Source organism: Miniopterus natalensis, chromosome 6 (genome assembly GCF_054644295.1).
Source record: "Miniopterus natalensis isolate mMinNat1 chromosome 6, mMinNat1.hap1, whole genome shotgun sequence".
NCBI classification, from domain to species: domain Eukaryota; kingdom Metazoa; phylum Chordata; class Mammalia; order Chiroptera; family Miniopteridae; genus Miniopterus; species Miniopterus natalensis.
The window spans coordinates 73,906,939-74,195,296 of record NC_142086.1 but is presented as its reverse complement, the minus strand read 5'-3'; the positions used below and the strand labels follow the sequence as shown (position 1 = coordinate 74,195,296).

The window sequence follows — 288,358 nt, the reverse complement described above, 5'->3', positions numbered from 1 at the left end:
AGCCTGGTTCTAATTACTGAATGTAGTTAGAAGTAATAAAAACCCATGTATTCAAAAATATTGTGTAATTAAGACTGCTCAGCCAGTTAGGTTTGGCTTTTCCCCTATTCCAACTTGTCTGAATTAGTAAAGTTCTTACCAAGAGCAATAAATCAAAACCATTATAATTACACTGTGTTTAGCGTCATCCATCATAGGTCTGTAATAATTTGACCTGTAATTGCTTTTGTCATTTCTTACAGTTTTATTAACAATAGTAATTGCTACTATTTTATGAAGAGTTGATTATATACCAAGTAATTTATGAAAATTTCATTTAATCTTCACAACTTATCTGTGAACCAAGTGTCATTATTCCCATTTTAGAGATGAGGAAGCTGTTCTGAACATTTCTGTGACTCACATTCACGAAGCCTTTAGGGGATACTTTATGATTTACATGTTTAACTCACAGTCTTTTATGCTATTACAGAGATCAAATGGAATTATGTTAAAAAATAATCCAAAAGAACACATATTAATAAAAACTCTCCAAATGGAGCATATGGAACATTTTTATTACGGTTGTTATAGCATCTGTGTCTGCTACTTCCATCATCTCAGCAGTTTCTACTGATTTTTCCCCCCTTTTTTATAGGTCTATTTTCCTGCTTCTTTGATGCCTGGTGTTATGAGTTAAATTTTGTCCCCCCAAAAAGATATGTTGAAGTCCTAATCCATGGTACCTCAGAAGGTGACTTATTTAGAAATAAGATATCTCAGATATAATTAGTTAAGGTAAGGCCATGCTGCAGGAGGGTGGACCTTTCATCCAATATGACCAATGTCCATGTAAGAAGGGGAGAGAAGACGGACACAAGGAGAACACCATGCGATGACGGGCAGAGACTAGAATAATACAGCTACAAGCCAAGGAACACGAAGGATTGTCGGCCACCACCAGAAGCTAGGAAGAGATAAGGAGGAGTTCCACCCAGAGTCTCAGAGGGAGTGTGGCCCTGTTGACACTGTGATTTTATACTAGGGCCTCCCGAGCAGTGAGAGAACCCATTTCTAATGTTTTAAGCCACCTCATTTGTGTTCCATTGTTGCAGCAGCCCTGGGAAACTAATAAACCTGGACATTTGGATTGGATGCCGGATATTGTGAATTTTACATTTTGGGGTCCTAGATTTTGTTGTATCACTTAAAAGAGCATTGGACTTATTCCAGCATGCAGTTGACTTACTTAGGAACAGTTTTATCTTTTCAAAAGTTGTTTTCAAAGTTCATCAGGGTAGGTCAGGAGAAACTATTAGTCTGGTGCTAATACCCTTCTTGCAAGCTCTACTCAATATCCAGGTCTTACAAGAGCTCCCCACCTTGGCTGATGGAAATATGAACTATTCCCAGCCCACCATGAGCTTGGAAAATGTTTGACTTATTGCTGTCAAACATTTGCCTGACCTGGGGAAATTTCTTCTCACGCATATGCAGATCGGGACTCGCCAACGACTGGAGAAGACGCATTTACATGTCTCTGGAACTCTCCGCGTAGCTCTCCCTTCTCTGGGATTCTGTCCCCACCATTCTAGGCACCTATTCTCCCAGAATTCCAAGTTCTGTCTCTTCAATCAGCCACACTCTGGGCTCTGCAACCTGGAAACTACCTTCGGGCAGTAAGGTGGTCAATTGTAAGCTCACCTCATTTTAATTATCATTTTCTCAAGGACCACAGTCCGGTACTGCCTCTTAGCCAGTGTGTGGAAACCTTTGCTTCATATATTTTATCTGATTTTCCTTTTTTTATGGTGGAGATTGAATCCAGTCCCTATTACACGGCTGGAAAGAATGTTATTTATTTTTTAAGTAAACAAGAATAAGGTGTAATAAGGTGTTTTGAAGCGTTTCATTTTCTCCCCCTCTTAGTAGCTGCAGGGCCCATCCCACCTCACTGCACTACTGTGCACCATATCATGTATCCTCTTGACACCCAGAGGTTTTGCTGTGACGCCTCCAAGAAAGAGAAATGTAAAAATTGAACCGGAGCCTGGCAGATCAGACCCAAGGCACCCCAATCTCAACAAACATCTTGTGCTACTGATGACAGTTAGAGGCAAACTGGTGACAGAAAGCACATTTTGCTTCTTAAGTGATTTCATAAACCAAGCAGATGGCAAGTTTTCTCACTAGTCAACAAATGCAAACTTTGTGATTCCCGCCTTTGAAACAACCTTTACCTGGGCTCCATGCTGAGCCAGGGCAGGGCAGGGGGTTGGGGGAGATCGGGTGTGGTGCGATCATTGGAAACCAAGAAATTCACGTAAGAGTAAGTTGGACAAAAAGCAGCACTATGCGCTAAACACATGCTAAATTACAGACTTTATAAACATGCCAAACTCTATTGGCTGACATTTTCACAGCAATTTATAAATTACAAGACATTAACACATTTATTTATTTCCTTCAAAACTGCCTCATCCACAGTCTTCTGTTTCTCAGCTAATGGCAACTCCATTCTCCGGATGCTCAGGCCAAAAGCCTGGGGTCATTACGGCTCATCTCCCCTCAAGCACCTCCTTTCCAATCCATCCACAAACCTAATAAACTCTAAGTAGAAAATAGACCTAGATGCCACCACACCTCCACACCCCCACCGTCTGTGTGACATCATCTCTCTCCTGGATTCCTGCAAGAGCCAAGTAATCAACCTGCCTCCAACCCATCCCCCCAAGACTATTTTCAATTCAATAATAAGAATAATCCTAATATAAATCAGCTTGTCACTCCCCTGCATAAAACTTAACCAAGACAGACCAAGTTTCTTTTCTTTTTTTCTTTTCACAGCCACAACTGTTGATCAGTTCCTGGCACGATGTAACAAGCCTCTGTGGCAGAAACTGAAAATCCAATCATAAAGAATTGGAAGGGCAGAAAAGTCTCATCAAAATCTCTTAAGTATAAGTGACTGCCCCCTACCTACCAAAAATCTCTTGTGTCTGTGGGAAGAAAAATGACCTTTCTACGAACTCAGAAAATTCCTAAGCATAGTGTAAGGGCAATCAGAATCTTATATGTCAATCATTTTTCATTCTTTTAAAATAATTTTTTGATGCTTTATGATTTGAATGATTCTGTTGTGAATGTAAAATAATTGGCTTTTCTGTTTAAAAAAGCAATAATGTGTTTCCAGTGAAAATGCTAGATGAAAAATATTCTTTTCATTGTATGCCAACATGTTTCATTTTAATGTATGCTAAAGTGAGCAAATAGAAACATCGAATCAGTTAGACATAAATTTCAATGTAAAAATTATTCATTGTGCATGAGTCAACAACATTCCCTACAGGAAGCTCTGCCAAGTGCTATCAATCTAAAAAATATTGCTCTCTCCCGCCATGCATCATCCAGGGAGAGTGAAAAGAAAATCTTTGGTGATTTTTTATTGAGTTTTGCCAAGCAATATTTCCAATGTTTATGTCCTTCATATCCTAAGGTCTCTAAAATGAGCTCTTTCAAAAGAGATCTTTTAAAAAAAAAGTGTTATAGAAAGCCACCTGGTTTTTCCAAATTTTCAGTTATCGATGACCCAAAAAACCCAAAACACATGTTGATTCTGGCAGGGTCAAAGTAGGGTTAGAAAGATAAAATGTTTCTGTGCTCGGAGGAGGCATGGTTTGGGCTGAGGCTTTGCTGGCATTTGGAGCAAAGCAGGGCCCAGCGACCCCGAAGGCGCCAGCGTGTCCTCTGCAGACGAGAGGGGTTTTATTGGGAATTATGTGCAACGAGCAGCGAGGGGCGTGGGGCCGCATCACCTTCGTCCGGGCCTGGAAAGGCCTGATCCGGGCTCCCAGCGGGGCTGCAGGTCAGAAAGCTCGGGAAGGTGACGGGAAGAAACACGCGGCTGGGGACCGGGGAGAAGGCAGCGTGTGGCGGAGTCCTGGGCGGCGGTGGCCGCGGGGCGGAGGGCACAGTGTCAGCTGTCACATGCCTCCTGGAGGCGATGGGGCGGCGGCCGGGGGACTCGCCCTGGGGTATTATTTCGAGGAGTTTTTCATTAATCATTGCAAAAAGCAATGTTAAAAGTAGTATTTCATTCTATTTTTTATATGGCAAATGTATCCATTGATGTAGGTTAAATGTAACTGAATTTGTTAATATTGTTGGTCAAATATCAAATCTTAAAAGACATTATAGAGAGGTAGGTGACAGATGATAGACAGATATAACAGGTAGGTAGATAGATGATAGACATAGACAGATGTGGTTAAACTACTGAAATTACTAATATAAATCTCTTTTCCAAAAGCATTGAGATAATAGTTCACATAACATAGAATTCACTCAAAGTGCAGAACTGAACGGCTTTTAGTATGTTTACAGAAATGTGCACTCCTCCCCACAGTGCATATCAGCACACCTTTATCGCCTCTGAAATAAGCCTCACCCCCTCCAGCCACCACCCCAACCCACCTCCTCGGCCCACTCCCAGCCCCAGGCGGTCACTAATCTACTTTCTGTCCCACAGATTTCCTATTCTGGGTATTTCCTGTGAATAGAATCATACACTATGTGGTCACTTGTGACTGTCTTCATTCGCGAACAATGTTCTCAATGTTCGTACAAGTTGTAGCGAGTATTAGTACTTCATTCTTTTTCATGGCTAAGTAATACTTCATTGTGTGCATTACCATGTTTTGTTCATCCATTCATCAGTTGATGGACATTTGGGCTGGTTCCACCTTTTGGTTATTAAGAATGATGCTGGAATAAACATTCATGCACAAGTTTTTCTGTAGACATATGTTTTCACTTTTGGGGGGTTTATACCTTAAAGTGGAATTTCTGGGTCCTGTGATAACTCTACATTAAATCATTTGAGAAACTGCTAGACTGTTTTTCAAAGTGTCTTCACCACTTTACATCCCCATCAACTGTGTCTGGAGGTTATGATTTCTCCACTTTCTCAACAACACTTGTTATAACCTGACTTTTGAGTCTAGCTGTCGTAGTGGGTGTGAAGTAGTATCTCATTGTGGTTTTGCATTTCCCTGATGATTAATGATGTTGAGAATCTTTTCATGTGCTTATTGGCCGATTGTATCTCTTCCTTAGGAAAATGTCTATTTAGATCTTTTGACCAATTTAAAATTAGATTATTTGGTTTTTTATTATTGAATTTTAAGAGTTCTTTATATATTCTGGATACTACTAGATCCTTATCAAATATATGATTTGCAAGTATTTTCTCCCACTCTGTTCTCTTTCTTGATGGTGTCCTTTAAAGCATAACAATTTTAACTTTGGTAGAGTCCTATTTTTCCTTTTTTGCTTGTGTTTTTGGTGTCATATCTAAGAATCTTTGGCCAAACCCAAGGTCATGAAGGTTTACCCTTACGTTTCTTCTAAGAGTTTTGTAGTTACAGCTCTTACAGGTAGCTCCCTGATTTATTTTGAGTGAATTTTTGTACATAGCACGAGGGAAGGGTTCAGCTTCATTATTTTGCATCTGGCTCTCCAGTTGTTTCAGCACCAAAGACTTTTCTTTCCACATTGGATGTTCTTGGCACCTGCCTTAAAACTCAGTTGACCGTAGATGTGGGTTTATTTCTAGACTCAGTTCTACTCCAGTGATCTATGTATCTAATCTTGTGCCAGTACTACCCTGCCTTGATAACTATTGTTTCACAGTAAATTTGAAATCAGGGAGTGCAAACCTTCCAACTTTGTTCTTCTTTTTCAAGATTGTTTAGGCTAATCTGGGTCCCTTACAATTTCATTTGAATTTTAGAATCATCTAACTATTTCTACAAAGAAGGCAACTTCTTGCTTGAAAAAAAAAAAGTAAAATAACAAATGCATTCCATTTAACACCTTAAAGATACTTTACAGTCAGGCATGCCAATGCAGAACAGGTACCTTATATTTTTATCAAGAGCACATAAGAAAATAAAAACTGGGTGGTGTGTTTTTTTAATTTTTTCAGCCAGACAGTTTCAGCACTATCAGATATTTAATCATATATTCCTGGAGAGGGATATAGCTTTAAATAATCAAAGTCACATGGTCATGTCCTGGGATTAACGTAATAGGAACCATTTCTACTACTTAAATGAGTAGATACCCATCGCCTCCTCTAATGTCCTAATTTCAATCTTTCTGTACAAGTCTAATACAGGTAGAGCAGAGGCACAATTTTAAATGCTCATTTTCTTTGCTGGTTGGCAGAGAATGGTCTCAGAGAAACTCTGAAGCTGATTGCTTATTGAAATTGGAAGAAATTTGAATTCCAAGGAGAAAACACTGGTTTTAGAGGAGGCTGATAGTGATAGAAAATTACTGTTTTTAGGCTTCTGACTGGGTTGATTCATATCAATTTTGTATGAATATGTATCATTGTTGGATGAAATGCTACTTGTCCTAAAAGGAGTTCAAAATAGTAAAAGAATTTTTCCTCAACTCATTTTACTCAAAAATTTCTGGAAATACTAAATTCTAAAATATCTCAGTGATACATGCTGGAGTTTTTTGAATTAAGGGAAACATTCAAATATAGTCTCTCACTCCCTTTTCATAAGGTATAGCCAAACAATAATTACCTAAAAGATATAACTAATCAATGCATTCATAAATCAGTAAGAATAGAAGTTTGCCACTTAATCAAAATCATAAAAGTAGTCTTCTTCATTATTTCTATTTTTTTCTCTAAACTTTTATTCTAAGCGTTTATTTAGGCATTTACGAGGAGCCTTAGAATTACATTCAGTTGTGTGTGTGTTCCAGGAAAATAAAACTATGTGATCTTTGCTTTTCAGAAAAGTATTTTTTTACCAACAAGTGTAAAACACGTTTGCTTTTTCCCATATGAACATGTTTTAGCACCAGTCTATGCTCCACATGAGGGACTGGGCATTCGTGACCACACAGTGTGACAATGACTCACTCTGTAGCCATTTAAATTAGCAACATTATGTGACAAGGCCAGGAAACCAAAAAAGTGAGACAGCCTTGGGTTGAGTTTTGGTGATGCCAATTTTTTTTGTTTAAAGGCTTGTCTTTATTTAATTTAATTTTTTAAATGTTTTATTGATTTCAGAGAGAGGAAGGGAGAGGGAGACAGAAACATCAATGATGAGAGAGTCATTGATCGCCTGCCTCCTGCACGCCCCCTACTGGGGATCTAGCCTGAAACCCGGGCATGTGCCCTGACCAGGGTCTCCTGGATCATAGGTCAATGCTCAACCACTGAGCCATGCTGGCCGGGCACCAATTCTTTAACTGTGTAATTTGGGGCAAATTTATCTGGCTCACCTTCTTTAGCGAAAATATCAATCTTACAGAATTGCTCTGATTATTTTTTTAAAAGAAAAGAAAAAATAAAACTGGTTAGTCTTTAACCCAGAATAAAACTATAAAATATTCCCACAAGATTCATGTATTTTAATACAAGCTGCCCATATACTCTGAATCATACAGATACCAAACACACCAAAAAAAAAAAAACAACGCTCAATTCTGCCTTGAGTCTGACTTAAAATTAATATTGTAATTTTGCTTGGCTTTAAAAACCTTCATATAATTTTGAGAACTAATTTGAATGATCTCATGTCACTAAAACAAATCTTTACGGCAGACTCTCCTGCGGGATTTTCTGTCCATTACCCTTCAGGGGCAGATCGAGGCTGCGACTCCAACACCTTTGGCCGGTTCCAAAAATAATACGCATTTCTCACTTTACACCACTAGATGGCACACCTACACATAAATAAACCAGGGCAGCTGCTCGGGAAGAAATGAAATCCAGCCCCGCACAGGATACCACGCTGGGTAGCCAGGTTTGGGGCCTGGTTCCACCGCCGCCCAGCTGTGAGAAAATGGATTTCTGCTGTCTTGGTCACCCGGTCGGTGGTATTTCGCTATGGCAGCCTGAGGAGACTAGGACAGGTCTCTTCTGAAGGACCAGGCCCTGCCCCGTGGTCAGCAGCACTCTTGTCTTCCTGTAGAAGGCACAGTGTGGTGGCCGCAGAGGACAGCCCCTGACAGACACACAGACACTACCTAACAGACTGAATCTACAACCATGGAAACTACGACCATCAACCAAGCGAAGCAAAGGAAGGTGTCCCGAAATACCCCTATGCCAGCCAGCCATAGGCCAGACCTCCCTCCGAGGGAGAGTTATTTAGGGACCGCACAAAGCAGGGCGTTCAAGCAGTCGCTCCTGTGGCTTAGGAGCTCAGAAACAACAAGATGGCCGGTCACACTGTCCCCAAATAACTGCTTTCTAGTGTCTGTCTAGGTTCATTCTTGTCCTTCACCTGCAATGAAAGCAGACATCTCTGGGTCTCGGGAATGTCTGATAAATGCATTAAACTCCCTCCAGGAGCCAGCGGTCTCAGTGGGATCCTGGACTGCGCTTCTCCCCTTGAACCACCAGGGGTCACGACTTGAGCGCTTCGGCAGCCGACAGAGCAGGCTGGCTGTGTTACGGGGTGTCAGGTGGGGTTTTTCTGGGCGTCCTAGAATAGTGGCAAAGGCCCAAAGCCAAGAACAAAGCCACTGAAGACCCTTTCTTAGTTCAGAGGGCTGACAACCTCTGCCTGCCGCTGGAGCGAGTGGTGGGGCCCACGGGCTCACAGACAATCCTCAGAACCAACCTGGCCTCCAAGGGCATGCCACCCCCACTCAGATTGTACGAAAAGAGGGGGGGAGTCTGGGGGAGAGCGGCGTCCATGGGGAGAGGCCAGGCCTTCCCTGTGGGGAAACAGTCAGTGCTTCTCCCCAAAGTCAGGTGTGGGGCCCCAAGAGACTCTCTCTCGTTACGATGGGGTGTCTGCAAAAATGATAGGGCAGCTCATTCCCTGGCTCGTGTCTCCTTAGGCCCTGACTTGCCCATCAGGCCCTAGAAGAGAACAAGAGATGTGAGGCTGGAGTGAAGAGGGCAGAGCAGTAGGGGGCCCACACTCCTCGAATGGCTGTGGCGAGGTGCCAGGTGGCGGCGGAGCTCCCACTGTCTTGCCAATTCCTCACCTGATGTCCTCTGTCCAGGAGGGAACCCAGCTGTCCCTCTCCAACTGTCCCCAACTCCTCCCAAACTTAACCACAACGTTCTCTGTAGCATTTTCCAGTGGACAAAATACTTCTGCCTGAGAGCATGCTATCTAAGTTCCACCACAGTTCGATCTTGTGATTAGAGACTGAGCCCATTTTACAAATGAGGGTACTAAGAGTAAAAAGGAACCGTCCCAAGGTGGCCAGCCTAGTGTTAAAGACAAGCCAACAGGCCCAAAGTGGAGTCGCTCCAGCAGAGGCCTAACCCCAGTCTGTCGGCTCCCCCAGCTGGGAGCGTAAAGCAGCCAATCGGGAACTGCTGGGGTAACACCGGTTGGTCAGGCGGGCGGCCTCGCAGACCCCCCGCCCCTAAAGGAACCACCCCCTGCTTTCTGGCCTGTATGAGGCCCTGTGCCTGCTGCCCGCTGCCCAGCGAAGTCCTCCCTTGCGTACAGCTCCTCGGCGGAGCGCCTCGTTATCTGCTGCGTCGGATGCTGCCTGATTCTAACGGGCTTGCTCAAACTCGGAACAGCGCTACTCTGCCTCGGTTTACCCTTTAACGCTGGTAAATGGTAGAGGGGACGATGTGTTCTCTGCCTTTGCTCGCCCACCTTTGTTCTTCCCCATGGTTTAAGATTGTGATTTTTTTTTTTAAAGAAGAAATTGTGCTTTGTTACAGAAAGTAGTGTTTGTGCACTTAAAATGCAGATCACGTTAGTCATGGGCGGTGGATCTTACCGCCTGCCTGCTGATAATTTGCCCCCTGCCGACACCCTCGCGGCCCCATCCCCATCACTCTCATCCCCAGGAAGGCGGGTGCGTCTGCCTTTTGCTGGCCCAGCGCCTGGCTGTTCCCAAGAGGAGGCTCGAGAAACAGTAGCTGGGTGAGTGAACGAGCCAACCGGCTCAGGGTCAGAGACACGGCCAGAGGCACCCCGCCCTGGGGAAGTCATTTTTAAGTAAAATAGAATGATTCTAAAAGACTAACTTTTTTTTAAAATGTATTTTATTGATTTCAGAGAGAGGAAGGGAGAGGGGGAGAGAGAGAGAGAAACCTCAATGATGAGAGAGAGTCATTGATCGGATGCCTCCTGCAGGCCCCCCACTGGGGATCGAGCCTGCAACCCGGGCATGTGCTCTGACCGGGAACCGAACCTCGATCTCCTGGATCCAAGGTCAATACTCAACTGCTGAACCACACTGGCCAGGCTAAAAGGTTAACTTTAAACCTGATGAGAATTGTAATTTGGGTTGAGAAGCTATTTATCTTTTCTTTATTATTCCCTGTTCCCCAAATCATTGTTCGCTTGCCCAAGAGGACCCCTCCCAGCACTGGTCTGGAGGTGAAATGAGAATCTAGGAATTTGTGAATGCTTGAGTGTGTGTGTGTGTGTGTGTGTGCGCGCGTGCATGTGTACGTGTTATAAAGGGGAAAGAGAGGAGCAAGTGACAGACACACAAGAATGGGAAGGGAAAACTCCTGGAAGCAGTCTCCTACCTCTTTGCCACTTAAAGAAGCTTCCTATAAAAGCACATACATTCAAGAAAAAGAGGGGTTTTGCCATGACCAGTGGGTCAGATCCCTGGATGACAAGGAAGGGCCGCGGAAAATACAAGTGCTGGAAGCCATGAGGTTCATGGTCTGGATGCTCGCATTTTCTAAGGCGCTCTCATCTGGAACCAGTGTCTCAGGTGTCTTTCTCTGCGTATCACCTAAGCAATCATGCTAATGTCACCTAAATTCATTCAGATGGCAAAACTCAGAGCATCGCTGATTCTTCATGAAGCCTAACACAGCCTCTTGGCCTGAGAGATGTTTACAAAATCATTTCATAGCGTGGGGCTCGTTGGACTGAAACAGACTGGATTTTAAAAGCATTTGATAAAATTAAATGGATTTGAATACAACCATGATGTTCCACCCTATTCATTCATTTTTTTCAGTAAGATCCTATTTGGTACCGGGTCACTCATTTCCCATTCTCTCCCCCATGAGTCCCACATCCTGGGTTGAAGAACAGTGATCTGCAGAGAACCACCTAGCTCCTGCCACCCGCTGAGGACGGGCTCACTGGGCTTGGCTTGGAGCACAGTGACTGCTGCCCTAGGAGTTAAATGCCGCCACCTAATCCCTCCAGTCAGCACAGGCCACCTTGGAGAGGTGAGCAGAGCCATTTTTTAGATTACTGAAATGTACAGTTATTTTAGAGCATTGTTTAGAAAACGGTGAAATGGCATTCATCACCTGCACCAACGTCGCATCTAATATTAGCATAGCACTTTCTCAGAAGCAGTAAACTATTGGTCCAAGCACCAAATATGGCCAGTTGTCAGGCTTTTTTTGAGCCCACCCAGTATGCATTTTGATTGAATTCGTTTCCATAGTTGAAAATTTGGGATACTTTACATTTAAAAAATTGGATTTCCAGATTCTTTTAAAAAATAATAAGATTTTCCAATTTTAGGCCCATGTTTCCTCATGAAACAAAATCTCTGGACTTCAGTGGCAGCTGACCTTTTTCGACAGGACGTGTTATCTCCAGTTCGCCGCAGTTCCCACTCTCTATTGTCTTGCACACAAACCATTACAACATAGTTTCTGCCTGAACCATTTGAATTCGTGACTTCCACTTTTCACGCAACAAAGTTCTTTTGAAAATATTCTTTGAACACTTCAGAATGACTTCTGAAAAGTCCTTGTGGCTGCAATGTGAAATTTGAAATGGAAGAAGGCAAGACTAGAACAGGTATCTTTCCTATAACTAAAGCTTTTGCTATATTTGAAAGTAAAATCTTGGCCTTTAATATGGGCTTTATTTAAAAACTTGAAGCAGTTAAGAAATGAAGGCAAATATTTTCCTGACATTGTCAAACATCTCTAAATACCATCGATGTGCCTTCAATCTATTAAAACCATTATTCTGAAAACTGTACTGTCCACAGGAATACGATTTCCCTTCTGAAGAGTGCTGGAAATAGGCATGTGTCACAACCAGAGCTACAGAAGTCTGACTTGTTTTCAAAAGAAAGAAATATCTCAGCTCCTATTTGCACCTAAGTGCATGCACATTCATACATTGTCTCTCACACGCACGCATGTTCGTGCACTCACACGTACTTACACTCACACACACACACGCACACGCAGACCCCTGCTATGCCAAGGGATTCCTCTCTCAGGGAGGCTTGTGCCCTCACTGAGGACAGCGGGTGGAAGTGAGAAGAGGCGGCCAGTCAGCTCACTAAGGCATTGGCCAGCTGCTTTCCATGGGCGGAGGTGAGAAAGCGCCGGAGCAGCATCTCTCCTCACAGGCTGGCCGCATCCCGCGGCCTCAGGGAATAAAAGTCTTTGTGTAAACACAGAAGACACTTCTTACCTATGCCAGAATTTGTCATCCTTGATTCCCACCGCACCCTGGCTTGAGTAAACTCTAGCAGCTTAGACATACTGATGTCAGATGACCGCATGGCTCTGTCACAGTTTTCATTCCAACCTTAGAAAAACCTGAGAAGTAGGTAATGGGTGTTGTGAGCTTAGGGCTGCTCCACGTTTACTCTTTGGACTTGCAACCCCAACACTGAATGCCCCCCACTGAGCCTCAGATTCCCAGGGTCTCCACAACAGCACTCCATAGTGGCAAAAAACATCTGAAGACTTTGCCTTTTTGTCTCCTTTAAAACCTAGAAGTCCTACATCCTATCCATTAGTACACGGCTCTTTGCCAAAAAAGCCACAATAGCGTGGATGGATGCATATTTAACTTGTGCCAATTAAATTATACACAGGTAGAAAAACAAAACAGGAAATTTATACTTACATAAGCACAAGCCCAGTACCTCTCCTAGTGTTCAAGACAAGCAGCAGTAATATATTCCAGGAGGGGAAAGCTGCTGTGGGGGCTCATCAGGGGGCAACAGAATCCGCAAAGAACCAGGTCCACCCAGCACCATGCAACTCCACTGTAACACAAGGCAAAGAATTGGCACGTGATAAAAGCTTAATATTTTACCCCTTATGAGTCATTTTTCTATTTTAACAGGGCTCTTCAGTGTCCAATGCAAAACTGGAGTTGCTCTAATTTCTTATTACCTCCAAGATACGTAAGTGACCACAGTAGTCAGGGCTCACCTGCCTCATCTCCCTCCCCCAGGCCCTGGCTCCAACCATTCCAGTCTTTATTCTGGAAACTGCCATATACTTCCTTTAATTTTTTCTGACTTTGTATTTTTCTATTGAAACAACATAAACCTATAAAAAGCCAAGTTCAAAAACTAAAAAGTAGCAAAAGCCATGACATATATATTTTTCTTCTAGATATTTATGTCCTAAAAGATGAGCTCACTCCCATGTAGATAATTATATGCCCTTATTTTTCCCTTAATCGCATGACTATTTAGTTGTGTCCTTAGGTGCCGCCTGCGGTGTCACGCGTTTAGGTTGCTCCTGTTTTCCCTGGGACAAGGTGTCCTAAGCCTACTGTTCTCTGCCTGGTAAACTCCCACCTACCCTTCGAGCCGCAGCTCAAGCCTCACCTGTTCTGTGCACTAACCTGTCTGTAACTGACTCCTCAGGGTGCGTTGCTTTCTATTCTGGGTTTCTACACTACCTTGTGTATATCTCTGTTATAATACCCTTGACATTGTATAATATTAAGATATCTGAGCATCTCTTCCACCAAAATGTGAGCTTTCTGAGTATAGAGTCCTGCATTTTTTCATCTTTCTAACCATATCTCCTAGCACAATGCCTAGCACACAGTGGATGCTCAGCAAATATTTGCTGAATACAAGAATTTCAGAGGAATAGAGAAGGGGGGGCAGAGGTGACTCTTTTTGTTAGCACAGGCAGCTAGTGAGATATTAATAAAAGTGAAGGAAGCCAGACATCTAATTAAACTGGATTAACTAGGGAGTTAGCTGTTCCAGATGCTCCAGGGAACAGCACATCCTCCACCAAAGAGTCAATAATCCCCAGTACAGAGGAAGAACCAGTTTTCCAATCTTCCCAGGGGACAACCTGCCCGTCCCCCAGATTATGGGGGGAGGAGCACCAGTAGAGGGGAAATTCCTCTGCTGAGGCACAAACAGTAGAAGCCAAGATGGTGCAGGGGGAGGGCCCAGCACAAGCCCTCAAAGAGCCAGGAAAGAGATTGGTTGGTTTGAAAGAAAGCCTGCTCTTTCCCAAGCCCGAGAGATATATTCAAAGCTTAGCAAAGGCCTGTAGATCATTTTGTTTGTTGGCTCACTCTCTCTCTCTGTAGCAGCCACGTGGGCCTGGCAGCCCGCAGGCCCAAGCGCAGGCCCAAGTACAGCGCTAGTCATGGCCCAAGTGCAACCTCGGTGGTGCACGTGCAGGTGGGGAGATGAGGCAAGGAGAATTCTGCAGCTCCTGGTCCTGGCCTCCTGGGCCTGATAGGCACAGGTGCGGGCTTGGGGTCCCAGAGGCTGGGCTTCTTTCACAGCGGGAGGAAACTGAGACACCCAGTTGTGGATGAGACACCCAGGCACCTGGGGACAGTCCCTTGTTTTCACTCCAATAAATCTTACCACTGTGCCTCAAGTCTTCCTATGTGTGGGTCCCCAAAATGCTTTTCTTATAACTTCATGAAAGAATTCTATTTCCACCACTTGTGTGCTGAGTGCCTGCCAAATGAAGCTGTCTTTTGCTTGGGCATTCTGGTGATCAACCTCCCTCCAGGTGAGACAAAAGAGGGTGACTGACTCCAGGCCATTTTGTCACCAGCATTAGATGTGGCTCTGTCACAGAGGTGTCTAGCTTCCTGGGCGATGACTTCACAGCTTTGCAAATACCTCTTCCTCTGGGGGTTCCTGGAAGTCACGGCTCAGTGCTACTGTTCTCGGCTAAGGAGCCCCTGCTGTTACCATGACCTTCCATGACCCAGAGCCCCACTTGGCACCACTTGAGGTGAGCTCGTCCTGTGGCCATCCAGGGAGTCAACAAGGAGATCTCTCTGCCCAGTCTTTGCCCAGTTAATTTAACGTGCTATTCGAACAAATGACATCACACTGTACTATTGCTAGAGGAAAAGCAGACATTTTTTCTCCCAACATTTCTTTAAAACAGTACAGGCAGAAAGGTAGTCCAGCCAATCCATAGAGACTACAGTAAATATTACACATAAAGACTCAAAGGTTTTAAACTAAGTCACAAGGTGCCTTATTTTTTAGTCACATGGTATTTCCCATGCTCACCTGTTTTCACAGAGCCTCAATGAAAAACTCCACAAAGAATACTCACCACAGGGGCAGTCACCTCTCCACCTTGGCACACATGTCCATAATCATGGTAAACAGCGCCCCCTACCCCACAAAGTGAAAATATTTCAAGAGATCCGTTATAATGGCCTGTCCCTGTTCAGTAAGCTATACACACGTCCAAGTTACCCTATCGTGGTGAGAGTAAAAAATAAACTTAAATTCTAATAAATGGTGAAGGAAGGCACGTGGTGACAGCGTATGACAGCCGTGCCACAGGTGCTCCAAACGACCTGTCGGACCAGCGAGGATCTATCCCTGCACACCTGTACATGGAAAAGAGCTGGAAAGAAATATGACAAATAAAGACAGTTGGTCTGTTCATGTAATAAGGTTATGGAGTCATTTTTTCCTTTAGAAGTAGTGGCATGCGTTGGTTGATGGGACACACCATACATCGGGTTTATGATATGCATCACAAAGGGACTCCAAGCAGTAGGGCCATTGCAGATGTTCAATGGCCAGGAAAGAATCCTGTTTTCATTTATCAGCATTTTTATGATCTGCTCCCCCTTCCCTTTCTGAGGCCCAATGGCAGGGGAAATGACTGTCCCACAGACTTCTTGTCCTCTTTGCCACCTTGTGTCACCCCACCGTGCCACACTTCAGATTTTAATGTGGTCCTTTGTGAAATCCAAATAGCTGCCTCTGCCCCAGTGCTGAGGCTGAACTGTGTGGTGGCAAGCTCTCTTCACACCTTTCTTTCCGTGAAGTTCCTCTGGCGAGGTCTAAGGCACAGCTAGTGGTGAGGAAGGTCAAGTGTTGGTTCTCACTTACTTAAGTAGCCCCCTCCCCTTTAAAAACATCTTGACTTGGAAATGAGGGAGAATAATTCAGTTCCTCCTGGGGTTTATGCTAATAGCCTACCCTCCGGGACCAAAGGCCATACTGCCAGACCATCATTGCCTTAGAGCATTTGTTAATATTAATATTAATAAAATGCATGCAAATCGTTCATTTAGTAAATATTCACAGAGACCAGCCATGGGTACTGAATAGTGAGAGCAGGGGCCAGGATCCGGCCCTACCCCAAGGCGCCGGCGTGAGCGCGGACTCTGGGCCACGCACTCTTCTAGGAACAGGACAGCACCGTTTGCACTCTGTAGACTTACAGTCAGCTTGGTTGCCTAAAATTCCATTTTTGTTGTTGTTGCTTTGTTTTGTTTTGTTTTTTCAAACAGCAGCCTCACCCTCCCTGGGAGTTGTGCTTACCACAACCATCACCGGGCAGGCCCCCCTCCCCCGGTGCTCGCACCCAGGCTTCTATTAGCTCTTTATTCCCACACCTTTAGAGCTCACTAAGAAGCTCTTCTTTTGAGGGAATGCTTTCAGCAACTGGGCCACCTGCTCTGAACCTGTTTCTCTGACGCCATCGGTCCCTCTCTTTCCCGCTGTGAAGCTGACTAAGGACAGCTTGAAGCGAACAGGTTTTTGTATAGAGACTGGACATAGCATTTAAAAAGTCCGAGGCTCTTTTTCTCCTCTTTTAACACAAAGCGTCTTCTGATACATCTTTTATTATTATCATTATTCACCAAAAGCTTTCGTTATCCAAAAATATAACTCCGAACTAGGAACTTTATTCACCCAATTGTTCTCAAGTAGAGCTTTCCTGGGGAATAGTTTATACCCTAAATACAACATTAAAACCCTTTGTTGAATAGAGGAAGTAAAAAAAAAACTAAAAAAACACACTGGATCCTTCTGATTTTCTTTGCTCATTTGAGTTTGTTCAACCCATAGTGCTGTTTTGTTTTGTTTTGTTTTCTGGGAAGAAGCAGCAAGATATTTACCCTGTTTTGCTCAGAGAGAAAGAAAATTAAAGGAGGGGACACAGAGATTTAGAAACATCAATGGCAGAAGGAGACACACACATGGGGGAGTTGTGTCTCACTCAGCCTCATATCCACCAGCCCAGCGCAAGGCCTGGCACATAGCAGATGCCTCATACATGTTTGCCAAGTAAATGAGGGAGTGACACTGTGCTCAGACACCGGCTCTTTCCTGGAAGAATGGCTGGGGAGAGGCACTCAGTCAATAGCCTTGCCACATTCATGGCCCTGGCCAGTTGCAGATAGCAGAAGGTGTCATTAAAAAGCTATTTCACCCTACAACTTGCATCCACTTCAGAGCCATCCTCAAGAAGACCCTGTCTGAACATGAGGGTCCTCTAAAAGCTGTGTCCAAAGAAGGTTCTCAGGCTCCTTCTAGAGGTTTAGAGGCCTGGGGTTCCCAGGGCTACCTCTGGGTCCAGGGCCTAAGCCTGCCCTGATGTCTCCCAGCTGCTCCCACAGGCTGCTGCACAGATGCCCGACGGCTTCCTGGATAACCATGTGCTTTGGTTCCCAAAATTACGACTCAAGTGAGACGGCTCTCCTGGATTTCAAACACCTGTCACATTTTCTCTTGAATATCCTCTGGGGCATCTTATAGAAACCCCAAACTCAAGCCACCAACTTTCCCCTGAGATCTGAGCTACCCTACTCTTATGTGCCTCAATATCAGACTCACTGCTTGTTCGTCCCAGGGGTACCCCATCCCCCTCAGGCTGAGCTCCCCACCATTCCCTGAACACCTCCAAGCTTTTGTGAGTGCTGTTTGTGGGAGCTAGAATCTCGTTGCACCAACATCTTACTTGGAAAACTGCCTACCCTTCAAGAACCTTCTCCACGTCTCCTCCTCGGGTTACTTTTCCCCTCCTACAGAGTGAACTAAGCTTCCAAAGAACTTTGTTCAGGGATCCCAACAGCCCTTGCAATTTACCGATTAGCTTAGCTGTCACCTCCTGACTGTGACCACCTCCCCGCAGGTGGTTTTCAAAGCCAAGTGAAGTCAAAATCACCCGGGAAGCTTTCAAAGCAGAGATTTTAAAACCTGCCTCATACCTGAAGATTCAAACTCCGTAGGCCTGGGGCAGAACCTGGGACATGCGTGGAATTTCTAAAAGCTCCTGAGAGGATCCTGGAGATCAGCCACACGTGGGAGGTTCATCCTAGGTAACAGCCCAGGGATTTATTCAGCTTTTCATCAGCACGTGGCACAGCAACGGCATGTAGAAGACCCGTTTTTGTTGGGTGGGTGGGCATGTGGGCGAGTAGACAGACAGATGTCCAGCAGATGCTAAGGGGAACTGAGACATTCTGACCTGCCACAAGATCAGAAGCGCCCGAGAGAGAGGCTCACTTTAGTCTGGATTCTCTGGGAATGGACGGCAGAGCTGGGACCCATCCCTAGCTCCAAAGAGCTTTTGCTACTCTGAGGGCAAACTGTCTGCATTTAGTTTCCAGCAGGCTCTCTCTCCTCCCTCTGTGCTTTTCCTCCCATCTCCCCACCTCCTCAAAGGCTTTCATAGCCCAGTAGCTGCTCCAGTGTTCCCAGGCCCCAGATCACGTGCCTCCGTAGCCCAAGGTGTCACGGGACACAAGCTACAAACCTGAGTGACCTGGCTGAATCCCAGGGTCCTGCTCTGTGTCCCATAACTGGAGTCCAGGTTTCCAAAAGGCCAGCTGAGATCATTGAGTCAACCCTGGGCAGGGATCCAACCAAACATGAAAACCAGTTTCAGGAAGGTGAGGAAGACCTGGGGTTGGAGATGTGTGGGGCTGGTTCCCCGCCATACAGAAAAGAGAAAGGACCCTCCGGAGGTGCTCTCTCTCAGAGGCAGCCTCTGCTTCCCTGGCTCCCCTGCCATCTGGAGGCACTTGGAGCCCCTCAGGTGTTTTCTTTAAGAGCCATTTGAATCCGTAATTTAAACTCAAGAGCATTTTCAATATAAAAAGGAGTCATGCTTGACTTAATTTTATTGCCTTGGTCTTCACCAGGAAATGGTAAGTGGGAGGGCAGGAGAGACTTGACTTCTCTGCAAGCAGAGACACCTGCTGCTGGTGGGGAGAGTGCCCAGGGCATCGCCTTTCCGTGCAATTAGTCCTGCACAGGAAAATAAAAACAACCCACTCTTCCTCCCCCATCTGCCAGCTCTTCACATCCCTGGAAACAAACTCTGCCACTGGGCAATGTGACAAGCTGCCCTGCAACAAACATCAGCTGTCACAGGTATAGTACAAAGAGAGGGAAGGCTCCAGGGCTAAACAGAAGAGCTCAGGACACCACAAAGGGACCTCCAGATAAGCATGAGAGCATCAGGGTAGATGGGGGTCCAGCAGATGGCTCTCCAGGGTCTGCCTGTGTTTCCGGGTCTGTTTTCACATTGAGAATTCATGGGTGATTTCTATACACACATCTCACTTCCTTAGAAAAATTATGATAAGATTAGAGCAGAAATAGGCTCAACTAAACCAGTATCATTGAAATTCCTAATCAAAGTAAAGTTGCAGAAATTCCAGCACCTTCCACATGTTCCCAGTTGGTGGGTTCCCCACACTCAAGTTGAGCAAGAGGAGAAGGCAGGTCTCCTGTAGGTGGAGAGCCAGGTGGCTTCTCTGCTCCCTCCCACCTGTAGACCTTCGAATTGTCTGGTCAGGGCCATATGGCTCACTGGAGCCCTGGTCTATGAAGACCAGTGTCCCCTGGAAGGGTTGGCAACATGAGTTAGTTTGGACTTTGCTGGTGTTATCACATTTCGAAGTGAAGGAATTAATCGTGGTGTCGCATGTGGCAGTAAGCAAGTCCTCCATTGGTTTGCGGAGATATATTTGTGAACAGCAACGCAATCTGCCTGCCAGGCCCATTGCCCCCTCTGGGATGGCAGCCATCCAGTTAGCTGCCTGGTACCACATAACCCGGCAACCCTGTTTACAGCTGGTTGGACCAAGGAGGCCTGCCTGACTGAAGAGCTGCTTGGCTCAGGGACCCTGCCAAACAGGCACAATTGTGATCTAATTCAGCTATTCAGATCTCATTGCTTAGGCCATTTGAGAGCCCAGCATTTAAAAAAAGAAATAGCAGTTGGTAGAGGGAATAAAATTATTCTGCTTGCCAAATAAGCAAAGTTCATATTTAATCACCAGGGTGCCAAAAAATTTTTTTCAGAAAGAACTGACATTTTTTAAACTGTATAAAGCATTAAAGTAATCATCATGGTGCAGGGAGATCAGAACTTCATCTAGGCTTATTTATATTTACCTTAGAATGTCCAACGGTATTTACTTTGAAATCTGGGGTAGGGAAGGGAGGGAGTAGCCTGGACATTTTCTAGTCTAAATGTGAACCTGAAAAAAATGCACAGAGAAGGAGCAGAAAGAAGCAATAGGAGCCAGGAGTAGGAGAGAAGAGAAAATCAAGCAGCCAGAAGGCTGGATGCAAAGTCAAGGACTTGCTGAGCCCGGGTGGTGAACAGGCACCTGCTTCTGAGGGGACATCTACTGAAACCCCTGTGGCGCCCCGGAGCTGCTGCTGTGGCCTAGTGTGGCCTGTGATGACTCTCTTATTTCCCCATTAGCCTTGCTGCACATCCTATGTCCTGAGCCTGAGTCTGATTTTGCTTCTTGAAGCTTAAAAGAGCCAAACTATGGCATCATATTAGCAAGTAAAAGGAATACATTCAGATATTATTACCAAAGCCAAAGGTAAGGAACTGTAAAGGGAAAGGACAGAATATCATGTTTGTTGTGGCTCCATTAAGACGCTTAATTCGAGAAGAGTTTTGAGTTGAAAGACCAACCTTGCAGAGCGTGGAAACCCCGAGGAGACGGAGGTCAGGATGGATACAGGTGAAACCATGTCTTGAAGGGCAACAGTCGGGAAGCTGGGAGGTGCGGCCCGGAGAAGAGGCAACTCGGGAGGCTCGCAATAGGCGGTGTCAAAGGAATTGTTCCTTGAAACAGGAATTGTTTCAAGCACTAAAGTGAAGAAATAAGAACATGGAGAGTAAAGGCTTTCATTCAATATTAGGAACAGCTTTTCAAAAATCTGGACTTTGTCAGAAGGTAGGTGGTCTACTTTACGAGGTAGCGAGCCGTCGGTCATTGAAAGTGTTCAAGGAGACACGTGACAGTGCTTTGGCAGCAATGTTTAAAGAGGATGCTGAAGAACCAGCTCAGTTCCAAGAATGTCTGAGAGACGGACGCCTTCCATCCATGGCCCCCCTATGCAGCGAGCACTGGCTCTGCAGCCTAGCAGCCCAGCCTTGTCTCCCGGGCGACCCTAAGCAGACAGCGCGGCCTCTCTATGCCAATGTGCCAATCTAGAAACTGAGAAAACAGCAGTGCCTGTAGCACAGAGACCTTGTGACGACTAAGTGAGATCATCCAAATGAAGAGTTTCGATCAGTTTCTGGCACTTAAGAAAGACTAGATATATATATATGGGTTGTTAAGAATTTGTTCTCCGGGGCTCACTTCAAAGTGCTCACGGTCAAACTAATTCTGTAAATGGAATATCTGCTCATTGTTGGATAAAACAAATATGAGAACTATTTTGTTTATATATCATTAAATCAGTAAATAAATGGTGACAAATACCTCTAGGTTTGGGGATATTTCTTTCTCCTTTATAAAGCCTGTATGACTTTAAAAAGAACAAAGAGCCCGGCTGGCGTGGCTCAGCGGTTGCGCGTCGACCTGTGACCAGGGAGCCAACCAGGGAGCCGGGGGTTCAATTCCCGGTCGGGGCATGTGCCGGTTGTGGGTCTGATCCCCAGTCGGGGGCGTGCAGGAAGCAACCGGTCATCATTGAGGTTTCTCTCTCTCTCCCTTCCTCTCTCTGAAATCAATAAAAACATATTTTAAAAAAATAAATAAATTTAAAAAAAAAAAAAAAAGGAACAAAGAAAGTCTGGCCCAAGGGCTATAATTGGATTCCACCATTGGTTCAGTAAATATGTTGGGGTGCAGGCCATGTGCCTGGCACTGTACTAGACACAATGGACACAACAGAAGAAATGAATCGATCTCAAGGAGCTTGCTTCAGCTAGAGACACAGATAAACAATCCAGATTATGACAGATGGATGCAAGGAAGAAACAAATGCCGTGGTGGATGTTAGAGGGCAAAGTGAGGGTGGGACGTCGGCATGGGCCCGAATCCTCGGGAAGAGACAGACAAGGTCCTCATTCCACCGGGAGAAGATCCAAACGACTAGAGCAAATCCCTGTTACAACCGACAGGAGTAGAATTGAGGACAGGTGAGGATCCCTGTGTAATATCCCAGGTTTTCACGAAAAATAAAAACCAGTTGGCCATTTTTGCAGGCAAGAGAAGCCTCTGCAGAGTCTCAGTCACGTAGCTTCACTTTAATTATCTATTCCATTTCTCTGTGACTTCCTCAAAAATTAAATTTCCACTTTTCTGATAGTCAATTCTGCATCAAGGTAATAAGATCACATTGATAAGTGAAACTAATACATAAACCAATAATTTCATTTTGGTAAAAACTATCCAATTCCCTCATCAAACCTTTGAGAGCCAGAATATCTAATGAGCTGGACTCAAAGAAAAGCAGAGATTAAAGGAGACACAAAGTTCCAAATCATTCCCCTCTTGGGCCTTCAGGTCCTGCGTAATAGTCTCCTTGTGGGCGGTTTATTAGTTTGGTTAAGCTGGACTAGTCTAACAAATCATAACCCCCAAATCTCAGTGGCTTAACATGACAGCAATTTATTTCTTTGCTGACTTAGATTCCAATGAGACAACCAATGCCCTGATGCAACTTCTCCTTCCCATGGTGACTTAGAGATACAGGATTCCTCCAGCACAGTTTGGCCCTCTTTTCATTGGCCAAAACCAGATGCATGGCTTCAGTTTCCCTGTGAGGAGGCTATGAAAGGTAGGGAAGGACAGACTGCCTGGAATGATTACTGCCTCTTTTGAAGATGATAGAATTTCCAACTCTCACCAAAATCAAACTTGGCCTGACGCCTTGGAAATTTAACTTCAGGCAGATGCAGGTACCCTAGCCTTGACATTGCACAGTTTAAATAATATCTACTTGTCTATATTTAAAACACATGCAAGGCTTCCTTATAGGAGAGAGCACCCTGGCACTTTACCAAGCCCTGGCTTTTTGCAGAAGAGGAAATTTTAAGGATAGCAGCAAAGCAAACGCCATCCTTGCAGACTTGGTCCAAGGTTGCTGAATACCACGCACCATGGATTGGACACTATGCAACCAAGTCCCTATTCAGGCTTAGATCATGTAACTGACAAACTCTATTTTCAAAATTATATCCACCACAAAACACGGGGACTTTCCATTGTTCCACGATCTCCACCCGCCCCACCCAGCCCAGACGATGTAGTCTTTAAAGATCTTCACTGCCTCGTGAAACTGAGATAAGTCTATCTCTCTGAAAGAAAGGGTTTTGTTTTGTTTTTTGTTCATTTGTTTTTGGTTTTATTTTCCTGGGGCTGAGTGCATAGACCTTCTGAGTGGATCAGTTTTTGCTATTCAACTGTTTTGCTGCCAAGTCTGTGTGAGAAAGGTGCTCATGACTTTTTTTCTAGTATTGTTACACCTGGTTTTTCTTGGGAAAACCTTCGGTTCTTGGAATAAATGTAGGAGAAGGACATTCAGAAGAGAAAGTCACAAAAATAATCCTGATTTAGGAAAGATATGTGACTCAGAAACATGAAATCACTCTAAAAGCACCTAGATTGGCAAACCCCCCCTTTTTTAATAGCAGTTACTGACTTTCCAGTTTTTTTTAATATGCATTGACTCCTTGACATCTTTCTTCCCCATCTACCTCTGCCATCATCTGGAAAACCTGAATCCACACAGGAGACTTATCCAACAGGGAAGATCCCATCTCCAAGAGTTTCTGAACTTCAGTCACCTAATAGGCTCCCCTACATGTGTGGCCCAAGTCCTGTGACTATCCAGAATAATTTTAAACTTGGAAATCCCAGTCTTTAAGCACATTTTCCTGCTCTTATCATACACTCACTCCATCAATCCCACACTCTCTTTCCCACATTTTTGCGGCCCCCAGTCCCTCGATGCCTTGGAAGCAGTGAGCTCTTACCTCTGTAGATGCTCAGGAGGAGAAAGGATGATTGTCAGGGATACAACACAGGACTACTCTGGCCTTCTGAGAGTTGTGTTGCCCTAGAAGGTGGAGAGATACAGGATTCAAGGACATATTACAAATGTGACTCACATGCTTGGGTCTAGTAGCTGCAGGGCCTGACCTTCCAATAAGCATTCCCTGATTAAATGACCAAGGTTCTAAATTAGGCTCGAAACAACCACAAAATAGTCAAAGTGATAAATACTGAAAAACAGTAGCATTGAATTAAGAAACCATTGTGCACATTTAAATAAGCTGAGTAATGATATATCCAGTGCCTTACAAAATCCTAGACATACAATGACATACAAGAGACTATAATTAATGTAATACCTAATTTATGAGAGGAAAATGGTGCTGCTCAAGAATCATGTGCACTGTTTAGATTAAGACTTTTTAGGGCCATGACATCAGCCTCAAACCAAAAATGCTGAGATCAATTGGAACTTGCCTCAGTTTTTAGATTCTAATTTAATATATCTTTACTGATTTCAGAGAGAGGAAAGAAGAGGGAGAAAGAGAGATAGAAACATCAATGATGAGAGAGTCATTGATCAAGCCCACAACCTGGGCATGTGCCCTGACCGGGAATCGAACCCTGATCACCTGGATCCTAGGTCGACGCTCAACCGCTGAGCCACGCCCGGCCGGGCTAGATTCTAATTTAGATTGGACTCAATTGAAGAATTGTATTAGTTATAATAAGAAAAGATAATACAAGATAAACCATCCTAAAGTTGAAGATTGAATGGAAGCAACAACAAGCCAAATATATTGAACAAACTGGTCACCAATCTGAAGTCTGTACACGGCCATCTCTAGACCGCTGGGATGAAAATACTCTTGCATAGAAATTCTGCATTTATTAGACTTGGGAGCACTGTCTTATTATCTTTACATTATCATCAAGGCAGACAATCATTAACTATCCATCTTTATTTGGCCTTCAAAAATCAAATGAGAGGATGTTTTATGCATCAATGAATGTCTCAGACGTTGGTTACTGATTTATGAAATCAAGGAGTAGAATGTTAGTAGAGACAGGGGAAGTCACTGGGATATAAAGTACAGCATAGGAAATATAATCAATAACATTGTAATAACTATGTACAGTGCCAGGTCAGCACTAGACTTATGGGGTAATCACTTTATAAGTTATGTAAATTTCTAATTACTATGTTGTACACTCAAAACTAATATAATATTGAATATCAACTATAATTGAAAAGAAAATTTTTAAAATCTCCTCCCCAACCTCCCCCCTCCCCAAAAAGCTCTATCATTGTTTATCTGGGGGAGGAATATTAAGTTGATGTTTAAGGGCCGCCACTGTGGTTGTTGTTGGTTTTAATCCCCCTTTTAAAATATGTGTAGAACTTTGTTAAGTAATTCAAACCTGGAAACAATTTGGAAAATACCTCAGTTGTTTGTATGCTATAGGGTATTAAACAGTTCAAATGAAATAAATAGGGGGAAAGGCATCTAGCTCATTAGCTTTATTCAGTCATCCCCTTTATGACTAAAAATTCTTCAGGAAAATAATACCATACAAAAAGCAAGTTTGAAACTAATGTTGCAGGGGAAATGGCCCTAAACCTTAAATAAGTAGACCTTTCCAAGAAAAATAACGAAACAACTAGCTTAAAAGCAAAATACATTTTAAAAGATAGAAATGCAGTGGGGACTATTTTGCATTTTAAATGATGAAACTATTTCATTTAATGCATGCCAGGTATGATGTTTACACAAACAATTAGAAGTTGCTGGAATATATGAAATCCTAGGCAACTTTATAGCATATGTTGTGTAATGAATCACATAATACTAAATATAAACTAGCAGAGACAACACAAATTGAGATTCGAAATTTTAAAACAATGAGATCTGACATTTTTATGGAAGTGCTTATATTAATAATGGTACTTTGAAGCTTGTATTTAAAAGACAATAAACAAATCCACATTCTTTCAGAAAGCATCTGACCATCCTTATAAGACAACTAACAAGTTGACTGCATCAAATGGAACATAAACTGTCTGCCTCACAGGCAGCCCAGGAAGGGCCCAGAGCCGATGACTCCCTGTCTCTTTCCCCATGGAGACGCCTTGGAGACTTTCTCTCTCGTCCTGGTGTGCTGTCCAAAAATACAACAAGCCAGATGCCTATGGGTTCAGGTTTGCCTGACTGAGCCACACGGAGCACCAAATGACCTGGAAATGTTTAATCCAGCTTCTGTCAGAACTAATTACTGGGATGTTCTCATGCCCCCTGAGGGACTAATTTACGACTGGATACCAAGCCGGGTGCAAAGCTCTGGGCCAGGGCTGATGTCGCTTCCCCCTGCACGCAGCGTCTGGATATGCTGCTCTAACATGCTTGGTATGTTCTCTACAAACTGCCTCGTGCTATAGTGCCACTGGGTCTATATACCCTGTGTTAGGGATTGACTATTTGTGTCCCCCCAAAATTTGTGTGTTGAAACCCTAGCCCCGACATGATGGCGTTAGGAGGCAGGGAGTGAGAGGACATCGGTGGGTGCAGACCCCTCACCCTGAGCCGATCCAGCCCCTGTGGAATTTGTTGCTTTCTCGAGATGGTTTTGGTTCCAGGGCCCGCTTTCATTCTTAGTTTCCTGCTTGCTACCCTCATGATCTCAGCGAAGCCCACTCCATTGCCATGTTCCATCTTAGTGCCTGGAAAATCAGCCGCGTTCCATGCCCCAGCTCTGTGCCCTACCCAGCAGGGAGGCCAGGCACTTCGAGTCTGCAACTGGGCAATGGGAGGTGTAGCCATCGTGTTCTCATGAGCCCTTCTTGGTAGCTACCTGGGTATCAAATTGCTTACCCCTTGGGGAAAGACTGGAGAGGAAATCTGTCTTGCGAAGAATATACCATGGCTAAAGTCTGTAATACTATGGTCATTTAGTTAAATGAGCAGTGGGAAGGAACCATCTGTTCACCGTGCTAAGTAAGCAAAAACAGACATCAGGGGAGACAAGTGACGGAGCGGAAATAGAGTTGAACTGAAATTCATGAAACTTGTGTGACAGCCCCAGCTTTGCAGCAGTGTGACCTTGGGGAAGGTCCATTAAGCTCTGAGGACCTCAGCAGCACATCAGCAGTATGGGACTAGATGACACCAACAGATTTTTTCTTGACCCCAATTGACTTCTCCTGCTAATGCAGACATATATCAAACACAGCCTTTTGCTCATAATAGGGATTCAATATGTTAAAGTGAATGTCCATGGGCAACCTAATTAGGTAGGCTGTTTCGGATGTGACTCCAACGCCCTTGAAAAGTGTTCTTTGGTCTGCCCAGGCCTGACCCCAGCTGTCAGAGTGTTAGCATTCTTTGCTGACTTATAGGGAATGGTAGGTAGCTATATCCATGTTAAAAAATCTTTGTCACCCATACAGAATATACTTTTACTGAGTAGCTAATATACTTTATTCTATGTGCAGAAAGTTTTGGATTTCAGTTGGTTCATTTGTAAGCTAAAATGGAGTCACTTTGCACACAATTATTTTCTATAAATTTTGGTAATAAATGAGACAGTGGCTGAGGGGCAAAGAGGAAAGGTCATATCTTGAAACTCAGTGGTGACAAGCATTTCTATTCTCACCTCAGACGGCAAGATCGAGAGGTTACTCCTAACATTGCATCGTGTCCTTTCATTAGCTTGAACATTTACATAAATAAGAATTATTTTCTACCACATAGGGAGGCATTTAAGTACCATAAATTCATGTGTCTTTTTCAGAAGTTATTTACTAAGGATTAACTCATAGTATAGGAAAACTGTTGTTAATCTATAGGGCAAAGAACATTAACTATGACCCAAGGCGTGGGTTCAGAAACTTTATACACATTGCAAAGAATAAAATATTGAATTACAACAGCAGGCTCATCTCATTTTTCATTGACCCAAATGGTTGGTGACACGAAAACGGTATGACTTCTGTATTATATCAATAATTCAATAGTCTAAAGTGGCATTCAAATGAAAACTTTTATGCTGTTAAATTGTTCTACTCCAAAAAGCACTGAACAAAATTGAAGTAAAAGGAGAACATACTATGAGGATTAGTTTACTGGATTGAGACTATTATTTATTAGTATAAATAATCCACTAAAATATAAATCCCTGTTCAAAACAGTAGCATGCATCACTTTCTCTCTTCTCATTCTCTCTATATTTGACTCAAACTGATATTAAGGGCTAACTTAGTTCTATATTAGAATGATCTAAAGATATATAATATTTTTGGAATCATTATAAAATATTTTTTCTAGCTATTCATGGTTACTCTTAATTCAAGTAAGATTTTTCTGTCAAATGTATTTTTAAAATCTCTTGTATCTATTCTTTACTGTCTGTTTTTTTCTTTTTTAATCATCACCCAAGGATATTTTTTCCATTGCTTTTCATAGAGAGTGGAAGGGGGAGAGAGAGAAACATCCATGTGAGAGACACACATCGATTGGCTGCCTCCCGCTCACACACAGACCAGGGCTGGGGTTGAGCCTTCAATAGAGGTAAGTGCCCTTGGCCGGAATCGAACCTGGAACCCTTCAGTCTGCAGGCTGATGCTCTAACCACTGAGCCAAACCAAAAGAGGCCAGGGCCAGTGTCTGTTTTTTCAAAATCCTTATTATCAGAACTCTTTCACTTAATCAATAGGTACTTAATTGAAACCACTGTGCTAGAATGATTAAGTTTTCTTTAAAGTGTTAATTAAGGTTCAGTGAAGTAATGAGGGTGAGTTTCTAATCCAATGGGACTGATGTCCATGCGGGAAAAGGGAGAGGCACCAGGGATGCATGCACACAGAGGCAAGACCATGTGAGGACACAGTGAGGGGGTAGCCATCTGCAAGCCAGGGAGAGGCCTCATGAAAAGCCAACCCTGTGGCACCTTGATCTTGGACTTCTAGCCTCCAGAACTGAGAAATAAATTCCTACTGTTTAAACCATCCAGTCTGTGATAGTTTGCTATGGCTGTCCTAGCAGACTAATACATAGTGGGAACTAATCTCAATGCAAAAAAATGTAGGTATTCAGGAAATATTAAAAATCCTTTGTTTTTCTATAGCTCAACTTACAGTAATTTAAGAATCTGAACCCCACCTCCACCTCAGGTGGTATCAAACTTCACTTCAGTCCACCCCGTTTCTCCCAGGGCCAAGGCATGGGGAAGGGGAGGCAAGGGTCCCATCTGGCTTTTGAGCTTTATGACATCCTTTGTCAACACGAATCCTTAAGGCTGGGATCTCTGTGAAGCTGCAATGGTCCCACTGGCCTGGAAGCAGCATTACATGGGTTTTCTTTTCTGAGGTCACACCACCTCCCCTTCACACAGCCAAGAATCAAGGCCCAGGACTCTACTGTTATAAGGGGACAGGGGATAGTCTCTCTGGCACAGCAGAAAGCTCAGCTTCCTCCTCAACTTCTGGTCACAATACTCCATCTATATCACAGATTTCACTGGCTGGGGTCAAATCAGAAGAAGGGCTTGAGACACTAAAAAGTGGGCTCTCTCTTCCACTTTTCCTAATCAGAGCTACAGCCTTGCTGCTTAAAATAAGGACAGCAAACCAGCAGCACTGGCATCACCTGGGGGCTGTTAGGACTGCAGAGCCTCCGTGCCCAACCTGGAACCAGATTCTTCGTGTTAACCAAACCACAATTTTTTTACGCACGTTAAAATTTGAGAAGCAGTGGCCTAGAGCAATGATTCTCAAACTTCAGCAAACATCAGAATCATCTGGGGGGCTTAGTGAAGCACACATGATTCAGCAGCACCCCCGGACTCTGAATCAGTATGTCTGGGGTGGCACCAGGAAATTTTACATTTCTAACAATCTCCCACGCGATGGTGACGCTGCCAGTCTAGGGACCACAACTGAGCACAATCGGTATGGAGCAGAAGACACATTGGTGTTTCACAAGTTATGAGACCTCGGGTAACCTTTCCTGATTATTTTATTATTAGTTCAGGCAGTCCTGTCATAACATTAGTGAAGCCCAGGACAGGAGTACAGAATACATGTGCCATCTGTGTAAATATTTACAGTAATAAATCATGCTGAAAGGGGTTTTAAAATGTCCTGTTCTCTATCTTGACAAATTACTTTCATGATAATGTGAAAGATCAGGTTCAAAAGTAGAATTCTCAGGATCCTCAGAATTCCTTGCCCACCCTTATCTAGACCTGCCCCTTTCTCTGCCTATCACCCCCATCCTGGAAAAGACTCAAGAAACGGGCCCAGGGCCTTTAGAACAGGGAATTCCAACATCCCAGGAACCCAGAAGAATGGGTCTGGAAGGGAGACGTAGGCTCCAGGGTCACTTAGCCTCATGGGCTCACTGCCCATGGGGAGAGGTGAGGCCAGAGAAGGAGCAGAATGGGGCCCTTTAAAGCAAAGGACACAGAACAGGGCTCAACACGATCAAATCTAATAGTAATACAGGTTGAAAGGCTTGGGGCAGCCTGTAGTTCTTAAATAATATTCCTAGAGTCATAAGACTATTTTAGTTATACACTAGGAATTCTGTAAGATGATATGCAACAGATGACCTACTAAGTAAGTTCTATGACTCTCAATGTGGTCTCCAGACCAGTAACATTGTTAGGGACTGAATGTTTGGGTCCCTCCAAAATTCATATATTGAATTGCTGTGAACAGAATTGTGGACAAAAAAGGGCCTCTATTAAAAAATCTGACCTAAAGTAACCTTACAGGGTGATCCGACTATACATTCCTAACTGGGCAGGTCATGGTGGGTAGTCATGTCCCAAGCCTATAAAAAGGTTCATCTTTACCTTAAGCCATGTCCATTGTTCTTGAGCCTCTAGGCTAATCCACCTTTGGATAGCCAAAGTAATCCTCTATTTCAGACCCAAAGCGTAAACTCCCTCAAGGGAGCACATAATCTTGTTAACCACAAAATAATCTAATCATAGAGATGTTCCCTCCCTTGGCTTTCTCCCACCCAAATGTATAAAAAGAACTGCAAAACTGTCATTCACAGGAGCATCTGAGATCTTGTTTCCAGACATGTCATCAGCTTGGCTCAAATAAACTTGTAAAAATTCTCTACAGGGTTGGTTCTTCTGTTGACGGAATGTTGATAGAAATATGGAAAGTAAAGGTCATTCTGGTGAGATCTCAGACAGAAATGAGGACCAGATGATTGAAAAATGGAGAAAAAGCAATCCTTGTTACAAAGTAGGGAAGAACTTGGCTTGGCTGAGCTGTGTTCTAGTTTTTTGTGGATAATGAAACTGGATATTAAGCTGAGGAGATTTTTGAGCAAAGTGTTGCAAGAGTGGCTTGGTTCCTCCTGACTATTTACAGTAAAATGTAAAGGAAGAGATAAATTAAGGAAGGAATTATTTAGCAAAAATGAACCAGAACTTGAAAATTTTGAGAAAATTCTCAGCCTGCTCATATTGCAAAAAATAAGAAAGCTTGTTCTGAAAAGAACACTATGGGGGGGGGGAGTAGCTCTTCATAGTTTGATAAAGGAAATCATCATCTGACTCATGGACCTATTCAGTCATTTCCCCAGAAGTCAGGAATAGAAATGGGATTATATCAGCAGAAATACTACCAGCTGGAGACAGAAAAAAAGAAAAAAGATGAGACAGAATAAAAGAAGACTGTCAGAATTCTGGGATTCTACAACACTAAACAGTAGGAGCAGAGCTAGCCAGCTGCAAATGTGCTTTATTCTTCAAGCAAAGTAAAGAATAACCCTGACGGAGATTCAGAAAGCATGCAGCCTACCATTCTCACCACAGGCTTGAGGCTCAGGGCTGTTTCCTTAGTCTCAAAGGGGTGGTGTCCTGTGGAGCCAGAGGGGTGTCCACCATGCTGAGCTATGAGGTAATACTACCACCCCAGTGGGCCTAGAGGGCAGAGCATCGAACCAAAGGGGATTATCTCACGCTTTAAGAAAAAGCTAAGAACCATATGATTTCACTCATATGTGGGATCTAAAACTGAAATTCATGGACACAAACAGCAGTGTGGTGGCTGCCAGAGGGAAGGGGTGGAGAGTGAAGGGAGTCCTAATATAGGGTAATGGGAGAAGATATGATTTTGGGTGGTGGGCACACAGTGCAAGATATAGATCTAGTGACATAGAAACCCATACCTGAAACCTGTATGTTCATATTTACCATTGTCACCTCAATAAATTTAACAAAAAAACAAATAAATAAAGTTTGCTACATTTTTGCAACAAAGCATAATATCTAGTAAATTTATGAATTCCATTTGCAAAATTGTCAAGACTAGAATATTTATGTTATATGTTTTTCAAAATAAAGTTATTAGAGGCAATAAATAAGTATGTTTCAATATATATAAAAAAAGATCTCATGGAATTTGTCTTGCCAAGGTTTAGACTTGCTTTGGGACCCATCAACCCATTTTTCCTTCTAATTTCTCCCTTTTGGAATGAGAATGTTTATCCCAGGATAGTATTTGGGAAGTATAAAAGTTGTTTGGTTTCACAGATTCACAGTTGGAGAGGAATTTTGCCTCAGGTTAAATCATACCCCAAGTCTCACCTGATTTAGGTGATATTTAAATAAGACTTTGGATCTCAGACTTTAGAGTTGATTCCAAAATGAGTTAAAAGTGTCTGTGTGTAAAGAGGGGCTATTGGGATGGAATGAATGTATTTCACATGTAAGAAGGGCATGAATTTGGGGGAGCCATGGACAAAAGATGCGTCCCTCCAAAAATTCATATGTAAAATCCATACCCTTAATGTGATGATATTTGAAGATAGGGCCTTCAGGAGGTAATGGAAGTTAGATGAGGTGATACAGGTGGACCTCCGTGATGGGATCAGTACCTGTATAAGAAGGCATACCAGAGCAATCGCTGGTGTATTCTCTCCCTCTCCTCCTCATGAGGACACAGCAAGAAGGCAGCCGCCTGCAAGCCAAAAAGAGAGTCCTCACTAAATCAGTAGCACCTTGATCTTGGACTTCCCAGCCTCAAGAACTGTGAGAAAATGAATTCTGATGTTTAAGCCACTCAGTCTATGGTATTTTGTTATGACAGCCCAAGCTGACTAATGTGGGCATCCCTGGGGACTTGTTAGAAATGCAAATACCTAGGCTCCAACCCAGACCTACTGAATCAGAAATTCTAGGTCCAGGTCCCAGCAGTCTGTGTTTTAACAAGCACTCCAGGGGATTTTAATGCTTGTTTTTACTGCTCAAAGTACAGTTTTTATTCTTTTATGTTCTTCCACCAGGAACAACTCAGAATATTTTTTATGAGAATTTAGCTTTAGACACCTTAGAACTAAAAGTGCTCCTTATTCCATTGTCAGCAGGAGCTTAGATTCCCCATCAAGTTTTTGAATACAAAATGCAAGTGCTAATATAATGTGTATTAAACGGATGTACCTGGTTAAAAATATCCAAAAAAGTCAACCTATATGCTCTAGCTCCAAGAATTTCCAGATGCATCCTCTGTTTCAAAGAAGAGTTGTTGTTTTTTTCATATTTTTTATCTTCTTTAAAATTTTGGTGAAAAGGCCTTAGCACATTTGGGAAAGACGTCCCTCCTTATACTTATGTAGGCATTTAAAATCACAAGGGGATATGACAAATGCTTATTGCTTCAACCTCTTTCCTGAGCTTCTTGGGAGAGTAATGTCTCCATAGTAACATTTAAATGGGAAAGGAATTTGGTATAAAAATAATAATTAATACTTGGACTTAGGTAAACACAGCACGGCAAGTTTTCCCGTGTGCCCCATGAGAACAGGAAGAGGAAGTTGTATGTCTTAATCTACTTGTGAGACACTCTTTACATACCTCATCTTTTACTCAACCATTACAGCATCTAGAGGTTAGTAGCATTGTCTCCATTTATAAATGAGCAAAATATAGCCTCGGACAGCCCGCATATGTATCTTACTGAAGGAAACTTGGTCAGTCAATAGAGGTCTTGGGATTTCAACCCAAGGCTGTCTATCTTCAAGAAAGCCTCCATATTCCCAGAATATCACAATACCCCTTACACTTATGGAAACTGAATTATATCCTTACAGTCTGACTGTCTCTGAAAGAACACCTGCAATATTGCAACTACTTAGTTCAGGCTCTCATAATTTTTGCTTTACTTGCTAGAAGAACCTCCTAATGAGTCTTTGAATCTCTAGCCAGTTTGTCCACATACCATGGCTAGAAGTAGTTCTCTGAAAAATAAATTTAATCACACCACTATGCCAACTAAAAAATCTCAACCTCAGCCTTCAAGATTAAGCCCAAACTCCTTGACATGCCACCCAAGGCACTTTGCAACTTGTCATTTGACTACACGGTCAACACCCTCCCTGTCACCTCCCAGCACTCTACTCTCCTACAGGCAGTCTATATGCTCTGCTCACATCACACCTCTTGCCTTCCTGCCCTGACACAGGTTATTCCTTCTTCCCAGAATGTTCTTCCTGGCCCTTTTCACTTAACTTGTCCTTACTTGTTTTCCAGGCCAACTTGCAAATTCACCTGTTCTCAGAAGCTTCTCTCAACCTCCACGGTCTGATTTGAGTGTATCTTTTCTGTCTTGCTGTTCCTTCTATTACAGCACTTACCGTGGCATATTAGAATTGTGTACCTAGGCAATGCTTTGTCCCAGGGCCGGACAGCGCAGGACCACTAACCAAGTGAGCTCCTGGTTTTCCACACTCTCTGGACCTCCTGTACCCTTGAAATTGCCCTTCCTAGCTTGTTGGAGTCCTGGTGAGAAGTCTCACTTTTGCTCATGATTAATTCCCTGTGTCTGCACAGCTACTGAGGTCCTGCTTGGAGACCATTTCTGGACTCTGACTCCAGACAGTTGCCCCTCCTGGGCTACTCTTCCTTTACTACCTACTGCTGCTGCTGCGTGTGCTGGCTCCCATTTAACCCTCCATGTCCTTCCTTAAGTGTCACAGAATCCATGTAGTGCCCAGATAGGCCAAATATATAGCTTCTGTCAGAGATTTTTGTGTGAAAACAGTTACTTCTGTTTTATTTTGTGTTTCATTTATAGTTCTCACTCTCTGCCAAAGCCTTGGACAAATGAACTATGGGCACCGTTCCACTCTCAAAGCCAGTTGGATGACAAAGACTGTAAATCTGAGAATAGCTTGTCCTGACTCTTCATCCCCCAGGAGAAATTCTTCTCTTGGAGGCTTCTTATTTCCATGTGCAAATAGACTCTTAGTGGTCCTGTCCCCCCACGTAATACTGTATAGACTTTCTCAGAAAGCTCTACTTCCAGAAATAAAGCCAATTTAAGGCTTAAATTGATTACCCCCACTACTCCCTAACCCATAATGCTAGGTACTGGGTATTAAAAATCAAATAGGACATGGCCGTTATTTCCCTAAATGGAAGATGCTATTATAACTGAATACTTCACAGACGGAAAATACCCTCCAGAGCCCCCTTTTCAGTAAGAGAGAAAACTTGAGGAACTCCAGTTGTTCTTCGTAGGTGTGGGCCGGCCTGGCTAGTCCATCAGCCCTGGTCGCTTGCCCCATTAGGGAAGGGACAATAGATGAGGATGACTGGAGTCAGAGCTGAACACAATGAGCCACTGTGGTGGTCAGACAGTGATTAACCGTCCCCAGGAAAGAAAGTGGCATGCATACTTTGTAGTTTCCAAGCACCCTCACCCAGCTAAAAGTCCCCCTGAATCCAGCATTTCACTGAGAGTGCTTGTTTCCTGGCAGAGTTGATTTGGTCTCCTACAAAAGACAGATGAGAATTTGGCCAATGGCCTCCAAAGAAGCCCCCTTTTAATTTTTTGCTTTTGTTTTATTTGTTGTTTGTTTGTTTGTTAATCCTTGCCCGAGGATATTTTTTCCATTGTTTTCATAAAGAGTGGAAGGGAGAGAGAGACAGAGACAGAGAGACAGAGGGAGAGAGAGACAGAGAGAGAGAGAGAGAGAGGGAGAGAAAAGCATCAGTGTGAGAGGGACATATTGATTGGTTGCCTCCCACACACACCCAGACCAGGGTCAGGGATCAAGCCTGCAACCGAGGTACGTGCCCTTGGCCACAATCGAACCTGGGACCCTTCAGTCCACGGGCCAATGCTCTAACCACTGAGCCAAATCAGCTAGAGCAGAAGCCCCCTTTTTAAAGAAGAGGGTGCTTATCATTAAATTTCTTTCCCTTCAGAAGTAGCACTTTGCTAGATTCAATGCATTTTACCCTGATGAGTGTCTACCTAGGGAAGTCTGAACCCAGAAAGTTCTAGTTTAAAACCAGAGTTTGTGTGGCCAGCTAATTTGAGGAAGTCTAGTTGTCGGAAAACCCACTGGCTAAAAATGAGACTAGAGAGCTCTGTGGCAGGATTCAGAAAAGAGAAAGCTGATTTTCCCCAAAATTGGAAGGTCAATGCCTGGCTCTTAGAAAAACAAGCACATCCCTGGTGCCAGGAGTGTAGCCGTTGCCATGGCACCCATCCAGCCAAAGCTTCAAATGCTACAGAGGCTCCACAGAGACTAGATTCTCAGAGCTAACATTGACCCTAAGATGCAGCTGCTAAGTACATTTTAAAGCAAGAAGAAAACCCCTCTGACATGCTGCAGAGGATCTCATCTTGTAAGGTAAGCTCTTGGCAAGAACAGAGCTGCCATGGATAAATTCCTCATCTGCTCTTTTAAAATACACAATGCTGGGTCATGTCTAGGGTAATGAAACCCAATCTATAGAACACTGAGAGTATTACCTCCTTTGGTTTTCCCTATAGTATACATCGTAATTCTGTCCCTTTTTGTTTTTTACCTTTAGCACATTAGGGAACAATTTTTAATTTTCATGCTATGATTTTAGCATCCATTTGTCCAATTTCCTCATTTAACACATGAGGTTACTCATGTTCAAAGATGTTTATTACCTTGCTCAATCAAGTTCACATCCCTAGTAAATCATGGAGCCATGTCTGTCTAATTCCAAACAAAACCTATACTTTTTCTCATTGGTCCACATTGCTTCCTTAAAACTAGTGGCAACTATGTTATGTCCTGTATCAATTAAGAATGAGTTTGGCTTCAAGTAACAACAACAACAATAACAAAAAAATGAGTATCTTAAACGATAAAGAAATGAAATCTGGACATGGGTAGTTATAAAACTGCTTCAAAAGTAACACAGGGTCAGGACCCTGAGTTAGATTCTCTGCAGTTTTCATTACTTTCTTCACATGATCACAAAATGGTCATTGCAAATGGAGGCATAAGGTCTACATGATCATGTCCAAGGCCAGGACAAGTGGACAGCTGCATAATAGGAGGAAGAAAATGAAAAAGAATCATCATGATGGCCTTCTTTCCTTTTATCAGGGAGTAAAATCCTACCTTGGTTTCCCCCAGTTGACTGTCTCCTGTCTCACTGGACAGAACCAGTTTCCATGAACAACTGTAGCTGCAAGAGAAGCTGAAAAAGTGAGCATTTGGCTTTTCTCCACTGCCACAACAGGAGGTAGTTAATAGAAGTGCATTGGAATGGCCACTAAGTATCCAACCAAAAGTGTCTGTGGCATCCTCACAGCCTCCAGGGAACCATGGCTGTATGACACCTCCTTGGTTCAGTGCTCATAATCTTTCTAGAATTATTCTAAGAGCCTCTTAACTGATAGTCCCTGTCCATGATCTATCCCTTTAGTGGTAGAATTTGACTGAATCTCGAGTTGTCTTATTCATACCTCTGAGCCCTTTCCACCACAGGACCTAATGAACCAGCCTATATTTAATACATAAGCATTTTGAGAACAGTTGTTTAGATTTTCTATTCTGTGCATGTGTGGAAAATATTTACAACAAAAACACAGCAGAGGAACCCACTGGTTTCCCCTTTCCCCATAACCATCCTCACCCTGCTTAGTCCCTGTGTCAGTCACACAAACTCTCTATATGATATAAAACCCAGATGAACCTGAAATGTTGTACCTTGACTGGAGGAAGAAAGAAATACACACACTCAGATGCTAAAATCAAAAGTGAAACTTTAAATCCTTACAAACTTACAAACTGACTACATGAAAATTTACAGGTTTTTTTTCTTTTTAATATAACCATTTCAGTCTGGGTGCTGGTTTTCAGATTTATTGACTTGGAAAATTAAGTCTTTCTTATGGAATAGTTTATGCTTGTCACTTGGTAAAGTCACTGCCTATTTACTTAAAGGCCCAGACTCAATTTTATCTGAAAGCCATGGAGCAACATTTGAATTTACTTTTGTTTCCATAAACAAAGGCTGAAACGGCGCAACAATAAGAATGCACAGCAGCAACCCCTAAGCTTGCAGACTCCAGGAGGAGGCATTAACGTTGTATACTATGTAAATGGGCCCTCCCTGGAGCTTTGCAGCACCAGCCTAACAGCAGCTGCTACAAAACACAGCAAACAGCACACCTATTAGCCTGAGAGATAGTCCCCACAAGATCTGTGCTCACAGTGATGAGACACTTTTTTCTGCTGCTGACTTCGCCTGTAAGGTCATGCATAAAAACACTGTCCCGCTCAGAGCCCAGGCTGACTGAACCCTGAGCTGAGCAGCTGTCTTTCAGTCTTTATAATATCATGCATAGCTCTGATTTTTAAAAGGCAAAAGAGAGGAGACCCGGTGTTCCAAATCCTCCACCCTTCTAGAGAATGAAGACAAAGGACAGGATAAGGGAATGAAAGTTTGGTGAGGGTCAGAGGCAAGTGCCAGAAGAGGCTAAGCAGAACTGGGGGTACACAGCTATTAGGTCTCTGGAAAAAAAAAGACGAAGGCTACTATTTTTCAGGCAGAAACTATGCCAGTTTGGGAGAGCCTGCGTAGGGTGTGCTGGAACAGAGAAGAGAAACATTAGCAGTTAGATTAGTTGATGGGAATCAGATTTAGTAGAAGAAAGCAGTCACAGGATTTTCACTGTGCTTTTCATTCATTCAACAGCAATGCATTGTGCACCTATTGTGCAGGCACCCTGCTATGCCAGGCGCTGGGGTGGGGTTCAGCGGTGGAGACAGACACAGTCCTTGCCCCCAGGAAGTTTACAGTCGGTGGGCAAGGCAGACTTTAACAAATAATCACACAAATAGGTATGCAATTATAATTGTGATAAGTGACAGGGTTCAGGACACAGTACCCCAAAACACCTTGGCATACTAAATATTTCAAGCTGAAGAAATCTGAAACAATGGCGTAAGCAGGAAGAACTTTTTGACTTTCCTCTGAAGCCGGTCACAAAACCCTCATGGGAGAGGTGCCCTCCTATACCTGAAGAAAGGTGTGCTCTATTTCATTCTGTCTGCTGGGGTGGAGAGAAATGTGAAATAAGGCCTTGCTAAGTTTCCCCCAGTTTGCTACACTGAGCTCACTGTTGTCCTAGCTCCTCTTTCCATGACTTTCCACACTTCATCAAATCCAGCATAAAAACACTCAGGTCTAACCATTTCTTTGGGTCTTCAACTCTTTATGAAGGCTCCTGTGTCACATAAAACATAAATAAACTTGTATGTTTCTCTCTGTCATTTTAGTTTCCTTTTCAGACCCAGCCAGGAATCCTAAAAGGGTCTAATAAAACTATTTTGTCCCCTACACAAGGGTTTCAAAGGAAAAATACAGCACACCAGAAGAGTGAAAAACAGGGACGTACCCAGAATGAGGCAGAGCGCGCACAGGGAAGTGATACCTAAGCCCATTACCATGAGTAGGGTCTAGCCAAGCGAAGAAGCCACTAAGTGCTGGAAGCAGAGGGACAGCTGGGAGGCCCTGGGTAGGGAAGAACTCGGCGCATTTGAGGACAGAAAGGAGAAGGGCACTGGGAAGCCCAGAGCTCATATTGGCTGTAAGGTACAGGGGCTTTTTGAGAAAACACCTTTCAAGTCCTGAGCTTCACTTCTGGATCACATCAACGCAAAAGAGTCCCACTGATCAGCTCGTCAGCCACCGTGCAGGAGGCCACCTGGCTTTGAGGACACTGTTCCCTGCTGTGAACCTTCAGCAGAGCATAAATTTGTGCCCTAAAGTAATTCAGAGGTATTAGTAAAAGAAGTACCAGGTCAGAAGAGGCCAATGGCTGTTCAAATCGCTGACATTTTGGGTCATGTGTCAGGTCACTGGGCCCCCCCTTAAATCATACATTAGCCACTGCCAACACCACAAGGCAGGGGAGCTGGCTTCAGACCAGAGCACCAGCTCCTCTGCAAAAAGCTCCGTCCCACTGCGCGCCAGTAACAGCCCCAGGCAGCCAGGCCAGCGACTTCAAGGCCTCTTATTTCCTAGCATTTGGAAAGGGATGACTCTCCTTAATAGGAGGTTTCAGGATATTAATTGTTCCAGTTACCTGCTACCTGTTCCATCAGCAATCCCTCCCTGGTGACAGGAGGGAAGAGAAGAGCTAGGCGAGTGTAAGGAGGCTGCCTGCCACCCGGCTGGTTGGAGGGGCGGCTTGTCACCCCGCAGCTTTCTGCAGTCCCTCATTTGCACGGCAAACTCAGGCCCCGGGGCTCAGGCGGCCAATTAGGAGACACGTTTCTCCCTGAATCCAGGTCGCCTTCCTCCATCACGCAAATAGGTGCGAAAGTGTTCGTTCCTTGCATTCTAATCTAGGCACAGGCTTGGCATTCAAGGTGCCAAAAAAAAACCACCTTCCCACAAAGACTTCCACTAAAATGTTAATGTGGAACTAGCTGGGGCTCTCAAGATCCGTACACCCCGGAGAGCCTGCCCCAGAACTCTCCAGAGCAGACTTGGGCAAGATAGCAAAGTGGAGGCATAATTCTGTTTTGTTTTGTTTTAACTAAAATAAAAAAGACTCAGTAATGAGAGACTAAATTTGCAAACAGACAACAGCCAGACAATGTATAAACTAGGACTCTGACCCACAACCCGCGGCAACCGACCCAGGAGTTTCCCCCACTGCCAGTGACCCTGAGCCCCTGCCCAGCCTTCCTTAACTCTCTCCCACCCTCCACGAGAGTTTCTTTTCCCTTTTGTCCCGTCAGCTTCTCTTTTTCTCTCTCCTTCCTTTCCCTGTTGTTATTGGTGGTTTCTGTTTTCTGATGCTAGATTTGAGGAGTTTAAAAATTATAAAATCTGGCAAGTTTTCCCCATTCAAGAACAAATGTTGGTCTGGGCCTGAGAGCATTTTAACAGAAGTACAGTTTCATTACTTCCAAGGACAAATAGATAACACCGGTTGAAAAGGGGATAACAAAGCCTTGAAGGGAACAGAGTTGTAATTAGCCTGTTCATTGTTTGAAAGCAAATTCCGGCTCACAGACAGAGGAGCATTTTCTTTGTTTGTGCTCTCAGTTCCATTAGCAAATCTCATTCTCTTACTGCATAAAATCCCACTACAGAGTAATATTCATCACAAAAGTTAATCCCAGGGTCTCCCGTAATTGCAAAGATGAATCGTTGATACCAGCCCAGTGCTTTGTTCACAAGATTACAGCAATTTCTCCACACATCATAACTGTGTACAGGATAGGCTCTGTCACAGTAACTGGGCCTGCCTTGCTTGCGTGGGCCTAGAGTGGTGACTCCCGAGGCCGTGGTTCTCAGACCTGAGGAGGAGTCTGCATGTGCTGTCAGGGGCAGGAAGACTCTTCCCTCACCCCTTTACTTCTGGCTGGTCAAAGAATTTTAATGGCATACAGCAGATTAATAGGAGAAAATCACATTTTAATACATGCACGGGAATTCACATAAGCATGAAAATTCCAAAGACAGTGATGCAAAATTGGAGACACATATAATATATAATTATTATATATTATATAATACATATATTATTTTGGAGAAAGGGGGGCAATGGGGTCTTAGATTTCAAAAGTGAAAATGGGCAATTTGCAGGTATCTGAGAGAGTGGCAAACACATTCCTGGTAGGCAGCTTAGAAACAATGGGACACAGAACAAATCTAGCTAACAGGCCTCTTCTTGGATACTTCATGTCTAATACTAAGGTAAATATACTTAAAGTGATTATGCTAAGGTTCCCTTCCCGAAGCCATTTTTAAAAATCTGAATCTCTTTAAGAAGAAAAGGGGGAGGTATACACACACACACACACACACACACACACACACACACACACACACACAACAAAACAAACAAAAAAACCTCTTCCTGAATTTGTTGGGCTTTAATTGATTTTAGTTAGAAATAATCTGCATTCCAGGTGGCACATTTCAGGGATACTCACTCCTGACCCCCACAATGCCTCTCCCCTTTACCTTCCCAAATTTCTGAGTCAGTAGATCTGGTATGAGCAAGATGTGAGCATTTTCAAGAAGTTTCCAGACTATGAGTCAATGGCCAATCCAGGGACCACACAATGAGAATTTCTTCTTGAGGTGCTTTAAGGGTTGGGACAAAATTGACCCCAGTCAAGCCACCCACACCTCCACTGACACACACTACCAAGTTATGAGATTTTCAACTGAGATCGTGTCTCTTGTCTTAGAAAACAAATTAACCAAGGACTCTAGTTCATGCTAAAGTACACTTGACTGACATCAGCTCCCACCAGATCCTTCCTGAGAGGAGGTGGGAGGAAGAGGAAGTGAGTCAGCTGAAATCGCAGGGCCAGAGGAGCAGAGGAGGCCTGAGAGCACCAAACAAGCTGGGCCCACACCATTTTGTCAGGCCCCAGCTGGCTTTCTAAACAAGAGCCTCTCTTCATAAGGAAACAACTGTTTCTGTCTTTGGGTTGTAAGTAAAACAAGAAAAGGGAGAGCTGAGAGAGTCAGGGTGGGCTGAGTAAGTCAGGTCCTTGGTGCCCCCACGTGCTAGTCACCTGCAGTCACCTCCAGCACTGGAGCATTCTTACAGTTCTGCCTGTAGTTATCTCACTCTGTGATATCAGACTCCAAAAGAGTGAAAATCATATTTGATAACTGTTATGTTTGGTTTAGATGTAAAATTAACTGGATATATTTGTATTGGTCTTCTTGGTCTGGAGCTCTAAGAAGTCTTTGATTTCTAGGTATCACCACACTGTGTGCACTGAGCCAGTAGTAATTAGGTTCCCCACTTCTCTGAGCGGGCTGAGGGACAAGTAAGACAAAGATATAAGCTCTTGCTGCTAGTGAAATAACTTGGGATAGAAGAACCCACGGGGAGGCTTGGAGAAAAGTGAGGAGTTCAAGAAGCGAGCTAAGTATACGCGTCCCATGTGTTTCTTGCCTGTTCACATGATGTGCTGAGCCCCCCTTGACCTCACTGGCTTCTTCAGCAATCAAAACATGTGTGGGCAGAGACAAGGCTGGGCCCAGAATAGAACTGTAGGGGCATGGGGGCAGCCAGGACAGTTCCTAGGGCAGGGCACTTTCTCCATGGCAGAGACAGCTTTTAACGTGGTATATTGACATGGTAGTTGTTAAGACAATGATGGAAGAACTTAAAAATGAAAGTAAGACTTTCTAGATATGCTCATTCTACTCCTTCAAGCAGATATTTTATTCATTTGGGGTTGGCTAGTAGTGGAAGAAGAATACCTGCTATAATAAGCATGGGTCGTAGATCAATTATGTGGGAAGCCAAAGGGCGTGGTCAAAAGAGCATGATTTCTAAGTCAAATAGTAAGCATGTAATCGCCTCTATGAAGAATTTTATTGAAAATGGTAGGCAAGCAGGTCCTCATGGTCAAGTCTAGATTGGTAGGAGCTTGATTTTCTGTGAGTATGTTCAATTGTGGTCATGAGATCGTGATCATTACTAATACATAACTGAATAGTATATTAACTGCTAAAGATCATATCAAACTATTCTTTTCTTGGATTTATGTCAAAAGTAGCTGATTTGAAGTCAGTTACACTATTCCTGCTAATACATAAGAGACTAGTCACACGCCATCCACAAAGAATCACATCAGGCGGCAGCTTTAAACCCAAAGTACTGATGAGATACGAAGTGAGGTTTTAGTGCCCTATCCACCATTCTATGAAATCCATGCATCATCTTTCTTTAAAAAGTGTTCAGCCATAAACGCTGTCAGAAACACTGATTCTTTTTCATAATATTCTGAAGCTTATAATAACGTAAACTCCTCAAGCAATGGCAATAAACATCGGTGTTAACAGTTGTGATTTCCTTCTGTTAGACAGTGGTGGGCTCAAATAATAAGAATATCAGAAGTTGGAAGAATTAAAGTGTTAAATAGGGCACTTCTAGTAGATGTAGTAGGTAAAAACCTGTTGTTGGTCACCATCTGTCGAGTTCTGGCCTAGGAGTTAAGGTTGAGAAAACTCAAAACAATCCTGCATAAAAAAATGTTTCTAACAGGAGGAAAAGGAGTTTTTCATATCAAAGTCATTTTATACAACCAATGAGCAACAATCTGGGAAAATGCTCTCCTGTACAAAGCCTCATCATTGTTAGCATATTACCGTTAATGCAATGGTTAGCAGTCCTAGTTTTAATAGAATTGATGAGTTGAAATGGAATCATATCAACAACCCTGGGATTCCTAATAGGTAATAGGACCAATACTGCTCTTGTTACTGGCCAGGGGCTTGAGTTTCTTATGTGGTAAGTATATATTTGGTGGGTCTTGATATATTTCCTAAGAGAGAAGATATATTGGAATTAAGGCAACTGCTAATTCTAAAACTCTAAGAAGTACTAAAATAATAAATTCTTTTGAGAGTACCAAAGGGCTAGTTGACAACAGGGCTAACATTCCATCTCTAATTAGGTGAATTAATAGGTGTCCAGATGTCACATTTGCTGTAAGCCGCATGGCAAGGACTATTGGTTGATTGTTATTACGGTTCAGGGATAAGTGAAACAGATGTTCCCTGGGGTATAAAATGTACAAATGAGCTTTTGGTCTTATAATGGAAATCAATAATAACTGTCCCTGCTTATAGTAGGACTGCTACTTGTAGAGTTTTTTAGATTTGAGTGATTGGGGTAAATGTGTGGTATAGCACCCCTAACAGGTCTATAGAATAAATAAATAAATAAGTCACATAAAGATTAGAGATCAAGTTTGTTTTCAGTGGCTAAGAATTAATTTTAGTTGTTTTTAAAGTAATTAGACTAATCACTACTGAATGTAATAAATTATGCAGCTCCTAAAACGGTTTGGTGAGAAACAGAATTGTTGGAAATGTAATCAAGATTACAATAGGTAACCCTAATAAAATGGGATAATGAAAGAGACAAATACATTTTGCTTCATTTTGTTTCTCAAGGGGCTGTGTGTTTTGGTATTTCAAGTATTTTGAGCAAGAATGATAGTGTGAAAAATAGAACTAGAGTTTTTAAATTGAAAATTACTAGGTGATGTTAGAATTACTGATAAGACAGCAATGGTTCCTGGTGATGTATTTATCGGGGCATGTCACTGAGGAACAATTTATACTCTGTGTTTAACTGAAAGTTTAATTATACAAGCTCCTCGATTAATTTATAATACGAATGCAGATCAGCTTTCGAAATATTCTATAAGTGTCATTTCAAGCACTATGGTTGAGTCACAATTTCAAAGCACTGCTCTTAATAAATACTAGGTCTTGTGAATGTTGCCATTTCTTGATTTAAAACTCCTGGAATAGCATCTGGGTGTTTTGTTTTAATCTGAAGATGGCATAGCTCATGAGTAGAGCACATCTTTTCATAAGATTAATATATACATCAGAAGTTCTATGGGAAGTGCTATTTATCAAGTTCCAAGAGACAAAATGTCCCAGGTTTGGAATTTTTTGTTGAAATTATGTATGAATCAAAGTTAATCATAGTCTGTATAACTTCAACATCATTGGAGTCCTGTTGTTTTTGTCATTATGAATAGGCTATTCATTTACCCATTAAGTATAGAGTTCAGCAGAGAATTCATAAAGATAAAAAATGAGAATTAAAATAATTGCAGGTAACACAGTTCATATTGTTTCCACTTCATGAGCATCTATTGTGCTTATGTAAGATAATTTTGCACATAATGAAATGCAATTATAAGGGCATAGTCACAGAAAGGTAGTTATTTTTCAATAATAAAAGTTGCATTTTGAAACTATAGTTGGAATGGGTGCACCATTATGGTATAAGAAATTTTAACCAACAAATAACTTTGACAAATTTGTATAACATTTTTTTACTAATAATTTATCTGTTAGAAAAATCTTAGTCATAATGAGATTGAAACTAATTTTGAGGAATTTGATTTTCCAAGGAGTGGGTGTTTTAGTATTTCCAATGTTTTCAGTGCTTAAGCTTTTATATAGGTTGATTTTTCAAATGTTTGACATGATGGAGGGCATAATTTCTGTTTTCAGGCAAATGCTTCTCTAATTATAAATATTATTAGCATTACTGTTTTTAGTGAAATAAATGACCCTAAATATGAGACAGTGTTTCATGCTTTGTAAGCATGTAGAATCTAGACAGTCTGGGTATTGTCATAGCATATCTGAATGACTACAAATATGTTGGGGGTGGCTAAATTAACACTTAGAAATATTATATAAGGTGGACTTTTGACTCATTTAACATATAATTAATATCTTGAAAATAATAGGAATCAGTCTGCAAAGCCACCTGCTGCTATAGACAGGACATGGTGGAAAGGGGTAAAATCATAATATACATTGTTGTAATGGTTAATTTTATGTGTCAACTTGACTAGACAATGGTAACCAGATATTTGATGAAATAGGACAGGATGATGCTGTGAAAGCACATTTCAGATGAGATGAATATTTAAATCAGTAGCATTTGAGTAAAGTAGATTACGGTCCATAATGTGGGTGGGCCTCATCCACTCAGTTGAAGGCCTTAAGAAAAAAAGATTGACTTCCCTCAAGGAAGAGTGAATTCTGAGAGAATTCTACCAGGCTTTGAACTCAAGCTGCAACATCAACTCCTCCCTGGGTCTCTTATCAGCCTATCCTATAGATTTTGGACTTGCCAGCCTTCCTAATTGTGTAAGCCAATTCCTTAAAATAAATCTCTCCCCCTCTCCCTCTCTCTCTCTCCTCATGCTTATTTCAAATTTAGGTCTTAGAGAAAAAACATCTCAGCCCACTCAAAATAAAACTAAAGGGCAATTCATTCAAAGAATACTAATAAATGACAGATACTGTCAGAGAAAAGTTACATACTCATGATTTTTCCTTGCTTTTGGTAAAAATTCATCTTTTCCTAAAGAAAAAAGATAAGGCATGTGCTTGGCAAAGTTGAAGTGATTCATCTGATTCCGCCAAGGTGAAGCAACCCAAACCATTTCATCATTTCAGGCCAGCAGGTTTCAGAATGAAGTGTGATTGCTCAAAGGCAAAAAACTAAGCACACCACAGTGAAAAGTCCTAACATTCAACCTTTCCATTCCTCTGGGTTGTGGTTTCCCTCCTTCCAGCTTACATCTCTTCCCAGCTTGCCAAATTGAGACTTGGTTATAAAACAAAGTGTTTAGATGAGAAACTCCCTGCCTCAGCTTCACTGTGTGTGGAAGACGTCCAGTGGCAAAAATCTCAAATATTTTCTTTGCTCTCCCTATATATCTCAGGACCTTGATCCTGTTTTTTAGGGATGCCCACAGTCTAAATCTTATTTTCTTAAGGACCATAACCCCAACACTAGGAAGGAGAATGATAAATTTGCTTAACCCCAAAGTGGCATGGAGGCCCCCAAAACATTCCCCCTAATTTATTGGGGTTTCCAGCTTTCTTGCACAGACAACATATATGTGTTTTGTTTCCCCAGTTCTGTTACTGGGTAACTCCTTGGGATTTAGTTTAGATGGAACCCCTAAGCTTCTCTCCGTCTTCCTGCCCCCACAGAAAGCTATGCATGCTGGCTAACCAGCTGAAGGCCAAGATTAGAACCCTCATTTTTCATTTATTAACATTTTTCTCGCCTTTATTATGTTGGTTTCGGTGTTCTTTATGCAATTTAGTCCCTTTGTGGACCTGCTTCTAAAACCAAGAGTAGATACTCACCACCCTCCTGAGGGCTTCTGCTGTAACCAATAGAGAACCCGCGTGGAGCTGGGCAGAGGGCTGGAGACGTCTCTGGTGTACTCTAGAGCGATCGTAGGGACGCTTAGACGACAGCAAAGCAAACGAACAGAATAAAACTCCCGTTCTTCTTCCTGGGACTGATGAGAAGGAGCCAAAATAGCCCACAGGAAGAAAGAATGGAACATTACATGAGAAGTGACAGATATCTTCAGTTTGGAATACTCCGAAGTGTTTATTAAAAGAAACTAAATACCGAGCATCCTCTTTGCTTTTAAAAATGTAACATAGGTGCATCCAAATACCATTTAAACTCTTCTGGAAGAGAAAACTTTACAAGTTGGAGCATTTATAAACCTGAGACATGAGAGACTATAAACCCAGCATTTTGGGGTTATGCATATTCTGAATAGAAATAGATTTATTCCAGGCAAATAAACGTGAGGAGGCAGCTACAGAGTGTAACGCATTTTTTAAGTAATTATTTCCCCTTAAGGAAAATATTTTACAGAGATAATGGGTAATCAAGCAAGTTAAAATGCCTTCAAGTGTGACCCATGGCCTGGGGACTCCAGAGGAGGAAGCCATGTGTTAAGAGCCTACTCAGCTTGGCAACCCTTAGGAAACAATTCCAGGATCAGGAACTTCTGGCCCCTTCTGCTCTAACAAAGGCTTCTGCTGTTGCCAACCCAGCACCTAACCTATAAAAATGCAGCAGATTCTAAGCAGAAACTAGATTTTATCCTCAAACTAGACGTAGAGTTGGCAGGGAGGTTGGGAAATGATCAGTAATGCCTACATGGAGAAAAATAGGAGTAAATATAGTATAATTCTCTTCTCATTGACTCATCAAGAACCAAAAATAATTTTCCCTTTGGTAGTTTTTTGTTAGTGGGCTGCATAGCACCCTGCATATTAATATTAACCATCTCCTCAGATTATATATCAAAAGAAAATAACTAATTTGTCTCCGAATTCCTGGTAAAATGTTCTGGGTTTCATAGCTCTCAGATACCATCTACTGCATTCTTTGCTTTCTGCCACTAAATAAAGCATGTGAGGCATTAACTGAGAAATGAGAAAAGCTCCCTGAAGCATTCTCAACAGTGCTAGGACTAACCACAGCTCTGCAAGATCAGTAGACTCGGGGACCCTTACAAATCCAAAAGAATGTCACTGTCTTCACTTACATAAGTGGTCAGCGTTTACATCAAGAAAGAAGAAAAATTACTGAGAGTCACCTTGATAAATATGTTCACAAGCACAGCATAAAATGGACAAGCAAATGAAATTCTGATCTCCTCATCAAACAGAGGCAAAAATGTCTAGACTCAGATTTTCTCCAGTGACGGTAAGACCTCTGAGAAAGAACATTTTCAAAGGTTTTTTTTTCTTACCACTGTTCACTACAAGATATTTTGAAAAGTGCAGTCATTGAAAAAAAGCTAAATGGCACAATATCAACTTCATCATCTGTGTGTTTTGGATTTCAAATTGCACTACAGGTTATTTCACTCTCCCCAGGCCCCACCCCCACCATAACAGACCTGAAACTATCACCTCCAGCTCTTTCTTTGCTCTTTGATGCGATGAAATTAGTTGTTTCAAGAATATTTTGCATGACTAATAAGAAAGGGATTGAATAAAATATTATAATTTACAAATCTTACTTGGCAAAAAATGTGCATATAAATCAACATTTCTGGTGAAGGGCCCCAAATCCTTTTAGTCTCCCACTGAATTCACTCAGTGTTCCACATGTGAATACTTCCAGAGGAATAATGAATTTTGAAAGTGCCTCATTTGATAAAGGTAGCTAAAAAAGTAATTCAACAAGACAATCCCAGCTTTAAACCTCATTCAAGCCTTTAAGACAGAGGTAGGAATCAGTCATATTGTTTGTCCTAAAACTGCCAAGCTGAAGGCCTGAGGGAGAAAAGCATCTAGCCTCTAGCCATGTAAGTAGTAGCATACTACTAAAAAAAAAAGAAAAAGAAAAAAAAAGAACTTTCTACACACACACATGCATTCAGACAATTCTTAGGAGAGAGTTTGGTAAAATAAGCAAACTGGACAGGGATTTTGGAATAGGGCAGAACTAAATCTGAATCCAAGCTCTTCACCATGGTCAAACCACTCTTGCTCTTGGTCAAACCATTTAGCCTTGTTGAGTTTCTAGTCCTTCATTTGGAAAATGGAGGAAGTAATATCTACTCTCTGGATTTTGTGAAGATTAATAAGGTATCATGTGAACATGGACCTGGCACATAGTAGGCTCACCTCCAGCGGTGGCTATCACTCCTTTCATCCACCCCACTCCCCAGCTGTAACAGGATGATGGCAAGGAGAAAGAAAAGAACCACACATAGCTCAAGTGACAGATCTTAAATTATATCAGATCTGTCAAGCCATACATTCTCTGCCTTGGGGTGGGGGGAGAGGACTCACCTATGTTTCTGAAACCCTCGTGTTACTGGCTTCTCACGGAAAAGGTGAGGTAGTAAAGTCTATATCTAGGTTGTCTTACTATTAGCTCATCAGACACATAGAGTCCAAAGGGATATATAAAACAGCACATTTCCTTAGATTTGACTTCTTACTGGGGTTAAGTAACCCTAGTTCTTAACTCTTAACACACTCACGTAGCCACTACCTTACAGACAGCAGAGAAACCTCCTCTCCTAACTCCAGCTTTATCTTCCCCCAGGATCCCTGGACTTTAAATAAGTTTCTGGCCCAGCCGGGCGTGGCTCAGCGGTTGAGCATCGACCTAGGATCCAGGCGATCGGGGTTCAATTCCTGGTCAGGACACATGCCCGGGTTGCAGGCTCCATCCCCAGTGGGGGGCGTGCAGGAGGCAGCCCATCAATGACTCTCTCATCATTGATGTTTCTCTCTCTCTCTCTCTCCCTCTCCTTACCTCTCTCTCAAATCAATAAAGATATATTTTAAAAAATAAAATAAAATAAAAAATCTTTAAAAAAATAAAAAATAAAAAAATAAAGAAGTTTCTGTTTGACTTTTTGCCTTTAGAATATCCTCTTTCTGTGTGCAGGTAATCATCCCTTCACTCCGCCAAATAAATGTCATCTACGCGGTTCTTCGGCAGATCATTCTGAGAGGTGAAGAGAGGAGCGACAGAGGGAAAGAGTCATCCGTAGGCGTGCTCCTTTAAGGTGCGGCAGTTCCCAGCGATGAGCACTTTCCCACTGCCCAGAAACCCTGTGGCATCTCCAGAGTGTTCTTATGTGTTTTTCCACCAGTGGAACAGGAGGAGAAAGCAGACCCACCCTGCTATGCCCCGCTCCATGGACACTTCTCAGTTCTCGCAAAGACTAGTATCTACCCCTCAACCCCCCGTGTAGGTGAAACGGTACTGAGATTTCTCCATTCACACTTTGCCAACACTGTTCACTCTCTAGACTTATTGCAGCTGGTCTCCCAGGAGCAGCAGCTTACACACACTGATGATTGCTCCCCACCACCCGCGCTCCCTGTCATACCCATGCACACCATATGTCACTCTGCTGCCAGTATACCATTCGCAGTCCCATTTGGACACTGACGGCTCCAGATGAAGTTCTTTACAGGGGGTGCATGTCCTTCCTGTGGGGTGGGGGTGGTAGAAATCTCCCACACGCACCTGTGGGGAGAAATCATGGAGCTCCTAAGCCCTCGCCTTCAATGTCGCCCTCCTATCGTACACCTCTCCCCACCCTAGAGGAAGTAGGGGGGGATCTTGACTCTGGAATCAAGCCTACTAACCTCCTCATGGGTGATAAGGTCAGCCTCCTGAAAAGAGCCGGTCCTCTTCTCCCCTCCGACTACCAGGTGGAGGAGAGCATTCTGAGCCCCGGTTTGATCCAACCTTCAAACAAACTTTATAAACCTGAAGGTATCCTAGCTAGCCTCTTATTAGACTGAAGGGTGGGTTCAAATACTGTTTAGTATCCATCTGTGAACCATCCTGGATTGCTGATGCCTCTGCAGGTGATGAGCTAGTCCTAGAATTTTTAATCCCAAATAATTGAAACACTTTTGGTGGTAACAACTCTCAAAATTTCTTCCTTGATCAGAATGGACCCAAGAGAAAAATCTTTGAATTGTTAGGATTTTTTCCCCCCTGAACGTGTATGGTATGTGCCTGGGGGTGGGGGGAGTGTATGAACAGTTCATTGCCACCAATGTATCACTAAGGATTCGGGTTATCTGGCCCGGGAACAAAAAGAAAAGCCAATGTGAGCTACAGTTCTAGGGGGTTGTTGATTGAATGATGCGTGGATGGGCAGCCTTTGGGGAAAATGCTCTCCTTGGATGCAGCAGACCCAGCAGCCTTGTTTTGTCCCTACATTTCCACCCTCAGAGGCAGAACTGCCCGAAGTTTCCCCAGGAGTTCTTGTCTCCCCAAGTGGCTCAAGTCATCGCCTGGCTCCCAGAAAGGCCTGTTTCCAAATGCTCCCATGTCCATCTGTGGGACCCTCAGGGTTAGACAGCACTCCATCTCTCCCGGTCCTGAAAAAGCCATGCACCGTCCCTGCTACAGGGCTCACCTTCCTCTTCCTCCACTGCCCACGGCTCTGAGGCCTCCCCCCGAGGATTCCGCCCACCCCACCCCACAGGGCCAGCGGAGGGCGTCCTGCCTGACAAAAATCTCAGAGGAACACGGGGATCTCTCCAGGGCTTATTTTCTCTTCCTCAGTCAGGAGTTGCCAATAATACCCACTTCTGCAATACGAAACTGAAAACAGTGACCCCTTTCCCAACAGCCTGAGCCATTCAGAATCTGTATGTTAGCCCGTTGTTATCCATCTGGGTTGCATTCATGGTGAAATGAATGACTCCTATTTTTGCTCGCTCAGCCTCCAGTCTCCATCATCTAGTAACAACATCCCATTTGGCTTAAGGTGACCACTGACGCAGACATGCCCATTCCCTGCCTGTGTCCTCTCAGCACTCACTTCTACGCACAGGGGGCTCCTCACCGCAAAATCCTCCCGAGGAGTTTTTAAGCTGCAATAGCATGATCAAGCCATACATGGGACAAGCCAGAAGTCTTCAAGAATTAACGTCCCAGGAGCCCTCAACAAGTCATGCAAAGGGATACAGTTAGAAAATAGCTTCCCTTCCTCACCTCTCAGTTGAGATAACTCCGGTGTGTGTTTTAAACTGTCTCCCTGCGAGAGTAAATTCCAGTTGCCCAAAGTGGGAACGGCTTTGATAACACATCCTTTACTGGCCTCTTCTCCTTTGCTGCCTCTCTTCCCCAGTCCCAAATAAACCTCCCTGGGGTCAGCGCCCAAATGAAACACTTGCTCTTGAGCCCTTGTCTCAGAGTCAGGTTCTGAGGGAACCTGAACCAAGGCACTGCCCCTGCCCAAGCCGACCCAATCTTTTTAGGACTGGCACGCATGGTACATAGCGTGCTGTCTTTGACAGCGGGAACTTGAATGGAATCACACAAAGATTGTCTTCAGGGAGCCGAGGCTGTCCAAAGGGCATACTCGTTAGTCCTTGACGGATTCCTGCAGCCCCTCTGACATCTGTCGTTTTTGAACCAGACTCCTTGGTTGTTCTGCCCAATTCTACGGGTTACCATATATAATTTCAATAAATTCATTTTGGTGTGAAATAGCTACAGTTGTTTTCTGTGACTTATAGTCAAAGAAACCAATTAATATAGATGAGATGCTACGGTAAGCCTTTCTCAGCTATAAAGATTTGTGATAAAAAAGAATGAGTTATAAACAGTTTTAGAGCACTAAATGCTATATATTTATTATTCATCAAATCAAATCAGTAGAAGTCACAATAAAATGTCAGTCAGTGTTTTCAGGTTTCTTCACATTTTACTTGAAATAGCATCTTTAACTGGTGAGAATATCTTTCTAACATTGCCACACAATTTCCCATGAACAGTGATTGATCCAGAAGCGTAAAGTAATTTGGTGGTGGTGGGGAGAGGTTATCGTGGTTGCTGTTGTTGTTTTGTTTTGTTTATATCTGGGGTGGCTATTAAGTTCCCATTTTCTAGTGTAGGATCTTTAATTAAATGGTCCTAAGAGTAAAACGTTCTTAAGAGATTTCTATGCAAATGGTCCATAATCCTATAACAGTGAAATTTTGTTTATTTATGCTAATGTTACATAATTGAACATGAGAATTCATAGAGAAAAGCTATTTACAAATGATTTAAAGAGAGACTTCTAATACAACTTGACTGGGCCACAGGGTGCCAAGATATGTAGTTAAACATTATTCTGGGTGTGTCTGTGAGGGTGTTTCTGGATGAGACTAACATCTGAATTGGTAGAAACTGAGGAAAGCAGATGGCCCTCCTCAATGAGGGTGGGCATCATCCAACCTGTTGAAGGCCTGAGAACAAACAGGCTGGGAAGAAAGAATTCTTTCCCTCTGCCTTATGTCTTTGAGCTGGGGCATCACTCTTCTCCTGAACTTCGAATGAAACTTGAACTTCGACTGAAACTATACCATTGGCTCTCCTGGGTCTGGACTCCTCAGGCTCCATAATTGTGTAAGCCAAATAATACACACACACACACACATGCAAGCAATTCTGTTTCTCTGGAGAACCCTGGCTAATACAGATATTTTGGTACTGAGAGTAGTTCTAGAGGTTCTGAGTTGATTCTGGTGATTCTGGGCATTTTTGATTTGTCTCTCTAATCTGATTAGATTTAAAGATGCTAATTATTCTATTTCCAGTAGTAGATCTGGCAATAGAGATATGCAAAATGTCTTCATTGGAAACTCCTAATTCACCATTTATAAGAAGTAAGGAGCTGGGTGACTGTGTGACACTTTTAAACATATTTGGGAATCTAACAAGTATCACGAGGTTGGCTGGTTGCTCCAAATGTTGTAGGACAAAGTAGTGAAAGAAAGTGATGAGCCCGTGGATACAAATTCCCAGCTCAGGTACCACATTAAGGACCTGAAAAGTTCTATATGTGCCCTGAAGGTCCCTAATCTCGTGTAGCTGCAGGACTGAGATTGCTCAAAGGCAAAAGCAGAATCTCACGTTATTGGTCAAATAATGGGATTTGACTACAAGGCCCAGAGGTAAAGCTTTTAATCACAAGGCTACCTACACTACTTTGAACTTACAAGAAAAGATCTGACTAAATTTAGTCATGACAAAATATCAGACAGACCAAAACAGAGGGACGTTTTACAAAATAACTGGCCAGTGCTCTTCAAAAGTGTCAAAGCCATGAAAGACAAAGGTTGAGGAACATTCAGATTAAAGAAGACCAAGAAGACATATCAACTAGATACAATGTGGAATTCTAGGTCGAAATCTGGTTCAGATAAAAAGGTCATTGATGGGAAAATTGATAAAATCTGAATGAAGACTGTAGCTTAGTTAACAGTATTGTGTCAGTATTAGCTTCCTGTTTCTGATCACCTACTGCGGTCACTGTAAGATGTTAACATCTGGGGAAGCTGGGTGAAGGCTATGCAGGAATTCTTTGTGCTATTTTACAACTGTTTTTTCAGTTTTAAATTATCTCAAAAAGTTCAGAAATGAAAAATTAGTTCAAAACATTATTTAAAGTAAATTACACAAACAAGCACTGAAATAGCCACTGGAAGTGGAGGGTGCTCTGAGGGAGTCAATGTGAAAAGCACCCAGCACGCTGATTATGCCTCTGAAACTGTTCTGTGTGCAGAGCAAGCTGCCGTCTCACTGTGAAAAGCAAAATGGAAATAAGGAACGAGCTGCAAAAATAAATCACAAAACAGCCTGGAGAAAAATGCAAAATGATGACTTATTCAATGCCTAAATGCCAAAGGAATTCAGAGTAAAAACAAATTGAAGAAGAGGTCGGAAGTCTTAAATCAATGTGCCTGGAAATAAGTGACGGATTTTTACATATGAGTGCTTTCCTTCCTCTCTTAATTTCTGATAATAATATATAAATATGTATTTCTCTATAGGTGAACATAAATATTCTGTTCTAATAAGCACGTATGTGCCCATGTATTATAAATAGAACTTTCTATCTCTATAAATAGGAAATGGTAGATACAGGGAATTGTGCATAATTCAGAAAATTCTACCAAAAATTAGAATTGAACTCCAGAAAAAAGAAACTGATGAGCCCAGTGGTTACACAGTAACTTAATAGAAAGAAGATGAAATAGTATGCCATACAATAGTAACAATTATATGGAATAACAACAAAAATTGGAGCATTTACCATGTGGCAACCACTATTAATTAAGGATTTTACATGTTTGTTTTTGTGGGGGTTTTTTTCAGGTAAAAATGATGGTGAGCACAAAACAATTTTGATTTATCGAGTGTGAGAGGAGCAACAGCAGTTGCCTTAGGCATATTAATAAGGATTATTTCAACAACTTCAGAAAGCCAGTATTATTATTTCTACTTAAAGAGTGAGCAGACCAAGGCTCATAGACGTTGTTTGCTTTGCTTCAAGTCACACAGCCGGTATGTGACTGTGACAATATTTTAGGTCAGGTCTGATTGTCCCTATTTTCCATGAGCTCCTCCTCAGCAGTCCAAGTGTCCCCTCCACTAGAATTCCATGTTCTTTAGTGAGACAATCCGCAGGCACCATCGCAAGCTGGACAAAATGCTCCAGAAAGTTCTCCAACTCAGATCTGGACATCAGCAGCTGTTTTTTACATAACTTCTCTCTCCCAGTGCCTCAGCTTTGAGGGATGGGTGTTTCTGAAGTGAGTATTAGCACTACTGGAAAGAAATCACCTCTTTTCTCTATTAATTTATCAGTATTCTGGTTTTTAGGTTGTTTTCCATGAAGTGTGTTAGTTTGAATCTTTGAGTGGCACTGACCACTCTTAGATGAACTACAAATCCAAGGTTCATAGTCTGTGTTTCCTGGCTCCCAACAATTTGATGGCCAAAAGCAGGGTGTTTGAAAGCGGTAAAAGGTGCCATCGCCCTGGAGCGTGAGGACGCGATCTGAGGCTGGAAAGGAGTAGCCATGGGCTGCCATCAGCGTCCCCAGATGGAGCGCCTCTGAACAACGTCGGACCAGGGAGGCGCTGGGAGTCTTGGAAGGAAAGCTTGCGACCGCTGGAGCAGGGGGTCCCTTTTTTTCGTCTTGCAGGCTGCTCTGGGGCCTTCCACCTTCCTGCGCAGCGGGTGCGGGGTCACTCACCCGCCACCCCATGCTGGACTGCCCGTAATTATGCCCTTGGGCCATGTCACCCACGCTCGTTCGCTCTGGGATGGGAGAGAGGCCTTCGCCCAGTTCCCTGCCAAGCATCCTGTGGGGCTGCCAGCCCCGGTGGGGACAACTGACACCTTGCCCTACCCTGAGACACTGCAGGGCACAAGCCTAACCTCCACACTCGTTCCTGCTGTCTGGTCTCTGCTTGGGATGTAAAATTATTTTGTGAAACTCATAAGGTCAAGAAATTAGGCTAAATCTTTTTTTAATTTCTTGATCTTAATATTGAAACTGCTTCCCAATAGGCCTTTGAGAAGGCATTAAAATGACCCGAGAAATACACCAGCTGGCTGAGCTGAACCCAGTGTATGCATTGTTGCTGCTTGGCCCTGCCACCACCACAACAGCTGCTCCCTCACTTCCCAGAGCAGCCCCAGCAACGGGTCACACCTGACCCTCAGTATTACACCCCAGTGTAACCACCACTGGCATCACCACTGTTCAGGCAGCCAGCTGCCAAGAAGAGATCACCGCACCTGACGCCTGCCAGGCTGCACCCACGGAGGCTCTGACCTCCTCAAGGTATCTGGGAAGGCCGGGTAACAACTGGGAGGATGGAGAAGTTAACATCCTAAGAAAGCAGATTTCAACAACGAAGGGCAGGAGAGAGAGGAGTCAGTGGGTATTTGTCTTTACTTACCCTAACGGACTGTTCTGAAATGCAGTGGTCTCCTCTGGCCTCTCTGGAAATGTCTCATCAGACTGGGCAGCCAGCTGTGTTAATTCTGAAGCCATGGCCAGCTTGGTAATTCTTGTCATCTCACACTCACACACACACACACACACACACACACACACACACACCATTCCTTGCCTCTCCTTTCCCCCTTATTCTGGCTTCCCTGGGACTGTAGGTCAATAAGGCATTAGCATGAAAGCTATCCCTCAGAACGTCTTCTCTAAAAAAGCCAGCCTGAGGCAACTGGAGCAGAGGTGGGGTGATGATGGCGGCTGGCATGCTGTGGCATCAGAATTACTAATGCTCTTCCTTGTGGCTGACTGGAACAAGGTGGAGGATTAGGGTAATCCCTGGGATATCAAGTTGCCACTGTAATCGATCAATATGAGGGTCGTGATAATTACAGGACTACTGCTGTGTTTGGCTCCTTATGATGGTATTGAAATCCTTGACAGGCTCAGGGCAGCTAATTGTCATTTCAAGGTATTCTGTGAAAGCCACAGATAGCTCTGAGGCAGGTGGTAAGACAAGATGATAAATACATCAAGAAGGAGCCAAAGAAATATCAGTAGGGGCAGATCTTGAGGGTGTTAGATCAGGGTATTAGAATTTAAGACTGAACAGGAGAATTCATTCAAATGGACATTTAATGGAATTTAATGTCTAGCAGGTCTTAGTAATGTCCCAATACAATTTAATGTCTACCAGTCCTAATAGTTAGCTGGTATCACTCCTTAAAGCCTGCAAACACAATGGCTCAGTAAGTTGAGGTGGATTTGTTGGAATTTACTTGGCAAAGAAATGAGGAAGAGGTCAGAAGGCTTGGGAAAAGAGAGAATTAGAATAAAAACATGCACACCCACCACCTGAGTACATTATCCAGGAGGCATCCGGGAGAATCCCTTGACTAAGAAATACACTGAGGGGGCCACCAACATTGTTGAGAAACTCACCGTTGGGTGTCCTTTTCAGGACAGGGTTGACAGTGGAAGATCCTGGCATAGCACTGGGTTTCTTAGTATCAGTGGGGATACTGAGATTCTAGAAAGAGCAGAGGCCAGGTGGATATAATTACCATACTGAGTGGAATGGCTTAGAATGGCCATCAAGGTGTTTTGGCCCCAAATGCAAAGTGATCTATTATTACAGCTAATTGATGCTGGTTTTCCCAAAGGTAACACAGACAAACGACCATCTAGAGCGGTTGTTGTCAGAGTGTGACCCTAAGAGCAGCAGCTTTAGCATCACCTTGGAACTGTTTAAAATAAAAATTCTCAAGCCCCATTTCAGAGCTACTGATGCAGGGATTCTGGGGATATGGCCCAGCAGTCTGTTTTAACTGGCCCTCTGGGTGATTGGGTACATGCTAAAGCTTGAGAACCATTAAACTAAGGTTTTGCTTGATTTGTAAAACCAAAAAGAATTGAAAACTAGTGAGCATAAGGCTTATGTTGACACTATGATGGAAAATTGCAATTTCTTGTTACTAGATCTAAGTCACCTCACAGATCCAGAGCCCATTGATTGAAATCTGTGTCCTCACCATGACATCAGAAGCATGGCAAATATTTCTCTAGCCCTTCCCCAAATTTTCCAGAGTAATTGTGCACTGAAGAACATGTAATACCCAGAGGACAGTGGGAATGAAGTAACAGCTGACACTGACATCCAGACACCACCATGGTCCTCCAGTTAAAACGGAGCCTTACATACCAGACTGTAAATGGTGTTTGCACTCAAGTCCATCTCACAATGGATCCAATAGATCCAAGGCCTCACTGTTGCTATTTCTCTAGTCTCTGAATGCCTAATGGGACAGACATACTTAGAAGCTGGCCTTTGGTTTCCTGACCTGTGAAGAAACATTACGATCAAAAGGTGCAATGCATCTTCCCTCCAGGCCGAGACAGTAAATCAGAAGCAAGATCACCTCCCGGGGAGAACTACAGAAACTTATTCCAACAAAGACTTAAAAGATTCAGGGATGGTGGTTCCCATAATATACCTAGTCATTTCACCTATCTGTCCTCTGTAAAAAAAGTCATATGGCTCACAGTGGGTTCCAGTGGACCGTTATAGTTAACAGAGCAGTGTTCCTGCCTAATTACAGTTTCTGTGCTTAGATATGAATTTTATTGGAGTAAATCAAGTCAACCTCTGGCACATCATTTGAGGTTATTACTTTGCTGAGTGCTTTATTCCTGGTTTTCATCAGCAGACAGTACCAAGAGCAGTTCGCCTTTATATTGCAAGGAGGGCAGTAAATCTTCACTCTCTTGCCCGAGGCCTGTGCTAATTTTCCTGCTGTCTGTCATGCTCTATTCTGGAGTGATATCAATCATCTTGATATTCCACAGTGCATCATGCTAGCCTCCTATACTGACTGACATTTTACTAATGGGACCTAATAAGGGGAATGGGCCAAGTAATTCGAGAGCTCTAATAAATACATAGAATGTCAGAGGGTAGATGGTGAGTCCTGGACGATTAAGGAGCCTGAAACATGAGTGAAATTTTTAGGGGTCCAGTGTTCTGGAACATTAAGGGCACACCTCTGAAGTAAAGCCTGAGAACCTGACTGTGGCACATTAAGAAACCGTGCAACTGGAGCTGCCTTCATGAGCTGGGTGTTAACAGAAACTCCCAGGAAAAGACTGAGGCATAGAAACGAACTATTGTATTAAGGAAATGGTACATTTAAGAAAAGGCTCAAGTAGTCCAGAAGATGTAAAAAATATAACTTTTGGCTTATACCTGTGTCACCTGCCCTTTTGCACAGGTGCCACTCCCTCAGGTCACATCTATGGCCTCATGGGAAATTCCCTATAATCAACTGGTGGAGAAGGGAAAATCTTGAACCTAATTAAGACAGTTGCAATGATGTATTGGGGCTCTATAGAAATTAATCACTGTCACAATACAGCCCCTCTCAGGAGTGACTGAAAACATAGGCATAGCCACAGGAGGTTCTCGACAACCAGGTAGATAGGATGACCTATTTCTGGGTGTCAACCAGCTCCTCTTTGGTCATGCCACTGCTTGCACAGTGGGCCAATGAACAAAGTGGCCATGGTGGAGGCTCAGATCCTGTACATGGATCCAAAAACAGGGGCTCCAGAAACCAAGGGGAAGGACTAGGCTCAGCCTCCTCCTCATCACTCTCAATGACCCAGTTGCAGAATTTGTATTTTCTGTCCCTACAACCTTTTATCTGCCAAGTTGGAGATTCTGATTCCCAGGAGAGCCTGTTTCCTAGAAAGCATGTTAAGTATTTTACTGAAATGGAATTGAACTATTTTGAACTTAGCATGCCAGTGGATAAGCAAGAAAACATTACTATACTGACCAGTTTAATTGACCCTGATTAACATGAGAAGCTAGGGTGGCTGCTACACAATAGGGACAAATACGAGTACCTCTGGATGGCAGGACACACCGAGGCTCCTCCTGGTGACTCTGTGCCCAGTGAGAGTTGTATATGGACACTCACAGCAATTATTGCCTGACAAAGGAAAAGAAACAAGGGCCCATGCATCCCAGGGATGAGGGACTGTGTCAACATGTTAGGCAAGCAACCTAGAGAGGCTGAAGTGCTAATAAAGGTGAGAGAAACTAGAAAGCGTGACGGACCAGGGAGTTGATCAGTATCAGCTATGACCCTGGGTCCAGCTGCAGCAGCGAGAACTATCCATTGGTTTCTAATCCTCTAGATCTTAGGGGGCTGAAACTGACTACTACTTGGAAGGTTTGGCCTTCCACCTCCTTCCTTAAGAAGCAGAGAAAGCACCTTATTCTCATACAAGATCTAAGATATTATAACAGGATGCAAGTGAATCTGATTGGTGCAGGGACACAGTATAGGAAATGCAGTTCACACATCACCCTAGATTCACCACTCCCTGTTTACCCCCCATTCCACCCAGGCAGCAACCATCTGCAATGCTTCTAGTGATTTGAAATATCCCCATAGTGTTTAAGTCCCAGCTACGGCCACTGTACACTGAAGGTCCCCACATTTAGCCCCAAATGACATGGAAAGACTGCTGTACTGCAGGACAGAGGCTCTGGCTGCCCCAGGGGCCACATACCATAACCTGGACATACAGGAATTTAATGCCTTCTAGGGGGGACTTCACCACTGAAAATAAAGTAGGTGGGAAGGACACCAGGAAATACATTTCTCACCCTTCCTCTCTACAATGGACTGCTCTCAGATGTGGTGTTTCCATATGGCTTCTCTGGAGTCATCCTGCAAATCTCAGCATCTGGCTGACTGTGTTGTGAAGATGTGGCCATCTCATTAGCTCATCCTCTTGAATTTTCTTTCCTTTTTCGGCCTCAATTCCCTTTTACTCTCATTCTTTCTTCCCTAGGAATGTACCCACTCCACCCTCCAATACAATGTTAGCATGTTAGATTTTCCTGTAATACTGATCAAAAAGTCAGCTATTTTGTTTGTTTTTTAAAAAAGTGGATGATTCAGAATTATTTCCAGTCTGACATGTATGGAGCTTAGAAGTCACCATTCCATCCCAACAACAATTATAAAGCTGAACAAAATGGGAAATCAACAGCTCTTTTTAGATCTGTCACAGAAGTAAGGTCATAGGGCAAACTGCTGCTCCCAAAATTGGAGAGAATTTTTAGATTTGAATACAGAAAATCACAACTTACCAGAGCAGAAACCCAGGAAAAGACACCTCCACAGGGCCAGAGTAAGAAAACCTGAACTGTAGTGGATGAATTACTGGAGGCTCAGTGTGGACAATCAGAGTTAAGAACCCAGTCATAGGGGCCCCTACACATTTGTGAGTTTTACCTCCAGGAGCTCCGCCAGGTCCTCACAGTAAATATGGAGGAAAAATGGAAGGAAAAAAGGAACCATGTTGAAATACCCCAGAGCATTCGATTCTTAACAAGCCCCGGTACCTATTTGTACCCAGTAACTATTTGATAAATCGATAAATAAGAGAACTTAGGCAAAATGTGAGAGACAAATGAGAATTTGTCATCTCAGTTTGTTGTGTGTGTGCAAAGAGGAAAAGGCACAGAATCCTGTCCCAGGCCTTGAGCTAGGGAAAGAGCACAGGGCATAATTGCTGCCCTCAGAGAAGCCAAAGTCCAGGGGAGGAGGCAGACATGTGAACAGACTGCTACAATGGAGTGGAATTAGAGGCCCCCAAATGGAACTGAGTAATTCTAGATGGGTTGGGTACAACCAGGGAAGAGAAGATGACAGTCAGAGAAGGCTCTCTAGAGAAAAGGGCCTTCCAGGATACATCTTGGAAAACACAGTGGGCAAAAAAAAGGAAAGGGCACTCTAAGGCAGAGGGGACCAGGCTGTAGAAACAGACAAGGGCACCAAGTCAGAGATGACCTAGTATGCAACACTATGGAAACTTATTCCATAAGTATGGGGATCCACTCAAGGCTTTTCAGCGGGAAAGGTCAGATTTACGTTATGGAGCTTTACTCTCTCCTCTGTGGATATTGCTGCTGCTATAGGCCACTCTCCTAGCCACCTGCCACCCCTCAGGCTTGGAGTATTCCATCCAGTCTCTAAGAAAGGCATCAAATGAGAAACTTTGAAACTCCGCAGGCTTGCTCTAGTCAGACTTGGCAGAGACTGGGGGCTTCCTGGACTCTCTAGCCCTCAAAAGAAAAAGAATAGAAAGCCTGTTGATATTTGCTTGAGATCTCACCTGTCGTGTGATTCCCTTGTGACTGTGTGAGTTCCTGATCCATTCTACTAAACAGTGAGAGAAACCATGGTTCAGAGTCTAATCTGAGCACTGAAAGTTTGAAGTAAAATTGAAGATTTATTGTCCCCTCTTCCTTATTAGGCAATCTCCAAATAGTAATTATAAAGTCGCTTTCTCTTCCTATGTCCTTTTAGTAGAAGAAGAATGCACGTATGGACAACAGACACACATAGGCACCAGGGGGTTGGTCCAGTAACCCATCACTTGGCACCAAACGCTTATGTTACCACTAGGTCACTTTGAGACAGGGCTGACATCCAAATGTAAACTCCTGGATTTCTTTAAGAATACAGGTTCTGCCAAATTACAAAAGGCAGGCAGCTAAATTCTATCCCTTTGGAGATGAATTTCAACAAATTTACATCATGTCAATTTCTTTTAAGACAAGTATACTTTAAAAAGAAACTGAAATCTAAGGATCAAACTTTGTGGGTTCAGAACTCCCAAGAAGACAAAAACATCTCAGGTTCACTAAGGGGGTGAAAATGGGTAACTCTCCCTTTCACCATTACATTCCTACCCGAACCAGCATCCCAGTGCTCATCCAAAGAGAGGAAGACCCTCAGCACTGTGGGGAAGTTTAGAATTGGGGACTGAGGGTGGCCAGGGTCTGATTGCTTTCCTCCCCACTCTTCTCTCACACAACAAAGCTTCAGATCGTCTGATCTGCCAAACACAGCATCTTGCATGACTTTCCCTGAACCCCTCCCCCCGGGGCAAGATTTGGGAAGGAATATTTTTAAGTTGGCAATACCAACACCAAATGCAAAAAAACTCATTATATTTGATTTCTTTTCAAGTCACCTTACAAATAAGGTCTTTAAAGCATCAGGAAAACGCTCAAAGACATAAATTGCTGCTTATAACCGTCCCCTGTAGAACTTATACCTTCTGCTACGAAGAGATGAAAAGGAAAGTATTTCCAAATGCTCTGAGTTCTTTACTCAACAGTCATCATATGAACTTTAATTGAAAAAAAGGTCACCGAGTGTTTAAAAATCTGCTTTAATTATATTTTCATGAATTCCAAGAAGAACATCATTGCGGTTAATGTTACAAAAAAGCAAAGAGGGACATCTGAACATGCAATAAAAAAAAAATGGATTCACAGTGAAAAGAATGTATGTTGGTACTAAAATATATAGTTACTTGGATCCCTGAAGGAAAAAGGTTTCGTCTAATTATCTATTCACTTGGATTTTATTATGATAAAGTTTTTTTTCCCTCAAAAGCTTTGGGCGAAGTTTTCATTTCTGCTACTATTGTTAGGGTCTGGAAAGCCCTCATTTTGAAAGCCATTATTTGCAGTCTATAATTTAATCAGAAAATTAGAAAGAAAAGTACAACAGCTTGGCAACTGTGTTCTTGTTACATACAAAGCCATTAGCAAAAATATGTAATAAAATGTATGTAAAACAAACAATTGTGTCCCTATATACATAAGTTTTCTTTGTTCCTCTCACCCTCGCAGCCTGCTGTAAAATGAGAGGGTCTGGGGGGAGCAGCTACCAATCTCCTTTGAACTCTTATGCTGGTTGGGGGAGAGAGATCGTAAAAGGTAAGGTAACTTTTAATCATCTTTTAACTGAGTTATAAAAACGCATCTGGGCTTCTCAACAAAGAAGGAAACACAGGGACGATGATAATGGCTTTAAAATAAAGAATTCATCCCTTTGTCCTTTGCAAAGTCTCTTAGGTCAAGTCAAAGAGTAACAATGACCACATTTGTGACTGTGACGTGAGGTGAAACATACAAACACTGTAACAAGCTGCTGAGAAGGTTCGCGTCTAGCGCATGCACATATTTCATACCGATAGAGTTTACGCCAAGGGGGAGAGGTCCGAGGTACGTGGGAAATGCCACCCAACTCTATATTATAAATGCATGAACAGCAAGGACCCATGGAGTCAAAGGGAGACCAAGATACAAGTTTAAAAATACATTTTAAAATGATTTCAAAGCTAAGGACTATTTACTGAAAACTCTGACAATTCTACAGGACATTTTGTAAACACTGAAAATGCGGCTTTACGTCATTCACAGTCTCAAAAGAAAATAAATCTCCGGTTTATCGTCGCTGCCGGGCTCCGTCTGCAGCGCCGAGCGGTGGGAGCCGAGCGGGTCGGCGGCGCCCGCGCGCAGCGCGCACGCGCCCTCGGGGGCGCCTCTGCGCTCCAGGCCGCGGCCCTTGGCGCCGCCCAGGTAGCCGGCGATGTAGGAGCCCGTGGAGTGCCGGTTCCCCGCGGGCGGGGCCGCTGCGGGCCGCGGTCGCAGGATCACTCCGCCCTCCGGGGCGGGGTTCACGCCCTTCTGCTTGTTGGCTTCCTGCTTTTCCTTGGCACGACTGGCAATGTTGCGCACCCTGCTCTGACTCCTGGAGGACAGCTTTCTGACCAGCGCCTTGGGGAACTGACTGGCATCCTGCTTTGAATACAGCACTTGGCAGCTGTCCTCCTGGTCGAAGGAGACAAGTTTCCTTAGCTGCTCGGTCAGGGCATCCATAGGCTCTAAGGACTCTGTCTTCATAGTCACACCCTTCCTGTCTCTGATGCCGGTTGTAACAAAACTCTTACTAATGCACTGGTACTTGCTTTCAAAATTGCAGGCAATGTCCTCCGATGTTAAGTCCCCCAGACTTTTGGATTTGCAAGGACTGGGCAGCTTCAGAACAGGCAGGGGAGGGTGTGGGGATGGCTTGGGCACAGGGGCATGCAAGTTTTGAGCACTGGATGGGGGCCCGCAGGTCTGGTTCATTTTGGCATCTGAATTTGAGAAGTGCTTGTGCATAAAAGCAGCACCCTGATAGGCTAGAGAAGAAATACTTTGATTTTTGACATCTTGAATATCATTGAATATTTCAGAGACAGAAGGGTGGAGAGTCTCTTTAGAGTAGCCGTTTCTCAAGCCTCTTTGAAAATGTTCCACCACATCCTGACTGTACTTGAGTTTTAAAGGAGAAGCCAGGTGACTCGTGCCTTCTGGCCTATATTCATAGGTGGTTACAGACAGATTTTCTGAGTCTCCACCCACTTCCACGAGACTGCTTTCCCCAGAAACCAAACCGAGAGCGGGATCGGCTATCGCATCTCCCAGTGTCAGGTCAGTGGAAGAAGCAGGGCCGTGGATCTTCAGTATTTCCCAGTCTTTCCCACTGGTGGGAGTTTTGGGTAACCAGCAGTGAGAAGTATTAGAGGGAGGAGGCGGGTTGCTTTCCAAGGCCCCTGTCTTGGCCTTACCAGAAGGGGCATCGTCTGGTTTGGTCTTAGAGTCATTCCGAGTGCAGGCGGTTTCACAAACAACTGTGCGTGCTGAGTGTTCGGCGGTCTCAGGACCTAAGAATGCGACCCGCTCAGGAGAGGAACACAGTAAGGATGACTGGGGTTTCCCCTTGGAAGAGCCATGCTTGAAGGGCATTTTTAGGTCCACGGTGGGCAAGGGAGGATGGCCTGACCTCACACTGGTGCCATGAAGCTGAGAAACAACGGTGACGTTCGCCTGATCCCTGGTCTCATCAAACTGGCCAATCAGTGCTGAGACGGAGCTGCCCGGCTCACTCTCATTGGTAAAAGTGACATTGTCAATAAGATGGGAAATGTCACTGTCCCGCAGGATGGCGGTGGAATGTAACTCAGGTGTGTCAGAACAGAGCGCAGAGACGTCTGACAGAGAAAAAGATGCCGCAGCTCTACCCTTACCCCAGTTACCTTCCACATTTTCCATCTCCAGATCGCTCTGCGAAAGGATGCTTCCCGACAGTGTGCTTTTCCCTTCCACAAAGCCCCCAGCGATGCCGTTTTCCTTGGCTGTCACACCACACAGATCTTGTGTTAGGCTGACTGCAGGGTCAAGGGCCAGGTGCTGCCCTGGGGACAGGGATTTGCTGGGGCAGGGGTGTTCCTGGCCAGCACCTGACACGGCTGATTTGGTGCTCCCACCCTTGGGACCTGGCGCTCCCACCTGCTCTGGGGCTGGCAGGTTGGCAGTACAAACAGCAGAGTCCCCTTGGCCGATGTCTTTGTGGAGAAGAGCGCTGGAGGAAGAAGATAACTTTTTGTTGAAATCTGGAAAATGCTGGTCTTTTATACTTGCCTTCCCGTTTCTGAAGCCATCCTTATCTTCTGCTGAAGGAAACAAACAACATTTTAGGCGACATGTAGCACTTTCTGTAGAAGATGCAAACACTCATGTTTGTCTTCAGACAGACAAATGGAGAATGTAAATCTGTTACACTGTGACTGAATATAAGTATGGATTGTACAGATTTGCAACAACATATCTGTGTGATGAATAAATGGTAAAATATATTTATAGGAATTTCGCTGAAGTTTCCCTTTGCATAGCTATTACATCAGTTAAGGATGTAATATTCATTACCAAAAAATGTCAATGAGTTACCATACTTTTACAGTGAGGATTACCTTAAGTTGTTTCCTATTCAGATTTGTACTACACAGAAGCATGGCAATAAAAACAGAACGAGACAGCTCTGTTAAACAAAGTACTGTGGCACCTGCAAGCAAGATACTATAAGCTTTCACAGTTAAGCATGAATTAGTAAAAAGCACAAATCATATTATTTCTAAAAAACATTTTGGCAAAAGATCTAATTTAATTAATTTCTAAAACAAATTGGAAGGTGTGACAGATATATTAAAATATCAATATATGCTGGCTTTAGAACGTAAAATTGAAGAATTGGTCACTAATTCTATGCCATTGTGAATACCTAATTTTCTGTAAATCTTTTTTTATTTTTTTTTTAATACACACATTTCACATTGCATTCTTCCATAAAAGAGGCAGTAAAATATCAGGCACAGTAAGGAAAACAAAAAAACACACAAATCACAGCAATCTGGGTTACCCCATCATGCTTAGGATAGTGCTAAGACAATATTAGGTGTTTAAATACTCTTGATCAGATTCTTTTAACAGTGTTCAAATACTTTCAGTCATAATATACAAAAAAGAATTGGTTTAACTTAGTAAATATTTTCCCAACTAAAAAAATTCATCATAAAAATTTGATAAACCAAAAATTATAAGGAAAAAAATTAAATAGCCTATGATGTTACCATTCAGAGACAGGCACTGCTAGTTTTGGAGAGGAACAGCCTATGTATAGAATTTTGTATTCAGCATTTTCTCCACTTAATGTTTTTTCAACATTATAACTTGAAGCATCCATGGCTATGATTTGCTCTATATTTGCCACAAATTTTATCTATACATATATATATATATATATATATATGAATGACTAACTTATATGATTGTTTTTCAAACGGAAGAAAGAAACATCATCTCAATATTGCTTTCTAACTCACCTTAATGATATTAACATCTTAATTTCAGCATTAACAGAATTGCTACCCATTTCTGTTGAATATAGCTTTATTTTCCCCCATACTCCATTTGGGGGACATAAATTTTGAAGCACATATTTCATCTCTTCTCTGATATTACTCTTAGCCAAATTTCAGACTTTTAAACTCCCCTTTCTCATTCAAATACACCATTCAAAAATCGGTTTGTCTCCCTAGAATATCTTAAAATAAAAACCAATACAAACAAAAAGGTATTTGCAAGGAAATCGATCATTGAAATTAGATTGCATAATAAAAGGAGAATTTCCTAAAGGAAACAGGTATCACATTCTACTTGTCTGAGATGATTCTGGGTTAGTTAAAACATACCTGTTGCAGAGACATCAAATGGCGCTAAGTTATCTATGAATTGGGAAGAGGAGTCACCAGCGCAAGTTGAGAATTCTTTGGAACATTGCAAGGCAGGCATCGCTCTTTACCAAGTTCTTCATATGAGTGAAGTATTTTGCTCAAATTAGGGAAAAGATGGGCAACACTGGGTCCCTATGCTTGAGGCGCCTCCAGCTGGGAAGGGGCCGCAGACCCGCTGCCTCCCCGCCAGCGCCCGGGGGTCAGGGAAACGGGCCACAGGAAACATCGCCCGAGCTGCCTCTTGAGGAAGCGCAGATGTTTAAGCGAAGACGGTAACCTGTCTTCACATCTGGCTTTTCCTCTTTCTCCACAAACATTTCCAGTCGCAGAAATGTATGTTGGGGAGAGAAATACAACTGCAGTCCCCTCAGAAAAACCAACACAATTCTGTTCAGCCTGAAAACAATCAGTATACACAGGACCCACGTAGAAAACCAAGATCCCTGCTCGTATTCTGCAGGTTTCCCCTCTCTGCATCACGCCTAATGGATGCCTCGGCTCCGTGCAGTCACAGCCCGTGGTGCCGCTGAGCCCTCACTGTCGCTTTCAGCTGCCGATGTGATTTTAAGGCTTAAGCGCTTCTACCACCCTCCCCGCAAAGTTTAAAATCTGGCCTGAAAAACAACTTTAAAAGCTATTTACCTTTCAGTCTATTTTACTTCGGCTACAAAATGTCAATGACGTTACAATAATTCAAGGCCAGAACGCGGCTTACAGGGGTTTCTTTTTAGAGAAACCTGGAGCCTCTTACCCAGGGAGCTCGCGGCCCCGGCCGGGCCTCCTGCTGTCCGGGGCGCGGGCGGTGACGGCGGCCCCGGGAGACACCGGTCCACGGGCATGGAGGCGGGGCGCGGCTGCAGGCTGCGCGCGGTCCTCCTGGCGACGCCGTCCTGCGCTCGGGCCGCCTCGCACGCGGCATCCTTCATCTCCACCGTCTCCTGGGAGCCCACTTTGCTCTTCTTCCTGCCCTTGGCCGGGGCGCTGGCCGAGCGCCGCAGGATCCGCTCCCCCAGCGACCGCTTGCGAAGGCAGAGGGCGCCGCCCTCGGAGGCCGCCTGCCGGGGGTGCTTGTGGAACAGCCCCCGGAGGCCCTGCAGCTGCCTGCTCTGGGGGCGCAAAAGGACGGCACAGGGTCAGCCCGCGCCGCGGCCGCAACCCGCCTTCTGCCTCCCCAGGGCTTTGCCTTTTCACGGGCAGCTCCACGGGAAACGGAGCACGGAACGAACTGTGCGGCCACTGCAGTATGTGCAGGCCGAGGAATAGCAGCGCGCAGCGCGTCTGCACAAGGTCATGCGCGGCCCGCCACCTTCCTTTGTGGGGAAGGCAGCCCCCCGCTTGCACAGCCAAGCTCTCCCACAACCTTCCTGCCGAGGTGACGAGACAGCAGGACAAGTTCCCACAGTGGACAGACGGTTAGACGCGTCAGCCGCTTTAAAGCAACAGATATGCGTTTGGAAGTGGGGCGCAGGGAGATGGGGTGACATGAGAGAGCATGCTGCCCCAAGCGCTTAGGACACACACACCAGCAAGAACCAAGCACCATGCTGAGAAACTACCTTTGTAGCTCCTAGAAAGTGCAATATAGTATAACTGGGGTTGAGTATTAAAGGGCTCCACTGCAAGGGAAGACAGACAGACAAGCACAATTTGGGCTCAGTTCAAGAAGGCAGAGCAAGAAGAAAATGAAAGAAATAAATGCGTGCGCTTCTATGAACCCTTTCTTCGAGTTCTGGCGATTTTAGCCCCAAGTTCATCCACTGCTCCGCTCACCACCACACTGCGGTGTGTGCATCCCACCCAAACAGGCCTTGAAGGTAATACATAATATGGCTTCTAAGTGGACACTTGCTTAGGAGAGAGAAGCCCTATGGAGCACTTTCTTTTTCATATTTTAATTTATTTCTGGATCAAGTTTTAAACAACTTCTGAATTTTATTGTTTCTCTCAAGTGTGATACATACTAGACAAATTACTTAGTTAGCCTGGGATTCCTAGAAATTCAAGAATCATTTTTCAATCATTTATATTTGTATGTATTTAGCCCAGAGTGAAAAATCTCAACGAGCAGCACAAACAGAAACCCAGGACTAAACATAGAAAGTCATGGACTAAAACTGCATCACTTTTAGAGATTAGGATCCTTAGACACCACCACCCCACCCCCTGACTGATGTGAGAAACATCTATCCCCAATTTAGGCTGAATTCGTCCATTCCCTAGCAATTGCCTTGTAGTCATGGTAATATTAACATCAGTGAACATTTTTGAGCATTTATTATATGCCAGGCAGGTTTCTAAAGATAACATATATTTATTGATTTATGAGGTAGGTGCTATTTTTGCTCCCCATTTACAGATGAGAAAGCTGAGGCACAGAGGATGTACGTGCCTCTGTGGCAGAAGCTCCAGTCCATGCAGACTTTCTGGGAAAGAGCACTGGATACTTCAGGGCCTTACTCAATGCTCTCAGAGTCCCTCCAAATCACATCTGGTTCTGAAAATTAATTCCACTGGCCAAGTTTCCAATTACTTGGCATGACCAGAGGACAGCCTATTGATTTATAAACCTCAAGTGAGTTCTACAATGAAGAGAGTAGCATCAGGAGAGAGCTAGAATACATTTTTGTGGTCCTGTGGGTGGCTTTAAATTCATTCTTGAGTTTTAGGTTTTCTGTTAAATACAATGACATCCAATGAAAGCATCCTGCCTAGAAGTGGCTGGGATCACAGCTTGGTTAGTACAAGTAATTCATCAAACATCTGAGATACTACATTTCCCATGGCAGACAGCTGGGACTTTTTAAAAATTAAAATAAAATTCAACAATTAACTATTTGAAGACAGTTTTAGCCAAACAGATGATCACCGGAGAGAATAGTTTTCTGTCAAGCCCAGAGAGGCCCTGGGGGGAAGGAATGAGTACACACCCCTAAAGAGCAGAAGGGACGCATGCGGATGGGGACCTGAGCACAGGACAGCATCCTGGGCTCACTGGGCTTCCCTATAGTTTTATGCTAAAGAACAGCTTGTCCAGATGTACATTCCTTTGATATAATTAGTCAATTAATAATTTTGTTAAGGACCATATTATTGTTGCATGAGGCTTTAAGCCGTATAATCTTTCTCACCTTTCCATAGATTTCATTGATTGTTATGTGGACAAATATGGATGCTTCTGTCAGTCCTTCCAAATAGACATGCCGGTAACCTGATAAGAGAAGAGAAAACAGTTTCCTTTCAGTTGAACTTGCATTTGGCTTCCCCATTGGTACAAGTCAGTTAAGATTCTGACTTTACCATTGTTCTTTACACTTCACAAAGCATGTGATATAACACATTTAACATGTCATGTATTGTACATATCACATATAGTATATTAAATCTTCCAAAGAAAATGGAATGGTCAGTCTAGAGAGAAAAGGCCAGCCCACACCTACCAGGCACTAAGCTGCTGAAGGTCACAGTTCTTTGTCCAACAAAGTCTCGTCCAATAGGATCGTGATCCCACACCAGGAACCGAACCAAAGCTATTTCTGGCATGTGCACTGTAAATGTCAGGGTTTCTTCCCACACAGGGTTAAATCCTTGGAGAAATAGGAAAAAAATCAAAAAAGCAAAGGGGCTGGCTAAAAATGAATTGGCTACAACATCTGCAAAGCAGGCAGTGAAAATTGCTTGCAATGGTTATTAAACTCGTGCAGATGACCCAGCCACTCCAGGATGCTTTACTGAAATAAAGCCTCAGAATTTACCCCACTGCTAGAAAATAATTGGTAAGAAAATTGCCTGTAGATGATTGCATCAGTTCTAATCATCTTTGATGCCAAACTGCACTGTAGAGAAAGCTCTGTCACACGATATTCAGGATGAATCAATAGGTCAAAAGTAGCTATAGTAGGGATCTAAGAACGTTTCAGCATAAAACGATAAAAGATGATTTCCACCCCCTCCGCACACAAGAGAATGATGCCCCTGGCTCATCAAAGATTCTGCTGCTGCAATAATCTCCAGCAACCGTTTCATAAGGAAGGTGCTATGCAGATTTTAATGCTTATATATCAAGCTATTTAATTCTTAAAGCAAGCTTCTAATGGTGGTAGGGTTTGTTTTGTTTTGTTTTCTATTTAAGAAAAAAAAAATGTATATTACTGACTTTCAAAAATTATACAAGTAACACATGCTCCTTTTTTAAAAGTAGTAATATAAGTATTTATAGATCATTTCATAGTTGAAAAATTGATGTTCAGAGAAACTAATGTGCCTAAGGTCACACAATTAGTGACAGAGCCTACTGAGACTCTTCATTATGGATTTCCAGTGGCTTCTCATGAAGCAAGGCCTTAATTCATAAAGATGACGTATTTTTATAGCTACTGAAAATAAACAGAAAGGTCTATAATTCAAATTCTAAATGTAAAACTACATTTATTTCTTGGTAAGATTCTCTCAGATAAAATAATTATTTAAACTGATAAAAATTTAATACTCTATAAGTTTTCCCTTTCTAAAAATGAAAGTGTTTTATTAAACGTATGCATTCAGGGGCATTGGCATTTAACCCTGTTAAACACCTTAGCTAATGACATAATTATGGACTGAAAATCATCGAAATGCAGCCCCTCCTGAACAAAAGAAGAGATTATCTTTTTGTTGACTTAGGGATGACCTCTCATTGACTTCTGGAAAAATAAACCTATTGAACATTGGTAGGAAAACACAATATAGAAAGTTGGTTTCTTTAAACATGGCATTTAAGTAATAAGTTTGTGCTAATCTTGAACCCCCAAATTCCTTTCCTTAAGCTATTGCTTAGAAAAACTCCTCTTAAGGTCTCTTTATGAATTTCTAATTTCTTCAGTGTTTTGAAATTTGAGAAAAACAAGTATGCAATGTTGTCAAATGTATGAACAAACACAATTTTTGATTACCAAGAAAAAGACACGAAGGTTGGGTAAAGAAAGCTGTCTTTACATTATGGTCAAAATAACAAGAATGCTCCACATGTACATATTCAAGAAGCAAACTTGCCAGAGCGTGCTATGTTCGCCTTTAGAGTTTTACATGCTCCGGAAACCACAAGAGATCATCAGGACATAGCCTTCACGAATGAGAGCTTTGAGAACTCACATAATGAAAACACAATATAAAAATATAGCATTTTCCTAAGTGGAATTTTAAGCCAACCCTTTAAAATATCATTTATTTTTTGCACTAGAAAAAAATGTTTGCTTCAAAAGCAAAAGTCTTGAGAGCCTAGATTACAATGTCCATCAAAACATTCCACATTTACTTAGTTTTATGTGCCTAATAGACCTTAACATCAACTGAGACAGCAGTTACGAACTTAAGAAATTTCTTCTCTATGTAGACACATTTTTGTTTCTCAGTGCAAATTCTATTTCTAGAGCATTCTGGTTGAAAGTGAACACAGATCATCATCTTACCATTGTCATCCACCACACGGGTTTGATCTTTACAACAATCAACTGGCAATCCAATAATTTCAACTTCAACAAAAGGATCAATGATCTATATAAATGAAGAGAGTGTATTATAACAACTGATACATTTCTATACATGTGTTAATTAATATGAGAATACTGGCCAAAATGTCTACATTTCAACAATAACCTATTTTATTAGGGGCTTAACAAGAAAGAGAAACTGAAGTAGGTGCAACAGATTTGGATACATGAGACAGTAATAAAAGAACAGACTGAATTTTTGTTGGCCAATGTCTACTATTGCTATACAAACTTCACCTGATGACCCAACAGAAATGAGAGCTTCTGTCCATGCACGAATGCTCAGAGCAGCTGTATTTATAATAGTCACGCAGTGGAAACGACCTGTATGTCTATTATGAGTGGGTTGGATAAATTGTGAAATAAATACTATACAACACTGAAAAAGAACAAAGTTCTGCTACACAGACATAATGTTGAACAAGCTAGACATAAAAGAGTCAATACTGTGAAAGTCAATTTACATAAAGTTTGAGCACAGACAAAATTTGTCTATTACGATAGGGGTTGGTGTTGGATGGGGGAGCAGTGTTGACCGAGACGACAGACAGAAGCTTTTGGGGGTTCTGTCTTTGAACTGGGTGGCATAGTGGTTAATCAAGCTATCCTCATTTGATTTGTGAATTTTAATGTCGTTAAGTCAGTGGATACTATAATATAAATTTTAAAATACTTAAAAAGATTAAAAAGCAGTCAAAAGAAAAAATATGAGCATTGAGTCTTCCTCCGACCTCCTGCACCTCACGCCTCCCCTAGGGAAGGCCTCCCGCCTCAGTGCCCATCTGTCACCTCTCCTTTGTGGCGCAGGTTCCAGACAATGAGCTACGAAGGACTAAAACCCTAGAGAACCCAGAGAGGGGAGAGAGTGACTGAAGTCTCAGAAAACACAGTTTCAGGAGTTTGGAGAGTAAAGAGAAGATAGTTTCCTCCTCTGTGAGCAGAGAGAGCAGTGTCTGCTTCAGCCCACTGCAAGCCCCGGGAGAGCCCAGAAGAACGGCATCGGAAGGGCTGCGGAGAGATTTGGGAGGCAGGACACGGTCATTTACTAGACGAAGGTGGTCATTTACTAGATGTAGAGAGAGAGAAAAAAGGTGAAGATTAAAGATGACAATTTCTGATGGGGAGCAAGAAAAACTGACATTCCATTCACAGAAATATGAATAATGTGAGAGATCATGGGAGCCTGGGTGGGGAGGAAAAAACCTCTATTTTTCTTTTCATTACCCTCTGAGTAAAGGACACCACAGAAGTATCAGTACTGCAATTTTGTGCCTGACAGAAATCATGGATGTTCTCATGTCACATGATGGCTGTGGCAGAAATCTCCATGTATCATCTATAAGCATCACGACTTAAAATTCTAATAGTGATTAGGCCACCCATAGAACCTGCTATTTACTGCATTAATAGACACATGTATCTGCATGTCACAATTTGTTTTTAATATTTTGATATGTGAATTTCAATGTAATTGGTTTCCTGTGTAGCCCTCTTTTATTTTATGCATTTAAAAACATTATTCTGAGAAGGGCCTCATCAGATACCAAAGGGTCCCACGGCTCAAAAAAAGTTACAATATCCTGATAAAGAACCTTGTAAGCCAAGATAAGGAGACTCTTTTGTTTTCATTACAAAGACAGACAGTCCCTATACATTTAAAAGATCACTCTAACTCCACAGACTATGTATTAATTACAAAGGTAAAGAGGTAGCTATATAATGAAAAACATCTGGAAGATCTGGAGACAAAGAGTTTATAGTTAACATCCAACTGCAGAGCTGCGTGGTTTCCCCCGTCATTCGAGATCCAGAGAGGACGGTTTCACAGGTGGGACAGGCAAAGAACCTGAAGTGATGGACCCCCGAGAGGAAGGGCATGAGCATAGGATGGGCTGACGGGTAGGGAGAAAACGGAGGCCATGAAGGCCAAGACCGGGTGTAATGGGGACAATGGGATAGAAGCTCTGGAAAGAGAGGACGCTGAGGACAGAGTGGAGACATTTTAAAACCATGCTACACGGGTGCAGCAAGTCATGACAAGAGTCAGCATGTGGCCGGCGCAGGTGGCTGATGGCAGCAGAGGGGAGGGGATGAGGAGTGTGGTTGGGAAGTTAAGACATATCCTTACGCAATGTTTCCATTAATAATAAAGTTGTTCTTTGCACCCCAACGTTAGTGTTGCCAGTGTCAGTCTTGAATAATGAATTGAATTGTGTGAACTCATGCCTCCAAGGACTGTGTGCTTCGCCCATACGCTGGTTAATGTCTGGTGAGCTGAGATCAGTGCTCATTTATGAACACACACACCCCTGACGTTTTGGAGGAAGTGCGAGCACAATCCATCAATCATATAATTAACCACTGGGTCATGCACGGCTTACCTCTCCTCGGTCTCCAAACATGGAGTCAGGAGGTTTGGGGAGTTGTTGTCCACTGATCACTTTCAGGATGAGCTGCTTTTTGGGGTTGGCAGGAAGTGGATCACCCGAGAAAGGGTTGAAAGTACCTAAGTAAGCAGATGTTGAACTCTAAGGTTAGTAGCATGGAAACACACACACACTCACTCACAGCTAAAGCTGGTAGGACAAAGAAATAACAAACGCTGAGTTACTACAGTGTGTCCTAGAGCGGAGAAAGGATCACATAACTATGGGTGCAGCTTCTGCATGAGGCAGTGCCAGCTGGCATTTCCCTAGCTGTGGGTTTTGTTAGAATCCATGCTCCCAAAGGCGGACGAATGGGCCAATGTAAAGCAAGTGTCTGCGAGGCAATTATCAACCGTGGCAAGGGGGGAAGAGGCACATTTTATTCGAACGCCAGTAGTATAGAGAAGGGAGCAGTTGTGTCAGATTTAAATATTTTCCTAACCTAAACTATCTCGGCCACAGAGTGAATATAACAGGCAGAAAGAAGATCTGAAACTAAACCGATAGCAGCGCAGAACACGCAAAGCAAAGAATCCTGAAGACATACCTGGCCACATATTTTTATCTGAATTGTTAAAAATCCAATTTGGAGACTGTTAATAGGCAGAACCAAAAAAAAAAAAAAAAAACCATGTTTTTTGATTCAACTCTACATTATCTGTTCTTCTTTGTTAGCACTGCTTCGTAATTGGACCATACTGACTAAAGGGCTTGATAAAATTGTTCCAGGTGGTATTTTAATTTTGCCACCACGTTTCCAACTCATTCTCCCTAGGGAAGTTTCTGAAAGGGCTCAGACCTCAGAAGAGAGTCCAGCTGGCAAGTCAGGTCAGTGACTATCATGCTGGGCACTGGATTTCAGAGGACAATCCATCGCTACCCCTGTCCCCGTACCATGCGTAACCCCAGGAGAGAACATTCTAAACATGGTGGCGCGACCAGAGTTTCAGTTTACACTCCAACCCCTTAACCTACCTCTTTTTTGTAATCATGTTGCAAAGCACTGGGGTATCACACGTTCTAGAGCGCTCCTTCCATAGCGCTCACCTGCGTTCAGGACACGGCTATGGAATTAACACCTACCTTTGCACATTTGCTGGGGTTTGAGGACATAGCCACAGTTGCCATTCGTCTTGAATTTGGCTCGATTTAGCTGCATGATTCGCCCTTCGGACTGGTAGTTCAGAGCCACTGTGCAAGTTCAAAGTTTGAGAGAATTAGGCAAAAGGCCAGCACAGGCTGCGGGCACAGAGCCTCGCGCACGCCGGCACACGCACCTAGCTGGCAGCCCGCGTTCCAGTAGGGCAGGGGGTTGAAGTTGCTGGAGTCAATGCGGTAGGCTGAGGGGTAGATCCTCGTGAGCTGCTTCTGGTTATAGATCATGAACTGCTCTGATTTCTGCTGAACCACCTGATGTGCCCTCGTTTCACTGAATGATAACACATTTCCTGTGGTTCCTGGCAGTTTTTAAGAAAGAAAAAAGAAAAGTGAGAACTACAGAAAAAAACCCTCCTCAGGAAAGACCTTATAACATATCAGGAAATACCCACAGTAAAAGGGCAGGGGCAGCTCCTGACCAAGAAAGATCCATGTAATTCTAACCTGGGACTTTTTTGCCATTTTGAGGCCAAATATGTGCTTTGCTAAGATAACTGCCTATTTTGAGGTCCCATGTTCTCCCAAGAGTTTAACCATGTCACTAACTCATGTCTATCTGGCTAGTCTGAATGAGTGGGCAGGAAAAAAATTTTAGGTGCACAATTCAAACAGAATGTCTTTGCCAAAGACATAGACAGTCACGGATAAATAAAACTATGTAACTTAGTCCTGATAACAGAGAGACATTCATTGAAGACATTCATCTAAATAGTACACACGTGAAACACATATTAACTAATAGCAATCAGAAATGAAGAAAAAACACACAATTCCAAAAAAGAAAATTTGAGTTTCCAAGTTAATCTGAATAGAATTTTGGAACTAGTCAAAACCTGCTTGGGAGGTAAAAATATAATGGAGAAAGAGTTCAAGAGAGCGTTCTAAAGAAATAAAGTTTCAGAAACAAGAACAATCATCTACCTACCCAGGTTTGTAAGTAATGGGAAAATAAAGGGAGGTAAACAAACAGGAAGCTTATAGTAAAATTTCTGCTTGACAATCATCAGGTGGGGTCAGTCAAGGGCCAAGGAAACCTCAAGTTTGGGATCATGATGGAGTAAACCTCCAAACATTTACTATGCTATGCTTTTTCTCAATCCCACCTTTCACACCATGTCTACACTACCCCCACTACTCCCACCCCTTCACCAGACATCCACACCCCATACCCAAAACTACCACCCATATGTCTCTTGGACCTGTTGGGAGAGATTAGTCTGGAGAAAGATCCAAACTTGCCCAGAGTCTCAATTTCATTCGATTGTGTTCTGTGACAGCTGAGTGTGTCTGAACCCAGACGGAGGGACATGGCCCATGAAACCAAGCGGTAGAACTATAGTCTAACTTGGAACAACTGATCCAAATGATACCCAGACTGTGTGTGTTAATTTGAGCACACAGTCTCCCAGGGTGTCCATTGTCCTCAGGGTTGTACACCCTTAGACAGTAAATGCTGGCCAAGTGACTAACAATGACACTCTAGAGATGGAACTTGGAATAGTCATAAATACAGGTGGAAGGCAAAGAAATTAGAGAATTAGTTTTTAATCTGATGATGCGCCTCATATGAACTCTTGCCTTATCATATCTTATTGACATTAACTTGTTAACATAGTTCACATCTTAAGTATTCTAAAAATAAACTTATTTGAGGATTTTGATGAATACTTTGAACATGATAGGAAAAAATATAGTCATTTGACAAGTCACATGCAGATAATGTAGTACCGTAATCAGTACCACTGTTTGCTGTCTCTCCACATAAATATGCATACCACATTGTCATTAAGATGACCTTGATAATTAGGCATACATATATCAGTTCATATATCAATAGAGTTGAGTTGTTTGCATTAGAATAAGCTGTTCATTCATTAGCTATTGTTCAATTTAAGACTAACTAGAAAACCCACAAAAGACAAAAACAGCTGAAATTCAAGAGCTAAATAGTACTCAAAATTATTTTTCCATTAAGCTAATATAATTATGATTCCCTAAGGCATTTGCTAGACATTATATTTCTCTAAACCAAATATACCTTCAACTCCATTAAACCACTCTGAGTTTATTGGCTAGCTGTGGGCAGTTATTACAAGAATGTGTTGTTCACGTGCTGAGGATCCTACAGTTTATCATGCTCTTACATGTAAAACTAATTTAAATTTTTTATAACTGTCACCATTTGAAGAAGAAATCAATACCAAAGGGAAGAAAATCTGCATATCAAAAAAGATATACTTGTGGAGTTAGGGGGGAAAAGAAATCTGAGGAAAAATCCTGGGGGTTTGTGGGGACATAAGACTCACCACTCACCACAATGTTGAGAAAATGGGAGATTCTGATGGACATTTAACTTCTACTCATTGAAAGTAGACTGAAAAGCCACATGACTGTGGTTTAGGTCTATAAACATTCATTAACTGAACAAAATAGAAATGAGAAGGGCAGCAAATAAAGGGGAAAAGTATAACTAGCAGGAACTTCCAAGGTAAGGGCAGTTGTGTCTAGAATTTCTCAACTCAAATTATGGCAATTAATATAAGAAAAATCAGTGAAAATACTTCTGAAATTTGTGTTCTTTTTTACTAAAATCTCAACCTTTGCATTAAATTCTTTTCATCCAAGTCAAATTTTCCAATGAGAAAATACAAGGCTTTTCAAGGTGTTATTTAGGCCAATTAATTTCTTCTTTATTCTGGTCATTCACACTGGGAATGGCCATCAGACCAGGTCAGGTCTCCACAGACCTTGCTCTGATGCATTTGTCTTTTTTATAAGACAGTTCTCCTCTGCCCTGTAGGAAATTTCTCTGACCTCCAGACAATCAGGCAACCACAGTAATCAACAGAGCCCTCGCTGTGAGCTCAAAGCTTTGTCCTGGCAGTCGATTTCCTGACAACTCAAGTTGGATTGTACCCAGTTTCAGAAATGTGTGATGATCTGATTAGCAAAAGATTCATTAACTATTGACAAAGAAAAGCCAAGAATATTCATCCAAGAGAGAAAAACACTCGGTCCTTACCATCGTCCACGATGTCCTGGGCTGCCACGGAGTTTGTGTACACCACCAAGTCAGAGAGCTCTCGGCAGAGCTTCATGGTTTTCCTCCGGCGACCCAACCTGCGAAATACACACCCAGGGACTCGTGACATTTTAGACCTGGAAGAAGTTTGGACCTTTGTTTACTCTGAGTTTCCTACCTGCTCCTAATGGATTCAGGATTAGAACCCAAACTTGTTTCCTAGTTCAGCACTCTTTCCACTACAAAACCCTACTTATGTGCTTGTATCCAGAGCTCATTCAAACCAGTCTCTTCTCAAGTATTTGGGAGGTCTACTGTGAAGGGCTGGATCCCACGGTTACCCAGCCAGGGGTTAACACCGGAGTTCACCAGGAATCTACCCTGGTTTGGCAGAAGGAGAACCTGAACTGAAGAACGGAAACACTGCATTGTGGGCCACAAGAGTTATAGGAAATCTAAAGGGAAATACACCAAAACTTCCATAGTGATTATCTTTTAGAAGTGCAATGACAAGTGATTTTATTTTCTTCTTTATGCTTTTTCTAAATACTTCATCTTTCTTAAAGCAAACATCTATTACTTTGTTCTCTCCCATAACCACCCCTAGGCTCTCCTCCACAACTTCACAAATTCTATACCACTCTTTCCCACAGCACAGTGCTCCACACTCTCCTCACATACGCGCTTTCTCCTCCAGGGTAACATCTGACAAAAACTCTAATGCTCGCCAACGAAGAAACACGTGGCCCACAAGAACATGAAAAGATGCTCAACATCACTAGTCATTAGGAAACTGCAAATCAGAGCTACAACGAGAAACGGCTTCACACCTAGGATGGCCATCACCAACAAGGCACGCAAGAACATGTGTTGGCAAGGATGAGAAAGTGGAACCGCAGCTCTGCTGGGGAATATGAAACAGTTCAAGTGTTGTGCCAAGATAGTGCTCCAGCTCTTCAGTAAGTTCAACAGCGTTACCACGACTCAGCAAGTCCACCTAAGTGTATGCCCAACATATGGCCACATAAAAACTTACACGTGAATGTTCATAACAGCATTATTCATAAGAGCCAAAGAGTGAAAACCACCTAAATGCCCTTCGACTAACGGTGGGTAAATAAAATGCAGTGTATTCATATAATAGAATATTGTTCAACAGTAACAAACAATGAAGTACATGGATGAATCTTGAAAACATATTAAATGAAAAGAGCCACACACAAAAGACCAAATATTATACGATTCCATTAATATGTAATGTCCTGAAAAGGCAAATCTATAGACAGAAAGTAGATTAGTTGGTGCTAGAGACTGGGGGAGAGAGAGATGGGGAATGGCTGCTAATGGTAGTTTCTTTTGATATGATAAAATGTTCTAGAATTAGATGGTAATGGTATAAATTTAATGACTCCATGCATATTTATTGAGCACCTATTAGAGACAAAGCAGTAAATGAACCAAACAAAAATCATTACTCTAATGGTACTTACATTCAATAAAAGAATTAAGGCCAAAATGCACCAACAGTACATTTTGCCAAGAAAGACATCATAAACTTAGGTATACAAATAAATGGGGACAGTTCATGTTGTTCCTTTACCATAATTAGGAAATTCTAACATCATTGGTGAAAATCTGGTATTATGAAAGCTAATGATTCTAAGTCAATGTGAGGTCATGCCCAGAAATTACAAGTAAAACTCCAAGACACTCTGTGGTACAGAGAAAGTCTACATGGAGTTAGCGGTTATCCTGGGAGTGGATTAGTTTATAGAAGCCCCAAAAGGAACCCATATAGATGCTTAGGCTTCGATACCTATTATGGACAAAGCTCTAATTCAAGAGCGACAAGGAATGTGATCTCATGTGATACCTGTAGTAGTGTCTTGTTTGTACACATTAAGATCACCATGGACTGAATAAGAACTGAAAGCATGAACCAATAAAACAAATTAAAAAAAAAGATGATCATGGCTTGCCTCAAACCCTGCCCATTCCCTGACTGTGTGACTCAGGTGAGCCTTCCTCACCTACATTTGAAATATGCAGCAGGAGATCTCCTGGAAGATGATCTCATTTCTCCTACATCTCCACTGTAACCACAAATTAAATTTCCTGTACCCTAAGGGTAGGGACTGCGCACATTCCCTCTGCCCTTACTAATCAGTTACTAGTTTATGTATGGACATTCTGTTCAAGTGAAGCTCAAATATAAAATTTAGTTGAACACTACATGCCATCCATTCCTACAAGACCTCTATGCTTCTAATTTTATTTAATTTCAGCCTTTCAATAAAGACACAGGAATATGGGTGGGGGGAGAGTGTGAATGTGTGTGTGGCCGCGCAGACATGCACACACACTTTTGCACATGCATATGTTTGTCTATGTACCTATGATATAATTTACATTTCTTTGTGAGACTGACTGTATACATAAACTGCCCGAAGATCCTACATCAGATCATGTGTCACAATTTGGGTTCTACATATATTGTCATTTTACTTACCCCAAATTCTACGGACAATAATAAAGAAAACAGCAGCTAATATTTTTGAGCTGTTAATTAACTGGGGGAGGGCTTATCAAGCTAAGTAGTTTAATTCATTTAATCCTTACAGTGACCCTAAGAAACAGATACAAATGAGGAGCCTGACTTGGCCCATGTTAAGCTTGGAGGAACGAGGGTTTGAAGTCTGGCTGGTTTCAGATCCCTGTCTCTTAACACGTGCTTCTCATCTATTTTCTCCTGCGGTCTCCTCTGTACTGGTCCATGCGTCCACTCTCCCTCTCCTCTGAAGATGCCTTTTACCTGATCACTGCTACAGCTACATTTACTAGGAGCTCACTGTGTGCCAGGCACAGGATAAGGCCCCTGCCTGTATTTTCATCTCATATCCAGCGGATCTGCATAGGCCCCGCTACACTCAGCACTTTCCCTTGAGATGGAATTCTCTGGACATGTACAACTAAGGCAGCCAAGCTGACGGGGATGGAGAGGCCCAGAGAGTCTGGCAAGGAACATGGAAACACCCTCTGACCTGCACAACTGGCCGATCTCCTTGCCAGGAGCCTGCTGTGGGTCCTCTTCGTCGTCGGTGCTGTAAGATTTAGGCTGTGATTTGGTGGTTTTCTGCTGGAAAAATTACAGTAAACTTAACAACAAACTCACTGCATGAGGTACATCTACAACATACAGAGAATGGACTGTGCTTAAAACACACACACACGCACACACACATGGATAACTCAGAGGGAAAATCAGTGACCTGATATTGCAGCTTGCCTCACCATTAATAGCAAGCATGGCTATGGCCATAATTATAATATTAAGGCAAAACAGGATTTCATGCTCTAAAACTGACTTTTCAGCTGCATAAAATGTAGGTCTTAGAAACACCTTATTAGTCATGATTGGAAGTCTCTACGAGGAGTAGGGTCCAAGTCGTAGCATCTATTGAAATAACAATAAGGAATAACATGCCCTCTTTATAGGAAGCTCGCTATTCCTATTGACTTATAAAAGGCAGATTTGATTTAAAAAAAAAAAAAATGAACTAGTAGTAATTTATTTAAATGATTAACTACCATGCCTGCTTTTAATCAGTATGCACTCAAATAGCTGTCTATATGAAACTGCTCTCTTGAGGTTTGGACCCATTTTAATTTCTAGCAGCAGAATGAAATTGCTACCTACAGGATTCAGGCTGAAAGGCTGCAGGACTAATCTGGTGTCTTCTGGACAGATTAGCTGTTAGACATGAAACCTTTTGGAATGCTGAGTTTTCACTCCCACCACACTGAAGATAACCCCAATATTTGGCAACATACACCTTAACAATACAAATAATGGGGGGGAAACTTCAGCTTCCACAAACAAGGGTGATCCCTTCAGCCAGAGTCCCCTGGACATCCGGGGAATGTAGCTTATAAAAGGAAAGGGAGCCCAGCTGGGCGTGGCTCAGTGGTTGAGCATCGACCTAGGATCCAGGAGGTCACGGTTCGATTCCCGGTCGGGGGACAGGCCCAGGTTGTGGGCTCGATCCCCAGTCAGGGGCGTGCAGGAGGCAGCCGATCAATGACTCTCATCATTGATGTTTCTGTCTCTCCCTCTCCCTCTCCCTTCTTCTCTCTGAAGTCAATAAAGACATATTTAAAAAAAACAAAACACGAAAGGGAGTCCATCCTCACATTACCATTAGACCATGTCACCTTTCAGGTTGTCTCATACTCAACAAATAAAAAGCCAGCACATGCACACTCCATTTCACTGACGGCGAGGCACCAATTGAGTCTAGAACCTTCTCAGGTGTTACTTATGACTCACAAGCCTCGGTGCGCATGGTGTGGGAACCCTAGCCTCTGATGACCTCATGCGCCAGCTTGGCTGCCAGGCTGGTACGCTGGCTAACCGCTCCAGCTTCCTACTGTGTATCTTAAAGGGCAAGACAACAGCATCTGTTTTAAAGGATTATTACTGTGGGTGTGATTAAATAAGATGGCATGGGGAGTCATTCTATAAGCCACATAATATTAACTTTCAATTTAAAGTACTATTAATACTTATTAATATAATCTATAAGTTTTGTGGGCATTCATTTTTATGACGTGAGGCATAATAAGTTCTAGTTCTATGGTGGCTAAAGTACAGCCTAAAAGTTAACTTTGGAAAATAATTTAAATTTAAATCAGTAGTCGTAATCAAGAAAAAAAAATTCTCTACATATAATTAGTAATTTGAGATGTTACAATAATTCTGTCTTTTTAAAGTTCATTTTTTAACATAAAATGCAAAAAGAAATAAGAAATGAATCACCAATGACAGATATTTGGAAAAAAAATGATGATATATTTTCTTTACATACAGTTTTGACACATTTTATCATGCCTAATGTACCATATAATCCATTTTTTCATCTGACTTTTTTACTTAATGTTTTGCATGATGAGCTCTTTAGAGTGATCATCTTTTAGTGGCTGCAGAATTATCCATTACGTGAATGAATCATGGTTCACTTAAGCAGTCTTTGTGGGTGAGCATTTTAGTGGTTTTCAGTTTTTTGTTATAAAGACTATTTTTTGAGCCTTTTAATAAATTATCCTATTGATGGGGCAGGAAATTCCAGATACAATATTCCTTAAAACACAAGAAATGGCCTTACAGAAACCTCATGCACAAAGTTCACCATCCGATAATTGGTTCCTCTTTATTGAGGAGTAACACACATTTAGGAGAGTAGGATGATTATAATGACTTTACACAAAATGAACCCACCAGATGAGGAAGTGGAACATTATCTACCCCCCAAAGCCTTTTGATTCTTCCACTCAGTCATCACCTTTTCCCCAAAGGTAACTACTACGCTGAATTTTACCCTATAGACTTTATGTTGCCTGTTTTTAAACTTCAAATAAATGGAATCAAACTGTGTGTACTCTCTTGGGCCTAGCTTCTTTTGCTCAGTGCCATGTTTATAAAGAGCATATTATTGTACATAGTTGCAATGTTGTCGTCTCATTGCTGACAAATATTCCCTTTTGTGAAGATACTGTAATTTTTATTCATTCTATTATTGATGGACATTTAAACTATTTCCTATTTGTACTATTACAAACGCGCATTCCCATTAGCAAGCAGTGTAAAGGGCTTTAACTTACTCAGCATCCTCGCTCTCGCTCTCGATGGGTGTTGTGAGTCTTTTCATGTTTGCTATTGTGGTGGGTGTGAAAGCAATCTCAGTGTCATTTGAATTTGCATTTCCCAGAGGACTGATAAGGGTGAGCACCTTTCCAGATTAGCCACCTTGCTGTGTTTTGTGAAGTGTCATTTAAGTCCTTTTGCCCAATTTTTTAAAAATTTAGGGTACCTGTCTTTTTAATTGATGTGTAGGAATTCTTTATATTGTCAGGATACAAGACCTTTGCTGGATGTATGTATTGAAAATTTTTTCCCCAGTCTGCTACTTGTTTTTTGTTACTTTTGATGAATAGCAATTCCTAAATTTCAAAGTAGTTTAATTATCAACCTTTTCCTCCTCTGGGGTCCTATTTAAGCAGTCTTCAGTTATCCCAAGGTCATGATGATATTCTCCCATTACCTTCCAGACTTAATTTAACTTAACTGAAGGACACACATTTATCAATCTTAATTCGTACCTTGTGTTTTCCAAAGTTGGTCACGAGGGATCGACCATGAGATTTCTTTCCACTTTCCTTCACATCTGGATGCTGAGAAAATAAGCATAATATAACTACTTTTCATCTTTACTTTTATTTTTTTCCTTAGTTCTGATGAAATGGCAGGCAAACCCTCTCTGTGTGTCTGCCTCTAGATGGGAAGCAAGAGGTCCTGCTCAGTCCCTCCTGCTCTACCCTGCACTGCCCCAAAGATGGCTGAGTCTGCCCGAGAGGGGGACACTGGCATGGAGAGGCCCGGGCACCAGCCAGGAAACAGGAATTGCCAACAGCTGCCCAAAGCTGGGGTCACGGGCCTCTCAGTGGCCTGTCCGGTACCTGCTCACAAGGCTCTCCATAGAGCAGGGTGTAGTCTTTTCAATGCTATGAGTTGGAATAAAATCATCTTCAGTTAAAAGTAGATTTAATTTTGAAAAATGGCAAAAAATCATTAAGAGTCAATTCTACTGAATTAAAAAAAAAAATCACATTGATCAAATACTATTATTTGGAATTTTAAAACATATATAGAAATACAATCCAAGCATATATATGAGGTAATAAGATTGTTTTTGTTTCAGTAAACCAAAGCAAAGCTTATCTGTTCATTGAAATAATTCCCTCTGTGGTGAGTGCTGGAAAGATGTAGGGAGCCTCTGAATTTTCCTCATGTGGGTTAACTTTCTAGGCTAGAAATCTCCTTGCTCAATCCTCTCTCATTAGGGTACAGAAAGGCCACTCTGCTAAAAGGGTTTAGACTTTCATTCAGTTATCTACCCTAAAAATGTGTATTCGGTGGTTCCCTGCTAATGATGTGGTTTAAGCAGAGACCAGCACAGCAGGCCATGCTCTCCCCGGACTGCCTGCTAAACCGAGAAGAAACAGAAAGAACACATAAATGGAATAAATGTGGGTAAGTGAAACTACTTAAAATCAAAAGGCCACAGAGGGCATCCACAAATATCCATAGAGACTAATCAGAGATGCCACTTTGGGCGGCAAGTGGGGAAGACTGAGAATTAGTTGGAGAAAGAAGCAGTTCGGAAAATGCTAGAGGGGTGGGGGTTACAGGGTAATTTTAGTTGACTGTTTATATACATCGACTGCCTTTGAAGATGAAATATGTCCATTAACTATTCAAAAACCCTGAAATTAAAAAGGTAGCCAGATGTGGTCATAGAAGCAACACTGCTCTCCAAGTTTGGACACCCAGTTTTGTCACCAAGTAGCTACATGTCTCTGGCAAGCCCCTCCTCCTGACCCGTTTTCTTATCTATAAAATGGTGAAGGAATGAACCAATTAACTTCTGAGTTCCTTTCTACTATTAGCCCATCTATTGGTAGTGGGGGTCATGTCATTTATTGTCCAAAACATGACCCATTTGAGAGTGAAATGGGGTACTTTTAATAATTACACTAGGACAACAGGTCTAAAAACAGGGCTGTCCCACAGACGTTGAGGTACATGGTCGTCCATCTAGTAGGCACCTACTACGCCCCAATTACTATGCTCTATTTAATTAAAGTCTTACTAAGTGCCAAGCACTAGACCAGCCGGCACAATAATGGTTATCAAGAATGGCATGGTTCCTGTCTTCATGGAATCTATGGCCTAGGTGGGCAGACATTGAACAAGCAATTGCAAATGCACTTTTTAAAAATTCAGAAAAGAGAAGACAAAATAGGCCACTACAGTAATATAAAGGGGAGAGCTAACCTAATCCAGCAGTCAAGGCAGGCCTCATTTAAGACATCACATTAAAGCTAGAATTTAAAAGGCTAAGTAGAACCTAGTTAGAACAAATGTAGGAATGGAGTGTTCTAGGCAGAGGAAACGGAATGTGAGGAAGACTGTGGCATAAACAGTTATGGCTGGTGTGACAATTGTGGGGGGTGCGTGACAGGGAAAATTAGGAGACCTGAGACTGGAGAGGCAGGCAAGGATGCAACAATACAGGTCCTTGAAAAGCCTGGTCAAAGAGTTCATCGTTTATGCCACGCGCAGCGGGAAGCCACCGAAGAATTTTGAACAGTAGGGTAACATGATCAGATTTGCATTTTTAAAGAACCGCGTTGACTTCAGAGTGCAGGTTAGAGTAAAGAAGGGCAAGGGAAGCCGAGGTGAGAGCTGGCACTGGCCTAGACTGGGACACCGCCGTGAAGAGAAGTGGCAGGCGGGAGACACACTCCGGAGGTGCGGGCCACAGGGCACGGAGGCCGGCCGGCACGGAGGGGGCGGCTGCGGTGCGCAGCGGGCTCGCCCAGCGGGCATGAGGAAGACCAGGCCAGGGCACGGCTTCCTCCTGTTATTCTCACTCCCGCCCATCCACCTTCTAACTATTTTTTCACATTTGCAATAGGAGATTTTCATTTCTCAGGCGACAGGAAGATAGAAATGGAGGAAGCTGGAGAAGCATGCCACAAATGACAAGTGACCAGAACCAAACAGGTGCTATGCTTTCTGTTCCCTGTCAAAGGACAGGGACAAGAGGGAATCGTATACCTGCTTCAGGTGTGCGTTTAAGCCTTCATGCGTGGCCTTCAGGAGTGCCCTCACTGTGAAACTATCAGGATCTTCTTTGTCTCGAATTTGAGATTCTTTTAACAGGGACTCCAGTTTTTTCCTTATGAAAGATTCCACCTGGTGCTCAGTGGTCCCGTTATTCTGCAAAGAATTAAGCAATGGAAATGATTTCCCTTCAGAAACACAGAATCAGTTAGAACACACCCTTCCTCCACGCCAACATTGCTTCTATAATTTTATTTTCTCTCAATTAACTGTAAGTTAACCTCATTGTACCATTTTGGTGCTCCCCCCACCCCCACACACCAACCCCATTAAATAACAATTATTATGACTGCATTCAATCCTTAAGAACCTTATAAAGTCTTGTCATTTCCACTCCAGAGGTGCAGAATCTGATGCTTAGAGAAATTAAATAAGGTGCTCAAGGTTACAGAGCTAGCAAGTAATTGAAGCAGAATTCCAACTTGGGGCTCCTATACCTTTCCCACTGCCCTACTTTAGGCTTTTAATAGAGGGAAGGCCAGGGAGAATTTGGGGAGATTAAGTTTTCTATATCTACATAGGAAACTTTGAGCAAAAATATGCTATTTAAAACATACCACTTTCTTCACTGAGGGGAAAAGAAGGCCGTGGAAATTTCTGCATGGTAATTAAGATTTCAACAGTGAGGAAGAGAAGGGCTTTCCTGCCATCCACATTCTAGCAAAGGTTCTACATTAGTAAAGCTGTTCTATAAACACACGAATAGATTAGTTTTCCTAAAGCAGAAATTCATAAGGAGGGTAGCGACAGATAAAGCTGGCAACACGCTTTGGGACCAGGTAGTGGAGGCACTGAGAGTCTCTGGGTAGATAAGTGCCTGAATAGTATTTTAGAAATATTATTCATGGGCAGTGTGTGCAGAGAGAGGAAAGTTACCTGCAGATGAAAAGCCAAACACATTGGTCCCCCTACAAGCATTAAGAACCTCGGCCGATGTGCTGGTGGGGGGACCGAATAAAGGTAAGAGAGAGTGTGAGAGCAAAATTCATTTTGCATAAAACAAAAACCTGTCAAGCTGCTATATGCCGGGGGAGGAACATTAATAAGGCACAACCCCACCAATCCTCGGTGTCATGGAGAGAGACAGCCTCATTGATGGATAATTTAGAAGCAGGTGCAAGTAGAGTGACAGGGGTAAGGGATATCATGGGTACACAGAGAAGGAAAGTGTCAGAGACTTGAAAATGTAGGAGAGACTTCCAGGAGCAGAGGACACCAGAGCCAAGCCATAAAAGATGAGTGTATTAGTTTCCGATGGCTGTTGTAACAAACTACCACAAACCTGGTTGTTCAAAACAATAGAAATTTATTCTCTTACAGTTCTAAAGGCCAAAAGTATAAAACCAAGATATTGGCAGGGCTACACTCCCTCCCAAAGGCTCTAGGGAGAGATCCTTCCTCGCTTCCTTCAGTTTATGGTGGCTCCAAGCATTTCTTGGCTTGTGGTAAATAACTCCTGTCTCTGCCCCTGTCTTCACATGGTCTTCTCCTGTGTGTCCCCCTTCCTGTCTATGTCTTCTCCTCTTCTTATGAGGACACTTGATATTGGATTTTTAAGACCCACCCAGTCAGTCCAAGATCCTTAATTAAGTGTAAAGACCCTTTTTCCAAATAAGGTCACGTATACAGGCACCAGCGGGTAGGGCTTGGACAAATCTTTTGTGGCAACAAATCAACCTACTACAATGAATAAGAGTTGATAATCTGGCAAAGAGTAGGGTGAGAGCATTCCCACATGAGCAAAACCGTGAGGAAAACAATATCAAGGAGAACCAGTATCCAGAAGAACATGGAGAAATGAGCCCAGGGAAACATAGACAAGGCAACTATACTGTGCTAAGGCTCCCAAAGCACTCTCCCGTCTAACACTAGTTCATCTGAGCTGCCAACTAGGGTTAGACCAACTTTACTCATAATGATACAGAGGCAGAAAGATTCAGCGACTTGTCCAAACACACATGCTTATGAAGTGGCTGAATTGGACTTGAACCCAAGACTTCCAACACCACATTGTGTCTATTTCACCATACAGTGCTGCAGCCATCCCTTTTATTCTGTTCCAGATAAAGACACATTCTCGAGTCAAGTTAATCATGAATAGGCTCACATTTTAAACAAGCATTATTCCTATACGACACCTGTGAGATATAATGGGCACTGTCCCTCTGTGGAAAATACTAGGTTTCACTTAAGGTCGGAAGGAAATCCAAGAAAAGAAGTCCAGGGAGCAAACTCCCAATCCATTTGGTCAAATGCCCCAGAGCCTGGCAGGGAGCAGGCTTGTTAGGAAAACAAAGAGAAAGCGCGAAAGAGCACCTGGTGTGCCCAGGTCACACAGGATGCCCCGAACACATCCGTCTGCCTCCCTGGATCAGGGCACATGCAGCTGGAGACAGGGAGATGAACTGTGGCCGTTACCCCAGGCGCTTTCGGTGTCAGCACAGCAAGGTGGAGAACGCAGAGCCGGCCACCTGGTGCTGGTGAGACAGTGACTGCTTAATGCAAAGGCCGTAATTCGCAGCCTCTAAACACTGGGAGTTGATGCTGAAGGAATGATATTTCTGCCTGTTGACCTTTTTTTCCTCTGTGATTTACAGCACAAGAAAATTAGCAGCCATGGAGACAAATAAAAGTGTGGCTGAGGTTTCATTAAAATATTATCAAGGTTACAGAACTAGCGAGTAACTGATGCAGAATTGCAATAGCACCGCTTCGAGGAAGCTGAGAGACACATGGCCTTGCACCCTGCGGCTGCCCAGGGACCACAGTGAACACCACATGCATCTTGCTCTTCTGTTCCCTGAACCAGTGGGAGAGGGAGGATGCTGCAGCGGTGGGGGTGGGGGGTAGCCCTTCATTTAGTATGGTCGGAGCAGTGTCCCCAAGACGAGTAATCACCGTTCCCAACTCCTTTTCTGAGAAGTACATATGATCTAGGAATATCTACTACAAATAAATAAGTCAAACACACAAACACATTCTTGTTTTGTCTCCCACATGAAATAAAAGGATCATTGAAAAAGTGAAGGGCTTGCCTAGAACCTTGGCCACCATCCAGGCTGGGGAGCAGCAGGAAAAGGGAGAGACTGGGATATAGAAGGGCTGGCCCTTAATGGGAGACCCCTAACAGTGGTGCTTTACCTGCACGGAACATTGGAATCACCAGAAAAGTGTTCCTAAGCCCCAGGCCACACCCAGAATACTGGCACAGAATTTCTGGGCAGGGACCTTGCACTGGGATTTTTGAAAGCTCCCCTGTGATTCCAATGTGCAGCCAAAGTTGAGGATCTTTGCTTTAAACCAACCAAACAAAAAAAAAACACTGGAATATCTCACCAACCCCAAATGTCTTTCTGCTCTCTGGGCTAGAGTCTGGGGGCAGGAAGAATAATATCTTAGCTGTGCTCTGTGAGTACACTACAGCTTTCCAAACCCATCACCTGAAGGTCTTGGGCTGCAGAGCAGCTGCTACTCAGCCATGTACTCCAGTCCTCCCCGTCTCCTGCCTACTCCTGCAGTGCCTTTCAAACACCTTCTGCTCAAGGACCAGCTGAGGACTTCCTCTAGCGACAGTCATGCTGCTACTGCCATTCTTGTTACTGGTGATATCTAGCATTGACTGAGCACACATCATTCTTCAGGCATTCTTCTGAGTTCTTTACAGGGTATGAACTTAGCCCTTATTTTAAAGTTAAATAATTATTTCATTCTCTTAGTACATAGAGAGTCAAATTTTGCAACCAGGCAGAGGATGAGGGTGACTTGTATTTCCAACTGGGAGAAATCACTTATTCTGATAATAATAGAGCCCATTGATTTGATTGGCCCTCGGTAAGAATCAGACAGAATATAGAATCCTTATTATTTGTTTGTCTCAAGATGCTTTCAAATAGAGTACACATCCTCAGGAAGATCAGCAGAAAATTTTGGACAGCAGGATTCCCAAGGTTTGTTTGCTTGCCACATGGTGTACATGTGCAATGCCAGGGGTGACCCCTAGGATTGTAGATCTGCTCCTTCTTCAGCTCAGATGGCAATTTCGGCCAGGAGAGGACACTTATACCACAGTTCAAAGCCAATTGGGACGGCCGCTTACCAGGAGTGTGAATGCAACTTATAAAACAGTCAGGCAGACAGAGAGCCGCAATAACATTTTGAAATGTTATTATGATGTCCATTTAGAAAGAAGATAAAGAAACTCAGGTACGGAGAAGTTGGTCAGCTCCTCAATGTCATACAGTTAGCGAGTGGCAGAGCCAGCTTTAAAACCAGCTCGTCCGGCTCCAGAGCCTGTGTTTAACAACTGCGGCAGTCTCTCTCTAACCCGCTCCAGGGAAAACAATGACTATGCTTAGTGTGAGATATACACACAGACTGGGCATTAGTATCATACAAAAAGTTGTTACGTGTTACTGTACTAGGGCTCACTTAAAGCTTGTTAGGCCCGGCTGGCATGGCTCAGTGGTTGAGCATCAACCTATGAACCAGGAGGTCACAGTTCGATTCCCAGTCAGGGCACATGCCCAGGCTTCAGGCTCCATCCCCAACAGGGGGCGTGCAGGAGGCAGCTGATGGATGACTCTCATCACTGATGTTTCTCTCTCTCCCTCCCTCTCCCTTCCTCTCTCTGAAATTAATAAAAACATATTAAAATAAAATGTTTAAAACTTGTTAGAAGGCTTGGTGTTTATGGGATGGGCTTCACATAGAATTTTAGAAGAGAAAAAAAAAAATCAGTGAAGTTGAAATATGGGGGTGGAAAGTCTATAAGGCACGTTGACATTAGGGGACCCCATAAAGAGGAATAATGGTGAGCTGGCCTCACTGAATCAAATCTGATCACTGTGCTGTGGCTGAAAGGAAACTGCTCCCTGTGCCTTTGAGCTGTAGGATTCTTGGGTCATTGAACACACTGGCTTTACCTTGTGGCTTATGCATCAGGAGCCAGATTTTCTCTACGGCTGAAGCCACAAAACAGCATGAGGCAGAAGCTTAAAAGATTCAATTGATTCAACAATAGAAAGCACTTATTACACGAGAAATAAACTTTCTGTGTGACGAGAAATAGCAGTAGACTAGCAGGAGTGGGGAGACCTGTGCTTCTAATGCGAGGGTAATGCTGAGCGAGCCACACATCCTGCCTCTGACCTTTGCACTCGCTGTTCCCTCTGCCTGGAACGCTCTTCCCCAGATGGCAGCATGGCTAACCCCTCCCCTCCTCCAGGTCTTTGCTCAGGAATCTGCTCTGTGAGACCTTTCCTGCCCATCCATTTAAAACTTCAGTAGACCCTTCACATACACATACTTTCTCCACTTTCTCTCTCATTTTTTCCCCTTTAGCACTTACCACTACCTAGTACACTACCGGTGTCATTTACTTGTTTTACTTCTTGCCTACCCGCCCCTTCCCTCAATAATGTACAAACTCCATGAAGGAAAGACTTCTGTCTGCTTTGTTTACTAACATATGCGCCAACCCCTACGTCGTGATGTTGAACGCGCGAATGACTCTTGTGTAAGCCTCATGAGAGTCGCTATTCCAGCGTTCATGAGTGTAAGCTAAAATGTTTACTGCCATCATTCAGATATAACTTCTAAATCTAACTGCACTCTGTTGAGTTAAAACTGAGGTTAAGAACTTTTTCTAAGGCTCACATAAGTTATGCACAGTCCGTCTTCTCTCGCAGAAATATGATCAGGCATTTGGCTTAAGAGCAGGCAGTTTACATTTGACATTCCAATCACACATTTGAGCCCTCTGCTGACAATAGGACTATAAACTGACTGATTACAGGATAATGCTTTGGCTTTCTAAAGACAACATTCCCTTCTTAGAAGGATTCAAAAACAGAGAAAAAAAGATTTGGGAAAGTGGAGTAAAAACTATAGCTTTCCACTAGAATGTTGGTTTCTTTATGTATTTTCTCTCTGAAAGTCTAACAAAGACACACCTTGTACAATTTCACAATTATGGTGATTTCCAGCCTTCCCTTAGGCCCAAATCAAAGAATCTAAATGAAAGGTCATGACGATCTTTATGGAATCATTTCTAAAATTATCTACCTGTATTGGTTCTTAGAAACCAACTAAGAAACTTTGAAGATAAGAGGAACTCAGCTGGATATTCTTACACGTGAAGTTACTGATCTTTTTCTATAAAACTACAGCCAACATACTTTTATATTTACAGATATTAGAAAGTTAGACGGCTCACTGACATTAAAGAAAAAGTTACATAAGTGGGTGGATTTAGAAACCAGACAACTTGGGTTTTACTCTGAGCAAAAAATGACTACATTGTGATAGTAGTTAAATTTTCACCATCACCTTCACTAAAAACAGCGTCCCTAAACTTGTAACTTAGTTGAACCTCTCTGTTTCCTGTTTTCAAATGATAGACTACTCTGCGATTAGCAACCAAGAGATCTTGGAAACAAGATGCAAAGGTAACGAAAATCAGAGACAAAAATCTGGTTTATAAAACAAAGCTAAAACATCTGAGCTATATTATCCATAATCACAAGTAATTAATCACAATATAGTAAATATCTGAAAGAGCAAAAAAGAAACTATTTAAGATATTAAGTATATTTTCACTTATGTAAATCTATTTAGATTAATTTTCTATAACCATAGCCCCATTAGTAAATGGTAGTAAACTGAGCCAAGATAAACTATCAAAAGGCAAGAGATTAATACAGATGGTGATTTTTCCTTTTCATCTCAAGCTGAATCTTTTAAAGTGTATTAAAGCCAAGAAAGAAGTGTCTACTCAGACTTCAGCTGTCCTTAAGCTCTTGCCACCTTTCAAAATGATGCCGGCTCCCTTTGGTACCTATAGGAAGGTAGCATAGTTATTAGTGTCTAGAAGAGAGAGGACATTTAACAATATAATAAGTGAATTCAGGGCAATGATGCAAATTAGAAGAATTTATACAAAATTTCCCTGTTTTATGGAGGAGAGAATAATAGCCCTGCTATCTAGAGGACTACCACTTTTCTACATAAATGAAATTGTAAACTCAAACTAACATGAGCAAATGCTACTCTCAGGGTGTCGTGTGATCCTGACAATCACATGAGTAGTAGAAAATGGGGATGGCAGGGGTGAGGTCAAGAAATCCTAGTCCCCAGGAAGGAGGGGGTGTCTCTTTACACCTTGCATTCCCCCAGGCTTGCATTTCCCTCAGATGGCCTGGCTCAATGGTGCTTTTCTAGAAAGGCATCTCCTTGATGTAGGACAGGAGTCTGAAGCACCATGCAGGTAACAAGCTATTCTATGCCATTTTATTTAAGATGCGGCAAATTAAAGAGCAAGCCAAGAGTCCCATGTCTGGAAGAGCCTGGAAATCCTCCGGCCCACGTCCACTTTCTTAGCAGCAGGCCTGTGTGCCAGCCTTGACAGGCAGCGTGGCAGCGAGCAGGAGGCAGAGAGACGATACTACAGTCAGTCTATTTCAACAAAGACAGTGACATTTCTAACCGCAATTTGAGTTTTGCCCAAGTTGTAATAACAGGATTTGTCCCTGGAGATAGGGTCAGATGGGTTAACCATTAGCATTCCATCCAACTCGAAGACATAAGAATCCTGGACACATTCACTCAATAAACACTTGAGAGGTCTGTGCAAGCACACAAAGTAACTTCCAACAGGTATCCTATTTCACCCAACAAATATCCTTCTCTTTGCGAGGATTCCAACACAGCTGCGACTTTTACTGCAGCAGAAAGGAGGTGAAAATTATGGCCAAGTCCATAACTTACATAATGGAGCCTGAACTTGCACTCGTCTTCAATTTCATCTGCGCTGTCTTCATCGGAAACGTCCCCTTCCTCGGCGTCGTCTCCAAGGTGATAAGGCAACTTCTTACCCTGAAATGAAACAAAGCACTCGACTTAAAAATGAAAATAAATTCACAATAGCCAAAAGATGGGAGCGATCCAAGTGTCCACCAACAGATGAGTAGACATACAAAATGTGATACGTGCATATGATGGCTTATTACTCAGCCAAAAAAGGGGAGAAAAATTATGACACATGCTACAGCATGGATGAGCCTGAGGACATTAGGCTCAGTGGCATAACCATCACGAAAAACACACATGGTATGATTCCACTTATATGAGGTACCCCAAGCAGTCAAATTCATAAGGACAGAAAGTAGAATAGTGGTTACCAGGGCTGTGGCGAGGGAAGGGTGGGGAGGTGTTTAATGGGTATGGAGTTCCAGTTTTACAAGAGGAAAAGAGTTCTCCTGGGGATTAGTTACAAGGCAATGTGAATGTACTTAACACTACTCAAACGTGCACTTAAAAATGGTTAAGATGGTAAATTTTAATATTTGCATTTTACTACAACTAAAAATAACTTTTTAAAAGTGAAAAATAAAAATATGTAATCCCTTGGCCAGTCATTACTTCAGACTGACTAGAAAGCAGATAGTTTGAGTTACAGGCAAAACAAGGGAGAAGAGACTTTCAAGAAAAATTAGTTTAATTACTTTCAACTAAATATAATTAATTAGGGATGTTATATTTACAAGTAAAAATCAGGCTCATTTTGGAGAACATATGGCTCATCACAACAAGCATCACCCCACCCCTAAGAGCATTCCCATCTGCTGCTCGCCCTTAAGGTCTTGCTATGACATCACAGTTTCTTTGACTTTCTGCACATCCTATGTGATATTTGGGTTTTTTGTACACACTCCTTTTAAGTAAAATATAATCCAGTTTGAATATTAATACCCTACTGCTCTTCCTTAGGTTTTTAGTCTCAAAACAATACAACTATGCAAGACAGTTTTAATCCAATCACATAATTAACTGGAATTAAGTAAAATCACAAAGCAATCTGTAGTCTCAAGGAACTGTCTTTCTGGCTATTCTTTGCAATAATACTCATTGCAGGTAGTAAGTTTCCCTTCTCACAAAAATCTGCTTAGGAAATGCGAGGCTAGTCACCGACTGCTCCTTCGCACGCACGCGAGCCCTGGGGGAGCTGTGTCCGCGCTGGGCTCCTCTTTGAGGGGAGCTTCTCACTCACATAACCAGGGCCAATCAACCGTGAAGACCTTTTTTTTGACAGTTATTAGAGCTTGAAATATGAGAGAAGAACCTAAAAGAAACTCTTTCAGATAAAGGAGCCTTCTCCGCCCCTGCACCCTACACAGCTCCCCAGTGTGAACTAATACAAGACTAAAATATTAAGCCTTTGGTTTACAGTATTGACGTTCTCACTTCATAAAAATAAATCCCAGAATATACAGTTATTATTTCCCTGAGAAACCAGTCTGGAGTCCTTAAGGGCGGGCTGAGCTGGCCATTCGCCTTCCTGTGTTCCTTCGGCTAGTTACCTTCACTAGTATCTTGCCTTTCAAACTTTGAGGGCTTGGAAGCTGCTTGGTCTCTCCCGTGTCTATAGACGACAGGTCCAGTTTGTCCTGGAATATTCCCTTCAGGTACTGAGCAATCTTCCTTTGCTGCTGGACACTGCAGTGATTCTCGATGGACAGGATGACCGGGAACCTGCGGGAACAGCAGCACATTCTAAAGGAACAGCAGCCCGGGCACCTCAGGGAGTTTCAAAAATCATTCCGTATTCACTATGCTCCTGCGAGCCTAGTAACCCGTGAGAGTGGATGACTGAAATGGTTCGAAACGAGGAAAATGAGAGGCGTGTTACAGAAAAAACAAAAACAAAAAAAACTCCTCTGAGTACATGTATTTGCCAGGCAAAATGGCCGAACAAAATACTAATCCATGTGGGATTACTTAGTTTGATATTTTGTATCATGGAAAAAAATGGTGTATATATCTCAAATGAACAAGAGAGGAAATTTTAAGGGAAATAAGAAGCCTAAAGAAATAAAACTCAAATAATGCAATTTTGTTTTATTTATTCAAAGGTCTAGAAACATCTAAGAGAGCCCCAAATATCATTAAGTGGAGACAACTGCATTTAATACCATATATTATAAATAAAATGTATAAATAAAATATACAATAAGCCCCCAGCTTGACTATCACTCTTGAGAATAAAATAATGGAATTTTGTGTTTGATAGGACCCTACACCAGACACTTAAAAATCATTTGTAGAGAATTATATACTAGTGTTTACTTTCAGAGAAAGAAAATCAAACTTTCACTCTCCAGCAGAACCCAGGTTTCTGTCCTGAGAATCTGACCCCTGAGCAGAGTGAGAGCAAAGGCAGCCTGAAGGTGGCGGCCAAGCCAGAAGGGGAGCACGACTGATGACATGACATTCCTCCTCTTCTTACTTTGTTTTTTCCTCAGAGTGAGAAATTACTTCAAATTCAGGTTTATTGTGATTTTTTTTTTCCAGTTTTCCATCAATATCTCCCAAAGTACCAGGCAACATATTTTTTCCAGAGTTACAAATCAATATTTAAATTGTCTAAAACATCTAAGGAGAGAACTTTTTTTTTAACTTCTGGGCTTGTAATAAGCATCAACTCCACCATACAGGTTGCGACCTCCTGAAATTATATCCTATCCTTATTAGTAAAACCTGATACCAGAGGTAATTTAAGAGATGAACCTCTGTGACTGAAGCTGGTTTGGTTACCTGACTAATCTGCTTGCTCCTGTGTCCTCACATGGGGTTTACACAGAGCAGTAGAAAGAGATAAACAACAACAAGCCAGCAGCCCTTAGTTGTCTATGCAATCACATCACGGAACTCTAACAGGGAATTTTTCAATTACCAACCTGTTTATAAAAAGCCTATTAGTGTCTAAAGATGCTCAATGTAAAGCAGGGTTTCTCAACAGGGGAGGAGGGCAACTGTGCTGCCCCCCATGTCTGAAGACATTTTTGGTGGTCACAATATGAGGGCTGCTACTGGCACTGACTGGGTAAAGTCACGGATGCTAACCACCCTACACGCACCAGACAGTTCCCCACAACAACAGTTATCTGGCCCAAAATGTCAACAGAGCAAAGGTTGAGAAACCCTGGTTTAAACATGCAACTAAAGTTTAAGAAAGAAAAGGAAAAGAATGAACTTAAAATGTGCTAAACAAGCTTATTAACTGTTTTAATTTCAAGTGCTCTTCTCCTAAGGGTTCCCAAACTTGAAGTAAGCACTGTCAGGTCACCAGAGCCTCCGTTGAGGTACATGGGGAGCAGGTCTTCTCGATATGCTACTTCACATATTGGGGACAAAGCGGTAAAATCCCTTCTTAAACTCGGCTAAGACTAGCAGTAATGATCCACTGGAAATCAGTACTTGAGGTTCTTCCATGTAGAAGACACTGTAAACTAAACCTGCTATGCAGCAAGGGCCTCTTATTAGAACAGCATTTTAACCTCATGGTTAATTAATGACAAGAGCAAATATTAAAAATTTTAAAGGCTACTAACTTTTAAAAGATTAATTTTATGCAATTGTAATTTGAATTTGTTTCTTTAAATTCCAACATCATTTCCTGAGCGTCTGGCATACTGCAGGTGCCTTCTGGGCAATAAAGAATGAATAGGACATAGACTCGTATTTTCAACGAGTTCATGATCTTAAAGACTTAAAAAAGAAGGCAAGTAACCGACAATTATAAGAGGGTGCTGTATGACGTGATAGAAACATGCTGAGGGGCTAAGAGCATTGAAAGGGGAGCATTCAAATCAGCTGGAGGCATCAGTAAGCAGTCAGTTTGCCAGCGAGACAATGCTTAAGCAGGCTTGTGGGGCAAGAATTAGGCAGGCGGAATAATGGGGAACACCTCAAATCTCTCTCTCTCTCTCTCTCTCTAAGAATCAATGAAAACATATCCTCAGGTGAGGATTTAAAAAAATACAGAGCCAGAGGAGGCATGGCAGGATGAGATGGTAAATTCAGTTTGGGATATAAGCTCCCTGATGTTGGAAGTCTGATCTTCCGTTCATTGTCGTGGCTCCCTGCACCTACTCCAGGATGCCCTGCTTAGAGTAGGCATCGATAAGTACTTAAATAAATAATGACATTTATTGATTCTGAGGTACCTATGGGATGGACACACAGATGAATTTTTACTAAGAATTTTTCTTTATAGCTCTGAAACTTAGGGGAAAGTTCTGGACATATAATTAGACAAGTCACTAAAAAACTAGGCCAAGGACAACAACTTGGGAAATAATGACTATTAAAGGAGTGAGGAAATAAAACAGAAGACCATAGGCCAAAAAAAATAAAAAAAGAGTGGGAAGCAATGACAGCAATGGAGGAGAGCATGTTATAACAGAACCAGAGAGCAAGTACTGGGGAGGAAACATTCCACAGTACCAAATACCAGGAGTCAGCTAGTACAAGTACCCTAGACACTGCAGCCTGTCTGGGCATCCGGCAAGTCTGGGAACCTAGCTGTGACTTTACTGAACTGTAACATCACGTCGGTAAGCTCCTCTGCAGTGACCTGTGCTTCCAGGCGTTAGGGATTCTGCACCCCCTGGGCCTAGGCACCCCGAGGTCACTCTTCGCAAGGCCGTGCTCTGAGGCGGCACCGCCTGCAGGCAGACGGCGCGAGGAGGAAGCGGGGCGCGAGGCAGACGCACATCGCGTCCACATTATTTGTTCCCGGCGCTTGCTGGGGAGGAGGGCGAGGACCGGGCGGCAGAAAGGAGCCGAGGCCTCCGAGAAGGCCCGTGGCCGCTGGGCCCAGGCGCGGCACTCACGGGTTGCTGACGAAGGCGTGCTTGTCGATGGCCTCCACGACGTCGCGGAAGGCGATTTTGGAAGTGAGAGTGTAGCCGTGGTGGACGACAGGCTCCCCGTCTGGGCCGTCCCAGCAGTCCACTGCCAAAAACAGAACTCACGTCAACAGCCGCAGTTTCTGACCCTTACTCGTATTTCTGGAAACTTCAGACAAATATTATTTTATTATTTGTGATGATACGTGTTATAATCGTGACAAGGATGTCAAAACAGAGAAATCGGTGTTCTGGCATAGTTATCAGAATAAAGGATTAAAGATGATAAATAATTTGTGAGTGCTTGTAAGTTAGCAAAGACGCCACAGGGCTTTGCATTATTGTTTACTTAAATTCATTACGTTTCCACTAGATTTATTTCCGTTTTATTAATTCTACAGTAGTTATAACATCAGCTTCCTAAGTTCAAATCCTCAGGCGCTGCCACGATTCATGTGAACAGGGACAAGTGGCTGAATCACTTAAAGTCTTGCTTTTCCCACCTATGAAAGGAAAATAATAACAGCACTTGCATCGTAAGTTTCGGTGACGATTACATACATATATAAAGGCGCTTGTACATGGCACACAGTGACTGGCATGTTTGCCAACACGAACTGGAGCTCAGACAGAGGACGCACCTTCCACGCAGCGACAGCCCTCCTGCAGCACCCGCGCGTACATGTCCACCTTGGACTGCGACAGGAGCTGGTCCCCGGTCAGGTACGTGTTATGCGAGGACGCGATGTAGTAGTTGCACAGGGGCTGATCCATGTCCTGATACACTTCATGGTGCAATGGGTTAAAAACGTCACAAGCAGGACTTCGCATGAAGTTGGTGAAGCCTTTGGAAGAGAGTGACATATAAGAGCTTTAAAGCCTATGTGCCTGCCTGACTGCTAATAGGGACAAGAGAGAGCAAGGCATGTTCACAGCGATGATCTCAGTTCCCCTCAGCACGGCCTTGGCAGGGAACACTGGGGCAACGAGAAGACTTGTCAGGTCAAGTAGACAGTGTAAAAGCTTAAATATGACTTTGGGGAGGAATAGTTTAAACATAACCTACAGAAAAATAGACTTTTTAAGAATTTTGATTGAGTGGAGGAGAGGGCTTCCTGCAAAGCTGTTCAGTAACTACTGAGCTCAAGCTAGGATTATGCAGTGTGACCTAATCGGTGACTGACGCAATGCTCGAGCATTATTTATACTAATGTACAATGATCCAGCAACAGTTTGATAGGTTATTAAGTTAATTTGGAAAATAGTATTATGTTAGTGCCATAGTTGAGGTAGAAGACCAAAAGTTAGGCATGGCCAGAATTCAGGGTGTGATTATTTGACTATGAAATTGGCTTGGGAAGATGCTGCGAACTGCCAGTACAGTTAGTAACTATGAAATAATACTTAAAGGTTCTGTAGAAAACTCTATCAGTTTTTCTACAGTTTTGCAAAACATAACGTCTCGGTAGAAGAGGCATTCATTAATGTATGAATAAATACAGGAATGACTCACAAGTACCTAAGTGAAATGGTTATTAGGATAAATTGCTTCAAACCTTCAAGAGTCGTTTGGTAAAACTCTCTCTAAATATCCTTTGAGACTCCATAATTTCTTCATGCCCTTCTTTTTAGCCAAAACTTAGAAATCAAGGAAAAGATTCATTTCTTAGTAAAGGCCCAAATTAGTTTATTTTTTCTGGCTTTTTTAAAATGGTTTTGATGATATAAATGTTAAATTATTCCTTTTCATTTTAATTACCCTCCACCCCAGGAAGTAAACACATGGTACCAATACCCCCTTGTTGCACTGAGCCTGGGAGCAGGGGAACTAGGAGGCCAACAAGCAAAAATGGTGAGATCAACCATGGCTTTGCCTGCGCTTGAGGGCAGCGGATGGCCCTGTGGTCTTTCAATAAGAATATCTGTTCTGCCTGGAAGATTCTCCTCTTCAGTACAAGCCTGCAATTTATTTCCCCACATATTTTAATTACATATAATTTAGACATACATGTAGCTAGTAGTTATATTCATATCATACTACTTATATATAAGATCCTAGGATCTACATTCTGAGTATATACCTGTGTGCAAATTACTTAACTTCTTTGAGCCTCACTTCCCTTGATTATAAAATGCATTAAAGAGATTTGTGGTTCCAACAAACTTCTCCACTGCTACCAACTAGGTAAAACTAGTTCGTTGCCAACATTTTTAAAGAAACATGTTTACTTTCAAGTCACTAGATTCCTAGATCACTTATTTTAGGACCAAATTTGCCTTTGTAAAATTATCAGGTTGAGGCTACTTTCAAAAATTAGCTATTTGAGAGAAGTCCAAATATTTCTTAGCATCTTTCATACCTTCACGTTGACTTGCTAGGAATCGAAAATGTGTACCATCTTTGCGAAAGTAAGAGAAGAGGCAATGTCATGGCAGCTGCCTTGTAGGAAAATAGGTACTGGAATCAGCAGTAATCCCAGAGATACTCTGACTTCTTTTCCTAAAAATTTTGCTAGAATTTAACTTAGTGAACTGAATGGAGGAATGAGAAATTAAGAATACTAGTCATTTTACCTTCTATGCCAAGAACGTTTTTCGCCTTATTTTCCTCTGAAACTTCAAATTTCCTTATGATGTCAAGACAATAATCTGTTGTCACATTATTCATCTAAACAAAACAGAACATTAGTGGAGTTCCTGAAATTTCATGAGATGTGTTTCTCTACACTAAAAAAGCATACCAATTTTTTAAGCATTCTTTGATATAGTTCAAAGTGGTTAAATAAACAGTTTGTGGTTACTAATGTCACAAACACTTTATCTTTGTAAAATGATCATTATCTCAATACTCCCTGAATCTTTCAGATTTTAATCAGTGTAAACAGCCCTTCGACTACTAGAAAAATGTGCTCTATGAAGCAATAAAATTAATTAAATAGAATTAATAATCAATGCAAATCCATTGCCAAAAATTCACTCACTGTAAGCTAGTAGCTCTGTAAAAGTAGTGTTTTCTACACAGACAATGGACCTTGCTAATCATATGTTGAAAGAAAATTATTCTTTACCAAAACAGGATGTTGTACGTAAATCTACCTGTGCATGTGTGTATCTACAGATCCTTCCATTGAATCATGAGAGCAGCCTGTCATGCTAATTCAAGAACACAAAGGTTAGCAAGAAATATATAAACAAAAAGCTAGGTGAGACAGCTAGCATAACAGAAAACTCTGGAGCTGGACTGCTTGTGTTCAAATCAGCTAGCTCATACTATTGACAGTGTGATCTTGACTGAGCCACTTACTTTCTCTGTGGCTACCTTATAAGGTAGCTGTGAGGATTAAATGAATTAATATTTGTAACAATATTAATGTGAACGCCAAAAGGCAGGTCAGATATTATTACTGAGTCAGCCTCAAGGTTGCTGCATGAATATTACACACTCAGTGTCATTGGGAAAAGTAAACTCTTCAGGAATAATTGATTTAATTAAGTAGCAACACAAAGGATGTGATATTTTGATCAAAAATCAACTGGGCCCCACAGTTTAGCAGTGACATTTAAAATACTAATGAATAGTGATAGAGGAAGCTAATCTTGTGAGCCAGTATTTCAGATTTCAGTGATAATTCTCAAAGATTATATTATCTCTTAGGTTGAATACTTATGATTTAGCAAAATCTAATTTTTCTAAATAGTCTACTTAATAGCATTTAAACTTTTTTCAGGCGGAAAAAGCTCTGGTATGCAGCTATTTTTTTGCCTGTCTGAGCAAGCACAGAATCTTCCTCGCCACCCCCACCCTCCCACTAGCTGCATAATGTCTAATCCATCCTTTGTGTAAAATTTAAAATTCTTACTTTATTCAGAGGCCTACATTACAAGGCATCAACTGAAAACACCATAAATAAAAGAAACCATGCTACCTGCAAGGAATTCTACTGGCTTAGTCAGGCTTTGAGAAGCTCATTCATTTGTCTGCTACATGTGAGATAGATTTATCACATGCAGCCCAAAAGATAAATAATCTCTCACAAAATAAAAAGACTGAGTTTATATTGTAATGATTTGGTTTATGAGGCCATTTGTTCAGAGCTGTAAGGGCCTCAAACTAGATTCAGGTAGTCTACCAAGAGCACATGAGATCTAAAAAAAAGCCTAAACAAACAAACAAAAAACCAGCAAGAAATGGTCATCCTGAGAAGGAGCTAACTGCAGATGAGCAAGAGCATGTTACTAATTCAAGACACAAAGCAGAACATGCTAACAAAATGCATCATATTTGAAAAGTATAAAATTGGTGAAAATATTAGTAAGGATTCTAGAAAGTTCACCATTTTCTGGGTACCATAAAAGAATTGATGAGAAATAATCTACTTTCTACCCAAAATTCAAGTATTAAGTAAAATACAGTAAAACCTTGTAATAATGAAAATTGAAATATAAGAGTCAATCAGCTCCTATCCTTCCCCTACCCCTATTCTCATTTAATTAACCTCCCAAAAGTAAAATTCTACATGTTCCACAATTAAATTTTTTAGACCTTACTTAAAAAGTTATATTGGGGTTTTACTGTATGAATGAAGGCTCAAGATAGGTTAATGCTCTTTCTTGTCCACTTTCCCGTTTTACCTCCCATTTGACAAAGCTGATAAGGTGAAAGAGAATCATTTCATTTGAGTGTCACTACAATGAAAAGGAGGGAAGACACATGCCCATTAGCAAGTGACATCCACCCACTATTGCTATTCAAATGGATGGGTTAATTCCACTGGCCCAAATGAATTTGAAGTCAGTAGCTCTAAACATTTTAATTTTAATTTCTCACATTGCTGTGCTTCTGAATATCTGCCAAAGGGCCTTCCAGGTCATCATTCCAACCAGTCTTCAATTTGAAATTGTGAGATAAGAAAGGTAGATATTGCTTCCCTTTGTGCAGCTCAGGAAACCAAGGCTCAGAAACAGTATCAATTGATCTGCCTAAGACTCTCCAACCAATAAAGCTCACAGGGTGTGAAATGTAGGTGTTGTGGGCTCCTGGTCTAATATTCTTCCCACTATGCTATGAAGTGCTCTTCAGATGAGAATGGAGAAGCCATTATACTTGCAGGGAACAAAGGAGTAGAAATGTAGAAAGGGCACATTCTCTGGGCAAAAAAAAATTTACCTCTTTCCCATTTTCTACCTGTCTTATAGCTAACTTTTTAAATAGAGAATCTCTGTCTTTGTCAAATTATCAAACTAATTACAATAACTGATTTAGATAAAACATTTTGCTAACACTATCTGGTTTAATCCTTAAGAAAGCAACAACAAAATTTATAAAATCTGAACCTGTTATTCCTAAAGTGTATGTGATTATGGTAATGGAGTAAAGTGAAATGTTACCAGGCCTAGTGTCTTTTTTCTACAACAACCAAATCTCCAATTCTCCGACATTAACTGGGTGCACTAACTACCGACTACCGAGAGGTTACCATTAGACGCCCTCTTTAAAAAGCTGCTAGAACATATTTTTAAAAACTCACAGATAAGCTGTTTTGGAATTGTGATGTTTCTACCTCTACCCTAAATTTAAACTATATTTACGATCTACGTCCAACCCCAAGAAAAACTCATGTATCTTTCATAAATATTTTTAAGTAAACATTCAACTCCATAGTCTTAGAATAATACCTTTTGTTCCACCTTCAAAAACTGAGCCAGTTCTTCCACAGTTAGGTGATCTTTCTTGTCACTGTAGCTCAGGAGCAACAAATAAAGGTCCCGTCTCAATGACATCATTTTGTAAAAAACACAGAACTCTTCAAATGTCAGAGTTCCCTGATTCTCATCTGTATCTGCTTCCTGAAAGAGGCATATTAAAAGCAAGGCAGTGAGAGAGTTTGAAATAGGAAATTCAGTGCTGGTAAATAATATTTACTATGAAAAGCACAGTACACACTTCACAAGTGGTAAACGCCTATTATTTTCAAGCACGCATGAGTCAATTTTAAAATTGGCTATACAGTAGGCCACAAGCAACGTCACAAATTATAAAATATCAAGCTTATAAAAACTAATTTCTCTCAGCACAGTAAATTTATAAATCAACAAGAAAGCTTAAAAAACTGTATCTGGAAACAACATAATACATTTCTAAATAGGAAATGAAACATACAGAAGTGAACGCACACACCACGTATTATTATAACTTGTGTGAAGTTAAAGCAGTAATTGGAGGAAACCTGACGTTTTCAATGTATTAGAAAGCAAGGCAGATTCAAAACAGAGATGTTAATAATTCAACTTAAGAACCTAGAAAAAATTTAAGCTAAAGAAAATAGATATAGCCCAGCCGGGCGTGGCTCAGCAGTTGAAACAATACTAAGATCACTCCCACTATGAGCACTTACAGAACCCTGCAAGAAGCATGGCAAATCTTTTCATATAGTTTAAAGACAATTCACTCTATATGTGACAACTCATTTGCCAAAGTCCCTCAGTCTATCTCTGGGGTTCCTTCTATAGCATATCTCATTCCTTCCACTTCTTTCCTTGCTCTCGTGCTGTTCTCCAGTGCAACGGGACCAAGTTCCCCACAATGCAAACATCTCCAGCCTAGAGCTTCCAATGGCAGGACCACTGTGCGAGGTCACAGATGGAAGCCAGACTCCATCGTCCATTCACTGTTACAACTCACCCCTCACGCTGTTTCTGCCTCACCGCCTCTAAGAGCAAGTGGTTAGAAAACAAAGCATAAAACATCACCCCCTATACTTATTTTTACAGGTACAAAATATCACCTACCTAGTCACTTAGAAAATCATTGCAAAACATGGATTATGCATACAACTTGCCTCCAAATAAGAGCCTTTCCTAAATTCATATTCTAGTGATTAGTAATAATCTAACATTGTGTTTGCAGCAACTCAAACTTAGCAGAGCTGACTTCTGTACCTTAGGTGGAGCACTAAGTAAAATCCCAGCTGGGTGCCACAGAATAAGTTTGGGCCCAAGGACTTTCCTCAAGGAATTACCAACAGGGAAAGAGCATCTCATCTAATATCAATAAGCAGTGGAATAAACTTCTGGAGAGCTCTCTAAATGGTAGGAGTGACACAGTGCTTCTAAGCCCTATGGATTCTGAATCATAAACTCATCTGAAACAAAACAGAGGGCTCTTGAGGATTTCAACAAGTGCAAATTTTTTCCATGTCTTTATTCTGATCTTCACAACAGCCTGTGAGGTAGACAGAGGAGACAGTCACATCCTCTCTAAGAGACCTGATCACATTTACTCCATTATTTCTCAGGTAAAGTGCTTATTACCGCTCTGAAAACAGCAGTGCAAAGGCATTTTAGGAAGTGAAATTATGAATGTATGTTAAGTTTAGAAAGCCTTTTCTTTTCCTTGATGAAATGAAATGCTTCTCTTCATCAAAGAAAAATAAAGCAATACACAGCAGGTAATATTAGCTTCCAGCAAAACAAAGTAGCCTTTTGAAATATCTTAGCACCCCAAAAACCACTAATGCGGCTTTTATCTAGGACCAGACTGATTGTGAAAACATACCTGAAACATCTGCCTGACTTTTCTTCGGGGTAGGTTGACATTTAGTTTATGCATCAATTGGTGTATCTCTTCAATATTCAATAAGCCGTCACCGTTCTTATCAGCCTCCTCAAAGGTCTGCTTCACCCACGTGCAGAAACGTCAAGAAAAACACTTGTGTTTTCACAAAATAAAAGCTTCTCTCTCACAGGACACTCAGAAGAAATTCTTTTGAGGAGGCCCTGCAGTCCACAGGCTCTGCGTGAGCTGATAGTGACAACCGAAGAAATGGGGGACAACACAAACGGGTGATTCCCTTCTCTGCGAAAGGAGTCAAACCATGTTATTTTGAGGGATTCTTCAACTCCAACATTGTTGCGCAATCCGTTAAAGCATCTCTCTGATGTGATGAGACCCCGAGTATTCCAAAGCTCGGCCTTCTCCCTCTATGACCTTCCATCTAGCATCTCTTCTGCCTTCACAACAGCCCACGCTACACAATTCCCTTCTCTCGGTGCCACTCCCACATTTAGAAATTCAGACTATCTGTTTCAATCTCCCTATTGACACGAGCATAGAAACTAGAAGAGAGGGAGAAATTTGGTAAGGATTAGGAAGGGGCCCAGTCCAGGAAACCCAGGTCTCAGGCCACCCGGCCCAGCACTGTCCCTCCCTGACAGCAGGCCTGGCTGTAACAGCTTTCAGGGCTCCTACCCGACAGATCAAGGGCAGTCATGGGAACTACAAGCCTGATGTGGTAGAGGCTGCCCTCAAAGCTCAGGTATGACACTAGGCGACCTGAGGCTATGAAGCTGAGTTTGTATACAAAGGATTCACATCCTGTGAACTGAGATTTTATGAGACCCTCAGGAGGATAAGTATTGCATTGTGTTACATAGTGGAGAAGCAGAATAAATAATAACAAATGAATGAGTTGAAAATTCCAAGTGTGAGCGAAGCATTTTTAAAAAATAGATGATTCATAGTTGTTGGGAAATAAATTACAGAAGGCAGGAACTGTGTATATAGTTAGAAAACCAAACTGAGCTTCAAAATTTGAAGGGTAATGAAGGAAAAAATGAAGGTGAGAAGAAACCAGAGACTCAAAGTAAGCAAAAGGCAGAGGCTTAAAACCAAGAAATGAAAGGAGTAGGTCAGAGGAAAGGGTCAATGTTTGCTTATCAAGCAGGTAACAACAAACTGAGAGACTTTCCTTTTAAGTTAAGATACTAACTAACCTCCAGTGGTAATAGCACATTTACATTTCTTAAGTGATTCAAATTATGATTGCAGGACATTGTACCTTAGAAAGTAAATACAACCAGAAAGTTAGTCTTATTTCTTCTAAAGTTAAATAGAGGTGATTTTCAGCCCTGGCTGAGTAGCTTAGTTGGTTAGAGCGTTGTCCTGAGACGCCAAGGTTGCAGGTTCGATCTCCAGTCAGGGCACATATAAGAATCAACCAATGAATGCACAAATAAGTGGAGCAACAAATAGATGTTTCTCTCTCTGTCTCTCCAACCCCCCTCCCCACTCTATCTCTCTCTCTCCCACCTCCTCTCCCTTTCTCTCTCTTTCTAGAAATCAATAAATAAAAATTTAAAAATAAATACAGGTGATTTTCAGATTGTGAATACCTTGTTTCACATTATGTTCCTTTTATAACATTTGAAAATAATCCACCCAGTTCTTCAAGTTCAATTTTTCCTCATAGAGTTCAGGTAAGACCTAATCACACCTAGAATGTAAAAGGGGACCCAGGACTATGGGGAAAATAACTGAAGGATCAAAAGAGGGAAACATTTGGGCCAATTACTAATAAATAACTGAATCTCATTTTCTTTCTCTTGTCTGGGTACACAGTGCCCATTCCATGAGCTTTATTTCTTTTGACTGTGGATATTGCTCTGTACCCCACAAAATATTTAGCCATAGTTCAAAGACATGATGAAATGAATCCAAAGACAGCAATATTTTCATCTCTTTATTCTGTAGCTCTTTACCAAAGCCTCTCAACGACTTCTCCAAAGAGACAGGGATAAGCAAATCCTAAGTACGAATACTGTGCAGACACAACTCATTTAGGGTGGACTTGGGTCTGCAAGGCCTTCAGTGTCTACACACAAGTTGGCCTTGACAGTTGTTTTAGGGAATAAAGAACTGGTAAGATGGAAACAGAGACAGAATCAGACCAAGAAATATAAACTAGTTCTGATTCTATGCTGACCAGGCCCTGTGAGAGTGAATCATTTATGTCACTTCTTGGGGCTTCTATTTCTTCACCTATGTCAGCGAGCTCAACCAGATGACCCTGAAGTCCCTTGAAGTCAAATCTAAGATTCTATGAAAGGAAAACCATTCTCTCCCAGTAAGAGTTCATGTGTACAAGATACAATTACAGGTCAAAGTATTCAGATATCTTAAAGTTGGTCTTCATAATTAAGACATGGCGCCCAGGAAAGCCCTGAATTAATGATTAACAGCTATACACATGATAAATGTAAGAATAGAAAAGAAAAGCTGGGAGATTAAAAACTGAATGCAAAATTATGGCCTAGTATTTTCTATCAAGAAATTATAGGAGAATGTGAAGCACTGAATGATATTTAATGTAAGGGTGTGTAAGTTTTGGGGGTACAAGGCCTGATAGTAAATATTTTAGGCTTTGCAGGCCATTGGGTCTCAAATGCAACTACTCAACTACCCCATTCTTAAATAAAAGCACCCACAGATAACACATAAATGAACCGGCATGGTTGTGTTCCAATAAAACTTTATTTACGGATACTGATCATTGAATTTCATATCCTTTTCTTTATGTCACAACATGTTCTTCATCTGATTTTTTTCAACCATTGAAAGCCCAATTCTTAGTTGAGGAGCCCATATGAAAATGGATGGTGGGCCAAATTTGCCCTACAGGCTTTAGTTTGCAGGTGCCTCATTTATAAGGAAGGTGGAAGGCTGAACTTACCATATCCATAAGGGACAGCCTAGAGTCTTCTAAAGATAATTTCCCTTGTGGGGTGTCAAGAGGTAAGGTGGGGGGTGATGGATGAGAATGATAGGTGCCATCATCTCCGCACGCTGGGGCTGCCAAGATTTCAGACTTGAATCTGTCAACTAGGACAGCAAAAGGTTTGCCAATCCTTACCTCTCCTATGCAATGACAACAGCAGCTCTTATTTATAAAGTGCTTAATAAGTGCTAGACAGTGCTCTAAGCACGCTGTGTACATCGACTCATTTGATCTCCACACACCTACCCCGGGTAGGTGCTATCCTTAACATCATCGCCGTTTACAGATAAAGGCTCTGAGGCAAAAGAGTTTAAGTAACTGACCCAAAGAGTTATACGTGGTGGAGCTGGGGCTGGAACTAGCGGCAGCCTGAGCCCTGAGCTACAACACCATGTTGCTTCCAGGAGACAGGAGTACTGCATCTGCCTCCAACTAAACATGCTCCTACTGCAGAAATAGCTCGAATTACACTTTACACTGGATGAGTTTTCTTCCTACAGCCATTTAAGATTCATTATTCTCATTATTCATTCACGGTTGAAGTTTTCAGGCCTAATTGAATGTAATAATCATGAACATTCCAAATCTGTTCTCTCAATTAATGTAATTAAATACAAATCCAATTAAGGGTGCCATACAGTTATTAAGATATTATCTAAAACCCTATCAAATTATGACAAATCTCTATGAGAATGGCTCCCTAACCCAAATAACGTTCCCTATTTTGACATTGGCTTCCTTGCTATCATTCACTAATTTCCCCTTTCCTTTCCTCTCCTTACGCAAATGCCAACTGCTTCTGTATTTTTTAACTCCTTCTGTGCAGTTCTGGGGTACACTTGCTTTCCAGGCAGCATATTTTCAGAATCTGACGTCACTCAGTTATCAACTGATTGATTCAAATATGAAAACTTTCTACTGCCAGTAAGCATGGACAAACAAATCAGGTTCAAAAACGTATTGCCTAAGCTGGTATAAATTCTAATTAGAGTATTATAACTTTAGGATGTTAAAAGTAATCCCCATGGTAACCACATACAAAATAGCCATAGAATACATGCAAAAGAAAATGAGAAATAATTTAAACATGTAACTGCAAAAAAATCAACTAAACACAAAAGAAGACAGGAATTCAGAAAATGAGGGACAAAAAAAGCTATAAGGCTATAGATAAGAAATAGCACAGTGACAGAAGTTCCTTTTTATCAGTAATTACTTCAAATGTAAATGGATTCAACTCTTCAATCAAAAGATAGAGACTGGCATGGGTAAGAAGATATGACCCAATTATATGTTGTCTATAAGAAACACACTTGAGATCCAGACACACAAACAGGTTGAAAATGAAAAGATGGAGGAAAAGACTTTCTAGGCAAATTAGTAACTAAAAGAGAGCAGGGGTGGCTATACTAGTGAAAAAAGGTTATAAGAGACAAAGAAGGATATTCTATATTCATAAAAGGTTTGAAATAGCAAGAAGATATAACAATTATAAACATTTATGCATCTAATGACAGACCATCAAAATATATGAGGCAAAAACTGACAAAATTGAAAAAAGAAATTGTTCTACAATAATAGTCGGAAGCCTCAATACCCTACTCACAACAATGGGTTGAGCAACTAGATAGAAGATAAATAGAGACATAGAGGACTTAAATAATACAATAAACCACCTAGATCTCACACACACACACACACACAACAATCTATACAACAATAACAATATACAAATCTACTCAAGTGCATGTAGGACAGTTTCTAGAACAGGCCATATTTTAGACCACAAATTAAGTCTTTAGATTTAAAAAGATAGATATACAAAGTATCTTTTCTGATCACAATGGGATAAAGTTAGAAATCAGTAACAAAAGAATATCTGGAAAATTCACAAAATGGTTGATCTTAACACACTCTTAAACAACCAACAGATCAAAGAAAAGAAAAATCACAAGGGAAATTAGAAAATACAAATGAATGAAAATGAAAGCATAACATATCAAACCTTATGGAATGCAGTGAAAGCATTGTTAAAGGGGAAAATTATAGCTATAAATGTTTATATTAAAAAACAAAAATGACCTCAAATGGACAACCAAACTTTACAACCTAAGGAACTAGGAGAAAAAAAAACTTAACCCAAAACTAGCAGAGGGAGGAAATAAGAAAAATTAGTGCAAAAATAAGTGAAATAAAGAAGAGAAAAACAATAGGAAAAAAATCAATGAAACCAAAAGTTGGTTCTTCAAAAAGATCAACAAAATTGACAAACCTTAAGCTAGATGGACTAAGAAAAATTAGAGAAGACTCAAATTACAAAAATCAGAAATGAAAATGGGAACATTACTACTGATTCTACAGAAATAAAAAAGATTATGAATCAACCATGGGCCAACAAATTGGATAAGAAATGAAGGGACATATTTCTAAAAACACAAAACTTTCCAAATCTAATCACAAAGAAATAGAAAATATGAATAGATCTATAACTAGCATGGAAATTGAATCAGTAATCAAAAATCTCTCAACAAAGAAAAGCACTGGTCTTGATGCCTTCACTGGTGAATTCTACCGAACATTTAAAATACTAATACCAACACTTCTTAAACTTTTCCAGAAAATTGAAGAGGGGGGCATAATTCCTAACTCATTCTGTGAGGCCAGCATTACTCTTATACCAAAGCCAGACAAAGACATTACAAGAAAACTACAAACCAATTTCTCTTATGATTATTGATTAAAAAAACAAAAACAAAAACACACAACTCAGCAAAATACTAGCAAAAACAATTTGGCAGCAAATAAAAGGAATTATATACCATGACCAAGTGGGATTTATTCCTAGAATACAAGAATAATTCAACATGCAAGAATCAATCAATGTAATATACCAGAGCAACATAATGAAGGAAAATACCACATAAACATCTCAATGGATGCAGAAAATGTATCTGACAAAATTCAACACCCTTCATGATAAAAACAATCAACAAAACAGCAATAAAAAACTACCTCAACATAATAAAGCAATATATGAAAAATCCACAGCAAGCATCATATTCAAAGTGAAAGAACGAAAGCTTTTCCTTTAAGATCAGGTACAAGGCAAGGATGCCTGCTTTCACTATTTATATTCAACATAGTACTGAAAGTTCTAGCCAGAGCAATTAGGAAAAGAAAATTTAAAGGCATCAAAATCGAAAAGCAATAAATAAAGGTATCTCTAATTGCAGATGATGTCATCTTTTATGTAGAAAACCCTAAAGACGCCACAAAAGAAGCCGTTAAACTTTTTAGTAAATGAATTTAGCAAAGTATCAGGATACAAAGTCAACACACAAATCAGTTACATTTCCACACACAATTTGAAAAGGAAGTTATAAAAACAATTCCATTTACAATAGCATTAAAATACATATACATAAGAATGAACCAAGGGGGTAAAGAAGTTGTACAATGAAAACGACAAAACATTGCTAAAGAAATTAAAGATGACATAAATAAAATACATCCCATGTTCATGGATCAGAGGGCAGTAGTGTTGAAATGTCAATACTACCCAAAGTAATCTACAAATTCAGTGCAATCCCTATCAAAATCCCACTAACATTTTTTGCAGAAATAGATAATGCTATCCTAAAATTCATATGGACTGTCAAGGGACCATTAATAGTCAAAACAGTATTAAAAAAGAAGAAAACTGGAGGACTAAAAGTTCCTGATTTCAAAACTTACTACAAAGCTACAGCAATCAAAACAGTGTGGTACTGTCATAAAGACAAATATGTAGACCACTGTAATAAAATACACAGCCCAGAAAGAAAATCTCATGTATATGGTCAAATGATTTTTTATAAGGGTAGCAAGACAATTTAGTCAGAAAAGAACAGTCTTTTCAACAAATGGTGCTGGAAAATTTGGATATCAACATTCAAAAGAACGGAGCTAGACCCTTACCTAACACCATTTACAAAAATTAACTCAAAATAAACCGAGGACCTAAATGTAAGATCTGAAACAGTAAAACTCTTGGAAGAAAACAGAACAAAAGCTTTATGACATTGGATTTGACAGTGGTTTCTTGGATAGGATACAAAAGGCACAGGTAACAAATGGAACTTCATGAAAATTTTTAAAAATTATGCATCAAAGGACACTATCAACAGGGTAAAAAGACAATCCACAGAAGGAAAGAAAATATTTGCAAATCAAATATCTGGTAAGATATTTCATATCCAGACTACATAGAGAACTCCTAAAACTTAATGACCAAAAAAAAAAAAAAAGCCAGCCTCCTTCAAAAATGGGCATAGAACTTAATTAGCCATTTCTCCAAAGAAGTTATATGAATGGCCAACAAACACCTGAAAAGATGCTCAACATCACTAATATTAGGGAAATGCAATCAAAACTACAATAGCATACCACCTCATACCCACTAGATGACTACTATCAAAAGAACAGAAAACAAGTGTGGCGGGATGTGGAGAAATTGCAACCTTTGTGCACTGTTGGTGGGAATGTAAAATGGTAAGCTGCTGTAGAAAACAGTTTGGCAGTTCCTCAAAAAGTTAAAAATAGAATTAACAAAGGAAGCCAACATGCCGAGAATGGCAGAACCTAGGTCTCTGTGACATCACTGAGCCACTGATTAGCCATGTCTTATTCATGAAAAATAAATATTCTTTATTGTTTGAGGCAATATTAAACAATATTGCCTTAATATTGCCTTAAATGGTATTAGTATGGTTGTGTGACTTACACCAAAAAGCATTCTTACTAATTCAGTATTTTTGCTTTTTTTACCAAATGTTAAGAACAAACTAACAAAATAAAGCACTAACAGAACTAACAGAACACAGCATTAACAAATTAACAGAATAAAGAATTAGTTCCTATGTTTGTGTCTTGTTCACTTATGAATCCCAGTTGCATTCATCTTCATGCTGAGAATATTGATGAAAACATCATGGCTCATTAGCTCAGGCATTCGCACTGTCAAAACCCTTTCATGGGCTGAGTATTTCCACTCTGCTCCAATAATACCCCAGGTGAGGGATAACAACTAGAGTACTATAAATTTATTACCACTCTGGGCAAAAAATTAAGGCACACATTCCGATGACAGCAAAGAAGTGGCACTACTCCCTACATGGATGGGGGCACATTCCAAGTGTGCAGAAGGAAAGCAATGCAGTCTACTACTCTCACTTCATAGCTGAGAAAACTGAGGCCAGAACTGCCATGTTGAATGCCCAGCTCGACCCCAGCAGGGGGGGGTGGCTTTCAGAACAAGCACATTAAGCACTGATCTTGTCAGCACCGCAGAACCACAAAAATGGGCTTAATCAAGAATGAGACCCAGCCTCCAGCGTCTTGAGCAATTCTGAAAGGGTAGATGCTGTTAAGTAAAACGTAACTTGCCCTTGAGCACCATTCCGTTCGATTTCCAAACTGCACTTTAGAAAAGAGAGGGAAAGCAGGAAGGAGCCAAGTGCCCGGTGCAGAACTGGCACTCAAAAAGGGTTCGTTAAACTAAACTGACTGTGACAAAGCAGGGTTTTTCTCTAATGCAAATAAACGCTCTCCTGGTTACCTCATCTCTCTTCGGAAACTTCATTTGGATATTTCTCAAAGCTAACTTCAGTCTCTTCTGAAGAAATCTGCTCCTGAGTTTATAAGCTTGTTTCTATGTGTTTCAGGCATATATTTACTTTCAGTGAGAGTGAGGAGGGGACAGTGGGGGCTAAGGGTAAAGAAAGAAAAATACTGGGGGGGGGGGAAATACAGCATAGTCTGATCCTCACTCACACAGCACACTACACACACACACACACACACACACACACACACACACACACACACCCCACCCCCACCCCCACCCCCAATTCCACACAGAGCTCGAAAATCGAGTTTTAGGAAGGATATTGGTCGTGAGTCCTTTGCCTTTTGGCGAGGGAATCTTCGTCACTGATGCCAGCCATCAGGTACTTGAGGCCCGTGATCCAGGTGCGGGCCTCCTCGGGGTTGGAGGTGATGAGGTCCAGGGACTCCATGTGGTTCCCATGGTATATGGTGAAGCAGCAGCTGGGGTCAAAGTTACCCTCCGCCTGTCTGTGGAATATCTCAGACTGCCGGCCCTCGGAGACTTTGTAGATGGAGTCAATAAGGACTGTGAGGAAAGTGGAATATATGACGGGTAAAGATACGGATACAGATTAAGAAAAAAGAAAAGCAAAAGCATTCTACATTTTTTTAAAATAAGCATAAACAAATTCATTGTCTGTGCATTGTGGTTTTAAGTCCAAATGTGAACTACAAGCCCTGTCACTTCCTGCTTAGGAACCTTCTCTACATGAGACTTTACCTCCCTGGGCAGTCTAGGCAATGCCCTCCCAGGCAGAGTCAGGACGAGCTGGATTTTTTGATAAAATGATAGATATGCCCAGTAGGGCACGATGACTGGTAGAAATGTCAAAGATGTCAAATTTAGAGTTCACATATTTATGCAGGGAAAACATACAAAGACCTAGTTCCGACTTTTGGTGTTTTAAATGTGCATCAGAAGATATAAAATTAAAAGGGAAAAAAAATAGTGGTAAACAAATAGCACAGTTAAAAGTGATTGGCATTTATAGTGAGAATGTTATTATGGGGAAGGTAGAGCAAAGCTTAGAGAGGTGGAAAGGAACAAGGTGGCATCCCAGGGAACAAGGCATAAAGATACCAAACTTAAGACCCAAACCAGGGATGCTGAACAGGCTATTTATGCTGGACTGCAAAGCTCAAGAGGGCAAGGGCAGGAGATAAAGCTGGAAGGGCAGTTAGAGGCCAGATTATGGAAAGTCTAGAATAATAGATTAGCACTATTTGGATCAGAGAAGCACTGCAGGGAATATTACTTTAAAACTGTATTTTTTTATTTGCTTCCTTATTTTTAAGCAAAAATCAGGAGACTAGCATATCCTATTGATTGCCCACATATGCCATCCATGTCTCCCCTCTGCCTTAATGGCAGAGTCCTGATTTTTCTTCTGATATCAACTCATTCCTTACATGACTCAGGAAAATAAGCCTGTGCCCAGCCCCAGGGCAGATTTCTGGTGGGTGTGCCCATTCATATTTCTTATGATTGATTTAGATGTGGGATGCAACCCAGCTCTAACCAAGGAGACTTGGGGAGTATGCCTTGAGTGGAAGGTCTAGAAAGAGGTTCTTCTCTTCTAAAAAGGAAGCCCCAGAAGAGAAGGTCCCTTTCTGCCTCTTCACCATTATATCAGAACGTGAGGCCCAGAAGACCTGGAGCCATGGTGCTGCTGCTTTGATGGCAAAGCCAAGGCACAAGGGTCAGAGCCGAGAGCACCTAGGAAAACAGAACTAGAGACTCAATGGCCCCATTGAGTCGGGCCTGCCAATCTCTGAGCTTCTTGTTATGTGAGATAATAAATTTGTCTGTCATGTAAGCCTAATTTGGCCAAGGTCTTCTGCTACCTGAAGGGGAAAGCATATTAACTGATCAAAGCAGAAGAAACTAGCAAATGGAGATTGGTTAGGAGACTTCACAATTGGCCACCAGAAAGGTGATGAGACCCTGGACAAGTTGTTCTGGCAAAGGCAGGATGGAAGGGGCAGGTGAGAGGGACATTACAGGAGACTCCACCTGGACTTGGTGCTGAGTGTAGAAGGTATGAGAGACAGGTCTTAACAGGTCTTAACTAGTAGTCAGATCAAAGCTATTTTACTTGATTTCATTAAAACAATTTTGTTAACTCATTAATCAGTCAACTGTGCTCAGAAAATTTCAAAACACTTTAACACCCATTGGATTTATGATATTTCTAAACTTTCATAGGAAAAGAAAAGACCTCAGGCTATAAAACCTCATATCCCAAATGAATATCCCAAGTGAATATTTCTATATCATGTCTCCAACACAGGGGAAATATTAACATTTACAGCACTCATGAACAACAACAACAAAAACTTTCATGGATTTAAATTCCCCAAAGAATTAAAAAAGCAAAATTGGTCATTATTTATTCTGTCTCTCCACATCCTTGAACAGCTGACCCCAAAACTTGCAAAAATATGGATGTTCCACAGATCTGAAGCTTCCACAGAGCCCACCTGATGTAACCCATGGGTTACTGTGTCAGGCCATGCAGAGAATTCAAGGTTGACCTTACTTTTTGCCTTCTCGCTTTTCCTGGAGGGTCTCCATCGGAGGCGGGTCCGATGCTCATCCAGGTAAAAGAGCCGGACAAGCCCTTTGGTCCCACGCTTCAGTTTGATCATCTGTGTCCCGGACTGCATTACACTCATGCATCTTTCAACTGCAAGAGATTAGGTCACAGTCAGCTCTCACACAATGCACGTGCATACTGGTGTTCAGAAACCTCACTGTTAAATAACACCTCTGATTCACCCCTAAGGACACCCAGGGCCAGAAGACAAATTTGCTGTAGGTTCTCTGGAAAGAGCTGTTAAGGAACTGATTCATCAGGCTTAGGCCAGGAAAAAGCCTTACCTACTGAAATAAAATTCTACTTCCAGGGCAACAATGCATTACTGTTCCACACAGCCATCTTTTGATCTATCAGGCAACAAATGGTTTTATGGTATGAGACTGATGATCATTTGATATTTGGGTTTATGTTCATAACGCAAGATCTCAGACTTTGTGTTAGATCTTGTGAGTTCTTACACAGCCAGCTGTAAAAGCATCTTATGATAATGATTTAAAGGGCAATCAACAGAAACATAATTGGCAAAATGTTTCAACAATTGTTGAAGCTGGATGATGGCTATATATGGGTTCATATTATATTTGTGCATGTTTGCAAATAACTAAATATCATTTGTAAATGTAATTTTTAAAACTCAAGTTTTCACAATTTAATATAAAACTTTTTAACTTCCCAGCATCAATCCTCTCCTCCTTTTCCTGCCAAAAGCATTCTGGTTATTCTATTGAGTCATTCATTTTTCCCTCCATTTTCAGTCATGTGGGTTGTTTAAAATTGATCTACCCTTCAGCTCTAGGGTATCTCATCACTGTGGTTACAGTAATTGGTTCAGAAATGGGCATGTGATTAAATCTAAGCCGAGATAAAATGTGATATTCACTAGGACTCCTGGAAAAAGGGGTTTTAACCCCTCAGTACCTAAATTTGGCAGCCCAAAGCTTCCAGCTGCCACCTGGGATTCATGAAAAGTAAGTCTGCTTGAAATGAAACCAAAAGCAGAGCTGAAAAATTGGAAGGGAGAAAAAGTCTAGGTCCTGCAGTTTGAGCCCTGCATCAAGCCCCTCATGGTACAAGAGATATAACCCTGAACTGTTTAGTTTCTGCTCAAATGACTTCAATTTGAATCTTCTGGTACTTGCAACATAGAGAGTTTTAATCAATACACTCAATAATACTTCTATCTGAGCTTAAGCAGGCTAATTAACCTGTCAAGTTCTGATTCTACATGTAGGATTTTATGAGGCTGAAACTGAATGTTGATAACTTCCAGAGATAAAATCTATTGATAGCTCCACTAAAAATAATGCCCCTGTTGAACTAAAAGGAAGGCTTATCCTAAAATAAGGGGCCTGGAGTATAATAGAAGGAAATAAGGATCTAGACATAAAAGATGTGTCGCTGGATTAAACTGCTAAGATTTTCCACCTAGAGGAATAACTTGGTGATTGAATTCTGGTAATATCCAAATTACTTCTTGTCCAAGTAAAAACTATCATCTAATTCTCTCTGCTTTGAGATGAACCTTGTTGGAAGAAGCTATCTATTGGTGTTGCCCGTTTCCCCATCACTGGTAACTGGAGCAGAGCACTGAGTAAAAACAGAACTGAGCCATTTCAATGGCCAAGACTTAAGAGATGCTCCTGGTTGGCCAACCCAGGATGCCACAGTTGTCAGAGGTAGTCTTCCTGAGGCTGACAAATTATTCCATTTTCCCCTTGATTCTGCGACTTATGCAATACTTTTCCAAATGCTCTTTTATTATGTCAGCCAGAAACAGCTTTACTTCGTCAACAAATGCACAGACACAAATATAACCCTTAGAGCCCTGGAACCTTCTGGCTCTGAGGATCTACAAACAGTATGCTGTTAGAAACAGATCAAAGAAACACCACAGTAAGTAAACTTCAACAATATTAGATTTCATCTTTGTTGGCTAAGTATCTTGTCTTTACTAGGAAAGATAAGTTGACCCAAAAGCTTAACACTGCATGTGCAGGGTACTCATTAAAGGTAACTTCAACATAACCAACATTCACTATTTCCTCCATGAAGAGCCTTTCCTTCCCCCGCCAAAATCAAGGAGAACGACCTAAAGTTAAGTATGGTTTTAGGAACTGATATTACAAGGGAGGTGAAGTGTAGTTTGCTCTTACTCATCTTATCTGACATATCAAATATCCAAGTAATAAAAATACTGCTTCTTAAAATGTTTACTTTGAAGTGCAGAACAAAACTTGAGATTTAGTTTCACACACATTAGTAAATTTACCCACCACTGAGCACCATTCATTTAGGTAATGAGAGCCATGGGTTTGAATTCTTGACAGTCACATTGACCATCTTATTCCAGTAATTAGAGGGAGAACAGAAGAGAGTATGTCAGCATATCAAGATAAAATCATCAAGCCAAACTGACCAAGCCAAAACACCCAGAAAACTCTATTAGAACTTTAATAAACAGATATTCACAGAGCAACTCTGTTCCAGGCACAGGGCTATGTAATGAGGTAAGCAGAGTACAAAGAGACTTTGTCTTCACCTTAAAGAGGTTGAGTTTTAAGACCACAACATTTAAAGAGATAATAAACCAGAGTAAAAACGTTGAATTAACTGTACATCACAGATCTATAAAGCCGTCCACACATCTAACAGTGTCCCCTGCTTTTCCTTTCCTTCCCACAGTCCCATTTCTTTTCCCAGAAATGGAATTGCTATGTCTATAATATCTCAACAATTTAACAGGAAAAGTACAGTGATATAAAAGTATAATTAGTTACTTGAGTTAATAAATACCACCTACCACTTAGCAAACATCATCCAGAGAAACCAAACATTTTAGAAAATGGGATCCAATCCCTGAGAGAGTGTGTTTACACAATATATTCCATATTCACTAGTTTCGCATTTATCACACTGACTCAGCCATGGGCTAAGACTCCAGCACCATCTGTTGCAGTGGACAAGCATGCATGATCACAATCTACCTGCAGAGTTAGGCTTTGAAGCAATCTTCTGCTTCAATTGCGTATGTAGCTGCTTTACACTTTCTCCACGGTGCTCCCCCATCACAGAGAAAAGCCTTTGGGATAGAGTCAACTTGAAAAATCAGTGGAGTCCTGAGAGTCACCTAGCCCACTTCTCTCTTCCTCAATCAGTCCATTGAGCTGTCAAGCTAACCAGAGAAAGAACACCCTCGAATCACCCCAGTAGGCAATGAACACCAATGTTGGAGACAAGATATTCTTCCAGTGTCCTCTAAATCACTTAAGTGTCAGCATAAGCCAATTTCTTCATGTTCTGCCTGGAGTAGAGGAGTTTAACTGTAGTTACTACCCCCCATAAGAGTCATCCTTCAGCCATTCCGGATCGGTCAACAACAGGGTGAGAAATAAGGGAACAAAGAGAGAGTTCTGGAAGCAGGTAAACAAGGACGGTGCCAGTGGCTAGAACGGCATAACCTCAGCACACACGTTCCCGGGGCTGGAAAGTGGCTGGGGAGAGTCTGCAAACGAGGGTTACAGACTCGGGCAGCCATCAACATGTGCACAATCCCTTTGAGCCTACATCATCCCCTCTTAATATTTTTAGGAAAGGCGTTAGGTGAACACAAGGCAGCAACATTCCAGAATATTAAGGCAGAAATGCCCATCACCCTATCATACGACACCCATACTGTCTTTATCTATCATGGTCCAGATCTCAGTGCGTACACAAATTTGACATCCTGGTTGCAATCATGATATTTAGGCCATTTGGCCCTCTGCTTGATTTCATTTGTATTATAAACAGCTTTCCATGTTTCTACACAGTCTTAATAATTATCATTTTAATGGCTGCCTCATAGCATAGCATAAATATTTAAAGAGCAGAACAGATGAGTAGAGAACTACATTCTAACTTTATTACATAATTAGAGTTTTAAAACTCTTCACAGAATCTCATCTGTAAAATGAAAGGGGTAACAAAGTTGTCTGTAAAGTCCCTTAGAATTTAACTCTTTAACAGGATTAAATCAACCATTTCCGCTCAATCAATTTAAAATAATTTCCTGAGGGGTTATCAGTTCAGTAAACCCTCAGGCAGAAAATGTCTTAAAAAAAAGAAACCCACACACTGGTGATATGAAGTATCCTAATACGAAGTATGTTTCCTTTGGGGGGATTCCCAACATTTCCAATGCGTATAGATGACAAATAATAGGTTAAATTCTTTCAGGCATGTTTGAAGCAGAGATAGTCACAGTCTGTTAGGAAAGTCAAAAGTGTCACCTGATGCTGATTTTTATAACAGCTTTGTGGTATAATGTATATACATTAAAATTCTCCTGTTTTAAATGTACAGTTCAATAGTTTTAGTGTATTTAGAGTTGTGTGATGAGCTCATTTTAGAATATTTCCATCACCCTAGCACTATTCTTTAAACAGCCAATCAACAAAATCACCTCCAATAGTAGTAATAGGCACACCTGGTACTCTGCTCTACGGTCACCTGGAGGCTGGGTCACAGTATAGGGTGACGACCATGCCTGTGTCAAGGCCATGCTAGAATGTCACTTGCACTCTTTCATGAACACATCTATTTTGGGATACTCATCACCAAACTGTGCATTAGCAGGCAAAACAAAAGTCCACAAACTCTGCAAGACAATCTTTTCAACAGTCCATGAAAAAAATGTGAATTGATTTCTTGCCAGCTTCCACGGATCAGAGTAAATCTGAGTGACTGAAAGCGATCAGCTTCTGAAAACAATTTCATTTCTATGTGGAAAAAGTGCCAAATGGTGCAGGTAATGTTTCTCGCAAAGGAAGAAAAGGGAGAGTTCCTAAAATCACCAGAGGAGAGGTAAAGGGCATGTTTAATTCTCAGCACAGACCAAGAGCATATCCTGGACCTGGTACAAATGACACCTTGTGGACAGGCAGTGCAGCTGGCGGGTCAGTCCACCGGGTCAGGACAGAAAGACGGGCAGCAAAAGACAGTACTGGTTATTCCTTCAGCCGAAAAGTGCATTTTCCTCCAAGTTCTGAGTCCACACAACAGCTGACCTAGCTTCCATAAATATTATTTTATCTTCCAGGAAGACACAATTCCAATTCTTCCAAAAGCCTTTTAGAATAACTTTAAAGAAAAACAAAAACAAAAAAAAACCTGATTCACATCTGGATATTGTACTATGACATGAATGTTTTAAATGGTATTTACATAAAATATAACTGCTCTTCGCAGGGAAGGGCTTCACTTGAAAAGCTCTCCCTTACCAGTAGTCGGGCTATAGAGTCAAATAATACCAGCTTATGAATAAATGTGCTTATAGACAACCAGGGAAAGCTCCACTTATTAAGTCATGATTCTTGCCAGTGAAGAGCAAACAATGTGGAGTTCACTGGTTTTTATTCCATTGCTTAAATCATTCCTGTGGCGAAGATAAGATTATTTGAAAGGCTTTAGAAACTAATTGGCTAGCAGTAACATTTTGGCACTTGTTTGCAAGCCTACAGGCACATAGTCAATACGTTTATAAAGTGGATAAATACATTTGGGGGACTTTAGGTCAAAGAAAGAGTGAAAGAAATTAATCAGTAATTTTTTTTAAATATATCTTTATTGATTTCAGAGAGAGGAAAGGAGAGGGGGAGAGAGAGAGAAACATCAATGATGAGAGAGTTATTGATCGGCTGCCTCCTGCACGCCCCCGACTGGGGATGGAGCCCTCAGCCCGGGCATGTGCCCTGACCGGGAACCAAACCGCGATCTCCTGGATCCAAGGTCGATTTCCTGGATCCTGGGCCTAGGTCGACGCTCAACCGCTGAGCACGCCTGGCCGGGCAATCAGTAATTTTTTAAATGTCAGAATATTTTTTCTATTTTACTAAAGCCTTACATAACACTTTCATTTTTTAATGAGACTTATATTCAACAATTGTTTCTATACCATAATTGTTAGCTCTAGGAAACAAATGAAATACAAATAAGAATTCTTAACAATATAGTTTTGTTGGTTTTATTTAATGTTATCCCATTGGGGATGGGGATATGAATTAGTTTTAAATTTTAAATTTAGTTTCATCTAATATGTAAAGAGTTTGCTACTTCAATATAAGATCGGAAATGACAGTGTCATCACCATTCCACAACATGGTTTGCTACCTTTAAAAAAGCATTTAAAACAAAACAAACCAAAAACAGACTCAGAAACAGAGACAAAACTGATGGTGCTAGAGGAAAGAAGGGTGGTGGGGGATAAGTGGAAAAGATAAAGGGAAGGAAGAGGTGCAAACTTCCAGTTACAAAATAAGCCACAGGCATGTAGTGTACAGCACAGGGAATATAATCAATATATTATAATAATTTTACACAGTGACAGATGGTTATTAGGCTTGCAATGATTACATCATAAGGTATATAAACATCAAATCACTGTTATACACCTGAAACAAATAACATTATATCTAAACTATATCTTAATAAAAAATTTTAAAAAATAAAATTTGCCTGCCCGGCGTGGCTCAGCAGTTGAGCATTGACCTAGGATCCAGGAGACCGCAGTTCGATTCCAGGTCAGGGCCCATGCCCAGGTTGTGGGCTCGATCTCCAGCAGGGGGCATGCAGGAGTCAGCCAATCAATGACTCTCATCAATGATGTTTTTCTCTCTCTCTCTCCCCCTCTCCCTTCCTCTCTGAAATCAATAAAGATATATTTTTAAAAATTAAAAATAAAATTTAAAAACAAAATAAAATTTATATATGTGCTACACACATACACACACACACACATACATGTTTTTTTAAGGCCACAGACCCTGTTTCATCATTTGTTCAGTGATATGACATTGGACTAGATATTTGGGGCAAAATTCCCAAGCCACAATAAACAATGGCCTTTATTTACACAGTACATTGCCATCTAACAAGTTATTTCATAGCTCTCCACCCTGGCTGTACATTAGAATCAACTGAGGACCTTCTTAAAAGTGCTGATCACAAAGCCCCCCAGAGAGCAATGAAATCAACATCTGCTGGGGTGGGGCTGCTCTGGGCATCTGTTTTACTGGCTTCCCCTTCGCAGGGAAGCCTACTGTATATCCAGAGTTAAGATTATTGACATATATGTGGCTTATTCCTCTTAAGATCGCTGAAGTTAGGAGAATAATTCATTGCCTCTCATTGTAGAGCAGGTGAGCAAAGAACTTGGCTGGGGTCATACAGCTAGTACACGGCAAAGGCAGGTTTGAAACTGGGTGCCCTGAATCCCAGGGCAATTCTCTCCATTTCACCAAGTGGAATGTCTGCCTTCAGGTCCCGCCTAGGCCAGTAACTGGCTGATCGCAGGTAAGTCCTTTAAACAGCCTTGAGGTCAATTTTCTGATCTATAAAAATAAAGAATCCGGTTCGCTGGTTCCTAAGACCTTTTCCCTTAGATTGTCAAATTAAAAAAACAAAAAATGACAACAGCCAGCACATCAGTAGCCATCCAGTGTGAATGAATCAAAATTATATCTATTTTTTTGTCAGATTAGCAAAAAATATATTTTTTGGTGTGCCACAAAGTTTCAGTAATTAGTTTATGTGTGCCATGGGATGAAAAAGGTTGAAAATCCCTGCTCTATAGGATACCTACACACTGTGCTACACACACAAATGTAAAATAAGCATTTGTTGGGGTAATTATTGTCTCATTCATTTCTTAAAGTTGCTGTGCACACTTTCCGCCTACCTCCTGAGTTTAATTGCATTTTAAAAGTGAATGCCTACTCTGTATGCCAACAAATTCATATGTCCCCAGCAGTTCCCCTTTCTTACACTCCAACCCCTTTTTCCTTCACCAACTATTGTTTTATGGAGTTGATAATTTTTTATAAGAAAAGAAAATTACAGAGATAGAGAAAAAAAAAAGTCAAGAAAGCCTGATTTCATGTAAACTGTCTTAATTTAGTCCATGCAGGTTTCACCTCTGCGTGCCTTTTAAAGTTGTACCTCTAAGAGTCAAATAACAGAAAATGGAGGGAGAAATCACATTTTCTCTAGAAAACAAAGCGCTGCTCCGCCCAGGAGCCTCCGATGCTCTTGGACTATGGGACTCCCAGGGCCGAGGATTTCAGAGACCACCTGCCACGGCGAAGCAGGTCTGCACCTGTCAGCCACCGCTGGTTGGAAATCAAGTCCTATGGCACTTAAAAAGCAGGTACCTTCTTTCTGTGGCAGGTGTTTTTGTGGAAAAAAGAATCCATGCTAAAAAACAAAAACACGTGGTAAGAAAAAGGCCTGGGAGAATCCCCTCAGGTTTATTTTTCAAAAATCATCTGTCCTCACTCAAACCCTAGTCCTAACATCATCAGCTGCCCTTTTTAAAAAATGTAATACCACATAAACATCACTAAGTAACCAAGTATTCATCACAGTTTATTTGTGGCATTTTGATCGGAGTTGCTACCCCAAACCACTGCAGTAGAGATCTTAAAATCATTTTTTTAAAGAAAAAGCCTAAAAATGGGAGAAAGATAAAATACTGAAAATTTCCTTTAAGCCAAGTTTGCATATATAATCAGAGCAGATGTGCTATAAATTTTTCTAAATAGTCAATCCCAGAGGAAAGGCCAACACTGAACCATAATTACCCGGAGACAAGATTTCTTGAGTCTCCCTGCACTGAGAAATAAGTAGGCTACCCACTCACATGCACATCAACAGACATTCACGCACTTCAGCAGTACAGGCTGGCCACCAAGCACGAATAAACAAGGCTCAGACATGTACATGATTCCCCTACAGTTGGCGGGGTATTTCAAGTAAGTCTTTGGAAGCATTCAAAAATTGACAAGGGACAGAAAAAATGTCATGGACAGCAGGAGTGTCAGGGATGGATCAAGAGAGAGTAGAGAACATTAAACACAACAGTGGCAGGGGCAGAAGGGGCAACTGGAAGGAAAAGTTTTGATGGTGAAAAGATTCAGCAAGAAAGACCCAAAGATAAGAAAGGGTTGTAGCCCAGGAAAGAAGTAGGAGGGAGGAAGGAAAGGTGACAAACACCTGACAGCCATCTTAACATCAGAAACACAGGACACTGGGAGAGTCATACGTGACACTGATAGGCCGGTGAAATGCAGGAATGCAGTCCCAGAGAAGCCCTGAGGCAGCGGGTGAGTCAACGCTCCGGGTCTGCTCAGCCTTCCCAGGACGCCTGCTCTCCCCGCCCTGGGCCCAACATTCAGTACAGGAACGGACTACACACAGGCCCCCATTTCATCTGCCTGTTCCTTTAACCTGTATGCAGAGCACAGCATCCAAAAACCTGGGCTAGGCTCAGAGGAAGGAGGAGTGACACCTGGTGAAAGAAACATCAACAAGAAGACAAGCAGATGACACCATCTTACTGGCAGAAAGTGGCAATGACTTAACTTCTGGATAAAAGTGGCCGAAAAAGTGCAGAAGCAGGACTGCATCTGAACATCAAGAAGACAAGAATCATGACTACAGAAGAAATATACAACTTTAACACAGACAGTGAAGACTGAAATTGTTAGAGATTTTGCTTACCTTGGTTCATTCATCAATTTAAATAGAGCCTGCAGCCAAAACTCGAGAGAAGGCTGAGACCCAGAAGGGCAGCAATGGAAGGATTAGGGAAGATCACCAAGAGCAGGATGTGTCACTAGAGACCAAGGCTAAGATCATCCACACCCTCGTACTCTCAATTACCGTGTACAAATGTGAAAGCTGGACCGTGAAGAAGTGTAATAGGGAAAAAAATGATGCATTTGAAATATGGTGCTGGAGAAGCGCTCTACAGATACCCTGCACTGCCAGAAAGAGGAACTAGCAGGTCCTAGAGCAAATTAAGCCTGAAGCATTGCTGGAGGTAAAAATGACGAAACTGAAGCTGTCCTACTTCGGGCATGTCCTGAGACGGAAGGGTTCTACAGAAAAGGCAATAATGCGGGGGAAATAGAAGGCAGCAAGAAAAGTGGAAGACCAGATCCTCGATGGATTGATTCCATAGAAGCCATAGGCATGAGTCTACAGGAGCTGAGCAGGGCTGCTGAGGACAGGGCACTGTAGACGTCATTCACTCATAGGGTGACCAGGAGTAGGAGCCCACTCAAAGGCTTGTAATACACACAGACCCTCGTCCCACAAGGCTGCTTTCCTAAAGATTGTTCACAGGACAATTATGTTGCAGTTTGCGTGCTATTTTAAGTTTTTCCAACTGGCCCAGCCGGGCATGGCTCAGCGCTTGAGCATCGACCTAGGATCCAGGCGATCGGGGTTCGATTCCCGGTCAGGGCACATGCCCAGGTTGTGGGCTCGATCCCCAGGCAGGGGCGTGCAGGAGGCAGTCAACCAATGCCTCTCTCATCATCGATGTTTCTTCCTCTCTCCCTTCCTCTCTCTGAAATCAATAAAGATATATATTTAAAAATAAATAAATAAATAAAAATAAATAAATTTTTGCAACTGATTCAGCGCTCTAATTGTCAGTAAGTAATCAGAAATTCCTTTCCTCTAGCAGAACAAGGGCAATTCCATCATCAGAGTTTACCCCACAATCCCAATCTGAAAGACTAAAAAGCACCAACTAGGCCTACAGCTTCTCGCAGTCTTGGAAAACATTTGCAGCACTGTGAGAGCAGCGTGATTCTAACAATAGAAGCAGCTTTCAGTGAGTAACGGAAAAGCATCTGTCGGCATTCAGGAAACAATTACCACCATTGGCCATTTAATGAGTCCATCCTAGGTGAACAGAGACCAGAAGGATTCTGTTTTGTTAAGTACCTTTATCTCAGCAACAGAAAAATAAACAGGGTTCATTTAACTAAAATCACATTTCCAACCAATGTACGGTTCCTTCTGTTCTTGAAAGGTAGGGATCCAAGGTGAAGCCGCTCTGGCCAGCTTGACTCATCTAAAGCAGTTTTCAGTTTCACAGTGACCATCAGGTCGGCCAGATGGGGGATGTAGCTTGAGAGGGCAGGCCTTCTCAGCAAATGATAATTACTGTGTTGGAAAAGAGCTGTTCTCAGTGGCAGAAATATCCCAGCTCCCAAAAAGCCCAGTAAACCAGTTGATCTGCAGGCATAAAGTGCCCTATTCCAACCCACCTTAGCACACACTACTGCCTATATCTGCACTTCAACAAAAAGTCACGTCACCTCTAAATCACTTACATGCTTTAATACAGAATTTGAAACTATTCAGGGCAACCGGATCAAGTATCTACTACCTTCTAGAGCCATCATCATATCCATGAACAAATCAGCTGAAAGCAGTGTATTGTTGGGGATTAAATATTTCCCAACCCAAAATGCAGTTTTTAAAATACAGCTTTCTGCCTTTCTCTTCTGTATTCTGAGACGACTGGGCCTAAGACAATTAACTGTGTCCTATAAAGCTATGCCCGTGTAGGCACTTTAAAATGCTCAATCACAAAAGATTTTTAAGGGCCCTGTGTAAAGGAAGATCTTACAAACAAAAAATCCTGGTGTAGTTTATTTTCAATGAAAAGAAAAAAGAGAAAGAAAAAGGAAAGGAAAGAAGAGAAAAAAAGAACAGAAAAGGCTCTCTTAAAATTTTATCTGACTTACGGGAGTCTTTTCCGAGTGAACTAAAGAGGAACTCTTCCTGTGGTCTCTAATATTAATGTTATGAATACTCATGGCAATCACACTAGGGAAGTAATTTCCATTTGAATTTTTGATATTAATAAAAACCTCATTTCCAACTTGCCAGATTCCTAGCCTGACCTCTTTGTCCTACCCACTTAGACACACAATTAACTGCTAACTTTGCCAGTGACCACAACAGGCTACCACAAAGTATTTCCAGACTCAGCATTCCCTTCTCCTTGAGTGTAAAGAGCTCCTAAGGATCTCCCTCTGTACATGGTCAGTTCTACTGATGGGGGTGGGGTGAGGGAGAAGGGCAGGAGACCAGGAAGAGCATGAAGAGGGTCCCCCTTGAGGACAGAGAGCCTCTGGTCTATAGCTCCTCTGGTGAGGACACCAAGGGTTGCCTACTATTCAGATGCCCACCTTCTCAAATACGTCAGAGTCCAAAAACATCAATGCCCCAAGAGGCCACATATATTAAATCTCGTAATCTTATCCTAGTCATTGCCTGTCTCTCCCGCTAGAATGTGTATTCCACGAGGTTAAGAATTTTTAATCTGTTTTTATTACTGCTCTATCCCCTCACATCTGCCAGGAAACACCGTGCATACAGTTGATGGGTAAATCAAAGGACAAATTATAACAGAAGACTTCACGCTGATGCATTCCCGACTCCACTTTTTCTTTTTTAAGTGAAGGTAAACATACATTTAGGGGGTTATGGGCTCTAATCCATGTCTTCTCCAAATTCCTTTGCATTGTTCTAACAGTATCAAAAACCAACCCTAGCAGGCCTGTAACTCTACTGATAATCACCCTAGGGTGGCAGGAAAACTTGCATTGCAGTGTCAAATTAATTTAACTGTTAAAAAATTTCACGTATCCTTCTGAAACGATTAATCTACTTCCTTGGAATCTAAACAGCTCAAGGAAAATAGAATATTCATGACCAAAAGAGGGATGTATAGTAAACCAAAGAGACTGGCTATTGTCCCTCCAACGAAGAAACTGCGTGCAGTGCCAGCACGGGGCGCCTGCGCTGTGAAAGGAAAATCACAGCGCTCCCCGCGCCACCGACTGATGGCCGGCCAGTGAGGAATGGGGACTGTCCGGGTTGCACCGACCGAGGTAGGCCTTTTTCCTGAATCACAAGGCCAGGAAAGCATCGCCCTTCTTTCCCATGGGCTCACAGCGGTGAGAGGGGCTGAACCTGGGGGGCAGCAGGTCCCCAAGACAAACGGGGCAGTAGGGCATCGCTGAGCACTTGCAGGGAAGTCAGGGCTCAGTGAAGACTGAAAGGGTCCACCCTGTAATGGGAGGCCAGTGGCAGGGCTGAGGTGTGGCTCTGGGCTCCGGGACAGAGGCTGAACAAAACTGCTTTCAGTGGCTTTCAGAACCGCGGCTTCAGGACGCAGGGCCCAGGAGGTATGCGAAAGTAGACTGAGCTTCTCTCCCCAAAACAGAACCATGCCTCATGCAAGAAAAACGAAAAAAGATCACAGAATGGAAGGAAGGTGGGAGCACGAGAGGTGCTCCCGGACCAACTATGTCTGTAACGTATCTCTTTAAAGACAGAGTTGGAGTGTTGGCTACCTGGCCAATTCTAACACTATTCTCTGTACTTGTCTATACAGCAGAAATATTCCATCTGGAGAGAGTATAGTTCAATGGTAAGAGCATGGACTATGGGAGCTGGAGACCTCAGGCAAGTTATTAACTTCTCTAGGCTCACTTCCTTCATCTGTAAATACATGATAATAGTATCTGCTTCATTCAGGATTAAGTGAATTAACGTAAGAAACGTGCTGACAGTGCCTGACACACAATAATGTCAGTATCTTAAAATGCCACTGGCTTAATATTTAAAAATTAAGATTTCCCAGCTCTACTGGCAGCTACACTCACATGGCCCCATTTGGACTCCCTCTCCTTTTTCCTTCCCACCCACTTCTCAAGCACACAAACTCCCAAAATGCTTAGTAATAGTTCTTTTTACTCCACTAGGTATTTCTCAACCCTACAGCTTCTATCTTCCTCCATCTAGGTATTTCAGTAAACTTGAAAGCCTGGGAGCAGAGTGCCCAGTGGGAAAACAAGAATGTTCAACCCTTCAGTCAGAGCTTCCAGCAGTTATTGATAATCCAAATCCCGCAGCCTGCTTTGAGAGTATTACGTGTATTAAGCACTTTCCTTCAACACTCAAAACAAGATTCAGACTTGATTTTAACCTATTCCACCCCAAAGGTGAGAGATGCCCTATGTCTCAAACAAAAACAGTTTTTATGGCTGCAGTACACCTTTTTTTGTTTTTTTAACTTGTGCTGCTGCTTTAAATGCTTGGCTTGCAAAGCAAATTCTACAGAGGCCCATGTATTCCTTGCCTGCAAGTCTAGGAGGTGCCACCTGATGAAAGCTATGCCTTGGGGCCAAACACTACATGGGAAATTGATTTTTAAACATCTAACCAATTATTGCTTTTCCTTAAAAACTGAACTCATTAAGATATATGCATTGAACTACTCCTAAATTGCTAACTGTTTAGATGCTTTGGACTGCAAGTAAGAAAAAGACCAACTACAAACTGCTTAAATGATAAAGAGGTGTGTTTTTACTCCCCATAAGAAATTTGAAAGGTAGTAACATGGTTAGTTTATTCAGCAGTTCAAGAATTCACCAGAAGTCCAAGTTTCTTCCTAAACTGATAGGTTGCCAGAAGGCTGTAGCAGCTCCAGGCATCACGTCCCAGTGTCATTTCATGTATCTTTTTTCAAAGGAAAAGAAAACTTTCTCAGAAGTGCCCTGATTTCCCTCACATCTCATTGGCCAGAATTGGGTCACGTGTCCCTGCCTACACCAACCATTCAGAGGAAGTGAAATAACCAATCTGATCAAGATTCCCCCTGCACGGCAGACGCTCAGCCTTCCCTGGATAGGACTCACCTGATTGAGGCTCTGTTCTGGGGTGGGGGAAGCTGCTGTAGTTGGGCAACAATATTAATAAGTTTAAATCAAGATAACATTCTGGGAAAGTTTTTAAATAGAAGCTTCTAGGTATGATTTAACTTTTTCAACTTCAACTATATAATTAAATTTGGTGTCTCAAAGTATAATCTCAGGACCCAAGCCAGTTTTCAAACTGGTTAGGGCAGATCCAAAATGAGATAAGTATAGAAACTGAAAAAATTTAGATACTTTTATAACATTTGACAAATTTTGTAGTTAAATCTATTCAAAATTTGGAGCTTGACTTTTTTTTTTACGTCTTGGTTTTTATTATTACTAACTGATTTTTATTGTATTCTACAAAATTATCAGTCCGTGGTAGCCTGAAAATTGGGGGGAAGGGGACCACAGTCATTCACCAGGGATAGATTTCCCTATGCAACTTGTCTAACTTTAGTTTATGTGTTATACATAAAACAGCTCAAATTCTACCTTTAAGTGTCATAACAAATCCAAGCAGCTTTTTCCTTCCAACCTAGTTAAGGTCTAGGAATTTTAGAGGTAAATGTGCAGTCTGAACATTGTAAAATACACTTGAATGTAAAAATTACATTAGAAAATAAAACTAGGACTAATGAGCCTTAGGCCAGAGGTCCATTAACCAGTGGAACTAGTCGGTTCCAAAAGAGACTAGACCTTTAACTTTGGCCAGGCCCTGGACACAACATCATGTAAAAAGGGAGTAAGAGAAAGTTGTGTATGAATTTGACCAGGCCAGCATTATTGGAAAAACGTGTTAGGTCCTGTCCTAACACAAAATGAGAAAAGTCCTTAGGATGAGAAAGATGTCACAGTTATTAAGGACTGGATTCAAAGTTAATATCACTTTTTCCTTCAAACAAGAATAGCACCTACATCCAATTAGCACTTTAGGTCTTCTGCAATGGAAAATATGTTTTGAAAACAGTCTCACATCTTAGCAATATGCATTTTCTCAGACAGAAATCATATTAATGCTTGCCCCTCTCCATAAAGGACAGGGCAGACCTGAAGTTAATATTGAAGATTAGGAGATTATCTTTGCCATAATTAGCATCCATCAACAGCACATTTTCATAACCAAACAAAGAACCTCTCACCTACTTGGGTATGTTTTTTTCAGTGGATTTACAGTAACCTTTCAAATCACCAACTGCAGAGATAACATTCATCTCAAAATATATTCAAATTGGGTCTTTACAGGGCTTTTATGAAATTATTAACATACTATCTTCTCCTGAAAAGCTCCTCTGACATCCCTGAGAGCACCAACCAGGGCACTCACAAAGGAGTCAAGAAGCTTGGCAGTTAGAATTCAAAACTCATTCTTGAATTGAAGCTTGACAGTAAAGATCATTCTGAGCATTAGCCCATCTCTGATGGCATTTGTTAACATTTCACTTTCTTTCTTCTCCTTATTTATTTCCCGTTGGTTATAAGGCACAGCTCTCTTTATTTTAGGTATTCAGTTCTAAGAATGCAAGTTCAATTAAGCTCCCTTCCTCACTTCAAGAGAACGTGGTCTCAGATATTTAACAAGTAGTTCCACCTACAGGTCTCTTTGTGAGAGAGCCTCCTACTGTTCATCCACTATCACTCTAAGAAACACTCCAGGGGGAGAGCCTCTTCAATAGTCCCCTTTATTGAACTTAAAATATGCAATGCTGCACCTCCAACTAGGCACAAGTCCCCCACCACTACTAGTTCCCACAAAAAGTTAAATTGAAGCCTGGCCGAAGAGAGAGACAAAGCTGCATTTCTGTCAGGCTCTCCTCCCTCTACACTGGACGTGCAGAATAGCTGACTCGGCCACCAAAGCTCACCCTCCGTTTCCCGAAGCAGCCAGCTGTTACTTCACTTTGGGCTTAGGTATGATTTTTCTCTATGCACATGAATGTTTATTTGTGAAACCTTGAACTTTGAGCTACCTCCAACTCTAAAAATAATGTAGGCAAATTGTCATGTTTATAATCTTAAAGCCTTCAGCTTCCCAGATTATACCAAATCTATCTCGTTATTTAATTAATGACAGAAGCATGTGGTGCAACACTGCTATTGGAAAATCTCTATTTTCTAGCATGTCTACTCTCCTACGCATAACTGAGTAAAGCTTCTGACTAAATCAAAGGAACCTGTACAAGCCAATGATTAAAGAGTTTGACTGCCTGCCATAATATTAGAACAAGGTCCGAGAAAGAATATTAATGAATAAAGGACCATAACCTGGACAAGCAAGTAAATGCAGCTTAAATATATAACATTATTTCCTCAAAAAAAAACACACAAAACAGTTTAAACTACATATGATTACATTCCACAGATCTGTATGTTATAGCACCTTAAACAACCTAAATATTTAAGAAATATTTGTTAAACAAATGAATGAATAAAAAAATAACACAAAATATCACCTGGTTGAAAAGGCAAATCCTTCATTGCATTAAGCTTCTCATAAAACACACACACACACACACGCATGCATGCAGGTGGTGATTAGTCCTTAGTACCAAAGACAAAAGCCCAAGTCTATTTGAAGATATCTGAGAGTAATGACAGGAGGGGGTATGCAGAGATCATAGGTTGAAAATCTAAGAGTTCCCTGTGTTTTTATCTGGGAGCATATTAAATATTCCCACGCTTAAAAATGGTAGCTTGTTTTCATAGCCAGTATTACCCCACGTGATCATTCCCCAGGCCCAGGGGAGCACTGGAGCATCCATCAGATTCATATTCCCAGGAACTTGTAACAGGGCCTAAGAAACTAGTCTCCATCTCTGTTGATCACTTGCAGGCAAGTGATCTAAACCAGGGAGCTGTGGAGCGATCATTTCTGAGCACACCAAAGCAGAGGAGGGCAGTGTGCCAGGAAAGAGAGGCAGAGGCAGGGAGAGCCGCGGACATCACAGGAATGCACCAAGGAGCCGCTGCTCCTAGCCCCAGTCTCTCGTGAAGCCTGGCCTTCCTTGGTTCCTCGAGATGACACTGTCCAAGATACCTGGGCAATAAAATGGTGGAGTGGAGTAAAAATAAGAACTGGACAGAAAGGATGCAGTAAGAGTTTGGATTTCCTTTGAGGGCTCTGGGAGCCACTAAAAGGTTTTAAGCAGAGAGCGACCCACGATCAGAAATCATCTTCACAAACATGGCTCTGGCTCAGAGTAGAGAATGAGCTGGAATAGAGCAAGGGTGCGATGAAGAGGCTTTGTGGTAATTCAACAGCCCCCGGTCCCAGGGAAGTATCTGCTGCTAATGTGCAACGTTGCCTGCTGGCATAAACAGATGGGCTCTTTGTCTCCAAAAGGGCATGTTTTATGTAAGATCTCTAAACAGTATAGGAAAACTCATTCTTTGGCATGCCAGCACCACAAATTATTAGACTGCTAGTCCAAAACCTCCATGATTATGTAATTAAATCATTAGGACTAGAGATGAAGTCACCAGGGAGCTCCCATTATTTAACAGGGCCCTTGTTTCAGAGCTGCCTCGGGAGAGTATCCCTCCATGGCTCTTTTAGCTTGGTCCTTAAGTCCTACCTGAATGCTGGGGATCCTCTCCTAAACCTCTCAAAGAAAAGCTCGACAAATGAATTCACAAGGTAACTCTTGGTCACAGACACTTTCGCTAATTTCACAAAATCTTCCTAAATCCCTCAAGATTTGGGGCTCTGTGTGCTTCTTCTAAATATAACTGAATATTAAGCTGCCTCAAGAGAGGTAGAGTGCAAGTTAGATTTGAAATGGGGACCATGGCGGTTGTACATTTAGAATGAACTTCACTTTCTACAACTATTCTGTCTCTACTGCAGGTGCAGCTGAGATACATTTTTCAAACGATTTTCAATCTAAAAATAAACCACAAAAACAAATGCCTTTTAGATTTTTTCACTGACCCTGTCATTTATCATTTCTTTAACTTAAAAATCTTGACCATTCTGACCTAGAGGGTATTACACTAAGTGAAATAAGTTAGTCAGAGAAAGACAAATACCATATTATTTCACTTATATGTGGAACCCAAAGAACAATATAAACTAACAAAACAAAAACAGACTCATAGGTACAGAGAACAGACTGATGGCTGCCAGAGGGGGGGAGAGGGGGACTGAGCGAAATAGGTGAAGCGGCGGAAGTACAGATTGGTGGTTACAAAATAATTTTGAGGATGTAAAGTACAGCATAGGAAATATAGTCAATAATTTTGTAACAACTACATGTGGTGCCAGTTGGGTAGTGGAAATATCAGGGAGAACACTTTGTAAAGTATATAACTGTCTAACTACTATGCTGTACACCTGAAATTAATACAAAATAATATTGAATATAAACTATAATTTAAATTTTTTTAATTAAAAAAAAAAAACTTTTAAGATTTCGACTCAGTGTTTCCTATAACCTGTCTTTATAGATCTTTCCTCAGACTTAAATGGTCATAAATGTTATACTGCTTTGTATTTCTACCTGTATAATAAACCCCCAAATTCACTAACTATGCTTGATTCATTTTCTGGTCAAAACTGGGGGAGGGGATCCTCATCACAAGTTTAGAGCAATTGAATCCTGCCAATTAAAAATTCATACAAGCCTCTCAAAAAAAAAAAACCACCCCAAAAACATTCTCTGGCAGAGAAATTTTAAACACTAGGCCAGAAGTTAATTCTGTGCAGATAAGCCAAAAATCTTAATAAAATCGCTAACTCAAAGACTCACCAGCTGCTGAAGGGTGGCATACTAAAAAAGAGGTCAAGTGCAACTGTTCCAGCTACAAGAATAGAAAAGTCATTAATACAATAATAAAAAGAACAGCTAAAATTTATCGAGCACATAATATGTCCTCACAGTACACTATTCACAGGGTTTGGCATGCTTGGAGTACTTTAATAACCCTCTGAGTAGTACTATTATTATACCTATATTACAGCAGAGGCAAAAATAAGCTGTTACTTCCCCAAGGTCACAGAACCAAGAAATGGTGGACTACGATTCCAGCATCTATCCACACTGAACTGCTTCCCAAGGCCCAGATGTGACTTTGGAATTTTTAAAAAAATCACTGCATTCTTTGGCACAATGAAAGCAGAAAGAAAAAAATGTTAACTCAGGGTAAATTGCAGGCTCTTCCGCACTACCTCCACCATCACGTTCATTGAAAGAAATCTAAGGGACTCCATTTGGCAGTAATTTCTAAGCTCTCTACCAACAGCCAATTTTAAAAAGACAAGTGCATAAATAAATGGCATCCTAAGGTTTCTATATTAAAATGACATTCAGTAGAACAGTCCCGTGGCACCCAAAGGTGAAATGCATTTTCCAATTAAGGATTACAGAAACCCCCTTATAGCCAGAAGAGACTATCAGTGTGTTAGAGGGCAGAGCACCAGCAGGTCATAGAGTTCTTTGTGGAACACATCCCAGGCTCTTCAAAGAGTACTCACACACTTATCTCCATCAAACACACCAGTAACAATGACACAGCAGACAACTGGCCAGAATGTCAACAAAGAAATCATCCAAGTATGTCCAGCTATTTGGATTTTCCCATTAATTTTGTTGCTCCTTTTAAAGCAACAAGTGTTCTGTTGCCAATGATCTACATTAAAGTGGAAACAGATTAAAAAATTTTTTTCATGGAATATCCTTCCTTAGCTTCCATTAACCAAATTTTAACTAACTAACCTTAGTTTAGCTCACCAAATTTTATTTTATGGAAATACAGGTTAAGAATCACTGATCTAGTCTGGCCAGTGTGGCTCAATGGTTGAGCATCGACCCATGAACCAGGAGATCACGGTTTAAATCCAGATCAGGGCACATGCCTGGGCTGAGGGCTCGATCCCCAGTAGGGGCCGTGCAGGAGGCAGCCAATCAATGACTCTCTCTCACTGATGTTTCTAACTCTCTCTCTTCCTCTCTCTGAAATCAATAAAACCATATTTTTCAAAAAGAAAAAAAAGAAGACGAACCGACTGAAAATAAAAGCCCTTGTGATTAACAATTTATTCTAATTAACTGCCTGCCTTCCGTGCTAATTAGTAGAGAATTTTGTCTTTTCCCTCCTCTCTTCAAGACATTAAGTTTATGTTTGGGATTTTTAAATAAGCAGAAATTAGAACTAAATGTAGAACTAAGACCAAACATTCCTAATTTGTGGTTCAGGGAGATAAGGGTTATGCAAACAGGTAAAAAAAACTATGACAATTAGCTAATTCAATCACAAAATACAGAGCTGAATGCACATGCACTCTCCATTTTGGATGATGTCAGGCACTTTGATTGGACAAATGGCAGAAAATTCACATAGACAGCTGCTCATACAGGGACTTTACCTAAAGTAATTATATTTCTATGGGCACATAAGAAAAACAAATTCTCTGATAAAGTAGTTCTCAAACATTGGGGCCTAGACATCATCTTATCCAGGAAAATATACATTTTGGCTTAATTTTGTTATGTGTTTCCCTAAAAACAATGGCCCATGTGATCAGAAACACACATTTGCATGTTCTGTTGGTTATTGAAAGCAGGTAGGTTTAGGGGTACACAGTCAGTCTACGCAAGAAGCAAAAGCATGTGCCTAGCTCCAAATATCTCCCAGCCTCCTCTGCACATACAGGTGGTCGTGTGGCTACAGTCTGGCCAATGTGATCTAAGTGCAAGTTCATGAATGAATTTCTCTGAAAGATATTTTAAAAGGGGACCAATTCCATTCACAGGTGCCTTTTTTCCTTGCTCCTTCCTGCTATCTGGATGTGGATTTGATGGCTGCAACTGCAGCAGCCTTCTTATAGTCACAAGGCTTCCTTGGACAAGACACCTAGCTCTTGCCCTTGTAGTCTCATTTTTCTCACTTATATCCCACAGCTTAATAATTACAAAAGTCCCGATTAACAATGGCGGAGCAGAAAGACAAAAGGAACCTGAAACCTAGAAGGGCACAGAGTTGCCACACCTATCCTTAGGATTTTTACATGTAGGAAAATAGTCTTACCTTGTTTAAGGCACTGTTATTTAGATTTGATGTTATATTTACCTGAATTTACAAAATACCCGTGGGAGCCAACCTCCAAAAGAGCCCACCCACCCTGCCAAGTAGTCAGACAGCCTTGACTCCTGGTATTTATGTTGTTGTATAGTCTCCTCCCACATTGAAGCAGGCAATCTATAGAGTATGGTATAAGTGACCATATAATTTTGGATAATTCCATTCTGGGATTAGTCAGTCACCACATCATAAGGAGACTCAAGCAGCCCTGTGGAGATGCCCACATGAAGAGGAACTGAGGTGTCCCACCAGGAACAACTTCCGAACCACACGAGTGAGCCACCTTGAAAGTGGATCCTCCAACCCCAGTCAAACCTTCAGATGACTGCAATCTCAGCTAATAGCCAACTGCATTCTCATGAGACACCCTAAGCCAGAGGCACCCAGCCAAGACATTTCTGAATTCCTGACTCAGAGAAACTGTGAAAGGTAATAAATGGCTGTTCGTCTGGGGATAATTTGTTATCAGCAATAGATAATAAAATGTCTGTGCATCTGTTGGTATTACCCCTCCAGAATACCCTGGCATTATAGTGTAGCGACCATTAAATTAATCTTGAACTGTTGGAAATTATTCCATTCGCTATATTCCACATTACCCTTTGATTAGATGGCCAGCATGATGCTGGTCACAGGGATCAGGTCTGGTTTTGCGTATCATTGCATTTCTCCGATATATACAGCGGAACTAGGCATGAGGGCAAGCTCAGTATTTGTTGAATAAATGAATCAATAAATGTATGACTGAAGAATAAAGGAGTAGTTTAAATAACTTTAGCTGGCTCTGGGGCTTCGGGCTGTCCCTAGTTGTCTGTTGCCTGGGAATTGGGTGATTAGGGCAGGTGAATAGTGAGTGACCTGCATATGAGAGGCTGATAAAGGAGGCAGCTGAGCATGAGGAATCCGGATTGGTTGGTTTTTATATATGAAAAGTACACTCAGGGGTGAGTTGTTTATCATCTCTGGGAATTAGCTAACCCTGGGAGGGGTAGTCCCCAGGGTAAGGGCCCAGATATGAAAGCATCAGAATACAGAAAATAAAAAAAAATGGTTAATATACCTGCCTACACACTGTTCTCCCTCCTGGTTTTAGTCTCACGAATGGGTGGCATCACGAACCACTAACTCGCCCAACTTCTCCATGGTCCTACACCACACCCTAGCTTCTCCCTCTGGGCTAAATCGGGGACCTTCACTGCTCAGTCCTTCCTCTCTAACCTTGGCTATCACACCTTAACCTTTTATATGCCATTTTGGAGGCTAGCTAGTGTCATGATCCTACCTCAGCCTCTCCCCTTTTCAGCTCTGACAACAATGGTAACCTTCTCAATGAGCTACTCTAATCTCCTAATTCCCGAGCTCAAATCTTTGAAGATTTTTGTTTTATCTTTAAAATATGAAATGGTATCGCAACTTTATAATAAGAGTCCCCTAAAATCCTTGAGTAAAACTGGCCTTCTAAGACTAGCCCCCATTTTATCTTGACACCCCTTCAAATGACCTAGAGGGTAAAATCACCACAATTTGGAAAATACAGGTCTAAGTAGGGAGCCCAAACCAAGTCCCTCCTGGAGCAGCCCTCCTAATCAGCCAGCCTCATTTCCCACATAGCCTGCCTTCTGCCCCAAGCTCATGTCTTTGACAATCCACTAACTGAAACCATAAACCCGTGAAAGCACTGTGCCTCAAACAGTCTTTGACACAATTTTGCTGGGCTGCCTTTTGATAGAACAGCTCAATGAAGCAAAGGAGTACAGGAGACATTACAATATATACCTATTGTGATTTAAAATCTATCCACAAATTCTCTGACACTCCTGTCATTGAGGTCAGTCCAGTTCCTCATGCTGGCCTCAGTGACTCACATCTAAGATAGAATTCATCCCTGGAATACTCACAGTAGAGAGCCAATCTGTTTGGAGCTGTGCAAAGTTCACCATCACCTTCGTTCCTGATTTCCAACTCTCCTCCCAGAGAGTGAAACAATTTTGTACAAATGCAGTAGCACGCCCGGCCAACCCTGTTTGCTCTTCCTATTCAGCAGGCAGAGGGTGTAAAAGCTTAGCTAATAAAAATTGCACGTATTCTTCACCTGACAGTCAATAAGGAAAATGAATGTGCTCTCCCATCAGCATAACAAGTATTTGTGCTCCTAACAATTGAAATAACTCCCTACATATACTTTAAGGGCTCCAGAATGAAAGATGCTTGACTGCTTCATTGAAAAGTACTTCAGTAAGAATGTTCCTGGGGACAGTACCAACAAGCCAAGGCACATATCCTAAACCTTTCTCCCAAACTTGCAGAATCTTCGGGATAAATCAAAAGACACAATTAACAAGAAGTTGTGTTTTCTTTTTGATCAACAAAGCAGACAATTTAGAAGACTGGGAAGGGAAAAGGTTTATATGGGAAAAGGTTGATATGGAAAAGGTTTTCAATGATGACTAACAAAAACTTGAATCAATCCCATACCCTCAATCTAAAACTTAAAGAGAAACTCATAAGTCTTTTTTTAAAAGAAATAAATTTAAAAATATTAAAACACTGAGGTAAGAGATAAAGGAGAATCATTCCTCCTAAGATAAAACAGAATAAACATTAATTCTTTTTGTACTGAACAAGTGTTAAGCATCTATGGCATATCTAACGCAGTTCTAAGAATTTCTGAGCCTATGGCAAAGCTAGATTTTTAATCTTGGGCACTTAACCTGTCCTCCTTTCTTTCCTTAGTATTGACTGTCCCCATCATATGCAGTAGAGGGGTTTTGGCAGGGTTCTGGGAAGGAGCAATTTGTGTTTTCAACCTGTTGACTTTACCCATCCCTAAAAGAAGAATTTGAGTCTTGGATCAAATGAGAGAAAAAGCATAATTTAATCAACAATGTTGTCATCTTAAAATACTCCGGTCCTAGGAGTAAGTAGCAAGATAGCTCGGAATTTAAATTCTTCCCCAACCCCATGGGAAAAAGGTGGTGGTACCAGATATTTCCTGATGCTCAGCTTTCTTCCCTCCAGGAATCTCTAAAAATACGTAATTTATGCCTCACAGCCTTTGGACCCATGCAGGTAACCATGCAGAACAAGCTTATTAATTTGACTTTCACAGCGAACATAATGATCAAATCATCCTAAACGAGCAGGAGGACAGAGCAAAGTCTGCGGTGGACGTTAGCATTTATTTGACTTTACATCTAACCCTGCCTCTCGTTTTCCCAAGCATTCCAGCAAGTTTTGGCAATGGGGAGCAAGTTAACTTTAATCACGGATGTTGCTAGATCCCTCACATAGTATAACATTCAAACTAAAAATCACCACATCCTCCTCCTTAGATCTGGTCAATTTATAGCTTGCTAATAATCTCCACTGGCACCACACCACTTATCTAATGCATGCAAAGGAGCCAGCCTGGCAGAGATGGCCGACGAAGACTGTTATCGACCAGAATTCCACGGAGTTAGCAGGACGAAGCCACAATCAGTTATGGGCCAGAACTCCCCTTCAGGCTAGGAAAGGATGAGAGTTCTGTTTTGCTTTACGTTTAAGACCCTGTTGAATGCATTCACATTTTCTGAGCCTGCACAGAGCATGTAGGTAGTAGGAAATAGAAATTTTCCTCCCCTACAACTATATTATTTCAAAAATATTTATTGAATTATAAAATCTGTGACTATACTTTTGAGAAAAAGCTAAGATATTCTCAATCATATCTCATTTATTTACACTTTAAGCTTTATTGGTAAATTACAAAATAATCCATTTAGTAAAGAATATTCCTTAAAAAGATAAAATTTGCTTTTAAAGAAGGTTGTTTCTATAGCTAATCTCTAGTCAGCTGTGATGCAACTAGTTCAGTCTACCTTGATCCAGTGGTTAAAGACTCCTACCTGGAAGTATGCCTTTCATATTTGGAAAGTAGTGACAAAATTTCATTGCGCTTTCTTCCTGGCTGCCTGCCAAAAAACAATCACAGTGCCATATTACAGCTTCTTCCGAAGTAATTTGGAAGTTAATCTTACTTAGGAAACATAATTACCCAGCAGACCTTAGAACCAACTGATCTCCTTGTCACGAATTAAACTCAGTCGGAGATGCAAAGACCAAACCCAAGCTGCCTCCCTAGTTCTCTCATCACAGCGTCAGTCCCTGGGGGCTCAGCCGGCCCAGCTTTGTCGCAGCATCAGGGAGCAATACAGCTGGAGGCGGCGAGGGACGCTGGGCACAGGTCAGTGAAGTTCCTTAGTCCTTCCCAGTCCTATGTCCTAGGATACGGAATAACGTCTGAACAACCAAGGAGCCTTCCTGAGCTCACAAGCGCAGAATATTCCTTGACTGCTCCTGACCCCCTGCCTGGGTGAGATGTTCCTTTGCTCCTGATCTTCTTAAACATCAGGCACTAGAGAAAAGGACCTTCTGCTTCATTTGACACTAGTATATTAAGTGCCTGCCATGTAATTTCTCTTACTTAACATGGAATTCATGGCTATCTCCAAACGCATTATCTATACCCATGAATGGGGAGCCAGAGATCACCTGGAATTGGGTGGATCTTTGGAAAGGGCACCCACGCCTGGATTATAAGGGCACTGTCCACCCTGTACAGTGGCCCTCGGCTTCTCACAAGGCTGAATACAACTGAAAGCCATACTTTGCCTAAAACTGCAGGCCCGTGGCCACCTGAACACACCATCTTCAAAAAAACTATTTTTTTCAGAAGTCAACAGCCTCTTTTACCAACCTATCCTCTCTCCAAGCCAACTCTCAAAGCAAATTCTGAAATTCTTAAGAATGCTACAGAAACTGAAGGCATTTAAAACTAAGATGGCAGCCGCATAGCTCAGACTCCAAGGCTATTTCCAGCCAGCTGCAGCGGGTGTTACACAATAAGGACGGTTCAGTAGCTAACGGCCCTTGGAACCCCACTGAGTGCTCGGCACTATACTAAAGAGTATAGGGGCTTACAAAGGAAAACAGCACTGTTTCTGTCTCTGAGAAACATATATTCCATTCTAATATCCTAATATTAGAAGTTATTTAACTACAGATGCGCCTGAACTTTAGCTAAATAATTTCAACGACTGAACGAGTGGGGGGTTGGGAGGGAAAGTCCTAATATAATTCTTCCACCCATTTATCCATATCAATCTCTTGAGTTCTGCCTCATCTTTTGTGCAGTTGGATTTTACATTATTGAAAGAAAATCAACATGCTTCTTAAAAAAAAAAGTCTCTCATTGAAAAATAAACTGACAATTTTCCTTTTCTTATGTACCTTAGGGTAAGTGGCTACCCTAGAATGACTTAATAGGTAATTGAATTTCATATGAAATTTACCAAATAACAAAGGTCTGATATGCTCTGCAGAACAATGCATATAGCTCAAACCCTTACCTGCCTGCAGATTTCAAATATAATGCCACATGGAAAATTGGCATATTGAAGAATAGAGAGGTATTGTCCCCTTAGTGAATCAGCAGAATCCATAGGGAAAGTCCAACAACTGACCCATCCATATTCTAGTGGGGGTGCACCACCTGTACAGTTCAGTAAAAGACCTTGAAGATATTGTTTGGACAAGTTTCTAATTCACTAGAATTAGAGAAGCTACTGTCATGTTCTTAAATCAATCGTTTGTTTTGTCCTAAGCCTGAGACTAGCAAAATAAGAAGCCAGGGAGAACAGAAAATGCAATGCATAGCCCCAGTCCCAATGGTAACTCTGAATCATTCACTGATCTTTGCTTTCTATGTTTATGTATTTCTTTCTCTTTTTTGCAATAATAAAAAGGGATATTAAATCTTTAGTTCCAGTTGCAAAATTCCCAATAATTTATCAATAAGCAATAATTGAGGACCAACTCTATATAGGACATGCCAAGAGATGCCAAGTGGAAGGAGGCTCTGTCCCTGTTCTGCAAATATCTTCAAGGTCAAACAGTCCCTCCCCGCCAGGCATGGCTCAGCAGTTGAGCATCGACCTGGGATCCAGGCGATCCGGGTTCGATTCCCGGTCAGGGCACATGCCTGGGTTGCAGGCTTGATCCCCAGTCAGGGGCGTGCAGGAGGCAGCCAATCAATGACTCTCTCATCATTGATGTTTCTATCTCTCCTTCTTCTCTCTGAAATCAATAAAGATATATTTTTAAAAAAAGGTCAAACAGCCCCTGGTATTTTCAATGGCTAAATTCTACAAATTCTATGGATATGCCTTGTGGGTTTTTGTCTGTTTGTTTGTTTTTAATATATCTTTATTGACTTCAGAGAGAGGAAGGGAGAGGGAGAGAGAGAGATAGAAACATCAATGATGAGAGAGTCATTGATCGGCTGCCTCCTGCGCGCCCCCTTCTGGGGACTGAGCCCACAACCCGGGCCTGTGCCCTGACTGGGAATCGAACTGTGATCTACTGGATCTCAGGTCGATGCTCAACCGCTGAGCCACGCCAGCCGGGCTATGCCTTGTGGTTTTGCACCCTTTTAAAATCTAACTGCTCAAAACAAACAAAAAACCCCAGAAAGCTGCAAGAATGTATGTGCTAAATATAGTTGCACAAACACCTCTTTTGTAATGTGTGATTTAATCAAGTTAGACAGGTGCCTTTGGTTAGACTTGGGTAGCTAAGAATATGCACGAAGGAGTAAATCTTGACCCAGTTCTGTCATTAACTAACTGCTGAAGTCTTTTGCTCTTTTCCCCCTTTCCTCTTCTGCCCCTCTGCCCTCTTTCCATAAATCAGCCGAAGTACTCAACCTCCTGATTATTTCATTGAAGAGACTGCTGCTTTAGACATTAGCATCTATAAAAATACCATTTCCCAGCAAACGTCTCCCCCTCTCTCATACATAGGAGGGCTCTGCCCGTTCCTTTTGTATCTTCTCCCACAACGCTGCGTGTGCCTCAGGCAAGGACTGTGGCTTATTTATCTTACCATCCTTGGCACCAAGCACATGCCTGATGCATAACAGCTACTAGGCAGTCAATAAATGTCAGCTAACCAACTTCCCCTCCACCACCTAACTTAGTATCTCTACAAGCTTAATACTGAATGTGTACTGATTGGCTGATATAAGCTCTTAACTTGCTGATCCTTAGAGGAAAAGACTTACGATCAAGTCTGCACCACCATCGTTCAGGGCGTTAGGTCTTCAAACTAGCAAAGTCAGGCTACATAACAAGCAAAAACTAACATGAACAAAACAGCACACCTGAAATATCAAAGTATTCCTCAGTCAGCTGTCCTTTACTCTGCCTTTTACTCACTTCATAGTTGCCAATCATAATAAGCTGAACAGTGATGCATCATACACCGTCTGATGACTGTACCAATCATAATGATGAGAAGAGGCAATTGCTTATGTTCAGGAAAAAACCTAGCAAAGGCAGCACAGAAGAGGGGCCTGTGCTGGGACTGAGCTCAGGGTGCCTAATTATCTTAGCTATTTGGCTATTCAAAGAGTGCAAAGGAGCCTCTGGTGCTCATCCACGACAGTGCAGAGGCATCTTTCCTATGGAAATTGCTTTCCAGCTGCATAATTTCTGAACTGCGGAGCCCCAAAAAAAGATTGCAGCCCCTCAGTAAAGATTCTCTGAGCATTTGCTATGTCTCAGACACTGTCCTAAATATCTAATGAATAAGACCTCAGACATTCACAGTCTAGTCCAAAGGTTGGCAAACTTCCGTAAAGAGCCAGATAGTAAATGTTTTAGTCTTTAGGAGCCATATAGTCTCTGTGACAACCACTCAACTTTGACTATAGTGCAAAAACAGCCTTAGAAAAGGTATAAACTATTGAGTATGAGTGTTTCAATAAAGCTTTATTTACAAAAACCAGCAGCTGGCCAGGTTTGGCCTAACAGGATATAGTTTGCTAATCCATGAGTCAGGTACATTTTTTTTGAAATACAAGACAGTAAGATCTGTGTTAATGAAAGTTTCCCCCTTTATTTGCATGACATCTTAGAATAATGAAGCTATTTCATGTCCAATGACTCAAAGTTTAATCCTCATACCAACCCTTTCGAGTGGGTAGGTCTTATTTTCCTCAGTTTATAAGTCAGAAAACTGAGGCCCAAGTAAATTAAAGAACTTTCTTTAAGTAATTCCACAGCTAGGGGTGATTTTATAAATCAGTGAAGAGAGTAAAAAATTATCCTTTAGAGCTTTTATTTCATCTTCTTTTCTCTTCTCCTGGTTTTGTATCTACATTGGGCAGGGGATGCCTCATCGTATATTCTGCTTGTATAGTCTCTCAGGTTTCATCTTTTCCCATTCTCCCTAGAAAAACAGACAATACTGATTCTGTTTTTAAAGGAAAACAAGAGCAACAGGTCACTGGATTAGAGGAAAACCTTATGTTATGTTAGACACATCTCCAACCATGACTTATTCTTTAAACAGATCGATAGAAACAATCATTCACCTCTCTTCAAAGAGATAGCTGAAGTAACTCTAGCTCACTCATGGTAGCTTCTGTTTTGCTGACAAGTAATTAGAGATAGTACAGGATCATTTGTCAAAAACTCAACGATGAGGGTTCATGGCCTTATATGCCTGAGCCAAGTTCTCAAGTAGATTGCAGGACACTTAATCTTTGGCTGTTGAATCAATTCTTCACAGCACTCCTTTTTTTCCTAAAATAGCACGTTTTTTCCTAAAATATCACTTTTTCCCTAAGAGAGCAATTTTATATCACCCATCCACTGCAAAGCTTACCATCTTCTCCTTTTCTTCATCAGATCCAACCCTAACTCCTCAAGGGGATATCAAAAACCTTGTGTGAGCCAGTCCCACCATAACCGTTCCTACCCCACTGCTGCCTTACACCAGACCCAGCGTGATCTACCACACAGCTCCTCTTTCTGTCTCTCACTAGGAAGCACTCACTTGCAGGTCTACTTACTCAAGGGAAAAACAGGCCAACCCGTGGGCTGCGGAAAGGCACATGCAAAAAGCAGAAGTTAAACTGAGATGTCTTTATAGAGCTGATAAAGAATTTTTTACAGAGAGGGCAGTGGATTGTTTCCTGCCTATGTATCTTATCACCCCCAAGAAAATAACAATCTCAGGAAGAAAGGGAACATTACTACAGGTCCAGGCTCCAAAGTTGGCCAACAGGACTCAAGTGTCAGCTCTACCAATTAAAGCATGACCTGGGGCAAATTATTTTTCTCTCCCTGCACCTCAGATTCTTCATCCTGAAATGGAGGTAGTGACTAACGTGCCTTGTTGAGTTCTGATGAAGACTGTTAGTTGTCAAAGTTCTTATCAGGCACTCAATGTTTTCTAATAAATTTAATGCAATTACCTGGTATAGAGATCTCCAGAATCTGTCCTTTCTCTCAGACATCATTTTCTGAAGCAATATCCTTAACTAAAATTACCTTAGGTGATGACTTTGCTCTGGTGAGAATTTACATAGTCATAATAATGTAATTTTATGTAGTAATAGTATGTAAGCTTTTCTTATTAATATTAATCTTTTAAGCTCAACCAATGATCAAAACATGGAAGGAGTAAATTATGAGTACAGGAAAGGAATGGAAAAATTATTATATGTGATAGAAGTTAGGAGGGAGAGTGAGAGAAAGGATTGGTCATGGTAACTAGGTAGAGTATTTCTATTTGGCAAAGCAGGACACAAAAGTGTAAGTGAATTGTTAAAGTTACAAAGGTAACTAATAGAGTAACTGAAAGAGCTTTGGGGGTAATAGTATCAGTGAGCTAATTCCTCATTTCCATAGCAGAGAATCAACAGAAAATATCAAAATAGAAAAATTAATAGGTAATAGTATAAGTACATCATTTAGAGGTGTGAAAGTAATGCTAACACCCAACAAAAAGTAAAGTGAAATAGTCAAAAGTAGTTTATTTAAGAAAGAGGTGAAGAGGACTACGAGAGAGAACCATACTTTCTGTAACTGTTCTTTTATACTACTGTGGTTAAAATTTTCAACTGTTTTTAAAAATAAGAAAACGTAACTGAAAAAAATCTATTCACAATACCGGCTAAAACTACAAGAATAAACCTACATGAAGAAAACTCAAAATCTTTACTAACATAAAAGAGACCTAAAATATGGTGAATCCTACTGTGCTCCTGAAAGGAAGGACTCAGAATCGTAAAGTTGGTGGTTCTGCTCACTTGTCCCATAAATGCAATGCAATTCCAATAAAAAATCCAACAGGATTACTTTGGGGAGTAAATAGGCTATTTATAAAACGTAACTGGAATAGAAAATTCATGAACAGAGCCAAAAAATTTTTGAATAAGAACAATGATGGAGAACTGGCCCTAACAGATAATAGATCTGTGGAGCAGAATAAAGTGCACAGCATCATGGGTACCATCTTCATGAAATAGGAAAACAGCCTTTTTTAAGGAAGTTAAATACTGAGACATGGCCATTGACCTCCCTACTCTAATGTCACATTTGGACTGACAATGCAAACATGACAACACTCAAGTCAATGTCCTGCACCTAAAACAGGGTGAGCTGGAGTTCTCTGAGCTTCTTGGGGAAATAAGTTTTTGATCTCTGTAAAAAAAAAAAAAAAGAACAGAAATACTCATAATTGGCACAATCCTGTCTAATGGAGAAGAGGTTTCAAACGTAGTAAGAGCAGAGCAGAAATGTTCAATTTCGTATCAGGCAATTACTGATTTATAGCTGATTTATCCCAACTACAAGACAGTGACTGGGGAAAAGGCATACGCAGAGGAAGCAGCAGTGTGAACTCCAGGGCAGATTTGATCGGGGCAAAGGACACCAGCGTGAACTTGAGAGTACAATGTTTTCTCATGAAAGATCTATCTAAGCTGAGAAACTTGAGTCGAAGCCACTGCAATCTTACCTATTTACGCAACAGCCTTCTGGTCTCCCTCGCTCCAGCCTCATTCCCACCCTCAGTCTCTAAACTGCTGACCTCTCTTGAAGAGATATCTTTCTGAAAGTCAGATCAGATTAGTCTGTCCCCAGCTTAAAACCTTCTGCTGTTTTATATTCATACATAATGTTCAAATGTCTTGACCTGGAATACGAAGTCCTTATTACAACACCTGGCCCTTGCCTACTTCTTCACCTTTAATGTTTGCTTAGCCACCTGATATAATCCTTGCTAGTCTTCAAGTGTCAGTTCAAACGTCACCTCCACAAGTCCTTTGCTGGCTTCTCCACGCTTAAGGTACCACTGGAATGCTCCCCCATCACAGTGCTAGTGTACTTACAGTGATACTAGCATGTCTTTGCATTGTACCATGAGTTACTGAAAAAGACGTTAATACATTTCTCTTTTATATCCTCAACGAGCACCTTGTATGTATATAAAGCATTCAATGTTATCTGTGACTGTACCAATTATTAGCAGTTAAAAATTCCGTAAGAAACTCTCGATTTCCCCCTCCCTAGAAATGGTCTTATACAAACCATTCAAATGACATAATGAGAGAAATCACAAGAATCTAAATGTTTAGCATCTCCTAAGAGCAAAAATCTTTGTGATTGAAAAGAGCAGGTCCAGCCATCACAATCAGGCTTGATTTCAGCCACAGCTCTACTTTATGTCTTGGAGAAAATTGTTCTATGTTTTTTTTCTCCTCAAAAAAGAATGAGATTGCTGTGTTTTCTCTCTGCTCTGGAAATCTAGGACTCACTCTTAGACTGACATCAGCCCTATAAGGCATTCACACACAGCACACATGCTGCTGGTGTGTAGGTCACGCTGAGCCTCAGGGAGAATTAGTAGCAGATGCTACCAAGGTTCTAGGTCAGGGTGTTTTTTATTTGCACTTGAAAACAAATACAGTTCCTTTTCAGTCAAAGTAGATGATATGGGCATTATTCTTATTTCTATGATTATACCGGTTTCCATTTCTGTGGTCCTTTCCACCTTCCAAATGCTTTCGGAGACATTATACCAGGAATTCTTATAAAAACCTTGTGAAGAAAGCAAGAGAGTAGTTTTATCTCTTGTTGCTAAAAAGGAAGTGGGGGTTCACAGATATAACAAGGCTGTAGAAACACTTGCCCTGGATGCTGAAAGCTTACTCAGATTTCTGTGTTTATGTTACAGTTTATGTGCAGTCCACACACATTCAATATCAATATTGATTGCTTTAAGAATCACTAAGATGACTTCTCACCGGGAGGGTTGGTACATTAATACTAAATTTTGAGGCTAATAATAATTTCCTAAGTATATGTATAAATGCAAAATGTAGGAGCTTGCATGAGCTTTACACTTAATATACAGTTTTAAAACTAAGGAGATGCCATCAAAACTCAGATTTCTTCTCTTTGATCTTCCTGGCTCTGAATGAACATTTTTCAACTTCGTATCTCCATCCATTGAAACCACTTCCACTAGCATTACTGTTTAATAATACAACTCAGGTTTCATGAGAATTCAGACTCTATTAATTTCACATAATGAGGTTGATCTGTATATTTTAAGATGTTCCACTTAAAACTGATCTGGAATTCAGAAGAAATTCTTTTAAAATAGTCTTGTTACCTACTAAGGTGATTTTAATACCAAGATGTACAGTCAGTAAAGGATTTTTTTCCCTCTGCAAAATAAAGCATTAAAATAAATAACTGAAAACCTATTAAGTAAAATATGAAACACATTCATTTTTTAAAATCTCTAGTAAAACCATCGGTATGTGAAGATATCTACCTTGAAACAAGACACCTTATATTCTTCAACTTTAAAAGCTTATAGAACTAGAAAAATTCACTCCAATTTCCATAATGTTTAAGAACTGAAGCTTAATTTTAACTTTAATTTAATCTTTCAAGATTACTTTATATGGTGAAAGTAATGGAAGTCATTTTCATCATTACTTCCATGATGTATAAAGCAAGTCAACCCTGGTGATATGCTATGCAATTCACTTTATCCCTACATTCCGTACATAAGAGTTTCTAAACACATTAAAAGTCAAATGGAAAAACCTCTCACAAACTGTGTATCGAGTAAACCAAATCCTACCCTATTTCTGTATAAAAGTGCTTCCAAGAGCCAGAAAACTCAGTTACACTCAGGAAATCTCAACCGTGGTCTGATTTATATCTTGAGCAAGAAGCAAGCACCCACACTGCTGCTGTGAACATGACACACCGAAGCTGATGCCATCAACCAGCAGCAGTCTCAGGACAGGCTCTCAGACCCAGCACAGACACGATAAAGTTACATTTGAGTGCATGCACGTGAATAATCTGAAATGCCAGCCCAATTTCAGTTTGAAGATGAGTTTAGAAGACATTTCTTCACATGCCATTTATTCTGTTGGACCAGGCAGGAACACTTCTGATCATTCGAGAACCATCTCCATATATTTCAAATTTCTGATCTCCTAACACATACTTTAAAATGTTTCTCTCCCGCTACTCCCTCCAAGAACGTGAGACATTGATCCTGCCTCCATTTTATCTATGCTGAATACTATGCCATTTCATTTTAGAAAGCTAATTATAAACATATTATGTATAATTATAACAGCACTGTAATTATCAAACATGACTAGCTGTGATACAAAGTGGGAATCATTCTGTCCAGATCATCATAAAAAAGTTAAAATATAGCTTGATTCATTATTATTCAAACTGGGTAAGACTTGACAATGTTTAAATTAAAACCCACTGTTTGTAAACATTAGACAAAATCTTTAAACGTATCTGTATCCTTGGCTTGAACCTGAGGATACAAAAGGTTTTGTCACTGAGCACTGAATTACCATAGTCCACTCCCAACGTATCAGCATGCAAATTCTACCATTATAAAAGTACACATTTCCAAGAAAAAACTCTTTTGCCTAACCAAAAATACTGTTACCTTTTTATCTCACATTGAAATATAATATTCTCAAACTGTCAAGAGTCAGATAAATCTTTACCTTAACTAAACAGGAAATAAAATAAGAAATGTATACCACCTTTTACTAGGACTATTACACTTACCTTAAAATTAGTAGTATGACTCTTACCTTTTTCTGGACTTAAGTTTTTATACACTTCAAGGTCTGCCATTAAATTTAATATTATTACACATCATTGGCAAGAGCAGTACAATTTCTCTCTAAAGGCAAAGCCTTTTTCTGATACACATCTCCAGAAAGGAAAAGAGTCCAAAAAAAAGCAAATAAATCCTTAGCAGTCCCAAGAACTTGGCTCATGCTGCCCTGTGGAGCATGATGAGATCTTCACGATTCAGGCTTTATCGTGTGGAGAAAATAAATCCATGAGATATGCTTATAGAACTTTGTCCCAAAGTGAAAGGCACGGGCAGATAAGCACTGGAAGCATCTGCTCAGAGCTGCCGCTATTGTGGGAATGCAGGCGCCGTGGCTACTTGGGGCATGAGCCGAGCGTGCTCAGCGCAGCGCTCAAAGCCCTGGAGGCATTATGCACATTTAATGTCTGCGAAGCGTCACAGAACCCCTCACCTACAGAGGCCATTGAGAAAACACTCATTCCGGGGCAGTGACGCAGGCTGAATGCAGAAAACGACCGTGCACACACAGACACACAGGAGCACGCACACACTGTCGGAAGCAAACATCACTGCATTTGAGGCAACAGCGATCCGCTGAAAAATAAGCCATGTGTGGTCCTCTGCACTGCGCGCGACTTTCGTGCCGATCGGGTTAAATGCACATGTATGTGGACTAGTGTCCAATCTTTCCCTGCTTTTCTTCCGTACTCCACATGCCAGCACAGCAATGATCACAGAGAGACCGAATGTTTCCAACTTAGATGAATGAGGTTTATGGTTTCAAAACACTTGGACGGTGAAAGCTCCTTCTCAGGTAAAAATAAACCACATGCCTGTGGGCAAGGTAAGTGGCATGAATGGGTGTAAGAAAGCCAGTTTTTAGTAAATGAGCCAGCATATTATTAGAGTACAATTTTCCCTAATGTATATATAAGATTTGCATGTTTTCATCAACTTCTTTATAGAAATAGGTAGACAGGCAGGAAAACATATTTCACAAGCAAATTTAATGTAGTTCTGCATGAAGAGTTGCAACCAGGGCCCAGGGGGTGTGGCTCAGCGGTTGAGCTTGACCTAGGATCCAGGTCATGGTTCGATTCCTGGTCAGGGCACATGCTGGGGTTGCGGGCTTGATCCCCAGTGGGGGGCTGCAGGAGGCAGGCGATCAATGATGACTCTCTCATCATTGATGCTCCTATCTCTATCTCCCCCCCTCCCTTCCTTTCTCTGAAATCAACAAATATATCTTAAAAAAAAAAAAAAAGAGTTGTAACCAGGTCTCTGCATCCTGAGAATTAACTCCCTCACTCCCAGAATTCTCTTTCCAATATTAATCCCCCTTGCCATTTCCTTCTCCCCAGCTTTAGCTGTGGCCCCTGAGGCTCCCAGCACCTCCCATTCTGTGCATGCCAGTGTCAACCCCTTTACTCCATTCCCTTCAGGACCACCCAGCCCCAACTGCTAACCCACCCCACTCCTCTAAGGCACCAAGCTCTATCCCAATTCCCATTCACCTCTTTCCCAACTTGCAAAGCTCACTATTTGCTCTTAAATACTCCTGAGAAATCTGAATTTCAAAGATGTGTGTGTGTGTGTAGGTACACATCATTAGAATATCCTTCTTGCAAGATGTATTTAACATTTATATACACAAAACTACACAAAACAGCAGTTAAGAGTTTAGGAGCTCATCTGCCTGGGTTTAAATCCTGCCTCTGCCACCAACCAGCTGTGTGACCTTAGGCAGGTTACTTAAATTCTCTACTCCTTGGTTTCCTTATTTGTGTAATAAGCATAATAGCTCCCATTCTAAAGTGGTATTGAAAGTATTCATTTAATACACAAAATGCGTAGAGTCACAATAATTTTATATTATTATTATACTATTATTAGTCTTGAAATCCTGGAAAAGCAGTGGACTTCATTGCTTAATCTGAACTAACCAGTACTTTAAACTCCAAACATGAGATCTCAGAAATACCCACTCCTGTTAAATAATTCAAATATTGATACTCCCAGATAATCTTACAACACAACATTGTTCCCATAACACAAAATTGGTGCCAAATGATGGATTCCTACTTCCTTTGGCTTCGCAGAACCAAAGCTACCCAAAAAGCAAAAGGCACCTTTGGGGTTGCTTTCCCAATCAATCCAAAAAAGAGATGGAGGTCAAAGTTCCCCAAAGGGAGGCTTAGAAAGCCTCTCACCCTCTCACCCTCAGAACACTCCTGGCTCAGCCTGGGAAGGCCGAGTACAGGTCAGCCTTGGAGCCCAGCGCCACAGCACTGAGTAGTGCCTCAGGCTTATCCAGAATGACTGGGGCACTTAGAGGGCCACTCCCACTCCCACTCCCACTCCCACTCCCACTCCCATTCCACGGCTCCACCGGGGCAGGCAAGTGAACTTTTAAAGAGCAGGCATGGCCCATGCATATACATTTGACCACTAAGGAACACTCCTGGATTTCTGAGAGCCAAGATCTACCCCATACTAAATATCCAATTCTTCAGCTGCGGCAAATAACCTTCTATGCAGCCCATAGGAAAAAAATCAGAAAACTTAAACACCTATTCTAAAGTCGGCAGGGGTACTGGATAAATAACACATCACCCCTGGTCACTCCCCAGGGCTCTCCCAACAGAAGGTCACGTACAATGTCAAGTCTAGGCCAACAGGCTTTGGGGGGCAGTGGTGCTTCCACTGACAGGTCACCTCAAGAACTGTGTGGCTTTAAAACCTTTAACTTCTTACCTCAAACCCACTTGAAAAGGTTGGGCTTTTTCCAGATTAGTTCCAGCCCAGCACCTGGCACATAGTAGCTATCCCAGCTGTCTCCATTTTTAATCATTAGACCTAACATGGAAATACCTTTCACCATTCAGATGAAAGGCAGAGTAAACTGTCTCTGAGTTCAGCTCCTAAATTTACAATGAGTGAAGGAATCTGAGAGCGCTTTCCTCTCTTTTCACATGAGTTCTACTTCTGTTTTCTTTAAAAAAAATCAAGAGTAAAAAGCCAAAGCATGGGCTTCAAAGTCAAATGGAGCAAGGTTCTAAGTCCCAGCTTTCTCCTTTACTTGCTGCATGATCTTGGGGAAGTTATGAGGAGGGTGGCCAGGTAAAAGAGGGTGCCCAGTTTTGAGCTTCAGATAAACAACAAATAATTTTTCAGTATAAGTATGTCCCATGCGGTATTTTCTATATTTTTATTTGTTAAACCTGACAACCCAACTGAGGGGGGCTCTCTAAGCCTAAATATTCTCATCTGGGGACTGTAAGGCATCTCTGAAGAGTAAGTGATCTCATAAAGGCCAACCCCAGTGCCAGGACAAATAAGTATTCAATAGCTAGGAGTTAAGTGAATGGCCAGTCCAATCACTGATTTGATATAATTTCATTTAATCAAATCTCATGATGAAGATACCCTACACTCTCCCCATACCTCAACCTCACCAGCTGCATAATTCTGAACCGAGACCAACTCAGAGCAAAAGCGTGGCACTTATCTGCCCTGCGACTCCCAGATCCAATTGGAAAACCTATGGACACAAACATGAGGGCCACCTCACTTCAAGAGACAAAAGCTACCGTTTACCAAACACCAGCACACAGATGTTACCTTCTCTGATCTTCACAAAGATTCTGCAGGAAAACATAGTAAGACCACATTTTAAAGGAAAGAAAACAGATTCAAGTTGGACAAGCTGTCCAAGATGAAACAGCTGGGCTAGAAACAGGAGCAAAGCCAAGCTGACGCCAGGTCCAGGCCCTTCCCACCGGCTCTATGCTTCAGGCCCTGGGAACTATCTGCGAGCTTTCAGGCCTAACTTCAGAATTCCTCCTTTTTCCCAGTTAGAAACTATTCCCACACAACTGTGGAAGCTGTGAGTGCCTCTGGCATAGAAACACAGAAACACGTAGGAAGAAAAACAGTCTGCAGAGCCATGACCCCTATTTACCCACATGATTTTTAAAGCACGTTCAGCTTTCTTCACAGGGTGCACTGCAGCACAAAGCAAGCAGAGAGCAGTGGTGGCTTCCCAGCGGAAGAGCCTCTGGGTGGTGCCCGGCTGCCCCTCCAGGCCCTGCGCTCGGCCCTCGGCTCAAAGCACCTAGGCAACTAGGTGAGGGGTGGGTGTCACGGGAACTTACACACCTGCTGGTAAAATAAAACTGAGCGCATAAATTGTAACAAACTTAATCAAAGTCATTGGGAGAGATGCAGCATGATTCATAAAAAGGTTTACACTTACTTTAGTCAATAATCATTCCTGCTAGACGACTATCATAAACCGATAATCAGAAATATAAAAATATAGGTACAAGGATGTTTCATTAGTATTAGTTATAACAATTAACACCTGCCAGCAATCTAAATGCCTATCAACAGGGACTGATTAAATAAAATATACATTCATACTTTGTAATACTATCTAGGCATTAACAATGTTTTTAAGACTGCAATTACCTGGAGATTGTTTGACAGGCTATGTGGAAAAAAGACACAAGCTAAATATACAATATGATTTTAATTATGTAGACTATATGTGTATACAAACATAGACTAAAGGCATAGAAAAATATATGAAAAAAATTAATAATGAGTATCTCTAGGTGCTTTTATTTTCTTAAATTTAATGATATTTTCATTTATTTTAGAACAAGCATTTATTTATTTTAACACAAGGAAAATAACATTTTTTAAAATATAGCCAGTTTAGCAACATTCAATTAGGGAGAAGATAATCCCTTCCCACTGGTGTATTGATGGAGAACTAACTGGGGATTATTAACATTTATGATGCACTTCCTAGGTTCCAGACACTGCTCTGCTCCTAGCATCGTACATGCCTTATTTAATCCTTACAATGCCCCCCTGAGTTAATTAGATATAATGCTTTTTCTAGTTTCAGATGTGGAAACTGAGGCAGAGAGAAGTTAAATAACTTCCCTGAGCTGGCACAGCAAACGAGTGATGACCTGGGCTTTGAATCCCCACAGTCTGGCTCTAGGGCCACTGCTCTTTGCCAGATAAGGCAGTATAGAGATCTTGAATGTGTCACATCCTACAATATATTTTTTTCATCTGAAATCTCATAGAACAATAAATAGAGCTACTAGAGTTTAATTCCTTTTAGGAAATTTCACTGTGCACTCAACTACATGGGAAATCCCAAATCCTCAAGCATAACCACTAATGTAACTACACAAACACATGAAAGCCAACAAGAATCCTACATGTACTTACAAACCCAAAGAGCCAGATGCAGGCAAACTCCCAAGTGGATGCCCAGGGAGATGTTCCCCGGAAGCGAGCACATTCGCTTCCATAACACAGAGAGAGCCCATCACTGAGGCACTGTCCTGGCTGAGCACCCTGCTGAGCCCCAAGCTGTTCCAGGTCATTCTACGGACACTGGGCACCAGTCCACCAAAATCTTCTGACCACTCAGGGCCATCTGTACTCAACGAGGTGTCCGGAGCAGTGTCTGACTCAGAGGCAGGGGCAGCACCATCCCATTACTTGGCCAATCACAAAGATAAAGCAGCTAAGTGAAGGGTTTGAGACTTTGACCTTTGAGTGTCTACTAATAACCTCTGGGATAGCATCAGAAATCTGCTCTCCATTCTCATTTACAATGAAGTCGACTCACTAGATTAAAGCTGCTGCAGTCACTGCAAATTTGGAGTTAAATGGATTGAAAAGAGTAGGGACCATATGTCAATTCAAACAAGACTGGCAGAGTACAAGCCTATGGCCTATTGATCACCAATGCATTTAAGGAAATTGCTATTACACGAAGTTCAGATACCCCTGTCAAGACTAAGAAAATGCTAAAACGTTTACATTAACCCCTAAGGAACAAAATGAAACACTACCATGAGTTCATTTTCAAAGGAAAAGTTGAGTGCTCCACACACCAAGGCATCTGCAACATACTCATGTGCTCAAAGGCAGTAATAACAGTAACCTTGCCATTCCTGCATGGTGCTTTATGTTCCGCCCCTCTGAAAGTCCTTTCAAGAACAGGTAGCTCAATAGATGAGAAGGCTCAGTTTCAACCCTGACAACTCCCCAAAGCAGGAAGCAGGCAGAGGCACTGCCATCACCCTGCTTCCACAGGGGAGGAAGCTGAGCCTCAGCGACTCCCCGGGACTGTCCCAAGATCACAAAGCGAACACGTGGGGGAACCATTACCTGAAACTGGGCTATCTCATCCAAACACAGTGCTCCTTCCCCATACCACGCGTACATGTGTAACATATTTACACCAGCAAGAATTAATTGCTACACAATAGAGTATAATCAAATACTTAAATAACAAACCAAGCATACTACAAAAATTTCAGCTCAACACAGAGGAAGACATGAAGGGTCCACCTTTCCATCCAATGCCTGTAAAACTAATGCTGAGAATGGCAGAAGCTGGGTTTTAGTTAGACATCAAGTTTACCATAGCTCTTTTTTCATTCTTGGAGAAATATAGCTATATATTGTAATGATATAGAACATGGGCTATAAGTCACACAAGCTTGTCAAATAAATCAGTGTGGACTTCCCCTACATTAAAAACATGATACACATCAGTGGGCAGCAATTACCACACATTTTTAAGCACCTGAATCCCAAAATAAACTGAATATTACCCATATTTAATTTTGCTGTGTTCCCTTTAGTCCAATTGCTTCCTTAAAATGACGCCTCCTTGATGACTTATTCATCTCCCCTTCAAGACCTTGGCTTTAAAATAAAATTTTCTCATCATTTTTTGGAAAGACTCAGCTATTTACTAGTCACATCACTTGAGATTTTATATGTTAGCATGAAAATTTACAGGCACATCACTGCCAGTTGATAAAGATGTCAATACAATTCAAAGGAAAATCCTTGGTAGGCTCAGAGCTTGATTTCAGCTTGAGCTCCCCACAAGAGCCACCGAGACCTAGCAGGCAAGATTTCCGTCGCAGGCCCGGTGAGAAGCCCGGGAGCCTGCAGCCCGCGAACACGTACCAGCAGCATTTGAACTGCTTTGGGTAGAGACTCGGGAAATTTGAAATTCAACCGACAGCTGGGTGTCGGGAACTCATATCCAGATAAAAATAAAAGTGCTTCATAAACCAGCACCCACTGTTTGCGTACCTACCATCAGTTCTGATCAGTGTCAGCTGTAACATGAACAGAGGGGAATTAACCAGAGACAGGTAGGCACAGGGGAATCTCTAATGGTTGTTGACAGTGACATGTATTAAAACAAATAGGTACTCTGAGGGCTGAAGCTTTAATTAAATTCTCGAAACTTCAGTAATGACATATTCAATCCCCTCCTCCCGGGACTCAGAAGGCATTTGCACCCTTGACTGGAGAAGCCCCTTACCTCCTCCTTCCTTGAGAGGAGGGACTGGACAGCTGGCGTGGAAAAGCCCAGACTAACCCCTAAGTGTTTGCTCCCTCCAACACTCCAGCGAAAGGAGGCCTGTTGCCTTCTCTACGAACCATGCTTGCACGAATCTGGTATTTAAACACTTCTCCATGCCTAAATCCAACATCCCTGGGTCTAATAGAAGGTAAATGATATCTACCCAGGCGTGGCTTGGCTGTGGTCAGTCAAATAGGGGTTACAATGTGTGCATTCAAATGGGAGGTACATGTGGTCATCATAATGTACGGCTAGTACTGAACCCCAGAACAGTGCTCATACAGGCTGACCCCATAATGCAAACACAAAGTTAACCCTAAGGAAAGAAGAGTTAGGAAAAGGGGAGAAGGGATTTTAGATTAAACCACCTCTCCCCTAAGCAGAGCTCTTCTGAGTATAAAGAGAGTTGAGAGCAACTCTGATCCCCTGAATCCAAAGCCAGTAGCCACAAAAGCTCAGGTCAAAGAGACAGAGGCCACATCTCTGGATAGTCTCTCACAGGCCAGCCAAAGCCAAGACCTGGCTAAGGAGGGACTGAACTGCAAAGCTCCTTCAGCAGCGAGAGGTGACCCCAGGCCTGCCAATGTCAGGGCTTTTGCCTTGGCACAGCTGACCAGGGTCTCTCCTGAGAGCAGGAACTGGATCTCTCTGGGAGACCTGGATGGCCATAAAGCCCCTGAAGGAGAGGAAAGGAGATGTACTCCTCAGAAAATCTAATCCCGTCCTGTTTGAGAAAGATATTTTAGTAACAAAACATGACCTTTAGGGAAACAATGGCCTTAAATGACCTGCACAGAGACACACCACCCCTCTTTCTAAAGGAAAACCAAGGAAAGAGGTTGTGCTGACAACTCTGGTAACAATTTTCACTATGTCAAAGCACAGAGTACTATCTCAACAGTCTAAATTGCTAACTTAAATTACTCTACGGAAGTGAAGAACTGACTCCTTTGTTGCTTTCTTGATGACACAGAAAGTTTTTGTTTCTCCACAACTTCAAGAGTATATTTTTTACATGCATTAATACTTTTGTAGTGTCTCTTCTCCAAGTCAAATAACGTCACTACTTTAACCTTTCTCCTTATATCATTATCCCCAACAACAACTGCGATGTGCCAATTTTTTTGTTCTGCCTAAGACATCTCAACAAGTAGATGGGACATAGCAACAGGGAGGACCTTCATGTAAACTGGAGGCCTTGTTCACCGATGTGTCCCCAGGAATATGTCAGGACAGTAGTGAGAGTCAAGAAGGGTCTGAGAGCAGAAAGACCCACCCAGCACACAGCAACTCAGATTCCAGATAGTTCTCCAATTCCCAGGAAGGCACTAGGAATAACACAGGACTCCAAAGGATGACAGAGGGACTCGAAAAGCTGGGTGCATGAAGAAAACCAGTTGCAGGAACTGTGATACATGCTACCGGTGAATGAGGAAATGACAAGAGGCAGCCTTTTCTGTATAACCAGGGATAGAAACTACTCATGGGCATTTCCCTTGAGATGAAAATCAGCAACTTATTAAAGTTTTCCAGATGGCATCCTAGTTAACATGTTACCCTAGGAATTTAGGAAAGAGAGGGGGATCCTGTGGTACCAAAAGAAGGTAGGTATTTAGGAGAAAAAGAGAAAGGATGGTTCATTTACAAATCTAAAAATAATTAAGCACAAATCTAGAAGTAATTAAGCACGGTGGCAGAGAGTTGAGGGCATGGGGTAATTAAAAGCAACATGACAGACATCAGCTGTGGAATGAAAATTTAGATCTTGGTTCCACCAGATAGCTCAGCAGCCAGAGCCAAGTTATTTTAAACCCCTTTAAGCTTCAGTTTCCCCATCTACAACATTACCTACATATTAGAAAGCTCCTAGCCTAGTACCTAAGTACTCTAAGCACGGCCAGCTACACCATCTCCAGGTCCAATGAAAATATGGGGCTTTTTTTCCCCCCAAAAAATAAAGAATTTCGAGATAGCAACAGCAGAGCATTAAACAAGCATGGAACCCTTCTAATCTCTGCACAGGACACATGCATGAAGCTGGCCCTAACCCTAAGAACATGGTAGGTTTTATGAAGCCCTAACATTTTCTCCACCTTTGTTACTTTCTTTCTCCCAGGTCTGTTTCCCTGCACATATCAGTTGGGAAAAAATCTTTCAAAAATAAAGGACCCGGAAAAAAAATACTAAAGGGCTCCATCAATGTGAAGTTTCCTTAGGTTGATAACCAGGCAATGGTTCTGTACGGGAGCCACCTTATGCTTGGGAAACACACACTGAGGGGTTTAGGGGCAAAGCACAGTGCAGTGCGCAAGTTATTTTGAAATTATTCCGAAAAAAATAATTGTGTGTGTGTGTGTGTGTGTGTGTGTGTGTGTGTGTGTGTGAACACATGATAATCAAGTAGGGCAAAGGCCAACAGTAAGCAAATCTGGGTCAATCTGGAGGTTCTGGGTTATATTCTTATTCTTGCCACTTTTCTGTGAGGGCAAATTATTTCTAAAGAAAAAACTAACATAATACACAGGTTCCATGTGAGCTGGGGGATGGGGGAGTGGAGAGGGAGGAATGGGTCACGGGAAAGAGAGGTGAGGCTGTGAGCTCCTTACACAGAGGGTCTAGTTTCGACTTTGTTTACAGCTGAACCTCCCTTGCAGAGCCTAGACCAACACATACTTAAGGCAAGGAGACGAGGGAGCAACACCCCCGTTCGCACCAGCCTGGGGAACAGGGCCTGGGGCAGGGCCAGGTGGCTGAAGGTCATGTCCACCCCGCTGCCCGGGCCTCGGTTCTCACCACGCCCAGCAGCCCAGCTGGGCCGCCGCAGGCCCGCCACCCAGCCTTCCCGAGCCTCAGGCCTCTGGCAGGACGGGGGAGGTCACTAGCTCATTCACCACGAACTGACTGGGCGTCTCCCTTATGCCAGGCGTGTTGCCTGTTCCCCAGAGCTTTCCTTCTATCAGGGACCTACAAACTGACCGCATTAAATAATGTCTTCAGGTCTTTTTCAGCAATGAAAATTCTACACAAAACCTCTGGAGCCTTTCACTTCCAAGATAAGCAGGAGCATTACAGCACAACCACTCTCCAACACCTCATAGCAATGGCATATTCTCTTGAAGGTGAAACGCTATTTGAGGTGCCCTCTGTTTCTTAACTTAAATAAACAAAAGAATCTGCCCACAGAGACAGTGACATGCTTCAGATCAGTGACACGCTTCAGAGCATATATAGCTAAGCCTCCTGCCAATAATCATGTTGGTTTTAGTGGCAAAAACTCTTATTCCTTGACAAGTTACACAAATGACAAGAACTTTAAAGGTCTAACAAAGCTCTGTACCTAGAAAAGAAATGCCATAAATGATAGGAACACTTTTTAAAGCAATAAATTTATCAATGAGAAATAGCTTTGAAGTGTAGATTAATGATTAGTATTAAAAATTAAAACATGAAAAGTATTTTAATTTTCTGCCCCATTAGTTTTCCTCCTTCACAGTCAACTAGCACAGAAATGGTTACAAAGGGTAATTCTGTTAAAGACCTTGGAGAAAAGAGGAAAGGATCGATCCTTTACGAATACTAAGGATGATAAAATAGGACACCAATAACATTTTATCACTTTATATAAATTAATACAATCTAGAAATAATGTAGAAGCCTGCTTTATACTCAACTTGTTATCTAGCCAAGAAAAACCTTATGTCAGTAGTATCAGAAACATGGTACCTACAGTCACCAGATATTAAACCTCTGCAATGATTTTTATAATATATGAGAAACAGCAATGGATAGGAGATCAAAAAATATAATTAGAGATCAAAATAAGAGGCATACAAAAATATTATTTCCCTGATGGGTTCTCAGGAGCTAAAACTGGCACATATCTATGGAGCTGGCCTCAAACAGGCTGCAAGCTGAGATAATGAGGCTGAAAGTATTTGTCCTTGAAAAACAACCATCCTCACTCTGGTTGGTGTGGCTCAGTTGGTTGGAGCATCGTACCTTGTACCAAAGTGTTGCTGGTTCAATTCCTGGTCAGGGCACATATCTAGGGGTTCAATCAGCGGTCAGGGTGAGAGATAACATAAAATAAAAATTTTGAAGAACAAAACAACAATAACCATCCTCCTGACAGTGACTGACATAATTTACATGGATCTGGACACTAATATTTCCTGGTAGATGCAAAGGGGGACCACTCTAAAGAGTTAACACCTACAACTAAAGGTTTTACAGAGCTGCAGCTTTACAACCTTTATCCCTAGAAATGAAAAATGTCCTATATGTCCTTTGGATTCACGAAGTCAACACTTTACCAGATAGTAAAATTACTACTTGCTCTAAATGCTACATAAATTATATCACTCTATTTGTAAAGTTCAGCACCTGGCTCCCCACAGGGAGTTAATAACCATTTATTAGCTTTGAAGACGCCAAAAAAGTCAGTTGGATGCCAAAGGTAGGAGAGCCGGGCTGACCTTGGTGATGGGGAAACCAGGGCGTATGCCAGAGGCCCTCGGCCCTCTAGCTCCTCCACAATGAATACACTCACACTCACCTGGCCAATATAAGAAGACTTTGAAGCACTTCCATGTAAAATTCCTTTTATATCACAATATTCCAATGCTATAAAGATCTAACATTTGCAATAATCAGAAAATGCAGAGATTTGCAAGACTTATCCCACAGAAAATCCACTTAGCATTTCATAATACTTAGCTCAGATCAAGCCCGGGGGAGTTGGAATGGCAGAATGTTGGTCTTGAGAATTAACCCTTCCACCAGCTGGACAGCAGGAATATGCACCACTGCCCTTCTCACTATGAAAGGAGAGTGGATTTAGTCAGAGGTTTATAATGTTCAGAAGGGGCAAGAAGTAACAGATTACTCTGAAATATGATGAAAGCTGAGGACTCTGTTCATAGGAGGGGGGTGCACAAGTGCATATGCACATGTACATAGTGTTTAGCACAACATTTTCAGAGATTTCACAAATGTCCGGAAGCCAGCTATGAGTTCTGTTCCGAATCCCTCATTCAGATGGCTTCTCGAGTCCTTTCTAGTTCTGATCTGACAAGTGTCATTTGCAGACTGGTGTTGCTTAGATCCTTAACTACATCTTCCTATGTTTTAGACATAGAAGGTTCAAACTTTTAAGCTGATTCTACAAAGAAAATTACGTAGGCATTTGTAGCCCTTGTGTCGCCTACTTGGGAATCTGAGCATTGGGATACCATTTGGTGTCTTTGTCATTAGCTATACACCTCACAAATGTTTCCACCCTCCAAATGCTTCAGTTGGTGGAAAACAGCTCTTCTCTTGCCCCTCACCCCATCCCTCTTCCACCTGCGAGTTCCCTGCAGAATAGAGACTAATCCCTCACTCAGAGGGCTCACACCCAAGCCCAGTGGGTCTCTCAGAGCAGCGCTGGGCACACTTTACAATGTATAGAGATCTCCTGAGGATCTTGTTAAAATGCAGATTCCAATTCAGTTGGTCTAGGGTGGGGCTATGAGTCTTCATTTCTAACTAGCTCCCAGGGACCACAGCAGTAGATAGCAGCTTTCAGTCCCCATGCCCAGTTCTATAAGCACCCCCTTCTCAACCTGAGGGCAATTCACCATAGTATCTCCATAGCATCCTCTAATGGCCTCTAAAGGGTCTTGAAGCTCTCTTAAAACCTTAAAACCCACTCCCTCAGTGGCTTTAAAAGATAAAAGTTTTTGTAACACATCATTGTTTCACAACAGTGAAAAACCCCCAGATTTTGAAGTATGACAAATTCCTTTGTGTCGTCCCTCCCCATATGGACCTATGTGCAAAGAAGGAGGTATCATGCAAAACAAGAGTGACTGAGAGGACAAGATTTCTCCTTCCCAACTCTGAAACTTCTAGGAATAGCACAGGGGCCCTGAGCATCACTTTTCTCACATGCAGAGTTGATGAAGGTAGAACAGATGTCTAGGGGGCTGACAAAGCTTTCCTTCCACAATAAAATGTATGTGCATCTCTAAGTCTCCAGGTACACCTTAATTTTCCAAGGTGCATAAACAATTTTAATGCTCAAGGTTACAGCTTATGTACTCCAAGTACTGTTTATCCCAATTCCTGTGTCTCATGTTTATTTCTGTATCAATTCTTTAAATTATCCTGCTCTGAAATGTCTTGTCCTCGGTATGGATCAATCAAAACAATGCACTATTAGTTAGGGTCAGGGTTAGGGTTCGGGCACATTTTTTTGTTGCCTGTTGTTAAGGACCTTCCCAAAGTACTTCTGTTTATCAGGAGGAGGCTATAGGCAACACTGTGAAATCAGTTAATGCTCAAAGATATACTATCTTTCTATCAGGTAACATATTGGCTGTAAAGTTAAGACAAATCACATTTTAAGAGCACTATGCAAGAATGATATTAAAAAGATATGAAATATATCTGTTAGAAAAGAAAAAATAACTACACGAAGGTGAACATGTTACCTTGCCTTGACACTCCTCTGCATAAAATCACAATTTTCATGTATCAGTTGTGCCCAAACTAGCAAACACATACTGTATTAAATCAGTAAAGTTAATAACCTGATTTAATTTACTGATCAGATCAGTATTTTAGTCAATCAACAACTTTAGTCCAGTGATTCTCACACTTCTCACTGTATCAAAATCACCTGAGATAAATATAGGTAAATATATAAAGATATAGAGATAAGGAATAATGAATGAATAAAGTCCACCCCCCTCTCCCCCCCGATGATTAACAACACAGGGAGCCTGTGTTGCTATGATCAGAAAAAAATAAAGTGGAAAATTTTTTTCAAAGAAAACCATCATCCACAAAATCCCAAGCATAAATAACCCTTTTACATTTCCTGTTTCTTCTATATTCTAACACAGTATTTATATACTTTTTCTTAGGTGCCCCCTCTTCCCATACATACAAGATTAGTATAAAATGGGCTATCATCACAGAAAATTACCAATATCAAATTCAGAAATTCTACAGTTCCACTGAGAAAATATGCATTCATCACCTTAAGTCTGGAGTTTTCAACCCAGAAGAATCATTAGGGCACTTCTAAAACCTCCCCCAGGCCCTGGATACACCTCAAACCAATGAAATCAGGGCTAACCCTCTGGACGACAACCCACACAACAGTAAGTACATATCCCCCCAAGGGATTCCAATGCGCAGCCAAGGTTGTCAACCACTGGCTCAAAGAGTTAATTAATTAGAAGTCTCCACATCTCGACATGATAAACTTCTGCCAGCTTAAAAGCACAATACCTTGAAAAATTCTGACACTGGTGTAATCTCAAAGAATGGTTGGTTGGTTGTGGATATGCATTGATGTTCAGTTTCAAATTGGCAAGGAATAAAAATAAAACACTAAATAATAAATGTGTTCACTGTTCTTCCTTCTAATTGGGCAAAGTCACCCATCTTCTACATTTAAATACAAGAAATTCTGAGAACACTGTTATGTGTCAGTCATATATTCTGAGTGAAAAGACAAATACAGGGAAAGAAAACTTCACAGAGTCTACATTTATCCTACCAGGTGGGTGTTATTTCTCAGAGTAACTTTGCTACCTGGAAGTCAGCACTGTACTCTCATCTTGCTTGAGATTCTTAGATGAAAGGCCTAGATGCTGACCATTTTCCTTCTTTGTAAATCTGAAATAAAAGTGCATGTTATTAACTTTTAAAGAAGCTGTGTGCTGTTTAATTATTTTCCTCATGTACCCCCAGGCCTCCCTTCCTCCTCTCTTGCAGAGAAAACCGGTGCTTTTGTTTTTGCAGGTCTATTTTATGCTCTCTCTCTAGGGTAAAAATTAACCCGTAGACAACACTTCCGTGATGAGACTTTCAGACACAAGCAGCAGAGAATTTTAATAGTATGCAAAATACTGCAATTGAACAGCTTTTAGTAATACTGTTATTTTAATGAGCAAAACCACTTTCAGAGTTGAAGAAAGTAAACACATAGATAACCAACATGGAAAGTATTAAACGAACTCAGAAAGTCTAAGAAATCCTTTTAAGGAAATGTGCTTGTTCTTTTCCATGCTGAGCCTTCGGAAGCACACTGGGGTTCCCAGCAGAAGCGGCCTTTCCTTCAGTGTCAGGAAGGAGTGGTTTATGGCTATTCTTTTGTTCAAGGCAAAAGCACGAGTGAAGGAAGAAAAGGTTTGTAGCCGTGGGAATGATGCATTCCACAGCACAAAGATGAAGCCAAACCTTACAGAGAGTGTGAAAATAATAAAGCAGGAAGCGGGTCTTCTCTCCCCTGTTAAGTAAGCAGAGTAAAGTCCGTTTATTTAATTCAGCAATATTTTATTGAGCACCTATTGTATGCAATGTACTCAACTATGTATTAGAGATAGAAATCAGACAGTCTTTGTCTCTTGGAACTTAGAAGGTAGGAGGTGGGGGGAGCAGAAAAACAAATCGTTATCATGAAATCCCCTGCGATAATGCAGTAAGGCAGCAATGCAGGGAGACAGGAGAGCGTAACACAGGGCGGGCCTGACGTAGTCTGGGAAGGGACCTTTACTCAGATCTGAAGAATGAACTAAAAGTGAGGAAGGGGTGTTTTGTGAGCAAGGAACATGGAGGTCGGTGTAGCTGGGGCGCAAAGAGGGAGGGAAAGGGTGAGACTGGGCTGGGGAGGCAGCCGGGTACCAGTGGGGAAGTGGGAGTCCTGATGCAGCATGTTGAGTCTGAAGAGCTGGAGGACATCAGTGGAGCCATCACGTAAGGGATGGATTTCTGAGTATGGAACACAGAGGGTGGGCTAAGCCAGGGACACACTGTTGAGAGTTATCAGCATATAGGTGGGAGCTGAAACTGTACATGTGGGTAAAATGCACACTAGGCTATGGGCTTTAAATTAAAAATCTAAATATCTCTTTGAAACCAACAGTTGGCACTTGTAATAACCCCAAACATACTTGCTGAAAGGAATGAGCCCTATGAAAATATAAACTATCACAGGTCTAGAGGGATGAATTTTCACTTACACAGCATGAAGGGACAAACTAGGATTTTCTATCTTAGTTTTGATAGATGGGAGAAAGGAGTTTATTATTATTATTATCATTACATTCCAATCACTAATAATTATTACTGTGGTCCAAGGAAGAAATATGGATCTTCTGCATAACTAAATTAAATAATTATGTTGTACTGGAAGAACCCTAAATCTACTTGTGGAAGGACATTTAATCTGCCCATCAATCTCTGTGCATAATTTAGGCAAGGAATAAGAAAAGACAATTGGGAAAATGAGAGAGCAGGGGAAAATTAATTATAATTATAGAAATGAAGCTTAAAGAACAATGGCCTAAATTTGTCTAAAGAGAAATAATTCTCATAAGTAACCACTTAAAACGTGAGAAGTCTGCAAATCTGAAGAGAAAAAAAACCTTGACTGTTAATTAGACATATTTCTTCTTTCTAATTTAGTAATTAGAAAACTGGTATTTTCAAGCCTAAAGGAATGAAATCATTAAGGACCCTTCTGCTTGGCCACACTCCCAATGGTCAGAGGTTTAAGAGAAAGACTGACAGTCAATGGCAAAGGCCGGTCAAGAATCTCCCTTAACGCAATAGGCTTGTTTCAGACAACGAAAGCTAAAGCTTCAAAGACTGAGCAGTTACTTCTCATACACCCGAGCGTCCCAGGTATGCAGATCTTCAACTTGCCACTTCCTAATGCAGCATTAGAGTCTGAATGAGCTCGACATAGAAAGCATGACACACCCCGCAAAACCTTCCCATCAAAGTAGATTCCCAATGGGGAAAGCGGCTGAGACACCTCAACCTGGGCTTTTATAAATCTAGCTTGTTGCTTGGTTCTGATCAATCCAGCTGCACAACCTTGCTAGAAGCAAGCACAACAAAGAACATCAACACCGGTATCTCTGGGAAAATGAAGTCACCGAAGCCAATGATCAGCCTGGAGCGGCTTTACAGGGGCCCAAGGAGAACTGTCAGGGTGACGGGGGTGGAATTCCATCCATTCACTATTCCATTTCCTGAGCCCCAAGCAAGTGCACAGCCTGGATCGTCAGAGATGGCCTCACTCCCGAACAAGCAAGGGTAAGAGCTACAAGAGAATGATTCAGAGATTTCTTACTGCAAATGTCTATGAGAGCAGCCCCCAGTAGCAGTGTGAGAAGAGACTGCAATGAAGAGATCTGGGACGGGAAAGGAGACGACGTCACACTCCATCCCATCCACAGCCCACAGCCGTCTGCACAACTCCATGGGAAGAAACATGGAGTAAGAGAAAGGGCAGGGGCCGGACAGTTGTGCAGTGTCCTCAGGGCAAGGGAAGCCACGCCTCCGCCACACGGAATTAGGAATGGACCGTGAGTGGGGCTGAAGAGAGCAGTGGGTCCTCCCTGAAGAGCCCTTGTGACCGAGGAGGCCAAGTGAAACTAAACATCTGCAGAAGATGGAACCGGAGGGAGCCTTGGTCACCTCACCACCACTGACATACAAACAGGTACCAGGACGTGGGTCAAAGACCTTTGCTTTCCCCCATCTCATCTCTCTCCCCTGTACCAGAATCTAAGGAGACAGAACCCAAATTTCTCTTCAAGGGGAAGAGGTATCGCAGAGACAGATGAACCCCCACCCTCAACCCACAACAGCCAGGTCAGGCCTGTGCTGGGGTAAGGGAGGAGATGGGATTTAAATGAGTCTGAGAGTAATGTTTTAAACTGGATTAGACCCTCAATAACCACAAGTAGCCAGAAAGTAATAGAATCTGCCCAAGATGTTACAAAGAGTACTTTCAAAAGAATTAATTGGAGAAAAATAAACAATTTCAGTTATATGCTACACTAAATTGAGAATGTTCAATAAACAGTTCCAAATGGAATGCCCATCATGGAGCAAGAGCAAAAAAAGAAATAAACTTTAAATTTTAAAATATAAATAAATAGCATTCCACTGAGGCTTTCATTGAGAATTTTCTGTATTTCCAAGAAATAAAGGAGGAACACATGCTCCCAAAATGTTATAGAATAAGTTTGTTGCATATAGTAAAGGTTATTTCCTTTGTGTTTTACCCAAACATAAGTATCGATTTTTTTTCTTTTTTACTGTATCTTTATTGATTTCAGAGAGAAAAAGGGAGAGGGAGAGAAAGAGATAGAAACATGATGAGAGTCATTATTGATCGGCTGCCTCCTGCACACCCGACCGGGGATCAAGCCCTCAACCCAGGCATGTGCCCTGACTGGGAACCAAACCGCGATCTCCTGGATCCGAGGTCGATTTCCTGGATCCTGGGCCTAGGTCGATGCTCAACCGCTGAGCCACGCCTGGCCAGGAATAGGTATCTACTTTTACGAGGCCTAAAGGGTTGACTCTGATTTATCTCAGCAAGAGGAGAGGAAAAGTGCACAGATCAAACAGGTCAGTTAATTCACAGCAGATTCTTCGATTAGTCTCTGTTTAACAGCGGGGTGAGGGGGAGAGGTAGAGAAACAAGCATTTCTTGAAATTTTGGCACTTAGGAGTTTAGAGGTCATTTGTCCTAAGTTGCAGCATTTTGCTGACATGGAAACTTAGTCCCAAAGGGAAAACTCACCCAAAACCACCCAGCTGGAGGGCAGGCCCTGCAAGGTGTCACTCCTGGGTCAGTCCTTGCTAAACTTTTACTGTCTCTGGCACATTTGCAAGATGTACCTGAACATCCCAGACCTGAAAGGATACCTGCCCTCAAAGCTTTCTGCCTGGTGGCCATCATTGGAGGGTGGGGCTAAGAAAAAATCTACTGGGCAAGGCTCTTTCTAGAATTAGTTCTATTATAACCCATCAAGTTTCAATGACTCAAGTCTATTTTTTTCCTTTAAAGCCTATCTTCTTTTTGAAAAAAATTCATTTTCTCAACTTGTCCTTGAAATTTTTTCTGTGCAATGTTCCTCTCCAAGAGATAATACTTCTGATCTTGATGCTCACAGATCTTGATTATCACTGCATTAACAGGAATTCTATGTGTGCTGATATTTTCTGGACCTAGAAGAGTGTGCTTATACAGTTACTGGCTGAAAAAGCTAGGCTTTAGCTCAGTGAAGAAGTGACACTCTAATAGCAAATTTAGGAGTACCTCAAGCCTCTAGAGCAGGCAGGCTGCAGAAGTCCTAACTTGTGAATAATGTGGCCCGAACTAATGAAAACCCTAATGCACTTCTGCATAATTCCACTCTCCTTCCTACTGACCAGGCAGGATCTGGCATTCTTCTTCGTCCAGTGAGGATGGAATTCCAGTGAAGGAACTTCTTGATTCCTTTTTTTTTTTTTTAATACAATGACGCTTGTCCAGAAAACTTGTCAGTCCTAGCTATCAGTCTCTCCACGGTCAAGAAGAACTCAGGAGCATCCTACACACACACACACACACACACACACACACCCCTTCCTAAAAAAAAAAAGAAATGCAGCTTTATGCAAGTGCAGAGCTAACTACAAAGTTTACAGTTAAAAGGGCATCTTACTTCATCACCGTTTTGCTGGCCTTTCCTTCCCACATCCTGGCCTGGAGGACACTCCCCTTCACCAAACCCCACCCATGTTGCTGCTAGAAGGGAACTTTGGAATCTGGCAAAACCCTCATTTTAGAAGAAGGGAAACTAAGGATCTCCTAGGTGACAAAGGCTACACAAGTTAATAGTAAAAGTGGAAACAACTAGTCTCCAGGATCCCATTCCTGCCCATTTCCTTTACAAAGTAGCAGTCTAGTTTCTGTCCTCACTTCACCGAGGAGGCCTCTGCCATGAAGGGGAGACTGGATGAAAAAGAAATGTGTTTAATTAAACTAAGTAATTAGGTCATTTGAAGGTTGTTGTGAGGCAAAGTAAAAATACCTATGAGGCACTTTTTGAAAAGGCATACTACATAAATATTTAATAAGAGAACTATCCTTATTTTATCCCTAGGTAGTAAGAGACACTCATAATGCAATTCAAAATATTTCTAGTCTAGATTTATGATGGTTATTCAAAAACATTCACATGTTAAGAAACAACGTGGAGTCATTTATAAATGGAGTCATTTATGCTAAGCCCCATGACTGTAGTTACAACGTCCCTCAGGAATGTAATCTTAACCAGCCAGCCTGGAATTTCCTGGTCAGCACCAATGAAGTAATCCTCCTTACAAACCTTCTTGTCCCCCAAAGATAGGTGACCTTCCCCAAAATAACCTTTTTTTCATTTATGAGTTCCTTGTCCCACCTCTTCTCTTCCTTTAAAAACCTTTCCCTCCCTAAAGCCCTCCAGAGCTCCTTTCTACTCACTAGATGGGGTGCTGCCCGATTCATTAATAGATCAATAAATCCGATTAGATCTTTGAAATTTCCTCGGTTGCATTTTTACTTAACACCTATAACAACATGATAGCAACAGAAATAAATTTTAATATAGTAAGCTGGGATGATACTACAATAACTTATAGGAAAGCAATTAATAATTTTTTTCCAACATCACAATTATAACTAGCAATGCATGAAAACAAAAATTAAGTCACCTCCAAGTATATTCTATTAAAGAACTCAAATGTTTGGAAAAACTTATGTGCATAAGAAATTGTATTATTAATTAAAAACACACTGATTATTGGTTAAAGAACATGTGTCCCAGGACAAAAAATGCTGCAACTCACTGCAACCAAGAGAAACAGCTGAGTATATAGGTAATTTTTAAATAAGAATACTTTGATGAATGTATAAGCCGTTAAAAGGTTCATACTATACAAATCATTCTTTGTTCAAGTTTTTTCTCTATTTCAAACATATCAGGAGATAAAAGCCAAGTAGAAAAAACACCAGCGATTGGCTTCTTCGACAGGTACGTAATTCCTGTGGATTCAATAGGTCCCCTAAAAATCTGGGCAGAGGACAAACTAGTGGAAAATACAAACACAACTTTCCATAACTCTTAACAGGATTCCTCTCATCACTGAACACAGAATTAAGTCAAGTCAACCAGCTCGTTTCTGTGGACTAGCATCCACCATTTCCTAACGTTTCCAGATATTCAAAGTCTACATCAGGATTGTTGTGAAGATAAAATAGACAAAAGACTGACAGAAACAGACTATTAACAGTGTTTCTCTTTGGGTTGTGGAACTGTAATTTTCTAAATTGTTTCCAATGAGAACCATAAAATAAGGCTATGAATATGCTTCATGACTGTGGAACAGAATACATATGTCACATTTTTATTGTTACTTTTATTGACCATTTTAGCCTACATAACCCTCATTTTAATGTAGTTCTTTCCTCCTGGGAATTCCACTTAAATCTGTGTGAAAAAAGTCTGGCTGGCACAATTTGCACATCCAAGTCTCTATATTCTACAAGTCAATAATCAGAGGAAATGGCTGTTTACTGTTTATAAACAGGCAATTTTCTTTTTGTTTTATTGATTTGGTAATGTAAGAACAATTATTGGGAGACAAGGAGAAGTCAAGCTAATCCGCAAAAAGCATCCAAGCGCCCGTCCTATGCTCCAGGAGCCCCTCTAAAAGAAATCTGACATTTCTGACTCAACATGTCCTGTTCCTTTCTCCTCTCAGACATGTTCTGAAATCCTCTACAAAGATATTATCATCAGAGCTCCCTTGGCTTAAAATATACCAAGAATCCTTATAACTCTCCATTAAGTTAAATAAGTTCCCATATTAACTACATTAATTTGCTGCAGAGGTAAAGAAGAGCAGATGATCATTCTTTCCTGAATTACATACCCTTAGGCATAAAGATCCAAAATGGTATTTTACGCTATCAGAAATACTTAAAGCTACTGCTTTACTGTAAATGAAGAGAATTATAATTCTAATTGGCTTTAATCATTTTAATCTTGGGCAGATGTAAAATCTCTACATCCTTTCAAAAAGAGTAATTCTTGGATGTAAGAAGTAATCTGTTCGTATTTTAAGCATTCTACTGCCCTCTTGTGTATCTCATGTTTAGTGAAATGGTTGCTCACAAAAAACAGTAATTCCAATTTTCAGAAATACTTCAACGGGATCTCAGAGGCTAGAACTCGAAAGAACCTCAAGAATAATCGAGACCAGCACATTCATTTCACAGAGGAGGGAAATGAGATCCTGAAGGATTATATAACCTGCTCAAGATTACACACTGCTAGTTAACAGCGGAGAAAATACAGTTGAATAGAACTTAAACCTCTCGGGTGCTAATTTATTTTCTCTATTGAAATTGATTGAGATAACAGCCTAGAAGACAATAGTGGGGTTTTGGAGTTAGGCAGAACACAGTTTGAACTTTAGAACAGCACTTCACAACCTCTCCCAAGCCTCCGGTTTCCCCATCCATAAAATGGGATGATTAATAACTATTACAAAGGTATTGAAAGGATTCAGTATGACAATGATCATCAAGCCCTCAGCATAAGTATCTGCAATATAGAAATACACTAAGTGGTGATACAACTATAAAAATACATAGGAAATGGTTTTTAAATCGTTATAAACTTGAGATCTCTGGACAAAGGCATTCTAAAATTATGTATGAAGGCATTTAAATTGGAACGTCTTCAAAACTGGCACAAAACAGAACTTGAAATAATAAAGCAAGTTTTTCTAACGCTTGTGTTTCTTTGACTACCATATTTATAATCTTTTTTATTTTTTTAAATGTTTTTTATTGATTTTAGAGAGAGAGGAAGGGAGAGAGAAACATCAATGAGAGAGAAACATCGACTGGCTGCCTCCTGCACACTGCTTACTGGGAATCAAGTCCAAAGCCCGGGCATGTGCCTTGACTGGGAATCGAACCTGTGACCTCTTGACGGGAGGACATTCAACCAATTGAGTCACACCAACCAGGGCTATAATCTTTTAAAGTACAAATAAAGTTCTAAGAGAAAATACCACACAGCAAACACTGTATGTGAGAGATGAAGCAATAAACAGGACCCTCAGATGAGGGTCACAGGAAAGCTCAGTAGAACTCAGTGCCCTCGTGTTAAGTCACAGTTCCCACGTCTCCTTTGCTCAGGGCCCTTCCTTCACCCCTGCAATGCCAACAGCCAGCCCGAAAAGGGGGAGGCAGCATTTTAGTTCTGACCTTGTTAATCATTAGCTCAACTTGGGCTGGTCATTTCATGTCTGCTTTCCTTTCTTGACCCATAAAATAAAATCATCCTCTACCTAGTCAAGCCCACAGTGACGTGGGAAAACACTGAAACTCCAAAGTGCTTTAATAAAGTAAGGTTAAGTTTGTTATCTTAAAGTAATGAAAACATTGTCCGTCACCAAGTTGGGGAAGAAAAACCAAACTTAGAAAGTTGAAGGCAGCTTTGATTGTAGGATTCTGTCAAACAGCACTCCACTCCCTGTGAAATCGCTCTTTTCCCGGCTACAACTCCACCAGCTTTTGATGGAGATTACTCCAAAAGTTCTGGCAACACATAAATCTTTGCCTCTTAAATAAATTTCACTCAAGGGTATCCTGATAGCAGGATTGACAGAGCTTATCCCTGACTGTATACCATGAAATAAACACACCAGCAGGGCAAAGGCAATCAGTCTTAGTGCGCCAAGCAAATGACTAATACCAGTTACTGTGTGATTTATGGCTGCGGTAATCCCCCCTGATAGCGATGGTTAAGTGCTGAGAACTGCTCTGTTCTGGTTTTACATGTGACCTGGTAGAAGGCACACACCGTACTGGTAATAAGCACTGATTGATGATCCCCAACTTTCAAACATCAGAAAGGGGTATCCCTGGAGTTGACCATATAGTAGAAAAGGCACTGAAATAAACTAAGTTGTACGGTAGAAAACGACGCGACCACTGTGGTTGTTGAGGTGGGCACTCTGCTAACAACTGCAGGGAACGAGTCCAATGGCCTTCTCGGTAATTATCCACAAACAAGTTCACTCACGCTCTCGGTTCAACCCAACAATTATACCAACCTTGCATCCAGAGCGCTGGAAGAAAAGTGCTGTCAGACCCAAAATAAAAATCCCACCACACAAACACAGACGCCGGCTCACCGTGAAACACGCTGTTGTCCACCAGAAAATGCCTGCGGTACTGCACACGGCTCCTTTTCTCCAGGTGCCAGTAACTCATTGTCAGAGGGGTCCTGGCACAGCATCAAAGCCAAATTGCCCTGTCAGGGGAAACAGAATGAGGCAGAAATGAAGAAAATGACAGCCATGCGCTCACACTGGTAACCCAGTGGCATTAGTTACCTGGCATCAAGGGGCAACCCATCTGGCACACAGCTCCTCACACGCACGGAGCTGGAGTCCCCCGGTCCCTACGAAATTTCCCCGTCCTCCCAGGGGGTAGAACGGGGTTTCGCATATAGCTGCTGTCTACCGGGAAAATTAATCAAACGGGAATGAGTTTCGGGCTGGTTTACGCGCTCCAGGCCTCGGCCGCATTCGTCCAGGACCCTAACCTGCCCATGCTGGTAACTTGTCAGGATGCTGCAGTAGCTGGAGGGGAGGTGACCAATGGAAGAGTGGCTGTCACTCCCCGTCGCTGAGTTTTGTGTCAGTACCTCTGGTGGACTACGTGACCCATGGAGATCTTAGAAATTATAACAGTGTCCACGTAGCCCCGGAGAAGCCAAACACAGTAGCAAAGCCTGCCTCCCTCTTTTGGATTCTTCACAGGTGTCCACTTAGGACCAGTAGGGTCTGGCTCTGCCCAGGCTGAATTTATTGGTGCAACTAGAACAGGGAACAGGCCTCAAGCAGAGTGACCGAGGAGTGCTGCCTGCTGCTCCACAGGGCTTGCCTCTCCACAGACAGAGAAACATAATGCTAACTAGAGCAAGGAGTTGAAAAGCAGAGATCCGAACTGATGGATTAAACTCCTCCAAATGCTGATGTGCATAACCCTGAACAAGGCCCCCTTTGTTCACAGGATTTGGCTAAAGCAACTTTTCAGAATTCCAACTCTTTTTCTAGTCACAGAATAAAGCCAGGCAGAACCAAGCGAGGCTGGCATGAAGGAAAGTCCACAGGTGGGAAACAATTTGTCATCTGTCCTATTAAAACAATCTAGAGTTTTGTAAAGGTGTCCCAGGACGAAGTCAGCCCCTTGGTGAAATAAATAAATAAATCATCAGAGCTTTGTCTATTTATTCATGGGACAATTGGTGAAAGTTCCTACAGCTTTTGCCAGAGCTTTCTCCCTGGCTCCCTAAGGCTCATTCTTAACCCTGCCCAACAATGATCTAATCTCACTAACTCCAACCTCTCTTACCTTTTCTCTGGCTCCAGGTTCTTTTAGTCCCATCCCCTCCGGGCTAAGTCTGGCTGCCTCCTACTCCCTCAGGCTGAAAGAGAGTCCCAGCACTTTAAGATAAAATCTCCTATGCACCCAATTGCAAAACGTGAAAGGAAACAGCAAATTATGAAGACAACTTGCTCCACCTGTCCTCTCCTCTCTCCACCCAAAACTGCACACTACAGAGATCTCTTTTTTAAGAAAGTATTTTAGGCATATAAATAATGCAGTTAATTTTTTTTTATTGAAAGTCCCCTCTTCCCTCATTTAATGTCTTACCCTGGAATGACCAATTTTGTTTAGTATATATCATTCCAAATTTTTTCTATGCATTTACATATTATGCATATACATATATGTATGTAACTTTGAAATATATATATATTTTTTTTAATCTTCACCCGAGAATGTGTCCATTGATGAGAGAGAGAAGAGAGAGAAACATCAATGTGCGAGAGAAAGATCAATCAGCCACTTCCCATTGTGCCCCGACTGGGGTTCAAACCCACAAATTAGGCATTTTCCCTGACGAGGAATGAAGCCTGCGACCTTTCAGTGTATGGGACGAAGCTCCAACCCACTGAGCCACACCAGCCAGGGCTATATTTTTAATAAGAACTTTTTTCAAGAATTGGAAATAATTTTCAGTAACATCAGTAGTAACTATTTCCTACAAAGAGTGCCTTTGTTATTTATATTAGAAATATTTTGTTACATAGAATTAAAGAGGACCTGTCTATACTCATGATCATTTTCCTTACTAACCTGATCTTATGATTTCACGTATCATTCTTTATTCTGCACTCTCTTTTCATTCTCAGTCCAAGGAAGGAGGTTATTGGAATCAGAAGATGGCAGGATACTGTGCATTGTATATCGTTAGCAAAACACATGCACATACCTGACTCTCATTAGGTTTCCTTTTAACAGGATGGAAGGAGGAGAGAAGAGGGTGTTAGGTCAGAGTAAGTGATTCACCTGTGCTGCTAAGAAAAGGTAGCAATGGGACTTGAAATCTTAGCTTCAGATTGGGCAAACCCAAGGTTCTAGCCATAGCAGGCTAGAAGGAACTAAAGAGTTATGTACTGTGGTGGCTTTTAAATATGTCCTATAAAGTCTTGTATATTCCTCCCCTTCAACTGTAGAATGCGCCTTCCTCTGACTATGGGCTGGACTCAGTGGTTCATTTCTAACAAAATCAGTTGGAATTGATGCTATGAGTCTTCCAAGACTAGGTCATAAAAAGGACACAGCTTCTGACTGGCTCCCTGTCTCTCCCAGGACACTTGTCCTGGGAACCTAGCCACCAAGTTGTAAGAAAGCCCAGGTACAAGTGTTCCAACTGAGAGCCCCAGCGAGGCCCTCAGCCAACAAGCAACGTAAAGCACAGGCGTGTGAGTGAATAAACCTGCGAAGGATTCTGAACCCAGCTTTCAGGGCTTCCAGACGAGGCCCAGACAGGGGAGCAGAGGCGAGCCACCTGTCTGCACCCCATCTGTATTTCTAACCCACAGAGACAGTGAAAGATAGTAAATAATTGCTACTCAGTAGGTTAGGTATATTAAATGCATTTTTGACTTAAGATATTTTCAGCTTACAATGGATATGCCTGGACATAGCCCCATGGTAAATCAAGGAGCATCTGTGAATCTAGTTAAAAGGTAAGATTTCAAAGAAAGCTGCTCCTTCTCTCATTTCTCCACTAATTTTAAGGCAAATTAAGACAATTACACAGTTCAGGAAAGAGGTGGGAGGGGCCGAGGCTCCTCCACCTCTGGCCCAAGCCCAGGCTGACAGCTTCCACAGCAGTTTAGAAGCCTGAGTTAGGCACAGAAGGCCCTGGTCAGAGGGGCCCCACTCTGCTCCCCAGCTGGCATGTCACCACCTCCTCTTCCCACCACCACAAGTCCCCTCCCCCACTTCCCGCAGGTTTCTAAGCATTGCCAAACTGGTTGTTAAAAGGCTCTGCAAACAGCCTAATTCCATAGCTAGCCCCCTCCCAGCTATGTACACAAAAGGAAAGAAATAAAAGGGTACTTTGTTCATTTTTTAAAGTTCACAAGAGACACCACTAAAGCCCAAGGTCCTAGTGTGTTTTCTTTTAGTTACTAGTTCCTAGCTGAATGCATTGTGGTCACATATCTAGTCTGTGTGATAATTGTTAAGACTTACTTGATGACATAATTTGAGGTCACGTTTTAAAAATTTTTATGTGTGTTTGAAAGTAATGAAAGGGAACATCTGTAATACTTTCAACAGCAAAGATAAATTTTTTTAAAAATGTGTCTCACAATTTTGAGATGTAGTGATCTTCACACGTCTGTCAGCTCAAACTTATTAATTGTACTGTTCAAATCTTGTATATGATAATTGATCTTTCCCCCCCACTTTATAAAGAACTTAGAAAGTGTATTGCAATCTTGCTGGGAATATATGTTCCTCATTGTAGTTCTGTCAGTTTTTGTTTACTATACACTGAGGTCATGTTATGAGATGCATACAAGTTTTTTTTATTTCTGAGTTGCAACTTTTTAACCAATATGACCCTCATTGTCTCTAAAAATATTTTTGGGGGCATTTAAAGTGTGTTTTGGCTAATGTCAATAATGCCAGCTTTCATTTGTTTTTTAATCACCTATTTATCCCTAGGTATTATTTTACTTTTAACCTTCCTGTATCCTTATATTTTAGACATATTTTTTTATAAATAGCATATATCTAAATTTTCATTGTTCATCCACTCTATCTTTCATTTTATTATAATTACTGATACATATGGGTTTGTTTCTACATATTATTTTATGCTTACTACTTGTCTTGCCTATTTTATACTTCTTTTCTCAGCTTCCTTGACTTCAAGATTTATTATTTTTCTCATTTCAATTTTTTCCCCATTAGCTAGAAAGGTATTAATTCTTTTAATAAACTTTAGTGACTGCTTAGAAATTTTAACATGCATGCTTCACTTATAAAAGTCTAAATTTAATCAATATCTTTAAGTTCCCCCTGAACCATGCAAGAACTTTAGAAGATATTAACTAACTCCTTTTGCTTCTCCAACTATATCACTTATTTTATCTAGTTCCCACTGAAAACATGGTTATTATTATTTTATACAGTCAATATGTGCTTTAACTTAGCAATCCTACGTCCAAAAATATATCCTTTATTGTACTTGAACATATGCAAAATGGTGTATTTATAGGGTTATTCACTATATCATTTTTTTCAAACAATTAATCTGGTAAATTTTAGTACATTTATAGAGTGGAAAATATGTAGCCATTGAAAACAATAAAAGAACCTAAAATAGGCAACACAATACTGAGAAAAAGAAGAAAGTTGGAAAACTGACACTATCCAACTTCATGGCTTACTCTAAAGCTACAGTAATCAAGAGAGTGTGATACTGGAGAAAGAATAGACAAATATATCAACGGAACAAAACAGAGAGCCCAAATTAGACCCACATAAATGGAATCAACTGACCTCTGACCAAGAAGCTAAGGCAATATCATGGAGCAAAAACAGTCTTTTCAACAAATGGTGCTGAACAACTGGACATCCACATGCAAAAAAGATGAATCTAGACACAGACCATATACCCTTTTCTTTCTTTTTTTTTCTTTTTTTTTTTTTTAATATGTCTTTATTGATTTCAGAGAGAGGAAAGGAGAGGGAGAGAGAGACAGAAACATCAATGATGAGAGAGTCATTGATCAGCTGCCTAGCCCACAACCCGGGCATGTGCCCTGACCGGGAATCGAACCCCGATCGCCTGGATCCTAGGTCGACGCTCAACTGCTGAGCCACACCGGGCCAGGCCATATGCCCTTTTCAAAAATTTGACTCAAAATGAATCACAATCTTAGTGTACAACACAAAACTATAAAACTCCTAGAAATTAACATAGGAGCAAACCTAGATGACCTTGAGGGTGGCGATGACTTTTCAGATACAACACGAAAGGCACTATCCATGGAAGAAAAAATTGATTAACTGGATTTCATTAAAATTTAACACCTGTCGTGAAAGAGCAGGTCTTGACCCTAGTCAACAAGAGAATAATAGGTCTCTACTGTCACTTTGACGAGACAGGGATGTGTTCCACACTCAACAGCAGCAAAAAGAGCCTGGAGATGCAACACAAGGCCTTGAACAGTGAGACTGCCCTGCTGCAATCCAGGCTGAAGACAGAGGGCTCTGACCTGTGCGACAAAGTGGGCAAAGAGAAGAAGCTGGGTGCACAGGTCAAGGAGCCGGTGCTGCAGTTGGCAGAGGAAGCTGAGCAGTTGGTGGTTAGCAAGCTCAAGAGAGACATCTACCTCAAGAACCAGGAGGTCATGTCAGGAAAGTGACAGGAGCTGGTCACCAAGATTGACTACATCCTAGATGCTCTGCCAGTTGTCCGAACAGTGGGCCCATGGTACTGTGCTTTCAGAAGGGGGGTGGGGGAGTGAACATCAGGGCCAGTGAATGCTGGCATCTCCATTTTGCAAAAGGCCTTCAAGGAACAGAAAACAGAAAACAGAAGCCAGGCACTCCTTCGGGCAATACAAGAAGCTTGTTTTTGTCCCTAAAGTGTTCATTTATTTAAAAACTTTAAATTCCATTAAAATAAAAATATCTTTGTGTTTTGAACACAGAAGTCCTCAATATTTTATTGTTTCTACTTTGTTCTGAAGCCCAGGACATTCTTTCAAGGCTGTAAGTCCCTTGTTTTAGTCCCTCTAATTCCTGAAGTTTGGGCATTTTGCAAGTGTGTGTGAGTGAGTGAGTGAGTGTGTGTTTTAAAGCATGTGTAACCAAATGAAAATAAAGCAGAGATTGTGAACATTTGTTTTGTTTTGAAGGGAAAAAAAAGATGTTTTTTAACTTTTGCTCTGAGAACTACAATGTCAAGAGAATGAGAGAACAAACTACAGACTGGGAGAAAATATTTGCAAAAAACATATGATAAAGGACTGTTATTCAAAATATACACATAACAGCTAAGATGGCCCTGGCTGGGTAGCTCAGTTGCTTAGAGCATCTTCCCAATATACCAAGGTTTCCGGTTCAGTGCCCGGTCATGGCACATGCAAGCAGCAGCCAATGAGTGCATAAATAAGTGGAGAGGCAGGTCGCTCTCTCTCTCGCTCTCTCCCTTCCTCTCTCTCTAAAATATCTATAAGGTTGTTTTTTTAAATGAATTAGGAAAAGAGAATATTAAAAAACAAAACAAAAAACAACTAAGATGTTCCACATCATATGTCATCAGGAAATGCAAATTAAAGAGTGATACCATGCCCAGCCGGGTGTGGCTCAGCGGTTGAGCATCGACCTAGGATCCAGGTGATCAGGGTTCGATTCCTGGTCAGGGCACATGCCCAGGTTGCCGGCTTCATCCGCAGTTGGGGGTGTGCGGGAGGCAGCCAATCAATGACTCTCTCATCACTGATGTTTCTATCTCTCTCTCTCCCTCTCCTTTTTTCTCTCTGAAATCAATAAAGATATATTTTTAAAAAAAAAGAGAGAGAGAGATACCACTACACACCTATTAGAATGGCCAAAATCCAGAACACTGACAATGGTAGTGCACCATCCATTAAGAAGCTCTATGCTGATATGAAATCATATACAAGATACATTATTACAAGAAAAATTACAGAATCATGTGGATGATGCATTACCATTTGAGTTTTAAAAGGAGGAAAAAAGCATCCATAGACTGTTGGTCTATTAGAGGAAGAACTGGATGGCTGAGAGACAGAGATGTAAGAGAGAATGTTCACTAAATGTCCTTTTAAGCACAAGAATGTATGACCTATTCAGTTATTCTTTTCTAACAAATAAAATGTAACAGCAGTAAGAACAATTCTGGGAGGAAAATAGATGCTTTTTTATTTATTTCACCACATTTGAGATGAGAGATTTTCACGAATGTACTGAGAACTGGGCCTGACTTGAGTTTTTGCTTTTGACTGAAACTTGGACGTTAAATAACAGGCTTCACTTTTCTCTCTTTTGACAAGTGAAAAAGAAGTTGCTACACAGTTTGTGTTTACTCTTTTCTAAGACTGTATTTTAATGATTTACCCAGTAAACAGAAAAACACTTTCAATTCACAACCTATTTAAAAGAAGAAAAGCTGTTGTTCAGAATAAAATATTTGTATACAAGATTTTTTGGTTTTGTTCTCATTTTGAGAAGAAGGGAGTCCTCTGACATTCACATTCAGAACACCGCTCAGGAAAATAGAAGAATAATCACCTTACAGGGATTTCTCGGGGCGGGGAGGAGATTTCTGGCCTGCAGGAGAGGTGCCGCAGCTCGGAGCCAACGAGTCCGATGCCCATTGGCCCTCGGAGTCCGGCTGCAGCCAATAACTGACGCTCTATAGGAGCGGAAAAACTATGAAAAATCAAAAAAAGCCCTCCACAGCCCGAGATCAAAACCAGAAAGCTTAAAGAACACTGCTTTTAAAAGTTGCTAAATGTGAAGAAAAAATTACTAAATGTGAACTTTGATGAGACTTAAAAAAAACAAAGAGAATTGCTTTTCTTTTCTTTAAAATTGCTTCCCAGTCTCCTATTTCTACCACTTAGGAGCCAGGAGGTGGTTACTTATTTATTATTGAAACCCAAGTAGACTTTTTTTATTTTAATTTTACTTATTAAGTCGAAGTTTCAAAATTCAAAAGAAACAAACCATATATAATGAATAGCATAGACGATGAATAGGTATCTGTCTCCCAGCAACCAACATTATTAGTTCCTTGTGTATCCCTCCAGAGATATCCTATGTGCATAAAGAAACTCTCCTTTTTTTCCCTCAATCTTCCCTTTCTCTTTTACACAAACGGTTGTATGGAATCAATAGCCTTTAAATTAAATGAAAATCAAAGGGCTTTGCATGACCCTGACTTCTTATATGAACAGCTTATTCTCTTCTATAAAGAAATCTTTTTAAGAATTAAATTTATTTTCAACAGCTCCCATATCACTCCAAGTTAAGAAAGGATTGTTTGTCAGAAAGAAATAGGAGGTCTAGAGAACTAAATTCCATACAATTATATAGTCAACTCACTTCATTTCTGGTCCAGAATTCTGAGCCCTGACAAAAAACCGCCTAGGTCTTCAAAGTTCCCACCAGGGGCAGTTTTGCAGCAGTCCCATTAGGACTCCACCGAGGCCGATTCTGAAGTCCAGGGGCCCCTTCAATTAAATTGAAGAGGGAAAGAAGAGGGAAGTAGGAAGCTGAATTCAAATGTTTGGCTCTTGTGATTAGCAACAAGGAAGCAGAGGTAGATGAAAGAGAAACCATGGCTGCCTTAGATCAGTTAATCAGTAACTCACACATGCTAGCATTAAACTAGATCCTTCTGCCTTCCAGTGGCAATTTAACAGGTAATGAATGGGCACCTGAATGGCTGGACAGCTTCATAAGAGCCAGCCACAGAGAAAAGAGGCTGCTGGTAGGATAAGCCACAGAAAACAAACTCATGAAGAGGGAAATCCAGAGCGCCTTCAGGGATTCTGTGCAGTATCTGAATCCCGGGCTGAACACCGAAGTGGGTAGGGTTCAGCGTGCTTTGAAGTTGTGGTGTGCCACCTAGAACAATACTAGGCCAGGCGACTACAGGCAATGCCAAGACTCAAGTCCCAACTCGGCAGTGTGAGTGTGGACATTCCTGGGCCTCAGTTTCCTCCTGGGGAAATCAGTTCAAAAATACTGCAAATCTGAAACTAGCTCAGTACAGTTCAATATCAATTTCCCAACACCACAGCAGAGTAGTGTTAAGAGCTGCAAAACTCCAGCTTCTGGCTATAAGTTTAGAAATTTTCAGCAACTGTCCAAGGTGATCCTGGTCTCCAATTTGAAAAACATTACAGGAAGACACCATCTGGTTCTATCCGGCACCAAGTCTCTCAATACTATTCCAAGAAAAATAAGTGAGTAAAATTTATATAAGAGAAAACCAATATTTAAGTCTTGGGATGCCAGGAAACACATTAAAATCATGAGGGGTTCTCTCAGACCCACAGCAAGTTGACAATTTAGAAGTGAAAAGTGGGCTACTTTGATGTGGAGAAGCATTTGCAGAGGAGAACCTAAACACCACTCACTTCTAAACAAATAGCCAGCATAGTTTATAAACAAAGTCTTGAATGTTTTTTTGGAACCAGGCCTGAATTTATAACCTCCTAACCTCCAAATAGGAAATGCAGCTTCTCTACTCACCAAAAAGCTGGTCAGAAACAGTGCTACCTGTCTGTACTTTGCATGGAATAGTGAATTTGAAAAGAAAATCACTCAATATTTTTCATAAACATAGTCTTGCTTTTCTGAGCAGCAACATGATGTGATAGAGCATAGAGGCAGCCAGACCTGGGTTCAAATTGCAAGTCTGTTTCATACTCACCTCTCTGAGTCTCATCAGTAACATGGGATAATAATTTCTGCATCTTTTGATTGTTATGAGTTTTAAAGTGATATAAAGTAGATGCCCAGACACATGGTTGGAATACATTAATGTTCATTTCCTCCTTTTCTTCCAGAACCCCTTGCATAAATATTTGCTGAACAATAAATAACCAGAAAAACTGTTTCCCCTTGTATTAGACCCTAGCAATGCCAGAATTCCTCAGACCAAAATAGATACTGAAAAAGACTTTTTACATTTATGCATGTGCAACATATACATTCTCATGATATATACACGCTCACAACAAAATATATAATCAAAAGGGGTCCACTGCCAATTCCACTCAATGAAACTAGATTAAATCATATAACATTGCTGATGTTGGACCATTTTATATCTACAACTACATCAATTTTATATGGTTGCAAATACCAAATCTAGAGCAAGGATTTCATTTCTGCCCACCCCAGACTTCCTGGGATCATCAGAAATCAAAACCTCTGCATTTTCATCCCAGTTCTGCCATTTATTAGCTCTGTGACTTTGAGAAAATCATTTAGCAACCTTGGATCCCGGTTTCCTGATTTATATAACAAGCATGGTATCTACTTTGTATCTTTTTTCTGTTCTGTAATTTTATGACAATGAAGAGGTTTAAGGCATCTAAAATGCAGAATTGGTGAGGATGTTTTTAACTTTGCTATAAAAGTTTTCTCAGTTGTCCCTTCTGCATCCATCCTGCCCTCTTACTTTGAAGCACAGAAGACAGAGACCTTGATGATAACAACATAAAGCTGTGTAAACTTCTTCACAGGGTTCTTAAAATGCACTTCTAATTTGGCACACCCTACCACAGCAGTACTGGATTTCTCCTTAAACAAAAATGGTCACGGGTGTCAAAGAGATGTGAGTGAGTGTCCACTCAACTGTGTCTAAATGATTTTCCTTGTGAGCAAAGCCAGCCTGGAATGAGCCCCTGCGAGTGAGAAGAGAGAACATGCTTCCCAGGCAGATGAGGCATTGTTCAAACTAATGAGTTCTGCACCACTTGGTCCACAATTCACAGCTGAGGCTGATTTTCCTAGACAAAGAGCAATAACCAAATGGGGATGCTCTTCAGCAAGCTTCTCTGAGCTGATCACTGTTGACTCATGAGGAGGTGAAGGAAGGGAGACTACAGTCTCCCTGTCTATGTCCTATGAATGACAAGAGGAAACATTTATCAACTTTGGTCAACATTAGGCCAGATTTGTCATGGCTATAATGGATTTCTATAGTCTAAACTCACTGAAAATGCCTAGAAATTATTCCAGCTCAACAATTAAAATGTTTAAGTACCCTATTCCTTTTATCCATCTATAATTTTATATCCCCCCATTTTTGTGGGGGGTTTTGTTGTTTTAATTTTTTTTGCTTAGAGAAATAATAGGCATGATCCTTCAAGCATGCAGGCCAACACTATTCTTAGAAGGGAGCTGCAGGAGGTTTATTATGTCATGAAACAGGGAGCCAGAACAAAGGACCACTGAATCACTCACCTTATCTTCATCTAAGAAACCCGAGAATTACAGGGTTTCTCTGTTTCTCTCAAACTCAAGAGCTAGGTTTTAGGGCCAAGTCTATACTACAGAAATGTAAGAAGATAGGTGCACACAATGCTTTCACCACGTATATAGACTCTAATCTAAAATCCCCAAAAACAATGTTCAGGATTTTTTTCTAACTAAAGTTTCAGCATTTGTTTCTGAATCTAGAAGTCTGATTGCTCAGCACTAAGTAAACTGTTCTTCTTAAGATGACCATAGGTAGTGTCTTTACCCTGAAAACCTAAAAAGCATTTGAATTATTTCAGAACTCACAGCTCTTAGTTCACTGAGGACAGGAACCAAGATTTATTTATCTTGCCTTATATATAATTAGTTGTCAATAAATAAATTGTTGGCTAAATTAATAAATTAAATAGAAAACATTTAATTGAGAGTTTTCACAGTATATTATGTATGGCACCTTAACATGAAGCACCTTTATCATATTCTATTTTTAAAATTCTATCCTTATACTTATTTAGAAGACTGATTCTAAAAATAAATGTAACTGCTGTTGATGATGTGGGAAAATGTAGCAAACAGAAGCACTGACTTCAATAGCTTTTATGAAGAATCTGGTGCGGCTATAAATCCTGGCTCTACCCATCAACCTTCACTCCCTTTGTCTCATTCCCACTGACTCTCAGCAGCCTCCCCCAGCACTCCCAATCTCATTACCCCATGATCTGCTAAACTACAGCTTACCTCCTGGGACCAGCAGAAACACATGTCACTGAGAATTAGGGAATTGGAGCCAGTTACGAGCCACCAAATAGGGTCACAAAGTATCTGAACCTGAAAATGAGTTTTTCTATTTTTTTAATTGTGAGAACGGGGAAAATACTTAATGACACATCTTTAAGCATTTGATCTAGATAGACTGCATAATGTATGGGCATTTATAATGAATGGGATGGGAGAGATAACTAACATGTTATTTACTAATCATCTCAAAAGTAATATTATGTTTACTTCATTTGCTGATGGTGGAAGGATAGTGTCTGAAAGCTTCTACCACGAATAAACTTGAAGGCAAATTACTTACAAGTAGAATACAGCAATATTACTTCATCTAAGGTATTTTTATGCCACACTTTATCCTAGGAAGGGTAACTCCATCTTACATTCATTCTAACCAATGTTTATTTACTACAAGCAACCAGGTATATCAATCATGCTGCCAAATATCGATGCAACCTAAGAAAAATGAGCAATGAGAAGCTACAGCTCCTTCTACACATCCCTTAAGACGTGTGCCCCTGCCAAATGCTAACCTGTGTGTAAACAAATGGGAGTTTTAAAAGGGGATGGAACTGTCAAGACTCACAGTTTTCAGAAAAGAAAAATGACTCTCTTAAACAGAAGTCTTGAGGAATCTGGGTGGCTTGCTCAAGGCTTTTTAAACATTCCCCGCGGAAAATTTATAAGATTAACCCCAGAAGTGATCCAAACGCCAGAGCAACTGGAGAAACAATCACCTCTCCTGAGACAGCCTTTGTTCCTCTGGCTGGCAGTCGCTCCGGTGGGTTTTGGAGCGCATCTCGCTCTCACACGCCCGCCCCGAGAAGCAGGTGCCGCGCCCTGCCCGCGCCCTGCCCGCGCCCTGCCCGCGCCCTGCCCGCGCCCTGCCCGCGCCCTGCCCGCCGCCGGGCGGGAGGGGCACGGGTCTGTCCCCTTCAGGCTCAAGATCAAGCGCCGGCTGATTTTTTTTTTAATGCCTGACCAGGAAGTAAATACATTTTATTCGTCTCCACTTTCACGGGCTAGAAGAGGGAGGGGGCCGTCTCAGTCACCGCCCCAATCGGCGTTTGCCTCCGTCTGTGATCAGTATGGTCCTGCGGGCACCGGGAGGACGTGGGGGTGTCTTACTGTTCAACTTCGTCATTGTTTTAATGCTCAACTCTTAAGATCAAAATGAGCTCAATAACTGACTCCACGCTACAAACAACAAAGAAAAAGTCCCGGGAAGCAGGAGAGGGGGCGGCTCAGACAATCAACAGGGAACGGGACTTCGGGGCGCGCGGGTGGCGTCTCCGTCTCGCTGCCCGGTCGCCATGGGAACCCCGCGCAGGCGCAGAGCGCGGGCAGACCTTCCTGCGCCGTCCCGCGCCGCTCGGGTGCCCCCGGTTTATTCCAGGAAAGGGCAACGGAGCAAATCCTCCTCGCCCTGGGCGCGCCCCGTCTTCTCCGACGGGGTCCTGAGCGAGGTCACCGAGCGCAGGAAGAACCGTGAGACTCCGCGAGCCAAATGGAACCGCGCTCCGCGCGCGGGGAGACGCGAGCCCGCTCTCCCCGCGGCGTCCGGCGGTCGGAAAGGGGTCCCCGGGATCCCGCACGGGGCCGGGGGGGGTGCGTGAAGCACCCAGCAAGTACGCTTTACCTTCCACACCGCGAAGCCCCCACCCTCCGCCAGAGACGCGAGAATTAAGTTCTTGCGCGGCCCCCCCCCCATCCTCTGAATGACGGGGCCCCGAGCCCCGCCGTGGGCCCGCCGTCCACAGGCTTGCGGGGTCCGCACGCACAACATCAGACTCCTAGAGAGCGCGTCCCGGCCTGGACGGCAGGGACAGGGGCTCGGGCCACCTGCTCACTTGCACACCTGGGCTGGCGGACCAGGACCCTTCATCTTTCTCGTCCCCCCGAAAGCACTGACCTGCTCAACTTGGAGTGCTCGGCGGACGAAGGATTCTTCCGAGCGCTCGGCACGGGAGCGACCTCCAGAGCGCCGGGGAGCTGAGTTACGGCTCCCGGGCCTCCGGCTCCAAACCCCTGCCCGGAGGGCCCTTCTCCCCGCCAGCGGCAGAACCCCCGTCCCCTCCGAGCGGGCCCCGGGGCCACACAACCTGCTTTCTCATTCAAATCCTCACGCGCCCGCCGCAGCCCCCTCCCCGCCGGCCCCAGCTCCCGCGGAAATCAGGAACTGGAGCTCGGCGGCGCGGACGGGAGCCGCCGCCGGGGCTCGGCCGTGCGGCGCGTCGGCCGGCGCAGGACCTTGACCCGCGCCTGCGCCCCCCTTGCCAGGAGCCCTGGGCATTAAGTCTTCCCCCCGGAAGTTTCAAAGGTGCCCGGGTCCAGGGACACCCCCTTGGTACTCAGCCTAGGGGTGTGTCCCGGAGAGCCTCGGGGGTGGGAGGGAAAGGAGTTTGGCGAGACGAAGTTGGAGGCGAGGGTTCAAGGCCTGGGAACCGTGCAATTCGCACCGAAGTAAAAAACGTCAGGACCACACCTGAAAGAAATTTCCGAACCGCCCATCTTTTTTCTTTTTTCTTTTTTTACCATTCTAAGAAAACAGCATCTTTTATGCCGTTACAACCAAGGAGACCTGCTTTGAGTAAAGCGCAGCTAGTGTAGGTGACACTTGCTATTTGCCCCGCCGTCTCTTCGGCCGATGCTTCTCTTAAGCATCCACAGGCCAGTTACTCCATCGGATCAGGCAGGGGCTGGCGGACCCCAGCGGGCGCCCCGCGGGGATTGAGAGCAGGACCCCGCAGGAGGGGAGGGTGCACACAGTAGGCGCTCAAGGGCCGCGAAACGACGGACGCGGCCGCGCGCACCGGGGGCGAGCGCCCCGCGGCCCGGCGCGGAGGGATCCGGGTCGCGCTCCCGGGCTTTGCGCCCGTCGGCCGCCTTCAACCTGCCCCATTGTTGGTTCCAAGCTGCCGGGCGGGGTGCGGCCCCGCTGCGCGCTCCCCGCCGGCTGGAAGGCGCTGGGACCGCGGGCAGCGGGGGTCGGCAGGGTTTCCCGGGCCTGGTGACCACGTGCACTGAAGTCACTTTCTGTCTCGCGCGTGAATTCGCTCGGCGAGTTGCAGGCGAGGGCCACAGCCCGAGGGGCCGGCCGCGCTGCAGGGCCGCTCTGACGGGCAGGTGGGGGGGGGGGGTAGCACCGCGACCTCTCAGGGAAAGAGCTAGGGTTTCACCTTTTCATCCCACTTCGCCGATACCATAGAAACAACCCATTTGTATTCAGTTCAACAGAGGCAATTACAATGTCCCAGCGAAGCACCACGGGCAAGAAGAAACTTTATCCTGAAAGCAGTCCTGGACTCTCAGAAGGAGAGGAAAAGCCACCAGAACAGTCGCTTGAATTTCTTCCTGGCAGGGTACCAGGAAGAAATCAGTTTGAAAAAAGACATAAAGGACCTTTCGGCTCCATAGAAAGAAACCTCCCCAAATTTACCTTTTTTTTTTTTTTTTTAACATACCCACACAAATCCCCTATTTATTAGAAACTAAACAGATAATCCTATCCCCAAATTGTTTTTTGCTTTCTAGACATGACCTTTTTGGAGATTTGTTTTGCTTGTAATCTCCATGGTAAATAGGAGGGCCAAAAAAACAAGAACAAAAAAAAGGAAAGAGGGAAAGATACCAAGATAACCCCTCACATAACTAGGTGTCTTTCTCATATCTGAAAAACCAACCACAAATGCACATGTTGAAATACACTCAGACATAAAGTTCATAGCAAGAGCACTTGTTTGCTATGCATTCTTTATTTTCAGTTTAGTGCCCATGATTTTGTGAACTTTAAAATTTTTTAATTATGTAATATTTCAAACCTACCACAAACAAGGCAAACACTCATATAATATACTCTTGCTCCCCTCATCCCTTCTTTTTTAAATAAAATATCACAGATACAACTAAAAGCACTTCCCCCTCTCTTCTTCCCCAGCAGCAACCAATCCGAAGCTGGTGTCAGCAAGAAGAGTGTGAACCATACTAAAGCTTGGTCTTCAGTGTTGAGGACATCATATATGTCCGTAAACCTTTTAATGTAACTTTTCTCTCTGGGTCTTCTTTTTATACCATTAAGCAGAGAAAAATTAACTAAAACGAAGAAAATGTTGTTACACTGATAAGTTTTTGGAAGCAGGACAGAACTATTTTCCCCCGCTGTGACAATCAGAGAAAATAATAGCAAAGGGATTAGGCAGTGGTGAGTACACAGCCTCTCTAGGTTCCACCAGCCTTTCCATGGTTACCAAAAAGTCAGTAGAAAAACAAAACAGATAATACCCCTTTGCCTAACTGGTTACAGGGCAATTGGAGAAAATGGGATCTGGGCTTCCACTTCTTTGAGCTACATGTCCTACATGGTAGTAAAGCACCTTTTTTGCATGGTCTCTTGGTCATGTAAACCATAATATTTTAGTAAGGATTTTCCAAGTGTAAAGGACTCCTGCTAGTAGCTCACTGCAGGTTGAAATCAGCCCTGCTGAAAAGTCTGGGGTTGAACCCTCCCTGCTTCCCCATAAAGGGGACCTACATCCGCGCAGCGAGTTCCATAGAGCTCCTTACAGCCATCCTTTGACTTAACCTCCTTCCAGCAATAAAAGGGTTGTGAAAGCACCGATTTTTCTTACATCCCATTGACTGGTGAAAGACATCCTTCCCAACCCCCACTCTCAGCTTCCAGAGCGATGGCTCTCATTAATTACACTGGCGCAGCACTGCCCGGCCTCGCCTCTAAATAGCTGCCAGATTCCTACCTATCACCTCTGCCTTGACACAGAATGTGCACTGACACCAGGATCACAGACAATCCTGTAAAAGCTGCCTGATCCACCGTAAGATGATTGATGTACCTTGTGGCTGGCCCGCTGTGCTGCATAGCGTAAGGGGTTTGTTAGAAAACTCCATTGGGAATCCTTGTTGGAAGCAGATTTTCCTAGCTGTACAAAAAATGGTGTTTTCGATTGCAAAAATAGCCATATTTAAGATTCTCAAATTTAACCAGCAATAATCTTTGTTATATCCATGAAGCGAGAGAGTGAAGGAGATGAATATTATCCCTATTTCGATCAAGGCATCAAGAAGTCAAGAGAGTGATCAAAGAGTTTAGTGATTATCAAAGACGAGTTATCCCTCTTTCAGCACATATTTGTTGAGTACTCGCCACATACCAGGCACTGCCCTAGATTATAAGTATTAGCTGGAATATAGATAGTACTGAAGTACAAAGCAGTCGCTGTCCTTAAGGCCTCCCTCCCATCTATATTGGTCAAGATTTTTGGAATCAAATATGTGTGGCCAGTCCCTGACTACATGCCCACCCCTGTAGCCAGCGAGGTGGAATAGTATGAGCAGCGACCCCATCAAAACTCCTAGAAAATAACACAGGACAGGTTTGTTCCCCGTGGGAGGGTGGGAAGGGATTCTGGCAGATAAAAAGAGCTGGTGTGCCCTGCAGTACCCCCTCCCGAACGGACCACCTAAGAAAGACATAAACACCTTCGTACAGATTCATATGTATATGACAGATTTTTTTTTCTTTAAGAAGAGAAACTTCCTGAGTCCATCAGGAAGGACTGGGGGGTGGGGGTAGGGGGTGGACCCTTGTAAGTACCATCTTTCTCTCCCCAGCTGGAGAGCTGTTTTGTTTTGTGTTTCGTGTTTTTCACGGAAATTCTCATACGTACACAAAAGTAGAATCATAATGAAGCACTATGTATTAGTCACCAGTTTCAAAAATTATTAACATTTTGGCAATCTTCTATGTGTTCAGGAATGTGGAGAATTCACTGAAATACTTCAGTTCATAAATTAACACACTGTTGCGGTACTATGATCTTGGTTATGGAGGAAATGGGGGCCTCCAGACTAAATTAAATAAGACTGCTACATGTGAAGCCTTCGCAAAGTGCCTAGTACAAACTGAGCTTTTCAAAATATCAATTATTTTTACTGTTATTGTCCACCTATTTAAAGCTTTTAAGTGCTAAAAAACAAAAACAAAAACAAAAACAAAAAACAACCTCTACACACTGAAATGTATTTGGACTATAGAGGAAAAAACTTTAAGGCTAAACTTCTTACCAAAAGACAGTAACATTTTTGCATGATCCATTTTTAAATGTGCTATTCATATTTTTTTCTATAACAAGCCTACATAATTTCTTCTTTTATATGGCAATGTCAAACATTACAAGAAAATGAACTTTTTCCACCTTACAAATAAGGGGAAAATATAGGTTAAATTGTCAAGACCAGGAATGAGTTTGGACTAGGTATCAGAATTCTAAACTCTAGGTTCCCTACTTTAAAACCTTGGCAAAATAATTCATCCTGTGAATGCTGGACAAAGATAAAATAGCAGTGTTGTGCCTGCCTAGGTTTAAGTTCTTCAATTCAATCAAGGTTTTCTTATACCCCAGTTATGCTTCTCAAGAGATTTTCAGTTCCCAGCATAGAATGAATACTTTTTAAAAGGTGGAAAATATGCTAATTAAAGTGAAATTTTCTCACTTTCTATTTTTCTCCAACTTGCTTCATTGTTTTTCCCCCTGGGTGTCTGGAGGGTTGAGAATGAAGTATTTTAAAGGAAACAATAGTGACAGAGAAGGACAGAGCCCCTTTACCTTCTTCCTAGGAGCTTCACAGCTCAGCCCTGTAAGGTTCCCTTCCAGAAAGACCTCCCACAGAGCCAATATCTCCAACTTTCAAGATGGTCAGAGCCTGCTGGGCAGGACAGACATATAACTGAAGTCCATGCTTCAGCCTAGGAAGTAATATTGAAACTCTGAAATGACATATTTCCATTATGAAATATACTGGTTTCCCATTCCTACACGACCATTAAAAATTCCTGCCCTTGCTGGTGTGGCTCAGTTGGTTGGAGTGTCATCCCGTACACCAGAAGGTGGTGGGTTCGGTACCTAGGTTGCGGGTTTGATCCCTGGTCAGGGCGTGTGTGGGAGGCAGCTGGTCAATGTTTCTCTCTCACATCAATGTTTCCCTCTCTCTCTCTCTCTCCCCCCTTCCTCTCTCTAAGAGAAAAATCAATTAAAAAACAAATCCTGCAGAATCCCAGTCATCTAATACAGCAATCATTTTTTAGACATTGAACAAAATTTTGGACAAATGAGCCAGTTGTATTGCAGAGACAAAAATGAAGATAGAAACTGATAAGACAATGTAAATTATTCTAAAGCTTTGAAAGCTGGTGGGGGTCGGGGGGTAGCAATTTACACTGCAAGGAAAATCCTTCTGTTTCCTTACTATTTGGAATTCTAATGGGGTATGCACTCTCTATTACTAACACCTGTTTTTTAAATCAGAAAACAAATGGTTAGTTTTTCCACACAAACATAGCAAAAGGAAAGACTGAATTTTAAATACTGCATGTTAGTTTTTATTTATTTGCATATTTAAACTAAATATGTATTTAGGCGGCTTGATTTGTCCAAAATATCATTTTAAAGTTTTACAATTTTTAAAAAAGTTCTTTCAGACCATTTAAGGCAAATTAATCTTCATGGTGTAGGATCATAAGATACATAGGCGAATATAATTTCCAATGAGCAAGAAACTGGGATAAATGCTGTGGAGGGAGCAGAAATGATCCAAAATTTAACAAGGTATGGTTTGAGTTGCAGGATCCACTATAGCTTGGAGAAGAGGGCAGACAGGCAGATAATTATGTGACAAGTGCTAAAATAAGTATGTGTGCAGTGTTGTGGAAGAACAGAAGAGGGCGCTATTACTCAATTTCATTACTAAATTACCTACAAGCTGTGTTTTAATAACCAAAACAACAGAAAACAGGAGCCATTATCCCAATACCTCCATTTTTAAAAAACTTCATTACTGTCTGAATTACTTGGTCTCACTTTAGTTAAGGAAATCTATTCCTTGGGTTTCTTCAAAAGAGTGTGCTAGAAAATGAGATCTATAATGAGTTCCAGTAACCCATATATTTTTACACTGCAAGGCAGTAACACATTCAAATATATTTATAACAAAACATTAACAAAACAACGCCTGTCTTTGCTATGTGCAACACACTGATATATTTTATTCTGTTCTTTTTCTTTTTTAATTGCTGGTGGCAACCCATTAAATTGATTTCGTATCTCAATAATAGTTCATGTCCTACAGTTGAAAAGCACTGCTCCGATGTGTCCTTTAAAAAGGTAAAAGAAGCAAGCATTCTGAGCCTAATGATCAGGACACAAACAAGTGTGGTCAGCAGGACCCCAGCTGCACAACTTTTCCCCAGTAAGTTAGTAGATCTCAAAGCCATACAGGATTAAGTCTCTGGGCCTGTGATTGCTCAACACTTTGGCCATAAACTCACATCAACAGAAAGGGGCTTCAAAGGTTGTCCAGCCCTCAAAGGGTAGATTGTCCTTCAATGCCTAGTTTTGAAGAGGCTATGGAGGACAGCTCATCTTCCAGAGAACAGAATGGGGGCATCCAGGCTGGCTGACCCAAAAATTCACACACTGCGCGGACTGGGAGTCATTTTCCCCATCCAGAGGATAAGGCATATGCTATGAACCACTGACCTCCTGTTTTCCCTCCATATATGGATTGGGTACATTGGCACTTGGCCTTAGGCTTCCAGATCATGAGGAGCTGTCTTTGGACCTGACCAAAAGGAATTCTTGTCACTCAAATATCCCAAACCAGAGCACAGACTTACTTCCTGTATGAATCCTACCTTCCTTCCAAAAGAATCCTGAACGCTCAACCTAATTCCATTTCATTATCAGCTGCAAACCTTCCAAATATCTAGCTAGTGGAAGGCTTCATCCTGTTTTCCATCATTGATACCATTTTTTCTGTTTTAATATTTTAATATTGTTTGATGTTTTGATATGATATCTTGATACTTTGGAAGTTAAATGAATAAGCTCAATGGCCATCTTGAAATAGTATAGCCGATTCCTTTTTAAGCTTTTTTGCTATTTTCCTTTAAATTTCCATTCTTAACATTTTAATTTCTAATCTTGGCTTTTGCTTTTCTTCAATCTTTTGGTAAATTTGCGTTACTTTCTTCCTGTGATTTGCATTCATTGAAATAGCTGCTTTGGAAATAGCAGAAAAGCTCCAAACCACTGATGGGTTCAGGGCACACAGCATAGTTAATATTTGAAGCTGAAGGAGTCTGAGAAAATGGCCAGAGCAGAAAAGTCACTTGACCTCCTTCCCCCCCAAACAGGTCATAAAACCCTCATGTGAGAGGTGTCCGGGAGGAAAGGAGCACCCTTATCTCCAATACAAAGGGACACCGAGAGGAATCCTAAGGAACCGGCCTGGCTGTTTTCCCCAGGTTACTGCAGTTACCTCCTACTCCCTAACCTACCATATTCCTCCATGGCTGCGTGTGCTTCGTCAAACCTAATGCAAAATACTCAGGTCTGTTTCTTTGGGTCTTTATTTCCTTATGAATCTCTCGTGTCACATAAAACCAATTAAATAAATTTGTATGCTTTTTTGTTGTTAATCTGTCTATGTCAGTTTAATTTTCAGAACCAGCCAGGGACCCTAAGGTTGAGGAAAACTTCTCACCACACCACAAATTTCGTTTTGTTGAACTAACACCATGGAAGTGGCAGGACTGAAGCCGATTTGCTAATACATCCCTCCTCCCAACACACACACCCAGGAGTGGAGTGATTATGTCCCGTCATCTTCCTCAAGCAAACTCATATGTCCTTGCCATCCCAGATGGTAGGGATCCAGAAGTAAAAGGCTGTAGACTCGACTTCCTTGTGAATTAAGTAGGTGGGGAGAGAAAGTGGAAAGACTCTCTCCCAAGACAGGGGACTATGATAGGGAGCCCCTAGAAAGCCCTCATGGTACAATAACCATGACCAAATGTGCCAAAGAGCCAGCATTTGGACACCTGTCTCATAGAACCAACAGAAACATCAATACAATAAACAGAAAACAAAATGTAAGGAGACCTTGGTTGTCTGTTTTCCCCTTCTGGGTGTTGCTAGAATATGCTTTCAGCTGCCCAATCATAGCAGTGACGGAGCATGTGTATGGATGGGCATAGTTTTCGCTCTTCTCCCAAGTGTTGTTCATCATTAGTTGTGACAAAGCTGGTGTTGCTGTCAACATCTCATAAGTGTGACCAGGAAATGAAACATAAATAAAACCTGAAAAAGAAAATGTGGATCTAGAAGAAAATAGATTGGTAAGGGTCATAAAAATCCAATCCTTTAGAAAAACAGTAAGAACTAAATTCATTTGATAAAAATATATTTAAAAAGTAAAGGGGCCTAGACACCCAAATGCCAAAGGAAAGAAGGCCAAGGGGGAAAGGTGGTCACGGATTCTGTTTTGAAGACAGGAGAGAGACCAAGAATTAGTAAATCCTCTATCTGAGGAAGGCAGAGAACCTGGGTTTTGGTCAGAAATTCAGCCTAAAGGATTTTTCCACTTTTTCAAGTGGCCGTTATATACATCTCCAATGACAAAGATCTAGCCTCTCCGCAATTACCTAGCTCACTGTGCCCTTGGGCCATCAAACAAGGGGATCCACAATAGACATCAGAGACAAGAACAGAAAAGCAGAGGCTGTTGGCCCAGATGAAAGCTGCTGGCCAGCGGGATTCTTCCTAATCTTCAAGCAGGTATGCTTACTGCCACCACTTAAGTGGATAACAAGAACATTCAACCAACGGCGGCTTGCATGTCATATGTCCCATTGATCTATTTTCTTCTTGCCCACCCTGTCCATAAAATCAGAGTTTCCTACTACATCATCAAAGGAAAGGTTAAACCATATCATCTATCCATAGAAAGAGCTGCACCAGCCTCACCTTCACCTGGTTTAACTGGAAAGACAAGTGTACACTGGCTGAGCTGGTAAAGGTCATCAGAGTTAATTACAGTGATAACTAGGATGAGATCTGACATCACTTGGAGGCAAACTGGAAATGTAAATGGCTCAAGAGCTTGCCACAAAACTAGTTTAAATGTACTCTGTTAACTTTTCTGAAAATTAAAACAAAAGCAAAAGCTATTGAGGCGTAACACCCAGGTAATAAAAACCAGTATGGAACTGTAACAGAGTGAAATGATGGTGGTCTCTCTGACTCTATCTTAATTCTAGCCTGCATTTCTCCCATGGCCTTCAGGTGAACAGTTCCTGCGTATAATTATAGATACGCTAATTATTAAGGGAATTCTGCTTGAGGCTTGAGCTTTTGGCAAGATTTGCAGGAGCCTCAAGATCAGACTCAGATCAGAGACGGGGAACGAAAAGATTGAGAGATTTCATGCTCTTCCTCTGGTCTCTGTTGGGGCCGATGTGCACCCCACACCTCTTGCCCTGCCCATTCTCCCGTCCTGTCACGTAAAAGAAGCCTGAAATCTGGGCTCTTGTAAGATGTATTTGTGGAACCTTTAAGGCCCCATCTTCTCAAGCTAGCACCTTCTTGATCAGTAAAACTTTCCTTACTCTAAACTATTTTCACTACTGGCCTTCACCATCAGGCACACGAAGCTTGAGTCAGTAACATAATATCTTATCCTACCCCAAAGGTGATGCAATCAAATCATACACAAAAATCTTTGGAAAATTTGTGACCTTTGTTACGTTGGGAAATCCACTGTTATGTTTTAACCAGGAGTTAGGCAGCAGCAGTAAATTTCTCATTCTGTATTGTTGATTCTCACAGAAGTTAACTATTTGGAGTCAGATGATACCTCTGACTTTTGTTAGTATCACAAGTCATTAAGAAAAACGTCTGTAGACATTGTGAATGTTAGGGGATTACTGCCGGCATTGTAAAAGCAGCTTTGCACTGTCAGGATGATTTTAGCAGCAAGTCTGTGTTTACACCAAATCTTCAAACTGGCTTTAAAATAAACAAAGTTACTATTTCACATAATGAGAAGTTGGGAGGTAAGATCTTTCAAGGGTTGGCTATTGAGGAGCTCAACAATGTCGTAAGGCATCCCTGTTCTTTCCATTCTCTGCTGCCATCCTAAGCACATTGTTTTTTATCCTCAGGATTATCTTCCTCATTACTATCCTCAAGATTTTGTCTTCCTCATCTAACAACAGGTAGAAATTAGCCATTCTTTATTACTAGGAATTGTGTAAATTAACTTCTCTGGTAGCACTTGCCCCAAATTCACAAACAAGTACACAAATGAGAGAAAAGAGTAGCCTCAGACCTGAGTTATAAATAGCTCTTTTATTATAAATAATCAAAGTTGACAAAACTGGAATAAATATTCTCTTTAAACAAAAATTAAATATGGCTGCCCAAAATAACTAAAAATAACACAATGACCCACACTAGTTAAACTCTCTCTTCAAATACCAGCACTACAGGTATATATCCTCCAACCTGGTGAGTTTTTTGTTTTTTAATATATGATTTCAGAGAGAGGAAGGGAGAGGGAGAAAGAGAGACAGAAACATCAATGATGAGAGAGCCATTGATCGGCTGCCTCCTGCATGTCCCCGACTGGGGATCGAGCTCGCAACCCAGACATGTGCCCTGACAGGGAATCGAACCTCGATCTTCTGGATCTTAGGTCAGCGCTCAACCGCTGAGCCATGCTGGCCGGGCCAACCTGGTAAGTTTTTATAGAGTGTTTCATTTTTCCTATAAGCAGATTAATCACAATTTGTTTAAATTATTCTGATATTGTTATAACAATCATCTCTTAAATATTAAATACCATCAGAATACAACTTTGATCATTTTGGGAAATTGCCATTTCAACTCAATGAAAAATATCCATATATTTACATATTTTATTCTTTACAGAGTAGGTCCCCTCCAGGCCTCTTGGAATATTTCACCCTTTCCTACGGAAGTGTATGCGACTCATAAGTTCTCTGAACTTCAGTGTTAAGGAGTTGTCTTTCCATGCTTCGTAAGTACTTCTAAATCTGTCATAATAACTTTCTTTTTTCAAGTTGAAATCTGATCCATTTTTTTTTAAATAGTTGTCTTTTTTCCATATTTCTCTCCAGGAGCCTTTGAATTTTTCCAAATAACTTTCTTTTTCATATTCTTCCTTCCATAGTCCTTCTCTTTTTTTTAAGGCTGTTAATTCAGCTTTAAGTAAGTTTCTGTGAATTTTCCAATATATTTTAGAATCATAATTTAGCCCTTTAACAAGAACAGTTTTGCCAAGGCCTCTTCTCAAAATTTCTTCATTCAGACTCACATTAAAAAATCTACCCTAGAATAAAAAAATAACAAAAGCCAGTTATTTAAGAAAATTGCTGGTATACCCACAACATATATTTACTTTAAAATAAGCCATTCAGCACCTTTAGTCCTCAAAAAAACAAAAACCAAAAAGCAAAAGGGTCCCCAAGAGCTTAAAACGGCTAATATTAAATCCAAGAATTTCATTACTAGAAGAGATCTTCGCTCAAAGTCAATTGCCTGTTTTTTAACATATTGTTCTAAAAAGCCTCAGTGGTCTAACCCAAAGAGGAGCAGAAACACTGGAGTGTAAAAAGTGTTTTTTGTTTGTTGTTTGGTGGGGGAATGGATCACACAACAAAGGCAAAATGACAGGAGGCCACAGCAAAAGAAACTAAAAAGCAGGCAAATGCAAAATGCACTGAGTATCATGGAACTGTTAAATTAGGTTCAGAATTTCAGTGTTTAGGAAGCACTGGCATGTAAATGAATTTTTTAAAGCCTTTCCAGGTAATAATTAACATAAAAATAGGCCTGGCCTGGAATCTCCATCCTTTAGAAAATTTCATTCATGGAATCACTCACCTCCTAGTGAAACCGGAAAAATGGGATGTTGCCTCCCACACACTAATTTACAATGTAAAGGAGATCCTGCTTAGCTATTTCTATAGTCCTTGTGGGATTTTAACAAATTATTAATTTCATAGCTTCATTAAACAAGTAATTTACAGTTAAATTCTAAAAATGTGAAAACTCCAGGTTTAAAGTAGGAGATATTTTCTAGGACTATGTAGAGAAAAAGTGACCCTTTGCTCCTTTAAATGCAGTAGCTTTTGGTATATGATGCTATGGATTTAATAAATACAGTTTTTAAATATTTTTCGTATTTTTCTCAATCGTTTAAATTTGTTTTTGAAGTTTTTTTTTTTTTAATATCTCTTTATTGATTTCAAAGAAAGGAAGGGAGAGGGAGAGGGAGAGAGAGAGACAGAAACATCAATGATGAGTCATTGATCGGCTGCCTCCCGCACGCCCCCGACTGGGGATCGAGCCCACAACCCGGGCATGTGCCCTGACCAGGAATTGAACCACAATCTCCTGGATCCTAGGTCGATGCTCAGCCGCTGAGCCACGCCCAGCTGGGCTCAATCATTTAAATTTTAAGAGCTCATTCCATTAAACCAAAAATCAAAATAATTAAAATTCAACCTCCCACATTAGTGAAATTCAACAGATGTAAATTATCACCACATACATAGAGCACAGTTTGGCCACCTGCTAGAAAGCAATATAAGGTAAAATATTTAAGGTGAAGTGCGGGCTCAGGAGCCAGGAAGAGCTGGGTTTGAATACAGGCTCTGACACTTGGTTACCCTGAGTCCCATCTATAAATGGGAATAAAAACAGTGACTCCATAGGGTGGTTTTGAGGAAGAATAAAATCTAATCCTCAACTTAAAAGAGAAGATAATGTTTTTTAAAGACATTTGGCATCTTTTATATAATTTTGTATCATTAATTTACTTTAAATGTAAGATGCTTTGGATAATTCTTGTTTTGATTAGAAATGAATGTGATGTGGACATGCAAAAAAGAACGGATTCCATTAGGCTTCCTATTAATAATTCAAAAACTTAAGAATTAAAATGGTTACAATTCTAATCACTTTAATGTAAGGTTATTTTACTTCAAATTACTCTTGTTTATTATATAATAAGGGACTTTAAAAATAAGAGAAAATATTCTTAAATATGTCATTAATTAGAACCTTGGATATATAGGACTGAATATTATATTTCAACTATTTAATTTTTCTGTTTTTTTTCAACTATTTGAAAAACATTTCATAACATTTCAACCATTTAATTTTTCTATTTTTTTTTTTCTCTTTTCAGTAATCACCCACTAAAAATAAGGAGTAAGGCACATCCAAGGACTCAGGACAGCGACAGGACACCAGCAGCACAGATGGAGCTCTGGGCATCCCAGTTACACAAGGGCTGCGGCCAGTCATAACGGTAAGATGACTCTGAGGCAAGGTTTTCAGATGACTGCCTACTATCATAACTAGTATTTAAATATGCTCAACTTGCCCGGCCGGGCTCAGTGGCTGAGCGTTGACCTAGGATCCAGGCGATCGGAGTTCAATCCCCGGTCAGGGCACATGCCCGGGTTTCGGGCTCAATCCCTAGTCGGGGGCGTGCAGGAGGCAGCCGATCAATGACTCATCATTGATGTTTCTCTCTCTCTCTCCCCCTCTCCTTTCCTCTCTCTCAAATCAATAAAGATATATTTAAAAAAATAAAAATAAATAAATAAATATGCTCAACTTTATAGAGTTAAAAACTGAGCAATATTTACCTTCAGAAAATACCCTGTGGTTTCCAGTTGACAAGCATCATTCAACAAGTGGTTTCTAATAACAAGTGTGATGTCATATTCTCATAACATAAATAAATGTATAAAGATTCTCCTAAAATTAGTGATGTCCAGAGTCATTAATAATTTTAAATGTTTCCTTTTTCTTAATTTTCTATTTTTTATAATAAACATATATAACTAAAATTTTTTAACAAAATTTATATATGGAACTCCTGGTTCTCTAAACATAATCATTATGTGTAGCAGTTTAAAAAGACGAAAATATTCAGTCCTACTATATATCCAAGGTTCTAATTAAGGACATATTTGTGGTATAAATAAAAAGAATAAAATATTGCTCATTTCTTCACATACTTACCTTATTCACTAAAAGGTAGCAAAAGAGTGTTGAATTCTCCTTTCCAAGAAGTTGGAACCACAGTAGTTGGGAAGGTTTTAGTTCTTTTTGTAACCACACCTTCCCCGTTTCAGTAAGTTCCACTCCAGCCAGCTTAACCAGTAAAACACCACATGGCTCTTCTAAAAAGATTAGAGAGGAGTGTAGCTTTAATACCATGTTGTGAATGCAAATCACAAAATCCTTTAGCCCCCCCAAACCAACTAAATGTATTATGTTTATTTATAAATACCCAGAATCTCTAGATATGTCTATTTATTTCTATATTCATTTTCTTTTAAAATAATAAATATGTAACAGATGGAATAATTTCAAAACCCACTACAGTCTCTACAACAGGATGTAGGGTTTAACCAATTTACCCTTTTTTAAAAAACCTTCCAGACTTATTTATTTATAGATATAGATATAACCTATATCTATATATAGGGGGATGTAGATGTATATATACACACACATAAATCTATAGACAGACAGTTTAATAATATGGGCTCTTACTACTAATAAAACTGTATAAACTGCTTTTCCACTTAACAGCTTATTGAGGATATCTTCCCATCTCAATAAATATTGTTATTATTGTTTTCATATATTTTGTAAAACTGACTTCCAGACACAATATTACTAATTTATATTCAAAACAACATAGTGTTAAAGTTGTTTACCCAAACCCTTGATAAAATTTTAACCAATTTAACTTTAATACAGGATTTTAAGAAAAGTTTATAACTTTCCAAAACGGGATATGCATGACAAAAAAATTTTAATGTCTTTTTTTTAAAGAAAGTATACATTTAACATACGTTGAGATTGTATACAAATAGCTTAAGTTATAAAGTTAAATCATCTAATCTCTAGGGGGAAAAAATTTGAGTTCAAGAAGATATCCTAGACATCGATGCTACAATATTATTTGATAATAAAAAACCATTTTCTTTAGGACATGAGCTTCTTGAAACCAGTCCTAAGGTTTCAATTAGAGAAGTATCAACAGGTGTAAGTAGAAGATTATGCCTTTAGCAAAAATCTGTGATATAGTAAATATACATGTTAGGTTGTGGCAAAAAATATAATAAAGACTAGATGGCCCAGTCGGCACTGCTCAGCGGCTGAGCATCGACCCAGGATCCAGAAGATCGCGATTTGATTCCCGCTCAGGGCACATGCCGGGGTTTCCGGCTCCATTCCCGGTAAGGGGCGTGCAGGAGGCAGCCGATCAATGACGACTCTCATCACTGATGTTTTTCTCTCCCTCTCCCTCTCCCTTCCTCTCTCTGAAATCAATCGATAAATATATATATAAAGATTAGATGAATTCTTATTGTTAGTACATAATGAGTTAGAGCAGCCTGAAGATTCTGAGTTCTCTCTCCAATCCTTTAATGTTACCATAAACACCAACCGTCTTCCAATAAAACATGCTCCGGTTTTCGAGACCAAAGCTTTTGGGACCAAAAACATGGATCTAATCCAACACTATCAACCTTAAGTATTAATGTCCTTACGCAACGCAGTATATGAATCATGTTTCATAGAAGAATATACACTTGAAACCTACATAATCTTATTAACCAATGTCACCTCAATAAATTTAATTTTTAAAAAAAGGAAAGAAAAAAAAATATTAATGACTTAATTCTTCATTTGACAGGTCATTGGCTTCCTTTAAGATCAGTAAATCCCCGCCGGCCGGGCGGGGCTCAGCGGTTGAGCACTGACCCAGGATCTAGGGGGCGAGGTCAGATTCCCGGTCAGGGCTCAGGGCACATGCCCGGGTGCGGGCTCGATTCCCAGTGACTCTCTCATCCTTGATGTTTCTCTCTCTCTCCCTCTCCTGTCCTCTCTCTGAAATCAATAAAGACATATTTAAAAAAAAAATCAGTACATTCCCACCCTGGCTGGGGCGGCTCCGTTTGCTGGGCAACAGCCTGCGCACGTAAAGACGGCCGGTTCCATTCCGTCAGGGGACCGGCCCAGGTGTGGGCTCCATCCCCAGCAAGGGGCACGCGGGGGCAGCCGGTAGATGTCTCACTCTCACATCTATGGCTCTTTTTCTCTCGCCCCCTCCCTTCCTCTCTCTTTAAAAATCAATAAAAAAAAATTTTTTAAATTAGTAAATTCCCCATTGAGCATTTAAAATAGGATATGGTCAATAAGATTTTAAAGATATACCTTTCAGGAACAAATCTACGGAATAATGTAAGTAATATCTATGATATCCTATCACCAAAACAGTCAAGCTTTTTTGAAAAATTAGATGTTATTTTGAAAAGTTTATAGTTTTTAATTTGTTTTGTTTCTGTGATATGAATCCTTCAGTCTTCCCAGTCCTTCAACAAATCTTTTATGCACACCTCTAAATAAAAAGCCCAATTCATACGGGACAGGATGACAGATGATACTGAAAGGTTATAAGGGGAAAGCAACATGGGCCCAAGAGCACACTGAGGAAAGGGCAGGATTTGGGTTTTATAGAACAAACAGAGAAGCAGGCGATGGAGTAGGGTCTGAGCATGTCAAGTAAGGGGAAGAACATGTGGCCTGGAAAAAAACTGCAGACATGAGATGAATACTGAAGAAACCACCACTGACGAATTTGTTATATTTCTGCTCCATCAGGTAGGTAGGAAACTCATTGACTAAATAGTATTAAGGTTTTTTTAAAAAATAGTACGAGCCTGGCCGGCGTGGCTCAGTAGTTGAGTGTTGACCCATGAACCAGGAGGTCACGGTTCGATTCCTGGTCAGGGCACATGCCCGGGCTGCAGGCTCGATCTCCGGTCAGGGGCGTGCAGGAGGCAGCCGAGCAATGACCCTCTCATCACTGATGTTTCCATCTCTCTCTTTCCCTCTCCCTTCCTCTCTCTGAAATCAATAAAGGTATATTTTTTTAAAAATTAAAATAATATTGATATCTTTAAATATAACTAAATTCATTTGAAAAATTTTACCAACTATTGGCTAACAATTATTTTTTAGGGACTATGAGTGAGTAGATAGATGAAAACGTCCCTGCCCACCAGGGACTCGGTTCAGTGGGACGGTGTAACCCTAAACACAAGACCACAGGAGAATGAGGCGCAGTACTGTAACTGCAGGTGTAAAATTGCTGTGCAATGTAGGAAAGAGGCCAACTCTGCTTGGGAGTCAAGGAAAGCTTCACAGACGACCTGACATTTGAACTGGATACTAAAGAATCAACTGGAGTTCAACAGGAAAAAGAAGTGTGCCCAGGGGCATGAGAACACATGTAAACGGCAGGAAGGTCTGTCACGGGGGTCTCTGACATGAAATGGGGAGAGCTGGGACTTCCAGCAGGAAAAGCCAGCCCCTTCCCAATCTCATTTGGTCCCCGGTACCCTTCCTCCCTATGCCCCAGCCACAGGAGTCTTTATGTGGCTTATCCAAAGGGCCAAGCTCATTCTTACACACGTTTTCTCATCCTTCAGGTCTCTGGTTAAATAGCAACTCCTGGATGAGGCTTTCTCTGACCACGCTATAGGTATAGGTTCCCCCTCTACACGACCCCCAGTAATTCACATCTTAGCACCCAGCTCCTTTTCCTCAAAGCTCTTAGAATAATTTTCATTTGTTTGTTGTCTGTCTTCCACCTAGACTGTAAGCTCCGAGGGGTAGAGTGGTCTTGTTTGTTCAGCTCAGCACTACGCCAGTACAGGGCCTAGAACATCACAGGTGCTCAGTATCTGCGGAACGAAAGCTTGAATGCCCGAGTGAAATAACGAGTGGTTGAAAACAGAGGAGGGAAGGAAGAAAGGAAATCTGGAGCTAAATTAAATAGTCCCTTGTATGTAAGGCCAAGAGTTTGGAGTTATTAAAAATTAAAACGACATTTTTTGCTATTTTATCTATAACTTCTTCTAAACGAAGACTAAAATAGTTACTTAGTCTTATTATACTTGCACCTTACTTACTTCTCCATGAAGATATAATAGGCAAAGTAATAGGAATATGTTCAATTTCGAAACCATTCTCGGTTATTCGGCGTAATCGTCCGCGTAGTTTAACATTCCTCCTTATAAATTCTACTGGGATATCTGAAGAACTTGTAAATTTTGATGTCTGATGATTTTCAAGGAGAAAAATAAAATATTTTATTATTATTTCACTGTAAAAACTGTGTTAAATTGTTATCCAAACACATAACAAGAAGACAACCATTGAAACTTTTTTATTTGGTTCTTAATTTTATATTAATATTTTAATTTGATTTAATCAAAAGTGTTTATAGGATCATTCTTTAGAAATCTTTGTCACCATTTTACTATTTCAAGCTAAGATATAGAGCACATTAAACAGACTCCTAACTTCTAGAAGTTCACATCCTCATCAATAGGGGAAAAAAGAGGACATCTGTAATACTTTCAACAATAAAGAAAAAATTTTAAATAACAGTAAAAGCTTACATCCTCAAAATATGACACAATTCATCAAAAAGAAGTGAGTATAACGAATACAGAGCTGTACTTGGCACCACACAAGTCTGGTTAAGTAGTCACTATTCTATTCTACAGACGTGCAACCCATTCATGCAGGTACATTTGGGAAAACCTAAACCAAGCTGAGCACGATTAAATTAGAACTCTTAATCAACAGGACTTTTTTTTCTACTTTTTATCTCATAGGAGAAAAAAAAAAAAGGTCAACATTAGAAACTTAATTAAATACCTAATGCCCTAGAGTTAGTCAATATTTTGTACCTATGTCTTCCACGTTAACAATTCTATAGGGACACAGGGATGAGCTTCATTCATAATCATGGCTAAGTAAGAGCTTCTCATACGAAGGACAAATTAGTACCCAACTTCCTAAGACAGTAAAGTTGAACTAAATATTACAAAAAAAAAATCCACACAAGAAAAATGTTGTAGCAGACAAATCCAGAATGTGGAACATTCAATGGGACAAATGACTTGGTTGCTCTAACAAATCAATGGCTGGGGGGGGGGGGGGGGATTGTTAAAAAATAAATGAGACTTAAGAGATATAACAAACAAATACAATATCTAGGCCATTTGAATCCTGATTGGAATAAATCATCTATTTAAAAAAGACGACACTGAGACAACCAAAGAAATTTTAATATGGATAGGGTCTAAATACTAAGGGATTATTAATTATGTGTGATAATGTTATAGGACAAACTGGTGTAATGAGCCTCTTAATACAATAGGAAGTATACACCACCTTCCTGTTCACACTTAGTCCAATCAGGAAACACACAAACCCAGGCTGTGGGACATTCTGCAAGACAACTAGCTTGGGCCCTTCACAAATCACAGTGTCAAGAAACAAATTAAAAATAAAGGTAAGGTGACAGTAATATTCTATATTAAAGAAGACTAAAGAGACATGGCAACTAAATACAATGCATGATCCTTGATGTAATCTTCAGCTGGGATAAAAACAGCTACAAAACAAATTTTGAGAAAGTAAATCTGCATATGAACTATATCTTAGATCATATTACTGTAAAACTGTTAAATTTTTTAGGTGGGATAATATTAATGTAGTTATGCAAGAACATATTCTTATCTTAGGAAGTACACGGTAAAGTAGTTATATTTATTCCTGATGTCTTCAACTTGCTTTCAAATGGTTTCACAGAGGGAGAAAGACAAAACACAACTGTGACAAATGTTAACTGGTGGATCTAGATAAAAAGTAGGTGAGTGTTACAAACTTTTTTCTATCAGCACCAACACAAACAAAAACAAAACAACAAAAAGAATGTAAAATATGCCAAGTGTAAATAAGAGAGGAGAAATCCTAAAGCAAACCATGAAGAGTTTAAGTGAGTCACCTGACAAAAGCTGTTTATGAAAAGTCTGTGAAACAAAGAGAAATCCGGGCACATGTCCACATGGATGGCTCCCGGTGACATCACTAAAGCAGCGCTGATGAATTAACTTGTAAGCACCAGCGGGAGGGGTGCTCTGCGTAAGCCCTGAGCCTCTGGCCTGGATCTTCTCCAGTTTGAGATGATCACCACTGACAAGACTGACATCATAAGGATGAAACATCAGCATGGTCTGGTGCTTGGAAGAGTATGAACACTAAAGGTCAGAGTTAGTATTTAAAAAGACCTTGACAAGAATGATGGGCTGAAATGTCAAAGTCTTCCCTGTACTATCCTCAAAACTAATGAAAGATTTCCACTTCTGCCTTCCTGCTGCACCCCACCAAACTAATTTAAGTATTTTTTTAAGGGCTACCAACAGAAATGATCCCTCTGCACTATTCTTACCCAAACTCTTAATCAGATCATTTAATATTTTGGCAATCGAAACCTTCAAAATGCATGAAATATATAGATTTAAGATTAAGAAAAAAAAGAATGAAAAGAACGAAAGTCTCAAAAGTTCCAGTTATATATATACATATATGTATAAAATGCTAAAAATAATGTATATTATATATAAAATATATATATATATATATATTATGCTAAAAATAAATGTCTTACAAAATCATGGAGTTATAAGAAAGAACCTATTAGATGTAAGGTTAAAAATAAGTTCAAGGTGCCCTGCCCGGTGTGGCTCAGCTGGTTAGAGTGTCGCCCTATACAGTGAAAGGCTGCGGGTTAGGTTCTCCACCAGGGCGCATACCTAGGTTGTGGGTTCAATCCCCAGTTGGGGCACGTACAGGAGGCAACCAATCAATGTTTCTCTCTCACATCGATGCTCCCCCTTCTCTCTCTCTCTGTCTCCCTTCCCTTCTCTCTAAAAAAAACCTGATGAACATATCCTCAGGTGAGGATAAATTTTAAAAAATAATAAGTTCAAGGCAGTTGAAAAAAGAAAAGACATGGAGTCAGGGGGAAAAGGAAACAGTTGGAAAAGATGTAAATAATGCTATGTAGTCAATGATAATATAAAACAATATAGAAATAATAAATGTAGGAAATAAATATGTAGAGAATAAATCAATGCCAGATACAACACTAAAATTATATCCTATAGCAAGTAGTTATAAAAAAATACTTTTAAATTTGAAATATCAAATGAATTTCCACGTTTATTATTAAAACACAATCGGAAGTGCAAAAAAATATGCTAACTGAAGCATTAATTTTTTCACACCATACATCTTGCTTTAGTCATTGACCAACAGATCTTAGAGGTTGTTGTTGCAAATCAGAGAAAGCATAAATCAGTTCAAAGGGACATAATTCAACTGTGATCTAAATCTAAAACCACTATACTATAGAAGGCAGTTTTGAGATACCCCACAAGGTCTGAAATGCAAATTCAGTGATTATACCATTCTAGCAAACGAAATCCTTTTCAGATTCCTTGTTAAGCATGAAGAGAGTGATTACGGAAATACAGGCTGTGCAATTACTTTCCCAAAAAAATACTGTGCATGTGTTACTGTTAAAACAAGATCTTAATTGTTCATTGTTCTAAAAATACTATTTAAATGTTTCTAATGTGAATAACAAAATGCTACACTGCTTGAGATAAAAACTGTCTGGAGTGAGAAAAATTTAACTGTTTCATTGTCTATATTGCTTCTCATAATGTCTTGTTCATTTAACTTACCAGTCGAACACTTCTTAGAAGTAACATTATTCCAGCTACGGCCATTATGGAGCTAATGTTCTTCAGAAAGAGATTTAATAATTAATTCTCATTAATTATTATTCACAACAGTGAAAGTACTAATGGGGGGGGGGGATGTCCTCCTATATCTAACTGTCCAAATGAGGCATTCTTCAACTAAAGGCCTACTTCTTCCAAAGAACTTTAACTGCCCACCTATTAATCTTCTCCTTTTCCTCCCAAATAATCTGGTATGCACAGTAACTGTTCACATAATATGGTACTGCTCTCTATTAATTGTTATTACTTTTACCATGAGTTCCTTGAAAGCAAAAATCAGTTTAATACTTCTTGTTTAATGCCCACAGTAACTCACATAGCCCTGAGTCTACAGTGCAGATTTAAGTATTTGGTATGAAACTTTATCACCAAAACCCTAAAATACTGCACTTTGGGTTATATATGTAGGTAAATAGTTGAGAAAAACTTAGCAATGTTTTCATAGTGTTTCATTTAAACTGAAATAGACCTAAAGGAATTTAACTGAAAAATAAGAATCCTGCAACTCCCTAAACAAAAGTGAGAATCTGACACGCATCCCATCAGTAAATACAACTACGTATATAAGAAATGAAGTTGAAAGCATACACAAGGTACATTCTGTGATGGGTTACTTGGAATAATATGTATCCCTGTATTAACTTAAACGCTGTTTCCTCTCCCAATCCTGCTGAAGTAATTTTCAATTTGAAATAACCCGGCACCTCTTCTTGCTAACCTGGAGGAGTGGAGGCCTGATTAGTTAACGCTGCAACTATTTATCCAGCACTCATTAATGCTGCAACTACTTATCTAGCACTTACTAGGAGGCAGGCAGTACTGTAAGGACTGGAGCTGCGCTCCTGAGCAAAAACAAACACGGTCCAAGCCCTTTGTGCTGCTTGGCTGCAGGGCATTTGCAGGCTGGTGATCCTATCCAGCTTCTCAGCGGAATTCAGCGAAGTTACCCATTCCTTCTGAAAATACTCTCTTCACTTGGCTTCGAGGCCAGCCGGTGTTCCTCTCCTCCGTCACTGTCCCCTCCTAGTCCTTGCTGACCGCCTCCTTTTCACCCCCCAGTTTCTGAACGTTAGAGTCCCGCAGGTCTCAGTTCGAAACTACAACTTCAGTGGTTTTTCTGACTCGCTCCAAAAATGTCATCCAAGCTTTAGATGCTCCTTCAGGTGTGCGCAGCTCATCGTTCCCAGAGGAGTGTGTCTAGTCCTGATCTCCCTTCAACCCGCGACGCCCGCATCCAGCGCCTGAGCGCCAGCCTCGTCAGCAGTCAAAGGACCGCGTCCAAGTTCACACAGCTCCGTCTAGGCGCCTGACCGGCCTCTTCAAGTTCACGTGCCCAAAAGGGTCTCTAGATTTTCCTAACAAACATTTACCGCCAACTACTCCTTATCAGCACCTTCCCCGACATCCACCCGGGGCAGCCCCCCGATTCCGCTCTTTCAGTGCGGCCCCCAACCGGGTGTTCCCGGCGCCGCGGCGTCTCGGCCGCAAGCCTCCCCGGCTGGTGGCCCGAGACGTCCCTCCCTCGCTAGGAATCCAGGGCTCCCCGCTTCCCTTGAAAAACAGAACACGGCAGAAAGTGGGTCTCCCCAGGCCAGCGAGGCCCACGGCTCGGCCTCCGCGCGGTCCCGCGACCCGGTCCCGACACGCGGGCGGCGGTCACCAGGCCGCGCCGGCCTCCCCGCCCCGCCGCCCCGCCGGAGCCCGCGGTCTACCCGCACGAGGCGCAGGTGGTCGTCCGCCCACTGCGACAGCCGCGCCACCACGTTAGGCGCCTCTCGGTCCCGGTCGGCCGGCGGCGAGGCCCGGCCCTCGGGCTGCCCCGCCATGTTCCCGCCTCCCCGCGCCCGCGCCGCGCCGCGCTCCCCGGGGGCCGGCAGGGGGCGCCGCGCTCCCCGGGGGCCGGCAGGGGGCGCCGCGCTCCTCCCGCGGGCGGCGGGGACCCGCGACCCTCTGGGGGCTGGGGCGCGGCGACTACGGGCCTCTCCCTCCTTCCGTCTCCGGTGGGCGGGCCCGTTGAGCGACGTCCGGGCGGCGACCCCTCGGCCTTCTGCAGGGCTTTCCCACCACGTGGGTGCCCCCGTGGGGCGGGTGCAGCCTGAAGGGCTCTCGATCCTGCTGCGGGAAGCCGGCCGCAGTGTGGTTCCGCGGGTGCCGCCAGGAGGGAAACCAGGAGCTCGCTCCCCACGCTCGGCAGCGATTCTCTGAGCTCACCCGGCCACGTCCTGTTCCTCGGCGCTCGAGTCTTCAGGTCGCACCTCACCCGCTCGGAGTCTGTTCTAGGGTGATAGCCGCTCCACCCCTGCCCTCTTTGCACTGGCCTGGCGGAACCCCACCGTTGGATTACACCCAACCTGCCCCAAGCAGTTGGAGTCTAGCCCGGAGAAATCTTTCGCTTTTTTCATGATGAGCTGCAAATCTAGACTTTTATATGCAGTGACCCTGTTTTGAAATTTTAATGAAATGTTGGCTAAATACTGTGCTGGGCATAGGATGGGTCAGGGCAGAGGCTGCAGACTTCCTTGCACGGCCTCTGCTTTGGGGCCCCCCGCGTGCGCACTGCCGGGACGCCGTAGGCGCCCGCGGGGCTGCGCGAGGGAGGCCCGCTCTCGGCTTCCCGGTCCCGCCCCGCCTCACGCGCTTCGCGGGAGCGAGCCGCGCACCCTGGCCGGTGCTCACACGTGCCAGGCGCTTGCCTCACGGCTCTGCACTCACTGCCGCCTCCGCCCGGAGAGCCCCGGCCCCTCCTCTGACTCTCCGCCCACCGCCTCAGGCCGGCTCCTAACCTCTCCGTTTAAGGATCAAAGCCACAGTCTCAAGCAGGCCCTCACTGTATACAACATAAAAGCTGGTTTGTAGTTTTGCAGACTGGCAGGCAGGCTTTCTTTTCGTTCCCTTCCTTCCCCGGTGTTTGCAGGTCAGGACTGTGTCTCCTTACTGTGTCTGTGTCTGTGCCTGAAGAGCCAGTGCCAAGCGGAGCTCCTGGTACCCAGGAGAATCTATTAAATATTAGCCGAGTGAGAGGCATCAGTTCTCTCTGCGGCAAAATCTCTCCCTATCCTTCCCTCTCCTCTCTGTTCTCCCTTCCGCTTCCTTCCATCTTCTTCCAGGCCAACTAGTCCTACACTTTTAGGGAGAGCAGAGCTAGGAACCAGAATTCATACCAAGGATTAAAGCGTACAAGTCAAGAAACTACACAGCAAAATACAAAACACCCCATGTATGTACTTTTATTTATAACTCTTTGCTTCTCCTGTATGTTTTAGATAAAACAATGTCTATAAAACTGTGTTGATGGGCATATAATGCATAAAGATATAATTTGTATGACAAGAATAGCACAAAGGAGGGTTGAGGGAACAGAATTATATTGGAGCAAAGCTTTTGTATACAATTCAAATTGATAAGTGCACTTATGTATAAAGTATACCTTGATTGATTGACTTTTTTAATAGGTGGAGGGAAGCCTTTGGATAGTATGACACTTGTAGAAAGAACGAACCCTGGGACCTCCAGTGAGTCATCAGGCACGGATGGGGAATTGCAGTAGACTAGGTCTCATGTCTAGAATGGAGTTGGGGCTGCATTCTACGTTAGAACACAGCTCTACTGAGTTTAGCCACCAACTGTCCCCGTCCTCAGCAGCAGCAGTTCCTTTACTCCTGCAAATATTATTAACCTATCTCCAACTCCACGTCTGCCTCGCTGTGAGTTTCTTATTCTTCCACTGCTAACACAATGTATCTCACACTTTGCATGATTTCCTAAAAAACTATGATTGGTCCAGGCATTACCATCCATATCAAGCTTGGTTTTCATGCCAAGAAACCTAATGGACTGGTAGCTGACCTATAAATTGGCCATGCTTCAGTCAGGGACAATCAGCTGGAGTCAGTGTGACAAGGTTAAGTGCTCAAAATGGCCACTGAAGCTGAAAGATAAAGCTAGAGTCGCTTGGCCAAGTGCCTGAAGAGCCAGGGCCAAGCGGAGCTCACAGCATGGCATTCGCCCTCAGAAGGGGATGTGGTAAGCATGTGGAAGAAAACCGCCTCTCCAGAGCACTCTCCTGAACAGTTACTCTTTGCCTCCTCTGTCTTTCATTGCCCTTTCTTCGCTGAGTAAAATATGAACCTCTAAAGGAGAAAGACATGCCAGGAAATTTTTACTGCAGAAAAGATAATAAATTTGTTGAATCAAAGTAAGAATCCAAGTCTGTAAGAGACTCACCAATATATTAAGGATAATGTATAGATAACGCCTGTAATACAGCTTGTAATCTTTATATCACTAAGTTCAGAATTAAAAGTCTCACAGGACTGTCCTATTTGTAGTACATTGCTCCATCCTACTCTCTCATGCAATACGCCTAATTTAGAAGGCTGGATGGTAAAACTGAAATGTTTGCCTCCCGAGGTTATCACTAGCTAGAGTCTTAGCACATTAAACTTAACATGAACAGTTTACTTTTCACTTTGAAAGTAAGAATAGGCTTTAATATTTACATTTTATAATAGTGACTGATTAACTGCAACTAGCTAGGGTACTAAATTTTAGACTTGTGATAATTCCCTAAGAATTATGCAATACCTTATTAATTTTGTAGTGTTTTTTAAACATCATTCTTCACACAAAATGGTTATAAAAAGTTATGTCTGCATTGACAATAAAGAACTATTGAATGTAGCGACCGTTTTCTCAGTGCTCCAAGGCTTAATATAAACTATGCCAATTAATACTGCTGATATCTTAATATATTTGTAGTTATAACTTGGCAATTTTTTTTAAAGCTGAACTATGATCAGTCATAGACTTTTCATTTTACTACATAGAACTTTTCTTCTACAAAATATCCACTGCATACCCCCCCCCTAAAAAACGAAAACCTCCTTAAAAGCAATCTTTATAATCCAACAGTCACATGACGTTTCTATTCACTTAAGGAAGAGGGCATGAGTCCTGTACATGAATGATCCTGCCCTGATACAGGACCTGCCTCCACCAAAACAGAATTCCGGGAAGGAATATCAGCTCTCCATGCCCGTCCTACCTTGCTAACAATTTAGAGAGGTAAAATGAAGACTCTGCTAGAAGTTTTGACAGGTACAACATGGAAAGGCTCTCAACCTCAAACTGAATAATGATAACATTAAAATTTGGCACAGTCAAATCAGACAGGGTTTAAGCTAAAGTGGAAGAGAACAGTCTACAATGGACATTTTAAACCTTCTAATAGAAGATAAAATAATTATGCCTTGCTGTCTACCAAAGATACTGGTTAAAAAAATCAATCAGTAGTTACAATGCACTATTATGACCTTCCCTTCTGCAACTAAAATGGCTATTAAACATATTAACCTAGTTATAATAAAATTATTTTTAAAGTTTACTTTCTCTAATATTAAGGTAAAAAACACTGTAGAGGGGAATCTGTGTAGACTGTTCCAAACAAGTTGGTTCTTTATTTTTGTAGGTTCTGTGTTACAGTTTTCCTCATTCTTTCAGCTACATGAAAGAACATGATGCCCCAAGTACAAAAACAAGTCTGGTCTTGTGTAATATTAAATACTGATCTGCACCAGCGAATATAAAATGTACTTTTCTGGGTTTCTGTTAACAAGGCAAAATATAAATTTTTCATAAGAAAAAAAGATTAAAAAGAAAGAAAAAGAAAAAAGGATTCCGTGGCTAAGATACATCTTTTGTGGGATAAAATTCACCGTTATGTCCCTTTTCTACCAGTAATGTTTTATTTGCCCTAAGCCCCCTTTACAGTTCAGGTTCAGTATCACAGACGCAGAAATTTTCATTTTCATCATAGATTTTTCTTTTAACATTTTTTCAGGATGCTTTAAACATTAGCGTCACAACTATTATTTCAAATTTACGTTTACAATTCACAGTACAGCCCACATTCAGTAAGGCCATGACTTTACACTTTTTTGGGTCACAGTCCATTAAAATTTTAACAAGAGCTCCATCCAGAAAAACAAAAAATTACATATCCAGTTTTGCAAGTAATTCAGGAGTTTCAAGTCCCCACTGACACCTGTTTAAAATAAAAGCCCTTGTAATAAAGGAATAAAATAATAGGTTTAGATTGCAGGTTTAAATTTCAAAGGTTTAATATATTTAAAAAAAGAAAAATCTATTTTAGATGTTGAACAAATTTTTTTATGATTGACCAAGCAGTTAAAATATTTATAAAGGAGGAAGTTTTTAGTTTTAGTCTTAGCTAATCTTATAAGAATTTTTGAGACTCATATTAGATGCATACAGGTTGCAACCAATATGTAAATGGAGATACTGACATAAAGAGATATGTTTATATCCCATATTAGCCAGTAAATATATACATTAACCAGAGGAGTGAATGTTCATCCTTGAGGGTAGATCAACCAGTAAAGAAAAATACACACAAAAATAGGTAGTATTTTCTAGTACTACTGATTTACAATTAACAGACCCTCTGATTTAGGTAGATTATTTGTTAAAATGCCATCAGTAATCAATGCATGCTACATAGTTGCACAAAGCTAATAATAAGTAATTCTGGACATGCACTACAAGCATGTATCCAAATAAACATGACTACAATTTAAAATAACTGTTCATTTCTAGAACAAATGCAATTACTGGCTTCCACCTCATAATTAAAGGCTTAAAATATATTTTAAACCTACAATCATTAAAGATTTGTAGACTTAAAAGTATGTTTGAAAGTATGTATAATTTGTAGTAACATGAATAAGAAAGAAATAAAATTTTGGAAATGTGATCTCCCTACTCCAAAAACTAAATATCAAAATACATTTCACGTATGAGAGTGGTTTTTCTTTATTCAAGTAAACATTTTGATTATAATACATGATATGCACAACCCGTGTGACAAAGTGCTGGAGCCTACCATTTGGTGTAGCCTCCCTGTCTCTAGGATGATTCCAGGTGACTCCTCAGAATCTGACATCAGTGCCCAGCACCGCTTTCCATGGCCATGAACGTGCTCTGGAGGCCGCCTCCTCCATCTACCTTTCTTCAGATGCCCAGTGCCACTCTCTCCCACCCAGTATACCCTCCATTACGTATAAAAAGCCCACTCTAAAACTCAACCTATGTTATAAAGTTAACAAAACCAGGAGTTGGTGTATATTTTCCACAAAAACAAAATTATTAAGTAAGACTCTACTTAATCTCTTTTCTCTAACTTTTGAAGGATTTATATAATCTTTAAAAAGTGATAGTAGTACATAACACAAAATATGCCAAGGACCTTATTACCGACTGTACATAATATGTCGGAAGTTGCTAAAGTACTGAAAAGCTTAACTCTCTGGGAATACCAATTCTCTACTGGAAACTACAGTTTACAAACAGAAGATTGTGTTTTAATAAGTGGAAATACAGTACCTGATCTGATATAAAATAATTGTGAGATCTTTTCTCACTAGTAAAGTGCTTAATTAATAAACATTCTTCCACCTCATGATTTAATTTGTCAAAGGCACAAAATGTCTTTGTCTCTCTCCTTAAAACTTTTTTTTTTAATTCTAGTATAACTCACTTAAATTTTACTTAATCTGAAAGACTTACTGTTCTTTTTTTAATTCTCAGTAATTAAAAAAAACCTACTCGAAGAAAAACATTTAATTTTTATTTTCAAAACTTTGCCACCAACATGTATACAACACTAAATTTGATCCACTCATGAGATTTCTGTGTGCCATGTAGCACTTATGACAAAAAAACATAAGCATGCTTTAGGGTAAAAGTTAACAAGGAATCAAAATATCTTCCAAAAAGGGTGGACAGAGAATCAATAACTTAAAAATCATAGCTTTTTATTATATAAAAAATAGTTTGAATAATCTTCTTATAAATCTTTAATGCCTACAAAAGCAGGAACTACTTTAAAATCGTCTTTTTAACACAGATTCATTAGTACAATGTGGTTGTGGTCAGAAAAATAACAACTAAAATGGCATTTCAGTCAGTAGTCTAAATTTTCTTCTCAGGAAATTCCACATAGAATTTAACAATTTGAAATTCAAAATAAGATTTAACTTTCAACAGGTCAGGGGTGTTATAATTAGTACCTGAATATCAAGCTCTTTTCCATTTAATATATTTTACCAAAATTTAAATACAGCTCAAGGATAGGAACTGATAACAATACTTGACTGCATGGTTACCACCCATGGCTACTGTAGTGCTGCTTAAAAGATACTTTGGTCAGTAAATTAAAAAGATATAAATCAAATAACAAGGCCAGGAAAGCTGTTTTAGAACAGATTTCCTGACCTTAAGTAAACTGTAAATACATTAACAAGGCAAGGACTATATAATCATGTATATAGAGAGGTCTCCATTTTTTAGCCATTTGGCATTTTATAGTAATAATTTCCTTGTTTAAAATGATATTTTATACTCCTGTGCACTGATTAGCATAATTCTCTGAATTAAAACTAAACTATAGTTACCTTTTTAGAATGTCCAGTAGTAAATGCATTAATTGTTCCTTTTGCACTTCCATGAAGACAGTCCTTCATCTTGTAACTTTTTAAATTTTGGACCAAAAAAGAACCACCACCCAAATCCAATAAGCACACAAATAATGGACTCCACATAATAACCATCCAGTGCTGTAACACACGAGCCACCGAGTTTTTTGCAAAGCTGTAAAAATAAAACTATAATAAATATTCCATAATTTCAAAATGGAAGTATTTAGCAATTTACATGTTTCTACTTTGTAATTTAAAAGACTGATCAAAATTTATTTTTGTTACATGTTAATGTATCTTAATCTCCCTAATGCTAACAGGATTAAAAGCAATTTTCAGCTCATGCTATACACAATACTCATTTTCAAGATACAGCTTTTCATATTTGAAAAGGTGAAGAAATGTCCAATGAATCTACTCCAAAAGTAGGCTAATGTTACTTTGAAATAATCTATCAACAAACTATTAACCACTTGGTTTTATCTACAATTGTTAAATGAATAGCCAATGAAATTTCCTTTTTACTATCAGTATAAGACTTATTAACTATTAATAAGTATTAATTTAATTTATTAACAAGTATTAATTTATTAAGTATCTATTGTGTAGGACAGCGATCCTCAGGTGGAGGAGAGAGCAGACTGCCCCTCCCTTGCTGAGAAGCACCCTCAAGTAAGCTACTCTTACTGATTTCAGTGCATTAAAACCCTTAGTTATGACGGGAAAGAAAAAAAATATGTAGATTTCTACATGAGAAACAATGGGCAGATATGATTTTTAAAATATAGTACTTCTAGAGGCAAAATAACAAAATTAATATCTTAATATTAGTTTAATGTTTTTTAAAATTACAACATACTTACCTCAATATTATCTGGTGTTTGACAATTCTGATTTGATGCTCCTATACACTCTTTCATAGTGAGGGGATCTACTAGCCAAAGGGCTACTGTAGAAGGCCAGTTTCCTCCCAGGTTGGACACAGTATTTAAAAGGGTCATATATGTTCCTCCAATAAGTGGATCACTAACCCTTGCATTAAAAGCCATTATGGAAACATACATGCTGTACAATGTAACCTACAAGGAAAATGTAAAACATCTTTAGTATGATTAGACTTTATAAAGCTATAGTCTGAATTAAGAAAATAAAAATTATAAACTTGAAAATTAATTTTCATGACCCTTATTAAACTCAAGTCAACAAACATTTACTGAACATTTCTTATTGACCAGGCTTTAAGCCAGATCATGACACTATAAAGATGACTAAGACAGTCTCTTGTGCCCTTCAAGAATTTCTTCTAGGCTAGGAAAATAGTGAATAAATTATGATAAAATGCGGTAAGTACTGTAAACAGAAGTACACAAATCGTGCTACTGGGACCTAAATAAATGACAGCTTAAAATGACAGATGAGGTGGCTTTGAAGATGCATATATCAATAAGCAAAACCCTGTATTTGTACTGTATCTAAATATATCATATATGTGTGTGCATCTATTTATATGTATATATGTATTATACATTTAAGCACTCATATTAAAAGAAACATGAAATACAACTATATACTCCTTTGAATACTGTACCATGGGATGTTCCAATATCAAGAAGACTGAGAAACACAAAGTTACATAAAATTGAACAGGTCCCTTTCACTAGAGGCCTTCTGAAAGCCTTTAGGATGTAAACTCCTAAAGGGGTAGGGATTTCGGAATGATTTATTCACTGTTATATTTTAGTACTTAGAATGTGTTTTCTGGCATGAAATCGTTGCCCACTTAATATCTGTTGAAGGAATGATTAAGTTGCTACATAAAGAGGGGTTATATCATGTATCATTTCTCAAATATACTTGGCCTTGTACCTTTTTCCCCACAAAGTATCTGGTTGTCTGATTTTCAATGAGTACACTTTGAAAAATTCTCTAGTGAAATCCAAGGTCAAACAAATGAGTTTTGGGCTACTACATCATAGTTTTCTTTTACTTACACAGATAGTGAAGCATTTGCTAAGCTAAAGCACTTCTTTTAACTTTTGCGCCTAGCATTAATTATGTGGAAAACAAAAGAAAATTATACTTGACACCCTGGCCTCAATGATTTACATAGTTAGTCAGAAATGGTCCACTATGGAGTTCTCCTAAATGATACAATTGCATGCAAAAACATTACTAAGATTACCTGGTAGCCATATTTTTAGGTTTCAGTTAAAAACAAAGTGAGGAGTTGGTAAATATAACTTTCAAAATGCTTAAGCTAGGTTCCACAGAAAAATCCAAAGTGACTCTAAAATACACATTAGCAATAACTGCAGTTGAGTCCCAAAGGATATTGCTGGGTATTTGCCATTTACTTGAATCACTTGCCCCCAGAACAAAACCGCATTCTGCAATGGTAGCTTAGGTGAGGTTAGGGCAAAGTGGGGATCACTTTTTTTAGGTATTACAAACATATTTAATAAAGAAAGAAAAAGCAGATTGACACACAGCTTCCAAAACCACAAAGAGTAAGTTATAACTTTCAATACAGAATCTAAACCAAAAACCTGGAACCTTTAACCCAGTAGCTATCATTATTTATTAATACTTTCAAAAAGAAAAAAATATTGGGACTAGAAGAAAGAATGAATCCAAATCTAGGGATGGACTGAGAAATACTTAGCAAGGGTAGAATTACTACCTTTGGAATAAATTCTGAAATATAAAAAATACTTGTCAAATGAACAAAAGAATGAAACGAATGAAGAATAAATTCTCTTTCCATGGATAAACCTCATTAAATCAAAAGTTGCAAGGGCTAAAGTACACAGTCAAATAACTTCATTGTCAGATCTGTGCTTAAGTCTTAAAATTTATCATTATTTTAAGGCAACTGTAGAAAAATGTCATCTTTATTTTACCAAGAACAGTTTACTTCCAGAGAAAACCACAACAAGCTTACCTGGTGTAACGCATAACTCAGCAGCAGTATGATATAGTAATATACAGGGAATCCCCCTTGATGTTCTACTTTAGGAGTCCACCAAACCAGCAAAGAGAACTCTAACCCAAGCAATAATCTATAAGAAAGAAAAAAAAGAAACATGGAGCTGACTTCCATTTTAGGTTAAAAAAACAACTAGAAAAGATATTTGTGTCTACCACGGGGAAAAAGCCTGAATCTAAGCCTATTAGGAGGTTAAAAAGAGGTAGCAGTGTATATAAATGATATTAAAGTCAAAGATGCTTTTCAAGCCTTTTCCCATATATATTCTACAGATGTTAGTGATACTAATGAATGTTCCTCACTTAACCTTTCTTATTTACAAAGGTTTTATTTTGTTTTTACCTGTAGGGCATGGCTTTGTAAAATACGTTTAGTGGCTGGGGACCTGAAGTGTATTTGCTGATGATCAGGGGCAATATGATCTGCAAAGGAACCATTGGAACTGCCAATAAGGCTAAATGTTCTTTGGGTACTCCCTCTTCTACCAATTTCAGTCCTGTTACTGCATCTGCTGCTGAAAAACCAATCTGTAATATAAAAACAAAAAATATTTTAATTTATGATTTATGAAATATTTTCTTCCAAGCATAAGTTCTTCAATAACCTCAATCTCATGATTAACCCATGCCAGTTACAAGTTTATTATTACATCTGGTACAACAATCAAGTTGGTCTACTGACAATATTCAGTGAAAACAACTAAAACTTCAGCACTCTTAGGAACTATAGGTGGCTCTAATTACAACTAAATTTCCACTTCAAAGTTCAATCTCTTAAAATAAAGTGTCCAAATCCAAACTTACTGATTTATGTATTTTAAGTTTAAAAGTCTTTGACTCCAAATAAATCTGGTTAAAATGGAGCATCACTGCTCCTATAACTGATTTTAGATTTTAGAAATATTAATTCCAACAGTAGCAACAGCTCACTAAAACAAACTACACTCACCTTTCTTCTAGTGTAATGTCTTTAAAATGTTTTAGAGCTATAAAATTAGGACGTCTTAATACAGAAAACATAAAGGATAAAATAAAAATCACCAAAATCCCCATTTCTTTTACATTTCCTTCTAACATGAAAAAATATTCAACTGAGTTTTAAATAAACTTCTAATACTCATACATTTCTATATCTTTATAAATCACATTCTAAGTAAATAATTTTATTATCTCTCACATTAAATGTATACTCATTATAACAGTAGAGACCTATTATTTTTTTTTTCTAGGCATTCACTTGTATACCAAGCAATAATGGCACTCATTAAACAAAATTTCACATTTATTAGACATACTTCAAATTGGCATAATTCTTTCCAAGATCCCAAGACATTCAGAAATTATATTTGATATCATCACACCTTTTAAAACACATTTAATAAACAGAAAATTGTTTTTTATTGTTAAATTCTAATAGTAGTGGAAAGGAACCTATGATATGAAAAGACAACAAAAGTGCTTCATCATATTGGTAATTATAACAGAATGGTAAATTAGCTTTATAAATCTCTTACCTTTGCAGTTAGAACCAGAAGGCAAAATGTCAGTACTGCTGGCATTTTTATAATTGCAAAAAGCAGCTTGTAAGTATCTGTGATCCCTTGGGTTTCTTCTTTTCCTACTGATACCTCTTTGTTTTCTTTTTTCAGAACAGCAACTAAAGTTGTTGTTATCAAAAATACAGTTCCCCAGAAAAAAAGGAAATCTGAAATTTAAAATGTTGAAATCTATAATTAACTTTTGAAATGACATAACTTCATTGACTTTATATAATTCTGTATACAACTTTTCCTCAACAAAAATCTGTTTTTAAAAAACTGACACAATGTGCCTATCATGTTCAAGTACCATAAGCACCAGGCATTGCAGACGAACTAGACAGTCCTGGCTCTGTTAAACAACATTGTATAGAACCAAAATAGACAGTGATACTTAACGGGGGTGTGGGGTGTGGGGGGGGGTGTGGGGGGGTGGGTATAGATATTTAGTGGGTTAAATGAAACAAGTCTGTCATTTTATTCAAGAAAAGTGCTGGGGGTTAGGGGGAGATGATTTTCATGTCCCATAAGGCCCATGAGCCATACTTCTTAACCACCTAAACCATTAAATTATGACAACTTAGACAATAAGTAGATGATCATTTCAATTTTCCAACTTTTATTTTTAAACTTCCTAATGTTTTTAAACTGTTTAAGAATAGCCTTCTCTTCAACACCGAGATACAGAAACAATTTCTCCATACTTGTAGTTTGCACAATGGGGACACATGAAGATTACTGTTTGGGTTGTTTCAGTGAAAGATAGCTGGAATATTAGCCATTATTTTGAACAACTTAAGCAGGGGGAGCAAATAATGTTTTGGAAGATTCTGTGTAATAGCTAAAAATAATAGTAATAATAAAGGCACCATTTATTGTGTATATCATGTACCATAAGTGTGCTGAGCATTTTACATATACCATCTCCTTTTCTACAACTCAATAGATGAGTTTATTACTAGTCCCAAGTTACAGATAAACAGGCTTAGAGAGGTTATGCCTGAAGTTACATTCTAAGTCAGTGATAAAATTGTGATTTGATGCCTTATACAATTAATTTCAAAACCTGTATCTCCTTAACCACCCTGAGAAAGGCATCTTAGTTTGCCACTATAAAACTTACTGGATAACCCTGTTCAGTTTCCTCATTTATAAAATAAGGGGCCGTGGCTAGAAAATCCTGGATGCTTTCTAGCTCTAACACTCTAGATTTGTACTCATTTTTATATGTGTTTACTTGTTACTTTATTGCTCATGTAGCACAACTTACTGTTCATGGAGCCTAGTCACCTTTTTTCAAAAACGAATAGAACATTCTTCAGTCAGGGCTTTTCCTCTGAATTTGGTCTTGCTCTGCTCTGTGCTAGCTGAAGGTGATCACTACCACTTGTACCTCACTTATGATGGAGACATACGGCATTATTTGTTTAGACCAATTTTCACCTTAGTGTTTAAATGGTCCTTTCTTACATGTTATCTGATTTGATTTTCATAGCAAACATGTGAGACAGGCAAAGCAGGCATTATTAGTATACAGACATGAAGAGCCCAGAATACTTAAATCTTTGCCAAAGGTAAAATTATTAGGAGGCAGAAATTGAACCTAAATCTGAATTTAGGTTTATAATCTTTCCATTATTTCATACTACCTGCATAAAATATTTTAAAAATTAATGTTGAAATAAGAATTTACTTGAATTGGCTAATTATTTAGTCTCTAGAAGCCCAACCAAAAACAAGGCTATGCTGCTCAAATGACGCAAATTAAAGAAGCTAAAATGCGTGAAGCACATATGGAAATTTGTATTCAGAGGTGAGTTCTGTCTCCAACATGACAAAGTTATACTTAATTTTAGATATCAGAAGAAAAACAAAACATTCTTAAACACAAAGGTATCCATTTAAAAATAGTAATCTACATAAGTTATGATTAAAGTTTATCAAAATAACATCTTTACAATTTCTAGTTTATGTTAATAGGATGTTTTGGAATCTGGGTCAAAAGGAATGAACAATTTACGGTTATTCTTTAAGTGAGGCTAATGTTCATTATTTTTGCATCCTTAATGTCGTCTGTGAAATGTGACAAATGATGACTTGTTTACAGAATTTCATTTACATTATTATTCTCATTCAGAAAGTTTTTGTTTCTCATTTGGTTTAACTGTTTAAGAAACCCTTAAAAATGTATTATTATCACTGTCACCAGAAATTTCAATTAATGGTCTGTATATAAATGTTAAGTGAAAATTTAAAGTCTGTTAGTTATATACTACATTATGAGTTCCAGTTCTCTTTTTTTATAAAATTTGTTTAGTATATTCTCCCAATTTTAATGAACAAAGTCTTCACTTAGAATTTAAATACCAATACCAGGGGGGGAAAAAGAATAAGAACAAGTTAAACAGGTTCCAGTACTGTTTGCAGGTAGGATTATTTGTAATTTCTTTGAGCTTTGAGGATAAAATCACAGTGCACATGAAAGGAGGAAGTAGTAACAATGCATGATTCAAAACCCTAATTCAAAGGCTTGCCATAGTTCACATGAACCGAATGAAGTTAACAGCTCAGAAAAAGAGGCTTTGCCACTGCCAGAAAATACATAATTACCATAAATACTGACCATATTGTTTATTAACATTGCTTTGATGCTAGAACATACATAGCCTGATATACTAACCACTGTAAAGGTATTATTATAAAAAAGAATCAAAATATTCCATTATTAACATTCTGGTTAATTTTGATTTAAGTATTTATCTACAAAAGTATTATGATTGCCCGGCCGGGCGTGGCTCAGCGGTTGAGCATCGACCTACGATCCAGGCGATCGGGGTTTGATTCCCAGTCAGGGCACATGCCCTGGTTGCGGGCTGCAGGCAATCAATGACTCTCATCATTGATGTTTCTGTCTCTCTCTCTCCGAAATCAAAAAAGATATATTTAAAAAAAAAAAAAGTATTATGATTTATACTATGTATGATGTGTACTATGATATGATCAAGATGTCAAAGCTGATGTTCAAGTTTCATAAACATGATTTTTGAGCAAAGACTCTGAAGTGGCTACTAAACCTTACCTAGGGCTCCCATGAATGCAAAAATTAAGAGCATGTAACAATTCACCAGTAACCAAGAAGGATATAATAGCTAGCACCCAGGTGCCTAATATTTAAGGCAAAACATAGGACAGTGCAATAAAATGAAAAATAAAGATCCCATCAATACAATGAACTGGGAAAATAAAGAAAAGGAATTATCATATCCAATGCTGGCAAAGAAACAAAGAAAATGGAACACTCATATATTGTTTGTAGGGAGACAAAATGGAATAGCCGCCTGCAAAAAATTTTGGCAGTTCCTTTCAGAACTAAAAATGGACTTACCATAAACCAACATTTGCATTCTTGGGCATTTATCTCTGAGAAATAAAGACCTATTTTCACACAGCAATAGCCCAAAACTGGAAACTACTCAAATCTCCTTCAATAAATGAGTTGTGAAATAAACTGTGATATGTCTAACAAATGGAATACTTATCGGCAATAAAAAGACACAAATTATTGCTACATGCAACAACCTGGATGAACCTCAAAGAAATTATGCTGAATGAAAAGGGCCAATCTCCAGAGGATGCATACTGCATGATTTCATTTAGGTAATATTTCTGAAATAACATAATTATAAAGATGGAAAACAGATTAATGGCATCTAGGCGTTAGGGATGGAGAGGAAGAAATGGGTATAGCTATAAAGAGACAACATAAAGGAGTCTTGTGATGATTGTATGGTTGAGTATTTCGATTGTGGTGGTGGTGGTGGTTATGCAAGGCTATATATGTGATGAAACCACATATACCACACCCATGCACAGACACCTATGCACACACATAAATGAGTACATGTATAACTGGTGAAATCTGAATAAACTCTATAGATTGTATCAATGTCAATTTTTTGGTTTTGATATCGTACTATAGTATCTAAGATGTTAAGGGAGGAGGCTGGGGAGTTTACTAAATATTTCTTTGCCACCTCCTGTGAACTCATAATTATTTTAAAATAAAAAGTTTTAAAAAATGAATGGAAAATTTAAAAATGCAAAAGTTCTAAGACTGTGGTAGGAATAAGATATGTAGGTCAAGATAATTTAAAGAATCGAAAAAGAACTCTTACAGGCTAATTCAGTTGGCCTCTAAATAAATTTCAATAAAAGTTAGAAGTGAAAGTCAGAGTAAAAGTCATGCCAAATAAAATAAAATAATTTTTTTGTTCACCGTGCATTTTGTAAATGGATTTTTCCACACAAAAGCAATTCCACAGTTCTCCACTGGACAAAGACCACACATAGCACCATTTCTCCTTTGCTTTGCTTTAAAAAAGAAAAATGGCTTTAAGACCTTCCTTCTATGGTGTGGGCTCCAGCTTTTAATATCTAATATCTAATCCCTCTTGAATACACCAGTATTCCTCCACTTATCTCACTTTAGTACTAGGGCTCCAACAACTGAAAATAAGTTCAAATTTGCTCCATTTGTCTATAATGATATGTAAGATCCACCAAATTCATGAACTTGTTTCATTTAAGGCAAAAAGGAAGCTAAACTCAAAGATTTTATATCAACCTTACCCAGAGATTAGCTTTTAAGGTAATGGACGTTTTTGTTTTTATAAAGCTTACTTTGTTTGTTGTTGCTGTTGTTAGTCTTTACCCAAGGATATTTTTTCCATTGATTCTGAGAGAGAGTGCGAGGGTGGGAGGGGGTACAGAGAGAGGGGCAAGACACTGACCTGAGAGAGACACATCGATTGGTTGCCTCCCCAACGCTTTAACAACTGCACCACACTGGCCAGGGCTAAAGCGTACTTTTTAAATTATTATACAGAGATTAGCTTTTAAGGTAACGTTAGTGGTTTGGTTTTTGGTATATTTACACAGAGATTAGCTTTTAAGGTAATGAATTCGTGTTGGTTTGTTTTTTAAAATAACTCATACTTTACTATTATACAGAGATGTTAACAACAACGTGAGATTTAGCGGTAAACTGACTTATACTCCTGACTCAGGCGACAAAGAAAAAAACACACAGAGATGAGTCAGTTTACTGCTGTTAACATCTCAGAAGTTTACTGCTGTTAACATCTCAGAAAATTGTGCTGTAAATATTTGTGTTTTTTTGCTTTTGTTGCTGCTTATTATTAAATTTTCAGTTTTTACTGCATATTTCCTTTTTGTTAAATTTTCATTTACATTTCATGTCCTTTTTGTTTTTAAAGTGTTTATTTCTAGATTAAACAGTACATTTAACATGTACTGTATATAAAAAAGGTTAAAACAGGGAATCATTTGGGGGCCTGGAACAGATTCGTTCTATTTACATTATTTCTAATGGGAAAAAATGCTTTGGTTTTTGAATAGCCTTCTGGAACGAATTAAGTTCAAGAACAGAGGTTCCACTGTATTGTTACATTATGCACGTATTACATTTAAGGAATCAGGACTCCTAACCTGTAGGTATCTCTACCTTTTAACTAGCCACTTGGCTGCAGTTACTTCACCTATACGAATGAAAGGAACTGAAATATGTGATTCTTTCAAGTCATGAAATGTTATGTTCTCATCTCTATGTTCTTCTAGATTAATCAGTTCTTGCAGCTTAAAAAGTCATCCCTTTTTGCTACTAAAGATCCTTGAAAACCAAATGTGGCAGAACAGAAAAAGCCCACTTCTGAGTTCAGTACTGTCCTGGACACTTTAAGGGACCAAAGCCAATCTCAGCATAACCATGGTTTTGTTTCTAACGGATTCTGTTCTCACCCCATCCTCCTTGTTCCATATTTACTATTTAGATTACTGCTTCCTAGATGGCAAAAAACAATTCTTTCTCAGTATGTTCCATCTCCACGTATCTGTAACACTCAAAGTGTTAATCACAGAACATATTTTAGAATTTCACCAAAAAATTATGCCTATTTTTAATTTCCTGATTTTCCAGGAATCTGCCTTAATGTTTGGCTCTTTTTTAATTACCTAAACAATTTTATTTCCTTCATGATTATTTCCATGTTCTTTAAGTTCCTCAAAACCACTAGTTTTTCTTAGTTACACTAAGTTCCAGAAAGTACAAGCCTACAAATGTGGTATGTGTAGACATAAAGAGACAAATGAAAATTCAGAAACTCTTCAACTCTTAACTTACTAAAATGTTGAAGCCAGAAACAGCAGTCCACTACAGATATAAAATAGTAAGCTCTTCTAAATAGTAAGCTATTTCTACAATTTCCTGGAGAACAAAGTTCAAATTCCACAGAATAAACAGCTATTCAAAATAATCAGTCAGTACAAATAAAACTCCAATGGCATAATTCTGACCTTCCCATCAGGGAAGAGCTGTGAGAGGGTATAATTGTAATGGCTCCTGAATGCCATTCTCGGGAATGCTGTTCTATCCATCCCTCTTATACCATACTTAAGAGAAAGTTATATTTTACCTTGTTAGTAATTTAGTTCCCATGGTCTCTTAAATCTTAATTTCTCTACTGAGGCTTTCCTATGTTAAGCAACACATCATCTCATTAGTCTTCTCTGGTGGCCTGAACAGTCCAGTACGCAATGAAAAGCAAGACACATAAAAAGCAACAAGGTGCCAATTTGATGCAAGTCACAAATTATTTTTAGGCAGAGATTTATCCATAGAGCAGGGGTGGGACCCCAGAACATTCAGAGACAAATCTATTTATTGCAGAGCAATGAGCTCTAAACCCTTTTGGCCTCAAACCAACTGAAGAAAAGTACAATTATCATTTCATCAGTAGTAGTGGCTCACTAGCAGTTTGAAGAGGTAGAAAGGCAGGTCCCATATGAGGTGTAGAGGCATACCGGGGATTTCTGGGAATGAGTAGTTCCGTTGTGAATCCCTCCCTCATTGCCACTCCCAAAATATTATACTCTTACATTTCCCTCACCACCCCTGACATTTACCCTGGTGGGGCATCCCAATCTAGTACTGGGAAGATGAAAGTTTAGCTGTTTAAATTCATCATCACTACCAGAATGAAGAATTCTGCTATATTCCTGATGGTGGTTATTACTGATATTGTCAATTTTACTTCTGTTTCCTAGTTGTTAGGAAAGTTTAAACCTTACCGGGGCATGTACTTTACCCATGCAGAAAAAGAGGAAATTTTGTAGAACTTACATCCAATTTCTTCAAACTCTTTCTCATAGCATTTAAAAGAAATCTTACTAACTTGGTCACTACCTTTCTATTAGCACTATTTCCCACAGCCAGTCCTCACAATTATTGCTTCAGGCACTTTGAACATCGTAGGCACTGTCCTGTACTTTTTTGTACTTTGCTGCTTCAGTGCATTTTCACTCGGTGTTCTGCACTCTGTAATTCCATTTACCCACTTCACAGAATCTTATAATTCAACAAGGTCAAATATCTGCAACGTGAAGCCTGACTCTCACACTCAGTTAATAACCAGCAACTGTGAGCTCCCCTAAAACGTGTACCTCTCCCATTCCTTGTGGTTTGGGCGCTGCTTTATAGCAGGCCCTTAGAACTCTCAGTCAACTAGTTAATGTTTGAATAAATTAACTCTATTCCTTTCACAAGAGGGCTAAATGAAGACTCCTGGTATAAAAATAGGGTCTAGAAAGGGACCAGAAAGCTTGGAGCTAGAAACTTCAATCCAAGGAAAGAAAAAAGGAAAATAAGAACCACAGGTGTCAGGCTGGATTTGTGTCTTCACACTAGCCATACTTTTAAAAAATGTGCATCTGTGTATTAGGCAACAGGTCCCTAGACTGAGTTGTGTTTGCCATTCCACATCAATGTTATTGCACAGGTTGCCTCTCCTTGCTTACTGGGTACTGAAAGATTATGACCACTCCAATGCAGTCATTAAGACAGAAAAAGCTCATTTTAGTGGAACATAAAACTTACCCCAGGTCATCTCCCATAAAATGATTTCCAGTAAATTAAGTAATGAGCTTCCCTTCAATGTCACGCACAGTCAAAAGGATTCATAAACATAAAATAACCTAACAGCATGCTACTGTAAATACCTGAAAGAGTAACGATTCCCCTGGGTTGAGGCTGAAACCGCAAATATTTGTTGCAAAAGTCGGCAGATTCAAGGGCCAAAAACAAAACATTGCCCAAAAAGTAGCCCGCTGTTTGGCCCACTGAATTGCAAGTAGAAGCATAACCCACGTTCTCCCGGGATAACATAGTTAATGCCCAACCATCCACCGCGATGTCCTGCGTGGCGGCCAGGAATTCAAACAAAAAGAATGTCACTGTGAGAGCAACCACATCGGGGGCTGTGCCGTCAGTATTCCCCAGCAAACGGTCCACCTGAGTGGATAAATATATCATGAAGATTCCCAGTACATACTGTGTAGGGACAAGCCAAGATTTGCGACGGCCGAAGTTCCTAAAGTAAACTGCATCAACTAATGGAGCCCAGAGCAATTTGAGACTGAAGGGCCAAAAGACTAAACTGAAGAACGCCTGATCTGTATAGCTAATATTTTTGCTCTGCAAAATGAGTGGTATGCTTCCCGCCAGGCCCAGTGGAATGCCCTGGAGCACGTAAAGAAAAAGCAACAGCAAAATGCTGCTTAGTTCGGCCTGGCAGCTCCGGGGGGGTTTTGAGAAGTCATCGACGCCGGTGCCCCAAAGAAGAGCTTCTTTGTCCCCTTCTCCGCCCACCAAGTCCGGGTGAGTGTCATCCCAGCAGCCCGGCGGCAGAGGGCCGCTCTTCATATCCAGAGAGTGGCTGAAAGCTCCCGGCCGTCGTTGCCGACTGCTGTCCTTGTGGGAGATGGTGGGTGACATATTCGAGACGACGCAGAGCCCAGTCTGAGGAGATGCCGGGGCTGAGCCTCTTGGATCCGTCTAGTCTGAGGTCCAAGGCTGCCGCTCTGAACCAGGTCTCGACGGTTCTGAGAGGGAGTCAGGGCGCGGGAGGGCTCGGGTACTTCTTACTGCGGCTCAGAGTGCTGAAGCCCGGAGCCAGGCCCCTGGCTGGACACCCAGGCGACGGCCACGTAGGTGCCCCTTGGAGCGGCGTCAAGGAGGCTGAAGAAGCCCCCCGGGCAGCCGCGCCGGGCTTGGGGCTGGAGAACGGGGCCGTGGTGCCAAGATGGAAACCGGCGCCTAACTGCGGCGAAACTGAACGGCCGGCCTCCGACCGACCCCCACTTACTCCACAGAACTCCAGGCAGCGGGTAACCTCCCGCCCCGCGCTTCAGGAAGTGGTCCTGGGCTCAAATAAGTCCCGTCCCCGCCTTCCGAGCAAGCCAATCAGGACACGCTCCCGGGGCCCGGCTGGGCAACCACGCCAGGTAGGAACCCGCGACTCCGGCGGCCGGGACCTCCTGGGAGGCTAAAGGCGGGCGCACAGCGCGGCGCGGGCGGGACGCCGGCGGAGCTGGGCTCGGGGAGCGCATGCGGCCGCCTGGAAAGCGTGGGCCTCGGCCATTGGGCGCTCGCTGCCACGTGAGGCCGCGGAGCCGCCCGCTCCGCCGCCCGCGCGGGTTCCCGGCAGCTGAAGCTGCCGCGGCCGAGGGGCCTGGTCCCTGCGCCGGGGCAGGGCCTTGCCCGGGCTGCAGGCGGAGAACTGTGCCATGTCCTTGCTTTCGTGGGCCGGGCAGGAACCGGCGCAGAAGGGTCGAAGTTTGGAATGTATTTTCTGCAGGCAAGGGTGCTTGGTGGCCTCAAAGGGGTGGAAAAGGGCCTCGCTAAAAGGTGGAGCGATGCCTCACAAAGCCCGTTTATAGAATGAGTGAAACTGCTCAAGAGCTGTTAGGTGTCTCTATAGTCCGTGTTTCCGATATAGAGGAAGATGTGTAGGGAAACTGGGGTCTGGGTGACCCCGTCCACTAGCTGGTGGGTTGGAATGATACGCTCCTTACACCCACTGTTTCTGAGCTACTGTAAAAGGTCTTGTAAGGGCCAAATGTTAAAGTTTTGTTTCATGCTAACTCAATATGTAGCCATTATTGAAATGATAAAATAACCTTGGGGAACCAATAGCATTATTTGTAATTAAATTGATTGACTTGAAATATGTGCTGGAGGAGAGCTCTAGAGGCACCCTGAGCCGCCAGGGAGAGAACCAGTGGGTCCCAGAGCAAAGCAAGCCTGAAATACCGCCAGAGGCAAAAACGATAAAAACCGAAGCTATCCTACTTCAGGCACTTTATGAGAAAGCAGCGTTCTTTAGAAAAGATTATAATGGTGGAAAAATAGAAAGCAGCAGGGAAATACGACCAAATATGATAAGGTGGATCCACTCCATAAAAGAGGAGGCATGGCCCTGGCCGGTGTGGCTCAGCGGTTACGCGTTGGCGGGGGGTGGGGTGGGGGGGTTCCATCCCGTCCTTCCTTAGGGGTTTATGGGGGAGGCAACCAATCATTGTGTCTCTTTTACATAATGTTCCCCCCCTTCCCTTCCATTCTCTCTAAAATCAGTGGAAAAAATATCCTCCAGTGAGAATTAACAACAGAAAAGAGTGGGCAGGAGTCTGTAGGAGCTAAGCAGGGCTATGGAGGATGGGACATTGTAGACATCACTTGTTCACACAGTTGCCAGGAGTTGGAGCTGACACAATGGCTTATAACACATAGAAAATACCTATAAAGAGTTTCATATATAACATTTACATGTATGTGAAGTTTTAGGTGTAATATTTATGTATATTATGTTGTTTTCCATTGGATAGCTAATTAGATGCTAAAAACAAAAGCCCTATACTTAAAAGTTAAACATACCAAACCTCACATCATTTAAGAGATAAAATGTGTTATTGCTGGCCTCTCCCACATACAAATGTTGAAATAGCTATTCTCCATCTAAAATTTTTGAGAAAAAAAATGGTTCCTGAAGATGGACATAAAAATACAAGAGTTACACAATTATTAAATGTGGCCTAGAGTTTAGACCAAACTATACAAACATTCATTTATGAAAACTAATGTTATGCAATGTTCAGACAAGTTTTTGGAACTTTAAAGAATGGTAGTTCTTAAGAGAAGCTCCATTTGGGGCATCAAAGGTCTATGAACTTGTTGAAATGTTTTTTTCTTTTAAAGTACATGTGCATTTTAAGTTACACATAAATACTTGTTGAATGATGAATGTATTAGAAAGTTTAATACTAAGTCATGTATATAAATGGAAATTATTTCTAATTTTACAACACAAATTATAAATTATTCACACTGTCTCCATCCATTTAGATTTAACTTATATATTGCAAAAGGGCTTTTTTGGGTGCTCTTTATCTTACCCTTACTAAGATCTTAGTATAGTCATGATTAAACTTGGTCCCATTTTTATATTGTTAGAGAGTTTCTAACATTATTTTTGAAAAGAGGATGTATAGGTAAACTGAATCTTTGCTTGTTTAAAAAGTATAATTGCTGACTTCCAGCTTCTATTAGTGATATGAAAGAAATATTCATCTGATTTTGTTTGTTTTGTAAGTTTTTCTGATTCATGTAAGGTTTTTCTTAATTTATAGATGTGCCTTTAAAAAAAATCTTAATCCTTCCTGTGTATTTTCATTATCTATTGCTAATTTACATATTACTCCAAAACTTAGCATCTTAAAACAACAAACATTTTATCTCACAGTTGCTGTTGGTTACAAATTCAGAAATGACTTGGTTGGATGGTTCTGGCTCTGTATCTTTCTTGAAGTTGCAGTGATGTCAGCTGGGGCTTCAAGTCATCTGAATGCCTGACTGGCACTGGAGGATCCACTTCCAAGATCGCACAATCACATGGCTGTTGGCAGAAGGTCTCAGTTCTTAGTGTAAACCCTCAGGACTATTCTTATGTATTCATATGGCCTTCATGTACTTACTATATCAATCATGATCCTGTAGTTTGGACAGGTCATTCTGCCTTTTTCCAGGTATTCAAAACAAACCTTTCAGTAGCTCATTGTTTTTATTTTATTTTATTTTATTTTATTTTATTTTATTTTATTTTATTTTATTTTATTTTATTTTATTTTATTTTATTTTATTTTTATATATTGATTTTAGAGGTAGAGAGAAAGAGAAGGAGAGAGAGAGAGAAAGAGAGAGAAACATCAATTTGTTTTTCCACTTAATTATGCATTCATTGGTTGCTTCTTGTATGTGCCCTGACTGGGATCAAACCCACAGCCGTGGTGTATCGGGGCAATGCTCTAACCGAGTTACCCAGCCAGGGAAGTTGCTCATTGTTTTTTAGAAGTCCAGTTAACTTACTAGGAGTCCAGGACACAGGAGTCTACACTGGTTAGAAGTTTCTAAACTAAAACATGTGATCATAATGACCATGACACAAATAAACAGGTTAAGAAATTCAACAGACTAATATAAATTTATTGTCTAAAATCTTTCAAAACAACACAATTGCCGTCCACTTTTTACAGGCCAGCCAAGAGAGTCCATACAATAGCCAATACATCTTGTACCCAATAACAAAAAACAGATGAAACAATGAGTCCATTTTTTATAGGCCACTTAGTTAACTAAGGGTGGTCAAACTGATTCTCGATATTTATACTCCTGGTTAGCTGTAGATTGACAAAAAAAAATTAAATACAAAATAGTTTCCAAATATCTCTAATGATATTTATAATTGCCCTCATTCTTTATGCATTTCTTCACCATCTGCCAGAGCTTTAAATGTTACTACATGGCTATCCAGAGCTGGCATTCAAATAGTAATAGAGCATCAAAAAAAGACCTACTCCACATCTAAACTCTGCAAGCTTTTTAGAGGATTCATAAGAAACTGAAATTGTCTTCCCTGAATGTGATGTGGCTATTTTAAAACGTAGCTTCCAAATTATCACTTCTTGCTTTGTCCCTTCCCATGAATTTAGACTCTATGACTGACCAATAGAATACAGCTGAGGTGATACTAGGCTAATGTCCAGACACAGGTCTTAAGAAACTGTTAGTTTCCCTTTCCTGTATGTTGACAAAGTCACTCCTGGTACTGAGTTCCTTGCACTAAATGAAAGACTGTCTGGAAAGGAACAAAACCTGTGACTCTTAACATTGTCTGAGCTCCTAGTCAATAGCACCAGCCATGTGTGCACTATCTTGTAAGTCAATCTTCCAGCCCCACGTTGAACTACCCTTGCTGATCCACATGGAGCATAGACAAGTCTTTACAGTTACGCCATGCCTAAACTAAATTGCTGTTTTCTCCCCAGAAGACCTCATGGTAGTCTTCTTGTGGGACAGACTGAGACATTCCTTTACAAATCTGGGAGTGCTCCCGCCTGGGGCAGTGTACTCAGTGTACTTCTGCAAATGTGGAGCAACTGTTACTACCACTATGAAAACAAGACTGATACTGCAGGGCCTTCAGCCAGTAGTCATGAGCTGCTGTTCCTTTTGTATACTCAGTTCCCCTTCTGTTAATATCATTCTCCCTTTCAGAAACTACTCTAATTGATGTGTTCTGGTGAAGCCCGAGAAACTGTCAAACACAAAACTCTCCTGGTGGTAGCCATGATCCCTTCTTGCTTTCAATTGTCCCACCCTGTACATTGCCCATCTTCCATTATCCACACAGGATCTTGGCCTATCAGGGTCTATTATATGGATTGTTAAAATTTACCAATTAGTCTGAGATTGATGACCATTCTTTCTAGTTTGATAGTTTTGCCAAATAGCCCTCCAAAAAGTTTTGTATCAATTTACACTCTATTTAACTGTGATTATTTGCATCTGCTTGCCCTTCATCAACCCTTTGTATTTCAAACTTGTTAGTCTATACTAATATAAGTACGAAAATAATGTTATTTTAATTTGTATTCTTTTAATGATAAAAACATGTCCATGATTATGATATATATGTATATATTGCATTATTATTTAATATCAGTAAAATTTTTGTTCCTTTGCCGGTATCCTGTTTTTCCATTTAGAAACTTGTGAAATTTTCCTTTATTCTTGATGTTCAGAATTTTCACCAGGATGTATGAAGGTATGTGCATGTATGCTTTTCTCTTAATCTTAGTCAACATTTATAAAGTTCCAAATCTTTCTTGAATTTAGGGAAATTTTCTTCTATATTTGATTTTTCCTTTCTTTCCTCTTCATTAACTCCTCCTGGAAATTCTAATAAACTTTCAGTTTGTTTACAGAATTCTCTCATAACTTTCCTTTTTCTTTTTGCTCTATGCTATTGGAAACTTCCAAACCAGGTCCTGCAAAAAAATTGGAATTGTACAGTGAACATTTGTGCATTTTAGCAGGGGTTAAGGGGAGGGAGGGATGAGTATAGAAGATATTAGGGGAGTGAAACTACTTTGTACGATACCATAATGACTATAATGACAGTTACATGTCATATATTTGTCCAGACCCATAGCATATACAATAACAAGCCAACCCTAATGTAAACTATGACCTTTGGGCGATAATGATGTGTCAATGTAGCTTCGTCAATTGTCACAAATGTACCATTCTATGGGGGATGTGGTAATGGGGGAGGCTATATATGAATGGAGATGGGGCAGTTAATAATAATTATTCTCTGTACTTGCTGCTCAACTGTGCTGTGAACCTAAAACTGCTTTTTAAAAATATGTAATTTTTAAAAAATTACAAAATATGTAATTTTCATTCAAAATATGTGCATTTCAAAATCTGTAATTTTTATCTCATTAAAAAAAGAATTGTAAAAAACTATTTGCATGGATGTTGGGGTGGTAAAGGTTTGATAAATTAAGAATGGCAAATTATCACCTGGCTGGGTAACTCAGTTGGTTAGAGGTTCTATCCCCAGTCTGGGCACATAAAAGAATCAAGTAAAGAATGCATAAATAATAGAACAACAAATCGATGTTTCTCTTGCTCTCTCTCTCTAAAAAATAGGCAGATTACCAATGACTATTGATGCTTGCCGATATTGGGAGTTCATTATACCATTCATTCTGCTTATTTTGTACATCTTCAAAATTCTCTATAACGAAAAGAAGAAAAACAAACAAAACTATAAATTGGCTAACAGCCATTTTTAGTTCTGCTATTCAGTCTGTTTCAGAAAACAAAAACAAAAGTGGACACAGAGAGATAAAATTTACTGGAAGGATATTGATGGCTTCCCAGAATCAGTGGAAGGCTGGGAGACCTGGCTTAGCAAAATCTCAGAAACCAATGCAGCTCAGGCTTGACATCAGGAGTTACCACTATGGATTTACAGGAAAATTTCCCCCAAGTGCTCCACTGTCAGGCCTGAGATCTTTGAGCTTCAAGATTTTCCCAGGGCTCTATTACAAAAATTAATACCACCATCTAGTGGCCCCTTTCTAAATTTGTGAGTGGTTGCAGGTTTCTTGACTGGGTTTTCAGTTCACTGTCATCTGAATGTTATCTTCTATATATTCCTTAGAATTTTTAATTGCTTTTTTTTGGAGGGGGGGGTCAGGTTTATGGAGGTATAATTTACATTCAATAAATTTTAGTGTACAATTCTATGAGTTTTGACAAATACAAACCATTTTGACAAATAGGTATATAACCACCACCACAGTCAAGGATGAAACAGTTTCATTATTCCAAAAAATTCCCTTGTACTCATTTGAAGTTGGTCTCTCCACCCAGCCCCCAGACCCTGGCAACCACTGATTTGTTTTTCTCTCCCTATAGTTTTGCCTATTCCAAAATGTCATATAAATGAAATCATACACTCTGTAGCTTTTGAGTCTGGCTTCTTTCAGTGAGCATAATACATTGAGATTTATCTACATTGTCACCGGTATTGTTAATTCTCCCCCCCTACACCTCCCTGCACCCCCCTTTTTTTTGCTTGCCCTTTTTTCTGTCTCTTCCTTGGAATCCTGAGCTGACATATAGAAAATCCTGTTACCCTGAAGCTGTGGTGATAGAGACCATGTAGAGGCAGAGATGCCAGATGGGCCGCAGCTATTGCAGCCCCCAGCTGTTTCAGTCTCCCAGCTCAGGTGCCTGAGATGTGAGTGGAAATGCCTTCAGATGATTCTTGCTCCCAGCCTTTGAGCCCCTCTAGCTGAGGCCTAGTGGAGCTGGGCTCTGGGCTGTAGTACATCTACATTAGGGCAGAGAAGAGCTGCCCCTGCTGAACCTTGTCCAAGTGCAGTTAAAGTGTTGTTTTAAGCTACTAGGTTTTAGGGTGTTTGTTACAAAGTGATAAATAACTGGAACAAATACCCGTAATTTTGTGAAATGTGTCTCCATTTGGGTTTACTTATAATTAGGTTATACATTTTAGACAAGACATCACTGAAGTAATGGCCTCTGTCTAAAATCAGCCATTTCTGCAAAAAGCTTTGGTTCCTCTTGCTGGAGAATGGTATTTAAAAACCAGTATCTGGGTGCTACGTTTGCTTGCTGCTACCGCGATGATACTGTTTCCAGGACTTTCTGTTGGCAGAGACAAGTGAAGAGGTAAATACAGTGGAGGGTGTGAGTGCTAATGAAGGGAAAGGGTTGTGGGAGCACAAAAGAGAAACAGACATCTATCCCAAGACTGCAGAGTTGTGAGGAGAGGAACAGACTATTCTAGACAAAAGATATTTAGGTTCAAAAGGCCCAAAACAAGAGAGAACATTTCATGATTAAGGAACTAAAACAGTTTAATATGGCTAGAGAGTAGAGTGAGGGGGCAGTGCTAAGAGAACAGGCTACAAGGTAAACGGGCTGACCAAATCTCCAAGTACCGAACAAGCAACATTAGAAGTTAGGAGTTTATCCTGAGAGCAGTGGGAAGCCTTTAATAAGCGATATATGATTAACTTTTATTTTTGAGCAGTTGTTTACACATTTTTTTAAAACTCACCATCCTAAGAGGATTTGGAAAAACTATATCCTTCCACATTTTAAGTTGATATCTAATATTTTTCATAAGTTTAAAAGTGTTTTGTGTTTTTTTGTTGTTAATGGGAGATTTTAAATAGTAAACATTTTGAAAGATGAAATGAGATGACCAGGCGTTGTACCTGAAATATTCAGTGATGTGATAAACATGGAACCTGGAAATTTCTATCTGTAGATTTTATCAATCATTTCTTAATGTGTTGGTCCCAGAAACTGCACAATTACATTTCTAAGAATCAGCATCACTGTTCTATATTGCCTAAGTTGTTCTGAATTCAGGGCAATCTTTACCCTGAACAAAAATATGTATATGAAAGGAAGATCTTATAGGTTTAAGAGTGAGGGGTCAATACAGTCAAAAGTTGCAGAAGAACACAAGATATAAGGATTCTGGTACAAGGATAAGGTATAAGGATATTCTCAGCCATAAAGATAAGTGACCACTAGAATATATTGGTTATTATTGGTTACTACACTGTTTTCTGGATTGTTTATACAAACTTACCATGAGAATCCAGTATCCGTGACTTTAGAAAGTTCACATATCTATTTTTTAGCTCAAAAAATAGGTAAATGAAACGCTTTCGTTGACTCAGAGGCTCACTAGAGTTTCGGGCCTTCTGTTTCTGTAAATATTGTACTATTAAACTTTCCCAGATCAGATCCCCATTATCCTATACAGAGAGCAGAAAGACACATTATCTCACTGAGCCTCAGTTTCCTCCTTAAAAAATGGATAACAGCAATCCTACCTCACTAATATCATGGGATTGATTAGAATAAAGTGAGTTTTTGGAAGTCAGGGTTGTCTCACTTTGGCTCCTTAGTACCTATACTAGAGCCCCACACAGCATGAGCTCAGCACATCTGGCTTTCTGTAACTGAATAATTGTTCAAAAGCTCTGCTAACTGGAAGACGTTCCAAGTATTTTTATTTACTCCCCAACCCCAATTTAGTCCCTCAGGTGACCAAATTCATAGCAATACCTCATCTTGACAGGTGTCAAAGAGTAGCTGGAAGGTCTGCAACCCCTTCTCCCCAAGCAGTCCAAAGAAAAACATTGTTCGCTGTGCAAACTGAGCTTCGCCACTAGTCCCCTGTCCCAGCCGCTCCCAAACCCCTTCCTTTCGGAAATTCTGCACCCGCTGTGGAAATTCTGAGGGACCTAAGTGACCAAATCACACTTCGACACCCCTTCAGACGTCACGACGAAACTCTTCGAAGCAGCCTCGGCCTCCGGCGGGTGCCCAAACCCGAGACGCGGCGGCGCAGCGCGGCCCGCCCCGTAGGTCTCCAGGCCCTCGGCGCCAGCGCCCGCGCGGGCCGGGGCCGCAGGTGGCGGGGGAGCGGCGGGCCGGCCGCGGCTCGGCTTTCTCGGGGGCGGGCCTTCACGGGGGCGGGGCGGGGCGCCCGGCCCTCCTCCGGGCCCGCTGCCTAGAGCGAAGGCGGGGCGGAGCCTCCGGGGCGCCGCGGGCTCCGCCTCCCAGGGGCAGGCCCGGGGGGTCGGAGCGAGTGCCTACGCCGCGGAGCGGGGCTGGGGGCCCGGGGCCGCGCCGGGCGCCGCAGGCCCCTCCTCCCGTGGGCGGGCGCGCCGGGGCCGGGGCGGGCTTCTTCTCCCCGGAGCTCGCAGGGCGGGCCTGGGGGCGGGGCCCGGCGCGGAGAGCCCGCCTCTGGAAGCGGGCGGCTCGGCCGCGGCGGCGGCGGGGGCTGCCCGCGACTCTGCCGCCGAGCCCAACGGGCTCTGGCTCCTCCCAGCGGCCGGCTGGGCGGAAGCGGGAGGCGGGGGCAGCGTGTGCGCCGCTGGTCTGCTCTCCCGCGGCGCCGGGCCCCGCGCTGCGCCGCCGCTGCTGGCTTCGGCGCTTCGCAGGCGGCCAGTGTCTCTCCGCGCCCGCCCGCCCCTCCACCAGGCCTTTTTCTCCGTCGCGGCCCGTGGCGTCGACCCTGCCGGTGCTCTCCCGCCCCGTCTCGTACTCTGGCCGCCGCGGCTCCGGCCCCGATGGCTCTGTGCAACGGAGACTCCAAGGTCAGTCTCTGGCGTGGGGGTCCCTGCCTTACCGCCTCCGGACGAAGGCGCGGCTCAGGGGCCGCGGAGCCACCGCGCGGGGCCCTTCTCCGCCCCCTCCCCCCAGCCCTTCGGCGCAGCCCTGCGGCCCCGGCAGCGGCGCGTCGGGAGGCACCGGTCGGGGCCTGTGGCATGTCTCCTCCTCGGGAGCGGCAGGTGCTTTGTTGGTCTTGCCTGCGTGTCGGTGCCTGCGCCCGCCGAGCTCCGGCGTCGGGGAGGGCGTCAGCCCCCTGCGGCCGCACCGCCGGCCTGCCTCCCCGCGCAGCGGCGCGCAGCCTGCGGAGCGCGGCCCGAGGGTGGGGGAGGGAGGCGAGCGGGTGCGGGGGCTTCCTCAGCCCTCACTGCGTCCCTTCAGGGGCCTGGGGGCCTTCTGTGGAGACCCCGGGACCCGCCGAAGGCAGGGCAGGGTCCGGGCCTCGCGTGCGGGAATCGAGCTTGGGCCACCCTGTCGTCTTCCCGCCACCCCGTTTCCCGCCCGCCCTCGGTGGCGCCCCCCCGTCCCCCCGCGCCAGCCTTGGGGGCCGCGGCGGCCAGGCCGGCCCGCGGTGACTGCAGCACCTGACCCTGCGCCTCGGGTCCGGACCGGTGGCCCGAGGGTCGCGCTCCGCTCCCCTCCCCCACCCTCCGCGGGGAGAGCGCTTCCCGCCCCGCCCCCGCCCCCCGCTCCTCTCCCACCGTCGGGGCCGCGGGACCGGCCGGGCCGCGGGGAGAGGCTCCGGGCCGCCGGCCGCCGCGCCGCAGCGTTGGGGAAGCCGGGCGGCCCGGGGGCTGGAAAAGTTGCTAACTTGTTGTGCCGAGTGGGGCGAGCACGTTTGGGCCCCGCGGCGCTCCTCGCCACCTCCAGTTCACTTTTTCTTTAGAACTTACTTCGTCTCGCTTCTGAATCGAGCACCTTCGCTTTCATTTTCTGAATTACGGTTTACGTTGGCCTGGAATTCTTTCAGACCCTCAGTAAGTCAGTTTCGCCAGCGGGAAACGGCACCAGTTTTGATTGGCGATTTACTTGAGCAAGACGTACCTATGTGCTGCGTAGGGCCTGGTCTCGGGACTTAGTGTCATCCAGGTGTGTGGGATTTTAAACACCAGGTGGGACTGGCGGTGTCAGTCAGTAATCTCTCACCAAGGTGATGCCTGAGTGTCACACTTCAGTGGGTCCTCTCCGTGAATGCTTGCGTAGTACTCAGTCAACATTCAAATAGCGTTGGTTGGACAAATGAGTCAGGATTGTCAAGTAGCTGATACAACTCTCTTAAACCGAGGAAACTGATGCTCAGAGGCGTTGGAGCTCTTTCTCAGGATTAAATAGGTGAATGAAGACACTCAAACTTTTAGTTTCTGACCTCAGAATGTAAGCTTCAGTGTACAGTTCTTTCATGTACACTAGTTAACAGAGCATTTATCTTCTCTTTTATTTTGAGCCTTACAACTCATTGGAAAGATTCAGCTTTGCCCTGGTAGAGGAAATGCTTGTGTTATTAGGACTCAAACCTAATTTTGCCAAGTATGTGGTGATTTGAGAAGAGTATTTTCACAAAATTAAGTAACAGAAGAAAGTTCAAGGTTCAGTTTCCAAATTATCTGTCTCAGGAGTATAGAATATACACCTTTTTTCTAGCTGGTATTTTTTGTTTGATTTGTTTAACTTGAATTTTAAAGAGCATCTTGATCAGTTTGATATATTTGAGCCTCAGGTGAATTGTTGGTTAACTTATTTTTATTTCAAGGTTCTTTTTGTTTTATAGCATAGTCAAGTGTCTGCGTGTGTGTGTGTGGGGGTGGGTGGGTGGGTGGACTATACTAAAAATTAGATATGGACCGAATTGGAACCATTTTCAAGAGGAGCAATCCAGGGAAATAACATTTTATCAAATCTATTATTATTTCTTGCACACCTAAGGGTGGGAGGGGGTCTGTAGTTAAACCACAGTATGTCATTGATCATAGGAAACATTTCAAGTGAAGAGATGTTTATGTATGGGAAATATGAATAATAAAGTAGGTGAAATAAGATATTTCTAAGATATCCACCTGGAAATCCGAGTAGGCATCTGTTTTCCATAGCTTACCACTGAACCACCTTTCCCTCTGTAGTGAAATACAAATACTGGACCCGAGTTTACTTTGTATATCTATTGTGCCTCTAACAGTTGTGCTTAAATCCTAGTTCGTAAATTAAAGTGAGGAAAGAACTGATCTTGATTCCTATTCTGGTACATTTCAGTTTTTATCAGGAATTTCTAGAATGACGTGTTTTTTTACATGATAGAAATTCAGGAGAGAGCTAAAATCTGTACAAGCATTTGGGCTGTTTTCAGTAGTTTTGTCCATAGAGTATCATTTTGGAGCTGGAAAACACCTTTATGTGTTCCAGTTTTATATATTGAAAAACATAGATGGGACTTAGAACCTAGTTTTTCTTTTTCTTCAGGGCTACTTTGGTTAACTCTCCAAAGCAGATATTTTTGTTTCCTTAACAAATGTTACTTAGTTAAGATCTTACTTAATATAAACAAGAGCATAGGCAGTCAGCAATTCTTTAAAAATTTTTCACAACTATTCAGTGCTGTGTATGAATAGTATATGTCAAGTATTAGACATAATAACTTTTTCAGTTTTATTAACGTAGGATTATATAGTAATGGTCTTTGGGCTACGTGTTAAGTTTCCCACATTTTGGCACTATCCAAGCCTCAGACTTGCCCCACCACCTTCACTGAAATAGTAACTAGGGTATTATAAATTAAAGTTTGGATTAAAATTGTTTTATAAATACTTATTGATGTTAGAAATTTAAATTTGGCATTTTTAAGTATAAGTTTTTATAGTGAATGGAGAGATAACCTGAGATTTTTACCTGGGATGCATTGAGAATTAACTTTTTTTTTTTTTTTAATAATCTTATGGTACATTTTTTCAAAGGTCAAAGATGGTTTGTTTTTTTGCTTTTGTTCTACCTGTTAAGCTATTAATCTAGAATGGAAGAGTTGTTGCAAACAAAAGGAGTGGTTTATGGTGTTTATTATTTTGTGTTCTTAGACTTGAAAGTTTTGAAATTCTTCTAGGAACTTCAGATGACCATATGGTTTTTGTCCTTTATTGATACAGCATATTAAGTTAATTGATTTTTGGATGTTAAAACAAACTTGTATCTCTGGGATAAATCTCACTTGGTCATGGTATATAATTCTTTTTTATAATGTCGCTGGATTTGGTTTCTTCACAGTTTTGTGGGGCTTTGCATCTATATTCATAATAGATAATGGCTTGTAGTTTTCTTGTGATGTTTTTGGTTTTGGTATCAGGACACTACTAGCCTCTTAGAATGAGTTGGGATGCCATTCACTTTTTACTCTACTTGCTTTATGTGATCAGTTTTTTGTGTGTAGATCCTAAGTTATATTTCGGTTGACCATTTTCACATTGCTGCATTATTGTAATAAACTGTGAGATATGTTCCTTCCAATCCCAACATCTGATTGGGTGAAATAAGGCATAATACTTACAGTATTAGACTGAGATGATAATTCTTTTGGAGGTAATTGGTATACTTAGAATGGATATACTTTGAGTAAGCCTAAATATTTTTAGGGCTAAGAGTATAAACTTCTAATGGGTGATTAATTCATCTACTTACAGCGATTTAACCTGAGTTTTTGTTTTGTAACAGTGCCTCTTAGATTTGAGTGAGTGTTCGCCTTGTTATTGACACCATGGCAGAGCTTGACCAATCAGTGCTGCTGAAGGCTGAGCTAACAGTTTACTGTAGCACTGCCTCTCAGTTTGTGGAGAGAAATGGTAGTTTGAAAAAGGTCACTAATAGGTGTTTTGTTTTGCTCGCTTTTTGAGATAAAATGTATATGTAGACCTTTAAGTGTACAATTTAAGTTTTGACAAATGTATATACCCATGTAACCACTACCCCAATCAAGAGACAGAACATTTCTCTCACTCTAAGAATTCCCTCATACCCCTTGGCAACCATTCCTTTCACTCCTTCAGCAACTACTGTTCTGCTTTTTATAACCATGCATAAGTTTTTTCTGTTTTTGAACTTTATATGAATGGAATTATACAGTGATTCTGTCTTCTTTCAGCATAATGTTTTTGAGATTTATCCATGTTGCCTCAGTAGTTTCTTCTACTATATGGATATATTAGAACTTATTTTTCCATTCATATGTTGTTGATGGCCATTTGGGTTTTTTCTAGTTCTTGTGGACATAGGTGTTCTTTTCTCTTAGATCAGTACCTAGGAGTGGAATTGCTGAGTCAAAGGATAGCCATTGCAGGAGATAAACCTTGGTATAGTACAACAAACTAAAATTTTTCATAATAATTTTATAATAATCCTTAAGAATATTTTTAAAAGCACCTGTTCAACTGTATTTTAAAGGAAATAGTATTTGGTTTGTGGGCAAACAGGCTAATTTTAGATTGGCTTTGTAAACATGAAAACGTGTCGTGGTAGAAATGAAACACTTTGATAGTAGCAATCTGAATTTTAAATTCAAAAGTAATTTGACAATAAAGCTGATGAAAATAAATAGAATTGGAAGTGCTCTGGATTTAACAAGGTTGGGTTTTAAAAACTGTAACCTTGGTATTGGTGCAGTACTTTCATATAAAACTATTTTTTAGGCATTTGATAAGAAAACTTCTATCAGTTTGTCTATGTGGTATAGTATCCTGTCTAGTGTGGCACATGTTTGGCTCACCAGGCCTAGCTCTCTAGAGGTAATTACTGATGCCTCTCTCTCGTTTCTCTTCCCTGATGTCTTTCCTTCATTAGTTACCCCTTAAAAAAAGATAAGTATGTATTTACAGTGAAATAAATAGTAAAACTATTATTTAGTATAGTATAACTTAAAACATTAGAAACATTGAAAATTGCTTTATTTCTTTGTAAAAAAATTATCAAGAGTAATTTAAACAGTTCTTCCCTTCATATCTTTTTTATGCCTTGATGGCTTTCAATATGTTATCTTTTGCACTTTGGATGTCATGAGATATCTCTAAGAGTTACTTTAATTTGAAGTATTTTCCTGGAGTCACTCCCTCTGGGACATCCTTTTCATCACAGAGATTTTCCTCATTGACATTGGTAAGTTTGCTTTTGCTAAGTTCCTCTGGCTGCACATTCTAGAGATGCTCAAACTGCAGCAGTTTCAACATTGCCACGGCTAGCTATTTCTTCTGGAACTCCATTGACATTGGATTCGAATTTCACTTCCAGCATATCACTTTTCATTTCTTTGCTGCACTTACATCTTTGTTGGTACGTTTCCACTTTGAATTATCCATATGTGTAGAATGTCATATGGATTTATCAGTGGATGTCAAAGAGGTAACAACTTGTACTGTTGTCTGTCTGTTGTACGGTGACCAATCACCAACAGACTTTGAAAGAAGGGACATGATTGGTTGCTGATCATGATGTTCATCTGTTATTTATGTGATGATTTGCAGACTGAAGAACTGGCATTGAAGTTTGTACTTTATATACTCAGGAAATATATGGTAACTGAAATCTGAGCCATGTTTTTTGGATCTAAACCTTGGTATAAACCATGGTAACTGAAATTGGTGCATATCAGAATCATGCAAAGTGAGAACTCTGCCTCTAATGTAAAAAACAAAACAAAACAGAATGAACTTGGATTTGATAAAAATGGTGACAGTGATAATGGGACCACATAGTGGTCTTTCAAAAATACTTTATTCTTTACAAAAAAAAGTAGATTAAGATTAAGGAATTGTAAATATATTTCTTAAAGGACATTCCGTGTGTGTGTGTGTGTTTAATGATCAGTACATAAGCAGTCATGTTTTGTCCATACCCACCTACACTTACATTATGTTGTATCCAGTTCCAGGGAAATATTTCAGCACACACACTTAATTTTGTGTTTTGCTGGGTTGCTTTCCAAAAAGTCATCAATATACTACACGAGATAAGATTTAAACAAACCTTTAAAAATTTTAGTGTTACGGGTTAGATGCATATATATCATTTTCCTCAGGTAATGCAGAGAATCCTAATAAAGTGAATTTGGGCATGCTTATACTCTGGCAGCGTACTTTACAGTTTCTCATCAGTACATCCATCATAGGAAAGCTGTGAGTACTAGGTAGGGTCACCATATAACTTATTGTCCAGTTGGGATGCTTTTGAGATTTGAAAGAGGCATTATTAATAATAATGCCAGTATAACAGGCATTATTAAATAAATCAGGACTATATTTTGGCACAGCTGGGTTGTACGCTTACCATATTATTAGATAATACATATAAGATGCATTCTACATAAAGTGACCATATCATGTAATCAGTAAATGGTAGCTTTTATTAAAGTGTTTATGTATCCTGGTATATGGGTAAGTATAAAAATCTTCACTTTAAAAGAAGTGTTTTGAATTGGCAACTTAGAAAATCCTAAGTTAACAATTTTTGTTTCTGTGTGTTTGGGAGCTGACAGTGACCAGTGTTTCTTAGAGCAGCTCTAATTTTCATAATTAAGACATTTGTATTATTTACAGCTGGAGAATGCTGGGGGAGACATTAAGGATGGCTGCCACCACTATGAAGGAGCTGTGGTCATTTTGGATGCTGGTGCTCAGTACGGGAAAGTCATAGACCGAAGAGTGAGGGAACTGTTTGTTCAGTCTGAACTCTTTCCCTTGGAAACACCAGCATTTGCTATAAAAGAGCATGGATTCCGGTAGGTTTTTCCCTTTTGTTTTTCTGAGGAGATTGAGCTTACATTGTAGGATATTTTATTATTAATTTGCTTGGGCGCTGCATTTTTTTAAATACATGACATAGAATGGTTTTACAAGAAATTTCCCATGGTTATAATTTTTAGAAAAGGAAACATTTAAGTTTTTCATTTAAAAAGATTACCTTAATTTTAATTGCACAGTTTTAAGGACTTATCATTTGAATATTTTACATTTTATAGGATTTCTGGGTCAGACTTAGATAAGGCTATTGTGGTCATTGATTCATTCATTGATCCTAGAACATTTGATCAGAGGAATATATACAGTGGCCAGAAAACTTAAATGAGAAGAATTCTGTGTACAGAATTTTGCTTCCTATGTCAAGAAACTGATTTCTAAAATATGAAGATTTCTTAAGTCTAATATAAGGGCTAATACCACAATTTGTACTCTCAGAACTAGTCCAAATGACAGCAAACATATATAAATGTTTTTTCCTTTAACAGCTATTTCTTGTTAATTCTATGCCTTTCTCATTAAACTAATATACTTTCTTATCCAGAAGTAAGCAACCTGCAGTTTATATCCTTAATTGGCTCTTAAATGTTAATGCTACATTTCTTCCAAAATATAAAATGTTTAATTTTTCTTAAAAATGTAACAGTTTTTCTAAGGGAAAAAAATCACTTTTAAAGACTTTATAGACATGTATACATTATCCTGTGATTCTTGTTTCTGAATTAGACTGAGTTGGAAATCAGAAAAGGTAGGCTTACTTTAACTCTGTGCTAGTCTTCAGATACAGGTTAAAACAGCGATCTTTTTTAAGCTGTAGAATTTTAGAGTAAGAAGGGACTTGAGTTTATTTAATTCACGTGCCTTCATTTGCCAGTATGAACCAGTTTTAAGAGAATCAGAAACTTTGTGAAAAATCCAAATGGCTCTATGTCAAATCCAAGCTTCTTTGTTCCCCCACCCAAAGCAAACCAGCAAAAAATTCCCAGCAAACTAACCCAAGCTAATTGTTTTAGAGTTGGGTAGACAGATACTTGGTAATAGAAGTCTAATTGTTTTTCTTGTCACTTCATCATACAGTTCCTAGGTCCTGCTTGTGCCTAGAGACTCTTTGTTGGAGAATAGGAACTGTAGCATTGTGGCTTTTATTACTATCATCTTTTCTGCTGAGATAAATATTTGACCACCTTTTTTTTTAGAATAAGTATTAGTTTTATGACATCTTAACCTACCTGTTTGTAGAACCTTGATCTGCCTGATAACATAAAAAATTGATATCTGGAATGCCTTATGGCTTATTGGGCCGTGTAATTGTAAATTAGTTTCAAAATAATATCAGTAAAGAAATAGAAGACTCAGAATGAGTGGTTAGCTTTTCTCAAGATTTACCGAGATGAGAATTTCCGTAATTGCTTGAGTTTTTATCCTTGGCTAAGACCACTGCTTTTTCAAGTATTAAGACTCTTAGAGTCTTGAGTTGTTTATCAGGTTAATGAGGGATGCTGAGCAGTTCCAGGTGGTTATCCTTTATAAAACTAAACATACTGAAATTTTACAAGTTATGAATATTAAATATATTTTATAGAATTTTAGCCTCTGCATTTTTAGGGAGCTAGGTTACATATATACCCTTAGGGCTAATCCCACACCCCTTTGGAATTGTCTTAAAGATGTTATGTTTATCATATGAGTAGGTTGTCTTCAGTTCTTTTTGAAGAACATAGGCTAACAAATAACGTATAACATAATTCATGGTACCAATACAAAGTTCAGAGAGTGGGGCTTTTATGCTCACTTAAATTATTATATTTTTTAAGAAACTGCCTGGGATCGGGGGAGGGTGAAGAGTGTAAAGGGATCAAATTTATGGCGACGGAGAGAGACTAGGCCTTGGGTGGTGAGCACACAATGCAATATGCAGATGGTAGACTAGAATTGTACACCTGAAACTTATGTAATGTTACTAACCTCTGTCACTCCAATAAACTTAATAAATAAAAAATATAAATGCTCCAGCTTTTTGAGAAATTTTTATGAACTTGACTTTTGTTATATTCTTGTGGATGTTTCATAAGCCCATCATTTTAGTTTGTGTATTTCTATATGGCAGGCAGCTCCTAATTATATAGTGAATTGTAATCCAGATTTGTTTGTAAGTAGATTTTGGTTAGCTCTTAGAATGCATTTTCCTTTAGAAATATAGGTAAATCAGGATTCCTGCAAATGCAAACTTAAGATGAGTCTGAGAATAACTTAAAGTGAGTAAAGGGCCTGAGTTTGCCTGTATTATGTAACTGGGTATGTGTGGCAGACTGGAGAGCATATATAGTGTGATAGTGCAAGTCTCTGTGATTCCGGTTATTTGTAGCCATGCGAGAGTGAAGGCCTAGTTTTGCCTGATTTTCCCTCCCTTTTGTTAAATAAAATCCAGAAATCTGAATTTTTATATAAAATTCATAATAGTATTAAAATGTTCTAACTTTTTTGAGTGAATGTTAAGGGCCAAACTTGATTTATCAGTGGCCTGGTGAGAAACATAGCCCTCAGTTTGTAGCTTCCTTTATACTAATAGTTTGATTCTCAAGTTAACCTATAGAATGTTCTGTGAGTTGTAGTGTAGCTAAGTTATAATATTGACCTTGGTTCTGGGAGCAGGGCATATGGGGCAAAAGTGAAGTTAGCTTCCTTCCCTGGGTCTCAGGTAAAATCATTGGGAATGTTGGACAGGGTTTAAACAGGCAGAGTTAGGTAATTCTTCACATTCTGTCATCCTTTTTGTAGAATATTTTGCTCTGAGTCATCCAGGGCCTTCATAATACCTTTAGTTGTCCTTTTGTGACCTGCTTTACTCCTTGCCTCCCAGAAGGACCTATATTTTCTCCATCTTCTTTTAGAATTCTCATTTACTTCCTCCATTGATGAGGAAAACAGTCGAAACAAATTTATGCCACCTTCATAGAAAGAAACATTGGTATTTATATATTTGAAAGTTGTGCTTATTAACAAGTGAATATTGAACTGAGGCTTCCGCACATTGCAGTAGAGTAAGTATAATTAAGCTCTGTGGGAAGATATTAATTCGTTGTGATAGAATCTGGATATCCTACAGTACACCAAAGACATAAAATCTTTGACTCTGTAGACTTTGTATAAAAATTAGCAGTTAGAAATTCTTCACTGACTCTCTTCCTTAAATCCACAGGGCTATTATCATCTCTGGAGGACCTAATTCTGTGTATGCAGAAGATGCTCCCTGGTTCGATCCGGCGATATTCACTATCGGCAAGCCTGTTCTTGGAATTTGCTATGGCATGCAGGTACATCTGTGAATTTGCCTGAAGAGTTGACTTAATTTTATTCTGTTTGTGACTCCTTCTGTATTAGTATTTTCTATCTTTAGACTATTTAGGATATTTAGTTGTATGAGATAATTTGTGCATATTACAACTTTATGAGTTGCTACACTGGTATTGCAGAACAGACCTGAGTGGGAATCTATTTTCAGAAAAGTAAGTGTATTACTGCTTATAACAAACTACTTTTCATTAAAATAAAAACAACTGAGACATTCATATTTACATAAAAGTAGCAGAAATAGTACACAGAGCTTCTGTATACTTTTGCTCAGTTCCCCAAATGTTGACATTTTTGGACATTTGAGATTAAATTGCAGACATGATGTCCTTTACATATATTTCCTAAGTACTCGGACTTTCTCCTACATAACCACAGTACATCAATCAAAATTAGAAGGTAACATTGATTCAGTGTTAGCATCTAATTCACAGACTTCATTCACATGTCACTGTTTTTCTCATTAATGTCCCTTATAAATCCTGGATCCAGTCCAACCACGTGTTGTGTTTAAGTTGTCATGACTCTTTAGACTCCTTTAGTTTCGACCCATTCCTCAGTCTTTCTGTCTCTTTCATGACCTAGTAGATACGTTTTTTTGTTTTTTAAAGTTACTTTTTAGACTATCCCTGAATTCTGGTTGGTTTGATGTTTCCTCATTGTTAGATTCAGGTCATATATTTTTGGCAGGAGTACCACAGAAGTGATGCTGTGGTCTTCCCAGAGCATATCATTAGGAGACATACAATGTTTTTTGTGCCATGACAGATGATGTTAATTTTGATGATTTGGTTATGATGGTGTCTGCCACTGTAATATTAATAATTTTTGTACCTTGTACCTTACAAAAGCAAGAATAGATAGGGACTAATTGAGGAGTGGAGATAAGCTATCCTATGAATTCAGTGTTTTGAAATATATTTTGGCTCTTTTAATACTTTTTTTGCTTAACTTTATTTCTAAGTAGTGTAGGTTTACCAGACAAGTAGGATGTGATTATTGAATAATATGACAGAAAGATAATACTGAGCCAGTAACATGTTAAATTCTCACTTATCAAAGAATGATTTATTCAACAATATCTCTTTACTGAGGAGGTGGGAATATAAATAAATACATTTAAGAAAAATTATCCTTGATTATAAGCAAAATGACTTTCTAGTTGAGATAATTTTAACAATGTATTTTATTTAACCAGATCACCTGAAAATTGAATTAGATGGGGAAGTATTCCCTGAATAATATACTATTATTATTAATTGACATGTTGTAGTATTTTGCCTTTTCTAGTGTCAGAAACGATACACTTCTTTTTTTAACACAGAATTTTCTGCCTTGATAAGAATAGCCAGATAAATATAGTGACTGTGGATTCACATGTTTGTGAATTATCTTAATCTCTTTTCCCTTTTGACAACCTTTTGGCTTAGCACATACTAAAATGGAGGATAGGGTCAGAATACAAGTGGAATTAATCTAATTGTGAGATCCTAATTGACCAGAATGGAATAGGTGTTAATTAAAATAATTAGCTTTTTAATTTCCTCATGATATTGTGGTCATCCCTAATTGATTATTATTGAGAATTACCTTTTAATTTTTCATTTCTTGCATATATGGCTTGATAAATATGTTATATTCTTTTTCCCAAGAGTTGTTTTAAGTACTTGGATTGAGCATAATTTAAATTTTTGTAAGTGGGCAAAAAAACCAGCCTGGTTGAAACTGTTGTGCTTTTTTTTTTTTTTTTCAATAGATCTTTATTGATTTCAGAGAGAGGAAGGAAGAGAGATAGAAACATCAGTGATGAGAGAGTCATTGATCGGCTGCCTAGCCCACAACCCGGGCATGTGCCCCGACCGGGAATTGAACCCCAATCGCCTGGATCCCAGGTTGATGCTCAACCACTGAGCCACTCCTGGCCGGGCGAAATTGTTGTGCTTTAATATGAATATTACACAGAGGGAAGCTGTTTAAGAGGTAGAAAGTGAACAGACCAATATATTTTCTTCAGACTCTGGAGCTTTCAGTGAAGGAAGGAAATATAAATGTTCACATAAGAATGTGAATATTTTTATTATTTCTATTTTTGGTACAAGAGCGGGATATTAAAAATCACAGCTTTACCATACTTCATTTCTTGCTAATTGTTATGGTTTTCTACTTTGATTTAGAGGAAATACTGATCGCTAAAAATGTGTAAAGTACAAAGTAGAAAATCTACAATAGATATTTTCTTCTCTAAGCAAACATACAATATATACTAAAATACTTGTTTCCCCCTGTTAATGTTCTCTAAAAAGCCAAATGATAATTATGAATTTGACTTGGATAATAACTTATTTTTAGATTTTCCCCGTTAGTATTTAAATGAATATATATTTTCGAAGAGCCTACATCCCTATTGCATTGAACATTGGAAATTGACTGACTTTTTAAAAATATGCCTTTGCCCCATGTTCTAATTTATTGATCTCCTTTGCAGAGTAGTCAATATTAATTATATAGTGCAACTTATAATTAAGTTAAATGGTTTTTAGTATCCTGAGAGGCATTATAACATTTTTTAACGAAGACTCTCACAAGATTCTCCCCTCCCCCCACCTATTTGTAGTGAAATTGGTCTGGAAAATGCTTCCTTAATTTAAGTAATAGAGGCTGACTATTTACCATTATGTCAGCTCTCCATATAAATATAAGGCCAAATTTTTCTGTCATTCAATAGGGATGCTGTTGTAGCCAGAGTCCGGCCTGCTTATGTTAAATGCATAAAATGTTTTCCCTTTATATCATCATCTTTCAGAGTAGGGTAATGGAATAGATTGCTACTTTTAGTGACTGTTGGGCAATTTTAGCACCAACTGTCTCACTCTAACGTGCACCTCTGTACCCCCTTGGCGTCCTGAAATTTTAGTAATTTCCATATTTATGTACCATATTTTCCCATTAAGTACACTTTCTTGTCAGAGCCTTTCTAATTGCTGTTAATTTTTTTTCTATAGAAGAAAAAATATACTTTAGAAGAAAAAAATTTTTTGCTTCCTTCTTCTTTTATCTTTGTTACTGATTTACCTCCACTCAGCCTAAGAAATAGAATATTAGTACAACTTTTAAAGCTTCCTTTATACTTTTCTCCATTCACATTCTTATCTCTTCCCACCAGAGGTAACACTTTTCCTTTCTTTTCTTTATAGCTTTATACATAGGTTTATATCCCTAAATAATATATATTACCTAGTTTTGCCCACTGACCTTTATACAATTGAAACCATACTGCATGTATTATTTTCAGCTTTGGTTTTTGCTACTCATTCATGTTAATACACTTGAATTATAAGTTATTTATTGAATTTATTGTTTTAGTAAAGCACAAATTAATTACACATTCTCTTGTTAGTATTGCTGGTCTGTTTCCAGTTTTCGCTATTACAGGCAGTACGGCCATAAATCTTTTTGTACTTGTCTTCTTGTGTTATACATACATAGACTTTTCTCTAGGGTAACCATAAGTTGAAATGCTGAATCTCAGCTTCACTAGGTAATGATATTCCCACTCCCTCCCACCAACCCCCCCATCCCTGTTTACATTTTCTCAGCAGTATATAAAAATTTGTGTGCTCTATATCCTTGCTCATCCTTGACAAGGTCGGATTTTCTTTTTTTTGTATTTCCCTATCTCAGGAGGCACTAAGTAGGATCACATTGTAGTCTTAATGTTCATTTTCCTTATTGTAAGATTTGTATGTTTATTTGCCATTAGTGTCTGCTTTAGTATAAAACATTGTTTATGATTTTTGCCTATTTTCTATTAAGTTGTCTTTTTAAAAAATTGCATTTATATATGCTGAATACTAACCTTTTGCCAGTTATGTATATTGCACATAGTTTCTAGATTGTGACTTCATTGCAGATAGTTTCTAGATTGTAACTTTTCTTTCTTGATAATTTCATTTGTTTTGGGTTTTTTTAGAGTTTTAAGAAACCATCTTTATTACAAGCATTTTTTCAGTACACTTCCACATGGTTTTGTCAGATTTTTTTATTTACAGTATTTTTCTCTTTCTTCCAAACCAAAAGCTCATTGTAAAACTTTACCATATAAGATAGATAAAACAGGGGCTGATCTGATGGGGGTGGTAGACCTACTACAGGGATTTCTTTGAGGCATTTAGGACTTTGGGGTTATCAGGAATCTGTGCTGAAAACCATTTCTTTCAGTCAAAATAGAATATTAAAACAAAAATTTAATAAGAAAGTAAATTGTTTTATTATATAGAAAATTATCCCCATCTAGTCAACTCCTTGCACTTTTTAAAAACTTTTATTTTTTTGAGAGAGAAACATTGATGTGTTGTTCCCCCCCCCTTTTTTTTTTAATATATCTTTATTGATTTCAGAGAGAGGAAATGAGAAGGAGAGAGAGAGATAGAAACATCAATGATGAGAGAGTCATTGATCGAGCCCGCAACCTGGGCATGTGCCATGACCGGGAATCAAACCCTGATCGCCTGGATCCTAGGTGGATGCTCAACCGCTGAGCCACGCCTGGCCGGGCTGTTCCCCCTTTTTTTAAAATATATCTTTATTGATTTCAAAGAGAGGAAAGGAGAGGGAGACAGACAGACAAAAACATCAATGATGAGAGAGTCATTGGGGATTGAGCCCGCAACCCGGGCATGTGCCCTGACCAGGAATCGAACCCTTGATTGCCTGATCCTAGGTCGACGCTCAACCGCTGAGCCACGCCCGAGCATCCCCCTTTTTTTTAATGGATTTGAGAAAGAGAGACAGACACATGGACTTGTTGCCTCACCCATTTAGGCATTCATTGTGTGATTGTTTGCATGTGTACTGACCAGAGATTGAATCTGCAACCTTGACTTATGGGGAGGAAAATCTAACCAACTGAGCTACTTGGTCAGGGCCCCAACTCCTTATACTTTCAACCTTAAGTAGTATAGTCAGGAACCAAAAATAAGTATGAAAGCCTTCTGAATAGGAGAAATAGTTTTAAACTTTACTGCAAGCCATTGGCTTTGTAAAAAGCCTTTAATTGAACTTTAAGGACTTTTAAATTGTATAGAGTTCCAACAGCTTTGGTTATCTTGATTGTTCAGCTGTCTTCTAATTGGGAACTGAAAATTAGAGATGCTCAACATTCATTGAGTATATAGAAGCAAATTTCATTCAACAGATTTGAATAATGGGCCACATACTTTGTTAGACCCCTGGGACTATGAAGAGAACTGAAGATGTGGTGAGAACATGGTCTATTTTGGTAATCGCACTAGCTTGAATAGCTGGAGTAGAGAATGAAGGGGAAGACAAAAGGTGAAATTAATCAGACAGTGGCCATTTAATGAAAAGTATTTGTTCAATATAAGGGACTTGAACTTTGTTCTATAGTTGAGGAGTCAGCAAACTACAGCCTCCTGCCAAATCAGGCTCACTGCCTATTTTTTTAAAGGACCTGCAAGCCAAGAGTGGTTTTTCTGTTTTCACATGGTTGGAAAAGTTTTTTTTTAGAGAATTATTTTTGTGATGTGAAATTGAAATTCAGATTTCAGGGTTCATAAATAAAGTTTTATTGGAACATAGCAACATCCATAACTTTAAATATTGTCTATGGATGCTTCTAGTTGCTGCAGTGACAGTAGGGCCTTACTCTCTGGTCCTTTATGGGAAAAATTTACCAATTCCTGCTATGAGTGCTAAAGAGCCATTGAAGAATTTAATAATGGACTGACACAATCATATTTATATTTTATTAGCTAACACTGCTTCAGCCATGTCTCGGAGGTATCACGGGTTTAGCTCCAGGCCACCACAATAAAGGTGTAATTTTTTTGCTGGTGGAAGGTCTTGCCTTCAATTTGTAGGGGGGAAAAAAAAAACCCCAGCATCTGTGAAGAGCAATAAAGTGGTGAATGCAATAAAACTAGGTATACCTGTAGTGGATTAAACAAGGTTTAGCAAGTTTCTTTTCTGATAGGGTTAACCCATGCTTTTACTGCAGGAAGGTTTGTTGTGGAATATCTAAGAGGAGAACATAGAGGGCAGCATTTGGTGATGGTTTTGAAGAATATGCCACTGTGCACTCTAAGAATGAACATTTGGTTAGCCCTTTGCCTGCTTTTCTGTTGGGGTCTGGGTCAGCTGGCATCATGCATTATTATGGCAGGTATCTTATGACACCTGTTGTGGAACAGACCAATCAAGATGAGTTGTAGTGATTATGGCAATGCAGATTTAATGTTTGTGAAAATCTTCTTTATATTTATTTGGTATTGGGGGATTTGAACATATGTAAAGATGACACAAGGAAGGGCAGAATGAAGAGACCATTTGAAATAAGAGTCTGTAGTTGTATGGGATTTGAACAAATGAGTTTAATTGAAAGATCAAATTTTTTTGCTTATCCCCTCTCCATAGCACAGCCTTCTGCCAGGTTTCAGACTGTTCCTTTGGGGTCACAGATTAAACAGCTTGGAGGAATTTATACCTGTTTAGTTTTAATACCACAGCTCTTCTTGTTGTTTACTCTAGCCTTTTATAAGCTCATGTTACCTTTTAAAACCCTTTTAAATTGAACTCAGATGAAAGTATTAAATGTATTTTTAACAGATGAATTAATTAAAGTACACTAAATGGAAAATCTGCCAGTGTTTAATGGAAATTAACCTCAGGTCAGATTTTTAATCTAGTTTTATTTTATAACTGTATCTCTTAATTAACTGTAAAATTATATATAATAATGCCAAATTATCTACATTTATCAAACTGCCTTTATTTTTTGGGCATTGACATAATATATCCTGAAAACAAGGAATATAAATTATTAGCATAAGAAAATGGGTAATTTTATTTTGATTTATATTAACATTTATTTTCTCTTTGAACAGATGATGAATAAAGTATTTGGAGGTACTGTGCACAAAAAAAGTGTTAGAGAAGATGGAGTCTTCAGTATTAGTGTGGATAACACATGTTCGTTGTTCAGGTATTACAGATATTTTTAGATGAATTTGAATGGTAGTAGTAGATTAAAGTTCTGATAGTTATGCTTTAAAATTGGACATTCTGTAATCCTTAGACAAAATTAGGGCCACAGTAGTCACCAAAGTTGTAATTGTCATAGTATTTGTTTTCCAGTTGAGGACAAGACAGCAGAGGAGGTGGTGATGCTAACTAGGAATAAGGAAAGCACTTCTGACATAATTTAAAAGTACCTCTGTAGTCTTGGACACCAGTTTGGGATTGCATGTTGTGATGCAAACATTTGTAGTTTTCTCTTTTCACTCTTTGGTGTAGTGTGATTCTAAATACGCATGCCAGGTTTGGCAAATGAATACAGTTTTAAGCTGTCTGCCATCTATCAAATGCATTTGTATACCTTTCCCCACCACATTCTTTTTTTTTTTTTAAACATATCTTTATTGATTTTAGACAGAGGAAGGGAGAGGGAGAGAGAGAGACAGAAACATCAATGATGAGAGAGTCATTGATCGGCTGCAGCCCACAACCCAGGCATGTGCCCTGACCGGGAATCGAACCCTGATCGCCTGGATCCTAGGTCCACGCTCAACCGCTGAGCCACGCCAGGCTGGGCTCCCCATCACATTCTTGCTGATACTTAGCAAGCCACCCATTTATTGGACTCATTACTTAATATGTGCTTTGTCTCTCTTCTCCTCACTTTCTCTACATTGAGCATAACTGTACCTGGTGTGCTATCTTTTAATAAAGTGAATGTATTGATTTTATTGCTTCATGATAATAGATTAGGTGTATAGCTTTAATCTATTTAAAATTGGTAAATGAGCTGTTCATTAGCTTTCTAGATTTATCTTGTTTTACTAAAAAAAAAATTCAGAATTTTTATTCAGTTTTCTGAAAGACCAGAAAACCTAAGTTTTAGTTACTTGCTTTCTTTTCTATTTTGTGCCCCCCCCCCCAGTGTTTCAGGTAAAGCCATTTTGATGGACTATTGGTTATTTACTTGCTTCTTTTTTGACCTAGATTTAATATTCTTTATTTAATACTAGATAGAATAAATTCCAATAGTTTTACACTGTTACATGCTTATTTCTATTTTCTTGATTTGTACATATGGCAAGCTAGTATTTCTAAAGCAAAAGACAAACTTCCAGTTATAAGACAAGTTCTGGGGATCTACTAATGTACATCATGGTGACTACAGTTAACACCATATTGTATACATGAAAGTTGGTAAGACATCTTAAATGTTCTCACCACACACAAAAAATGGTAACTATGTGAAATGATGGATGTGTTAACTAACCTTATTGTGGTTATCATTTCACTGTATATATATATATAATTGTGTTGTACACCTTAAACTTGCACAGTGTTATATGTTAATTATATCTCAATAAAGCTGAAAAAAAAAAAGCAAAAGAACCCATTAATCATGTCTTTAATTAAGATACTTGTTTTATGTTTTACTTTTTGTATGTTTAGGGGCCTTCAGAAGGAAGAAATTGTTTTGCTTACCCATGGAGATAGTGTAGACAAAGTAGCTGATGGATTCAAGGTTGTGGCACGTTCTGGGAACATTGTGGCAGGTGAAAATTCTCAAACTTTTGCAGATTTTATTTTAAAAAATTTATCTGAATAGTCTAAGAATTGTTTCTGCATGAGATTCTGTTTTTTATTTTTTAAAGATATAAATGTCATAAGATTAATCATTAATTTGTGAAGGGAATTTAGTATTAGAAGGATTATCTAAAAGTCACTGGTTTGCTCTGAAATACTTTTAAAGACGTGTATCCTGACATAAGTTTTTGAGATATAAAACACAGCAGCAGCTATACACTTACAGCTTAGGAAAAACTTGAGAACTGTTTATCTTTCTAGCATGCTATAATTGCTTTTTTAAATGCCTTTCTCGGATGGGACCATGTTTGAGGAACAGCAAGAAGACTAGATGGTTGGAGTGGAGTAAACATGGGGGAGAGTGGTAGCAATTGAGGCCAGAGAGGCAACTAGGGACCAGAAGACAGGAACTTTGAGGCCATTACGAAGCCATTTGCTTTACTCATAGCAAGGTGGGGTTAAGGAGAGACGTGATCTAATTTCAGGATTATCCTGGCTGCATTGAGGAGGAAAGAGACAAAGTCAAATGTAGTGGCAGGGAGACCAGCTAGAAATCTATGGTAGTAATCAGGAAAGGAGAGAATGGTCTACGGGACAGTGTGGCAGAGGTGGAAGTGGTCAGGAGTAATTGGATTCTCATAGAGATCTTGTACATATTTTATTAGATTTATGCCTAAGTATTTCATTTGGGGGGGGGATGCTAGTGTTAATTGTATTGTGTTTTAAATTTAAAATTCTACTTGTTCATTGCTGTTGTATAAGAAAGCAATAAACTTTTGGCATTAACCTGTATTTTACAGTCCTGCTCTTAATCACTTATTATTCAGAAGTCTTTTTGTTGTTGATTCTTTCAGCTTTTTGTATAGACCTGGCGGTGAGAACATGGTCTGTTTTGGTAATCACACTAGCTTGACTGGCTGGAGTAGAGAATAAAGAGGAAGATGAGAGGTGAAATTAATTAGACAGTGGCCATTTAATGAAAAACGTTCGTTCAATGTAAGGGACTTGAACTTGGTCCTATAGTCAAGGAGTCAGCAAACTATAGCCTCTTGCCAAATCAGTCTCACTGCCTGTTTTCTTATGATTTGCAAGCCAGGAATGGTTTTTATGTTTTCAAATGGTTGGAAAAAATTTTTTTTAAAGAATTATATTTTGTGATGTGAAAATGAAATGAAATTCAGATTTCAGTGTTCATAACTAAAGTTTTATTGGAACACAGCAACATCCATAACTTCAAGTATTGTCTATGGATGCTTTGTGTTGCTTCAGTGACAAGAGGGCTTGCAAAGGCTAAAATACTCTGGCCCTTTATAGGAAAAATTTACTAAATCATGCTGGATATAAAATTCACAAAACGGGGCAGGGGGCTGATGACTGGGCCATTCTGGAGTTTTTTATCTCTCAGATTTGTCTTTGCTGAGCCTCTAGCAATTAATCAGTCGTGTTCAGGTTTCCTCACCTTAGCAGTGGTTCCTGTGGAGGTTTGCGCTCATGGCTTTCTGCTTTGTTAAGTTGTGATTCTCTGTATTCACCATAGTCTCCAAGGGCAGTAGTCAGCTTTTCACTTCTTGTTAGGACAGAGTGGCATCTTTCAGCTTTTTACATGCCAGACTGGAAATGGAAGTTAGACTGGACTCTAACATGTTTTGAAGGGAGAGATAAAGGATTTGCTGTTGGATTGCATGTGGAGTGGGGAAATGGGTAGAAACAAGTTTTAACTCCCAAGTTTTTTGGTTTGAGCAGCCAGAAGGATGAAGTTTCTGTTTAGCTAGTGGGGAAGAGTGCCGAAGTTTGGGTTTGCATATTTAATTCAAGATGCCTTATTAAATACTGAAATGATGGTGTGAGTAGGCAGTTGTGTGTACGAGTCTGGACTGCAGAGGAGAAAACGGGACTGAGGTACAAATTTGGGAGTGTACCAACATATGGGTAGAATTTAAGGTCATGAGAGCTTGAGATTACTCAGACTGTATAGAGAAGGTTTGAGGACTGAGTAGTGGGTAACTTGTATGTGTGGAGAGGGATGAGGTGAAGAGGAACCAACAAAAAAATTCAGAAGGAGCAAACAGTGAAATAAGTGAACCGAGAGAGTGGAGTCCTAGAAGCCACGCAAAGAAATTGTAAGGTTCCTGGAACAGTAGAGTGAGTATGAGTTCGGCAGCCTTCCAGGCCTGTTTTACTTAATTAGCTGTGAGTTCAGGCAAGTTTCTTGATATCTCAGAGCCATAACTGGATAATACATGCATATGTGAAATGTCTAGCCTAACATCTGCTGTCTAGTAGTTAATCAGTAATTCTCAGAAACACATTAGTCAAGTCAGTGAAGTTATTATTTGTGGTTCATAGTACACTTGGAGTATTCTGTCTGGTCGATGAGGTTCTTCTCATAGAGAAAATTGGTACCTGCACATTGCATGTGAAAGCCAGGAGGGTCCAAGAAGCAAAATTGAGTTATTGCATGAAATAGTCAAGACAGTTGAAGTCATGTAGGTGGAGAAGTGAGGTTACTGTTAAATAATCTCTGTAGGATTTATTTTACTGTCATATAGTTCACTAATTGCTACATAAGGAAAGACTTTTATAAAGAGAGATTATGGTAATAAAGTTTTACTTTCAATTTTTTTTCCTGTTGCTGAAAGTCCAGCTAATTCCTATCAATTTTCACATTTATAGAGGAAGAAATTTTGAGGAATTAACTGTGGTGGGTACAACATGAAAAAATTTTAATTTGTGATTATTTTCTCTGTAAAGGTATAGCAAATGAATCTAAAAAATTATATGGAGTCCAGTTCCACCCTGAAGTTGGCCTTACAGAAAATGGGAAAGCAATCCTGAAGAACTTCCTCTATGATATAGCTGGGTGCAGTGGGACCTTCACTGTGCAGAACAGAGAACTTGAGTGCATTCGAGAGATCAAAGAGAGAGTAGGCACATCAAAAGTTTTGGTAAGCAATTTACATCTGAAAGACTACAAATTTATGTAATGCTAGAACTCAGAACTGGCTTCCTCAACATATAGCCTTTCAGTATTGACTGGATGATGGTATGCTTTGTGAGTTGCCTTGTTTCAGAGTGCTTTTCCAGTTACCATACATTCCTTTGATACAGTGTTTTTAGGTAACGATTTAAGCTGATAGTTTTTATTTTCTTTTTGCTTATTGTACTCAATTTGTTATTTTTCCTCATTTCACCCTGTAGGTTTTGCTCAGTGGTGGAGTAGACTCAACAGTTTGTACAGCTTTGCTGAATCGTGCTTTGAACCAAGATCAAGTCATTGCTGTGCACATTGATAATGGCTTTATGAGAAAACGAGAAAGCCAGTCTGTAGAAGAGGCCCTCAAAAAACTTGGAATTCAGGTCAAAGGTATTGATGAACCCCAGAAAAGCTAATTGCATGTCAGTACTTCTTTAATCAAATCTAGCCTATAGTTTAAGTCAGCACATTGTCTTAACCAAGGACAGTTTTCCCAGTAATCTGATGGTTGAAAAAATTTTTTAAATTTTTATATTATAATTACTTCTGGTTCAGGAGGGGTCCCAGTATAAATTTTAAAACTGTTGCTTACTCCTAATGTTATATACAGATCAGTAAGTTACCATTTTCCAGCTATCATTGTTCTCATTTCCTTTAAGTTATCTTTTCCCACCCATAGTATTACTTATGCATGAGAATACCCAGGCCCTCCTACAACACGTAGGGATATTCAGATTGTTTTACAAACAGAAAGCTTATATGGACAAGAGGACTGAAAGTCTATAGTCACTTTTTCTTAAAATGGCCAGTAATAAACTTGTTGGGCCATAACTGCATTTACATTTGTGGAATTTTTTTTAAAAATGATGCAGTAATTATACTGAAATCAAGTCAGTAGTTTAGTGATGCAAACCATCTGTATTACTGAATTCTTTGAAATCAGTGACAAAAGGTTGAATGTTAAATGAAGACTTGCAGTTAAACATGAATTAGGATGAGTCTATGTCTCCTTTCGAAGCTTCACTAATACGGCACTATGGGCATAAAGCAAGTGTAATGCCACAAGGACAAAGAATAGAGGAGAGGATAGGAGTCTATTGGTTTCAACAAGATGTTGGAATGTGGAAGCAGGTGGATAAAGTGGATTATCTCTAAGCTAATAAAGTTTAAATTTCATGCTCTCTCACAAGCCAAACCTTTTCCAAAATCCTGGGAGGGACCCTAGTATTATCTTCACATGGCCATATACTTTTATGAAATATGCAAGTAAGATATTTTAATAATTTGTAGTTAATTAAGGTCACTTTGTTTGCTCTCTGTTGTGTGGTAGTTGAGTAGCTGTGGGCATTTTGGGATTAGACTAAGAAAAAATTGAGTTAGGTATATATTGTGTTTGGATTTAGTGGTACAGGCATGCCTTGGACATAATTGCAAGTTCCATTCCAGACCACCATAATAAAGTGAGTTGTAATCTTTTTGCTGGTGGAGGGTCTTGCTTTCAATATGTAAAAAAAAAACCCCACAACATTTGTGAGACACAGTAAAGCGAAGCACAATAAAACGAGGTATGCCTGTACATGTGGTTTGTAATTGTTTCTGTGCATAGTTAATTTCATGTAGCTATCCTAGTATTGACTTGTGATTTTTAAAATACTTAATTTGTTATTTTTCTTGAAAGGGACCTCCAAATTGTAAAAACTTTTAGCCTCACAAAAACCTGCATCTGTTTCTGGTAACTGACATAGTAGAATGGAGGACTCCAGAACCTTGGGGTGGGGATGAGGGGAGAAAGCCAACAAAAAGCAAAACTTCTGGGGAGGCTCAGGAATTGGAAGCATTGGCCTTCTTGTGGGGCATGGTCCTCTAGGTGAGCCTAAAATGGATTGGTTGGAAATCTGGGAAGCAGATTATTTTCCTTAACAGGGGAACAAACTGCTCTTATCCCTCCCCATCAGAGTACTGGATTTATTCTTTAGAGAGGCTAAACAGGAGAGGCTTTGGAATTGGGCACATCAATACCAGGCATAGTTGAGGTTGAAAGTAAGATTTTACATTGAAAACAGTAGGATTAAGTAGAAATCTATGTACTGAATGGTGACTCTCACTCCACCACTTCCTTGTTGTTCTGCTGATATGCAGGAGATTGGGGGTGCCTTCTCTGAAGTAATAGAAGAGCTTAAGAGAAAAACCCAAAAATCGCTGGTGGTCCCCCAGTGAAATAGCCAGCTGCCTTGTGGTCATACAGTGAAACCCACCAGTTGTTCAGCCTTATTACCAGACAGAGATCTTATTACCAAATACCTTTCTCTTAAATGTAAAGGGACAGCCAAGGATCACTAAATTATGTTCGTAAACGTCAGTTTTTCAAGAGACTATAGTCAGTGTGTAGTTCAGAGAACTTTGATCCCGGTGTATGAACCATTGCATTTAACTCCCTTGGCGCTGTTTCTCTGCTGTCGCTTTTGCTTGTTCTGGAGGAGCACTGAATAGGGGAACAACAACCAGCATAGTTTATGCTGTCCTGAGCCTAGATCATCAAATGTCACAGGATTCACAAGGTAACAAAATTAATGAGTGCCTGTGTCCGGACTCTACTAATCATGGTTTATGGATCGTTCTGGAATATAGGCAAGTTGATGGGAGATCAAAGGATCCACCTAGGTTTTCTTTCTGTAGTTTGATTTGTTAGTATGATATTTAAAATCTTTTTTTAGAGTAAAACATGTTTCTGCTCCTTTGCCCAGTGATAAATGCTGCTCATTCTTTCTACAATGGAACAACAACTCTACCAATATCAGATGAAGACAGAACTCCACGAAAAAGAATTAGTAAAACGTTAAATATGACTACAAGTCCTGAGGAGAAAAGAAAAATCATTGGAGATACTTTTGTTAAGGTACCTTTTTAATAGCCTCAATTTGTAGTAGTTTTGATGTGAATTTTAGTATTTGCTTTTTCTTGTCATTATATCAAATAACCAAATTTGTTGACTAATTTTGATTTTTTTTTGCTAAGCGTTTTACTGTATATCGCTATTATATAGACCAGTAGGAACTGCTTTATATTTAAAAAACCATGTATACTTATGTAGTGTTATTGATTTGATTTAACTATTTAAGCATAGGTATTTTTAGTTGATATTAGACTTTCAGTATTTCAGTGATTAGTTTTTAGCTTTTGAAGGCCGAGGGGGAATGTTTGCATTCCTTTTTGAATCATGTTAAAGTGTGTTCTTTAAAGGACATACAAAAAGGAGTTTATTTTGGGAGTTGGTAGATTTCATCCAGTCAGTATTGCACAAGTACTTTGAGAAATTTAGTTGAAAATATAAAATTTTACTGTCTTTTTAAAAGATTCATCTTTTAAAAGGCTGTTTTGCTCTCCTGTTGGTTATAGATTGCCAATGAAGTAATTGGAGAAATGAACCTGAAACCTGAGGAGGTTTTCCTTGCTCAAGGTACTTTACGGCCTGATCTAATTGAAAGTGCATCCCTTGTTGCAAGTGGCAAAGCTGAACTCATCAAAACCCATCACAATGACACAGAGCTTATCAGAAAGTTGAGAGAAGAGGTAAAAACTTACGAGAACTCTCCCATAAAGCCTCTTTCCTTCCCTCCCTTAACCATTTTTAAGTGTATAGTTCAGTAGTGTTAGGTGTATTTGCATTGTTGTAAAACAGATTTCTGTAACTTTTCATCTTGCAAAACTGAAACACTCTACCTATTGAACAGCAGCTACACTTTTCTCCCTCTCCCCAGCCCATGATGACCACCATTCTACTTTCTGTTTTCAATGAATTTTACTACTTCAGATAGCTCATATAAGTGAAATCAATTTGTGACTGGCTTATTTCACTTATTAGCATAGGGCCTCAAGGTTAATCCATGTTAAGATGTCCTTTTTAAGGCTGAATAATATTCTGTTGTATGTATATACACATTTTGTTTATCCATGTATCTGTCAGTGGACATTTTGGTTGCTTCCACTTTTGGCTCTTGTGAATTATGCTATGAATATGGGTTTGCACATACCTCTTGTAGACCCTGCTTTCAATTATTTTGGATACATTCCAAGAAGTGAGATTGCTAGATCGTATGGTAGCTCTATTTTTGATATTTTGAGACTTCCTTAATGTTTCCTTAGTGGTTACGCCGTATTACGTTCCCATCAGCAATGCCAAGGGCTCTATTTCTCTACACCTTATCGACACTTGTTACTTTCTGTTGTTTTGATAGCAGCTATCTTAATGGCTGTGAATTATCCCTATTTTGGGATCTTAGTGAATGTGTAGTGGTATCTCACTGTGGTTTTGATTTGCATTTCCCTATTAGCTAATGATGCTAAATACCTTTTCATGTGTTTATTGGCTATTTGTATATCTTCGGAGAAATATCAGTTCAGATCTTTTGCTCCTTTTTAAATTGGTTTGTTTGTCTTTTCATTGAATTTTAAGTGTTCTTTATATATTCTAATTACAAGTCCTTTATAAGATATATGATTTGTCTTCTGTAGTTTGTCTTTTCACTTTCTTGGTGGTATCATTTGGAGAGTTTTGTTTTGAAACTAGTATATATTTAACTTGCCTTGTATTCTACTGAGAACTATATCAGAGATATTGGGTAGGTTTGCTCTTAATTATACTTAAAAGGTTTATATTTAACCCTTTGCGGTCGTATTAAATTTGGACATGGGTGTCGTACTGGTTGGAATTAATTTCCATTGAAAGAGCAGTGATACATAACATGCAAGATTATGAAGGATAAACAAGATTTATGAACTGATACAAGAATGGAGTTAAGATTCGTACTGTTCCTTGCTGTGGTGGCTGAGAGCAAACATACGACCGGAATGGTAAAGCTTTGGTGACTGAGAGTAGACAAATGACCGCAAAGGGTTAAAATGTGTTTCAAAGAGAAATAAGATCACTAAAGTGTTCATCTAATGCCTATAAGCATAGAGGAAGAAATGAACTTTTAAAAATTGATTTTTAAATCTAAGGTAAAAGATAATAGGGAAAGCCAGTAATTTGTTACTCTTTGTTTTCCATTTCACTTGGTTACTAATTTGTATTAATTGGCTTTTTTTCCCCTGTAGGGAAAAGTAATAGAACCTCTGAAAGATTTTCATAAAGATGAAGTACGAATTTTAGGCAGAGAACTTGGACTTCCAGAAGAGTTGGTTTCCAGACATCCATTTCCGGGTAAAATTAAAATTGAATTCTGTTTGTTCTTAAACCTTCGTGTTGAAGACAAATCAATACAGACAATTTTGAAATAGTTTGTTATCACAAGGAATATGTAACTTGAGAGAAACGTGAGGGTGGGTAGGGAATAAATTTTTTTTTAGTATCTAGTGTGTATTCTTTATTTTATTAAATAGTTATTTTCCATTGTATTTATATTTAAGTATTATACCATCCCTGTAAGTCTGGCATATAATGTTAATGTTGCCGTCATGAGAGAACCAAAGCATAGAGATATTTAAATAACATTGTCATATAACTCTTAGTATCAGAGCTGGGGTTTCTATGTGTTTTTTCTATACCATGATAGAAGACAGTGTTAAAACTTGTTTCTCTGAAATCCTTATATCATGGCTTGCTTGTCTCAAGGGCTGAACCATTTCTTTGAACAGGCCGTATATAACCAATGCATGAACAAATAAAAAATAGTTTAGTCATTTTCTGTCATATAGAAAACTAATTAATTAGAGGTGATATTTGTTTAAAAGTTAAGACTGAGAATCTTAACCTGTTTTTATTATGAATTCTTGAATTTGGGCAAGTCTTTTAATTTGGTTTCTAGCTCTGATGTGATGGATAGAATGGTTTGATTAAATTAAAAAACAGTAATAGTTCACATTTCTTAAGTACTGGTATGTGCTAGGCATTCTGCTAAATATTTTACACATACCGTCTTTTTTGATCTTCACAATAGAAATTACTTGCAATGTGATATGTCAATTATATCTCAATAAAACTGGGGAAAAACTTAAAATGGCACATGGGTTTTAATTTTTGGAAGGGTTTTATGTTTGGGAGTAGTGACATTTTTATATCAAATTTTTACATGAAATGCCATTGTTACTCTACTCTTTAGGTCCTGGCCTGGCAATCAGAGTAATATGTGCTGAAGAACCTTATATTTGTAAAGACTTTCCTGAAACCAACAATATTTTGAAAATAGTAGCTGATTTCTCTGCAAGTGTTAAAAAGGTAATAATTTACATTGAATTTGGATATTATGGGAGCTTTATACAGATATAGTTAATGAGTACAAGGAATTGAATGGATTCTTGTACTCCAGAATTTACAATGTATTTATTAGGGTTTCATTATTTGAAAAATCAGAGTAATTTAACTTTTGGAACGACTAGGAAGAAAATATTCTACAGAGACACTTAAATGCAGACTTTTATTTTCAGTCATATATCAGATTCCTTAAAAATGCTAGAATCCTTAAAAATGCTAGATACGAAAAGGTGTTTTAAAATACTTTATATGTATTGTAAGAAAGCAAGGGGAATTATTTTAGCGCCAAATTGAGGATGAATGGAAAAGTCTTCCAGTCCTTCTATAGATTTGATGCCTAAATTCATAACCTCTGTTGTCTGAAAAACTGCAAGCTAAGAATTCAGTTCTAATTTAAAGTGGACCTAAGTTGGTAGTGCTTTCAGGTATCAGGCAAAAGGCAATGCAAATTAATTTACTCGTCGTTGTATCTTCTACCGGGCCTTAAAGAATTCCCATGGGTACATTTCCAACAAATAGGAGCTGACAATAAAAAATTACAGAACACGTATAGAAGCAAGGCACCATGAATGAGAGCTGGTGGAAACTAGCAGAACAAAACCCTCAAACACTTCAAATACTGGAATTAGCAGATAGATAATATAAAGTACATAATGATTGGGCAATTAAAAAAAATTAAGTTCTAGAAATGAAAATAATAATTGAAATTTAAAACAGCTAAAGAAAGATGTTTCAAAGGGAGAATGTGGGTAGAAGAAGTTAAGATAGAATGCAGAGGTTAACGTTAACATATTTCCAGAAGGAGATAATGGACAAAAGTATCTGAATTCCTGCACACTGGTTAAAGACCATGCCTCAGATTCAGGAAAGCGTAACACATCTCTATCAGGCTAAAGGAAAGTAATTTGACACTGAGTTGGCATACCTAGCAAACTGCACACTGCCAAAGACAAAGCAGCTGCACAGAAAAGACTGATTTACCCTACAAAGGAAAGACTATACAGAAAGCGATGGTAAAAGCAAGAAGACTTCAAACACAGATACACTGTCTTCTAAAACTAGGACAAAATAAAGACATTTTCAGATGATCAGAATTTACTACCAACAGTCCATTACTTAAGGAACTCAATAAAGACAGTGGTTCTTAAGCCTGGTTGTGTATTAGAACCATCTGGGGGAACTTTGAAGTATACTATGCTTGGATCCCTTCTTCCTAGAATTTCTTATGTAATCTGGGATAGAACCTGATTATATAAAGTAATCTGGTGTACACCTAAGCTTGAGAACCACTGTTTTTTTGTTTGTTTGTTTTAAATATATCTTTATTGATTTCAGAGAGAGGAAGGGAGAGAGAGATAGAAACATCAATGATGAGAGAGTTGTCATTGATCGGCTGCCTCCTGCACGCCCCCCACTGGGGATCGAGCCTGCAACCCAGGCATGTGCCCTGACCAGGAATTGAACCCCGATCGCCTGGATCCTAGGTCGACGCTCAACCGCTGAGCCACGCCCTGCCAGGCGAAAACCACTGTTTTAAAGGACTGAATTTAGGAGAAGCAAAAGGATCCCAGAAGAAAGGTCTGAGATACAGGAAAAAGTGGTAAACAAACCCCGACCAGCATGGCTAAGTGGTTGTGTCCACCCATGAACATGAAGATCAGGGTTCAATTCCCAGTCAGGGCACATGCCCAGGTTGCTTCTTGATCCCCAGTAGGGGGCATGCAGGAGGCAGCCAGTCAATGACTCTCATCATTGATGTTTTTCTCTCTCCCTCTCCTTTCCTCTCTCTGAAATGAATAAAAGCACATATATTTTTTAAATTAACTAGTTCTGTAAAAAATGGTGAACAAAGAAAGCTGTAAATGGGTAAAATCCAAGCAAACATGAAATATATAATAATAATAATGACCTATAATTTTTGGTGCTTATTTTTAAAATATAATAATATATAGCTAAAATAGCATGTAAACTACAAGGGGATTGATGGGAGTTAAAGTGTTTAAAGATGCTAGTATTTTTTGCCAGGAGGTCTTTTGTTAAATATGCATGCTAACATTTAAGGGGAACTACTAAAAGAATAAAAGTAGAAGGTTTTACTTCAAAAACCACAGAGAAATAAATGAGCTGGGAGAAATCATCAGTTCAGAATGTAAGAGAGGAGAAAGAAACATAAAAAGTGGGACAAATAGAAACTACTGAGTAAAATGGTAGAATGAAAACCAGCCATATCATTAACCCACAATTAATTAAAAGGATTAGCATCTCTAGTTAAGACATAGATTGTCAAACTAGATTGAAAACTAAAATCTAACCGTAGTCTCTTACCTACAGATAGAAGGGGTGAAAGTAAAAGAATGGAAAAACATATATCAGGCAAATAAACCAAAAAAAGGAAGCAGGAGGATTAATTTCAAACAAAATTGACTTTATGGCAAAAGCTTTATTAGAGATAAGGAGAAGGTTTGACTCGTGAGGTATGTCCTTTGCTGGTGACAGAGGATTAAAGCCTAGAAGTATGTAAATGTAATCTGTATTTCTTATTCTGATATTTAACTTCTCATAGCCCTAGCCCTCAGGAATGAAATTCTGATATAATGCATACACACATAAGTCAAAGAGAAATACTCAATAGGATCTATTGCTATAAAGTGGTAAATGTAGATAGGTAAGTTAGTAATAGATACCAAAAGAGTGAGTACCTTATTTACTAAGAAATATCTCTGATTTTCTCAGCCACATACCCTATTACAAAGAGTCAAAGCCTGCACAACAGAAGAGGACCAGGAGAAGCTGATGCAGATTACAAGTCTGCATTCACTGAATGCCTTCCTGCTGCCGATTAAAACTGTAGGTGTGCAGGTGAGTTGTGACATAACTTCTGCACATGTTCTTTCCACTAATAACATTCAAACAGGAATGACTTAGGAAAATGAAATAGGAAAATATACACACCAAGTATAGAAATGTAAAGGTAATGTTTTAGATAGTATTTATGGAATCAACTAGGCTATAGGAACTCAGTATTCAGGTTGAGATTCTGTAGTTTTGGAACATCGGTCATCTCTAATCAAAAGTAAAAATTCAAAGAATGATTTGCTGTAGGGTTAGCTTGCTTGCTTCTGCCTCGAAGGAGAGTCACCAAGAGGTCATGTTCTCATTTATCCTTCATGGTATGAAATACTGTGGCTTTAGAAGTTTCTAACTGCAAGAAGGCCCCCAGATGAACATGTTGCACTATTTAGGTCTTGTTCTCAGCTTGTGTGTTTCTTAAAGCAGTCCTCTCCTTCTTTCACGTGTAGAACATTTTTGTGTTCTGTCTTTCCAATTGTAAAAGCATGTGAGGATCATATGGTTTTTACTTTTAGATTCATAATTAGGTTATATTAAGTTCTTTATTTATATGATTCTCAAGTGAGTTTCTGGGGTAAAAAGCTTCAGAGGGTAGAGAAAAGGAAGGTTTCTTTTCTGTTACTTAGAATTTGTAGTAAAATGAAAACTAGAAAAGGTGTCAATAATTTAACTCAGTGATATGAGTGCCAGATATTGGGTTAACATGTTTATAATGGCCTTGTAGAGTAGAATTATGTGTGGAAAAAATTAACTGTTTCAGTGATTATTCATGTAAAACTTAAGTATACTCCTTTTCCTGAATTTGTTGGATGAATGACTTTTTAAAAAATGAAACATTTAGGTTCCACTACTCTTCCCATCAAAATGAAAGCTTTTGTGGTTAGATATTTAACTTTATTTTGGTCTCTTAGGCCTTTGGAGAGCCTTGGAAGCCGAGTAAAAATCATAATTCATGATTAGTATAGCAATTAAGTTTAGTATCTAAATACCAAAGTAAACCATAGTTGTGGTGAAAAAATAAAAATGCAGTACATTTAAAAGTAATTTTCTCTATTCTTGCTCTCCAGTTGTGTTGTATATGTTCTTCCACACATACATTTATTTTAACAAAACAATAAAGGAATTACAGATGCACATTGTTCGTCACCTTTTTTAACTGAACACCATGAACTTACTATCTTTCATACCATTACAAGTAGATTATTTTTAACTGCTGCCTTGTCTTCCATATATGGTTTTACTATACTTTAATAATTTCCTTATTTATGAGCATTTAAACTGTTTTCACTATTTCACTGTTATAGGCATTTCAACAAGTAATGTTTTATTTCTTTAAGCAGTTGCTCATGTGCTTCTGTAAGATCATATCCTGGATTTTAAAAATGTATACATTTTAAACTTTAATAGATACTATCAAATTAGCATTCACATAGCCTGAATTCTTATTTTCTCAGCATACTGGGTATTAAGTAGTTATCTAATGCCTTTTAAATTGCTCTTTAGTTTAATTTGATTTTTTTTAAAAAAGAAAATTACTTGGATTAAACAGAACAAAGAAAAAGGGAATCAGTATTATTACCGGTTTTATTCACTTGTTCTTAATAACCTTTTAAGCTCATTTTTAAAGAAATTGATAATGTTTATGAAATGATTTTTTATCTCTGACTTAAGGATCCTTTATTCACCTAATCAACATGGGCAGATCTTGTCTTTCAAATTAAATGTGCTGGCTCTCCGCAGTTGGGCAGATAGATACTTGGAATTAGTTCCCGGTGGGCCTCTGGCATGTGTTGAATAAATTCTTGAAATTACCATGACACTTTATGTCTAAACTGATTTAGGTTGAATTTAATATGAGATTTTAATTTAGGATTTATATATATTATTAGAGAAGTATCCATATATACTTTCGTAAACAAGCTTTTCAAAAAAACTTACTATGAATGGTGTCACCATGCATGAAATGTTTTCCAGTCCATCTTTCAACTTCCATAAAACCATTAAAATTATTGATTGCATTTTTACTTTCAGGGTGATTGTCGTTCCTACAGTTATGTGTGTGGAATCTCCAGTAAAGATGAGCCTGACTGGGAATCTCTTATTTTCCTGGCTCGGCTTATACCTCGCATGTGTCACAATATTAACAGGTACGTTATTCAGTGGGAGCCGGGGGTGAGGTATAATGGAAGGATGTGGGTTTTTTTTGAAGCACCAAATGGCTCAAGTGTAGATACAGGTTAGTATACAATATTAAAGGCAGTTTTAAGTCACGTCTTCCAAATTAGCATCTTACACTACCTATTGGCTTTATCATACCATGTTTTATTCCAAAGGATTAAAAAAATATCTTAAGGTTATAGAATTGCTGATAGGGACTTCGTTAATTTAATAATAATCTCGAGAAATCAAAGAAAAGAAATAGGCATATGCCAGATATCATTAAAATAACTACATGTATAATTTATTTTCAATTTAGTTTTTCAGATTTATTTTTCCTTTAATTTGTACATTAATTTTTACGTTGGATTATCAACAGCTGATTTATAATCGATGTGTAATACTCAATTGCATTATCCTGTATATAGTTAAAAAATCTCAACTTGTTTGATGCCAGATTGCTCATTAAATATTATTTCACAGTTGTTCACTCTTTTCTAGTTTTGTTTTTCTTTTCTTTTGGATATTAGGTAGTTAACATACAAAAAGAATTACTTGACATTTTAGTTTATTCAAATTTGCTGCAGAATTAGGAATTTTCCATTTGGTGGTTACCTAGCAGGGTGTGTGTATTGTTCTCTAACTGCCTGCTGGGTGGCCTTCAAGACAAGGAGTCACAGGGAAACCACATTTTTACTGGTGGGAATGTGCCTATTAAAAGGCTTAAGATGAGCCTAAGGCCCTCACATAGAGAAGCACCTTCAATACACTGAAAAAAGTGAATTATTAATAAATAATGGTAAATTTGTAATTGCCTATTTTGATTGGAGATCATTGTTTTGGTTAAAATAATGGTTCTTAATTCATCTTATGACTAATGCTGATACTTCAACTTTATAGGTCATACTGAATATTTCCTTTCCCTAAGTTCGACTCCACTACTCTTACGGTGCAATTAGTGTATTTTTAATTTTACAATTCGTACACTTCTACCTTTGTTTTCCTTTTGCCAAAGGGCACTCACCCTTGTTTAAACTTATGCTGCTTTTTCTGTCTATCTTTTCGTCTGTTTTTCTCTCTCTCCTTTCCCAGCCCTCCCTCCCCCTGCACTCCCCCCAAAAAGTCTGTCTAAGCAACAACAAAAAAAAGCACTACGTTTTAAAATGAACCTAGCAAGCCCTAAAAAGAAAGAGTGTTGGTAACTTTTAGATTTTGCCAGGATCCTTTTTGGGAATTAAAATTGTTTCCCATTTTTGCTAGTTTTTCATAACACTATGGAAGCCAACCTATCCCTGTACATTTTATGATTACTCTTGTTTGTAAGATATTAGACCAAAAAACCAAGTTGTGACATTCTCTTGCCTACTTGCTTTTTCCTTTAAGAATTGATATTGAGCTCTAGGAACTGTATTGCTAAGTAGGAACATGTCTTGCCTTCTGTGGGACAAAAACCTTCCTGCTACAGTATGTTTGGGAGGAGGCAATGAAGTAGTTGGTGGTAGTGGTGGTTTTGATCTGATGCTGTTTTCTGCTGTATGTTTTATTCCAAGTACATATTAAGAAGCAAAGAAAAATATTACTAAACTTAACCATAGGAGATTGCCAAAGGAGATCTATTTTTTTTGCTAAAGACAGCTAGGGCTAAGGAAAGGGGACAGTTGTCTGTGCCTGAAGTTGGAATGGGGAGGCTAGGTGGCACTATCTCTACCCTGACTGCCTCTTGTTTTCTGAGTGAAGGTTGTGCAACAGACCCTCCAAACCAGTGGTAAGATTCCCCTTGAGTTATTTGATCCTAATTTCCTCAAGCTATGTTCCAAAACCTACTTTTATTAACACCTGCAGTGGTGTATCTTCATATCTTTCAAATAGATATTTACTGAAAGCACTAGTGAGAAGGAAATAGTAAGATGCCAAATTTTGGTGTCCATTTTGGTGCCATTTTTAATCAAGTGGAGAGGAGAATCTTTCCTTGAGATCAATGTTTCCCAAGTGAAAAAAAAAAGATTGAGTGGCCAAATTCACTGTAGCCTCATCTTGGAGGCTTCCAGTGCTTATTATTAGCATATTTCAGCTTCTGAAGTTTTGTCATAAAGCAACCTATTTATTTGTTCGACTCATTGTCTGCCCAGGCTTTATGAATATGAATTTCCTGGGACTCCCATAACGAATGACCACAAACTGAGAGGCTTAAAACTGGAGAAATTACTCTCTCACAATTCTGGGGGCTAGAAGTGAACAAGGTGTCAGTAGGGCCCATGCTCTCTGTGAAGACTCTAGAGGAGGATCCTTGTTTGCCTCTTCCTAGTTTCTGGTGTTTGCTGACAAGCCTTGGCTTGTGGCAGTGTAACTCCAATCTTGGCTCCATCCTCACATGGCCCTCTTCTATCTCTGTGTGTTTGTGTTCCCAGATTTCCCTTTTTAGAAGGACACCTAGTCATTGGATTAATGGCCTCCCTGATACATTATGACCTTATCTTAACTTGATCACATCTGCAAAGCCCCTATTTTCACCACAGATTTCAGATGAATGTGAAGTTTTGGGGACATTCTTTAACCCAAGACACATGAAAAGAGGATTGTTCTAATTACATATATCTTTGCACATTCTGAGATATTAGTATTCTAGAGAATATATTTTGAGGAGGGTACATAGAACATAGACTCATCTATAATTTTATATCCTAACCTACCCATTTGGGGATTTGAAGAGGGTAGAAGAAGGGCCTAAGTGTAAATGGAAAGAATGTTACTCTGTGTGCTTCTCATACTGAATTGTAATTCTCTACAATTTTCTCCTCCCCCCTTCTAGAGTTGTCTATATATTTGGCCCACCAGTTAAAGAGCCTCCTACAGATGTTACTCCCACCTTCTTGACAACAGGGGTGCTCAGTACTTTACGCCAAGCTGATTTTGAGGCTCAGAACATTCTCAGGGAGTCTGGTAAGTTGCTCATTTTATTTATCACTGCATCCTCGAACTAGAATTTGGAAGCTTGGCATTGTGATTTCTAGTAGGAGAATGCAATTTTTAATTTTTAGATGCTTTCATTTTTATGGATAATTCTATGATATTTCCTTCATATATAGTTTATTCGCCTTTTGGTCATTTGTAGACATGTGCAGAGGGGCAAAAAATTTGAGTTGCCCAACTTGCATGTGCCCAGCTGAGGTTGAACAAGGCAGCACTCTGCCCTCTTGTTCCAGCTCCCTTACTGTAAACAAGTATTCTCCATTTAGTGCTGGAGTTTTTGCATTTTCGTGCTTTTGGTTGGTGATTTCACTGTTTAAAATGTCCCCAAGCCTGGCTGGGCGTGGCTCAAAAGTTGAGCATCTACCTAGGATCCCGGCGATCAGGGTTCGATTCCCGGTCAGGGCACATGCCTGGGTTCCGGGCTTGATCCCCAGTCGGGGGCGTGCAGGAGGCAGCCGATCATTGACTCTGTCCATCATTGATGTTTCTATCTCTCTCACTCCCTCTCCTTTTCTCTCTCTGAAATCAATAAAGATATATTTAAAATAAATAAATAAAGTAAAATGTCCCCCAAGCACAGTGCTGAGGTGCTGTCTAGGTTTCTAAGCACAGGAAGGCTGTGATGTGCCTTACAGAAAAAATACATAGGTTAGATAAGGTTTGTTCATGCATGAATTATAGCACTGTTGGATGTGTGTTCAATGTTAATTAATCTACGATAAATACTGAATAGGGTGTCTTTTAAACAGAAACACATGTAAAACAAGGTTATGTACTGATCGGTTGATGACAGTGTGACCAGAGGCTTGCAAGAACCTAACTGTATTTCCTCTAAGGGCAATGGTTCAGTGTTTACTAATACCAGTGTTTGCAGTGTAGACCATAACTACCATGAATTACAAGAATAGACTTTATATAAATATATAAATTACATATGTATATATTACATGTATATAACATGTCATCACTATAACATATCACTGCAGTCATCAAATTCTATCACTTGTATTTGTGATTGAGTTTACTTAAAATGCTGTGAGAGTAGCTGGGAACAATGCACAGTGACTGTCCTAACTGGTGTGTGTATGTATGTGACTAGATGTCTGGGAGGGTTTTATTGAACTGGGTCGGAGTGCTTTTCCATGGATGGTGATTGGCTCTATATGTTCATTTTCTTTCTCTAGGGTATGCTGGAAAAATCAGCCAGATGCCAGTGATTTTGACACCATTACATTTTGATCGGGACCCACTTCAGAAGCAGCCTTCATGCCAGAGATCTGTGGTTATTCGAACCTTTATTACTAGTGATTTCATGACTGGTATACCTGCAACACCTGGCAATGAGATCCCTGTAGAGGTAATTTATAGATTTCTTCTAATGTATATTTTCAGTACCTCATACGTTTTGTAATATGGTGAATGGAATAGACTGTGACAATGGTGATATTTCTGAGGTTGGTTTTCTGTTCATAAGACAGGTTCTTTTTATTTCCACATGATTGATTGTTTAGTATACTGTAGTAGAAAAAGGCCTAGATATCTGATTACTATGTGGAGAGTAACCAACCAACCAATTCTAATCTATAACTTCATTTAATTTCACCAACCGACCTCTACTTTATAAATAATATTCTCCAAATAAAGAAGAAAACCCTAGGAATGAAGAATTTATTAGAAATAAGGATGAGAATTGATGGCATTATGACCAGAAACCCATGAATTGCTTAATATTCTCCCCACTAGCAATTCTAATTTTGATCTCCATTTCCCTCTCCTGTTCTCTCTCCACCATAGTGTTCCAAAGGAACTATTAGCAGATGAAAATCATAGTGAGCCTTTGTTAGTTGGGCACTACTCTAGTACTTTAATGCAAGGCTCTGGTTATAGCTGCATAGCTGGGTTGGGAAATGTGGCATATAGTCTGTTTTCCCTTAGGCTCAGATTTGCCAAGTTTTTGTTCAGTCAGTGACTAGGCCTCCTCCTCTACACTTGGCAGTTGTTATTATTATAGTGCATTATGTACCACCTTGGTAGCCTCAGAGTTGTATGTTTCAGCCACAGATAATTTGTGAAGAATTGGCTTACATAGATAAAATCATATGTTTAGATGCCATAACAATGCCAAATTGCTATAATGTTTCTAAACACTTGTGGACCTGTAACAAACAACCTGCAGGCTGGCACCTGTTTGTGGATCGTACTTTGAATAGTACTGAATTTAAGTCACTTAAATCTATAGAGGGAAATAGGTTCACTACCTAAACTTAATCAGAGACCATGTACATAGAGGACAATAGTAAAAGTAGATCACAGTTTCAAATTGCAAATGTAAGCCCTCTGGATCTTTTGGACATGGCAGTGGGTTCTGTCTCTTTATCTGTAATCTTTATTTTGTAACAGGTGGTGTTAAAGATGGTCACTGAGATTAAGAAGATTCCCGGTATTTCTCGAATTATGTATGACTTAACATCAAAGCCCCCAGGAACTACTGAGTGGGAGTAATAAACTTTTTGTTTCATTAAAGTACTGTGTGCAGTTTAAGTTAATTAGAAACCATTCCCAGTATTGACACTCAGTACTGCGAAGAGGACTGGAGCGACTACATCACATCTGAATTCTTCACAGCAAAAATCTGTGGCCTGAGGGCCAAGTTGGGGATAACTAAAAGGGACTGAAGAGTTTGTACGGGTATAATCAGAGCATCATTGCTACACTCAGACAGATTGACATTGCATTTGCCTTTGCCTCACTTGTTTTTTATGTGTAAACTCACTTGCTTATTGAAGTCTCTGTCAACGAAGATGGGTGAAGGTGGGTGAGTTTGGGGGTGGTAATG

At 40.6% G+C, this 288,358-nt stretch overlaps 4 protein-coding genes across 7 annotated transcripts; 1 reads left to right on the top strand and 3 right to left on the bottom strand.

The window, feature by feature from the left end:
• Window positions 1–64,965: 64,965 nt before the first annotated feature.
• On the bottom strand, window positions 64,966–196,059 carry PLCH1 (phospholipase C eta 1). Its single transcript, XM_087818366.1, has 23 exons — window positions 195,985–196,059; window positions 182,090–182,208; window positions 121,967–122,113; window positions 119,709–119,952; window positions 110,783–110,912; window positions 108,904–109,074; window positions 105,802–105,895; window positions 103,869–104,072; window positions 103,213–103,333; window positions 99,898–100,069; window positions 98,306–98,413; window positions 90,476–90,637; window positions 87,955–88,026; window positions 84,840–84,931; window positions 81,799–81,896; window positions 78,896–79,075; window positions 78,702–78,809; window positions 77,574–77,698; window positions 75,112–75,196; window positions 73,105–73,251; window positions 72,796–72,875; window positions 70,419–70,773; window positions 64,966–68,047 (listed from the first exon to the last, which is right to left on the bottom strand). Exons 2-23 carry the CDS (start codon window positions 182,166–182,168, stop codon window positions 65,967–65,969), a joined length of 5,055 nt encoding a protein of 1,684 aa, XP_087674492.1. The 5' UTR covers window positions 182,169–182,208; window positions 195,985–196,059; the 3' UTR covers window positions 64,966–65,966.
• A 10,201-nt stretch (window positions 196,060–206,260) lies between these two features.
• Window positions 206,261–219,480, bottom strand: MISO1 (mitochondrial inner membrane subdomain organizer 1). The gene is made up of 5 exons (XM_087818365.1): window positions 219,363–219,480; window positions 217,591–217,650; window positions 213,958–214,105; window positions 209,987–210,147; window positions 206,261–207,278 (listed from the first exon to the last, which is right to left on the bottom strand). The coding sequence occupies exons 1-5, from the start codon at window positions 219,474–219,476 to the stop codon at window positions 206,889–206,891; spliced, it is 873 nt and encodes a 290-aa protein (XP_087674491.1). The 5' UTR covers window positions 219,477–219,480; the 3' UTR covers window positions 206,261–206,888.
• SLC33A1 (solute carrier family 33 member 1) lies at window positions 214,022–239,968 on the bottom strand. Of its 4 annotated transcripts, none has more exons than XM_016222600.2 (7): window positions 238,742–239,965; window positions 230,645–230,835; window positions 229,474–229,658; window positions 229,087–229,204; window positions 227,009–227,224; window positions 226,122–226,317; window positions 214,022–214,105 (listed from the first exon to the last, which is right to left on the bottom strand). In XM_016222600.2, exons 1-6 carry the CDS (start codon window positions 239,514–239,516, stop codon window positions 226,150–226,152), a joined length of 1,653 nt encoding a protein of 550 aa, XP_016078086.1. In that variant the 5' UTR covers window positions 239,517–239,965; the 3' UTR covers window positions 214,022–214,105; window positions 226,122–226,149. The 4 variants fall into 4 exon arrangements, with proteins under 4 accessions (XP_016078086.1, XP_016078085.1, XP_016078084.1 ...); XM_016222599.2 differs by lacking the exon at window positions 214,022–214,105 and adding an exon at window positions 223,074–223,693 and having other exon boundaries at window positions 238,742–239,964; XM_016222598.2 differs by lacking the exon at window positions 214,022–214,105 and having other exon boundaries at window positions 223,074–226,317; window positions 238,742–239,961.
• A 9,509-nt stretch (window positions 239,969–249,477) lies between these two features.
• Window positions 249,478–288,045, top strand: GMPS (guanosine monophosphate synthase). Its single transcript, XM_087818363.1, has 16 exons — window positions 249,478–249,577; window positions 256,154–256,335; window positions 259,554–259,668; window positions 266,608–266,705; window positions 268,187–268,290; window positions 271,073–271,266; window positions 271,520–271,685; window positions 274,040–274,191; window positions 274,692–274,865; window positions 276,390–276,495; window positions 277,394–277,509; window positions 280,279–280,404; window positions 282,427–282,542; window positions 285,362–285,492; window positions 286,707–286,879; window positions 287,923–288,045. The coding sequence occupies exons 1-16, from the start codon at window positions 249,551–249,553 to the stop codon at window positions 288,022–288,024; spliced, it is 2,082 nt and encodes a 693-aa protein (XP_087674489.1). The 5' UTR covers window positions 249,478–249,550; the 3' UTR covers window positions 288,025–288,045.
• The last annotated feature ends 313 nt before the right edge of the window (window positions 288,046–288,358 follow it).

Excerpts from the sequence above, each read along its gene's own strand:
- PLCH1 (XM_087818366.1), bottom strand. The coding sequence starts at position 182,168 with ATGAGTTACTGGCACCTGGAGAAAAGGAGCCGTGTGCAGTACCGCAGG. Across the intron at positions 119,953-121,966 it reads GAAAAGCGAGAAGGCAAAAA|TCCTTATTGACTCCATCTAC; the intron begins GTAAGGTCAACC and ends CTTTCCTCACAG. Across the intron at positions 79,076-81,798 it reads CCAGGACATCGTGGACGATG|GAACCACAGGAAATGTGTTA; the intron begins GTAAGGACCGAG and ends AAAAACTGCCAG.
- MISO1 (XM_087818365.1), bottom strand. The coding sequence starts at position 219,476 with ATGGCGGGGCAGCCCGAGGGCCGGGCCTCGCCGCCGGCCGACCGGGAC. Across the intron at positions 210,148-213,957 it reads TATTATATCTTCATGGAGAA|AAGAGCCATGTGGTGTTTTA; the intron begins GTAAGTAAGGTG and ends TAATCTTTTTAG. Across the intron at positions 207,279-209,986 it reads GCTACCTTTTAGTGAATAAG|GGTAGATTTTTTAATGTGAG; the intron begins GTAAGTATGTGA and ends TTTTTATTCTAG.
- SLC33A1 (XM_016222600.2), bottom strand. The coding sequence starts at position 239,516 with ATGTCACCCACCATCTCCCACAAGGACAGCAGTCGGCAACGACGGCCG. Across the intron at positions 230,836-238,741 it reads GGGAATCGTTACTCTTTCAG|ATTTCCTTTTTTTCTGGGGA; the intron begins GTATTTACAGTA and ends TTTAAATTTCAG. Across the intron at positions 229,659-230,644 it reads TTCTGGTTCTAACTGCAAAG|ATTGGTTTTTCAGCAGCAGA; the intron begins GTAAGAGATTTA and ends TTTATATTACAG.
- GMPS (XM_087818363.1), top strand. The coding sequence starts at position 249,551 with ATGGCTCTGTGCAACGGAGACTCCAAG. Across the intron at positions 280,405-282,426 it reads TTAAAACTGTAGGTGTGCAG|GGTGATTGTCGTTCCTACAG; the intron begins GTGAGTTGTGAC and ends TTTTACTTTCAG. Across the intron at positions 286,880-287,922 it reads GCAATGAGATCCCTGTAGAG|GTGGTGTTAAAGATGGTCAC; the intron begins GTAATTTATAGA and ends ATTTTGTAACAG.